The 264498-nt window shown below is 37.1% G+C and overlaps 1 protein-coding gene across 3 annotated transcripts; it reads right to left on the bottom strand.

The window, feature by feature from the left end:
- Nucleotides 1-14461: 14461 nt before the first annotated feature.
- LOC149772528 (uncharacterized) lies at nt 14462-166687 on the bottom strand. Of its 3 annotated transcripts, XM_089947662.1 has the most exons (15): nt 166358-166687; nt 161129-161291; nt 151993-152775; nt 149649-149683; nt 120325-120403; nt 94770-95036; nt 78429-79004; nt 77208-77314; nt 76351-76599; nt 69303-69424; nt 54112-54272; nt 44480-44604; nt 20102-20665; nt 19116-19146; nt 14462-17848 (listed from the first exon to the last, which is right to left on the bottom strand). In XM_089947662.1, the coding sequence occupies exons 2-15, from the start codon at nt 161199-161201 to the stop codon at nt 17166-17168; spliced, it is 3855 nt and encodes a 1284-aa protein (XP_089803788.1). In that variant the 5' UTR covers nt 161202-161291; nt 166358-166687; the 3' UTR covers nt 14462-17165. The 3 variants fall into 3 exon arrangements, with proteins under 3 accessions (XP_089803788.1, XP_089803789.1, XP_089803790.1); XM_089947663.1 differs by lacking the exons at nt 149649-149683; nt 151993-152775; nt 161129-161291; nt 166358-166687 and adding an exon at nt 136718-137004 and having other exon boundaries at nt 14464-17848; XM_089947664.1 differs by lacking the exons at nt 149649-149683; nt 151993-152775; nt 161129-161291; nt 166358-166687 and adding an exon at nt 122523-123805 and having other exon boundaries at nt 14464-17848.
- Nucleotides 166688-264498: the final 97811 nt, after the last annotated feature.

The raw sequence follows: 264498 nt of genomic DNA on the forward strand, positions 1-264498 counted from the left end.
GATTCCAAGGAATCTTGGCACGACAATCGCTAGTGCTCATGTAGTAAAGAACATTTTATTTTTTTAAACAGAAACAAGTCAGGATCGATCAGGCCAATAAGACAAACAAAATAAAGCATGGCCTGTTCACGTTAATATATGTATATATTTAGATGTCTATATATGTATATATTTATATGTCTATATATGTATAGATTTATAAGTCTTTATATGTATAGAGTTATGCCTTAGTAAAAGTACATGTCACGTCCTACCGATTCTCACATCTGTACCTTTTGACTATGTGGACTTTAATCTCCTAAAAAAAGAAATAAAAACGCATGTGTGTGTGTGTGTGTGTGTGTGTGTGTGTGTTCAAATTAGCGCTAATTTCTCCAACCCTTAATGGACCCTACTTTATTAAAGTTCTAATTTTAATATACTGGTTTAAGCTTGCAACAGTCAGCTCAAAACTGTTCATCTTTGTTCCTTTAGATTTTGTGCTTGTAACAATGGCAATGTTTACAGGTGGGATGGTTTTGTCATGGTAAACAACCACGTGGAAGAAGGACTTAACATTCCTTTCAGTGGAACACCAACATCTGGTAATTGCTGGTAATTGCTTATCATACAAAACAAGGGAGTTTTTCCCACATTTACTTATTAACATGTTGCTAATGAGTGAATTTAAAAAGAATCGAAAATAAAAATTTAAATGAATGCGAAAACAGCAGCAAGTCAACGACCAGACGATTTTATAAAAGGATTTTGAATGTGTAATGGTAGACCAACCTGATATATCTGTGACATATGTTAGACCTAAATTATATATCTGTTACATGTGTTAGACCAACTGGATAAGTGGCCACGTGTTAAACCAACGGGATACACCTGTGTCATGTATTGCACCAACAGGATAGGCATGTGGCATTTGTTAGACCAACGAGATAGCCCTGTGGCACACATTAGACCAACTGGATAGGTCTGTGACATGTGTCAAACCAAAAGGATAAATCTGTATCATGTGTTAGACCGAAAGGATAAATCTGTATCATGTGTTAGGACGACAGGATAAATATGTATCATGTGTTAGGCCGACAGGATAAATCTGTATCATTTGTTAGACCGACAGGATTTATCTGTATGATGTGTTAGACTGGCAAAATAAAGCTGTATCATGTGTTAGACGGACAGGATAGATCTGTATCATGTGTTAGACCGACATGATGAATGTGTATCCTGTGTTAGACCGACAGGATACATCTGTATCATGTGTTAGACCGACAGGATAAATCTGTATAATGTGTTAGACCGACAGGATGAATCTGTATCATGTGTTTGACAGAGAGGATAAATATGTATCATGTTTTAGACCGACAGGATAAATATGTGGCATTTGGTAGACTAACATAATAGCATCATGTTGTATTTTCTTTGGGAAATATATGATGATTAATGTTGATTTATCTTATTGGAAAGGTATGTTCTAAAAAGCTAAGTTTACCTTAAATTTGTATTACTGATATATACATTTTTACTAAATGTATTATTTTTGATTATGGTTGCATCTCTAAGGTCTTAAAATAAGTAACAGGAAACAAAAAAGTTTTGTAAAATTCAACAAAAGAATGCAAATTGAAAATATAAAAGGAGTTTAGTGCTGTGAATTAAATCTCCAGTAGTCTTAAGTTTTATAACATGTACAAAAGTATAGAATGTTCCGAACAAATTCCAGTAGCATTAAGAACGAATTCAAATCATGAACGTGCTGATGTGCCAATATCCATGAATGTGTCATTGTGCCAATATCCATGAATATGTCAATATCCATGAATGTGTCAGTGTGTCAATATCCATGAATGTGCCAATATCCATGAATGTGTCAATGTGCCAATATCCATGAATGTGTCAATATCCATGAATGTATCAATATCCATGAATATGTCAATGCGCCATGACCTGATGTATCACCGTAGTTTGACCAAGAAGGTCCTTGAATGAATTCACTATAATTTAAAAATAGTGAGTCAGTCCTAAAGCCAACGAGCACAGCTTCAATCATTCTTGCAACAATCCGGGGCTTTAGTCAAACCGACAGTGGTGAGTCTTCACTACAACATAGTAATGTCCTTATTCCATGGAGAGTTACCTCCCTGGAGCTGTGTTTCTCTTGTCTTAAGATCACCTTTCGTCGTTGCTTTATATACTGCACTTTGCACTTATCTGATAAATCATGGTGCATTTATCATATTTATATGTAATATTTGGTATCATGACAATTATGTACATTCCTGACACCTTGCAACTACCACATGGTAAGTGCCAGTATTTGTACAGTACCTGATGAATTGTATACCGTATCTAACCCATATGGGAGTACCTGATGAATTGTATACCATATCTAACCCATATGGGAGTACCTGATGAATTGTATACCGTATCTAACCAATATGGGAGTACCTGATGAATTGTACACCATATCTAACCCATATGGGAGTACCTGATGAATTGTATACCGTATCTAACCAATATGGGAGTACCTGATGAATTGTATATCATATCTAACCCATATGGGAGTACCTGATATCTAACCCATATGGGAGTACCTGATGAATTGTATACCACATCTAACCAATATGGGAGTACCTGATGAATTGTATACCATATCTAACCCATATGGGAGTACCTGATGAATTGTATACCGTATCTAACCAATATGGGAGTACCTGATGAATTGTACACCATATCTAACCCATATGGAAGTACCTGATGAATTGTATACCGTATCTAACCAATATGGGAGTACCTGATGAATTGTATATCATATCTAACCCATATGGGAGTACCTGATATCTAACCCATATGGGAGTACCTGATGAATTGTATACCACATCTAACCAATATGGGAGTACCTGATGAATTGTATACCATATCTAACCCATATGGGAGTACCTGATGAATTGTATACCATATCTAACCCATATGGGAGTACCTGATGAATTGTATATCATATCTAACCCATATGGGAGCACCCACTATCGATAGATTTAATACCCTTTCTAGCCTGTGTGAGCACTGCCACTTGATTTAATACCCCGTCTAGCCTGTGCGAGTGACCACTGCCACTAGATTTAATACCCTATCTAGCCTGTGTGTGAGTGACCACTGCCACTAGATTTAATACCCTATTTAGCCTGTGTGTGAGTGATCACTGACACTAGATTTAATATCCTATCTAGCCTGTGTGTGACCATTGCCTCTAGATTTAATACCCTATCCAGCCTGTGTGTGAGTGACCACTGCCACTAGATGTAATACCCTATCTAGCCTGTGTGTGAGTGACCACTGCCATGAGATTTAATATCCTATCTAGCCTGTGTATGAGTGACCACTGCCATGAGATTTAATACCCAGCATGTCCAATAGTATAATCATCTAATGTGAATGACCTTTATCCAATACGAGTAACGTTTTGTTTGCTTAGCATCTGCTTGAAATATTTTATTATGATTGAAAATAAATTAAATTATTTTTTAAAATTCCCAACATTTTTAAAGTTCTGTTTTAAAATTACATTTTTTACCATGAGCACAGTTGATTAAAGGTTTTTGATATAGATTATTCCAGAGTTCAAATTTAGTTTTACTGCATGAAAATAATCCAATAAATGGAAAAGAAAGTCACAGTCACCTTACTGAACAGACATGGTACATCATTTCAGATGGCTATACATTTCTTATTTTTATATGACACTTTCTAATGCATTTTGTGATGCATACAACTACTTGGGTAATACCTTTATTGGTACCTGAAATTAGTGTATGAAAATTGGCAAGTGCATCTAAAATATACCTTCATTGACAATATATTAATTTGAAATTTGCTGCAACAAGTTTAAACTGATAGGTCACAGATCACAATTAACCACCCTCCCCATCTCCAGGTTGACAAGAATCAGAATGATATTTCAAAGAAATAGAGCTTTCTTTGCATTGTCTGCTTGTCACTGAATTGTGATGTGAAGTTATTGATTGCATTATAAAAAAGGACATGAAACTTTATCAAATTGAATAGAAGGTTTCATTTGCTTGTTGTTGAAGGAAAGGTACTATGATGTGACATATCCTAGTTTTCTAGGTCATGTGAATGCTTGTTGATAAATAAAAACAGCAGGATGTGAAATATGTGGGAATGCTTGTTGTTGAATGAAAAGAGCAGGATGTGAAATATGTGGGAATGCTTGTTGTTGAATGAAAAGAGCAGGATGTGAAATATGTGGGAATGCTTGTAGTTGAATGAAAATAGCAGAATGTGAAATATGTGGGAATGCTTGTTGTTGAATGAAAATAGCAGGATGTGAAATATGTGGGAATGCTTGTTGTTGAATGAAAAGAGCAGGATGTGAAATATGTGGGAATGCTTGTAGTTGAATGAAAATAGCAGAATGTGAAATATGTGGGAATGCTTGTTGTTGAATATAAACAGTAGGATGTAAAATGTCTGAGCCAGCTTTTTGTGTCATGTAAAAGCTTGATGATACTTTCTCTGTGTGATGTAAAAGCTTGATGATACTTCCTCTGTGTCATGTAAAAGCTTGAATGATACTACCTCTGTGTGATGCAAAAGCTTGATGATACTTCCTCTGTGTGATGTAAAAGCTTGATGATACTTCCTCTACATAGCTTGTTTAGATTAGTAATACGCTAAAAGGAGCTGATCAATAAAACCTTGCAACATTTACACTGTTGTACTAAGAGTAGTGTAACATGCAGCAAAGGGAGGTAGAGGGCTATCGGTGACAGTAAAAGTGGCATACCGTGTAATGCTTATATATCTAATATAATAAAAACTCAAAGGGAGGTAGAGGCCTGTCAGTAACGGTAAAAGTGGCATGCTGTTGAATGCTTATATATCTAATATAATAAAAACTCAAAGGGAGGTAGAGGCCTATCAGTAACGGTAAAAGTGGCATGCTGTTGAATGCTTATGTATCTAATATAATTAAAACTCAAAGGGAGGTAGAGGCCTATCAGTAACGGTAAAAGTGGCATACTGTTGAATGCTTATGTATCTAATATAATTAAACCTCAAAGGGAGGTAGAGGCCTATCAGTAACGGTAAAAGTGGCATACTGTTGAATGCTTATGTATCTAATATAATTAAAACTCAAAGGGAGGTAGAGGCCTATCAGTAACAGTAAAAGTGGCATACTGTTGAATGCTTATATATCTAATATAATTAAAACTCAAAGGGAGGTAGAGGCCTATCAGTAACGGTAAAAGTGGCATACTGTTGAATGCTTATGTATCTAATATAATTAAACCTCAAAGGGAGGTAGAGGCCTATCAGTAACGGTAAAAGTGGCATACTGTTGAATGGTTATGTATCTAATATAATTAAAACTCAAAGGGAGGTAGAGTCCTATCAGTAACGGTAAAAGTGGCATACTGTTGAATGCTTATGTATCTAATAAAATTAAACCTCAAAGGGAGGTAGAGGGCTATCGGTAACGGTAAAAGTGGCATACTGCTAAATGCTTATATATCTAATATAATTAAACCTCAAAGGGAGGTAGAGGCCTATCAGTAAGGTAAAAGTGGCATACTGTTGAATGCTTATGTATCTAATATAATTAAAACTCAAAGGGAGGTAGAGGCCTATCAGTAACGGTAAAAGTGGCATACTGTTGAATGGTTATGTATCTAATATAATTAAAACTCAAAGGGAGGTAGAGGCCTATCAGTAACGGTAAAAGTGGCATACTGTTGAATGCTTATGTATCTAATATAATTAAACCTCAAAGGGAGGTAGAGGGCTATCGGTAACGGTAAAAGTGGCATACTGCTAAATGCTTATATATCTAATATAATTAAACCTCAAAGGGAGGTAGAGGCCTATCAGTAAGGTAAAAGTGGCATACTGTTGAATGCTTATGTATCTAATATAATTAAAACTCAAAGGGAGGTAGAGGCCTATCAGTAACGGTAAAAGTGGCATACTGTTGAATGGTTATGTATCTAATATAATTAAAACTCAAAGGGAGGTAGAGGACTATCGGTAACGGTAAAAGTGGCATACTGTTGAATGCTTATGTATCTAATATAATTAAACCTCAAAGGGAGGTAGAGGGCTATCGGTAATGGTAAAAGTGGCATACTGCTAAATGCTTATATATCTAATACAATTAAACCTCAAAGGGAGGTAGAGGCCTATCAGTAACGGTAAAAGTGGCATACTGTTGAATGCTTATGTATCTAATATAATTAAAACTCAAAGGGAGGTAGAGGCCTATCAGTAACGGTAAAAGTGGCATACTGTTGAATGCTTATGTATCTAATATAATTAAACCTCAAAGGGAGGTAGAGGCCTACCAGTAACGGTAAAAGTGGCATACTGTTGAATGCTTATATATCTAATATAATTAAAACTCAAAGGGAGGTAGAGGCCTATCAGTAACGGTAAAAGTGGCATACTGTTGAATGCTTATATATCTAATATAATAAAAACTCAAAGGGAGGTAGAGGCCTATCAGTAACGGTAAAAGTGGCATACTGTTGAATGCTTATATATCTAATATAATAAAAACTCAAAAGGAGGTAGAGGGCTATCAGTAACGGTAAAAGTTGCATACTGTTGAATGCCTATGTATCTAATAGAAGAATGAATATTGTGGTCAGCAAAGAATATTTAATTTCTTTTGAGTCTGAAATACTGACAAAAGGGATGAATTTATACAAATATATACTTTGTCATTTATTAATGATTTATAAGTTCGGAAAGAAATATAAATCAGAATACGTAGGTATTTATCATAATGAATGCTGGTAGATTACATGGTACACTAAAGTTAAATCAGAATACGTAGGTATTTATCATAATAAATGCTGGTAGATTACACTGTACACTAAAGTTAAATCAGAATACATTGGTGTTTATCATAATAAATGCTGGTAGATTACATTGTACACTAAAGTTAAATCAGAATACGTAGGTAGTTATCATAATAAATGCTGGTAGATTACACTGTACACTAAAGTTAAATCAGAATACGTAGGTATTTATCATAATAAATTCTGGTAGATTACACTGTACACTAAAGTTAAATGAGAACAAGCTCTCGAATGGAAAATTAATGTACATGGTACAGTCCTGAATGGCAAATTAATGTACATTGTACAGTCCTGAATGGAAAATTAATGTACATGGTACAGTCCTGAATGACAAATTAATGTACATGGTACAGTGAATGACAAATTAATGTACATGGTACAGTCCTGAATGACAAATTAATCTACATGGTACAGTTCTTGTCAGGTTAGTTATATTTACATGTACTTATTTCAGTTTAATTACATGTACATTGTACAGTTTATTTCAGGTTAATTACATGTACCTGTATATGATAAAGTTTATTTCAGGTTTTATTACACTTATTTGTACGTAATAATGTTTATTTCAGACTAAGTACATGTACATGATAAAGTTTGTTTCAGGCTAAGTACATGTAAATGGTACATTCACTGGCCCCCTGTCTGTGTCAGTAAATGTAAGATTGACCTTAACAATGACTATAAAGAAATGACATACCGTCAGCACATTATGTAAAATAAATGATTGTTAGATCAAAGAAACTGTGCACGTATGTATTTGAACAAAGTAGTATATATACACATGCAATAAAGGTGCTGATACATGTGCTGAGGAGAGATATTGGTGTATAAAACATGCAGAACATGAAGGATAAGACACGGAACAAAGCCTCTCTCGTTTGTTTTGGTTTGTACATGGGCAAGTACATTGTAAACATGAGATTTCCCAAGCCGAATTTAAGCTTGTACTGGGTAGTCAGTGAAATGGATTTGAAAAGTCATGCAGGTTTTAAAATGTTTTTTCCAAGTGTTGTGTTCGAAACACTAAAATTGTGGATTTCCTGCTGGATACTGTTATTGCTAATTTATATTGTGTGGTTGACCTTTGTCCATAATTGAGAATTGTAGCCTCCCAGACTATGTCCATGCAGTTTTTGCCTACTTACATTTGTTGTTGTAATTTAGTAATAGCTGATTTGAAGGTCTAGCCTTATATGCAGGCTTAGAATTTTCGCGAAGCAAACTTGTTTACATTATGATGCATGTTTCCAATTGCCATGACTCGCACCTGAGAATTTACAGAAAAGGTATCGCATCACAGGTCAGGAGAGAATTACATATGTAGAGCAAACAATAAAACTCTTAAATATATTGACTAATCATCCAAAAATTGAATCTACCTTGTATTGCTCTTGCAGTCTGTACACCAAAAACAAAGCTAGTGAATGAACTGCAAGAACATTGTATGACCTGATGCACTATCATGAGAAAACATGATTTTGGTGTTCTCCTACTGACAGACTTCGAAAATACTTTCAACTCATTTTAATGTCATGTTCTGAAAAATGCTCTGAAATATTTTAACTTTTGTGTTGTCTATTTGCCAGTGATCCAGAGGATTTTGCAAGTTATACTGGTTAGACTTTAAATGAGTTTAATGTCAAAGCTTCAAATTTATCCGTTATAAGAGTTATGTCCCTTGATTGCCTATCTTTCTAATTTTGCACCCTGCACCATAACTTGATTCAATAAAATTATATTTGAATATATTATTATACACCATTATTTGTTTGAGACCTTGACTGAGTTGGATTTCCTGGCTGTCACCTCTTCATTTAGAAGAGTTACGACCCCTGAATACCCATAAAATCCAAAGCTTTGGTTTTCCAACATAAGTTCTACAGCACAAGGCTATTTTTACTGAGTAGGGTTGGATTTGACGAAGAATTATTGCCTCTGATTACTCACCAACTCCAAAGCTTTCGTTTTCCAATACAAGTTCTATTGCACAAGGCTATTTGTACTGAGTAGGTTTGGATTTCATTAAGAGTTATGGCCCCTGAATACTCATCAACTCCAAAACTTTGGTTTTCCAACACAAGTTCTACAGCACAAGGCTATTTGTACTGAGTAGGTTTGGATTTCATGAAGAGTTATGGCCCCTGAATACTCATCAACTCCAAAGCTTTGGTTTTCCAACACAAGTTCTACAGCACAAGGCTATTTGTTCTGAGTAGGTTTGGATTTCATGAAGAGACAAAGACTAGTCATGAACATTATAAATTTATTTATGATTGCATTCTGACATCTTGGTCACAATTTTATTTAAACAAATATTGAGCACTGTTTGTGTACACATGCACTAAATACTGCTTTGTCTGTGGCAGTGAATTCAAAATGAAAATATTGATAGGCATATCCATGCTGCCCGGCTAATTACACACATTAAAATGAGCAAATAATAAACAAGAATTATATTAACATACATAAATGCTTTGAAGAATATGAAACTAATGTGCCAAAAAGGGACAAGCCTAGAATCTTACCTCTATACAAAGAACAAGCCTAGAGTCTTGCTTCTACAGAAAGGGCATAAAACACTGATTTCACAGAATGGACCGAAAACATTACTTCTGTCAAGAGAACCTAGAACATTACTTTCACAGAAAGGATGTGTCTAAAACATTATTTCTATACAAAGGACCTAGAAACTTGCATAAATATGAACACAAGTTGAACATTGCCCTCCCATTGAGCCACTCTGCAAGACCAATACTACCAGGCACCATAAAAAATACACACAACTAAACTATGAAGTACATGAACCAAAACCACAAGCGTGTTTTGGCAAAAGTACCACAAGACACATTACATATGCATACAGGTAAAAATCCTGGTGAGACATGAATACTTTCATATCAAGAATGGCTACATGGAACTGCATGATAATCAAGTATATACATCAATCTATCTACAACAAATATAATTACATTGGATTGTAAATAGCCAAGACATTTTTCAACCTTTACTTTATTCAACATATGCAAATCTACCAAGTCAGTCAATTTCATATCGAAATACAACTGTTACGTAAAACAGACAATGTCTGAACTTTAGTAAAAGTTAACAGCATGATCCCAGTCTGACACACAAGCACACATTTCAATGACCTTTTGATAACAGGATTATTAAAATGGCTGCCCTGTGATATTAACATCAGATTGGCATCAGATTCATTTAAGCCACAAGTAATGTCAAATTGGTACCATTTTCATTCAAGACCAGCAAGACATCGTAAAGTCATTTAGTGGAAACCCCATGATGACATGACCATCCAATCAGGAAGGAGTAGCGATACAAGACATTCAAGATGGCTACTCAAAAGGCCATATTGACTTCAGATCGGCACCACTTTCATTAGGATCAGTATACGATAAACTTATTTTTAATGAAAACCCCATCTGACATGGCCACGCATGCAAGAGGAATAGTGATAACAATATGATGTGTCATATTGGATGCAAGATCAACACCAGTTTTATTTCGAACCATCTATGCATTATAAGGTCTTTTTGATAAAGTAAATGTTACAGCAAATGGTATTTCTCTTAGAATGCTTACCTGGTCACATTGACTTTGGGAATACATGTATAAGCCAGCGACCTCCAGGTCCAGCCCTAGTAAAAGATGAAGATTGATATTTTTGTATATACCATATATATGAAGGGCAGTAACTCTTGCTCAATCCCCTGTCACCACTAGCAACAGTGAGGCAAAAGGATGTTTTTGTACAGCCAGGGCATGATGCAGTTTAAGTGATGTGGGCCTAATCACACATCACTACATATCAAGAATGGCAGAGACATAATGCAGCGTAAGTGATGTGGACCTAAACACGCATCACAATATATCAAGAATGGCAGAGGCATGACACAGTGTAAGTGATGTGGACCTAACCACGCATCATAATATATCAAGACTGGAAGAGACATAATGCAGTGTAAGTGACGTGGAGCTAAACATGCATCACAACATATCAAGAATGGCAGAGGCATGACACAGTGTAAGTGACGTGGAGCTAAACACGCATCACAACATATCAAGAATGGCAGAGACGTAATGCAGTTTAAGTGACTTGGACCTAAATACATATCAAAATTGGCAGAGACAGGCAATGCATAAGCCATTGCAATGGTGAGTTGCTCTGCTAGTGACCAGAGTAATGGAGGCTTTTGACTCCCTGGCGTGTTGGTTTGCTGTTCGAAAATCACTAAAGACACGGCACAAATATTTATAATCAGTTTTGATGTGGCAAGAGATACATTCTTACACCCCTTATAAAACAGCGGTGCTGATATGCTGACCACTGTGACACTGTTATCCAATGCTGGGAGTTCAGTATCACATGCGGTAGGAGGTGTCTGTACCAACGAAACAGGAACATAATTGGTACCTGGTCTGCTAAACAAAACAAAGGTTTTAGGGTTAGCCTGGTCACATATATGTTCAGCAGCTGATCCTTAATTTCCACTGGATCTGAACAATATCCCATGTGCCCATTCTTACATTCCTGAAACCCACTCTTTATTTTGTGATGGGGTTTATGCCCACTATGCCACCAAAATATGAGGGAGCGACACACATAGTATCTAAATTATCGGCAGAAGATGAAACAGGGGTAAAATGTGATCTGAAGACCACAGGAGTTGTGCCATAGTCTCCAGTACCAGTTGACTCATATGCTGCTGAAAGCATTGTGTATCCAAATGTGAATGCAACATATTTGCATTCATCCCCTCTCCCACCCAAGTCAGGCATCTTCCTTCCAATTTTTAGGTGTGGAGATGGGGAACCAGTAGGGTCTACAAGAAGGCTCAGAACTGATTCTGTATTCAAATGTAAACTTAGTACATCTGTACTGGTCCTGCATGCTTTCCCTTCTTATCTGTGTCTTTTGCTGATTTTTTAGAGAATGGCTGATTAGGTGTCCTCAGACCACGATTTGTACATGTTGCAATGGGTAGAAGAGGTATGCTTTGTGCATGTCAGGCAGAACTCGTACATGCTTTGTTGTCTTGTATGTCATGCATTTGCTGCATTTAGAAGACATCTTTCTAAAACAATAGAGAAACATAAACATTAGAAAAATTACCATGTCAGTGTTAATATTTTTTAAAAATAATTTTGTAAATAACACTTTGTTATAAACAGAGTGCAAATACTATAGACAGTGTGTGAGAACACTTCAAAGTTAACATTCATCGACAATGGCATGGTGTACGTGTTCTAAAAAGGTCAAAGAAAGTGATAAATTTCGCAAAATATCCACATATTTGTAAAGTAACATGTGTATTGATCAGTATTAGGTCAAACAAATCCACACCTTTTAAGTGTATGCTTGATTTTGACACAAAGAAAGTTGGATTAATGGAATGCTTATTCTGTATGATGTTGTGTACTAAAGTGGAGTTTAAAACTGGAGATGGGGCCCCGAGAGGCCAAGTGGTCTAAAGTGCTCACTGTTCCGGATCAGTAACATCTCACCTCTGCCTGCCTGGGTTCCAGTCCAAGGCTCAGCCAGCGTGGGTACGTGGGAAAGCCTGCCAATAGCTTCTCGTGGGTCAGTGGATCTTTCCTGGGTTTTACAAGGTTCTTCCTCCACCAGTTATACTGGCTGCCATGTATAGCCTATATTGTGCTGAAAAATGGTGTTAAACCCTAGAACAACAATAAAACTGGAGACACCTGATGGAAGCGTGAGGAAGTAAAGAGCAAGATTTATTTCCTTTTGTCTATATGATATAGATCAAATTTGACACAAAGAAACTTGGATTAATGGAATGCTTATTCTGTACAATGCTGTGTACTACAGTGGAGTTTAAATGTGGAGACACCTGATGGAAGCAAGAGGAAGTAATGAGCAAGAGTTATTCCCCTTTGTTATATACTATAGATTGATATTGACAATGAAATTTTGTATTAAATGAATGCTTATTCTGTGATGCTGTTTACTAAAGAGGAGTTTAAAACTGGAGACACCTGACGAAAGCAAGAGAATATAATGATCAAGAGTTACTGCCCTTTGTCTAAATGCGACAGATTGATTTTGACACAAAGTTTATTGGATTAATGGATATGCTTTATTATGTATGATGTGTATTGGAGTTTAAACTGGAGACACCTGGTGGAAGCAAGAGGAAGTAATGAACAAGAGTTATTGCCCTTTGTCTATATGATAGAGGTTGATTTGGACACAAATAAACTTTGATTAATGGAATGCTTATTCTGTATGATCATGTGTACTAAGGTGTAGTTTAAAACTGGAGACACCTGAAGGAAGCAAGAGGAAGTAAGGAGAAAGTTACAGCCCTTTGTCTACATGACAGATTGATTTCGACACAAAGACACTTGGATTAATGGAATGCTTATTCTGTATGATGCTGTGTACTGAAGTGGAGTTTAAAACTGGAGACACCCGATGGCAGCATGTTGAAGTAATGAGCAAGAGTTACTGTCCTTTGTCTATATGATATAGTAGGGTTGGATTTGGGAGGTAGCATACTTTATTCCTAATGTTATTGTGACTGGGGCATGTATTTGAGAAAGAAAACCAATGTTAATAAGATTTTTCATTCAGAAAAGTAGCAACAAGATTTTCAAGATATCCACCATTGTGGTCATAGTGGGCATCAGATTAACACCAGTTGTATTTGGACCAATCAGACATTACAAGAAGTTGTTTAATGACAGCCACATATTGTATGGACCATCCATTCACAACGAACAGCAATCATCCATGAGCAGTGACAAGAAGTTTAGGAGGAGTAGCGATAACAAACTTGTACTAATGGATGGACAGATATGGACAACATAATACCCCATAAGCTCTTCTGCCATATGACCAGCAAGGTAAAAACTACAAGTTATTAACAGCCATACATTACCTCCTAGTCAGGACTGCATCCAAAGAGGAAAAGCCAATGATGCAGCAAAACCCTTGGCCTGTTACAGTCAGCATGCATTAGCAATACTACATATTACAGTTAGGACACAGTAGCAGTAACAAATATTACAGTGTGCATACAGTAGCAATATTGCCTGTTACAGTTTGCATACAGTAGCAGTATTGCCTGTTACAGTTTTCATACAGTAGCAATAGTGCCTGTTACAGTGTGCATACTGTAGCTGTATTACCTGTTACAGTTTGCATACAGTAGCAGTATTGCCTGTTACAGTGTGCATACAGTAGCTGTATTACCTGTTACAGTTTGCATACAGTAGCGATATTGCCTGTTACAGTTTGCATACAGTAGCAGTATTGCCTGTTACAGTTTGCATACAGTAGCAGTATTGCCTGTTACAGTTTGCATACAGTAGCAGTATTGCCTGTTAAAGTTTGCATACACTAGCAGTATTGCCTGTTACAGTTTGCATACAGTAGCAGCATCACCCGTTATAGTGTGAATTGAGTAGCAGTATTATCTGTTACAGCTTGCACACAGTAGCAGTATTACCTATTTAAGTTATCACACAGTATCAGTGTTACAACAGTTTAACTTAGTACTGCTCTCTATCATAAAAGTCTTCAGCACTACAAACAATATAAATTAAAGTAATAAACTGTCAGCTATAATACAAACCCGTTTGTACCCCCCCCCACCGATATAAGTAATGGAAACCTTTAATGTTATCAAAAGTGCAAGGAACTTAGTCAATTCATTCATTGATTTATAGTTTTCATTCATTGATTTATAGTTTCTAACCTGACTCTGAGTAGAGTGGCCCTAACACCGCCATCATATGCATGTTTCATGCTTAACGGAAGTTTTCAGTGTAATAGACGGACATGCTCGGATCCATTTCCAGTTTCTGGACAAGTCCATTTTCAGCAAAGGGGTGTATCACGACTGCAGCTACAGGTACAAACAAACGGGCATGTGGAGTCAGACTATAGCAATTGGATAAAAAATTAAAACTATATGCTATCCTGAATCATTTAATTACCAAAGCACAACTTCCTCTCCGAATGATGTCTTAGTTTTAAAGAATTCAAACAAAAACATCACATAAATGTTTATACACAGTTGAAAATGTTATAATTACAATAAAACAGTCAATGAATCAGCATGCACTGTGTTACGTACAAAACGAATAAATTAATAGTTTTCAAAAATAAAGTTTTCAACCTATAATTGTTCTTCAAATTTTCCATGCAAATGATCAGGAATTTATACTACAATTTACCAACTAGCCCCTGGTTTTGAAAATCATATCCCAAGTTTGCATGCTCATGAATCACTTGTTTTGCTGGCAGAAAACACACAATGTAAGCCACTTTAATCAGTAGTCTACAAATAAAACAAATCTAAGCCACTTTAATCAGTACTCTACAAATACAACACACAATGTAAGCCACTTTAATCAGTACTCTACAAATGCAACACACAATCTAAGTCACTTTAATCAGTACTCTACAAATAAACTTCAGTTTTAATCGCTAGTGAAATAACTAAACTGGTTTAACCAAAAGTAAAAATTAAACTCTTCAGGTTGAATGTAATACAAACTGGACTATATCCTGAGTTAGGGTCTGACTCCTTCCATTCAAGTAAACTGGACTGTATCCTGAGTTAGGGTCTGACTCCTTCCATTCAAGTAAACTGGACTATATCCCGAGTTAGGGTCTGACTCCTTCCATTCAAGTAAACTGGACTATATCCTGAGTTAGGGTCTGACTCCTTCCATTCAAGTAAACTGGACTATATCCTGAGTTAGGGTCCGACTCCTTCCATTCAAGTAAACTGGACTATATCCTGAGTTAGGGTTTGACTCCTTCCATTCAAGTAAACTGGACTATATCCTGAGTTAGGGTCTGACGCCTTCCATTCAAGTAAACTGGACTATATCCTGAGTTAGGGTTTAACGCCTTCCATTCAAGTAAACTGGACTATATCCTGAGTTAGGGTTTGACTCCTTCCATTCAAGTAAACTGGACTATATCCTAAGTTAGGGTTTGACTCTTTCCATTCAAGTAAACTGGACTATATCCTTAGTTAGGGTTTGACTCCTTCCATTCAAGTAAACTAGACTATATCCTGAGTTAGGGTCTGACTCCTTCCATTCAAGTAAACTAGACTATATCCTGAGTTAGGGTCTGACTCCTTCCATTCAAGTAAACTGGACTATATCCTGAGTTAGGGTCTGACTCCTTCCATTCAAGTAAACTGGACTATATCCTGAGTTAGGGTCTGACTCCTTCCATTCAAGTAAACTGGACTATATCCTGAGTTAGGGTTTGACTCCTTCTATTCAAGTAAATCTGAATATGTCCATAGTTATGGTCATAATGATTGTCAACAACCTGATTTAAAGAGTTCCTTCCATTTAGCACATGCATGTTTACCACTCAGTCTGAATACAAGAGTTCCTTCCATTTAGCACATGCATGTTTACCACTCAGTCTGAATACATGTTCTGACTTGTACAAGCTGTCTTAAATTACTCATTATAATCAAGTTATGGCATGTTTATTGTTCACCTTCCTAGAATTGTCTGCTTAGTAGAACAAATGTTTAAGACTTGTTCTTAAACCTTTCCTTCAATGGCTGGCAAGCTCATGCAATGTGTATGCCTCACTTGGGTGAGACGGTTTCTTTGGCTTAAAGGTATATTAGTTCATGATTTACTAATGAGAAATTTATTCTGATTCAATGGTCCACATTTTTATGAATTAACATCAATTCTGCTGACATGCTTGTTTCAAGTAATAACAGTTCGTAACTCAAGTTTATGTGATGCACTAATAAATCAAGAGCACTTCTGAGACAGATTCAACCAACCCAAATGTTTATTTTCTGGAGGTATGAGTGAGAATGGATTCTTGAATCTTCAAGCTCTGGCCATAGATTCATTAACCAAACCAACTGTTTATTTTCTAGCAGTAGGAGTGAGAAGGGATTATTGAATCTTCAAGCTCCGGCCATAGATTCTTTGACCAAACAAACTGCTTATTTTCTAGAGGTTGGAGTGAGTAGGGATTGCAGAATTGGCAGTATCAAAAAAACAGTCATTACACCAACTGTAGAACTGTATCCAAAATGATGATTTTTGTCAAACCAGTGGAATAATATTCACTATAATACAGACCTGGCATCTGTAATTGTATGCCACACACTTTCTTGGGGTAAAGAATTTCCTTTCCTACTCAGTATGTTCTGGCTGCAAGTAGTTCTTTAAGACAACTTAAACCCATATAATCTTTATGACAAATATTCTCTCTTATATATTGCTTTCTTATAGTGACAGATTTTTTCCCCATTATTTACCCTCACTCCCCTCAGCTGTTTGCTTCAATTCTAGTGCTTCTACCCTAGATGTCAAAGCCTGTATTGCACCTTCAGCAGTTTCTAATGATCCCTTTACTGTTTCTATTGTGCTGAACCAGGTCTTGAGGATATCCAGGTAGGATCCAGTAGGGATTGCTGAAACTTGAATTTGCTGAATTTCCTGTGATATCTCATTGTGAAAATTGGGGTCTCCACACTGCTGACTGAGGGTTGTCAATGTTGAGCTGATGCTATTCCAGCAGGTCTGATACTCCATGGCAGTCATCTTGCATGACTTAGCATGTCCGTACAGTTTATTTCTGTCTTCTCGCAAACTTTTTATCATGCCCTCTTCCTGCTGAGTCAGGGTAGGTATGATATTGTTAAAGAGAGCGGAGAGAAGTGTGACATCATAGTCTTCTATGTTTGTATTGCCTCCATTTGGTGGGAACAGGATGTCCATTTGGGACTGGTGTAATACCTTTCGTTTAAGAAGATTGTTGATGGTATTTTTGTTTTTGGCAAGATACTGGTCCAAAGTGCAGTTCTGAGTGACTGTGTGACGACTTAACAATTGTCTCAGAATCCTGGATCCAACATCAACCAACAGATATGTCAGACGCATGAATCTGTCTGTGTCACCAGCTGGCGGATATGGCATGGGAACAGCAGAAGCTGAAAGATAACAACAAGTGTACACGTTGTAAATGCAAAGAAAATTTTCTCAGGTTATGTATCTGTACTATAAAAAAAAAAAAAAAAAAAAATAGAGGATATTCATACTGAATTTCCTAAAATTATATTAAGAAAGTATACTGGATTCATACTGAATTTCCTAAAATTATATTAACAAAGTATACTGGATTTATACTGAATTTCCTCAGACTATATTAAGAAAGCATACTGGATATACACGGAATTGCCTAAAATTATTTTTAAAAAGTATACTGGAGTTATACTGAATTGCCTAAAATTATATTAAGAAAGTATACTGGATTTATATTGAATTTCCTAAGACTATATTAAGAAAGTATACTAGATTTATACTGAATTTACAACTTAGATTATATTATATGCAAAATCATCTAACATGAATTTCATGATATAGAAGGTCCTTCTGATTCAATTTTGTCCAATTAAAAAAAATGGATGTTACTGCTGATTTAAGATGTTGTTTGTTTTTTCCTTTCCAAAAATCCATAATTATTATAATGATTATTTAATATGACTATCTATAAACGCTAATTCCTTGTAATAATTGTAATAAATAGCAACAAGACCAATATTAATCTGTCTTAAGTGATCATTGTAATAAACAGCAACAAGACCAATATTAATATTTCTTAAGTGATCATTGTTTTAAACATCCACAACAGACTTTACTACACTAACGTTATCTGATCCCATTGCTTTCAAATATTTGCTTTTCGCTTTGACAAAAACAAAAACTGATTGCCACTATGCCTTATTGTTGTCATTAAACATCTACAAACTTTGTCCAAGTGCAGCATTTGAGCAGTAAATATGGTTGCCTTCATATTAAAATCATTCAAGACCTGGCCAAGGCATCCTGCCTGATATAATCATTATCCAAGAAAGAAATGCATGCATGCGTCTGTATGAGAAACTGAAAAAGGGAAACTGATCTGTCTAATCATGAGTCAAAAAAGAAATGCATACAAATTTCTGTATGAAACAGACAAAGGGAAGCTGACTTGTCTAATCATGAGTCAATTAAGAAATGCATACAAACTTCTGTACGAAACAGGCAAAGGGAAGCTGACTTATCTAATCATGACTCAATAAAGAAATGCATACAAACTTCTGTATGAAACGGACAAAGGGAAGCTGACTTATCTCATCATGACTCAATAAAGAAATGCATGCCAGTGTCTGTATGAGAAACTGACTAAGTTTACATGTTTTCTTGCTTAATGCTTACCAGATTCTTCTGCTTCTTCTCCTTGATTCACCTGAAACAGAAATGGTATTGTACTAAAAGTTTCAATAAAGGTTATAGATTCATCTCTATAATATGTTATTACCTAATTAGCATTAAGGTTTAATGTTCATTTAAATGTTAGGTTGTATTTGAGTCATCACTTAAATCTGAAATGTAATGCAATTGTCTGTTATTAGTTTTCATTCAATGTAAGGAAAGGAGATAAGGTCAAAGTTTAATTTTACAGAGTACAAAGCAAGACAAACCTTAGACTTAAAAACAGTCCTTATTAGTAACTACTGAATAATTTGAACAAGAGTCCCAAGAAGGGACTGATGCTCTGGTGGCCAGAAATAATTTTCAGGAAACTCAAGACGATTCCTTCTTTTTAATTGCTGAAATTCTACATACCAAATTTAGTAATAAAATCATGCTCTTACATTAGCTAGGTTCTCCAAATACATGAAACACCTGCATATGCAATACAAATTTCTTAATCATGAACTCTGGCCTGAATTGACACCGTGGATAAAATCTAGAAAAATAATTTTTTGTGAGAGGGGACCAACTCTGTATTATCTTACCACATCATATCATTCAATATAACCTACAGATATATCCCAAAACAGGGTTAAATGATAAAAATTCATTCACACACTTTTGTGTTATTATGCTTACATAATGTCTCGTGTACAGTGTTCCTCTCTTTAAAATTCAGTGTGTCAGAACATGTATATTATATTCACATTTGAATATGCACCAATATAAATGAAAAAGAAACCCCGTTATAGTAACATCATTCTCATCCACCAACATTTCCTATTATTTTGTGCACAAATAAAACTGGTCTGGTAAAAATAATTATTTCAGTCGGGGCTGTGTTACATTCTAACGAGAACACCATTAGTAAATATTTAAAATCAACCTAATGTCTACAAGACTTCTGTTTTGAACAGAAATTTAAGGGATTATTTGCATGTACTCACCTTTTCCTTGAACCAAAATTTAAGGAGTGGTTGTGACACAAGTATATGGCTCTTCTTATGGGAACGGCAGGGTACTCTGTCATGCATTTTGAGATGAGACACTGGAATCAGACTCTCAAGACTGTCTGCATCGGAATCAGGGCACTGAACATGCAGCTGTAGACTACTGCCAACATTTCCAATTAACTCGGACAGGTTCTTGAAGATAAATTTTCTCGCTTCACGACAACGCTCTGAAGACTTATTTGTATCTGTGACTCCACTTCCTGTTACCTGAGCAAAGACAACATAGTTTCTGAAATACAGGGTCAGTCTGTGATGAAGGTCAAGGTCAAAAATACAACATCCACAGTAGATTAGATTCTTAGATTCCTGTTTGGCAATGGGCCAATGTGTCAAACAGGCTCCAATAAGCCTATGAAAGACAGGTGGTGGTAGAAACTTCTCCGTAATCATGAAACAAAGGACTGATGTACTTTGATCCTCGGGGTGTGATTCAGGGGAGATAATTTCTTTTGGTGTTGCCTGGTGAAGCATGCATGGTACGAGGAAGTAATTCTCTTCCTGGAAAACAAGAAAGTGAGAGAGGCTTAGAATCATGAATCAAATGCTACTAAAGAAATTAAGATAGGTACATAGCTGCCAGGCTCACAATTAGTGAAAATGTGGATAAAAAGTCGTGAATTAGGACATGAATTAGTGAAAAATACCATGACAATAACTCCATCCACTCTGACCATCAATAATACACTATATCAAGATCGCAATATAAAACTAAACACTACATATATGCAGAAATATATCTGCACTTCTATTTATTATGGTATTCATAAACTTCTTTTGTTCTTGTAGTTATTTATCAAGACATGATACTGTGGCAGACTTGAACTTCCTCAACTGCTTGATCGTAAATTTGTTTTCTAAACAGTTCAGACTTCTTGCCTGCTGGTTGATCTTGGTGACTAAAATTGCTGACAAATTTTCTGCAGCTAAGGAGGCCCTAAAGTCTGTCTAATTTTCCTCACAAGAGAAAATACTCTTTTGCTGTCACTGTTGCTGTGAGGAATGCACATGAGCTGCAGCACTTTTGGTTCTTCCACAGAAAAATTTGGAAGCGATCTTCGAGTCCAGGAACATTGGTCGGAACAAATGTTTAGTATGGTCTCCAGCTGATAAAGTTAGATTGTGTTCAACATGAAAACTCACAAATAATGCTTCAGTGTTGGTAGCTTTCAGGTCTTCAGCCGATGGCTTAAAATATTCCAGAGCTGAAATATGCGAATTCTTAATTTTCCCAACTTCTACGTGTTTTTGAAACCGATGTGCTTCCTCATATAGTCTCTGGGACCTAGCTACAGTGTTGTAGCCTCAACTTGATTTGTTGTTGAGGCTATGAACTGATCTCATATCATGTACATTCCAAATTAAACTTCACTTTTTGAGCAATACATTTCTTTTTCCTTGGTGGTGAAGACATGTTCAAAATCTTACATGCAATGCTGATCGGTACCTCAAATCAGTGTTGGTGACGCATGCGCAGAGCAAAATTCCGGTTAGGCCTCAGTTTCTCTCAAAAGCATTTGTAAAATTACTCTTATACATATAGATTAAAATGGCTAAAATGCTAGCTACCGGGCCAACTGTATTAATTGGCTGTAGTTCTACTGATATCGCGAACAGCAATACCGGCCCGTTTCGGCAACTGCGAATATCATGACTAGCGCTTAACGGGAAATCGGTTATTTTATTAAAGATTTAAAATAATTGAGAATTGGAGAATTTGTGAATTTTTGGCTTGCGGCATGAATCCCTGAAAATGTGAAATTCATGCCAAATTTGTGATGGTTGGCAGCTATGTAGGTACCCAAACAACCTTTCAAACAATAATTGCTTCCATGAGATATGAACCTTTATTTTACCTACTTGATAACATCAGACCTGCCAAACCTGAAGAGTCAATCTCAGTAAGGCAATTGATTTGTCCGTAATACTGACTAGTTTTCAGTTAGACGTAACAAAATATCAATAACTGCTATTGTAAAGCTGGAAAATGTGATTAAAAGTTGGACGCATCAACGATAAACATTATGTTCAACTGAAATGTTTCCAAAGTACGCGTAGACTTTATTTACCACCAGTACAGTTGCACAAAATCTAGTTCCAAATCCTATGCAGCTCAATGGCCTGGTGCTCTCTCTCAACTTGACATAATTCTTGGAAATTGTTTTCTATTTCACATGACGATGGCAATCATATCTCCCGCCACGAGTCATACACAAATTGGCATGTGATGTCCAATAAACATATTTGTGTCCTTTCCAGCTTTTATTCACAAGAATCTGAATACTCCATTAAATTCTTCTTTGTTGGTCATTAACACGTTTCTAGTTCTAGATTATTTCCCCTTTCTTCTTAAAAATGCATCTCTTTCTGGATGCCATTTTTAAAAATTATACAATCAACAGTTTGATCATGCAGACGCTAGATATGAACAAAATGTTCATTTTAAAGCATCTGGGGTACTGCTATAAAGTTAGCCTGGTTCCCGGGCTAATTGCACTAATTCTAAGATAAAACCAGGATCCAAATAAAACAAGGATGAACCAATTATCCGGATTTTGCAGCAATGATCATTTATCCATAGTTTTTGCTATTATGCTGTAAGTTCGTATTTTAAGGGCAATTTTCTTAAGACTTATGACAAAATTTTAAGAGTTGGCAGGTCTGTAATATCATTGAGACATCAACCATTATTTTACCTACCTGATAATGTTATTGAGACATTAACTCTTATTGTACCTACCTGACAATCCCAATCAGAAATGAAACCTTATTTTACCTACTTGATAATGCCACGGATATATGAACCCTGTTTTTTACCTTATACCTGATAATGTCAATTAAATATTAACCCTTAATGTACCTGCTTTATAACGCGATTGGGATATGGACCCTTCTTGATCGTACTTGACAATGCCGAAGAGAGATGAACCTGTATTGTACTTATATGATGGGGGCCCTGAGTGGACGAGTGGTCAAAAGTGCTCTCCATTACAGATCACTGCCATCTCACCTCTTTCTGCATGGGTTTGAGTCTTGGATTCAGCCAATGTTGGTATGTGAGAAAGTTTGCCAGTAGCTTCTCGTGGTTCTTTCAGGTTTTTTCCCGGGTTCTTCCTCCACCATTAATACTGGCCGCCATGTATAGCCTATTGTGTGCTGAAAAATGGCGTTAAACCCCACAACAACAACAACTTACTTGATAATGCCATCGAGATCTGAACCAGTAACTTAACTACTTGTTAATACCACTGAGATATGAACCTTTGATATATCTATTCATAAAGACATTGAGATATAAATATATGTGGAGTGGCCCTCAAATAACTTCACCTCAGACCTGTCACTATGTTTGAAGTATGTGATATCTGTGGAGTGACCTCCAAAAAACTTCACCTTAGACCTGTCACTATGTTAGAAGTATGTGATATCTGACGAGTGACCTCCAAGAAACTTCACATTAGACCTGTCACTAAGCTAGCAGTATTTGATTTATGTCAAGTATCCCCATGATGCCACATCAACATCATTTCCCCTTCATTTACAGGCCTGAACAGTGAATGCTTTCTGTCAGAGTTGATATAATTGTGCATTATTTGTACATTAAGTTGGGTAAATGTCTACTATTATGTGCATTTTGTACATGAAATAGGGAAAATGTCTACTATTTTGTGCATTTTTTAAATTAAGTTGGGTAAATAATTTTTTTACAGTTATGTGCATTTTGTAAATTAGATTTGGTAAATGTCTACTATTGTGTGCATTTTGTACATGAAGTTGGGTAAATGTCTACTATTGTGTGCATTTTGTACATCAACTTGTGTAAGTGTTAATCACATCAAGCTTTGGTAAAAGTTTATTACATTAAGTTCGTTAACTGTTTACTGTTCTATGCATTTCTAAATAAAGTTTGGTAAATGTTTGTCTACTGTTAGTAACAGCCACAAACCAGAAGTCATTTTTCATTTTTTTAAAATTTCTTTTAGTAATGGTGGGCATTTATGACAGCCAGTAAGCACCATTTTGAAAAATATATTCTCTTCTAAAATGTATAAATTCAGAAGTCATTTCTTTTTCCTTCATTTTTTAGAAATGGTTACCATATATGACGGCATATAATTTTGAGCCCACTTTAAATACCTTTATAATGGATTTAAAACAGATGCTTTGGTCCAATTATTTCAAGCATTCCTTTTTCTAATGGTGGCCACATTTTTAAGGTCGTCAACATCCTTTGTACCAACGCACGACAAATAATGGACAAGGCTATTGTTGTAACTTATTATATATCCAATGGACAATGCATGACAGATGAAGGACAATACATTATATGGATATAATTGATCTTATATCATCTGGCAGACAATGCATGACAGATGAAGGACAATACTATTATTGTAACTGGTCTTATATCCAGTGGACAATGCATGCCAGATGAAGGACAGTACCATTATTGTAACTGGTCTTATATCCAGTGGACAATGCGTGACAGATGAAGGACAATACTATTATTGTAATTGGTCTTATATCCAGAGGACAATGAACGACAGATGAAGGGCAATATCATTATTGTAATTGGTCTTATATCCAGTGGACAATGCATGACAGATGAAGGGCAATACTATTATTGTAATTGGTCTTATATCCAGAGAACAATGCATGACAGATGAAGGGCAATACTCTTATTGTAACTGGTCTTATATCCAGTGGACAATACACGACAGATGAAGGACAGTACTATTATTATAATTGGTCTTATATCCAGAGGACAATGCATGACAGATGAAGGACACCACCATGTGTGTAATTGGTATTAAGGCAAGGTCAGCTAAAATCCAAACTCAATGTATCAATATAATACCAAAATTCTAATGGAGTAACTCCCAAACCAAAATGCATCCTTGTGGTAAGCTTGCTGTATACAAAGTCTAATGGAATAACTCCCAAACCAAAATGCATCCTTGTGGTAAGCTTGCTGTATACCAAATCTAATGGAGTAACTCCCAAACCAAAATGAATCCTTGTGGTTAGCTTGCTGTATACCAAATTTAATGGAGTAACTCCCAAACCAAAATGCATCCTTGTGGTAAGCTTGCTGTATACCAAATTATAATGGAGTAACTCCCAAACCAAAATGCATCCTTGTGGTAAGCTTGCTGTATACCAAATTATAATGGAGTAACTCCCAAACCAAAATGCATCCTTGTGGTAAGCTTGCTGTATACCAAATTTAATGGAGTAACTCCCAAACCAAAATGCATCATTGTGGTTAGCTTGCTGTATACCAAATTTAATGGAGTACTCCAAAACCAAAATGCATCCTTGTGGTTAGCTTGCTTTATACCAAATTTAATGGAGTAACTCCCAAACCAAAATGCATCATTGTGGTTAGCTTGCTGTATACCAAATCTAATGAAGTAACTCCCAAACCAAAATGAATCCTTGTGGTAAGCTTGCTGTATACCAAATCTAATGGAGTAACTCCCAAACCAAAATGCATCCTTGTGGTAAGCTTGCTGTATACCAAATTATAATGGAGTAACTCCCAAACCAAAATGCATCCTTGTGGTAAGCTTGCTGTATACCAAATTATAATGGAGTAACTCCCAAACCAAAATGCATTATTGTGGTTAGCTTGCTGTATACCAAATTATAATGGAGTAACTCCCAAACCAAAATGCATCATTGTGGTTAGCTTGCTGTATACCAAATTCTAATGGAGTAACTCCCAAACCAAAATGCATCATTGTGGCAAGCTTGCTGCATACCAGATTTAATGGAGCAACTCCCAAACCAAAATGCATCATTGTGGTTAGCTTGCTTTATACCAAATTTAATGGAGTAACTCCCAAACCAAAATGCATCCTTGTGGTAAGCTTTCTGTATACCAAATTCTAATGGAGTAACTCCCAAAGCAAAATGCATCCTTGTGGTAAGCTTTCTGTATACCAAATCTAATGGAGTAACTCCCAAACCAAAATGCATCCTTGTGGTAAGCTTTCTGTATACCAAATTCTAATGGAGTAACTCCCAAACCAAAATGCATCCGTGTGGTAAGCTTTATGTATACCAAATTCTAATGGAGTAACTCCCAAACCAAAATGCATCCTTGTGGTAAGCTTTCTGTATACCAAATCTAATGGAGTAACTCCCAAACCAAAATGCATCATCGTGGTTAGCTTGTATCATCAAAATAAGCTTGTCAATAAATAGTTGTTAGCTTGTGCAATCTTATACAAGCATGGCACCATTTATGGTCATTTTCTTGCCAGTATCAACAAGTTTGCACAATTCATAGGCTTCCATATATTCTCAGACTCAATTTCCTAAAGAATTTGTGTTCACTGCTTGCTGTATGCATATTAACTGCAAATACGTCTTAAACATTTCAGATAGCAAATGTACAATAAATAATTTTATGCTAAAGGTGACCTCAGTTAAGTTAATAATGTGGATTATTTCATTTCCAGCAATTATATTTTGTTACAATTAATATTACCAAATATATATATTTTTAATGTGGTAAGTATCAAAACTTACTGCAACTACTACTAATACTAAAAATAAATAAACTGTTGTTGTCGTTGTAGGGTTTAATGCCATTTTTCAGCACATGATAGGCTATACATGGCAGCCAGTATTTATGGTGGAGGAAGAACCCTGGAAAACCCCGGGAAGAACCACCGACCCACGAGAAGCTACTGGCAAGCTTTCTCACATACCCACATTGGCCGAATCCTAGACTCGAACCCACGCAGACAGAGGCGAGATGGCAGTGATCCGTAACGGAGAGCTCTTTAGACCACTCGGCCACTCGGGGCCCCGTAAAAATAAATAAATAAATAATAATAATAATAATAATAATAAAGTCCATTATTTACAGACGCAAGATAAGTAGATGATTATGATTTTATTTCCTGTCATTATATATTTCTATGCAATATCAATGCTCAAATAATGAGAATTTTTTTAACAAAAAGGGGAAGAAAAAAACAGCCATTAATGATAAAATTATATTGTTCTGAAGCTTTTGCTTGTCATCATGTATAGTTATGTGTCCCTTTTGTTGTTACTGTAAATGTTGTTGTGAATAGTATGAAATAGTATCACTACTATTACTATTATTATTTTCAGCTGCCAGAAGAAACAAATTATTGTCATTTCTTCACATACTAAAAAAAAGCTTAAAATATATATAATGTTTTCCGAGAAAGAGACAGAGAGAGACCCATCCCCTACCAACATTCTATAAAGAATTAAGGTTCATGAATTTTGCTTTTCTAAACAAAAAGAAATCAAATAATAAAATCACGCAAGATGAAATACAGTGACATACACCTAATTTGGCATCGTGACATCAACAGTGGTTACTTCCCTTGTTTTCAGTCTTGAGACTGGTTTACAAATTGAGATCTACATAAAACATACCCGAGTCACCAAAACAAAGGGCAGCCTCGGTTTCAAAGAGGATCCATTTTCAAAATTGAACCATCACAATTTAGCTTGTTATTTCGGGAAATTTCATTGCAAGCAGTAACAATACGTGTGCAGTAACCGATCATGGAATGCCAGTGACAATTTAAATCATGGAGTTATCATGTTGGTGAATAAAATCAAACATTTTGTATTTTGCCCATTTACCAGACTGTAGTTTGGTGGCCGATTATACTATAACTTGTGAAATATATCTCTAATGTGGAACGTCTATGAAATACCATTGCCAAAGAGGTAAATTGTCAAATATGTTGTCCAGGTTACATGTTGCTGTAATCTATTTCAGTGGATGATACCTGATTCTACAATAAGTAGGGGAGGATGCATAATTTTATACTGAGAGGACTTTGTTTAGAAGAGGTGGTTCAGTGTAATTCAAGTGGCTGACATTCTTGTTTTTCACCTAATAGTGTAGTTTTAACAGAAGGGAGGGGAATGTAACCGTTTGACAGCATCCTTCCCCAACTGGATTTCTATATGAATGTGAAGTGAAATGTTTCTGAAGCCATGCAGCAAAAATGTGAAGATTTTCCCACATATTCAAGAAAATGTCCATGTGAGATTCCTCAGACTGAACAGCTTGCCTTTCTGTTTATCTGTCAGAATTTCTGGAATGTTTCCTCAATACATTGGATATGATCCTGCTCATGTGAATTTCAGAATTGGTTAGATTCTATTGGTCATGTGAGTTCTACCTAATTTGCATGTTAAAATGAACACAAGACTAACATGAGTTAGATCTCATTTGAGAATAATGTGTGCAAAAAGGCAGCCAATCTTGGTGTAGTTTTAATTGTATCTTACAGTAAAACTATTCCAGAGTACTTTCTTGTTTAACATGATCTTTATAAACTGGTAATAATAATAATAATAATGACCTTATTTAAAGAGGGTAACACAATTAGCTAAGAACTAATCTACCTTGAGGCCCTCATACAAAGGAATTTATTTATTTTAGCTGCATCTCTGAAGCCACTGGATATATTGGGTTTGGAAGAAGGAAATTTCTAGGTAATTTAAACTAAGCTGATACGGCATTTGTAATCTGAATAACATGACTTTGCGTTCCATAAAGTATTATGATAATTTCATATAAAACCTGAATACACCATTAATGGTCCAAGTTGTTTTACAGTGTATGGTAAATGCAGTATCTGATGTAAATTTACTTACATGTGCTTTTCACAATGCAGATAATTTGCAGAAGAATTTTCTAAGAAGTTCATATTTACATAAAACCATTTTGAGAACGTTTTACTTGAAAGAAGGCTGTTTCAAGATATGTGTATTGTTTTTAATAAATCTACTTCAGAAATAGATGAAATCTGTTCCTTTGATTTCAGATTTATTTTATATATAATTTCCTTTCTAATTTAACTACAACAATTTTATCAGGAACAGTATTCTTGAATGGCCTTAATGTCATTCTTCATGCAACACGTTTATATCAATGAACCAAGCATAAGCTTGCACAAGCTCATTTGTCTATGCAAGCTTGAGCAAGCTCGTTCATGTTTCATGCAGGCTTGCACAAGCTTGTTTTTTTCTCTACACAAACTTGCAATATTTATTTGATGAAATACTTAAAATGGCCACCATGGTAGGAGACTCTTAACCAGCTCCTGAAACATTCGGAAATACAGCTGTACAGAAGAAAATATACTAGTTCTAAGTGCTACCAGCAACTAATTTAGGCAGTGCAAAAAGTGTCAGGGTAACTTAGCAAACTCAGTCTGTGGATATAAATACAGATTTGCATGAAATACAATACAGGGACATCAAATAGTTTGATGAGGAAATGTTCTTAAATAATTTAGTTTGCAAACCCTTCCAATCAGTCTGCACTATAGCTGATGTCAACACTGCCTTGGACAAATGGTATCAGATGTTCAATGCAGCCTTAGACAAGCATGTCCCAATTAAAACAAAAAGGGTTAAACACCAAATTACACCCAAGAGGATTACCCCTGAGATCAATGAGGCTAGGTACCTAAGAGATAGTTTCCACAGGAAAAAAGACATGAAAGGTATAGAAAGTGGAGAAATACAACTAAGCACCTGATAGATAAGGCAAAAGAGAACTACTATAAACAGGCTATTAATGAAAGTAAGAGTACCAAAACATTGTGGAAGCATCTAAAAGAGCTGAACCCACCCAAGAACAGTTGTCTTCCCCCTAGACTTAAGCAAAATGATGATATAGCAACATCTGTACAAGACATTGTGGAAATGTTCGACAATTTCTTCATAAGCATCTCCAGTAACAGTATTGAGAACCAGACTAACACCCCAATTGAACTTGATGCTCTTCTATTATTTATAAGAGCTAAAACTCCTGATGATAATTATTTTTCAATAGCTAATGTTAGTGAAGCTGATGTTTTTGATATGCTAATTAAGGTTGACATTAATAAATCCTCTGGATTGGATGGTATTGGTCCACGAATTCTTAAAATTGCTCTACCAGTAATAACAAAGTCACTAACGCATATCATAAATTTAAGTATAATGAGTGGTAATTTTCCAGAAACGCTGAAATGTGCAAAGGTTACACCTGTCTTTAAGAAAGGAGAAAAGGAGGATCCAGGAAATTACAGACCAATATCAATTCTACCTGTATTGTCAAAACTATTTGAAAAGCATGTAGCTATTCAGGTCTATATAGCTTTCGAAACATACTCTTTATTTCATAAAGCGCAATCAGGATTTAGAAAGTATCACTCGTGCCAAACAGAACTTACCAAATTGATTAATCTTTGGCTGAAGGAAATGGAAAATGGACATATGACTGGGATCGTTTTCCTTGACTTCAAGAAAGCCTTTGATCTTGTTGATCATGAAATTCTGCTGCAAAAGTTGAACTGTGACAGGTTTGACAATCCTTCTTTAAACTGGTTTAGATCATACCTAAACCAAAGGTCTCAACAAGTAAGCATTGGCAATATTAGCTCTCAAACTCGCATTATTCATTCAGGAGTCCCTCAAGGCTCAGTTTTGGAACCTCTCCTCTTCCTTATCTTTATCAATGATCTACCATTAAATAATGAATCCAAAAACACAGATTTGTTTGCAGATGATGCAACCTTGTATACATCTAGTTCTCACACTGAAGTTATCCAAATGAGATTAAATTCAGACCTTATTAGAGTCCAGAACTGGGCACAACAAAATAGGATGGTAATTAATGAAGGTAAAACAAAATGTATGATTTTGGGGACATCCCAAAAGCTACACAGGTCAGGGAACCCAAAACTATCTCTTGCAATAAATAATCATCCATTAGAAAATGTCAAACATGAAAGGCTTGTAGGTGTGTCTGAAGATACCAATTTATTATGGATTGACCATATTGATAAGCTTTGTAAAACAGTGTCATCCAAAATTGCCTTCTCAGCAGAATCAAGAAATATTTACCTATGGAAACTCGCAATCTATACTACAAGTCATATATTCTTCCAACAATGGATTATTGTTCATATGTATGGGGAAACTGTGCTAAATCTGAGCTTGACAAGATTTATAAACTTCAGAAACGAGCAGCACGTGTAATTTTAGCTGCATCTGTTGATCATCCCTCAACAGCATTATTTACAGAACTCAAATGGTTCACAATATACGACAGGATAGATTTTCACAAGGCAGTTCTTTTATATAAATGTCTACGTGGAACTGCACCAGAGTATCTTCAGGACTTATTCAGGCCTTTTTCAACACAATACCAGTTGAGATCAATATCACATGGAAACCTTCTAATACCAAAACCAAGAACAGAGCAATTTAAAAAGAGTTTTCAATACTCTGGTATAGTTCTATGGAATACGCTTCCACTACATGTAAAATTTGCCAAGGTGGATGCTTTAATCACTTAGGCCACTGGATCGGTCTGCAGCAATATGAAGCAGCTTGAAGAAAACCAAGTCCAATACTGGAATTAAGAAAACCACCCTTCATGGAGACCTTTAACATAGGACACAAAATGTGGAATAGGACACCTTATAGTAGTAACACAAGAATGCCACATTCTGTGAAGACTTTTGAGACAAGACCGTTGACATCGAAGAGGACAGATTATGGCGATAACATGGATAAGAAAACCACATTCCATGATGACTTTTGAGTCAGGACCGTTGACGTCAAACATGATACACATTATAGCGATACAATGGATAAGAATAACACGTTCCATGATGACTTTTGAGACAGGACCATTGACGTTGAACATGACACACATTATGGGGATAACATGGATAAGAATACCATATTTCAGGATGACTTTTGAGAGAGGACCATTGACGTCAAACATGGCACACATTATGGTGATAACATGGATAAGAATAACACGTTCCATGATGACCTTTAATCTCAAAGAACTCTGAATTGATGCATTGAAAGAAAATTGCATTCAGGAACATCAGATATGTTTTCCCTCATTATAACACACTTAAGTATAGCAGTACCCTTCTGACATTGTGGTGTAAGTGTCCACAGAGTCCAAAGGTATTGTGAATAAAACACTAAATATCATTTTCCCTCATTATAACATAACCTCTTTTATGACATGGTAGTGGTAATGACAGTGCACAGGAAAGTGTGATAAAGAAGAATTAAAATGTTATCCCTCACTATAACACCCTTCACAATACCACTAAACATTATATAATGTGATATGGGTTTCAACATTAGAAGGAAAGTGTGACGGAAAACTTTAAATGAAGTGTTTCTTCAATATGTCACTACACCTTTTACATGAGTATTGATCATCAAATTATTTTTCATCATTTGCGTCTTGAATGAATTTTAGTTTAGCTGCTGATGAATAAGACCCAAATACTGTCATTTGATATTAATAAATACATTACTAGACTGACACTGTCATTTCATATTAATACATACATTACTACACTGAAAGCCCTCAAAACGAAGAACCCATGGGAATCCATTTCAAATTAATAAATACATTACTACACTGAAAGCCCTCAAAATGAAGAACCCATGGGAATACATTTCATATTAATAAATACATTACTTCACTGAAAGCCTTCAAAACGAAGAACCCATGGGAATCCATTTCATATTAATAAATATATTACTACACTGAAAGCCTTCAAAATGAAGAACCCATGGGAATCCATTTCATATTAATAAATACATTACTTCACTGAAAGCCTTCAAAACGAAGAACCCATGGAATCCATTTCATGTTAATAAATACATTACTTCACTGAAAGCCTTCAAAACAAAGAACCCATGGGAATCCATTTCATATCAATAAATACATTACTACACTGAAAGCCCTCAAAATGAAGAACCCATGGGAATCCATTTCTTATTAATAAATACATTACTACACTGAAAGCCTTCAAAACGAAGAACCCATTGGAATCCATTTTGTGGGAGCAGATTTTGTTTTGCTGAGGTTGTTAAATACATGGTTCCCACGCTTTTTCCAGGATGAAAGTATTTTTTTCAAGGTTCACATATGACCATTACTGAATGGAATTAAAGAAATTTTAGATCATAAAACGTGCATTTTCTAAATCTAAAATGTTTCTCTTTCAAGGCTCTCCAAAAACAGTGAAGTCAAAAAAGATGACCATGTAAAAAAACACAAAATGTATCACACGAAATAAGTTTGATTATATTTCTATAAATTGGCATGTAAAGTCATTTCATTGTACGGAATACAAATTCTAACTTACTGTGTTGCATTATGTTGCTAAGTGGGAACAACATAATGAACATAAATTATGTTTTGTTTCCTTTCAAATCTTTAATTCTACAGAATTCTATAGCAATATATATATATATATATATATATATATATATATATATATATATATATACACCACTCCCTCAATAACTCGCGCACCCGCTTATAACATAGTGTCAGGCGTGGATCCCAATTTTTAACTCGCAAATGCCCAAAAAATGCATCCTTATTTGTTGAAATTGAACAAAATCACGATCAAAATTGGTAAAGCAAACTTTGATGTATCGCTCGTTTTATTGTTGAAAACGGTAGATAGGACCTGGAAATTTTAATAAACACAACGAAATATCAAATTTAAAAATAACTCATACAATTACTTTACATTTTCTTTCCAAACGACAGTCCTAGTACACCGCAATTAACGATATGTAAGGAAATTTTGATCAATGAAAATGTCACTTACATCGAGTGGAGGCAGTGCTTTAATAAATAAATACAAATTAAATACATTTTTTATCAATTGAAATTTGTGTTCTTGTTCCATCTTTTAGTTCCTTTCAAGTGTAATCATCATAAGTGCAATGTGTCCTATTGTAATTAAATGTAAAATGGATCAATCTACAGTAACAGCTATGTCCGCGAGCCTTTCTCACAGAACCTGATTAAGTGCCAACCGTGTTTGGATAACTGAGGTGCAGAAGTATTTGTTGTATTGTTGCACTGAATTAAAAGCTGGCCTCCTTAACATTATCATGTCAATTATGTATTTTGAATTACATAAAGGAGGTGGAATAAAAGAAAAGTTAAAAGGCACAAAAATTGGACTAACTTAAAATCTAGCAGCCTCAGTCGTATGTCGGGTGAACTCACTTCATTTGATCAATCGAACACTGTAATAAACGTTATTGTGTATGTAACAGAAACTACCTTAAATTAACCAACTCTTTCATAACTGTGATCAAAGCAAACAAGGCAGCAAAGCGAAAAGAATACTTCGTAAAATAAAGAGCTTGATTTCACAGATACGGACCATAGTAGGCAAGCAAGTTTTAACTGGAAACTTGGATTAAAATGTATATTGTTTTAAGGTATACATTTCCATCTTTTATTTAATGTATTTATTTGTATCATTCCTAAAAGATACATATTAAACCGGATTTTCTGGGTTGCCAGTTCAAGGTCATGGAGTGGTCTTCATGTTGACATAGAAATCACATTTTCTTATGCATTTCAAGTCGAAATGCCAGATATTTTTGTACATTTTATGAATATCACTTTTGTTATTTAAATTGCGATCATTCTTTCTTGATACTAAATGGATTTTTGACCCAAAATAACATGTGATCCAATGTTTACAGGAATGACATGTCATTGTGCACAATTACCCGACGTGCAGAATTGGCCGACATGGTGGTATATATATAAAAAAACAATACGAGCCCCTGTATCAATACAGGTTTAGGGACTGGTTTAACGAATTACTAGAAGACAAGTTGATTTTACAGAGTTTTCAGTCCTTGAAATGATTGTCAAAGAAACATCTGACAAATGAGATGACTATAACTTTATATAGTATTCCATAATGTACTCCATAATACTCCATGTAATTCATAATATACTCCATAATACTCCATGTAATTCATAATGTACTCCATAATACTCCATGTAATTCATAATGTACTCCATAATACTCCATGTAATTCATAATGTACTCCATAATACTCCATGTAATTCATAATGTACTCCATAATACTCCATGTAAGTCATAATGTACTCCATAAAATTCATAATGTACTCCATAATACTCCATGTAATTCATAATGTACTCCATAATGCTCAATGTAATTCATAATGTACTCCATAATACTCCATGTAATTCATAATGTTTGAATATTCCCTCTATTTCATGATGTTTGAATACTCTATGTAATCCATAATGTTTGAATATTCCATGTACTACATATATTTGAATCAGTGTTTACCTTTACGCACATTTGTGCCTCAGGGACGCACGCTGGAGAAAATTGATGCACACATTTTGTTACCGCGCGTTATTTTGACGCAAAGGATTTTTATATTATGATGATGATTTATTTAATACCCAATGCACTGGACGATGGATGGCATTGTATATACTTTGCGTATAGGCATTGACTGGTTCCCTGCTTTGTCTGCTCCCTGCCTTGTGCTCCTCTATTCGTATAGCAAAGTGCAACGCAGGGAACATATAAAACAATGAACCAGACTAGCAAAGGCAATGTTATGATGGAGTAGCTTCCCCTAATCTCACGAGCTTCTCGCGATTTCCATCGAGCACAGCAAGCTGTTCTAGATATTTATCATCAAGGTTCATTGCACTTGAAAGTGATCTACAGATTAAAATGCAATGTACTAAAATAATTAGCGAAGAAAGTGAAAGAAGCAGAACACAAAAGAGTAAATGTGGATCTAACTTTAATGAAAAATGGAGAAAATAATTCCCTTGACTGGAATACGGTATTCATACATTAGGATTACTGGTGTGACTTACGAAAGCGTGATTGCAAAGACTGCAAAAGTGAATAATCCTTTCGTGACAGGATTTTAGAATTTTGAAAAATAGGCCCTCGTTCGCCATAAGATATCTAGAAAAAGCACATTATAACCTAAGACATTATTTCACAACATAGAAATCAGTAAACTTGCAGACATAAATGCGTTATTTGGATTACAAAGTCAGCGGGTCATTGCATATTTTGTTGGTTTTTAACTTTAACTGCAATAAAAGAAAGATCTTAAAGTTCAAGTGCAACTTATTAGATGGAAGATGAATCAGTATCCTCCTTGATATTTGGATAAATTGTTCTATGATTAAGTACAATGAAACGTATGATAGTACACATTTGATGGAAGACCGTAAATTAACTCCCACTTGGTTAAAAAGATTTATTTGGCTTTTTGTATTGGCTTATATGTAATGTGTTGGGCTATAACATTGTTGAGGAGACTGTTAAAAGTACGGCTTTATAAAAAAAATGAACTAATAAAATTAATCTTTGAATGGACAATGCATTTGTTTGTTAATTGTGCATGATGGTGTATTCTTATGTTTAGAGAAAGAGAGAGAGAGAGTTGTGCAAGTTGCAATATCCTATTTCAAGCTGAAAATTTGTCAGTACATTTTTGACCTCCACATTTTTTATTTGACCCTCAGTTTTGACACCTAGGGTTTTTTGTACCTTCGATTTTACACCCCTGGGAGATGCACTGTTTGAATACTCCATATAATTTATGTTTTAATTCTCCATTCAATTTATGTTTGAATACTCCGTGTAATCCACACTGTTTGAATAATCCATGTTATCCATACTGTTTTAATACTCCGTGTAATCCATAATGTTTGTATACTCCATGTAATTCATAATGTTTGAATACTCCATTTAATTTATGTTTGAATACTCCGTGTAATCCATAATGTTTGGATACTCCACGTAATACTTAATGTTTGAATAATCCATGTTATCCATAATGTTTGAATACTCCATGTAATTTATGTTTGAATACTCTATGTAATTCATAATGTTTGAATACTCCATGTAATCCATAATGTTTGAATACTCCATGTAATTCATAATGTTTGAATACTCCATGTAATCCATAATGGCTGAATACTTCATGTAATCAATAATGTTTGAATACTCCATTAATTCATAATGTTTGAATACTCCATGTAATTTTTGTTTTAATTCTCCATGTAATTGGTAATGTTTGAATACTCCTTATAATTCATAATCTTTGAATACTTCATGTAATTCATAATGTTTGTTGTTGTTGTTTTTGTAGGGTTTAATGCCAATTTTCAGCATACAATAGGCTATACATGGCAGCCAGTATTAACGGTGGAGAAAGAACCTGGGAAAACCCTGGAAAGAACCACCGACCCACAAGAAGCTACTGGGAAGCTTTCTCACATACCCACATTGGCCGAACCCAAGACTCAGACCCACGCAGACAGATGTGAGATGGCAGTGATCATTAACAGAGAGCTCTTTAGACCACTCGGCCACTCGTGGCCATCCAGAATGTTTGAATACTCCATGTAATTCATGTTTGAATACTCAATGTAATTCATAATGTTTGAATACTCCATGTAATCCATCACGTTTGAATACTCATGTAATTTATAATGTTTAAATACTCCATGTAATTCATAGTGTAATTCATAGTCTTTGTTATTGTTGTTGTTGTTGTAGGGTTTAACGCCATTTTTTAGCACAAGATAGGCTATACATGGAGGCCAGTATTAATGATAGAGGAATAACCCAGGAAAACCCCGGAAAGGACCACCGAACCACGAGAAGCTACTGACAAGCTTTCTCACACACCCACAATGGCTGAATCTGAGACTCGAACCCACGCAGACCGAGGTGAGGTGGATGTGATCCGTAACGGACAGAGCTTTAGACCATTCGGGGCCCCCATTGTGTTTGAATAATCCATGTAATATAATTCATAGCATTTGAATATTCCATGTAATGCATAGTGTTTGAATACTCCTCTAACTTATGTTTGAATACTCTATGTAATTCATAATGTTTGAATACTCTATGTAATTCATACTGTTTGAATACTCTATGTAATTCATAATGTTTGAATACTCCATGTAATTCATGTCCGAATACTACGTGTAATTCATAATGGTTGAATGCTACGTGTAATTCATGTTTGAATACTACGTGTAATTCATAATCTTTAAATGCTATGTGTAATTCATAATGTTTGAATACTATGTGTAATTCATGTGAATACTACGTGTAATTCATAATGTTTGAATACTACATGTAATTCATAATGTTCAAGTACTACATGTAATTCATAATGTTTGAATACTCCATGTAATTCATGTTCGAATACTACGTGTAATTCATAATGTTTGAATACAACGTGTAATTCATAATCTTTAAATGCTATGTGTAATTCATAATGTTTGAATACTATGTGTAATTCATGTGAATACTACGTGTAATTCATAATGTTTGAATACTACATGTAATTCATAATGTTCAAGTACTACATGTAATTCATAATGTTTGAATACTCCATGTAATTCATGTTCGAATACTACGTGTAATTCATAATGGTTGAATGCTACGTGTAATTCATAATGTTTGAATACTACGTGTAATTCATAATGTTTGAATGCTACGTGTAATTCATAATGGTTGAATGCTACGTGTAATTCATGTTTGAATACTACGTGTAATTCATAATCTTTAAATGCTATGTGTAATTCATAATGTTTGAATACTATGTGTAATTCATGTGAATACTACGTGTAATTCATAATGTTTGAATACTACATGTAATTCATAATGTTCAAGTACTACATGTAATTCATAATGTTTGAATACTCCATGTAATTCATGTTCGAATACTACGTGTAATTCATAATGTTTGAATACAACGTGTAATTCATAATCTTTAAATGCTATGTGTAATTCATAATGTTTGAATACTATGTGTAATTCATGTGAATACTACGTGTAATTCATAATGTTTGAATACTACATGTAATTCATAATGTTCAAGTACTACATGTAATTCATAATGTTTGAATACTCCATGTAATTCATGTTCGAATACTACGTGTAATTCATAATGGTTGAATGCTACGTGTAATTCATAATGTTTGAATACTACGTGTAATTCATAATGTTCAAGTACTACATGTAATTCATAATGTTTGAATACTCCATGTAATTCATGTTCGAATACTACGTGTAATTCATAATGGTTGAATGCTACGTGTAATTCATAATGTTTGAATACAACGTGTAATTCATAATCTTTAAATGCTATGTGTAATTCATAATGTTTGAATACTATGTGTAATTCATGTGAATACTACGTGTAATTCATAATGTTTGAATACTACGTGTAATTCATAATGTTCAAGTACTACATGTAATTCATAATGTTTGAATACTCCATGTAATTCATGTTCGAATACTACGTGTAATTCATAATGGTTGAATGCTACGTGTAATTCATAATGTTTGAATACAACGTGTAATTCATAATCTTTAAATGCTATGTGTAATTCATAATGTTTGAATACTATGTGTAATTCATGTGAATACTACGTGTAATTCATAATGTTTGAATACTACGTGTAATTCATAATGTTCAAGTACTCCATGTAATTCATAACATTTGAATACTCCATATAATTCAGGTTTTAATACTCCATGTAATTCATAATGTTTAAATACTCCATTTAATATATATATTTGAATACTTCATATAATTTTTGTTTAAATATGACACGTACTACATGTTTGAATACTACATGTAATTCATAATGTTTAAATACGACTTGTAATTCATGTTTGAATACTACGTGTAATTCACAATGTTTAAATACTCCATTAATTCACAATGTATGAGTACTTCATATAATTCATAAAGTTTGAATACTCCATGTAATTCATAGTATTTGAATATTCCATGTAATTCATAGTATTTGAGTACTCCCTCTAATTTATGTTTGAACACTCTATGTAATTCATAATGTTTAAATACTCCATAGAATTCACGTTTAAATACTCCATATCATTCAAAGTGTTCACATCATTCCAAGGACTTCACTTGAGGAAAACAGTGTTGCCTAATTTTCTTTACATTTTTCTTTACACTAACGTGGCTTGTGTTTTTAAGTCCATTTCTTCTGCCAAAGCCAAATAATGCTCATCCTTACCAATCACAAAGTATTTTAATCTCTGTATAAAATCTAAAACTTCTGGGTATGTTATTGAATGACTCAGACTTTAATAATACTGCCTTGTCAGTCTCCATTGGCAAAGCATCAAGAGCAAGGCCACATGCTTACTCAAAAAAGCCGTGGTAATAAATTAATAAACAAACACACAATGTTATGTTGATGATGTATACACAATGAATAGAATCAATTACATAATATTTCTAACATTGCATACATAAAAGCATTTAGTTATTGATAATTCGCCCCTAATCTGGATCATCACCTCAAGGATCAGTCCACTACTATATTTGCTAAGCATAATAATAACATAATGTCAGGAATAAAGCAGGTACATTATATTTACCGGATAGAACTGATTTATGGTCCTATTGTACTTTTTCAGCAAAAAATTGAAAATTTGGATTCGAAATTTGCTTAGTATTCTGTAGCTGATGGATGTTGGTTTGCTGGGAAATATGATATCAAAGAAGAATAAAAATCAACACTAACAACAAATTGGTCTTTGATATACTGAAAATTCTGTTTTTAAGGACTGTACTGTATATCCTTTGTGCTTTTAAAGTACTTTTATAACAAACACTGCCCTGTTGAATCACACTGTATACAATTTGTGTATCTTAAAGCACTTATTTAACAACAGCCTTCAGTAAAAATATCCTTATCTTGCAATACCTGCTATCTTTAGGATTCTGATTAATAGCTTTTTAGAGATAGCACTCAGGTCCCTAACTTGTAATACATATTATGTCTAGTATTTGCATTAAAGGCTTTAGAAAGAGATACAGTTAGCACTCAGTCCATATCTTGCAATGCTTGTTATTTTTAGGACTTGCATTAAGCTTTATAGAGAGATAACACTCAGGTCCCTATCTTGTAATACCCCTTTTGTTTAGTACGTGAATTACAAGCCTTAGAAAGAGATAACATGCTGATCCCTACCTTGTAATACATGTTATATTTTGGACTCAGATTATCAGCATCACAGAGACAACACTCAGGTCCTTATCTGGCAATGCATGTTATCTCGTCCTGTCTCACATTAGAAGCTTTATAAAGGGACAACATGTGGGTCCGTATCTTGTAACGTATGTTATCTTTAGGACTCCCATTAAAAGCTTTAGAAAGAGATAACACACAGGTCCCTATCTTGTAATGCATGTTATTGTTAGGATTTGATTTGGAACATTAGATTGTACAGAAGACGTAAACAAACCTCTTTCTGAGTTGGACTTGCATCACATATGATATTTATCTCGTAAATATGCTGTAGTTGGATAAGTTCTGTCAGTTGCAGAGACCGGTTTATGTTCTTCTGTGAACAATGATGAGTTTATTTACTTCCATAAGTCCACATTTAAGCCAAGTTTATATATAGGGTGAATTCTATGCTACAGATATACCGCATATCCATCCTCACCCACACCCTCGTTATCATCTAAGCTATAATGGTAGTTTTAATTGTTATTGTTCTTGTTTTGGTGGTTTCCCATTTTTCATGTATAATACATAACAAACACCTGTGGGGATAAACTGGCAATATTGAAACAGACGAGACCATTTTGTCCCAATTCCCTTTCGCGAGTCGAATAAAACAATGGCAGACAAAACAGTTCAATGAAAACAAAAAATTCCTGAAGGCGGGGTTACAAAGTTTTCCCATGATTGCAGCCCATCAGTAAAGAGAATACTGCGCAATAATTTCATGGGCTTATTTGGACCAATCAGAATCACATAAAGTACTATGTTGACATGTATATCAAAAAATATGAAACAGCACACACTGTAGGCAAAGTGTACTAACTATGTGATAATGCATTACACTGTAGGCAGTGTACCGACTATGTGATAATGCATTACACTGTAGGCAAAGTGTACCGACTATGTGATAATGCATTACACTTTAGGCAAAGTGTACTGACTATGTGATAATGCATTACACTTTAGGCAAAGTGTACTGACTATGTGATAATGCATTACACTGAAGGCAAAGTGTACTGACTATGTGATAATGCATTACACTGTAGGCAGTGTACCGACTATGTGATAATGCATTACACTGTAGGCAGTGTACCGACTATGTGATAATGCATTACACTGTAGGCAAAGTGTATCAACTATGTGATAATGCATTACACTGTAGGCAGTGTACCGACTATGTGATAATGCATTACACTGTAGGCAGTGTACCGACTATGTGATAATGCATTACACTGTAGGCAAAGTGTATCAACTATGTGATAATGCATTACACTTTAAACAAAGTGTACTGACTATGTGATAATGCATTACACTTTAGGCAAAGTGTACTGACTATGTGATAATGCATTACACTGTAGGCAAAGTGTATCAACAATGTGATAATGCATTATACTGTAGGCAAAGTGTAAAGACTATGTGATAATGCATTTTTTCTTTAGGACTCATGTTAGCGGTCTTGTAGGACTAAGCATCTCGCAACTAAAAGAAGCAGAAGAGAAGTTGAAAAATTAGCAATGTGAAGAGGGCAGTGAGAAAAAAAAACCTGATGGTCTAGGTGACAACATTATTGGTGAGTAGTGGCAAGGCTGGCTGGTGGGCTGTCGATGGGATATTTTGCAGTACAACAAATTAAAATGGTGTTGGTACACTCCTTGATGGGGAAGTATGAAATTTGTTTTAAAGTCATCTTGCTGTATTATAAAATTCTATAAAATGTCATAATGATAATTCATATTAAGTTATTTATCCTGATGGGGTCCATCTGATAAATAAAGACAAATTAAGCATACCTAATCATTAGCTTCACTGATATTTTATACAAAACCCCTGCAATATGTCCATAGTTCTTTGAATTGAGTGCATAATTCTCAATTACTTAGCTGACACAAACTCTATATAAACACTGATTATAAAAGAAGCATCGAGTCCTTTTATTTGTTGTAAATTGTATAGGGTTGATATGTTTATAGTCTTTGGCATCTTTCATATACTGTAACGATAAACATCAGTTAGTCTGTGTTGTTATATTTATATTGCATGTTGTTTTATGTTTATTGCACAATTCTAGATCTGTCTCACTTTCTTAAATATCACTTTCTGATTTTGTATTCAACCAAAAGTCAAGTGTATGTCTGATTTTCTTTGATACTGACTGAATCATGTCAGGCAAGTACTTTCATGACGCAAATATGGAAGTGTCTTCTAGACTTAGACCAATCTGCATCAAATAGACACAAATGTTAATCATAATTGGATGAGTTGTCTTCCCACTGATTATTGCAATGTGTTACAAATATTTTAATAACTATTGTAAAATTCTCTAAGTGCAGATGGCAATTCCTGTACAACATACATGGTGAATAATTGTTGACTACCAGCTTGAACTGTAACCCCTGGGCACTACACTGAAAACTTAACTTGCATCCTTGGAATTGTACAAATTGTGTACAAACAGGGGTGAACAATGTCTGGCAATCAGCCTGATTTGAAACCCCTTGTCACTATACTGAAAACTGGACTTGCCTTCTAGGAACTGTAAACATACCGTACAAACATGGGTGAAAATTATTGCCTACCAGCCTGAATTGAAAACCTGGGCAATATACTGAAAACTGAACTTGCCTTCTTTAGTATTAAGCTCTCTGAAATCCTCAGGTTTCTTTTCTTTATGATCTGTGGACTGACATGATGTACAGATATAGTCATAGAACAATCCCTGTCCATCAACACTGCATGTCTGTTGTTCTGCCTAAATGAATTTTATGATCTACTGACTGACAGCATGTACAGATGGAATGGAAACACAGCCACTGTACATCAATAATACACGCCTATTCATTTGCCTAAATGAATTGTATCATCTAATAACTGAGAGTATGTACAGATGGAGTGGAAACACAACCACTGTCCATCAATAATATATGCCAATTCATTTGCCTAAATGAATTTGTTCATCTAATAACTGACATGATGTACAGATGGAATGGAAACACAGCCACTGTCCATCAATAATAATATATGCCTATTCATTTGTCTAATGAATTTTATGATCTAATGACTGACATGATGTACAGATGAAATGGAAACACAGCCACTGTCCATCAATAATAATATATGCCTATTCATTTGTCTAACGAATTTTATGATCTAATGACTGACATGATGTACAGATGAAATGGAAACACAGCCACTGTCCATCATCAATAATATATGCCTATTCATTTGTCTAATGAATTTTATGATCTAATGACTGATATGATGTACAGTTGGAATGGAAACACAACCAATGTCCATCGGCACTATGTCAGTTATTCGGCAGAAAATTGTAGATGAAACACAAATGCATTATTAAAACTTCATGCTTTGTCTATATTACCTTGATCGTTTCATCATCACCATATGACCTTGGCATGGCAATGATATTGAGCTTTTCCATGAGAAGCAGGATATGTTCTTTGTTGTCATGGAAATCCGGGTTCTCCTTCTTGGTCCAGATGGCATCTATACATGATAAAAATGAGATCATGAAAAACGTGGCAATATGATTAAATATGTCAAGTTGGCATACTATTCACAACCTTTATCTTCTCTCTACATTTCAGTCAATGGTCACAACAATTTAAAAAACAAATGACACATACATTTTGTGAACGTATTTCCAGATAGTAAGTGAAGAAGAAAAAGAAACAGCATGGTGTTAATTTCAATCTAAAAAAAATCAATCGATTGCTAGGCATCAACTGTATCAATCTAATTAAGGTTTATATGATTCTAATACTAAGCATCACTTCGATGACTAACTAAGTTTAAATTCACTTGAATACTTGACAGAACTATAATAATTAACTTAGCCCACTATCAATCTAATTAAATTCTGTGGAATTTCTGATCCATTTATTTTAGTACCCAATCAGATAAAGCATACCAGCTGTTGGAGGAAAACAGTTTGTTTCATGCCATTTGTAGAAGGGAAATAATTTTGATTCATGCCATTTCTAATATGGAAACAATTTGCTTCACGTCGATTTTAGTACAGAAATGACTTGTTTCATGCCAATTGTAGTAGAAAAATAACTTTTTTCATGCCGTTTGTAGAAGGAAAGCAATTAGTATATTGCAGATCGTAGCAAAGAAACTATTTGCTTCATGCCATTGTCAGTGGTGAAACAATTTCCTTTATGCCATTTATGGTAGGGAAACAATTTGCTTCATGCTGATTTTAGCATGGAAATAATTTGCTTCATGCCTTTTGTAGAAGGGAAATGATTTTTTTCATGCCATTCATAGGAAAACAATTTCCTTTATTGCAGTTTGTACAAGGAAAATAATTTGGTCCAGTTAAGGACTGTTTAATCGAAAGGCCAGTCCTAAGTGTACAACAAGCACAAACTCAAAACTAAATTTTCATCTGGTAGTCTCTCAAGTACAACAAGTACTCATAATTATTCAGTGTTGCAACTAGGATTCTATGGGAAAGGGACACTGTGCCAACTTGCCATGCAATCTGGGATGCCTCTTTGATTCCTTTGGCAACGGACAGATGAAATTTCACAGGGATGGAGAAAGACGTGCATAATGACTTCAGGAATATTTGTTTTTTAACATTTACAATATATAATGTATACATATATAACCATTTTACACACATTAAATACACACACAACTGTTATATGGTTACTGAATAGCTGTCTATGCTGATTTGACACCAAGTATTTTCCATTCTCTTTTTCTTTTGCCCTTGCCAAGGAGTACATGTATACAATATTCTAGATATTTATAAAATTGGACTTGTATTATGCAAACCACAGAACTTCAGGGAGGCAATTCACTGGATTCTACACTAGTATATGTACATTTGATATGAACATTAAGCATACATTAATGATATCCAACTTTGGCTACTTTCTAAATCCAAGTAATATGTTCACTTCTATAAAATCAGCCAATGTGTCAATTGTTTCTATTAACTGATGTGATGTGATGTGATTTTGATTTTTAACATAGCTTTAACAATTTTTCAGTCATATTGCTACGATGTCTGCAATGTGGCAGTTTATAGTGATGTCTAGCACTGGGGCATCATGCTGCAGACATGTAGCATGATGTCCCACCCAGTCACATTATCCTGACACCAGGCCGACCAGTCCTAACACTAACCTCTTAATGCTGAACGCCAAACGAGGCAGCTGTTAGTACCATTTTTTAAGTCTCTGGTATGATTCGGCCGGGGATCGAACCCACGACCTCCCGCATCCGAGGCGGATGCTCTAACCACTAGGCCACCGGAGCGGTCTCTATTAACTGACCTAAAAATTACCAATATTGTTTTCAAAATTTGACATCCCAAAAAATAAATAAATAAAACAGTCTGTTAAGCTTCATAATAAAAAAGTATATAATGATAATTCTGAGAGTTTCAATTTGAACTATTATCAATGCAGAATTGTGTGGAGAATTTTGTATGGAAAATTGTGAAGTCCTTAGTCCAGTAGTAGAGACAGCATGGAACAGTATCGATTCCTATTCCTTATGAGAGTAATTCAGATTTAAAATAGAGACTCATTAAGTTTCCATTTGATTTTAAATGGAATTCCATTAATTTCCGTTTGATTTATAATTCCAAAAAGTTTGCAGTTGATTTATAACAGAGTTCCATCTAGTTTCCAGCTGATTTATAGTATAGTTCCATCTAGTTTCCAGCTGATTTATAGTAGAGTTCCATTTAGTTTCCATTTGCTTTATGATAGAGTTCCATCTAGTTTCCAGGTGATTTATAGTTGAGTTCCCTCTAATTTCCATTTGCTTTATAATAGAGTTCCAGCTGATTTATCGTAGAGTTCCATCTAGTTTCCATTTGCTTTATAATAGAGTTCCAGCTAGTTTCTATTTGATTTATAATAAGAGTTCATCTAGTTTCCAGCTGATTTATAATAGAGTTCCATCTAGTTTCCAGCTGATTTATAGTAGAGTTCCAGCTAGTTTCAATTTGATTTATAATAAGAGTTCCATCTAGTTTCCAGCTGATTTATAGCAGAGTTCCATCTAGTTTCCATTCGATTTATAATAAGAGTTCCATTTAGTTTCCAGATGATTTATAGTAGAGTTCCATCTAGGTTCCATTTGATTTATAATAAGAGTTCCATCTAGTTTCCAGCTGATTTATAATAAGAGTTCCATCTAGTTTCCAGCTAATTTATAATAGAGTTCCATCTAGTTTCCAGCTGATTTATAATAAGATTTCCATCTCGTTTCCAGCTGATTTATAATAGAGTTCCATCTAGTTTCCAGCTAATGTATAATAGAGTTCCATCTAGTTTCCAGCTGATTTATAATAAGAGTTCAATCTAGTTTCCAGCTGATTTATAACAGAGTTCCATCTAGTTTCCAGCTGATTTATAGCAGAGTTCCATCTAGTTTCCATTCGATTTATAATAAGAGTTCCACCTAGTTTCCAGATGATTTATATAGTAGAGTTCCATCTAGGTTCCATTTGATTTATAATAAGAGTTCCATCTAGTTTCCAGCTGATTTATAATAAGAGTTCCATCTAGTTTCCAGCTAATTTATAATAGAGTTCCATCTAGTTTCCAGCTGATTTATAATAAGATTTCCATCTCGTTTCCAGCTGATTTATAATAGAGTTCCATCTAGTTTCCAGCTAATGTATAATAGAGTTCCATCTAGTTTCCAGCTGATTTATAATAAGAGTTCAATCTAGTTTCCAGCTGATTTATAACAGAGTTCCATCTAGTTTCCAAATGATTAATAGTAGAGTTTCATCTAGGTTCCGCTTGATTTATAATAAGTGTTCCATCTAGTTTCCAGCTGATTTATAATACAGTACCATCTAGTTTCCAGATGATTTATAGTAGAGTTCATCTAGTTTCTATCTGATTTATAATAAGAGTTCCATCTAGTTTCCAGCTGACTGAAAATGTAATTCCATTTGTTTATCATTTGATTTAAAATATAGTTCAATTTAGTTTCATATTTAATTTAAAAAAACAGTTCAATTTAGTTTGAATTTGATTTAAAACAGAGTTCATTTAAGTTTCAATTTGATTTATTATATAATTTCATTAAGTTTCCATTTGATTTTTATTAGAGTTCAATCTTGTTTCCAGTTGATTTATAGTAGAGTTCCATTTAGTTTCCACTGGATTTATAACAGAGTTCAATTAAGTTTCCATTTGATTTAAAATATAGTTCCAGTCAGCTTCCATTTGATTTAAAATATAGCTCCATTTTGTTTCAATTTAAATTCAAGTCTGTTTCCCATTTAATCTATAAATTATTAAGTAATTATGCACGTTTGTCTCACTTCTTGAGAAGATTTATACTTTCATCTTGTGGAAATTATAATTTCACATTACATTATTTCTAATTGTGTTTTTCTAAGTTCCTGGTATGGCATGATGAACCCTATAAAATTCTACAAAAGTAATATTGATATAAAATGTGTGTATGCACTTGTTCTATGCAAGAGCAAGCCATCTTCGTAAATAATGCCATTAATAGCAAATACAGACTTTTCAGGCCATTTTCTTCAGACGGATATTATTATCATTTATCTTAAGTGCATCACAAGAAGACTGAAAGTATGGCATCCTCAGTCCGCCATCTTTATAGTTATTGACGAGAATGTTTCTTCCGATTCTGTCACCTTTTCCACCCTAAAATAAGTTTAAAAAGACTGTTTGAATATGCTTGTTTGGAGGGTCAGGACACACCATAAGTCAGTAAGCAAGCATGGGCAAAGCTAAAGATTTATTTAATGTGAACATGGACAGATTTCTTAAAGACCATTTAGCAATGAAGTTATTCATTTGATCTTTGTATAATTTAATATGGGAACATCGATTTTGCTCAATTTTAATTTTATAAAGTCAAAATTTACTGAACCGATTCCAAGTAATATTTTCATAGTTTTTATTTTCCACCCCAACTTCTTTTTGAACCAAGCTATATGACCTGAGTTTTATCAAAGTTCACTTCCATCCAAGAGCAGTGGAAGAAGCTATCAAAAATATTCAATTCAGTGCTGAGTGTGATATTCTTTTAATACAAGTGAAATTGTCATCATACAGACGTGTTAGATATTCAGTGTTTTATACTGTTTATATATGGATTGTTCTTCTTAGAACAGCATCTAACTATATTAATTTACAAGTATATGGAGAAATTGGGTCACCCTGCCTGACCCTTTACTGTAGTGGGAAAACTGAAAGCATTGTTTATTATTTAGCACACAGCTAGATAGATATATTGTGATAAAAGGTTTGAAACCATTCCAAAACAGATGGATCAAAACAAACTTAAGACTTTTCTATAAAAGACCATTCTACTGAATCAAAAACATTCTTGAAATAAACAGCTACATGTACTGGCATATCAACTTCGTCAGGTTTTTTTTTCCTTCAACTAAATAAAATCTAAGGCATGTACAGTCACTGATACATCCACCATTAAAATACCAACTTTTGTTTCACTTATTATCTGAGGTAAGGTCTTCTTTATTGTGTGAGCATTAGCTGCCAATACAATTTATGATCAACAATAGAGACAGCTTGCCAATATTTTAAATAAAAGTTTGATTTTTTTAAAATAAAATAGGTGATAACTCCTTGCTTTTATGTAGCTGATAGACTATTGTAGCTGATTTACTTTTATTTTCATATGATTGATTTAGGACTCCAACCAAAATGCCCCAGTTCAATGAAGAAAGATTTATAGAACATGTAGTAAAAGCATCTAGGCCAGGTGACATGCCATTCTTCATTTTTTGTTTCAATGCGTTTAGACATTCTTGCAGCGATAGAGGGAATTTAAGTGATTCTTTCTCGTCGCAGACAGCTTGCGTATAAAGAGATCTACTAAGGGACGAAAAAAGATTTGTACAGTCAGAAGAAGAATTCATTGAGTCAAAAAAAAATATTCAAATGAGTAACCACACTGAAAATTTATAATGGAATAAGGTTTCTGTACAAGATTTCCTGTTCGATTATTGTGCTCTTCAGATCTGCTAGTTCACATGCATCATCAAGAATATTACTTTTTCAAGGTAATGCCTTTTTCTCAAGGTCCCAAAGAACTTAGGGCTTCTCTCCCCCTCCACTTTCCATGTTGCTTTTGCTCACAAGATCATCCCTTTAACTTGTTCAAATGTGTTTTCAACATGCCAGTTTCAACAACTGTTCATTCAAGATTGTTATTATAATATAAAGATGCAAACTTAACACTGACACTCCCTCTCTCCAGCTGATACTTTGTGTCTTTTTAAAAAGAGGAATGACATGTGCCTTTTCCACAATATTATTAGTATCAAAGAGTTTAGAAGAAGGAAAAAGAGTCAGCGTTTTTAATCTCAACTGGAATACTATTCCAGAACAAAGTTCCAGAGTATTGGAAACTTTTTTAAAATAATTCCTGATTTGGTTTGGTTATTTTACACAGTTTAGTAGACATGGATCGCAGGTGGGGATTATTGCCAGGCAGCCTATACTGGAATAATGATTGTAAATATTCAGGAGCACTATTACTGGATATCCTGTATATTAATTTGGCTTTTCTCAGATTGATTGAGTCTTTAATTGGCAATATTTTTTGCTTACCAGCTAAATTTTCATTGATTTCTTTCTGGGTTGATATTAGCCCAAATTCTCTTTTTTGATGATATGCCAGCTTTGCTATGTTTTTATCATTTGAATTACCCCCTACTTTATTACAGTAGTCTAAATAGGGTTGTATGTAACTGTTATAAAATAGCTGTATGTGCCTTTCAGGGGGAAAATGTCTTATCCTACTGAGAAGCCATAAACTTGAATTGACTTTTTTTGCTGATATGTTTGATATGTTCGGTCCATGATAGGTTATTATCTACCAAAACACCAAGTAGTCTATCATGACACCATTTGCAAATTGTTATCCTTCCATGAAAGACATAGTTCATCACTATCAAGATTGTCCTTTTTCGCTGTGTTAAGATAAGTAATATTTTAGTCTTACCAGAATTTACCACCATGCTATTGCATGTGCAACAGTTGTCCAGTTTGTTTAGGGCATTCTGTAAAGAAATTTCTAGTTCATCCTTTGTGTTTTGGATGTCTGACAATGTTGTGTCATCTGCACAGAGATATGTAGATGAGATTGAGTCCCTTAGTAAAAGTGGTAGGTCGTTAATAAATAAAATAAACAAGTAATGAACCTTCAATTGAGCCTTGTGGTACTCCATATATAATTGTTCCAGGTTCAGACAGAACATTATTTATATAATCATCTTGTGTTCGCTTACTTAAGTATGAAGTAAACCATCTAATTGTACTTTCATCACATTATTGGAATTTCAGTTTCTTCAAAAGGATTTTTTGATCCACTATATCAACAGCTTCCCTAAAATCTACAAACACAGATCCTATTATTCTAACTTGGTCAAGTGCTTGAAGCCATTTATCAGGTACGGAGATCAAGGCAGTCACACATGAATAGATTGCGAGTGCTTGAAGCCATTTATCAGGTACGGAGATCAAGGCAGTCTCACATGAATAGTTTGTGAGTGCTTGAAGCCATTTATCAGATATGGAGGTCAAGGCAGTCACACATGAATAGTTTGTGAGTGCTTGAAGCCATTTATCAGGTACGGAGATCAAGGCAGCCACACATGAATAGATTGTGAGTGCTTGAAGCCATTTATCAGGTACGGAGATCAAGGCAGTCTCACATAAATAGTTTGTGAGTGCTTGAAGCCATTTATCAGATATGGAGGTCAAGGCAGTCACACATGAATAGTTTGTGAATGCTTGAAACCATTTATCGGGTATGGAGATCAAGGCAGTCTCACATGAATGGTTTGTGAGTGCTTGAAGCCATTTATCAGGTACGAAGATCAAGGCAGTCATACATGAATAGTTTGTGTCTAAAGTCTGATTGCTTAGGGAGTAACAGCAAGTGTTTGGATAAATATGATATGAATGAATCTTGAACATGTTTTTTTTCAATCAATTTTGACAAGTTTGGTAGTATTAAATTGGTCAGTAGTTATCAGTATCATCCTTGGAACCAGATTTGTGAATAGGAGTTACTTTTGCAGTTTTCCATATTTTGGGGATAGATGAGGTTGCAATTCTTAAACTGATTATGAATGTTATGCTATCTAAAAGAGGACAGGCAGAAGATTTAATGAGTCATGGATCAATCTGATCCAGCCCTGTAGCTTTCTTGGTATCAAGTTCACTCAGACATTGTTTAAATTTTTTATATTGGTGGAATAGAATGAGTTTTATTCAAAACTTTGTATTACAAGGACTTGTGTATTTAATTCTTGGATTATTTTTTACTTTAATTCGCAATACCATAAGTTGTTTTTTTTGCCTCATTTTTCTATTGCAATGTAATTCCTAAACCTTGATAGGAATTATTATAAAACTATCGCAATGTAATTCCTAAACCTTGCCAGGAATTATTATAAAACTATCGCAATGTAATTCCTAAACCTTGCCAGGAATTATTATAAAACTATCGCAATGTAATTCCTAAACCTTGCCAGGAATTATTATAAAACTATCGCAATGTAAAAACTATTGCAATGTAATTCCTAAACCTTGCCAATGTAATTCCTAAACCTTGCCAATGTAATTCCTAAACCTTGCCAATGTAATTCCTAAACCTTGCCAGGAATTATTATAAAACTATCGCAATGTAATTCCTAAACCTTGCCAGGAATTATTATAAAACTATCGCAATGTAATTCCTAAACCTTGCCAGGAATTATTATAAAACTATCGCAATGTAAAAACTATTGCAATGTAATTCCTAAACCTTGCCAATGTAATTCCTAAACATTGCCAGGAATTAGTATAAAACCATCACAATGTAATTCCTAAACCTTGTCAGAGCTGCGTAGTATTCTGATGTCCAATAGTTATTTTCTTTAATACCATTTTGCACAAACCCTTCTCCTTCTGTCAGTTTGTGCCTTTGACCTCTAAGTGTTTCTAACCAAAAATCAATTTGGGGTTCTTCCCAAGTCCAAACTATCTGAAAGTTTGGAATCTGCTGATTGTGGAAAACTAACTTTATTACGTGGAATAAACTGGAACAGACAGATGAATGGATAATAATTGTTACAGACGATGGATAACAACTAATTGGTACCGACAGATGAATGGATAACAACTGCTACAGACTGATGGATGGATAACAACTAATTGGTACAGACAGATGAATGGATAACAATTGGTACAGACAGATGGATGGATAACAACTAGGTGGTACAGACGGATGGATGGATAACAGCTAACTGGTACAGACAGATGATGGGTAACTGTTGGTACAGACAGATGAATGGATAACAACTAATAGGTACAAATGGATAGACAACACCTAATTGGTACAGACAGATGGATAAACAACAACTAATTGATACATACATATGGATTGATAATGATTGGTACAGACATATGGTTGGACAACTTCTACTTGGTAAAGATATATAGACAATCAATTGGCATATATGGGCGGAAAACAACTAGTACAAATATATGTTGGTAGAGGGATTCTAAAATAAATTTTGGTGGTGAATCTTTTAGAATACATCCTTCACATAGCTATGCTAGTAGAGTGAATCTTAAAGGTGGCATCAATCATAACAAGATTGGTTATCAAAGGGCAGACAATCAGCAATACCTGCCTACTGCTTTAAGAAATAGCAAACTTCTAAACCCATGCACAAGGATTCACATGTTGATGTACATTTTGTAAATTAATTATGACTCCATGGAACAATGGCATGACTTCTGGAATGATTATTTATATATCCTGGTGAATGTCACCCAATGTGTGCAGCAGAAAAATTAGATTTTTTCTCAAGGACAAGCAGTTTATCATCAGTAGAGTGACAACACAAATTTGGACTATTAATGGATTTGTAAATAAACATTTTCTAAGGATATGATGCAGAATTAATAGAACAAGGAGACTAGGATTCTTTTCAAAAGGCAAATATGTACAAACCTATCAATTCATGGGTGAGTTTTCCTGTTTCTTTGAATTCATACCACTTGCTAGTGATAGCAGAGTATTTCTTGATGAAAGTTTCTGCTGTGATGAGGGACTTCAGGGCATTAATCATCCACTGTGGATCCAGCACAATCTTCTCTCTCAATACTTCAATACTGAAAAAAATGTATAAAATTATTTTTATCTGAAGAAATCAAACAAGAACTGGGCTGATTTTATCTCAAGAAATCAAACAATGACAGGGCTGATTTTATCTCAAGACTGCAAACAATGACAGGGCTGATTTTGTTTTCACCCATGTAACAGAGAAATCTAGCTGTTTTGCTAACCTTACTTTTCTTATCTCAGTCAGGTCATCTCAGACCAATCATCTCAGCCAAGTGCTCAGAACTACTTTAAAAAAAACCTTTGTCTTCTGTTGTGCCTGATGTAGTTATTCTATAATGGAACAACAACAACAAATATATAAAAACACAGTAAGTTAAGGTCAATCCATCTTTGAGAACACACCTTTCAAAAACATTCTGAGATAGACAAAGACACATGCATATGATGTCAAGCTTTTTGGTATTATACTAGCTCGTTCCACACAGCATGGTCAATTTTATCCTATACGCAGGCCTAGCTCAGTGCATTTTCAGGTCAACATCATCAAATAAAGCTACCTAACTAGTTTTAAATTATCTGTAAAACATTATATACTATTAGCTACATTTAGCGATGCCGACCTGAAAAATGACTGCTACAGACAGGAAAATTTTTTTCAATGCTGTGTGAAAAGAACTATGACAGAAAACACTGACCCATGCATATAGACCATAGACCTATACACTTCATAGCCTCCCAAGACCATAGACCTATACACTTCATAGCCTCCCAAGACCATATACCTATACACTTCATAGCCTTCCAAGACCATAGACCTACACACTTCATAGCCTCCCAAGACCATAGACCTATACACTTCACAGCCTCCCAAGACCATAGACTTACACACTTCATAGCCTTCCAAGACCATAGACCTATACACTTCACAGCCTCCCAAGATCATAGACCTATACACTTCATAGCCTCCCAAGACCATAGACCTATACACTTCACAGCCTTCCAAGACCATAGACCTACACACTTCAGAGCCTCCCAAGACCATAGAACTACATAACACTAGTGAAGAGTTAATTTTACTGTAAAGGAAAATATTTGGTGAGAAAAATAATCTATGTTGGGGTTTGGACCGAGACAAGGAAATCCTAGTTGTGGGGTTACATTATTTGTCTCCCAACGAGGCAAGCCTTGTGGGGAGATAAATAATGTAACCCCTTCACTGGGATTTTTTGTCTTGGTCCAAACCCCAATATAGATTTTATATATCTTAAGACACCAAACAATGACAGCGCTGATTTTATCTCAAACAATGACAGGGCTTGTTGTCTTTGATCAATTTTGTACAGCATGCAACCTGTGAGATGTATAACAGTCACAAGGATTGTCGGACAACTTTCAAATCATTCTTGTCGGACAATATGTACATCATTTTCATCAGGGACAGTAATCATCCTGGGTTTAATAATCTTCAAATTAATTAGCGACACTAATCATCTTTTTTCCATTCCGTCCACTCATGCATATCAACTAATGTATGGGAAATCAACCTACCAATTGGCCTGTCTGTCAACTCATGCATGTCAACCAGTGTACTCGAAACCAACCTCCTTTGTGGCCTGTCTGTCAACTCATGCATGTCAACCAGTGTAGTGGAAATCAACCTACTTTTTGGCCAGTCTGTCAGTTCACGCATGTCAACCAGTGTACTGTAGATCAACCTACTTTTTGGCCAGTCTGTCAACTCATGCATGTCAACCAGTGTACTGCAAATCAATCCACTTTTTGGCCAGTCTCCCAGCTCATGCATGCCAACCAGTGTACTGTAGATCAACCTACCTTTTGGCATGTCTGTCAGCTCATGCATTATGCATGTCAACCAGAGTACTGTAGATCAACCTACATTTTTGCCAGTCTGTCAACTCATGCATGTCAACCAGTGTACTGGACATCAACCTACCTTTTGGCCAGTCTGTTACCGCATGTATGTCAACCAGTGTACTGTCGATCAACCTACATTTTCGCCAGTCTGTCAACTCATGCATGTCAACCAGTGTACTGGAAATCAACCTACTTTTTGGCAAGTCTGTCAGCTGATGCATGTCAACCAGTGTACTGTAGATCAACCTAATTTTTGGTCTGTCTGTCAGCTCATGCATGTCAATTGGTGTATTGTAGATTAACCTACGTTTTGGCCAGTATGTCAGCTCATGCGTGTCAAATAGTGTACTGTAAATTAACCTTCTTTTTGGCCAGTCTGTCAGCTCATGCATGTCAACCAGTGTACTGTTGATCAACAAACTTTTTTGGCCAGTCTGTCAGCTCTTGCATGTCAACAAGTGTACTGGAAATCAACCTACCTTTTGGCCAGTCTGTCAGCTCATGCATTTCAACCAGTGTACTGTAGCCTGTCTGTCAGCTGATGCATGTCAACCAATGTAATTTTGGCTTGTGTGTTAGTTCATGCATGTCAACCAGTGTACTGGAAATCAAATTACTTTTTGTCCAGTCTGTCAGCTCATGCATATCAAATAATGTTCATGTGGGAAAGTGTCCCAGTAGCTTCTCGTGGCTCGCTGGTTCTTCCCTGTGTTTTCCAGGGTTCTTCTTCCACCAGTTACACTGGCCGCCATGTATAACCTATATTGTGCTGAAAAATGGTCTTAAACCCTAAAACAACAGCAACAACATCAAATAATGTTATAAAAATAAACATTGCTTTATTCCATGTCTACAGGCAGATGTAATATAAGCATGGCCTTCGACCTTGAACCTGATGTCATGGATCAAATACTGCTGAATCTGCCTCATATTCTCAAGACCTCCTTGCAGACACGTATCATGATGTCCCACCCAGCCACATTATCCTGACACCAGGCCGACCAGTCCCAACACAAGACCTCCTTGCAGACACGTAGCATGATGTCCCACCCAGTCACATTATCCTGACACCAGGCCGACCAGTCCCAACACAAGACCTCCTTGCAGACACGTATCATGATGTCCCACAAAGCCACATTATCCTGACACCAGGCCGACCAGTCCCAACACAAGACCTCTTTGCAGACATGTATTATGATGTCCCACCCAGCCACATTATCCTGACACCAGGCCGACCAGTCCCAACACAAGACCTCCTTGCAGACATGTATTATGATGTCCCACCCAGCCACATTATCCTGACACCAGGCCGACCAGTCCCAACACAAGACCTCCTTGCAGACACATCATGATGTCCCACCCAGCCACATTATCCTGACACCAGGCCAACCAGTCCCAACACAAGACCTCCTTGCAGACACGTATCATGATGTCCCTCCCAGCCACATTATCCTGACACCAGGCCGACCAGTCCCAACACAAGACCTCCTTGCAGACATGTAGCATGATGTCCCACCCAGTCACATTATCCTGACACCAGGCCGACCAGTCCTGATACAAGACCTCCTTGCAGACACGTATCATGATGTCCCACCCAGTCCCATTATCCTGACACCCGGCCGACCAGTCCCAACACAAGACCTCCTTGCAGACATGTAGCATGATGTCCCACCCAGTCACATTATCCTGACACCAGGCCGACCAGTTTTGATACAAGACCTCCTTGCAGACATGTATCATGATGTCCCAACCAGTCACATTATCCTGACACCAGGCCGACCAGTCCCAACAAAAGACCTCCTTGCAGACACGTATCATGATGTCCCTCCTAGCCACATTATCCTGACACCAGGCCGACCAGTCCCAACACAAGACCTCCTTGCAGACATGTAGCATGATGTCCCACCCAGTCACATTATCCTGACACCAGGCCGACCAGTCCTGATACAAGACCTCCTTGCAGACACGTATCATGATGTCCCACCCAGTCCCATTATCCTGACACCCGGCCGACCAGTCCCAACACAAGACCTCCTTGCAGACATGTAGCATGATGTCCCACCCAGTCACATTATCCTGACACCAGGCCGACCAGTCCCAACACAAGACCTCCTTGCAGACATGTAGCATGATGTCCCACCCAGTCACATTATCCTGACACCAGGCCGACCAGTTTTGATACAAGACCTCCTTGCAGACATGTATCATGATGTCCCAACCAGTCACATTATCCTGACACCAGGCCGACCAGTCCCAACAAAAGACCTCCTTGCAGACACGTATCATGATGTCCCTCCCAGCCACATTATCCTGACACCAGGCCGACCAGTCCCAACACAAGACCTCCTTGCAGACATGTAGCATGATGTCCCACCCAGTCACATTATCCTGACACCAGGCCGACCAGTCCTGATACAAGACCTCCTTGCAGACACGTATCATGATGTCCCACCCAGTCCCATTATCCTGACACCCGGCCGACCAGTCCCAACACAAGACCTCCTTGCAGACATGTAGCATGATATCCCACCCAGTCACATTATCCTGACACCAGGCCGACCAGTCCTGATACAAGACCTCCTTGCAGACATGTATCATGATGTCCCACCCAGTCACATTATCCTGACACCAGGCCGACCAGTCCCAACACAAGACCTCCTTGCAGGCACATAGCATGATGTCCCACCCAGTCACATTATCCTGACACCAGGCCGACCAGTCCCAACACAAGACCTCCTTGCAGACACATAGCATGATATCCCACCCAGTCACATTATCCTGACACCAGGCCGACCAGTCCCAACACAAGACCTCCTTGCAGACACATAGCATGATATCCCACCCAGTCACATTATCCTGACACCAGGCCGACCAGTCCCAACACAAAACCTCCTTGCAGACACATAGCATGATGTCCCACCCAGTCACATTATCCTAACACCAGGCCGACCAGTCCCAACACAAGACCTCCTTGCAGACACATATCATGATGTCCCACCCAGTCACATTATCCTGACACCAGGCCGACCAGTCCCAACAAAAGACCTCCTTGCAGACACATAGCATGATGTCCCACCCAGTCACATTATCCTGACACCAGGCCGACCAGTCCCAACACAAGACCTCCTTGCAGACACACAGCATGATGTCCCACCCAGTCACATTATCCTGACACCAGGCCGACCAGTCCCAACACAAGACCTCCTTGCAGACACATAGCATGATGTCCCACCCAGTCACATTATCCTGACACCAGGTCGACCAGTCCCAACACAAGACCTCCTTGCAGACACCTAGCATGATGTCCCACCCAATCACGTTATCCTGACACCAGGCCGACCAGTCCTGACACAAGACATCGTCGTTTGCTATTTTTATATCTTATGTATATGTTTGAACTGTGTTACTCACGAACCATTATATATGAAAAGATCAAGTCACAATGCCTAAAAAGGCACCTCGTCAAGATAACCTTCATATAAATCCAAAATAACGGATTTGACCAGAGTCAAAAGTTTCTATAACAAAATCATAGTCAGTGTAAGTCAAAAGTTTATTATAACAAAATTAATGTCAGTGCACTATCAACTTGTGTGTGTGTGTGTGTGTGTGTGTGTGATTAGGATTTCTAATGTAGCTTTTAAAAAAATTCAGTCATATCGCTACGATGTATATAGTGGAGCAGTTTATAGTGATGTCTAGCACTGGGGCATCATGCAGCAGACACATAGCATGATGTCCCACCCAGTCACATTATCCTGACACCAGGCCCACAAGTCCTAACACTAACCTCTTAATGCTGAATGCATATCAAGGTAGCTGTTAGTACAATTTTTGTTAAGTCTTTGGTATAAGTCTTTGGTATGGCTTGGCTGGGGATCGAACCCACGACCTCCCGCTTCCAAGGCAGATGCTCTAACCACTAGGCCACCGGAGTGGAAATACTTTTTTGTAGAAATGCAAATAAAAATATAAAGTCTGGTAAACATCCATAACATCGTTTTCATTTCTAACGAAATTCATGCTGGAGAAAGTCCTTCATTTAAAACTCTACATCAATAAGATAAACCCATTAAACTGAAAAGCAATATCCCAAATTTTCTAAATATACAAATGCGACAAGAAGTGTATGATACAAGCTGAAGTAAATGAATAGTATAAATACAAAAGGGATAGGTAACTATTACCTATAATGCTTTTTAACTGTATAATTATATATAACAATGCTGAATGGAATATTCACATAAGTATGTATATTAAGCACGAAAATATAACTGGATAGTATCTCCCCTTTCTTATTAATAGTGAGGGGTCACTGAATGAACCCAATTTATCTTCAGTCGCTTTTACTAGTAAAGATTTTGTGATTATTAGATACAAAATATTTATCCTTATATCGCATGAATTTAATTCAATAAATGTATCTGTGACCATTGCATTGACTCTGTGTGTGTGTGTGTGTGTGTGTGTGTGTATATATATATACACACACACAGTGCAATCCCCCCATAACACAAATTCGGATATGATATATGATGCAGTCCCACTGCTCTTAGTTCTCAGGGTTTACACATGTATGGGGTTCGCTTATGAACTTGTTATTAATTTCCTATTTTTTTTATACAAATATTTTACCGTTCTGGAAAAGCAAGTTCACAAACGCAATTAGCTCTCTGCACTTTGTGCAAACAAAATTTATTATCATTTTGGGGGAGTTGATCATGTAGGAATTTGAGTGCAATACGATATATAATACGATCATGGCATGGTTCCGGAAATTTTAAATACATGTACGTGTATTTTTCTTGTACCCGGAAAAATATTTTTTTTAAAGTACGAGAAATATCATGTAAAATGTTCTAGAATGAATTCAGATTTAATACGATTGTGGCTTGGCTTCTGAAGTATAACAATTTCACCAGGTTCTTGAAGTGTTATGCCAAAATAAACATTACTGGAAATGTTACTTATTACTGATCCATGAGTGAAGCCAGTAAGTCATCTTTGTGATTGTCTTCAATTAATTCTATAAATAATCGTTGCTCAGACAATAGCCGCAATGTGTTTCTTCTTTAAGTGCATACAAAACTAGGTAGCGTAGCAGACAATGCGGTGGTTGATAAAAGATTCTCACAATTCAATAATCAAAAACCAAAAGCTGCCAACATGTTTGCTGGGCTTGGCAGCATTATTAGACTCAATCAGTTGACCAGTAAACAATGTCCACTTTATTAACCGGAAATTGGAAAGGTATGACATTTTACATGCGTTCAGCTTAAATTTTTTATATAAAAGTGACTCGTGACCATTAGAAGTCCACGGCACTTAGTTCCCTGGTTTTTCATGGGCATGGTGTTTGTTTATGAACTCCTTATTAATTTCCTATAATTTATACAAATATTTTACTGTTATGGAAAAGCAAGTTCACAAACGCAAGTCAATCTCTGCACTTTGCACAATGATTAGTATAGTAGTTTTCACACATTTCTTTTGCTATTCACAAAATCTGAAGTAGAAGTTATATGCAAAGAATGTGTTGATTTTTAATTATTCTTGATGTAGTCGTTTCAACGAATAGGCATACAAGCGTTAATTATTGGAAATTTGCAATGGATAAATGTCCACGAAAACTCGTACGAGAAAATTTTAGCATTACGAAATTTGTGGACTGTTCATAGACCCTGGAACAATAATGAACTGTACATGTGCTTCATCTTTCTTAACCTAATTTTGCTGTTAATTTTCCCATTGAATTCAGACACAAAATGATGTGTGACAAAATTACTGAATAGTTTAAATATGTATGCAGTTTTTGCAATGCAATTACAATTTTTATGGATTAATTGCAAGCACCGACGGTACAATGTCAGACGGCAAGTAAACGGTGTTGATACTCTGTTCATGCTGTATATTAGACGTTTAATTCAGACACAATGATCTGGGAAAAAAATATTGAATATTGTAAATCTGTGTGCAATTTTTCAATGGAATTACATGCATTATAGATGAACAGCATGCCACGATGGCACGATAGTAAACGGTGTTGATACCCTATTCATCATACACATTAGACATGAATACATGGTATATGTGACAATGAGTCGTTCTCTGAAAAAAGTAAAATACTGTAAAACCCCACATTAACGTGACCCTGATATTAACGCAATCCAATGTTTTGGACCACAGTCACACAGCAGTGGTAAATAAATCCCAGATACCCGGGTTCTAATTTCGGATCAGGCTTATCCTGTACTCTAAAAGAGGTGCCTGTCAGGATTGTCAAAAAAATAATACAATTTGCCAGATAAACTTTTGATCTCACTAACGACATGCAAAATGTATTTTCAAGATGTTGACAAACCTGCCATAATAGGGCGCAATCTGTATAAAAGCATGATCACCCCTGTCCTATGTGAAGAGGAGATCTGATTTTAATTAAACTATAACATGGCATGTCATGCTAAAACATGATTTCGTAATGCACCAAACTCCGAATTGGTTGTGTTTCAAGAGAACGACATTTTATGTAATCTTCAAAAATAAAACAAAAACCACATTCAGTATATGTCGGTTACATGTAGCATGAAGAAATGATAAACAGTCATGATTGGAGCCGAGGCAAAACTATCCTTTAGCCAGCTTAAATAGAAACAATTAAAAAGCAAAGAGATAAGGTGTAATCATCTATTACCTGATTGGCTAACAATAGCTAGTGAGATGTATGTCAGACTGCTTATTGTGCCAATTTTCAAAGGTACGATTAGATTGTGGAACAACCCAATATAGCTGAATCAAAGATAATCTAGATACGTGTAGGAGAACAAAAGTATTACATATCATTGCTATAAATGAGGATCTTACTGCATATAGAAAATGCAAAGCAAAATCATTTAAATTGTCAGAATACTGAGAGAAAAAATCTTTGAGCACTGCACAGATAAAAATTGGTGATATTTTCCCATGTACATCCATAATTACAAGCAGGGATAAAAATCAACAGTACAAGTGAAATACCTTATGTCAAGGTTCACATCTCCACCACCATGACATATTTCCATGAATCTAGGTGACTGATAGTTATTCAACTTATTGTTATGATTTACTTTAATCTTGTCTTGAAATAAAATGTGTATAGTATGCACACAAAGGTTGACTATGTCATACTTTTAATCCAGCCTAGTGCATAAGGTGTCTTTAACAAATAACATATCAGTAGCATCTGAGGTTGTAAAGTGAAAGAGAAATAAAGCACCTGATCGTCAAACATTTGCTATATCATTGTACCAATAAATATGAAGACTTGTATCTACTTACATTGCTCCTGTTGCCAAGTATAGTTTTATGTTCAATTCAAAACCAAACGTAAGGTCACTGTGCATGAAATATAGGCAGACCTGCATACTATGTCGAGTCCGTCTCAGTAAGTCAGTCAAATTTTTTCCATAAGACTGAGAAGTCTTCAGTAAGGTGTAACAAAATATCAATAACTACTATTGTAAAGCTGGAAAACGCAATTAAAATTTTGATACAGCAATGATAAACATTATGTTCAACTGAAAAGTTTGTAAGTACACATAGACTTTATTTACCACTAGTGCAGTTGCACAAACCTCTAATTCCAAAGCCTATGCAACTCAATTGCACGTTGCTATCTCTCAACTTGACATAATTCTTGGAAATTCTTTTAAATTTCACATGACGATGGCAGTCATATCTCCTGCCATGAAAACTACTCAAATTAGCACATGATGTCATATAAACGTAATCGTGTCCTTTCCAGCTTTTATTCACAAGAATCTGAATACTCCTTTTCTATTCTTCTGTGTTGATTATTAACACTTTTCTAGAAACTTATTTTCCCTTACGTCTTAAACATTTATCACTTTCTGGGCGTGATTTTTAATTTTTTATAATCAACAAATTGATCAAGCAGACGCTTCACATGAACAAGTAAGTGCAGTGTAAAGCATCTGGGGTGCTGCTGTAAAGTTAGTGTGGTTCCCTGACTAATTTCACTAATTCTATAATGAAACCCGGATCAAAATAAAACACGGATAAACCAATTATCTGTAATTTTTGGCAATGATCATTTTTCTGTAGTTGTTTCTATTATGCAGTAAGTCCATACTTTAAGGGTAAATCTCTTAGGAATTGGCAGGTTTATATAGGTAACACAGACCTCTTTTGACAAAAAAAAATGTTGACCCTATCAAGATGCATCCACTCACCAAGTTTCTTGATTGTATGCATAACAAGCAAAATATCATGTGCTCATGAACTAAATGAAAAACCTGACCTATGCTATTAAAATAAAATAAAAAAATTACATTGTACCTTTTTTGTTTTAAGACTGTGGTACTAACAGAAACATATATCATCAAGTTCACCATTGTGAAAAATAGCAACTGTGAAAAATGATCATTAAATAAAATATAACCCAATGTCAATGAAGTACAAAATATGGTTAATTTGGATCTACTGAAATGAGGTCATAGTGCTCATGAAGATGCATCACAGCGTTTCATGAGTTCATACAGGATAGAATGCATGCATACAGCCTAATGCATGTGGTCATGAGCTAACCTAAACCAGTAAAATGAGAAAAACAGGTCACAGTGACCTTTTCCTGACACAAGTGTGGTACTAATAAAGATACATACAATCCAGTTTAGGGAGAACAGTATCAACAGTAAAAATGTACATATGGGTCACAGTAAGTTACTTAAGGATGGTGTAGCATTTATCAAGATGTACTCTCCTGCTATATTTTTGATTCCAGGCATAGAAGTATTATACAGCACATACAACAACATGGTCATGAGCTAGATGATTCCAGGCATGGAAGTATTATACAGTACACAATTCAACAGTGTGGTCATGAGCTAGATGATTCCAGGCATAGAAGTATTATACAGTACACAATACAACAGTGTGGTCATGAGCTAGATGATTCCAGGCATGGAAGTATTATACAGTACACAATACAACAGTGTGGTCATGAGCTAGATGATTCCAGGCATGGAAGTATTATACAGTACACAATACAACAGTGTGGTCATGAGCTAGATGATTCCAGGCATGGAAGTATCATACAGTACACAATGCAACAGTGTGGTCATGAGCTAGATGATTCCAGGCATGGAAGTATCATACAGTACACAATGCAACAGTGTGGTCATGAGCTAGATGATTCCAGGCATGGAAGTATCATACAGTACACAATACAACAGTGTGGTCATGAGCTAGATGATTCCAGGAATGGAAGTATTATACAGTACACAATGCAACAGTGTGGTCATGAGCTAGATGATTCCAGGTTTATATGTATTATACAGTACACAATACAACAATGTGGTCATGAGCTAGATGATTCCAGGCATGGAAGTATTATACAGTACACAATACAACAGTGTGGTCATGAGCTAGATGATTCCAGGCATGGAAGTATCATACAGTACACAATACAACAGTGTGGTCATGAGCTAGATGATTCCAGGCATGGAAGTATCATACAGTACACAATACAACAGTGTGGTCATGAGCTAGATGATTCCAGGCATGGAAGTATTATACATTACACAATGCAACAGTGTGGTCATGAGCTAGATGATTCCAGGAATGGAAGTATTATACAGTACACAATGCAACAGTGTGGTCATGAGCTAGATGATTCCAGGCATGGAAGTATTATACATTACACAATGCAACAGTGTGGTCATGAGCTAGATGATTCCAGGAATGGAAGTATCATACAGTACACAATACAACAGTGTGGTCATGAGCTAGATGATTCCAGGTTTATAAGTATTATACAGTACAGAATACAACAGTGTGGTCATGAGCTAGATGATTCCAGGTTTATAAGTATTATACAGTACACAATACAACAGTGTGGTCATGAGCTAGATGATTCCAGGCATGGAAGTATTATACAGTACACAATACAACAGTGTGGTCATGAGCTAGATGATTCCAGGCATGGAAGTATCATACAGTACACAATACAACAGTGTGGTCATGAGCTAGATGATTCCAGGCATGGAAGTATCATACAGTACACAATGCAACAGTGTGGTCATGAGCTAGATGATTCCAGGCATGGAAGTATTATACAGTACACAATACAACAGTGTGGTCATGAGCTAGATGATTCCAGGTTTATAAGTATTATACAGTACACAATACAACAGTGTGGTCATGAGCTAGATGATTCCAGGTTTATAAGTATTATACAGTACACAATACAACAGTGTGGTCATGAGCTAGATGATTCCAGGCATGGAAGTATCATACAGTACACAATACAACAGTGTGGTCATGAGCTAGATGATTCCAGGCATGGAAGTATTATACAGTACACAATATAACAGTGTGGTCATGAGCTAGATGATTCCAGGCATGCAAGTATTATACAGTACACAATACAACAGTGTGGTCATGAGCTAGATGATTCCAGGCATGGAAGTATTATACAGTACACAATACAACAGTGTGGTCATGAGCTAGATGATTCCAGGTTTATAAGTATTATACAGTACACAATACAACAGTGTGGTCATGAGCTAGATGATTCCAGGTATGGAAGTATTATACAGTACACAATACAACAGTGTGGTCATGAGATAGATGATTCCAGGCATGGAAGTATTATACAGTACACAATACAACAGTGTGGTCATGAGCTAGATGATTCCAGGCATGGAAGTATCATACAGTACACAATACAACAGTGTGGTCATGAGCTAGATGATTCCAGGCATGGAAGTATCATACAGTACACAATACAACAGTGTGGTCATGAGCTAGATGATTCCAGGTTTATAAGTATTATACAGTACACAATACAACAGTGTGGTCATGAGCTAGATGATTCCAGGCATGGAAGTATTATACAGTACACAATACAACAGTGTGGTCATGAGATAGATGATTCCAGGAATGGAAGTATCATACAGTACACAATACAACAGTGTGGTCATGAGCTAGATGATTCCAGGCATGGAAGTATTATACAGTACACAATACAACAGTGTGGTCATGAGCTAGATGATTCCAGGCATGAAAGTATCATACAGTACACAATACAACAGTGTGCTCATGAGCTAGATGATTCCAGGCATGGAAGTATTATACAGTACACAATACAACAGTGTGGTCATGAGCTAGATGATTCCAGGCATGGAAGTATTATACAGTACACAATACAACAGTGTGGTCATGAGATAGATGATTCCAGGCATGGAAGTATCATACAGTACACAATACAACAGTGTGGTCATGAGCTAGATGATTCCAGGCATGAAAGTATCATACAGTACACAATACAACAGTGTGGTCATGAACTAGATGATTCCAGGCATGGAAGTATTATACAGTACACAATACAACAGTGTGGTCATGAGCTAGATGATTCCAGGCATGAAAGTATCATACAGTACATAACACAACAGTGTGGTCATGAGATAGATGATTCCAGGCATGGAAGTATTATACAGTACACAATACAACAGTGTGGTCATGAGCTAGATGATTCCAGGCATGGAAGTATTATACAGTACACAATACAACAATGTGGTCATGAGCTAGATGATTCCAGGCATGGAAGTATCATACAGTACACAATACAACAGTGTGGTCATGAGATAGATGATTCCAGGCATGGAAGTATTATACAGTACACAATACAACAGTGTGGTCATGAGCTAGATGATTCCAGGCATGCAAGTATTATACAGTACACAATACAACAGTGTGGTCATGAGCTAGATGATTCCAGGCATGGAAGTATTATACAGTACACAATACAACAATGTGGTCATGAGCTAGATGATTCCAGGCATGGAAGTATCATACAGTACACAATACAACAGTGTGGTCATGAGATAGATGATTCCAGGCATGGAAGTATTTTACAGTACACAATACAACAGTGTGGTCATGAGCTAGATGATTCCAGGCATGGAAGTATTATACAGTACACAATACAACAGTGTGGTCATGAGCTAGATGATTCCAGGCATGGAAGTATCATACAGTACACAATACAACAGTGTGGTCATGAGATAGATGATTCCAGGCATGGAAGTATTATACAGTACACAATACAACAGTGTGGTCATGAGCTAGATGATTCCAGGCATGGAAGTATTATACAGTACACAATACAACAGTGTGGTCATGAGCTAGATGATTCCAGGCATGGAAGTATTATACAGTACACAATACAAGTGTGGTCATGAGCTAGATGATTCCAGGCATGGAAGTATCATACAGTACACAATACAACAGTGTGGTCATGAGCTAGATGATTCCAGGCATGGAAGTATCATACAGTACACAATACAACAGTGTGGTCATGAGCTAGATGATTCCAGGCATGGAAGTATCATACAGTACACAATGCAACAGTGTGGTCATGAGCTAGATGATTCCAGGTTTATAAGTATTATACAGTACACAATACAACAGTGTGGTCATGAGCTAGATGATTCCAGGTTTATAAGTATTATACAGTACACAATACAACAGTGTGGTCATGAGCTAGATGATTCCAGGCATGGAAGTATCATACAGTACACAATACAACAGTGTGGTCATGAGCTAGATGATTCCAGGCATGGAAGTATCATACAGTACACAATGCAACAGTGTGGTCATGAGCTAGATGATTCCAGGCATGGAAGTATTATACAGTACACAATACAACAGTGTGGTCATGAGCTAGATGATTCCAGGCATGGAAGTATTATACAGTACACAATACAACAGTGTGGTCATGAGCTAGATGATTCCAGGCATGGAAGTATTATACAGTACACAATACAACAGTGCGGTCATGAGCTAGATGATTCCAGGTTTATAAGTATTATACAGTACACAATACAACAGTGTGGCCATGAGCTACACTTGGACACTTGGGGCTCCCTACAAGGTACAGACCACTGTATAATAGACAATCATTATATTAAATGATATAAAAAATGGAATAATTTAAACATGCAATTTAATGCATCATTAATTTAGCAGAGAATGAATTAATAAACATTGCCATTGTAAAACTGGGAAAAATAGTTTTAATCTCACCTTAAATGACAATTAATAGACACTGCCATTCCAACAGGGAACAACAGCCTTTATCTCACATGAAGAGTGAATTAATAGACATTGCCATTTCAACTGGAAAATAATAGCCTTTCTCTCACCTGAAGTAGAGGATTGTGCCCATCTCGTGATGGAACCTAAGGAACAGATCCAGTTCCTCTCTGTCCTCAATCCTCACAGATCCCGAACTATTCATATCTTCAATTAGACTGCGTGCTACAACCTGATGGAAAGAAATGTAAAGAGTTATCATAATCCAAGAACCTGATAACAACCTTGTCACAGAAATAGGCAAAGAAATAACTTGGTTTTGTCTTAAAACTATTAGACTATTTCTCGTTGTACATGCGTACAACGTTATCTAGGGTGAATGTGTTTTTCCAGGTAAGCGACAGTATTAACATGTACCTAGCCACAGAGAATACTTGTGACGAGGTAACATGACTAACATGATATGCACAGGTATTCTACCCTGACTTGTACTCACTCTCCTATGGATTTAAGTAAGACCAATCTCTAAAACCACACTGGTCGTTTTTGGATCACGTCAAGGAGTATACACTCTCCATTGTTCTCCAGCCATAGGAGTAAGTGTTGAATTTACATTTTCATTTGATATGCGAAGCTTATTCGGTTTGTAATTCTTATCACATAATAATGTATTTATTACAATGCAGATTTAAAGTACTGAATTACAAGTAACTGTTAGAGGTTAAAGTATTATCATATATCTAGAGATTATACAGAAACTATTATTATGACCAATTTGGTTTTATTGTAGCTGTGTTTGTAGCTGACTGTGTTTGAAGCTGATTCTGACTGTTATTGTAGCTGACTGTTAATGTAGCTGACTGTGTTTGTAGCTGTGTTTGAAGCTGATTCTGACTGTTATTGTAGCTGACTGTTAATGTAGCTGACTGTGTTTGTAGCTGTGTTTGAAGCTGATTCTGACTGTTATTGTAGCTGACTGTTATTGTAGCTGATTGTGACTGTCGCTGTGATTGTGTCTATGAAGTGTGATTGTCAATGTGACTGTGTATGACTAGAGCGGTCTGAAGCTGTCCAAAGGTGTATAAAGTTGCTTAGAGCTATTTGGAGTTTCCAGAACATTTAATGCTACGTGCTGTCAATACATATGTATGTACGTATGTCTGTGCCACGGACGTAGACGTAGTGAACTGAAAAAGGTGCTGTATGCTGTCTGTACGTGTAACGTATGACTGTACTCGTGTTGGATTCATAAAGGGTGCGAGCGGTCGATACGAGTGTGGACCAACCCAAGGAATCATGAGACTGTACAAGGGGTCTAGAAGCATACATTTGGATCAATTGTTGTTCCATTGCATTTTTATATCCATAAGATTATTTTTAATCTTCGTTATGTTCATAAGATTATTTTGAATCTTAGTTGTGTTCTTAAGATTATTTTGAATCTTAATAGAATTCATATTCAAGATCATGTGAATCTCTTATTGTGTAAAATACTGTTTGAAGCGTATGTGCAGTCCATGAGGTTTCTTGGATCTGTACTTCATACTGATTTAATATTTTTGGTTTATTTTTGATGTATGAATGTTGCGTAGAGTGATTTGAGTAAATCGTATGTTGAAAGCGTGAGAAAATCATTGTATTTTTACATCCCATATTTTTTTCTTTATTAATTCATTCATAAATTTCCATCTTTCTCACATTGTGTTTGTCTTGTTCATTTAGTCCAAAAACCCACTCGGTTACTATTCTGTGACAAACCTGATGGAAAGACATGTAAAGAGTTATAACACTCCAACAACCTGATGTAAACTGAAAGACATGTGAAGAGTTATTACAATCCAACAACCTGTTGGAAACCGAGGATTCAAGTCACATTGTCTTAATGGAGACAATCCCAAGTGAAAGATGGATTCAAGTCACATTGTCTTAATGGAGACAATCCCAAGTGAAAGATGGATTCAAGTCACATTGTCTTAATGGAGACAATCCCAAGTGAAAGATGGATTCAAGTCACATTGTCTTAATGGAGACAATCCCAAGTGAAAGATGGATTCAAGTCACATTGTCTTAATGGAGACAATCCCAAGTAAAAGATGGATTCAAGTCACATTGTTTTACTCCCTACTCATTTCTCACTCAATAAAGATCCCAGTTTTCAGAATCACTTAGAACTATAGTATAATGCTGTAGTTGGCTGTATTTTAATGCTGTAGTTGGCTGTATGTTAATGCTGTAGGTTGCATTATAATGCTGTAGGTTGTATTTTAATGCTGTAGATTCTATTATAATGCTGTAGTTGGCCATATTTTAATGCTGTAGTTGGTTGTATTTTAATGTCATGTGATGTGACTTTGGATTTTTAACGTAGCTCTAACAATTTTTCACTCATGTCGCTACAATGTCTGCAATGTGGCAGTTTATAGCAATGTCTAGCACTGGGGCATCATGCTGCAGACATGTAGCATAATGTCCCACCCAGTCACATTATCCTGACACCAGGCCGACCAGTCCTAGCACTAACCTCTTAATGCTGAACACCCAGTGAGGCAACTGTTAGTACCATTTTTGTAAGTCTTTGGTATGACTCGGATGGGGATTGAACCCACAACCTTAAGCATCTGAGGCGGACACTCTAACCACTAGGCCACCGGAGCGGTGGTTGTATTTTAATTTTGTAGTTGGATATGTTTTAACCCTTTAAGCCCCGATCCCGTCTGTAGGCGTGATCCGGTTTCTGCATTCAATGGCCGATCCCGCCTGTAGTCGTGATTTTTTTACTGCATTCAATGGCCGATCCCGTCTCCAAGCGTGATGAATGTGTGTTAGATTCAAAGTCTCTGATTGGTTAGAAATGAATTTATTCCAAGAACTAACAACTAATAAACCAATCAGAAATAATTTTACTATCATTTGCGGAAATTTGAATTGTTCAGAAGCTAAGGGCTCCTGTTTTGAAAGCGGTTTAACTACACGTGTTCTGGTCATGAAAAATCGTAAATGATGGCAGACGTAAGAGTGATTTTTGATGACAGCAAAAATGAGGAGTTTCTCGGGTTTGATCTTGAAAATACTGAGCAAGCTGAGGAAAGATGTTCGGCAGTTGGATATTTTGTGAGATTTTGATTTGGACATAGAAGTTTCTGAGATTGAATCGTCTGAAGATGAGGATGCTGACAGCGATGATGATCCAGTTCTTGCGGATAAACGTTGCACATAATTTTGTAAATTCTGTATAAATAAGTCCTGAAAGACTTGGACAAATAGGGAAAAAAATACATCACTGTGTAGACAAATTCATTTGCAATAAATGGTAAAACTTTCTTGGATTTTAATTGGATATAAGCAGAGAAATTAAGGTAAGAGTGAATGCATGTGCACGATGTTTACAAAAGTTTTCAAACAGGTAAAAACTCTGGGGCAGACGCAGCTAGACACAGCTTAGCGCTGCTGGGGCATAGCAGCAGTGATACTGGTAACGGGTCTGGGGCTGAATGAGTTAATGCTGAAGGTTGTATTTTAATGCTGTAGTTGTTGTATTTTAATGATGTAGGAGGATATATTTTAATGCTGTAGTTGGTTGTATTTTAATAATGCAGGTTGTATTTTAATGCTGTAGTTGGTTGTATTTTAATGCTGTAGTTGGTTGTATTTTAATAATGCAGGTTGTATTTTAATGCTGTAGTTGGTTGTATTTTAATAATGCAGGTTTTATTTTAGTGCTGTAGTTGGTTGTATTTTAATGCTGTAGTTGGTTGTATTTTAATAATGCAGGTTGTATTTTAATGCTGTAGTTGGTTGTATTTTAATGTCGTAGGTTGTATTTTGATGCTGTATTTGCTTGTATTTTAATGCTGTAGTTGCTTGTATTTTAATGATGTAGGAGGATATATTTTAATGCTGTAGTTGGTTGTATTTTAATGCTGTAGTTGGTTGTATTTTAATAATGCAGGTTGTTATTTTAATGCTATAGTTGGTTGTATTTTAATGCTCTAGTTAGTTGGTTGTATTTTAATGCTGTAGTTGGTTGTATTTTAATTATGTAGGTTGTATTTTAATGCTGTAGTTGGATATATTTTAATGCTGCAGGTTGTATTTTAATGATGTAGTTGGCTGTATTTTAATGCTGTTGTTAGCATCCTTAAGAGTTCCAATATGCATCACATCACACTTAGCTGAAATCACTTCAACTATATTTGAATGCTAAAATCTATGTCTGCATCACATCACATTGATTTCATAGCTGAAATCACTTTTACTATATTACATAACCATCCACTGCACTGACTTGGATGCGCTGTCCCATGTAACAAGATGATTTGATCTTTTACTATATTACATAACCATCCACTGCACTGACTTGGATGGACTGTCCCATGTAACAAGATGATTTGATCTTTTACTATAGTACATAACCATCCACTGCATTGACTTGGATGCGCTGTCCCATGTAACAAGATGATTTGATCTTTTACTATAGTACATAACCATCCACTGCATTGACTTGGATGCGCTGTCCCATGTAACAAGATGATTTGATCTTTTACTATAGTACATAACCATCCACTGCATTGACTTGGATGCGCTGTCCCATGTAACAAGATGATTTGATCTTTTACTATATTACATAACCATCCACTGCATTGACTTGGATGGGCTGTCCCATGTAACAAGATGATTTGATCTTTTACTATATTACATAACCACCCACTGCACCGACTTGGATGCGCTGTCCCATGTAACAAGATGATTTGATCTTTTACTATATTACATAACCATCCACTGCATTGACTTGGATGGGCTGTCCCATGTAACAAGATGATTTGATGTAAATGAATTAATAGAGTAGACTACACTGGCCTAGGGTTGTTTCATTCCAAAAGACATATGGACTGAACCATCCTAAATATTCCAAACAGGTCAACTTTATAAATTAGTTGAAATTATTTTGTTTCATTACAGAGTCATCCATGTAGACACAAATCACAGCAATGTTGACAGGTGATTAGTAACCAACATATCCACATGAACTGAATAGAAAACTATTTTCTTATTAGGCTCATCTTGACTTGGTATTAGACTTACAAAACTTGGTATTAGACTTACATAACTTGGTACTAGGCTTACATAACTTGGTACAAGACTTAAATGACTTGGTATTAGACTTACATGACTTGGTACTAGACTCACCTGACTTGGTACTAGACTCATCTTGACTTGCTATTAGACTATCATAGCCTGGTATTAGACTTACCTTGACTTGGTACGAGACTTACATGACCTGGTATTAGACTTAACAAAACTTGGTACAAGACTTACATGACTTGCTATTAGAACTGCATGACTTGGTACAAGACTTACATGACTTGGTACAAGACATACATGACTTGGTAGTAGACTTATCTTGACTTGAAACAAGACTTATGTAACTTGGTATTAGACTCACAATAGCTTGGTATTAGACTTCCCTTGACTTCGTATTAGTCTCATTATTTGTTGCTGTTGTAGGATTTAATGCATTTTTCCACACACGATAGGCTATACATGGAGGCCAGTATTAAAGGTGGAGAAAGAACCCGGGAAAACTCCGGAAAAAAACACCGACCCACTAGAAGCTACTGGCAATCTTTCTCACATACCCAAAAATCCGAGACTCGAACCCATGCAAGCAGAGGTGAGATGACAGTGATCCGTAACAAAGAGCACTTCAAACCACTAGCCACTCTGGGCCCCAGACTCTCTATGACTTGGTATTAGACTTACCTTGACTTGGTACAATACTTATGTGACTTGGTATTAGACTTATCTTCACTTGGTAAGAGACTTACCTTGACTTGGTACAATAGTTACATGACTTGGTATTATACTTATCTTGACTTGGTATTAGACTCACTATGTTGTTGTTGTTGTTGTAGGGTTTAACGCCATTTTGCAGCACACAATAGGCTATACATGGAGGCCAGTAGTAATGGTGGAGGAAGAACCCTGGAAAACCCCAGAAAGAACCAAGGACCCAATAGAAGCTACTGGCAATGTATCTCACATACCCACATTAGCCGAATCCGAGACTCAAACCCATGCAAACAGAGGTGAGATGGCAGTGATCCATAACAAAGAGCACTTCAAACTACTGGCCACTCTGGGCCATAGACTCTCTATGACTTGGTATTAGACTTACCTTCACTTGGTAAGAGACTTACCTTGACTTGGTACAATAGTTACATGACTTGGTATTATACTTATCTTGACTTGGTATTAGAGTTACATGACTTGGTATTAGACTTATATGACTTGGTATTGAACTTACCTTGACTTGGTAATAGACTTACCTTGACTTGGTACAATAGTTACATGACTTTGTATTAGACTTACATGAATTGGTATTAGACTTACCTTGACTTGCTATTAGACTTACATGACTTGGTATTAGACTTACATGACTTGGCCCTTGAACTTTAAACCCCAGAATCTAACAAGTTACTCAAGTGCAAGCCACACACATTACATTATCAAGGAATTTGATCTTGAACATAAGTGTGCAAAACTCCATTTGTTCATCAAGTCACAATTTCCTTGACCTTTGACATTTTGTGCCAAAATCAATAGTTCTCTCCAAAACTTCAAGTTCACAAATTTTGGTCAAGAAGCATGGTCTGAAATTCAAGTTATTATGCAAAAATCTTTCTTCTTCTTCCAGCCACAAAGACCATGACCTTTAACCTTTCACCTCCAAAATCAAGTTATTATGCAAAAATCTTTCTTCTTCCACTTACAGTCACCATGACCTTTAACCCTTAAGCTCCAATAACAGTAGAATTAAACCTTACCAAAAGAGTAAGCCATCTACAATCTCTGGTGAAGGTATATGGTTGAAAAATGACGTGTTTGCACATAAACTATTTTTATTTTTCACCTGCAGAGTCTCTGACCTCTGACCTTAAAATCAAAAGGATTCTTCTTTACCCCAAGTACATGACATCGACTAAGTTCGGAAGAAGTAGATCATGTAAAGCAAAGTTATACATTTATTACAGAAACGAGAAATGCAAAATATGGATGAATAGATAAGTTGTATGCACATGTGTTGGCTTTTGGAAGGTGAATAAATGTTTTAAGTAATGGAAGGTGAATAAATGTCATAAGTTTTCCTGTTAGCTTTACCTTCACACCAGAATCTTTCAGCGTCATGATTGCTTGTTCCAAGGGAATCCAGCGGGCTGGTTTTTCCTCCCCCCAATGCGACTGTTCAGATGCTAATTCAAAAATTCTTCTTTTCAGTGTTTCCAGCATAGGATCATTATGGGTGTTATCAATGGCAATATCATCCATCAGGTGGCGTATGGTTGGCTTGTCTTTCAAAATGTAGCGGAGTCCCTTAAAGTACTTATCAATGACATCTTTTCGAGATTTCTGTAAATAAAATGAATTAAACTGGTCATTTCACACGCATTTTTGTGAGTGTCATTTACATTCTAAATCAAGCATACTTATAACCAATGCTGCTTATTTATTAGCAACATGACATTCTGTGTATCAATCTATCTATTGTATAATTCTCTGTCAGACTGTTTACATTTAATTGTCCGTCCCTCCAGATATGCCTGCACTTCTCTCTCTCAATCTATCCTAAATATAGTTATTACCTCCATATTAAAACCACCTGTCTCCATAGACAATACATATCAATTTTTGTATTATTTCAGTATTCACCCTTTTTCTTATTTATTTAAATATAGGAATTCAGTAATTCAGTACTAAATAATGCATTTCCACAAGTAATGAATACTGTTGAGTTTCATTTTCATTTTAATTTCACTATTTCTCCCCTAAAATGTCCTAATCAATGGTCATGGCCAAATGATGTTGTCTTGTCAAGAGCAAATGCCTCTATGAAACTTTTCTTTATATCCTCAAATATAAGACAAAATAGGAAAATATACAATAGGCAAAGTTGTGTATACCAACTTTAAGTAAATCATTAATGCAAATTCTAAGAATTAAATTCAAATTGAATATACCTCGGAAAGCTTATCCACGTGTGTGCCAACCAGAATCACATGAGGAATGTTGGCATGAAGTGATGGTGCACAGGTGTGTATCGAGTTCATCCAAATCTCAACCAGGTCTGAAGAAAACAGAAACTACTTAGCATATAACTGTATCAAATAAATAAATAAATAAGTAAATAAATAAATAAATAAATAGTTTTGATTTCTAGATGAATTTCCTTATGGTCCTCCATTAATAACATAAATTACATAAAAACAAATTCAACAATGTTACATCAAGTCTACAAAGCTACAATTAAATTTTGGTGAAAAGTTATATACACAAGACTGTTACACCCATTCTGGGGTTGACTTTCAGTTGTGCAAGCAAATAAGTATAGAAAAATGCACATATATTACATTTTACAAATTGTACATGTTATACCAAATATATGACAGTTTAGAATGTATAAAGTAAATATATTCTGATCAATGATATGATCGGTTTTTGAACTATTTTGATATATTTTCCACATTTAATGTAAATAACCAACATCCTTTATCCCAATACACATTAACATTTCATGTAAAAATGCCAATAGCCTTTATTTGAATGCACATTATACGTGTAGTGTCAATAACCAATATCATTTGTTCCAATATGCATTATACATGTAGTGTCAATAACCAATATCATTTGTTCCAATATGCATTATACATGTAGTGTCAATAACCAATACCATTTGTTCCAATATGCATTATACATGTAGTGTCAATAACCAATACCATTTGTTCCAATATGCATTGTACATGTAGTTTCAATAACCAATACCATTTGTTCCAATATGCATTATACATGTAGTGTCAATAACCAATACCATTTGTTCCAATATGTATTATACATGTAGTGTCAATAACCAATACCATTTTTTCCAATATGCATTATACATGTAGTGTCAATAACCAATACCATTTGTTCCAATATGCACTATACATTAGTGTCAATAACCAATACCATTTGTTCCAATACGCATTATACATTAGTGCAAATAACAATACCCTTTACTTTCTTATGCCTTTTTTAAAACTTGTGTCAATATGTAATTTTAAAGTTTTTTTCAAAACAGCTCCCTAGAACTACAGTAGTCTTAGTTTATTACATACAAGTTTCAAGAGAAACCTTTCTCTCCAGCTCTTTGTGCACTCCCATTCTCTTGATTTGTTATTCATGGCTAAAAACGTTCTACTTACCATGAACTTTACATGGTTTTATCCCCTCCATATCAAGGAAACATTTGTCATCTATGAGATCTGTGATTTGCTGATTGAGATCTATGACCAGGAGATACAGTGCACGACTCGTCAGAAATGTTTGATGAGTAGTATAGAAGGCATACTGCCCTGCAAAATCCCATATTGACAATGCTGCATATTTCACTGTATCCTTCTCTAGTTTGTCGGCATGTTCATTTATCAAATGGATGATTTCCATCACTGCATCCTTCTTCTTCACTTTCTCACTGGACTTTGCTTTACTCACTGGAACAGTAACAGTGCTTGTTGTTTGGTCTGAATGTTCCACACCATGTCCACCATCCACCTTGATAACAGACAATTCCGCTGGCTGGGAGTATTCTAATTTAACTTCTTGGTCTGGTATTGGACTAGCTGATGTATCATTGCTATGAGTTATATCGTCTTCAGAAGCTGGTTCCCTTTGGTAGATATCGTCTCTATCACCTTCTTGTACCTGGCTGACATCGGACTTCTGATCTGGTCCAGACAACAGTTTCATCAGCCGTTGAAGTGTGGACAATTTATCAGAATCTTGCAAAAGAGAAAACGTAACATATATCTTTCTTATATATATATATATATATATATATATATATACATATACATACACACACACACTGTCCAAACAATAACCTTACCATATCACCTTGCCTCAAAGGATGTACTAATTTGACCCATTCTAATTTCCTCCATAAATGTCACATATATAATGGTCACCTGGTTTTTGCAGTCAGACATCAGGATTTACGTAACCTAATAATGGTTTCTCAATGCATTAGGCAGTCACTGTGAGTTGGTTGCTTGTTTTTGTGGCTTAACGTCCTTGCTCTGCAAGATAGGTTATATATGGTGGCTATTATAGATGGTGGAGGAAGAACTATCAGGAAATTACTGGCAGCTTTCTCACTTAAACCAACCCAGACAGAGCTGAGATGGCAATGATCAGTTAAGTCAAGCGATACTGACTACTCTGCCAGTGTAATTAAACTGAACGTTTGCTTTACAAGGAAATCATTGCTTTCATAGAGAAAATTGATGTGAATCAATGTGCAAAACATTTATTATTTCATGCTTATGCCCTCATGTACTTTATCTTCTTATTTAAATCACAGGGTGTGGCATTAGAAATCACTCTTACGGCTTTTTTATTTGTCTGCTTAATTTGGCATATAACAACATACTGTTTACACAGTTTATGATTGAATAATGCACATTAAACAACTCTGTTGACAGTGTTGTTGTTGGGTTTAACGCCATTTCTCAGCACATGATAGGCTAAACATGGCGGCCAGTATTAATGGTGGAGGAAGAACCCGGGAAAACCCTGGAAAGAACCACTGACCCACGAGAAGCTACTGGCAAGCTTTCTCACATACCCACACTGGCTGAATCCGAGACTCGAACCAGTGCAGACAGGTGAGATGGCAGTGATTCATAACGGAGAACGCTTTAGACCACTTGGCCACTTGGGGCCCCTGTTGAAAGTGTAAGAACAATAATATGAGATAAACCGCTGTATAGAGGTCATCTGTGTAATTAGGCCAATATTGCATTTTCCCAATGGTGGTTACTTTTGACAGGTTATACATATAAACCATGTCTTGATCTTGTCATGCTGGAAAACAAGTCCAAAAATAAGATTCAATCCTGAGGCAGCGATTGAAAACATTTTGTTCAACTAAAAAGTTTATACAGTTTGTGTGAACCTTACTTTCAGTAATTTCAGAAACTACAGTTCCAAACCCTATGTTGCTCAATGGATTATTGCTACATCTCAACTTGATTTAATCTAAAAAATAAAAATAAATTCATATCGGAGGGGCTCATATCATTGCTTATAATTTGCAAATCATTTGTACTGTGTAATGTAATATAGTACATGCATGACTGATATTTAACTTGTAAACAACAATATGAATCTCTGTAGTGGTGGCAGTGATCATATTTCCCATCATGTGAGGTGAACAAATCAACACAGGATATCCAATAGGATCATATTTCCCATCATATGTGGTGAACAAATCAACACAGGATATCCAAAAGGATCATATTTCCCGTCATGTGAGGTGAACAAATTAACACATGATATCCAATAGGATCATATTTCCCGTCATGTGAGGTGAACAAATCAACACATGATATCCAATAGGATCATATTTCCCGTCATGTGAGGTGAACAAATCAACACATGATATCCAATAGGATCATATTTCCCGTCATGTGAGGTGAACAAATCAACACATGATATCCAATAGGATCATATTTCCCATCATGTGAGGTGAACAAATCAACACATGATATCCAATAGACTTATTGTCAATCTGTACTCAAGTTGTTTTATACCCAGTAGAAATTGGTCATTTTATACCCAGTAGAAATTGGTCGTTTCATACCCAAGGTGATGGTCATTTCATACACAAGGTGATGGACAATTCGTACCCAATATTGTACATGGTTAAATGTACCGTATTGTCATATTTACCACTCCCTCTCTAATTACAAATTTATATTTTATCTAATAAACTGTTCCTGCCATACAAATTGCACGAGTAAAGCAAATCCCAAAACAATTTGCCCAAACACTGATAAACAGTTTATTATTTTCACTGAATAGTAGCATCTATCCATATATATTCACATTGCAAAAGAGGACAAAGCTGACCAGGTTTAAATAATTGAATATGTCCTTTCCTTTGCAGTCCTTCAAATCAGCAAACATTCCCATTTTTCTTGGTTTTATTCAGTAATTACTATCATGACTGAAAGAATTACAAATGTTTAGCCACCAAAGGCAACTATAAATCTGGCAATCTTTTAATATTGGGCTGAAAGCATATAAAAAGGTGTTGCTTAATTAGGTTTGTTGTCTCCAATGACCAGTACTGGTATTATTTTGCAACTTTTGTAGACTTGTTACTCCCTGGTACTCAAAAATGTTGACTGTGGTAAACAATCCCGACTGACAAGAAATTGTTTGTAGACTGCCGGCCACAAAAACGTACTTACGCAAAAATTTTGGATGATTTCACCAATCACAAGAAGCTCACACATTAGTCCATGCATGCCAACCATTACACTTTTTTACACTAAATTATGCCTTACGCGCATCTGTGTTCGGATTATGCGTTTTCGGTATATCCCCCTCCCCAAAAAATTAATAAATTTTTTTCTCATGCAAGCGCCTTTGGACGCCTCTACTCCGGTCGCATACAAGCGTTTTTGACGCCTCTACACCATTCTCACAGAAGCGCCATTCGATGCCTGCTGTAAGCATCAACCATTTTGAGCGGGTTTTCGTAGTGCCACCTTCGGGGAAAAAAACCTTATCAGATACTACATTCATTGCTGTGAATGACCATCACATGGTCGCTGTTTATGCTTTGGTCGAAATCTTCTATTTAAAGTAACTGGGTCGTATACTCCACTCTCACTCACTAAGAGTAGTTATGTCGGTCCCCGTGAATGCAGAGAATAACCTTTGAGTACAACTTATATGCTCATATGTATAAAGTAATGGACTAAAAATTATACATGTGCAGACATTTACATAGTCTTTACAATGTTGTATCAGTTTACAGAAATTGGATGATACAGGCACAACAAATGGAACAGTAAAGTTAAAATAAATTCTGTCCTCTAATGGATTTGGCTATATGTTGATAGTAAAGAACTGCGTGATAGAAATACTTTTTCTAGCTTTGTTCAGACAATGTCTGCATAATTCCTCTTGTTGGATACAGGGAAAGTTGGCCACAGGGAAAATGTTTCTTTTTTCTTTCTCAAAGCGAAATTCAAAGAAAGCCACCACTACCTGCAGAACCAGAAGTGTACACAACCAGCTCCACTGCCTGCCAGCCTGCCTCGCCGCCATTTAATCTAAGATTACCTTTATTGGGTATTATTAATCAAAAGGGGTATAGTAAGTTTTTATTAAACCTTCAGGTACCATTACTCTGTGCCGTTTTTCACATTTCCATTAACTCTACATGAAATCTACTAAATTAACCCATAATTATTCTAAACCATCACCTATTTAACATTTAAACTTGTAACTTAAATTAATATAACTCCATTTACCAAATATTCAAATCATTCCTACCAGTTAAGAAAATTGATTTGAGGTGCTGAAATAATAATCTTGTAAAAATGCAACAGGCGCTAGGAACCATACTAGCACCCACCTGAAATTTACTGTCATGTGAAATAAAGACAACAATTCAACTGCAATATAATCAATTTCAATCTATTGTAAAATCTCTTAAATCAATATTAATCAAAATTGATTAACTATTTAAATAAAACACTAATAAGAGTATAATTATCAAACTTAAATCTAACATACAAAGTAAATTCATCGAACATAGAACATACATTTTACTATGCCTGAATAAACTAGACACATGCACTACGTTCTCAAGATTACAGATTTGGCACCTTTTTCCAAAACCTTCCCAGGCTATCTGATTAGACAAAGACGTAGGAAGGGATAATTGGCTCAAACAGTTGAATCAATTGATATCGAGATCATAAACACTAGGTACCATATTAACATCACATGTAGCGGCATTACCTCACGACAATAAAACTATTGTAAACATAGTGAGTATATCTGCAATGGGACATTGAAACGTATAAATAACCGTAATATATTCAAATAATTCAAATATTACCGTATCCTACACTATATTAACTAAACCAAAGTAAAAACAATAAATACATAAATACTTTAAAGCAAATTAATACATAAATAACATAACTAAAAGTAAAAAAACTAAACACTCAAACATGTCTAAACCAGAACCAACATATAAAACCTCATTCAGTAAATTTAACTTGGATAGGAGAAAAAACAGTCACTCAAACAAAATGGCCAAAACCCCAACACCAAATAGGCTCCATAATGACCCCTGTGTACTATAAAAACTAGGCCAAACAATCAACCCATAACATATAGTGGGAGCATAGACACCAGCCCAACCACCACCACTGACATCTTCGTCAGAACATTAAATTTTGCAGTCACAAGGCCACCACCACCTCTACAGACGAACTCACCCAAGCTAGCTGCATTTCAAACTGCAAGCAGCAGTCCAAACTCAACTCCTCCCTTTACCTCACACGTCACTTTTCCCAAATTACACCCGAGTACAGGACCAGAAAATACTGACGTTAACGACACACTCCCGATTCTAATTAATGACTCAGCAAGAACAGAAATAACACAAGTCAAACCCTCGATAGACGAAATCAACCAAAATCTTTCATTAACACCCACTGGAAAACCATGAATCACAATCAGAATTACCAAAACAAACTTGCATAAGGAAACTGATAACCCCATCCCAACCTACAAAATCCAAAACCCAGAAAAATCATACAGCAATAGAATCAATCTCTCAATCAGCAACCTCATAATTTGACACAACTTTAAAACACAAAAAAGTAAGGAAACCATTCATTGCAGCCAAACCCCATGGCCGTCAAAATACACCAAAACCATAAAACAAGAAGAACAAAGGGAAATGGCAGAATTCTTAGGTAGTTTAGATAGACAATTCTGGAAAAAAGTGAAAAAACAAGTGACTAAACAAAGATGGGTAGGTAGAGGGAAGCTACCCATGAAAGAACTAAACAAAGAAATGCAACCCACAACAAACCCACTAACATTGACTAACCATGAGCGAAATCAAACCAAAATAACCATTAACAACACTAACGAAAAGAAATTAAACAGGCAAACGCAAGATCAGAAACCACAAAAACCAAACCACCAAACAGATAAACAGGGGACAAAATCAAACAACAAACCAGACCCAAAACCTACCCCAAAACAGAGTAAAACCCAAGACATAGGCAAAATTTCACTCCATCAATCTCACAAACCTTATCTCTAAAAAAAACTGAAAATTCCTCAACGTAAACCAAAAACTGAAAATTCCTCAACTTAAACCAAAATAAGATAGCAAGCGAACTCACAAAGGCCCACGGAGGGGAGTTCTCATTCATCAGACCCAACACAAACTATATAATAATCAGATGCAACACAATCCAACAAGTAAATAAGTATTGGAAATTGAACAAATCACAAAAATTAGAGTTACTATAACTAGACATGCAGCACTAAAAGGAAACATGGGAAGCAGGAAACCGACACTAACTGCAAACACACATGCTGAGATCAATCAAAACACAACCCAAAACAGTACGGCAACAGTATACAAAAAAGTCCTTAGCCTGCCCAGAGAACAACAACTCAAAACAATCAAACACCTCGAAGAAGACCTTGCATATTACGGGTTTAATATAAACAGGGTATACAAACTCAAGAATTCCCCAAAACAGGGAACACCAATTGCTATAATCAAATTCAATACCCACCCAAATCCAATGGTAAGATTAGGTCACTATGGAAAGCTATACAAACTGGAAAACTACAGAAATAAACCACGCTTTTGTGGAAACTGCAAAGGGTGGGGCCACTTCACTAGCTCTTGCAAAATCAATTCAAAACATGACCACTGTGGGGGCACATATAAAGGGCGGTGCAGGAGGAAAGAAATTAAATGCGCTAACTGTACAGGACCTCATCACCCTAAATCATATGACTGCTCATGAATTTGCTATAGTACAACATATGGATTCGAACCACACATCATATAAAGCAAGACTATATATCATTCAAAATCTGAAAACCCCAACCCACTCAAAATACAAAAATTCAGAACTGAACATTACCACCAAACAAAACAGAACCCCCCAAAAAACACTAGCCAAAAGGAGAATAAATAAACCAGAAAACCAAACATAAGCAAAACAGCACCACCCAAACCACTACAATAACTTCTAGCAGGCATTATAATAATAATCAGGTACCCAGATATCAAACAAACCAAGGACCCAAATCCACTAGCACACCAGAGGAAAGAAATAATCAAGCCACCAAATCAAATAGGTACTCTACATATGTTGTCCTCCACTTCATTAGTGAATTTGATAATCGCTTTATACAAAATACAAAGAATGATCCTGTCTCAATTGACATGACTCATCGAGTGCTAACCAAATTAATAAACAAATTCTTTCCCAATCAGAACACGAGATCATAGTAAACCATAACAAAGTCATAACAAAAGTAAATATCAATAATCAAAATGCATCCCACTCAACGTAAATGCTTGATACTGTGGCAGTGGAACTGACGCGGGATCATTAAGAATCTCCCCGAGCAAATCCCAAAAATAACCTCTGACAAACCTAAACCTGACATTATCTGTTTACAAGAAACCCATCTAACTAAGGCATCTAAGGCCATCCCCAAAATTCCAGGATACTCAACTTTATATACTAAAAATAGAACAAACGGTAAATGGGGGGGGGGGGGGGCTAGCAACTTATATTACTGACTCACTTCCAAACACCTCAGAAGTTACCCCAGATCAAAACCAAGACGCACCTGAACAAATAGAAATTCAAACCATCATGATTAACACTGGCCAGCATACTATAAATGTATCTGACACAGGGGGAGATAATCCAACAGCAATGAATCACTATACGAAAATGACCACTGACAAAGAGGAAACTCTTATCATATGCGGAGATTTTAACACCCTTAATGTAAGATGGGGAGGAATAACGGGGAACTTGAATGGAGCAGGAACAAGCTTAAACCCCATCAAAGGCGCACTATCAGCAATCGACATCACCATAATCACTCCTAAATTGGCCCAAATTTCAGACTGGGAAGTTGATCAAAGCAGCACCCTTGGAAGCGATCACTTCCCTATCCTACTCACCCTCAATATAATGACACAACATACCCAACTAACAACATACCAAGGTGGAGGTGTGACAAAGCCGACTGGGATAAATTTAAAATCACCCTCTCTACTATAATTCTAGCAGATCTTTATAATGATAACATTGATCAATACCATCTAAATGTAATGAACACCCTAATGCAGCAGCTAAAATAAGTATACCCAGAACAGGAGGACAACAACTTAAAAGTGGTCCCATGGTGGAACATAGAAAGGAAAGTAGCTCCAAAACTGGAAAAAAGGCCCTTAATCGATTTAAACACACAGGCAACTCCAATGACTTTAAGATTTACAAAAATAGGAAAAAGAAATGAAAATAATTCAAAATGCAGAAGAAAAATCCTAGCAAGCATTCTGCTCGAACATAAACTTCAAAACCAACGCAAAATAGGTATGGGACAAGATAAAATCAATAAAAGGGAAAAGCAAGCAACCAACTCCCAAATAGACTAGAAATCTAACCAACAAAGAAAAGGCAAACTGCTTAGCATCACACTTTTCAAGCATGAGCAGCAAATACAACCATACCCAAAAATTCCAAAAGCACCACCAAAACGTAGAACAAAAGTATCCAAACCTATTCTCTGACCTAGGATCCAAACAATCTAAATTAAATGAGGACTTCACAATAGCAGAATGGATAGCTGCAATTGCTAAGAAAAAGGCAGCCTCACCCGGAGAAGACCAACTTGGATATGAAATATACAAACAAATTCCAGAAAACATAACTGAAATCTTACTAATAGCTGGCAGTAAGGCCAACTACCCAAAAGCTGGAAAAAAGCTATTGCCATTCCTATACCCAAACCTAAGCAAAAACCCAAATGACATCAATGTGTATAGTCCCATATCGCTAACTGATAACATATGCAAAATAATGGAAACAATGATTAATGACAGACTAAAATACCATCTAGAAGGTAACAACTACATTGTAGAAACATAAAGAGGCTTTTGCAACAAAAGATCCACCCTGGACCAATTGTTCAGACTTGAAGCAAGCATCAAGCTACCACTTAATGCAAAACGCAAATGCAATAGACATCTAATCGCAGTATTTCTCAATCTAGAAAAGCATTTGATTTTGTCTGGACAAAAGGTCTTATTGCTAAACTTAATCTATAGGAAATAACTGGCCACATACATAACTGGATAGCAGACTTCCTAACAGATCGGAAGATACTGACAAAAGTAGGGGATCAATATTCAGATATATATAACCTAGAAAACGGTATGCCACAAGGTGGTATGCTTAGCCCCATTTTATTCAACATCATGGTAAATGACCGTGACACTATAATTAACAAAAATAAGGTAGATCTACCCCAATTTGCTGACAATAGTGGGATTTGGAAAACAGGCAATCCAAACAGCAAAACAGTCATAGAGCAAATACAGGATGTGTGCATGATGTGATTTTGATTTTTAACGTAGCATTAAGAATTTTTCAGTCATATCACTACGATGTCTGCAATGTGGCATTTTATATTGATGTCTATCACTGGGGCATCATGCCGCTGAGATGTACCATAATGTCCCATCCAGTCACATTATCCTGACACCAGGCGGACCAGTCCTAACACTAACCTCTTAATGCTGAAAGCCAAGTGAGGCAGCCGTTATTACTAATTTTGTCAGTCTCTGGTACGACTCGGCCGGGGATCGAACCACGAATTCCAGCATCCGAGGCGGACACTCAAATACAAGATAGTCTTAACCAAATAGGTTGGTGGGCAGATAAATGGGGTTTTAAAATATCCAACTGAAGCCATTATGTTCTTGCTACACAACAGAAAAACCATAGAATACCCTAAAATGCAAATACAAGGGAAAATAATACAATTTGTCAAAACAGCCAAATTCCTAGGATGTTTCCTTGACGAAAACCTAACATAGAAACACCACATTAAAGAGCTCACCCAAAAATGTAAAGCTGATCTAAGTCTATTAAGAAACCTCAAGGGAACTACATGGGGTGGGGTGGGGGGCAACCAAGAAATGCTTTTAACAATAGATAAGGCACTTATAAGAGCAAAAATAGATTACGGATGCCAAGTCTATGCATCAGCTAACCAAACATCACTTAGTAAACTAGATTCTATACAATATAAGGCAATAATCATTTGCACTGGAGCACTAAACTCAACTGACAGGAGAACTACCACTGCAACTAAGAAGAAACGAAAGCATATTAAGATATGCCGCACAAGTTTTGATCCACAAAACAAGCCAACCCACCAGGGAAATTATCCAAGAAAGTAATATAAAAAACTGAAACCACAAGCACCTGGTGCAAAACAAATTTATGAACTAATTAAAGATCTTATCCTACCCACTCTACAAGCTGAACAATGCAATTACCCTGACCCAACACCATGGACGGGAGGTAACCCAAATTTTAACACAATAGCCCTTACTTATGGCAACAAACAGGCACATGATATAAGGTCAAATATATTAGCCAAGACAGAAGAGAAATACACAGACTACACCAATACATACACTAATGGCTCAAAAATTACAAAACCGTACAGTAGCAAACCCTGAAACCAAGACAGAATTCAGGGCTAGATTATAAGACACCCGCTCCATTTACACAGCCGAATTCTGGGCCATTATGTGGATCCACAAGAAGCAACTTCCTGAAGGAAACCAACCACTTAATTAAACAACTGCTAAACAACAAACATAATAGAGTTCATGTGGGTGCCCTCCCATATCGGACTAGCAGGTAAAGATAAAGCAGACCAAGTAGCTAAACAATACCTCCATGAATCTGACTCCATAGCATTATACTACAGCGTCCAAGAATTGTATAGCATCATCAGAATTAAAATCGACAATAAGTGGCAACAACAATGGAATAGCAGCAAAAAGGGATGCAAGCTATACTACATACTAGAAAAGGTTGCAAGATATACCAACCCACCACAACTCGTTAGAAGTCAGGATCATAAACTTATCAATAGGACACTAATAAACAGAACTAAATTAGCCAGCAGCTTTGTGAAATATTTGACTATCAACATAAACTCAAATGGCAAATGCCCACACTGTCCACTCCAAGAAGATTTAGAACATGTTTTTAACACCTGCCATACGAATGGAACCCAAGTAATTTGGTTTAAGACTAAACAACATAAAATAGGGTCCCCACTGACCTATCCAAATTTCCTAAAAGAACAAAACTTAAATAAGGACATTACTTACAAAAATATTATAAACTTCCTCACTGACTTTGGGAAAAGAAAGGGGGGGGGGGGCATTTAAACAAAACTGTATGACCCGCTAAACAATAAATAAATACCATTCAATTAATTACAACTAGGGGACAGGCTAACAAACTAAATGTAAGGAACAACAAGACCAGATGTCTTTGACATGTCTTAACGACCCGAATATTCGGCAAAGATATCTGTCTTATCGAAATAGATTTATCCTGAAAATAACACCACATAAATAACTCTATCCACAAGCAGGAATAATAATCAAAATAAAAAGAGTCCCTGCCTCCCAAAAACTAGAAGTACAGGCTAACAAACTTAAAAGTAGGGAATAAATAAGAACAGATGTCTTTGACAAATCTTAGCGACCCGAGTATTCTGCAAAGATATCTGACTTATCAAAATAAATTTAGCCTGAAAATAAAATAACATCACACAAATAAAACAAAATAGAAACACTTATCATAACTAGGAGACAGGCTAATAAACTTAAAATTAGGGAATAAGTAAGAACAGAAGTCTTTGACATGTCTTAGCGACCCGAGTATTCGGCAAAGATATCTGTCTGAATCAAATAGACTTTGCCTGAAAATACAATAACATACTAATAGCTTCATCCAAAAAGCCAGGAAAGTAAATCAAACATAAAGATAGAAGATTGGAAAGTACTTAGCCCAACCATAAACCTTTAAAAAAAACATAATTAATGATTTATTTTTCTAGGGCACCACAATCATACAACATGAAATTAAGGACATTAACATCTTTTCCTACCGCAGATTATCTGTAGTATAACAAACACAACTGCACTAAGGCACGGCCTCTCCTCGAGGCACTAAAAACAATTAGAACACCTAGATAAGACCAAAAAAACGAATATACAAGGTGGTCTAAAAAGCCCAAGAACATCAGGCCCCGCTGCACAAGGCGGCAAAATCTATCAAGATAGGAAGACTTATCATAACCCCAAAATTAATACGTATAAGGTGGTCCAAACACCAAGAACCATCAGGCACGGCTGCGCAATGTGACAATCAAATACCTAGCGAAACTAGCTAGGACCCTAAATTTAAGAATATATTAGGTGGTCCAAACCCCAAGGACCATCAGACCCAGCTTGCACAAAGCGGTGCACCATCAAGCCTAGGAAAGTTTAAATAACCATACACAAATGGGTGAACCCAAATCAAGAACCAGCCCACCCAAGTCAGATTCAACAGATGAAGTTTAAATAACCCTACATGATATCACTAAGGGATCACTCATGCTGTACTATCATTAAAAAAACAACCCAGCACAGAATATATCTCCAAAACTCCATCAAGACAATTCATTAACCTTTTGGCAAGGGAGTCAAAAGTTTATACCCTGGATAAACCAAGGTGCCTTCCTAGTGAGCAGGCTCCTCCCTGACCGAACTTTCCTCCTTGCCACCACCGGACATTAAATTAAGAAACGTGCATAGCACATATTAAATACATGAAGAGAGAGGCACTTTTTCCTCTCTTCATGAACAATTAATTAACCCTCCGCATGGGAATAAAAGCCAAGGTGTCCCGATGTGACCTCATAGTGGCGACCAATCACTACTGACGTCACATACTGCTTGGTTGACACTTAGTGCAGCTAATGCAGACGGAATTGATACCTTTAATTCAACATTAACCAGACGTACATGCCGGTTTGGGCAAAAACGTCTATAATTTAAACGATGATGATGACTCTCCACTCTCAAAAAGTTTTAATGATCAGAATCACAACTATGAAAGCTTCAGTAACTTAGGTAAAAGCTCTGATATTGATGTAGGCAGGAATTAGTTTTTATAAATCATCAAAATCAGAGGACTTGGTGATGTAGCAAGAAAAATGGCAGCTATGGTTGGTCACGCGGCTTCACTGACTTGACGGTGAACGAATTCTCTCAAGATTTTAAAGCACATACAAAAATTCTTCCTAGAAAAATAATTACACAGCTATAACGATCAGAGTTTACTCTTAAATTTTTCCATACATAATAGATGTGTAATAAAAATGTAAAACGGGTAAAACTGCTGTTAAATGTAATATATTAAACGTAACATACACTGCACTGCTCAACAGTTAAGAGGCAGGCCTATGTGTATGGAGTCGAATCAGTAACAGGTTCTCTATTTATAGCGCACTGCACTGGGGTAACTGTGTAAGAGACTTTGACAATGAAAATGGCAAAGTTAGAGTGCTCTTCTTTCATTACCAGAATTAACAGTAGATTCCACTGGAGAAAACATTTTTTTATTTGCTTGATAATGCTTTGAATAGACATAATTGTGAGAGATTATTAAGTATTGTTAACAAAAATAAAACTGAATTTAGATCCAGGCTCTGTAACCCAGCATTTAGTGCTCTACTACTGTGCATATCAATCATTGCCTCAGCTTGTACAAAGTGTTTTGAAATGCAAAGAGTCTATTGCTTTTTAAAGCTCAAAGTGTTATATACGAAAACTTGAAGCAGTAATTGAAGTTAAAAGTCCAGAGGGATAAATAAATCATTTTGTACATATGCTCATTTAATTTTTATCATATTATATATGGATTACTCTTTTTCTGCTCAGATTACTCTTTTTGTCCACTTGGATTAAACTTTTTCCTCGCCAAGCGTTGGCATGTATGTTAGTGACATAACTGAAATTCTCATTTGAAATAACTTAATTTGGCAAGTGAAAATTTATTTTCATTGCTTGGCACAATCTGTTTTATTTTGGTATCCTCCTCAATACAAGACACATAAATACTCTTGCAGTGGGGGGGGGGGTAAATTTAACTTGGCACTGCATTTCACGTATATTTACTTTTGTATTTTAAAGCTTTATATTTAATGTTTTAAATAATTGATTAAGTTTAGGCATGCTTGGATTATAGCAGCAAAAAAATATATAATGCACTCCAGGTAATATGTCATGCATCTGTCACCAGGGCAATGCCTGAAGAGGAATATATAAGAGCTTAAAATAAAATATGTAGAAAATAAAATGGTGGTTAAATTTGTACTTAAATGTGTACAATAAATAATTCTAGTTTTGTGTACAAATGACTACAGCATTGGGTACGAAATAACCAAACGACATGGGTAAGGAATGACCTGTTTTGTGTTCAATAAAACGTAATTGGTACCATTCCTGCTATTTTCCCAAATGATCTGAATATTCCCTTTTATTATTCTGTACTGTTAAAACTTTTTAATAGGTGCACTGTATCTTTCGTCTTGACCTGTAGCTTGTTAGATGAAAATTAGAAAAAATAAATACTCTGATCAGACATTTTGTATCATAAAATATGTGCAGTTTAAAGCATCTGAGTTACTTCTGTTAAGTTAGTCTGGTACCCCGACAACTCCAACGAATCTAAAATGGAATCAGGATTTGAATCGGACGCAGACAAGCCAGTATCTGGATTTTACCGCAAACAATCATAGTTCTGTAATTTGTGCTTTTATTTTGTATGTCCATATTTTAAGGGTCATTTCCATAAAAATTTATTGCAAAATTGTAATGGTTGGCAGGTCTACAACTTATGTCTTAAATTCCACTAAAAGAATTTACCATATAAATGTATAATTCAGTAATTCTGATTCAAAAGGGTTACAATGGTGAACCTCTGTTCAGGAAACAATAGTCCAACAAATGAGACTGCATCAACCCTTCACAGTTATCCTTGTGTGAGAAGACCTGTATCAGGAAGGTGGGGAATGCTAATGGATGTAAGTAACTTCCGTCCAATTGGGGCTGCCTAAAAACCCTATCTCGTGAGTATCGACAGTTTCCTCCACTCAGACCATCCAACCCTTGATGGAATGGGTGATATATGTACTCCAAAAAGAGCCATGAACGCTACATTATGGAAGTTAGCAACAAGCCTATGTACAGACAGGTGGACTGACAGATGGTTGTAACATGCATATGTACAGTTGACGGATCAAAAGAAGTAGTAACATGCTTACATTCAGACAGGCTGGTGGATGGAATGATGTGGTAACATGCTTACATTCAGACAGGCTGGTGGATGGAAGGATATGGTAACATGCTTACATTCAGACAGGCTGGAGGATGGAAAGATGTGGTAACATGCTTACATGCAGACAGGCTGGTGGATGGAAGGATATGGTAACATGCTTACACACAGACAGGTTGGCGGATCAAAAGATGTGGCAACATGCTTACATTTAGACAGGCTGGTGGATGGACAGATGGCGGTGATAAGCTTATGTACAGATGTTGGTGGATGGACAGATGGCGGTGATAAGCTTATGTACAGATGGTGGTGGATGGACAGATGACGGTGATAAGCTTATGTACAGATATTGGTGGATGGACAGATGGAAGTGATAAGCTTATGTACAGATATTGGTGGATGGACAGATGGCGGTGATATGTTTGTCCACTGGCAGAAAATATTTCTACATCCCCTTGCTATAATGGCAGGGGATCAAAAGTTGTATTGCAAGTTCTGTCAAAATCTTTACATTTATGTCAGTAAAGCTTTCGGTAGATACATGAGTAAGTTTTGCATTACCCCAGACACACAAAACGTGTACACAGGACAGTGCTATGTACACAGGACTGTGCTATATGATTGCTGGCCATAAGCCATACATGGTTGCAAATATGACTACTCTATAATCAACTTACTTTTGTAATATACTGTCCATATGATAGCTCTTTGAATCAGATGTGGAATATGTCCTGTTTTTTAATAAAATAAGGACTGCAAATAATATTTAAATCACTGAGTTGTGTCATGCCATATAAAAAGTTTTCCTTCTGACAATCTAAAGAACATACCTCAATGTATCATTAAAATATATTGAAAGTCATGTCTCGTACAAGTTTTTCCCCCGATAATCAAAACAACCGTCTTCAAGATAACATTGAAATCTCTCCATTCAGTCTTACACACACATCCAAGATCATTTAGTAACTGTAAAACTGACAGTCATAAAATTGGTACACTGAAATGACTAACTAGAATCTCAAGTATTTTCAAGATCTGGCTAGGTGTAACATCCCAACACCAATATATGTCATATGAATAGGCTGTTGTATATTTGTTCATGTGATTACACAAAAATTCCACAAATAGGGATGGCCTACCTTCAAGGTGTACATCTGTTCTTTGTGATTACACATAAGGTTATCAGTTAATAATGGCCTACCTTCTAGTTGTACTTATGTTCACAGTACCTACACGTAAGGTTCATGGATAATGATGGCCTACCTTCTTGCTGTGCTATCCATTCCCCAGTGTCCAGAGAGATTTTGCAACAATGTTTATATACATCTATTCCCTCTGTACTCATCCTCTCGGATATATCAACTTGATGTCCAAGGAGGCGCTTTGTTAATGTTGTCTTTCCAACCCCAAACTGACCAACGACCATGACTCTGCAGTTATAAACTTTCTCTTTTCCATCTCGCAGAGCCTTTTTGTACAACATAAGGGATTCATTATCCATATGAAGGATCTCCACAGGAATAATAGGGTCTGAAAATACATTTTCAACAACATATGGATTAAGTAAGAAAAAAAAAGTAAAACTGTTTCTTTTCATAAAAGTGTAATACAATTAAGGGGGAAAAAAGACAAACAATATTCACTCTCTTTCTAGGTACAAGCACTACCGGTAGTGTTAGAAGAATTAGCAAACCCTTGTACCATTTGACCTCTTTGAACCTTATCTGGTGTATCCATATACAACTGTGAAACTTTTAACAACATCGCAGGAATAAAGATTCATTTTGCTGTCTTGTAGCTTAATATTTGTTTCTATATTGAGAATATGCATTGTGTTGTTTTGAGAAAGTCCACTTTTCATCATTTGGTGTAGTGGGGGAGGGGGATGCTAGGCTAATTTGAGACTTTGCCATTAATAGATAATCTTCCATGGACGAAAAACATAGGAAGTATTCAAAAGGATGTTTAGACGCTTGCAATTTAAATGCTCCATCTATACAGCCAACTTTTAATCATACAGCAATAATAACTATTATGTCTTTATGGCAGCACTCTATATTCAGTATACACTTCTGAGAGAGGGCCTGGTATAATACAAGTTGTTTGTATTGGCAACGTACACATTGGAGATTCTGACTTTAATTTCCCTACATCTATGGTTACGCCTTAAAAATGTTAACTTCAATTTCTTCTGTTAGGAAACCAATATTTCCTAGAATATATGTTTCTTTGAGAACACTAACCCAATCATAATACTTTCAGAGAACTACTACTACTACCGCTCAAATCAAGCCCTCCTAGATACTACGTTTAGCTAAAGGGAGCTAAAAATTGTATACTGGCCTATGTGAGTGAGACAGAGTGATCTCCACTTAGGTATAAGACCTGGCGGCAAAACCTGCAAACATATCTGTTACTACTGAAGCACAAGGCACAGTTTATGGATGTAACTATGGGGAAGGTGGGAGGGTGTATGTGTATTATCATTGGGTAAGTATTCATGAACATATTTTAATAGGAAAAAATGGTTTCTTCTTCAGATAAGTTATCCAGTCATAATACCTTAGGAGCAAATGTAAGAGGTGGAAGTAGGTACATCCCCTTACCCATGTGATATTATCCCCAGTACCCTAAGGTTGAGATAGCTTCTAGATAAACCGGCTGGAAGGGACTCCATCTGAAGAGGCACGGTTTCAAAAAGGAAACACCCACCCACCCCAGCAAAATCCAGTGGAAGTAGAGAAGCCGCATCTTAAGCAGCTGTCAATCAATCTAAAAGGGTGACCTGTTGAGCTGCAAATATAGGTCCTACCATTTAGAACTGTGCCCTCTGGGATGACAAATTGTGATGATACAAGCCAGAGAGAGAATGGGCACTCTGATCTCCATCCCACAGCCTGAATGATTCAGTTCACGAACAGTTCTGGCTTAAATCTCACTTAATCGTAGTGTGTTTATTCCACTCACATATAAGATGAAATTATAGTTTTGACGAAATGTGACCTGGTTCTTGCCACTGTCATTACTAGTCACATGACCATGACATCAGGTCCAATAGTCATGTGATATCATCAATAAACCCCTTTCCAATGTTTTTGTAGAAAACTTTGAAAATACTGTTTGACAAATTACAAAAGGACACAATTCTCGACATATTTATTCTGAGAGCAATGACCAGATACCTGTTGATGTTACAACCTGGACAAAGCCAGATTCATCCAGCAGTGAGCTTGTCAAGGTTGTGTCAAAGTAATATAACACAAACACCATTGTCCTGTGCTCTACAACATTAGAATGTGGTTTATTGTTGATATCACATGACTACTGGTATGCTCAGGAAAAAACTATGTATGGTCTAACTTGTATCTGACACCAGTCATTATTGTGGAAATACAAAAGAAGCAGTTAAGCAAATAGTGGTACTTATTCATAACTGAACAATGTGAACTACAAGTTCATATAAAATGAAACCTTAAATTAACTATCACATTAATATATTGCTGTTGTTGTTGTTGTGGGGTTTAACGCCAAATATTTTCAGCACATGAAAGGCTATGCATGGTGGCCAGTATTAATGGTGGAGGAAGAACCTGGAAAAACCCAAGGAAGAACCACCGACCCACAAAAAGCTACTGGCAAGCTTTCTCACATATCCACATTGGCCGAATCATAGACTCGAACCCACGCAGACACCTGGTCAGATGGCAGTATCCATAACAGAGAGCGCTTTAGACCACTTGGGGCCCCTAAATATATTGTTGTAAAGAAGCTAGTGATGTGGTGATATAGAGAATAGCCCTCTGTCTAAAAATTAGACACACTCTCATGTCAAGCATGGTGCCATATTTGTTCTTGGTTGTGTTGATTCGATTGGAGAAAGGGTTTAATTCATTGATATATCGACTTGATACTTCAGTGTATTATCTATTCATGGCAATATTTTTTCAGTGCAAATGAAACTGAGACCAACAATATGGTCTAACTTAAGTCACTTCTGCATTAATCTTTCGCTCTCATATATTGTTTTACTGGGGTTGTTTCAAAACAGGTTATAAATCTTTCTACTAATATATATATATATATATATATATATATATATATATATATATAAATTTAAATGGTAGTTGATTAATCATTCTTAAGAAATTGCAATCACAATACCGGAATCAAGTTACTTCAATCTATTAACATTAATTACTATCATTATCACTGGTCTCAAGTGCCAATGGACTTTGAAACCAAAATTGTTCTGGTGTTGACGCCCTGCTTGTGTAGTGTTTGTACCATCTACACCAACCTTAACAAGCACAGAAGCTAGAAAGAGAAGAAAAAAAAAACAAACTATGGAGGCCCCATGACATGGTTTGGATCACCTCTTGTTTTGCAAGAATGGTTGGTCCAATCTGATAAAAGTGAGTAGTCTGGTACCTCAGGTGGCTCACCAGAGTATGTGGGCAAGAGTATACCTGTGGTAATTGATGGAAGAAATGGGGAAGGAGAAACTCTGTTCCTCTCTCTCCTCCATGCCCATGTGTGAAAATAGGGCCAGATGACATGTCATTGCTGAAAACTGACACAGTAAATTCTCTGGCAACAAAAATCCCCTTCTCATCTATGCTCCCTAACAGGGTCATGCCAAGATAGTCAACTATATCAGGGGCAACTTTTTTACTCTTGCTTTCTCCCCTCCTCAATTCAACACCCTAATAGAAATGGAAACCAAAAGGGAGTGAGTGCACAGGAAAATAGCAATGATTCTTAGCAGCATTTCTAGCAAACAAAAATAAATGTGTCAAGTATGGAATAAGTTAACACAACATTCCCAAGTTTGATGGGTCTATAAAGACATGTAGATGAAATTTATCAACTTCTAGAAAAGGTATACATAGAGAGAACATTTCTGTATGTGAGTTTTTACCAGTGGGTGAGAAAACAGCATGCAACCGACTTGCCATAAAGATGCTATCGTGTCATCTGGATTGAAAATGCTCCAACAAATACCCAGTAATTTTTGCAATCATTAGCACTTGTGGGATGATGTTGCTGTCATAATCACCTATATCTAAGGAGGCGCTGACCTTAAGTAGAACTGATTAAAGGTAGAGGATGTCACTTGATATAAAATCTATACAATTCCTCTATAGCTACCGTGAACTGGATCCCGTCTATTCCGTTGTCAGATCAGCATTTTCTGGAATGTGATTCTTCACCTTATTAGTGGGAATTAATCATGAAGTACAATCAACATACATCATTTTGCCCAATTTTGTATATATTTATATGCCATTAGTAGTGGTAATATTATGGAATGCTGGTCAGGCATGAATGGTTTGACTCAATTGGACAGCATTATAAGTAATGCTGTTTAACTGTGAATTTCATAGGAATGATCATTCCGATCAATCAGCTGTCCGACCCACCAGTCATATAACAGGCTTCGGCCAACTGTAAACATAACAAAGTTCATTCATATGGATGGAATGATTTGTTGGCAGTCAGAAAGGCATACCAAAGATGGTATATGCCTTGTGGTCTTGGCTGACTGGTGTAGCATGGTCTATGGTTGATACGGCTGGTCGGCTATGTGGTTTGTTTGGAAGGATGAATCACAAGTTGGAGCAAACAGAGTAAACATACACAGATCATTTGTGTGGTGAGACAGATTAGCTGGCAGTGTAAACAGAATAACAAAGATGATATATGCTTTACAGTCTGGCCAGCTAGTGCAATATGTTTTGTATGGTCTGTCCATTTGTCCGTACTGTATTGATCAAATTGCAAATCTTCATATCCGGCGTGTTTTCCTTAATAGTTGTATGCATGTACAAGGAAAAATATTGCAAGTCCTCCTGCCTCATGGGTATGGTAATATATAACTGTCAGCCATCATACCTCATGTACTAGTAAATAACACTAGCTTTTCTCAACATTGGTTACACTCAAGACAAGTCAGTGTGAAATTTTCATGCGTATGGCGCAAACTACTATTAATTCTCTCCACGGAAATACAACAACAATATTGTGGTGTAAGAGCAAGAAAACTGATACGTGTGACGTTTTAGTGTCACGATAAATTCAACATCTCATGTTTATTTTTTTCTTTTGCCATCTCGCTGATGGCCAGTCAATTTTTTCCTGAGGTTGGTTATAAACCGTCCTATGCGGCTGAGATATTTTTGTAACTATATATACTGCTAGGTACACCAAATTTGACCAGTTGACTCGACCGACAGAATGAGCTTTTGCAAGGTCGCCGAACGTGGTATCGCCACGAGAATATTCCGGCAATGTGTATCCACTGGATGACAATGTAATGGAACTGGCAACCAAGGAAATCTTTCATGCTGAAGCTCAAATAATCCACATCAAAGTGAAATGCAAACTATTTTCCTGAATAAACTATCACATCATTCGGATGCCATAAGTTCCAGAAACCATAAATCGACATTTCTTGAATTACACTGCACATTATCTCACATTGAGTCCTGTGAGGTTGAAGTCTAATTAATGCTTTTAGCTCTCTCTGTGGGGGCCCCGAGTGGCCGAGTGGTCTAAAGCGCTCTTCGTTACGGATCACTGCCATCTCACCTCTGTCTGCGGCGGTTCGAGTCTAAGATTCAGCCAATGTGGGCATGTGAGAAAGCTTGCCAGTAGCTTCTCGTGGGTCGGTGGTTCTTTCCGGGGTTTTCCGGGTTCTTCCTCTACCATTAATACTGGCCGCCATGTATAGCCTATCGTGCTGAAAAATGGCGTTAAACCCACAACAACAACAACAACAAGCTCTCTCTGTGATTCATTGCTGGCCCTGTGATCTATCAACATCTTCTAGTAAACGTTGACACAATCTCGCAGCCATTTATCTGACAATTCTCCTGTAAACGAAGGAGGTTGCCTATGATATCCGCACATAATAATAGCAGTTTATTTTGTTTCTAACCAACCAAGAAATATTTCTAACGTTTCTTTGAACATAGTAATTATTTCATCCTAAATGTTTATTTTATGAAAATGTTTCTCATCCCTAGAAGCAGAAGTGATAAGTAACTGCCTTAAAATATCTCTGTATCATCTCCCTAGCAAGCCAGTGAGTGGGTGTCAGCACAACCATATCAGAATCCCTAAATAATTCTAATGCATGCACTGTTTTACAAAAACCACCAGGACCATTAAGACAAACAGTTTTATGTCATGTTATAGGATCATTCACTGATGGCGCCACTGACCGTTCTGATAATTTATCATTGCAACAATATACGCCAAGAGGCTTATAATCTGCGAATTCAGAATAATTATGTATTTTCTCCAAAGACTCCACAAGCAGAATTGCAGTCAATATGCATCACTGGAAGATTTTTTAAAAAATCTAATTTTGATTTACTTATAGAACATGAATCGGTTAATCATCAATAACAGGTTTATTCATGTGCATTCAAGCATCGATGATCTCAATGAGTAAACTGGGGTGAATCACCATCATATTAACTGATGATGGTGCAGATTGTGATTCCATGTGGTAGGTTTGCACGCTTCCCTGTTACAGCGTTTCCCTTTACCCTTATTTGTGCCTCAGGGACCCCCAAAATTTTAATATGATCCCCAGTTTTGTTACCAAAGTTTATCATTTGTTCAAACTGACCCCCAAGCATGGATCCCATTTTGTAAACCAGACAATACAACAACAAAAAATGAAGTACTATAATTTGTTACATTTTCTCTTCAAACAACATTAATAGTACACCGTAATAACTGATATTCAAGGAAATTTCTAACAATGAAAATGTTAGTGGAGGCAGTACATACTTTAATTAATAAATACCAATGAAATAATTTTTATCAATTGAAATTTAGGTTCTAGTTCTATCTTTCAGTTCCTTTTAAGTGTAATCATAAATTCAATGTCTTTTCTTGTAATTAAACATAAAATGTGTCAATATACCAGTTACGCCGAGGAGCATTTCTCTGAGAACCTAATTAAATTCCGACCATGTTTTGATATCGGACTAGTGAAAGCATTTGTTGTATTGTTGCACTAAATAAAAAGCTGGCCTCCGTTTATATTATCATGACAATTATGTCTTTGAATCAAATAAAGGAGGTGGAATTTTTAAAAAAACGTCAAAAGGTATATAAACCCTGCATGCTTAAGAACAAGCGGCACCAGTCATATGTTGGTTACCTCATTTCAGTTGATCAATCAAACACTGTAATGAATGTTATTGTCTGGGCCAATAAGAGGGCGGGGGGGGTAAACCAGGGATATATTCCCAGGGCCCGAACCAAACAACACTTTTTAATTTTATGAAAGAAAAATTTTGTTTGAACAAGATAGGCCCAGGTGTATCTTACCCCAGGGTCCGTGATTGCTCTCAATGGCTCTGGTTATTGTGTAAGTAATCTGATTGAACTACCTTACAATAACAGACTTGTTAATAACTGTGATCAAGAAAAGCAAGGCAACCAAGCAAAATGGCAGCCTCATAAAATAATGAACTTTGTTTTACAGGTACAGACCACTGTCTGGAATAGAGTTTCAGAGAATACCAGAATTTGCATGTAGAGATATCTTCAACGATGATTAAATGTTTCAATGTTACTTGCAATGAAATCACGGCATCCTATTTTACTAACTGAACAATGCAAAAATTGAGTTTCAACGTAGATAATTGTCTCACAAAATAAATGTTGCATGATTTTGATAAAAAGGAATCTTATTTTGTAGTGTATCAAAAGTTAGTCTGGTTCCCTGCTTAGTAGACTCCATGTTTTGCACAATAAAATGATACACCACTCTAGGACCCAGACCCAAACTATTTAAGAAAACAAAAAGCGGTGATGTAATACACAAAAACATTTGTGCACAATGTTGGTTGTTGAAACCAGGTGTAACCATGTTATCGATCCTTCAGATGTTGGACATTTTGAAAATAAATGTAATTTATTACAGATTAACAATCAACTTCATCAGAAAAAATGCTTTATTGACAGTTATTTTCTATGCGATTTTAAAAAAAAGGATTCAGTCATTAAACAGCCCAGTTCCCCATCCCTCAACCCCGCGGTTATCTGGATGTCTAGCGGATTGTTTGGAGGTCCTTCAGTAACTCGCGCCCTCGCTCACAGTGTGGTCTATGTTTTTTGACCCCAATGTGCACGAGTTATCAATAGAGAGGTGTATGTACAGTTCCAACAATGATATCATCATTGGGATAATAAAACTGGTATCACTGCTGTGGATATATCATTCTTCTCTGACTGATATGTGAGTAGTTAAGTGGGCCACTTTACCGTCAATGGGAATTAGCATTACAAGACCCCTTGGGCAACTCTAGTGTCAAGGGAAATTTAACATGGAGAAAAATCGTGGGCAACTCTAGGGACAATGGGAATTTAATATAGAGTTTGGGTCTGTCTAGGGACAAGGGAAATTAACATGGGGAATAGAGTTTGGGCTTTTGGGATTTTTTTTTTTTTTTTAAAAAGTTTTTTTAAATTTAAATTTAAATTTAAAAAAAGGGGTAGGCAATGGAAAGGCTATCTCTTTTCGAGAAATATGGCTGGCCCTGAAAAGGGCCTTTGGGTTTTCTTCTTCTTCTTCTGCTTCTAATTTCTTCTTTTTCTCCACCAAGTTCTTATTTTATCTCCAACACTCTTTCTCTTCTTCTCTTTCTTTTTCTCCTGCTCTTCTTTCTTCTTCTCTTCCTCCTCTTCTTTCTTCCTCTTCTCATTTTCTTCTTCTTTTTCAATCTTTTCGTTCCATTTGCTTATTCTTATTCTTTCCTCTTCATCCTCCTTCTCCTCCTTTATCTCTTTCATGACACCACTAATCTTGTCCTTTACCTTTTTTAAGTTATTAATTTCCATCTTTACACGATGGGGACTATAGGAATAATGGTGTTCAACCAGTCTTATCAACATCTGCTCCATCATTCCTAAGTTGTCTAAAACGTCTTGTAATGTTTGTATTTTGTCCATTTGGTTAGAAGCCATCTTCTTTTTTTTATTCTTTGCAGAATGGTTTGAACGACGAATACTGTGGGTTCTTATACTTAAAGCGCGTACGTGAAGGAAAACATCCCCCTAAAACGTAAAATTGATCTTACCTAGATCATGACCAAACAACGCGCGGACGTGAAGGAAAACATCCCCTACTTTTTCATTTCATATAATAAAACCCAAACTATACTCTCCACATACGCTAAGAAACAATAAACAAATCCATAATCTACTATCCACACAATCGTACGTGAGCGGGTACAAACACAAACACACAAACACAAACACACAAACACAAACGCTAAGAAACAATAAACAAAATCCGTAATCTACTATCCTCACAATCGTACGTGAGCGCTTACAAAACCCAAACTAAACTCTTCACATACGCTAAGAAACAATAAACAAATCCATAATCTACTATCCACATAATCGTACGTGAGCGGGTACAAACACAAACACACAAACACATACGCTAAGAAACAATAAACAAATCCATAATCTACTATCCACACAATTGTACGTGAGCGGTTACAAAACCCAAACTATACTCTCCACATACGCTAAGAAATAATAAACAAATCCATAATCTACTATCCACACAATCGTACATGAGCGGTTACAAAACCCAAACTATACTCTCCACATACGCTAAGAAACAATAAACAAAATCCATAATCTACTATCCACACAATCGTACATGAGCGGTTACAAAACCCAAACTATACTCTCCACATACGCTAAGAAACAATAAACAAAATCCATAATCTACAATCCACACAATCGTACGTGAGCGGTTACAAAACCCAAACTATACTCTCCACATACGCTAAGAAACAATAAAGAAACCCATAATCTACTATTCACACAAACATACCTGAGCTCTTACAAGCACCAACACACAAACACATACCCTCACACTATCTTAGAAAAGAGTTAGTGTTTATATTCACACTACTCTACCTACACATTGGCAAATCGATCGTTATTTCTTTTCTAGAGTATTGGGTAGTCCTGAAAAGGGCTGTTTTTTTGGAACTTCATGGACACCTGGTTAATGGTGGCACCTTCCAGGCCTGGCGCCACATACACATCTTATCCCCCAGTTACTTTTTACTTTTTTGGTGGAGAGAGCAGAGGCAGGATATGTCGCTTCAGAATCCCAATTTTCGCTCTCTGGGATTCTGAAATTTATTCTTCTTCTCTTCTTTTCCTTCTCCTCCTCCTCTTCTTTGTTTCTTCTCTCCTCCTCTTTGTATCTTCTTTCCTCTTCTTCTTCTTCTTTATATCTTCTCTCCTCCTCTTCTTTTTTTCTTCTTTCCTCCTCCTCTCTTATCCTTCCCTCCTCCACAATGGCTTCCGCGGCCAGTTCATTCAACAGGCGCCTGGCATATTCCAGATGCACATGAAGTTCCAACAGTTTAGACAGTCTCGTGTTCATTTTTGGTGTTGATCAATCAACAAGGGTAGCTAGACTGCCCAGCGAGTTTCAATTTATAGTGAAAGCGCGGACATGAAGGAAAACATCCCCCTAAAAAACATAAAATTGATGTTACCTAGATCATGACCAAAAACAACAACGCGCGGACCTAAAAGAAACACTCACTCACTTTTTTATGCTACCCATCACTATTTTAAAATTTTTTTATAAATCACTTCATTAGACTATCCACATACGCAAAGCAATCCAATCTAACTCCAAATATACACCTCAAACACCAAAACAAACATGATTTTAATCTACTATTCATACCAACTTACTTAAGCACTTACTAACACACAAACACATACCCTCACATTTTTTAAAAAAGAGTTAGTGTTTATTTTCACACTACTCTACCTACACACATTGGCAAATCGATTGTTATTTCTTTTCTAGAGTATTGGGGTAGCCCTGAAAAGGGCTGTTTTTTTTGTTTGCTATGGCATTCTTTTTTTAGTTTCTAAGAATGCGATGTCCTCTGAGGATAGACTTTCTGGCGATAGGTCTGCTTCTTCGGAAAGAAAAGAAGAACTCTTTGGTGTCGATACGGCAATCGACAAAGCCTCTGTCAGGTTCAGGTTGCTGCTGCTGCTGCTCTTGTTGTTGTTGTTGTTGCTGCTGTCTCTGAAGTCTGTACTTCTCTGTCCATTCTTCTTTTTCCCTGTTCATTTCTTCTCTGAAGAGCTCTTCTATCAGGTCTTCAGTGATTTTTAACATTCTCACATTCTCTATTTCTTCTGGCTTCGGTATCAGACTGTGTCTGACCCTATGCAAATTCACGTAGGCTTCATTGAGTTTAGCTAGTTTGGAGCACATCTTCTTAGGAGGATGAGTCGACAATGGATGGTTAGACTGGAAACAACCCGGTTGTTAAAGTCAAAGCGCGGACGTGAAGGAAAACATCCCCCACACGGTTTTTGAGTCGCAACGTTCAGTGAGTGTCATGAGAGGGATAGTAAGAAATGAAAGAGCATCAATCCAACATTCTTATAGCTAAACAAAAGACAAAGGCATTTTTTTCAAAACACAACATTTTTTATTCAAAAATCACTTAACACTAAACAACAACTCTAACATTTTTAACAATAATCCAACAATATAACATCAATTTTCTCAAAACACAACATTTTTTATTCAAAAATCACTTAACACTAAACAACAACAACTCTATCATTTTTTAACAACAATGCAACACTAAAAGTTTCTCCACTAGGTAAAGAGGGATAACAGTCTTCCATGGTTTCTAGTAATCTAGGATGACTTCTCTCAAACTGTTGATTTCTATGGTATTATCGAATTCTGCATACAGGATGACGTTCACCGTTTCATCAGGGTCTCGGTCTTTAAACTGAATTTCCACACGAATCTGGCCGGATTTTATAGGGTGGAAATGTCCCTCGTCGCTGCCTTGGACTGGAGTGAAATCGAAAGCCCACAAAGCGTAGCCTCCTGCATAATCCTCGTACATAATACCGTGACTGGTATTGGTTCCTAACTGTCCGGTGGCTTCGTACAAGGACAAGTACGATCTCAAGTAATTCTTCTTTTTAAAGTCAGGTTCGCAAGGTCGGGTACACAAGGTCTTGCCATTGCGACTGACTTCGATTTTGGACACGCCAAAAGTGTTGAAAGTAGAAAGGATTTTTTTCGGCAGCTCCGTTGAAGGCTGTATTCTCGACGATACCAACGATCAAACGTTTGGGTAACTGTCCTTGGAACAGATGATCTTCGATCATGGATCGCTGTCCCTTGGGAATGGTGAAGGTTTTCACTTCCACACGTCGTATGGGATACTTGGCGGTCGTTCTGCTCAACGTCTGACTGATGTCGTTTCCCACTTTAGGTAACACTTCCACACGGCGTACGTAGAGTCTGGCTTCTAGGATTTTGGTTTTGTAACCGTCACTATCAGCCATCAAATGGAAAGCGGCACTGCTACGATTCAGTCTCAGGCAGACATCCACCCCGTTCAGCAAATACTTTTCTTGCAACCACATGTCCAAATGCAAACGATCCATCAGTTCTAAACTTGTGTCGGCTCCCATGATTCTCTATCTTCGTTCTACAAATCCATCATTGTTGTCTTTCTTTTCATCAGTTTCCAATATTTCAAACTTGGTAGGTTCGTCAGCTTCCCATACCACACAGGCATTGAGATGAGTGTTCTTGGCATCTATTCCGTACGTCAAGAGATTTTCCAGGTAGGCACAATAAGGGTAAGTATCCATGCTGCTACTGACCAGTTTGTTATTCAAATACAAGTCCACTCCACTGAACAAGGAATGCATGAAATTGTTGACGGGAGCTACTGCTTCATCGTCTATAGCACCTCCAGTCTTATCTAGAATTTTGACTTTCAGGTACAAGTAACTGCTATTCAGATCGATGTAATCTTCGGGCTGTCCTTTGATTTCAAACTCGATGGGAGCGGAATCGGTCAGTGAGGAGACGGGGTGAAATTCCACCCACTGGGATTCTTGCATCGTCATCATCGTGGGGGGCATGGCAAACAGATCCAGTTCCGTCTTGGAACAAGCGCAAGATTCTCGGTGCATCATTTTTTTGTCTCTTTTCTCAATAATCGAAAACGTCTAAGTCTCGAACGGTTCTTCTTTTCTTGGCCTTTCTCGCTTGAAGTCTGGTGAAAGGGTGTTTTCTTCGTCGTCTCTTTCTGCCTTGTCCTTGCTGAATGCCTGACTCGGTAGCGTGCAGGGCATTTATAGGTGTTTCTCGTTGGCCTAAAATGTCTTTGCCCGTTTGCAGCAAGACATTTTTGCCTGCCCTCATGAAGGCTTCTTTAGGGTTTTTTTTGTCGATGACGACATTTTGGAGGAATTCTTTGCCTTGCGTCAGTGCCGCATCTTTCAAGGCGTGCAATCCGCGTGTCACCATCGGTTTCAACATCGGGGCCACCGAACGAAAGGCCGATTTTAACATATCTCCTAAGCCGTGTCCTCGCTGTCGAGCAACCCCTCGGTACACTGGATACATGACTTAAGAGTCGTCAGAGAACCGTTTTCGAAAATGGAGTTTCACCGTGACTTTTCCTTTGGTGAATGGAATATTTTGTCCCAGATCTCCTTTTATAGCAATGTTGACCGTGTCCAAATACGACTTACTGACAGGCAAATAGTGAGGATGGACAAATTCGTGGTGGACGTGGTAAGTGTTTCCACCTTCCTCGTCAGTGTTCATGGCAGAATCCACTTTGAAAGGAATGACACGCAGTAACAGTACGGAGGTGTGTCCCACCACGTTGTACTCCACCACATCGGAATACACGAACATCAAATTCAGTCCTTGGTTCAGTTCTACCGGGGCACGAAATAACTTGCTAAAAGACTCGTTGTCGTAAACGATGGATAATTCGTTTTTCTTGATCATGGTCTTTCTCATGTCCATGTCTCCGCCCAACATGTCATACAATTCAGGACAAAATAAAATGGACAGGATTTTACTCCGTTCAAATTTCATCAAGAAGCGACGAGCTGCTTTGTGGTACTCCATGGTGACATTTTTGTTGACATGCTCCAAAGCTTTCACAAACACGACATTAAACCTGCAGGTTATGGTGCTGACCAAATGTTGACCACTAAAATAATAGCCTGGGGGAATGAACAAGTGATAGGTGGTGTACTTTTGTGTATGGGTTTTCTTGTCATATTTGACATTGCTATCCATCCACTGTTGCATTTGCTCGTCATGAACTTCCACATCAAAAAAATTTTGATTGGGAAGGACATTGAGGACTTGGGTCGGGTGAATCATTTCTACTAAAGCCACTTCCCAATGGGCTTCGTGATCTAACTGGATGGCCTGAGGTAATTTGGCCGTGTAACAGCACAACGTGTTCTTGGGAAACACCTCCATGGAACTGTCACTGGGTAAAGTTAAGTAAAATTGGTTTTGGTGACTCATAATTCCAGAGTTCTGTGGCTGTCCGAGGGGTTACTGGACGTCAGAGGCGTGTCTCCGTCTAAAATGGGGTTCTGGTTGTGATTGAAGTGGTGACTGGCACTGCCACTGGACACAAGGTTCCCGGGGTTCCCGTTCGAGGTGAATTTCAGAGAGGGATTAGGAAGCAGGTAACCGATGCAACTGCTCAATAAAATGGTCCACAATTGTTTGTCTCCTTGTTGCAAACTCAAACTGGCGATGGCTGCCAAGATGACACAATACACCACAAAGATTTGGCAGAAAAAGACGATTTGCGTTTTAGGCACACGTTCTCCACACCACACCCACAAGGGTTGTTTTTGTAAATCTTGCACAGAAGAACTAGGTGAAGTAGGAGTGGTCGACGTAGCTGCGTCTGCTGTGTGAAAGGGCATGATGGTCACTTCTTTTTATAGTCGATGACTTGCGAAGCGTCGATCCAAGAATCAAAACTGGGTGGATATCCTTTCCAACATACTTTGACTTCTTTGACACGTCGTTTGCCCACTTTACGGGTTCTGCGTTCGAGAATGCTTTCGATGTCGTACACGTCGTCTTCTTTTTTGGTGACACATTGTAACTCGGGCAAATAAAACGTTCCTTTGAGCACTTCTCCGTTCATGTCGTCCAATTTATAGACGGCAGGATGACGGCCATGCACTCGTCCAGTGACGCGAAACAATTCGGTCGTCCAGTTAGGTAAGTAACCTTTGTCGAAAGTGCGTTTGGTTTTGCCAATGCGCACCCAATCTCCTACGGCCAACTCTCCACTTTTCTTGGGGACAGCCCTTGTCGGGGACGTACCAAACAGGCGCTCAAACACCAACACTTCGTTGTCGGGAGTCACGTCTTGCGGGGCACGTCCGATGCTTCGATGGTAAGATTGGTTGTACGCTTGCACCAGGTGCGGTAAGATGTCGATGTACTTCAGAGTGTGGTGATGCGTAAAATATTTCCACATGCGTTCTTTCAAAGTGCGTTGAAAACGTTCCACGATGCTGGCTTTGGTTTCGGGATTCTCGGTGGTAAAAAAATGAATGTCACGTTTCTTTAATTCTTTTTGGAAACCTTGGTTCAGAAATTCGGTACCTTTGTCCATTTGCCATTGAAGAGGGTGACGACCGCTTTGTTTCAACACTCGTTGCAGGGCTCGCACTAACTCGCTGCTCGATTTGGAAGTCAAGGGCACGACCCAGGCAAATTTGGAAAAGACGTCGATGACACAAAACAAATATTTGTAGCCACGATTGTAGCTGGCCAAATGAGAGACATCAGCTAAATCGGCTTGCCATTGATGATCGATGCCTTCCACTCGGGTGCGACTTCTGGCAAACTTGCGTCGAATGGGTTTGTGTAAAGTGTAGGTAGCTTGTTCTTGTAACCATCGTTGCACTTGAGGTAAACGGAGACTTTTCAGTCGAGTTTTGGCAGCACGATACAATTTTTGAACTCCTGCGTAACCTGCAGGATGCGTGGGATCGTAGTAAATGCTGGCTAAGACTTTTTCCATTTTTTTGTGTTGGTTGGTGTGTTAATAAGACACCCGCTCTTGGAGGATGCTACTCTTTTTCTCTTGGGGTATTTTCTTGGATTGCAATGCTTTGCGTGTGCGGCCAGCAATAGGCGTCGAAGAGGAGAAGGATGTCTGAGTGGGGGATATCGGTTCTTGTTTCACTTCTGTCTTCACTTTCTTTTTCTCTTGTGAGGAAGAAGGGGTGGCCATCATCTTTTTAATCCATCCAATTCTGGAGGTAGGTGGTGTTGTTAACTTGCGTACTTTTTCTGGTGGAGTTTGAAACCCTTCTTCTTCTTCTTCTTTTCCTTTTTCTGTCTTGGTCACTGGTACTGGTGGTACTGGTACTGGTGATGGTGCTGGACTTTTCATCAAGGTCTTAAAATCTTTCAGAGTGGGTAGAGCTGTTTCGTCTAAAGCTTTCTGGTGAAAGAGTTGCAGTTGTTGCAAGAGTTGACCGTACTTTTGCGATTTTTCTGTTTCGGACAAATCTTGGCGATCCATCAAGGACTGCAATTCGTGTTGTAACTGGGACATCTCGCTCAAATGGGGATTGGGAGGTAAATGCGGGGTGCGTTGTTCTTGCCACCAATGGTATTCCATCCATCGTTTGTAAGGCACTAAAGCTAGTTTTCGTCCTTCCATGGGGTTGTCAGGGGTCGATTCTGAGATCTTGGGACTTCCGAAGGCCTTTTTATCTTGCTCCCACCAGTCCTCCCAACATGGTTCCCAAGACTCCTTTCAGTATGGGGCCTAACAAGAGAGGTAAAATACCTCCACGTTGCACTAACATCTTTTTTTGACGAATGGGAATTTTCTTTCGAACCATTTGGCGAAGAACGTGACGATGTTTCCTTAAGCATTGTTTCTGGTGTTTGGACAAAGGGATCGTGCCTTTCAAAACGTTCAAACAACATTCGCACACGGTATCGATGACCTCTTTGGAGGCCGTTTGAATGAGTTTTTTTCGTAGGGGTGGAGAAGCTTTGGACAGGACAGACAACATGTCCCCATGTTTGGCTAAACGTGGTGGCAGTCCTTTCCTTTTCTTTCCTTGGGGTTTTCTGGAGGGTGACATCTTTGAGTCTTCAGGAGCACCGAAAAAACACTGATACCCGACTTGGTCACAGGCCTTTTTTATACTGGAACGCGTCGCCACTGATTGTCTTTACATCGTATCAGTTTGAGGACAGGCATGACACGTCGTGCAGGGGTACGCAACGGACTAAATCGAGCCAGTTCTTGCTTGGACAAATCCAGTAAACTTTGTAACATGCCCGATCTTTCTTGAACTTTGATTTTGGGAGAAGGTACTTTGTGAGCAGCAGCCACTGCCACTAAATTGGAAGGTCCTGCCACTGGGGAAGTTCTTTTGGTGGTCATCAACGGAGAAGTTCTTGGTGTGATCAACGTCTCCAAGTACTCTTCAGTTCTGGGTGTCATTAACAGAGAAGTGGACAAACGTGAAGCTGCCGGAGACGCAGTCACCGCTGTGGCAGGTCGTGGTTTGCGAGTGTAAGGTTGCATCCTGGCCGAAGTGACTCTCTTGCGACTAGTTTTCTGTGGACTTTTCTTTTTCTGGGGGCTTCTTTTCTTTTTCCGGGGTGGTGTCTGGTCAGAGGAGGGTCCTGCCTCTGGAGAAGTTCTCCTTGGGGACCTGGTCTTTTTCTTCTTGGGGCTTCGTTGGACTTTTGTCTTGGGTATAACTTTGGGGGCATTAGGATCCCATCTTAAGAGACAGCGAATGATGACCCCTCCTAGAGTACCGCTCCCTCCAGGTTTCAAAATGATTTGTTTTTTGGTTTGAGTGTCGATGCGGGGATCGGCCAGTTGGACCAAAGCGACTTTGTTTCGATCGAAAAAGCGTTTGGTTTGATGAGGAATCTGAATGATTCCTTGGAGTAACTGACGTGCCGTCACCGTGAACCATCGTAAGACTTCTTTGAGACTAGCTTCTAAGACACGAGCTCGTGTTTGTGGATCTGTTTCTCGACTGATGCCATACAAGGCACGAATCAATTTGATGGGAAGATGCGACTGAAGGGACGTCATGTTCGCACTGAGTGAGACAGACGAAAAAGGGTCTGAGGTTTTTATCGATTTTTTTATGGGGAGTGAAATGAAGTCGAGGACGGAGACGTGTACAGGACAGGCCCTCCGTCTTGGCACCAGTGGTGAAACAAGTGGGTACAAAATCGCAAATCCTCGGGAGTCGTAGGTTTCAAATCGACGAGTAAATAGGCGTGTGGAGTTTGAGTGGCATCGTCGTACGCCTGAGTCAGCCAAGGCGTTCCTAACTGTTTGACTAAGACTTGCACTTGCGATTTATCTCGAGGGCTTTTAAACAAGACCACGTAATGCGCATTGAGACTGATGGTGCGATGGGCTTTACTTTGTTGAAACAAATTTTGGGTGATGTAAACGACACTGGCATTACGGTGATGCCCTTTGCGCGTGAACCACAGTTTAATTTCTTCTTCGTCTTCTCCTAACATGTCGTCGAAAATGACCAAATGGGTTAGACGGGAGTCAGAGACGATGCCGTCGTCTTCTTTAGGAATGCCTTCCACAAACACGATGGAATCGCCTTGACTTTCTCGCAAGAGGCTGTACGCCGATTGCCACTCTTTGTCACACCACACGATTTGTTGAGGGGGTCGATCGATCAAATGATGTTTATGTTCGATCAAACGTTTGACGAATTCGGTTTTGCCTGAACCGCTAGGTCCAGCAATGAGCATGTTAAAGGGATGGCGAAGATACAAAGCCTCCCAACTGGCACGATCTAAGTGTTCGTCGATGACTTTGACAGTAGAGGAAGAGGGAGCAGAGACAGCAGAGGTAGCCATGGTGTGAGAAATGTCACTTGTGACACGAAAAAACAAACAAGACAAGAGTTTATATACTTTTTCAGAACACGTTTATTGAATGTTTCAAACATGAATACGAAAGACAAAAATGCATAAAAGCCAAAGGCTTAAGTACAAGAATAAAAGACACATGATAACCATGAACGTGGAATAAACACAAGTTTCTGTACAACATGTTTTGGGTAAAATTCTAACCAGTTCTATAGTAGGGGTAAGGTCACACAAGTGTCCTCCCGAAAGGGTCTTTCAGGCCTGTCCACGACAGTCCTGTCCTGGGTGACGGGTTCTTCTGGCACCGTCACTAACACAGGTTGAAAAGTAACTTTTTTCCTTGAATAACTCTCGTGCATACTGGGCCACCTCTTGTGTCCAAGCCTCAAAACCCTGGTCTCGGTGATGTCCAACATTTGACTCCTAACCAATCTGGTTTCTTCTTCGTCAACGACATGGTAAGTTACTTCAATGAACAATGAACTATCGATCTAGCCTAGGGTTCCTTTTCATATACAGACCAATACCGACATGACCGTACGGTAAGGTGAAGTGATTGGGAAGTCGCACTCGCTTCTGGTATACAATTTGATAGACTTTTTCCAAGGGTCGACTGACGATGTGGTGAGTGGGTAAACGTACAATCTTGTTCGGTTGATAGGTGGTCACTTTAAAGTTTCCATCCTCTCCCGATTGCAAGGCTTCTTTCAATACCCCATCGTTGACCACTCGACCTGTACGATGATTCAGACTCAGTCCTTTCACTTTGCACGTCGTGTGCACTTCTCCTTGTTTGTCCCGGTATTCGTAGCCGTAAATTTTGGGACCACCACTGACGAAACTTAGAATCTTGTCGTCGGGATGCTCGTCTGTCCAGGCTCCTAAACGGTCTCCTTCGATGTCAGGGTGCTGTTGAATCGGGTGATGGATGTAAATGCAACTGTCCGTGTCAAAGTACAAGACGCGTTCTTTTAACAGTTCTAAAGCTTCGTACAATTTTAAGCGAGCATGAGCTGTCACGTAAGCCGCAATGATGACATTTCCAAAAGGGTCGTCTTGTACAAAGTCCAGATCTTCTTCGTAATTGACCAAGATCAAATCCTCGCGAACGACGTCCACGTGTTTCATGTATTTGGTTTTGTCGTGAATCATCTGGAAGTAGCGGGAAGGTTCTGTCAAATATTCCGTCTTGGGTAAACACGGTCGCTGTGCCATTTTACCCCACAAGCAATTTAACATCACTTTGGCAAACGATCGCCTGCCTTCGTTTTTTTCGATGTGGTCTAAAGAGATGCCTTCTTGTGCGTAGTATTTCTCTTTGAATTGTATTTGGTCTTCGGGAGTGTGACACCAGGAAGGATAGCCGCTGGCTTCTTGTTTCAGTTTCAAAAAGGCATCCACGTAGTCGGCGAAAATGCCTTTCTGAGTAGGGTCACCCTTGTGGTACTGTTGTGTCTTGGGAAAGTGGCAAATTTCGTACACTTCTAACAGTTGGTATCCCATGTCCAGAGCTTTGAACAATTCCACGCTGACCCAGGTTCGCGTCAAGGCACGTTCTTCCTGGCTGTGATGGCAAGGTTGGTCCTGGTTGCACGTGTCGGCACAAGTACGGCACAATGGAAACATCAGTTTGCCTTGACAATGGTGAGGTAAGACGGGATGGTATAGGTTCATGGGAGGCAAAACTTTACACTTGATCAAGCCTTCGTATTGTTGAATGTTTTTCAGGTCGATGTGTTCCGTGAACAATTGCGGGTGCCCTACAGGAAAGCGACAATATTTGCACACGTAGGGATACAGCGAACACACGTCCAAGTATTTGATTTCTTCTCCTTTCTCTTCGTCGGCTTGGTACAGCAAACAGGTGGCATTGGTCCTTCCTCCGTACAAACTATCCCTCGGGTTCAGCGGGTCCATGAACTGGTAACTTTCCACGAGGCGTTTAAACTCGGGATCGGTTTTCAAACGGTGATCGTAATCGTGTTCCCACATTTCCACCACTTGGTATCCTTGCTGTTCTAACTTTACGCATCGCTGACAAGTGTCCTGGTACAAGTCTTCCATGGTTCGTTGCAAAAACTGATTTTTAGTGTCACGGTCAGGGTAACAGACGGGACATCCGTGAAATAAGCAACCGTTAAACTCGTACACGATCTTGGGGTTTTCTAAGTCCCAGCCATCTACCGAATACGTTCCGATGGTCTTTTCGCCTCCTCCGTTGCGGGCATGCTGAATCCATTTGTCTTCCTTGTCGCACAAGTAACGTAACCAACGTAGGGCTTTGACCGAGTATTGACGCTTGACATAGTGGGTCGTTTGAGGACTGATGACAGCCACGGTGTTTTCAGGCATGAATCGTTGGCGGTACACTAAGGAACACCCTTTGGCAATGGTGCAAGCTTCTTTCAAAGGATCGACCCCTCCGTGTTCCATGAACAGTTCTCAAAATTTTCCACAGCAACGCCGTAAAATGTCCACGTCGGAACGACAATACTTTAACATTTCTTCCTGAAAGTCGAAAGGGTCCGAGGCGTGAGCTTGGTGCCAAGCGTAGAAAGCTTCTCGTTGTTCGGTACGCATGTTGTCGGGGTCATAATAGTGAGCCTCAGGCAAATGGGGTAGAACAGCATGTTGATTGGCTTCCGTATTGAAAAAGTGTGGAAAGTAGCCTTTAGCCATTTCTGTCATTCCAAACGTTTTAGGCATTCGGCTCAAAGGCATGGCCAAGTAACTCATCGAATCTTTAAACTGTACTTGTCCCACTTGCATGAAAATGATTTTGGCTCCGTTCAAAATCACTTTAGGACGTTCGGGCCATGTTCCGTATAGTACCTCAAAAGAAACTGTCCATTGTATCCGGAGAAATTGTGAGCCATCACCGTGGCATGACGATGACAATCTCCGTAACGTTCGATGTCCTCTTGGCTCCACGTCTTGTCGATGGGGTCTAAGATCCATTGGGCAAAATCGGCTAACGTGTTTGGTCCCGAAAGATTTTTTCACGTCCTCCAGGAATCTTGCTGCAGTGAGGGCAATGACTGAAGATAGGTTCTTTAATGCACTTCTCGCACGCTCGATGAGCCACGCAGAAATTAGGAATGTGAATGCCAGTCTCTTGCATGCATTCGAAATCGAAAAAGATGAAATTGCCTTTCTTCTTGTGACCGTCCTCTTTCTCTGGTGGGGGTTGGTATTTTTGCACGCAGCATTGGTGTTCCAAGTCCACGATGTGGTGACAAATGTGACATTTTTTCTTTCCTCGACATACGTGTGCCTTGGCATTGTTGGTACGTATGCCTTGTCTACACGTAGGGCACAATCTCAGGAGCTGACAAGCACATTTCTTCTGTGAACCTTGTGTTTTCAAATGTTGTTGGTAACAGGTAGGGCTGACAAACGTGCGCAGACAAGTCGAACAAGGCACTGGTTCTTCGCTCAGACAGGGTGGAGAGGCCAAACATCCTGGGCATTTCCATCCACAATGCTTGTGTTGCTCTCGATTATTATAACCATAGTCACATTTCTCACAGTAATATCTGTATCCCAGGAATCCGGTGATACTGGTAATGGTATCGAAATGGTCATCGTGATGATAAACATGAATGTATTTTCCGTCCTTAAAGTCTTGGCCTCGAAACAACAGAGACCCGCGCATTTCTTGAGGGTGCACTTTCAAGGTGTAGCGTGGAGCTAGGGCATCTTGCAATTTTTGCATCTCAGGAATGCCACAGGGTGTGTCTTTGGACAGGCCAGCTTGTTGCAACAGGAGTTCTGCTTCATTTCGTTGTTTGGCTCGGTCGGATTGTTGAATAGTGTTCCAGGTTCTTTTCCATTCTACCGTGTCGTTCTTGTTGGCATAGGTTCGTCCCACCACGATGGCCCTGGCTAAACACATCTGGTCTTGAGGGTTGTTAATTCGGACGAGACTCTTTTTGGTGTTGCGAAGGTCGTCCACCAATAACATCTTTTTGCGTCCTGTCCCTTGAGGAGGAGAGACGTGGGCCATTTTCAGTGTGGCTTTACCATCAGTGATGTCAAACTGGTCATTAGATTGTTGTACGTGTTGTATCTTGTCCATGACTTTGGAAGGGGTCAGTTCTGCGGGTCTGCTAAACTCGATCCAAACAGGGGATTTCAAACCGTCGTGATCTATGGATAGTGTCAAGCGATGGTCTTCTTTGGCTTGACATTGTCGCTTGAGTGCAGTGAGCAAAGAATCCCACATCTCGGTGATAAACCCTTCTGCTTTCTCCAAGGGTACGTCGGACTTGAAATCTTTAAACTTCACCATGTAGGTGTAAGCCGTGGTTCTAAATTTTCTAGAGGAGCGCTTTTCCGTCTCTCGAATGGAATAGTACTTTTCAGGGTTGACTAAGGGTGGTGAACTTGGTTTAGAGGGTTCGGATTCTGGTTCACTCATGTCCTCTTCAAAATCACTGGCATGAATTTGTGCCAAGATTTCAGCCCTGGTACGAGGCGATAGATCACGTTTCTGCCTCTTACTTTCTTCTTCTTCTTTCTTCTCGAATGAATGGAATCGTTTCATCTTGAGTGCAAAACGTCAAATGACTCAAGTTTAAACACCATAGACTAATTTATAGTCTTGGCAAACCAGCGTATATAAAAAGGGTGTGTCTCTTGTCCTTTCACTATTCATTTCACTCTCAAGCTGAGCACAACGATGGAAGAGACTACCCAGATGGAACGTTTCGTCAGAGCTTTGCGAGGGGTCATTAGAAAATTCTCTTCAGACCAGCCGACAGACTACTCTCCTTCCTTTCGAGATAAAAGTCAAGATACTTGCTATATCTGTCAGAAGAAAGGGCATTGGTCTTCAGAGTGTCCAGACCGTCAAAAAAGAACAAAAACAGGGGCTAAAAAAGACAAAAGTCAAGATACCTGTTATTATTGTAAAGAAAAAGGACATTGGTCTCCAGATTGCCCAAAAAAGAAACAAGAGGAGTCAGAAGAAAAGAAGGATTCTTCAAAAGATGAGAGGGATTCTTCGGAAGAAGAGAGGGATTCTTCGGAAGAAGAGAGGGATTCTTCAGAGGAAGAAGAGGAAGAAAGAAGACAATTCTATTTAAAAGAGGCAAAGAAACAGGAGAAGAAAAGAAGAAGGGAATAAAATGAGGAAAAAACGGTGAAGAAATTCAAAAAACAGAGAGACTAAATAATGAAAAAGAAGAAGTGTACAAACTTTTTAAAGTGTTCTGTGGTGAATTGTGAATTGGATTGTAAAAAAATGGATAAAAGAATACATGAATGATATAAGGTAAGTGTCTTTGAGTTTTTGATTTTAAAATAAGAAGCTACACTCACGCACTCATACACAGACACGTACTATAAGGGTAAAATGGGTGGGTTTATTTTTGAGTTATTGGCAAATTGAAATTGTATTTCTTTTCGAGAAATATGGCTGGCCCTGAAAAGGGCCTTTTTCTTTATGGTGTTGGAGTGAGTTTAACCAATCAACTTTAACTGCCTTAAGCCTTTGCCACGGCCAAGGCCTACTTCTGATGATTGGGTTGAAATCACTAAGGGTGGTACGACAGGCTTAGTCACAGGGTTGGCGTGTTTAGCTCGGGAAGGTCGTATTCTCTTCGGTCGTGATAAAGAAGTCTGATACATTTGTTTCAGACTTCTTAACTCCGCTAAAATGTCCAACAGTACCGTAGCCGTTTGATTTTCACCCTCTTGTTTCTTTGCTGCTACTTCTTCTTGCTGTTGTTTTTTTCTTACCTCTTCTTGTTGCTGTTGCTGTTGCTGTAGGAGAAAAGCTTGTTCCGCTTCCTTTTGTCGTTGCATAAATTTCTCCAATTCTTCTTTCTGTCTCTGTCTAAAATTCTCCACTTGCGGTAATGAAGAAGGTAACGAAGGTTCCGGAACAAATTCTTGCGAGGTAAGAAAATCCACAAAATCCCAATGTACCTCTTCTGAAAGTAAGTCCGGGTTCCCTTGGGCAGTCTCCCCTGCTGGTGCACCCCAATGGATCGTTTTCTGAGTTTCCGTCATGTTGAATCACTGTCGCATAGATTGACTGCACACAAGCGCTAGCGAATCTATATAGACCAACTGACGTCACAGACTACTCTCTTCGGATTGGATGCGGGCTGACTGAATTTTGTAACGCGTGTTTGGATTGGTGAATGAACTCAATCCGTTTCAATCCTGCCTCTACCTATAAATAAGCGCAGTTCAGTGCATTGATTCACCTGTTCTCGTCACTTCAAGATGTGGACCGATGTGCAATCTTCTACGCTTGTGTCTTCCATGATGTTCCGGACGGACATACCCATGTAGATACGTAGGATCTACGTAGAAAGACAAGGATGCCTGAAAAGAGTGCTGATTTACGGACCAACAGTGAGACGTATCCTAAGGACAAGAAGAAGACCAATGCGGTGCCATTTATGTTAATGAATACATTAACATAAACCCAAAGGCCCTTTTCAGGGCCAGCCATATTTCTCGAAAAGAGATAGCCTTTCCATTGCCTACCCCTTTTTTTAAATTTAAATTTTAAATTTAAATTTAAAAAAACTTTAAAAAAAAAAAAAAAATCCCAAAAGCCCAAACTCTATTCCCCATGTTAATTTCCCTTGTCCCTAGACAGACCCAAACTCTATGTTAAATTCCCATTGTCCCTAGAGTTGCCCACGATTTTTCTCCATGTTAAATTTCCCTTGACGCTAGAGTTGCCCAAGGGGTCTTGTAATGCTAATTCCCATTGACGGTAAAGTGGCCCACTTAACTACTTATGTGTCATCATCAAATAATACTAAACAAGCAATGCTGCAAACTGAAATGATGGATGTCTAAATGTTTTACAAACTACTGTATTATCACTTTATTTTTCATATACTGGTTGTATGGAATAAACTATTTTTTGGTAAATCAGTAGGTCACATAAATGTACCTAATAGAGGCAAACCCTTACAATTCTCAATTTGTTCAAAACACTCAATTATGGATAAAATCCTAAATTCATCAAATCTTAGACATGTGACAATGTTGTGTAGTTACAGTTACCTAGTTTGTCTTCAGAATCCCGAGGGAATGGCACAGATGGAGACATTCCTGTCTCTACACTTGACTGCCCTTTCTCTACCTAGATGACAAACAAAAGAAATCATTAGCAAACTTGAAGCTTATTATGTTTATCAATGCTCTGTGATGTGATCCTGTAAAACGCCAATGTTTCACTTTACATCTGGCAGCAATTCTTAAAAAATACAGATTGATCCGCTGACTAATTTGATTATCAATATAACAAATCTGCAAGGCAAAGTTTCAAATTTAAAAAAAAAATATGCCTTCTTTGAAATGGGTCATATAGAGTTGCTATAAATATAAAATTAGGACAGTATATGCAGGTCTAGACACAAGAGTCTGATGTTTTATCAATAAAAAACACACAAAATCATTTTGTCACATATTTCATCATATTTTATTAATAAAACATCTGACTTCTGTGGCCTACAATGGGAAAATATAACTCTTAAATGTACTGGAAAAGAACTGTCTATAAACAGGCAAAAATAAGATGTCTTTTGGTGAAAAATAATGTGTGATAATTTCACCAAAACATAATGGTTGGCATGCAAGAGTTGTGAGTCGTGTGAAGACACCAAAAAAAAAAAAACATGTGTAGACAGTTACAAAAAAGAAGTTGTGATAAGTGCTATGATATATCTATATGCATGACTTGTGTCAAGACGAGCAGTTTGAAGGAAAACGGCTGATTAGCAATTGTTATACAGAGTGTATTTTCATATGCACAACTTTAAACCAATTTGCTGGCATTCTCAGGCATCACTGGTTTCCAAATGTGCAAATTCATACAAATTATCGCATGCACTGGCATCATCTTCCCTTTGTTCCAACAACCATCCCCATATTGAGCCAGAGAATATAACAAATCATTCTAGCGACCCTAAAAGTACATAACTCTAAAATGGACATGAATTGCGTTCCTAGATGCCTAATTTTAATCTTCATTTGGATGGTCTTGGTTTACATTAATGATCCTAGTGAGCAACAATGATATTATAAGTTCCAAAGGTATTTCATGAATGTGCATGATTTTATATATATATATATATATTCTAAAATAAACAACACCAACACAGAATGTGTGACCGGTTTTGCTTTAATGCTTCATCAGACTGAATTCAATGTCATTGCTTACGTCATTCAATATGTTGTTTCTAAGTGATCAATGAAATAAACAATATGACAAAAACAAGATGACATCATAGCTTACATTTTTAACCTAATTATCTTATGCTGTAACGAATAACGGACACGGAGATATGCATATACAACAAAGATTAATGATATCTTATTACATTAAAATATATCAAACTGGATCTTAAAGATACATATATCTCTACTGATAATTATATATAAAATGTATTACTAAATAAAGATAAAAAGTTTTATAAATATTTGTATTAGTATAATGCACACCCATTAAAGATATAGAAAATAAATAAATACAATTTTTTTTAAAAAATATTATAAGAAATATATCTTGATATATTCTTGACAAATGTTAAATAGTTTATCAACTCAATTTATATAATTAAAAATTATGGTGTACATAACGCTTCCTATCAAATATTTTATAAATAATTAATCATATTAAAAAGAGAATTAATTTAAAATGCACTTTCATCTGTAAAGAATTAATAAACTTATTTTCATGACATTATATTATACTTTTACCAATTAAGTTTTTCTGCATCGTAGAATAATATAAAAATATTCTTATCTAATTGTAAACAGGGGACATAATTCAGGAAAAAATAAGAAGAAAAAGAAAAACAGAATTATGAATGTCATATAGTGTTTTTGAATTTAGACCTTTTGGATATACCGTATTAAGACGGTGAATCCAATAGGTTTCCTTTGGTAGACGTTCCAGTGTATCATATTATCAACTTAAAACTTAAATATATTCTTGAGGATATGTTCCCCTTAAATACGCGTGTTATAATATGTACAGAGTAGGCTGTCATCATTTTAATTATTGGAATAAATATTCTCCAATTTACTCTTAATGTTATGCCTCATCCTTGCGTATTCTCCCGATCAGCTGATTTTAGTCGCAAGCATTGCTATTGGAGTAATACGCAAACATTTTGAGATGACCCCTGGTAAAACGACGTGATCGTTAACTTTTGGCATATCTTGTACAACAATGCAAGAGTGTCAAATATAATTACCTCCTCAATCAGTCAAAGGTTACATCCAAATATCAGGGTAAGGCTGTCATTACTGATGATATCTCCGATTAATGTAACAATTTTGGTGATTTTAAATCACGGTTTGCAATATGAGATCAACATGCTAGATCCCGCGCGCACAGCATGGTCTTTTCGGATTGGTTGATTGATTGTCATGCTCACCAATCAATGCTTTGTATACCACAATTCGTACACGTGTTTAATGTATGTACATCAATGAATGACTGCAGAAATGGAAGAAACAAACACACTAACTGAAAAACAAAAACCACAAACACTACCTACCAATCCAAGGGATAACCAAAATCCCAAAACTCTAAACTCCAACTTAAGGACTCACGGTACTAATTCCACTCCAATGGTAAACATATGGAAACACTATCATATTCAAAATTCAATAACTTAAAATTTATGGGTGCTGATAATGACACCTATAATTTTTCGTGCACATCTAACCTTGGTGCAAGCTTATGTGTGGAGAACACCATATGACCCGCGGCAATTTGTTTACATACATGTGCATGAAACACGTGTTATTGATTCTGCACCAAATGAATCAGGTGCTACTTTCAGTATTGAGTACTCCTGAGTCAAACCTGTAAAAATGCTAAAATTGCATCAGTAGAAATTTGTCAATATTTTTTTTACATTACATATAGGATAAGCTCTCAAAAGATATTTTTCCTAAAATTTTAATTTTCATTATTAACCAATTATGGACCACCAAACCTGTAAATACTCTATTATTTCTTCACCCATTTCTAGACTGGTTCACAGTTCTTCCCTATAATTAGTACCGTGTGTCCTATAACCAGATTTAATTTTTTTTGAAAAAGTTGTATTTTACTCCTTGATATTAGAGCATAATTGTAAGAAAGAATTGGCCATGCTTGTGCATGGATAATAGTGCAATAGCATTATATGTGATACCAATATCTATAGTTAAATTGCATCCGCATTACATGTTGCTGTGTTGTATTGTACTTATTAATGGCTTATTCTTGTTATTAAAATAATTGTTTTCTGCCTTTGTATCTTCATGTTATCTTTCTATGGCATGCATGCTACACAAAAGAAACACCAGCATGCTGACATCAGCAAGTATGACATCACAGGGTATCAAATTACATGACGCATTGTATTTTCATCTCTCACTGGCTATAAGACAAGTTTTAAATGTTTTAAATTTCAAAATTGCATTTCTTTTCTTGCTGACTCTCACAGAAATAAGATACAGTGCATTCCTATTCACATCAATCAAACAAAACAAATAAGTGTGCTACATGACAGGTCAAAATGATAATCGGCCATTGCCCTTTTGTGACTAAAACAAATACACACACCCATGAAGCATCAAGAGATGCTGATATTCCAGACTTATTTAAACTATCATCACATGTGATTCATGACCCCCAAATGTTAATAAAAAGGTATAAAAGCCAAGGAAGAGTTCCATAAGCTTTATTAAACTGAATAATTAAATAACATAGTGCTACTTTTTAGTATAAAACTATGGGAAAGGGTGAATAAGCAAAGAATAGACAGAGTAACTTCTTCAAGCCTGGTAATGTTCCCCACAACAAGGGGTGGGGTGGGGGAATGTGTATCAACCCAAATAACACATCAACATGAGGTATGTTACATAAGGACATCAAGAGACAACTTTGAAAAAGCTATCCAAAGTTCCTATAATGCTGACATTGATGTTGGAGACAGAAAGTGTATGCACAAACTGTTATGACTCAAGCTATTAAGTATGCTGGAGGTGGAGAAATGTGTGAAAAACTTTGCTATGCCAAGACAAGTTCATGTCTCTATGCAATATGCAGACACTGATAAAAATTGTCACTAAATACACTACATGTTAAATTTAAGTAATAGAATTGATTGCATGTTGAAGTTGTCTAATACATAAATATATACCTACATTTACCCAAAGCTCATAAAAAGTTAAGAAAAAGTCTCAAAATCATTACTGTGGCTACTTTCCACTATAAGCAGTGTTAAATTACTTACTTTTTAATATAAAGCTGAAAAAATGCATACATTATTGAACAAAAGAGAAACAAAGCAAACATTGCAATCACTCAATTACAGTCAAAGGGGAGGTAATACACCTTGATTTGGCAAACCAAATAGCAAGCTCTAATTTACAGCTAAATGATTCCTTACTATTACTTGATGGTAAGAACAGAGCAATGTAGGTTTTATAAATAGCTTTTGTTTCAAATATGAAACCATATTTCTGACATGAAGCTTGTTTTCATTTATTCACAACAACATATATGGTGAACAAAACACATATCGCTTAGTGCACACAGTAATCAAATGCTGAGATTTGGAATAATGTGTTCTGAGACCACAAGTTGCAACACCCTGAGTATGAAGGTTTTCTATCATGGGACTTGGTACATGAAGAAAAAAGAGATCTGGTTTGGTGGGAGAGAGCAGTATGTTCACCATGCAGTTATACATCAAGAATGTTTCAACTGTATGAAGAGAGGTTGGGGAAGAAAAACTGCCTGTGTAAAGAATGCAATACAGATAGGACTTTTGCAGACTTATATTGGGACTGAAGGGTTGAAAACTATTATTTTAAGTGAAAATATCCCTCCCTGCTCCCTCAACAAAAGGAATGCAGAAAAGTTCCAATACTGTTTGCCCAAAAATGTAATGTACCAATATGAGAAACATGCTGAACATAGAATAGGTGTCAAGGAGTTTAATTCTAGGATAAGAAATAAGACCGGTATAATTGATATTCAATGTGACTCGACATATAATAATTCAATTTACAGGTTGAAGCAATGCAGCATGTGCAGTTTTGTGCACAGTCCTTATTTTTACAATGTTCTCTGCTTTGATCTGCTGAGTGTGTCTCTAAAGTTAAATGATCAGTACTGATACATAAGTGATTGTGAAATAAGTGGCTTACATATAAAATCTCCCCCACCCCCACCCCCTTTTGGGGAATTGTTGCATGTGTTAAATGGTATTTAACCAAATAGGCCAATCTATGGGTACCATCATATGAAATTCTGCCATCAGGCCATACTATGCTCTTTTCCCTATGGCCTGAGCTATCTGCTTCCACTCTCCAGTGTATAAAACCATCCCCATCTGTCTTTTGTATAGAATTTTTCTCCAAAATCACATGCAAACCATGATAAAAAGATTCCATTATGATTGTCATATGTAAAAACCACCAAATTGATACCCTGTATGCACGTGGTAACCATGGAAACAACAAACTCCTATTATGGTATAGGTCGCATATAGGACTCACGGTACTAATTCCACTCCAATGGTAAACATATGGAAACACTATCATATTCAAAATTCAATAACTTAAAATTTATGGGTGCTGATAATGACACCTATAATTTTTCGTGCACATCTAACCTTGGTGCAAGCTTATGTGTGGAGAACACCATATGACCCGCGGCAATTTGTTTACATACATGTGCATGAAACACGTGTTATTGATTCTGCACCAAATGAATCAGGTGCTACTTTCAGTATTGAGTACTCCTGAGTCAAGCCTGTAAAAATGCTAAAATTGCATCAGTAGAAATTTGTCAATATTTTTTTTACATTACATATAGGATAAGCTCTCAAAAGATATTTTTCCTAAAATTTTAATTTTCATTATTAACCAATTATGGACCACCAAACCTGTAAATACTCTATTATTTCTTCACCCATTTCTAGACTGGTTCACAGTTCTTCCCTATAATTAGTACCGTGTGTCCTTAAACCTAAACCTAAACACAACAAACAACACAACCCAAGACGAATAATAATATGGAACAAAAAACATCCACTGAGTAATTTCTTTTTTTTTAATACAAAAAAAAAACTCGAAAGGAAAAAATGGAGAAGAAATCAGTCTTTAACATAATTTCAATTAATACAAACGGTTTAGACATAACTAAAGCTAACCAGATTATAAAAATTGCAGCAAGATATGATTTTATATGCCTGCAAGAAATACACCAAGTATCAAATAAAACTATCAAATATATAGAGGACCAAATGGATACTCTATTTATCACAAACATTAATAGAAAAGAAATTTACTCAGGAGTAGGAATATTAATTAATAAAAAATGGTTATCATCCCAATGGAAAAAAAATGATATACCAAATTATTTTGCAGGAAGATTATTACATATAACTATAAATAATCTACATATAAATATTTATGCGCCTGCTAAAAAACATCAAAAATGAGAATTCTATAATAATCTGAATGAATATCTCCAACCAATAGGAATAGAAGATACACTAATATTAGGAGACTTTAATAATGTAACTGATGAAATTGATAAAACAAATGGTCTAACCCAACATGACAAAAGATTTCAAAAACACATGAACGATTTTATCCTAACTCATAATTTAATCGATACATATAGATATAAATACCCAAATAAACGAGAATATACGTTTAACTTTAGAAACACAAATTCAAGCTCTAGGATTGATAGAGCATATATTAACAAAAATATAATTAATAACCTGATATATAGTAAAATATTAAATAATAAAATCACAACATAATAGAAATCAAAATTGAAGTAGGAAAACCAAATAAATGGGGAAATGGTACATGGAAAATGAACAACACCATATTAGAACTACCAAAGTACCAACAAGAAATTGAAAACATTAAAATTTGATAATTATTTCTCATATTATCTATGGGAAAAAATTAAAAAAGACATCACTGAAACTACAAATAAATATGGAAAAATGACCCAACAAAATAACAAATTGATAATAGATGAATGTATAAAAATAATAGAAGACATAAACTCGTTAGATATAGAAATACAAACTGCAAGAAAAGAATTACAAAAAAAAATAGACAACAAGACACAAGGCTACAAAATAAGGGCGGGCAAATATGATAGCCTATATAAAACAGGTAAAAATATCTATGCTAAGGAAGAAAGTAAGAAAGCAACTGAACGGAATATTACATATTAAAACATAATAATCAAATTATCCATGATAAAATACCTATCTTAGACTATATCCTTGAATATTACAAAAATCTGTATGAATCCCAAAACATAACTGAGGGAAAAATCAAACAATATTTAGATAAATTAAATTTACCAAAATAAATGAAGATACAAAAAAAATATGTGATGCTCTTATTGATGAGCAAGAAATTACACAAGCCATTGAACAGCTTAATATAAATAAATCGCCGGGATCCGATTCAAATTACATTTAACTCCAATCCTTAAAAACGTATATAATACCTCCTTTTATAGTGGGGAAATGACTTCAACTATGAGAGAAGGAATTATCACGTTAATTTACAAAAATAAAGGAAAACAAAATGAAATCTATAATTGGAGACCAATATCCTTACTATGGGCTAGCGGGCAGTGAAGACGAGCCAGCCACCTTAGTGAAGAACCTGGATGAAACATCTTCCAGATTTGACATGGAGATAAGCGCTGAGACGACAAAACTGATGACAAATAGTGGCAAACAAATCTCAGCCAAGATTAAAGTCAGAGGACATGAACTGGAAACAGTGAGCCAGTTCAAATATTGTGGTTCCATAATCACTGATGAAGGATCAAGAGCATAAATTTTGTCAAGAGCAGCACAAACAATGGCAGCTTTGTCAAGCTAAGACCCATCTGGAGAGACAAAAATATCTGTCTGAAAACTAAAATCAGACTATTGCGAGCTCTAGTCATCTCAGTCTTTTTGTACTCATGCAAGGCATGGACCCTGAAGGCATAATTACAACGAAGAATCCAGTCACTTGAAATGAGATGCTACAGAACCATCCTTGGCGTTTCTTACATGGACCACATCACAAATGAAGAAGTGCCTAACACCATCAGGCACGAAGTAGGCCAATATGAGGACCTCCTCACCACCGTCAAAAAGAGAAAGCTGAAATGGTATGGCCATGTCACTGGAGCCAACAGTCTATCCACAACAGTCCTGCAGGGCAGCATCCAGGGCGGCAGAAGGAGAGGTAGACAGAGAAAAAAGTGGACTGACAACATCACAGAATGGACCAGGAAAAGTTTTGCGGAGACACAGGCATTGGCACATGATCGAGACAAGTGGAGGGTACTGGTCAGATGTTCAGCAGCACAGTGCCTCAATGACCACACTAGGTCATGAGACTGATGATGATGATGATGATGATGATCCTTACTAAACACTGACTACAAGATTATGAGCAAAATACTAGCCAACAGAGTCAAAGATAGTATGGAAGAAATAATTCATCACCACCAAACCTGGAGGAAAAAACAGGAAGATATTAAATAACACATTATCAATTAAAATAATATTAGATTATATGGAAGACAAAAATACAGGTGGAGCCCTTATCTTGATTGATCAAGAAAAGGCCTTTGATAGAATAGAAATTAATTATATAACACAAGTACTTAAAAAATAAGGTTTTGGAGAAGATTTTATAAATTGGATCCAAATACTATATAATAACATCAGCTCACAGGTACAAACAAATGGAGCAAAAACAAAACCATTTAAAATTAATAGATCGGTAAGACAGGGATGTCTTATTTCAATTCTACTTTATGTACTTAGCATTGAAGTACATGTATTGCATAATGCTATAAAACAAGATCAGAATATTCATGGTATTAACATACAAAATATGAATGAACAATGCAAAACTTTCCAACATGGAGATGACTGTAATAATATAATAACCACAAAATCATCTTATACATGCTTGATAAATCAATATAAAAATTTTAGTGAAGCTTCTGGTTCCCAAGTAAATGATAATAAAACTGAAATACTATTAGTAAGTCAATGGAAGGATAATCCACAAGGACTTCCAAATACACAAATCAGACACCAGGTAAAAGTACTTGGTGTAACGTATGGAAAAGAATGCAAAATGATAAATTTCTTACACATAAAGCAAACTTTAGAGAAACACATCAATATATGGACTGACAGAAACTTAAACTTTACGCATAAAATACAAATAGCAAAAACATATTTATACAACTCTATATGGTACCTCTTTGATAATATAGAGTTAGAAAAATTATATTTAGACAAAACTGAGTCAATAATTATAAAATTTCTTTGGAAAAGAATACACAAATTGTCTAAAAGAACATTACAAAAAGGTTATGAACAAGGGCTACCAATCCTAACGAACAAACAACAAGCCAACATAATTTCAAGATTGAATATGTTAGACCAACAACCACTATACTACTGGCAGGGACTATATATATATATATACATATATATATTGGTTCGGTAAACAAATAAAGTTGCAGCAATATAGAAACATAATTTTTTTAAATAAACCACCACCTAGATGTATATACAAAGTCAATATGACAATTAGGAAATTCAAAGATCACGCTAATATGTGGCAAATATTCAACAACAGACCATTAATAGAGAAACAAATAAATGAAATAACAAATTCGGATCCTAATAAAATAGAAATTCAAGTACCTAATGTAGGTTGGATTAAAGTGTGGAAACACTGTAGAGAAATAAAAGAACCAAACAAATATGGTAATATTTATCTATATCCATAATGCATGGTGGACACAAGAACATGCATATAGAAGAAATATAATACACTCTATACCAAAATGTTTACTATTAATACTGCTACAGATAGAAAAGAACATATAATATTAGAATGTACACATTTAAATAATGAGAGAACTGAAGTAATAAACCAAATAACTGACAAGCTAGGTAATTTTAATCCACTAAACCTACTACATACAGCATATATTAACGATAAAAAAACATACCAAACAGTTATTAATTTCATTTACCACGCAATCAGTGAAAGAAATAGTAAAATATGGAGCATTGAAGCAGAATAATGTCTGAAAAGCCTAATGGCTAATTAAATAACATCAGACATTAACATTTATTAAAACTTATCAACATTTATTAACATTAATTAACATTTTACTATTACAATAAGAAATCCCCAGCCTGGAGAGCCCATAGGCTAGTGAAAACACACCAGGAGAGAGGGAAGAATGTGTTTGCTTGCAAACAAGGAACTAATATTGTAAAACCAAGTGGCTACCACGTGACCGCTCTATAATGAGAACACACAGACTTTCTCTTCTAATATACATGAAGGATACTACGACTGGTGATAAAGTCTGTCCGCCGTTGTAGCTTCATTGACCAGTATAAAATAAACAAACAACCATGTATAGCGGATTTGACTACAATAAAACAAGCTGTGGTGGGGCTCCAAGAGGGACAGATCATATCTGATTTTTTAACAAGACCCCTCGGAGCTCCTCCACATCTAACTCAAGCAATACAAACATGATTGAGCACAAAATTATAAGTTACCATCTTATACGAAGAATTAATAGAGGGAACAAAACAGGAGATTATCATGATTCCCAAAAGGGGCCTGCAGAAATCCCTCTGCTAGAATAAATGGAAACAACAATTAGGTATCTTAACTTAAATTCAAAACTCAAATTATAAATAAGGGCGGGATGCCATGTGAGAAATCACATAAATGACACCCGAAATGGATTCATATCGGCTCCCCATCCCTTATAATTTATTTTTCATAAATGCAAACTATTTAATTTTAGATCATTTTGAATAGAAGATATTTATATAAATAAAGACGAGGCGGGGGATGGAAAATCATATGAGAAATGATACCCGAAAGGGATTTATCTGTTAACCTCTTCTTTATAAGTAATTCAATAAAAATTGAACATAACCAAGAAGAAAAAAATAAGGAAAAAAAAAAAATTCCTTCAATTAAAATAATACAATTTAACTGTAAAATTATATTACAATAAAGAGATATTACAGTACTAATTGAACATTAAAATTGGAAAGTAAGTTAATAGATGAACGATGAATGTGACAGAGAATTAATCTCAAACGTTTATTAAAGTTTCTGATGATGGAACCTGTGCCACAGTCATATAACCATCTTTTTCCAAATTAAAACTCACGAAAATAATTATATATACATGAACAAGCCTGATGTACTACCAGAGACCTTCAGACAGACTCGGACGTTTCCATGGATCATTTCATGAAGTTGGACCCGGGGCAAATTCCTCAGCGATATGTACCGAAAACCAGCCTCGAGAAAATAATATACAAACTCAATTAACATATTTAGATCGAACACAGGTATTTAAGACCTACAACATAAACAAACTGACTCAACTAAATAAGAAACTAATGAAAATGTAATACTACCAAAACGTTTACATAATGACTAGAAATGTAAGAGTACTACGGTACATCAATTAAAACTTAATATAGCTCAACTCCCTGTTTGACAAACGGGGAAGAGAGAAATACTCCGAATTAAGATACATGCAGTAAAAAGTGCAAAAAATTGAACTATAAGAAAAACCACCATCCTTCTAAAACCCAATAAAAAACAGTATGCGAAGACATACTACAAACCCCCCTACACGATGCACAAACATACAAACATATATACACACTTATTACTCTTATATACTTACCTAAGAGAAAGAGTGGAACCATTTGACATAGATAAGACAATACAAAAAAATATACGTGGAAAAAAAGGTATATATATATATATATACACACACGAATAAACGGGGCTAAATGACTCTGGCAAAGTCAACTACATAAAAAACATAATAAAAAGAAAAAACAAGGGGGAGGAAATTGGCCCATGACATTAACATGTCACTGGGGCAACAGTACGACCCTCCCTAAATCGGAAGTCCAAACTTATGGAACTCGGACCCCTAAAAAGTCCTATGGGGGTCGGAAAGTACATAAGATTTTGACTTCATGGGATTTAAAAAAAAACTTACAAATTTGATGATAAAAAAAGAAATTAACCCTGCAAAATTCAAAATCAACATTATTGTTTTTATACAATGAACATACACAGATGTATTAATGGAGGACAGGGTCAACCCACAATAAATACACTTTTAGATATAATCAAGATGTCACTTCTAAGTTCTAACCGGCTATATATGCTGGGACGGAGCTAAGAATTGTCAACAATAGACACAAGAGTCTGCTGTTTTATCAATTAAAAAAAACATACAAGGTCATTTTGTGTTGTCATATATTTCATCATATTTTATTGATAAAACATCTGACTTAATGTGGCCTGCAATGGAAAAAACGTAACTCCTGCATTCTTCTGACAAAGCAATATTTCATTTAACAGTAATTCCAATTGTTATGAATTGACATAATTTTCTTCGCTTTGATTGGATGCAAATGGTCACGTGATACTGATCTGGAATTTTTCACACATCGATAAATTTTGCAAACTACTTTTGGTTCCTTTTTACCAGATCATTTGATGTGAATTTTTACCTATATCAACGCCTTACACCATAATAATAATAACAACAAGCACCCACCCACCCACTCCTGTGATTTCCGATCAAAACAGTATATCACTGGCATGACCCGCTACGACATTCTACCCAGTATCACTGCATATAGAATCAAGGAATCTTGGCTAGCTAAGATAGGGATATGTATTCTATCGCAAATTTATACATCGATAAATACCCAACAATGAAACCGCTCCGGTGGCCTAGTGGTTAGAGTGCCCGCCTCGGATGCGGGAGGTCGTGGGTTCAATCCCCGGGCGAGTCATATCAAAGACTTACAAAAATGGTACTAACATCTGCCTCACTTGGCGCTCAGCATTAAGAGGTTAGTGTTAGGACTGGTCGACCTGGTGTCAGGATAATGTGACTGGGTGGGACATCATGCTACATGTCTGCGGCATGACGGCCCAGTGCTAGACATCAATATAAATTGCCACATTGCAGACATCGTAGCAATATGACTGAACATTTTTTAAAAGCTACGTTAAAAATCAAAATCACACCACATCACACCCAACAATGATCATTTAATCCTATAATATTTTAAAATTAATATGATGAGTGTGATTAAAGAGATGATAATAAAAATTACAAAACACGAGTTATGGCTTTATTTTTATTTTTAAATGTACTGGAAAAGCATTATCCATATAGTCAGGCAAGAGTAAGATGTATTTTGGTGTAAAAAAAAAGTGGATAATTTCACCAAAAACATAATGGCTGGCATGTACAAGTCATGTCAAGACAAAGAAAACAGATGTTTAGACAGGTAATCATGATGCCCAAAAGGGACCTGCAGAAATCCCTCCGCCATAACAAATGATAATTCAAAGAAAAATTCAAAAATCAAACTACAAATAAGGGCGGGATGCCATGTGAGAAATCATAACCAATACCCGAAAGGGACTCATAGCGGCTCACCCTCCCTTATAATCCTTTTTATATAAATATGAACTAGTACAATTTAGACCATTATGAATAGAGCTATATAAATAAAAACGGGGTGGAGAATGAAAATTCATTTGAGAAAATGATACCTGAAAGGGACTCATCCGCAAACCTCTTTTTTATAAGTAATCTAGTAAAATTGAACACAAATAAGAAACGATGAAGAAATAATTCAATTAAAATATAATTAAACTTAAAAATTATATGTTAATAAAGAAAAGATACAGTACTAACTGAACGTTAAAATTGGAAAGTAAACTAATAGATGAACGATGAATGTGACAGAGACTCCATCTCAGACGGTTATTAAAGTTTCTGATGATGGAACCTATGCCCAGTCGTATAACCATCTTATTCAAAATTTAATCAAAACTTAAGGAAATAATTATATATACATAAACAAGCCTGATGGACTACCAGAAACCTTCAGACAGACTCAGAAGTTTCCACTACAGAGCATCCCGCTGCTTGATGGCAGGAAAATGTTTGCCCCAACACCAAAATTGAAATGGAGCGCCAGGAGGTAAATTTGCCCACGGATCATTTCATGAAGACTGACCCGGGGCAAATTCTTCAGCGAAATGTACTGAAACCAGCTTTGAACAAATAATATACACTCTCAAGTAACACATTAAGATCTAGTACACGTACATAAGACCTACATAATAAACTATTTGGCTCAACCAAATAAGAAACTAATGGAAATATAATACTACCCAAAAGTATACAAAATGATTAGAAACATAAGAGTACTACGGAACATCAATTAAAACCTAATATAGCTCTCAACTGCCTGTTTGACAAACGGGGAAAAGAGAACTACACCGAATTAAGATATAAGCACTAAAAAGTGAAAAAAATTGAACCTTAAAAAAAAAAAAACACACTTTTAAAATCTAATATGAAAAAAAAAAAAGTATGCGAAGACATACTACACAACCCCCCCCCCAAGATACACAAACATACAAACATATATACACACTTTATTATTCTTATCTACTTACCTAAGAGAAAGACTGGAACCATTTGATATAGGTAAGCCAATACAAAAAAAACATACGTGAAACAAAATTTAAAAAAAAAAATAAAAAAAAAAATATGTGTATATATTTATGTATGCGCAAACTAATACACGAATAAAATGGGTTAAATGACTCTGGCAAAGTCAGCTACATAAAAAGCAATACAAAGAAAAACATAGGGGAGGAAATTGGCCCACGATATTAACATGTCACTGGGGCAATAGTACGACCCTAAATCGGAAGTCAAAACTTATGGAACTCGAACCCCTAAAAAGTCCTATGGGGGTTGGAAAGTACATAAAATTTTGACTTCAAGAGATTTAAAAAAAACTTACAAATATGATGATACAAAAGAAATTAACCCTGCAAAATTCAAAATCAACATTATTGTTTTTATACAATGAACATACACAGATAATTTATGGGAGGACAGGGTCAACCCACAATAAATACACTTTCAGATATAATCAGGGTGTCACTTCTAAGTTCTAACCAGCTATATATGCTGGGACGGAGCTAAGATGTGTCAACAATAGACAGTTTCAAAAAAGAAGTTGTGGTAAGTGCTACGATATATCTATATGAAATGAATGACTTGTGTCGAGACGAGCAGTTTGAAGGTAAACGGCTGATTAGCAATTGTTGTACTGAGTGTATTTTCATACGCACAACTTAAAACCAATTCGCTGTTGTTCTCAGGCATCACTGGTTTCCAAATATGCAAATTCATACAAATTATCGCATGCACTGGCAACATCTCTTTGTTCCAACAACTATCCCCACATTGAGCCCCAGAATATAACAAATCATTCTAGTGACACTAAAGAGACATAACTCTAAAATGGACTTGAATTGTGTTCCTAGATGCATACTTTAAACCTTCATTTGGTCTTGTTTTACATCCATGATCCTTGTGAGCAACAATGATATATATATTCGTTTCAAACATGAAGACTGATGCTCAACTGAAGGTAAAGAAAAAGAATCATCCAACCTTGGAAACCTTTATTTTATCATTGATATTTCAGCAAACAAATCAATTTATTGACTACTTCTAAATTTTGGGAAAAGGGCTTTTCATTTTTATCATATTAATCATTCTAAACATCAAGAAATATGCATTTTAACGATTCAGGCTACAATACGTAAAGAGTGGTTCCCCTTTATCAGAACTTTGTACATCATAGAAAAAAATGCATTTCCTTTTGCACTGGTTTTGAAATCATGGTAGGCAACTTTAAAGCTATTTTTAAAAAATGTGATTGTAGTTTGCTGCTGTTTATTTTTTTTAAATTAATTTTTTTGTTCCGTTCTCTTTTTGTTTTTGGTATTGTACTTTTTTACCATGGGGAAAAACTGTTACGGTAGCACTGAGAAACAAGGATGGTCGGCCGACTGCAAAATCATTTTCTTGCCTCAGAAATCACAGAAATAGTAGTGCCATGTACAAATGAGTTCAAAAACTAATGAAGCGGGTTGGGGTGTGGTGCATAGCAGCAAAGAAATTTTTTATTATTTTATGAAACTTAAAAATTAAATATTTTCTTGCGGAAATGTTTCTCTTTAAAACGCGTGTTATAATACGTACATAGTAGGCTGTCGTCATTTTAATTATTGAAATAAATGTTCTCCAATTTACTCTTAATGTTATGCCTCAACCTTGCGTATTCTCCCGATCAGCTGATTTTAGTAGCACGCATTGTTATTGGAGTAATACGCAAACATTTTGAGATGGCCCCTGGTAAAACAACATCATCGTTAACTTTTGGCATATCTTGTACAACAATGCAAGAGTGTCAAATATAATTACCTCCTCAAGCAGTCAAAGGTTACATCCAAATATCCGGGTAAGGTTGTCATTACTGATGATATCTCCGATTAATGTAAGAATTTTGGTGATTTAAATCACGGTTTGCAATGTGTGATGAACATCCTAGGTCCCGCTCCCACAGCATGGTCGTTTCGGATTGGTTGATTGACTGTCATGCCCACCAATCAATGGTTTGTATACCACAATACGTACACGTGCTTACTGTATGTACATCATTGAATGTCTGCATAGTCAAGTCAATAAGTTCCAAATTTCGGACTTGAAAAGAATGGGTCGGTAGAGTACAGATTTAGACCGAGATCCAAAATTTCAGAAAAATCAGAGAAATAGCATATCTATATTACTAAATGTGGTAGCGACTCTAAGTCTTAGAACTTAGGAATTATGGAAAAATAATGACAAATTGTAAAAGCAATAAAGAAACTCAGTTTACAAATACATGTAAACCATTCTAAGACAGAAATATTATTAAAAGGAAAATAAAGAATCGTGTCGGACTCCCACGAGAACTCATAAAAACAATGCACAAAAGCATTAGGAATAACATGGTTAAAACCACAAACAAACGAATTTGTAATTTTCAAAATATACTTTCAAAAACTTCAAAAATATGTATTCACATGGAAAACATGATATTTATAAACTTTGTGTTACACAAATTGCAAAATAATTTCATTATGGCTAATTATTATAATGAGTTGGAATAAACCTCAAAACTTCCATCAAATTTGCAAAATCAATCCCTCAAGATGTTAAAAAAACTAAAAGACTAATAAAAGAGAATTTTGGATCCTAAAATATGGGAAATAGAAAAGATGAAAATATATGCAATTAGATACAGAAAACATGATTTGGAGAAACTGAAGTGTAAGGTAGAATCTTAACATAAAATATAAATATAAAATTTAAACTAACATGGACAAAATATTCTTTGCTAAATAACAGCCACTAAAATTCAAGCAATATTAGTAAGAGGCCTACATGATTCATAGTGGACAGGGGAAATAACTTTATAAGGCTTGAAAAATTAACCCCCATGATCACTGTGTAAGAACCAGCAGGATACTAAACTACATGTTATAATAAAAGCATGCATAAATAATTTCTAGAAAAACAAGTCCTCTTCTTAACCTCAGGTCACAATTAACATTTTCTAAATAAAACTATTACCTAATGGAAAAGTTGATTCTAGAAGGTTCTAAATGTTGACAAGATAAAATCCTAGTTATAATTAATAGGTTTGTTTCTAAAATTATAATTAAAAATGTAGTAAACAACTTGTAGACCTAGCAATTCATGGGTTATTTCCAAAGTTCTCGACTTAGAATGAGATAAATATGTTGTTTACAAAACCAAATTCAATGATTCAGGTCAGGTAGAGGATGAACTTAATTTTGGACAAAGTCAACCCACAAATTTACACAATTATCCATAGCATATAATTAATAAAAGTAATCTAGCAAACAAAGCAAATTAAATATACATAACAATATATATGAAATCATGGGTACAAGAAGGGAAGATATAATGAGAAAAACAAAATGGAATTTAGTAAATCAGGAAATAAATTTTTAACTCAGTTTAATCAAAATGAACAAATCTAATTCATGCGAGGAGAAAGGGACAGTCTAATCTTCCTAATGTCCCAACACCAAAACATTCTCAAAACTACCCAAATACATTTTTTAATCAAACATGAGATAAACTGGAAATGAATAGATCAGGAAAGCATGTACTTCAGTTCAACAAATATTAAGAAAAGTAACTTGAGTCAGGAGAAGGACAGTTGTATTTACCTTTTTAATGAACCACTCCGGTGCCCTAGTGGTTAGAGCATCCACCTTGGATGCGGGAGGTCATGGGTTCGATCCCTGGCCAATTCATACCAAAGACCTACAAAAATGGTACTAACAGCTGCCTCGCTTGGTGCTCAGCATTAAGAGGTTAGTGTTAGGACTGGTCAGCCTGGTGTCAGGATAATGTGACTGGGTGGGACATCATGCTACATGTCCGTGGCATGATGCCCCAGTGCTAGACATCACTATAAACTGCCACACTGCAGACATCATAGCGATATGACTCAAAAACTGTTAAAGCTACGTTAAAAATCCAAATCATACACACCTTCTGAATGGGTATGTGTGTTTAACGGGATGCTCCATTCTCATCACCTTGGGGATGGAATTTAAGCCAATTACCCAACAAACACTTCTAGATTAAGTACTACAAATCAAATGCTCAAAAAATATATCCTTCATTTTCAGATCAAACTGTTGTCCTGTTCATATTTCAGATTAGCCATTACAATTACTTTAACAAGAATTGTTGAGGGAGGGACAATTATATATCTCCTCTTAAGACAGGTTTCCATAGTGCATGCTGCATCCTCCCTCCCACATAAAACAACTTAATGACATATGCATAAAGGATAACTTTGAACCTTACTTAACTCCAAACCTTACAGAATTAACAGTGTTTTTCCATCATTTATGCACCACAAACCACTTCAATGTAGTGTACAACTCCAGGTCAGTAATTATATTTTTTTTTTATCATATTAATCAGAATTGTCAGCAGAAATTTTTCGACGCATCAGGAGTTGGATGTCAGTTGTGGTTAGTTCTTTTTTTAAATCTGTTGTTTTTAAGGTGTAAAGCATATATAATTTCAATCCAGTTACTCTGTTTTCCCTCTACCCTCATATGTGCTTCAGAGATCCCATATTTTTTTTTATTTCACCAGTTTTGATACCAAATTTTTTTTTTTTTTTTTTTTTTTACTCGGGTTGACACCCAGTTTTGACACCAAGGTGATGGCACACCTAGGGTATACACTGACAGTTGTCAAAAATACTATTCAATCACATCTGTCTGTGTGGGTTTTAGTCATGGGTATTGACCAATGTGGATATGTCAGAAACCTTGCCAGTAGCTTCTTGTGTTGGTGGTTCCTTAAGGGGTTTTACCGGGTTCTTCCGCCACCATTTATACTGGCCGCCATGTATAACCTATCCTGTGCTGAAAAATGGCAAAAACCCTACAACAACAACAACAATCACATCTGAGTCAAGAGTAATTTGAACCCATTTTTGAAATACCAAAGTTTTACTATGACCATAAATTTCAATAATGTCCATGCCAAATACATTTTCCGTCCCTTTGACACATTAAAGGTCCAAAATTCTCATGTTACTATCTTACAATCCAACTCATGAATTCAGCAATCTTAATTTGCTCTTAATCACCAAGTATAGATATTTCCCTGCACTATATGTTTTCAAGTCTGTATAAGAAACCATTTCAATCTGTAAAACAATGATGGACACATGAGCATCAATACATTACAAAACAGATACAGGTTCAATACCATATTATTACACAACTTTTGGCCAGTTAATCTAAAACATATGAAAGGTTAACTTTCTTTAGTTGCAATTGCACATATTCTCCTTGTCATGTCTTGCACTCCTTCCATGCAACATTTCTCTCATGGTCCAGTTAGGGACCCTTTGTATCAAGGCCACCTGGCTAAAGGGGAAATTTTACAAGCTCATTGATGGCTACTATTCTATGTCTATACCATACAAGAATATTACTAAATGAAGCAGACATGCCTCTTCCATCTTGTAACCTATGTTCTGCCTTTTTACATTGATTTCTCAAAATTACTAAAGAAAGTAAACTTGTTCTGCTATCTTTCTTGTAACCTACTATTATACCTTTTCTATATTTATTTCTCATCATCTGAAACGAAACAGATATTGCTAATGAATGTTGGAAGCTAATAAAGTTTTTGGATAAGATAACCATCTCAAGACTTTTGTAATTTAGTGTAAAGAAAGTGAGAATTGTCTCTATTTATATGTGGGGATGAATTCAACTCTGTGTGTGTGTGTGTGCCGTCACTTCATACTAACATATGAACTGTTTGTATGCATGCAGGTTTGTATATTACCTATTCATACTCTTAAATATTAGAACTGTTTGGACATGTGTTTGTATACTGTCACTTCATACTGACTGCTCTGGTAGCCTAAGTGTTTAGACCATCTGCCACAGATGTGGGAGGTCATGGGTTCGAACCCCAGCAAAGTCATTCCCAAGATTTATAAAAATGGTACTCACAGCTGCCTCGCTTGGCGATCAGCATTAAGAGGTTAGTGTTAGGACTGGTTGGCCTATTGGTGTCGAAATAATGTGAATGGGTGGGACATGATCCTACATATCTGCAGCATGATTCCCCAGTGCTAGTCATCACTAAAAACGGTCACACTGCAGACATCGTAGTGATATGACCGAAAACAAATTAAAGCTACATTACAAATCCAAACCACACACAGACACTTCCTTCAAACTTTTAAACATCTGAACTATTTTTATAAATGTGTTTGTATATTAATATTGTCACTTCATGCCCTTAAATATCTGAACTGTTTGCATGCATGTGTGTTTGTATATTGTCACTTCATACCCTTAAACATCTGAACTGTTTGCATGCATGTGTGTTTGTATATTGTCACTTCATACCCTTAAACATCTGAACTGTTTGCATGCATGTGTGTTTGTATATTGTCACTTCATCCTCTTAAACATCTGTTGTCTAATGTTGTAAAGTGCTTAGAGCTTCTCAAGATTAGGTGCTATACAAAGTCTTCATTATTATTATTATTATTATTAAATAAAGTTTGTATTATTATTATAATTATTATAATTATTATTCTATTTCTGTGTCTATGACTCATTAACAGGATCTAAAATATTTTGATTATTATTATTATTATTATTATATGTGTGGAATTAAATTTCTGTGTTTATGACTCAGCTTATAAATTCCAAAGAGATTACTTCTTTTCATATCATCATGAGAAAATAAATATGATAAGATGCCAATCTGATGTCAGTCAAATCCTTTTCCTAGTTTTAAGTTCTGGAAAGTCTAAAAATCCTGACTATTTTCCAGATCAAAGAGGTTCTAATAAAAAAGACCCCCCAAAACAAATTATACTTGAAATAACACTATATTTTGTTTTATTCAGAAGCAACTACATATTATAAGAAATCTTTTGATGTAAACCCATGTCAATGTTACTTTCAAATACAGAGTAGCAAGATATTTAATATGGCTGTCCAGGCAACCATATGTGAGATCTCATCTACATTTCATTTAGAGATAAACAGATGTCATAAGATGTCATCAAGTGAAAATTCAATCAGTAGTTTCCGCATACCAAAAAGCGGATATGACGTACATTTATCCCATCAATTCAACCTAGTCATTCAATTGTTTGATTTCCCCACATAAATGTCTATGTGATATATCTTATGATTGGGATTTTGTACAGCAACTATGGTGCACTGTGTTGCATATGGATGTTACCAAAAGAGTGACGATGGGACAAAAGGGTTATATGGGGGTGGGGTGTCATCAAGATGTGATGAGCATGGTTTTAAGAACAATCAGCAATGAAATTCATTGACAGTGAATCCAACCCACTCTGATATTAAAATACCTGTATGTTATTTAATTTTCTTACCGTTAATTGTTTTGAGCCTGCAGTTGGCAATTGCTTTCCTGACTCTTACTTCTTAGTCTAATGTAGTGTTAGACCTCATGTGGTGACCTCGCTAGAGTTCACTTCCAGGTCATTGCTAGTTTTTCATTGAAGTTTTGTAGAAGACTGTTTTTATCATTCTCCACAAAGAAACTGTTCCTTGTAAAGTAATTATTGTTTAATAAATATTTATTAGGTTACTGTAAAAAAAAATATAGTCTTTCATTGAATATTCTTATTTTCCTGAACATACTCCTTAGAAAGGCGGGGGGGGGGGGGGAGATTTTCTGCTGAATTCTGTATGCCTTACAGGATTTAGAAGTTTGTCGGAACTGGGAAGATGGTCAAACATTTATCTTAAGGATCTATCCCAGTTTTAGGTCAGAAATTAAAATTATAGGTACATATGCCTAATCTACTAGTGCCTCAACTTATACTAAATAAAAATTGTTTGATTATAGTCTATTTCATATAAGGGGTAAGTAATAGGTAAAATCATCACATGTACATGATTTCTCTAAAATTATAAGCATACAGATTTAATTTTCATATAGCAAAGATTATCTGTCCATTCAAAAGGTTTACTGATCTGAAATTTTCATTTTAAATCCACAGTATTTTTTTAAACTGGTGTAATTGAGTTTTTTGTTATTAGCCAAAGTATTTTTTCTGTTTTACTGTGATATTCACCACTGTGGCAGTATAATCAAATAGGATGATAGTTTCAATTATTTTTAATTCTTAATCATATCGTTTAATTACATATTTACATGTGTTATTGTTGAATTTGAATTTTATTTTTGCAATAAAACTAAGGAACCTAATATCAGGGTTTCGTTATTCAATTAATTTTAAGATACCTATGCAAACATGCATTCACTTTATTACACTTTAATTGCATATTACTACATACATCCACAATGGTGACAGTCATTTAAACACACGCTACCAAAGGACATCACAATATTGGTGATTTGCAATTACAGTTGCAAATACAGTGTAATTGTAAATAATTACTCAGTTACACCAATTACGTTGTAATTGAACCTAAGTCTGTTACATGTATGTAGGACTCTGCTTCACCTATTCTTGGGAATATGTGTCAACTGCATGTATACCTGGGGTAAATATGCAACACAGAGACTGAACTAATGGATAGTTATTGGATATCAGTATGTGCATTTTACTGTGCAGGAATATGTGAAACAAAAGCTGCACAGTGACTGGGAAAAAAATATAACTGGTTATCACAATATAGATTGTATTCACTACACAAACCATGTAAACTGTTCCACACTTTATCCCTCTTCTGGAGCCATGGGTGGCCAAGTGGTCTAATAATCTCACCTTTACAGATTACTTGCACATCTCATATCTGCCTGATTTGGGATGCTCATCCAAGTGAGTATGTGAAAAAGCTTGCTGGTAGCTTCCCAGGTTATCCCTCCACCAAATATACTGGCCAGCATATATATATACTATCATTACTGAAAAACAGTGTTAAAACCCACAAATCAAACCAATCATGTCTTCCTCTAACCGAACCCCCAGGTCCTGTACTAGGTTTCCTGGCTAATGGCTTATATGGAACATAGAACAGATACCATTCACCATGCAGCTATGTTACAAAGCAGGTTAGCATGAAGCAGAGGGTGATTAAAAGCCAAAGGGTGCATAAGAAAGCAAAAAGCAAGCATGCTGTAAATTGTATATAATTAGCATGGATTTTCTTTTTTGGTGCAGAAATGGTTCAAGACTGAATCTGATGCAAACAAAATCCAATTTACGGTCTGCATTGTGTGAGTCACTAAATAAAAACCATATGCACTGTATCCAACAAAAAAATAAACTTATTTGTTTTTAAAAAGCAAAATGAATACATTTTGTACATATCAACACGTGAATCATATCGGCAGGCAAAAATAAAGTCACACTCTTTAGAAAAGGATATACATAAATATTTTGCAGTATTTCTCTCCAAACTATTTGTCCCATCCATGCCACATCTGTCTTCAGTTTTGCTGAACACTTTATATGAAGTTTATCTTTCTATAGCAGTTGAGTAAATATTACAATATCTTCTGACAGTTAAGTTCATCACAGCATTTAAACATCATGAAGAAACAACAAAAATAATGAGTTATGAATTTCAAGTCAAAGGAAATTTATCTGCAAATGGCTATGCAATATAAAATCCTTGTGATAATGGTCAAATTCATGGACAAATGCTTTCAAATCTGATTATTCAAAGTATTTTTGTAAGTAATTTCCAAATTAGTGATGATCTAAACTCGAGTGGAATACATACTCATGGTTGAGAGTTTGTTCTGAAACCTAGAGTTGTGTGAAAACATTTTCATGCCTGCACTGCTCTTGAAATTCAAAAGGCATATGTTACCATTATATTCTTTATGTTTGAGATCTGGTAATAATCCTGTTGTAATTTAAAATATATATATTGTGAGAGAGAGAGAGAGAGTTTTAAAAAACTACAGTATTATTAGTAATTTTAACAAATATTAGCACCTCAGCAGCACACTTCAGGAAGTCTCAACATGAATATACTTATTTATTTCTCAAACTCGAGTAAAAAAGCGCTAAAATTTATATGACAAATACAGAAATGTTATATAAATGAAATAAAACTATAACAGTACATTCTTTGTTAACTGATGTTACTCAACAGTTTTAACCTTTATTTTAACCTTCAAATGATTCAAACAAATTTTACCAAATTATTATCATGCTTATATTGAATGTCCATTCACATGGGACATACCAGACATAACAAAATCTTCTACTAAAACACCCAAGTCAAGATATCTCACAATGGCAACATGTTTAAAATACACTGGTCAACAGTGAAATCATTACTGACTTGAAAAGGCCCTAATCTGTAGTATTTTGGTGTGCCGAACACGAATATAACCGTGAAAAATTTGTATTGGCTCTCGTTTTGAAGATATTCATATACCTCATTTTCTATGTTTCACTGTGTAAATTTCTCCAGTAGGACTGCAGCAACATCCGGAATAATGATGTAACATTGCATAATACCATCATGCTCACATCATCCACAGTTGATTGCATCATTTTCTGATGCAATGCAATACTAATGCCATGCGGCTGCTGAAGTAAGTTGACGTCAGCAGTGTACTATACATGTGTAGGCCTATTATACTAATGCCAGGCGGCTGCTGAAGCTGACGTAAGCAGTGTACTATATAAAGCCCAATCAGATAGGTTCAGCATTTAAAATATTTTAGACGTTGTGCGAGACAGTTCAAGCTACTGTTACATAAAACTTATTATTTTATCCATTTACGTACAATAAAGAACAGTAATGCCTCGAAAGTGTGTTAATACCGCGGACAATTTTTGCTATATTTGTGGGGAAGTGACATTTGCCAACCAGAAGAAAAGTATCAATTCTCAAGTGAAGAAGGCATATCATCTTTACTTCGGATGCAAGGTTGGTGACCAAGACAAGCCTTGGGCTCCGCATATATGCTGTGCTACATGTACAACACAGCTTTCACAGTGGTTGAATTGCAAAAGGTCATCAATGCCGTTTGCAGTCCCAATGGTGTGGAGAGAGCCAAGCAACCACCTAAATGACTGTTACTTCTGCTTGGTTCCTCCTCTTTCCGGCGGAATAACGAAGCGAAAGAAGTCGAGAATAGTCTACCCAAACATTCCGTCTGCATTGAGACCAGTTCCACATGGTGAGGGACTTCCTATTCCAGAACCTCCAGCAGAATATTCTCTTGATTCATCTGACGAAGACAAAGGTGAGTCGACCTGTTCTTCTCCTGGTCCATCAGCATGCAGTGATCCAGATTTTCACTGTGGTGCATCATCAACCCCACACAGAATAACACAGGAAGAACTAAATGACCTGATTCGTGATTTGGACTTATCAAAGAACAAGGCAGAATTGCTAGGATCAAGACTCCAACAATGGAATCTTCTAGAAGAAGATGTCACAATTACTGCATATCGAAAGCGCCACCAGCAATAGGAGCCTTTCTTCAGAAAGGAAAGTAATCTGATATTCTGTTCCGATATTGAGGGCCTCATGAATGCTTTAAAAATCGCTCATGACCCACAAGAATGTAGACTATTTGTGGACTCTTCGAAACTGAGTCTCAAGGCTGTGCTTTTGCACAATGGAAACATTCTTCCATCTATTCCAGTAGCGTATGCTGTCCACATGAAAGAGACATACGATAACTTAAGGCAGCTACTGAATTCCATTGAGTATAACAAGTACAGCTGGCACCTCTGTGGTGATTTGAAGGTAGTTGCCCTTTTAATGGGACTGCAGCAAGGATATACAAAATACATGTGTTTCTTATGCGAGTGGGATAGCCGAGCAAGGGAAATGCACTACATGAGGAAGGAATGGACTCACAGGCAGAATGTAGCCATTGGAGAGAAGAATATCCAACACCCAGCTCTGGTTGAGGCTCAGAAAATCTTGCTACCATCCCTTCACATCAAACTAGGTTTGATGAAGAACTTCGTGAAAGCCATTGACCGGACTTTGCCAGCATTCCGATACCTGCATGAAAAATTCCCTCGACTCAGCGAAGCAAAGATTAAAGAGGGAGTTTTTGTGGGTCCTCAGATTCGAGAGCTTTTCAAAGATGACCGGTTCAACAACTTGCTGGAAGGTGACGCAAAACAAGCATGGAATGCTTTTCGCCTAGTTTCTACAAACTTCCTCGGAAATGTTAGGGCAGAAAACTATAAGGAACTAGTAGAAGACATGTTGATGAAGTATAAGAAACTTGGCTGCAATATGTCTCTAAAGATTCACTTCCTTCATTCCCATTTGGATTTCTTTCCTAGCAACTGTGGTATTGTTAGTGATGAACACGGCGAACGTTTTCATCAAGATATCGCAACAATGGAACAAAGATACCAGGGAAAATGGTCCACTACAATGCTGGCTGACTACTGCTGGACACTCCTCAGAGATGCTCCCGAACAGCTGTACAAGAGACAGGCGAAGAAATCTAAGATGTAGTCAATGACTTGATTTTTTATAGGTAGGCTATTACAGTTGACCTTTTACTATTGGAATGCATTTCGTTATGTAAACATTAATTTCTTGCAGATTACAAAAAAACTAGAGCCAATTTTGCAATTTGACTGTCATATTCGTGTTCAGCACATAAAAATTGATAAGAATTGACTAATTTTATTTCAGTAACATGACTTTTGTAAAAATTTGTTGTCCAGTGATATCAGCCAGGTGACCATACTGGATGTTATATTGACATAGTTTTCATTGCTGATTAACAACAGAAGATGAAATATTCTCAAGAAAGTTGTCTATCGATACAATTTTCTGTTTAGGATGAGTAGCAAGAACAAGTGTGTGTCTGATTTTGGTTTTTAACATAGCTTTAGCAATTTTTTAGTCATATCACTACAATGTCTGCAGTGTCACAGTTTATAGTGATGTCTATCACCAGGGCATCATGTCCCACCCAGTCACATCCCTATGAAAACAAATTCATGACTTCATGAACAACCATGAAACTGTTCATGAATGTTCTTCAAATGTTCATGATCAGTTCATCATTTGAGTTCATGAACAAACTGTTCATGAAAGTTCCACAACTAAGTTCATGAACACTTCAAGAATTTTGATGAATCATGTACTCAAAGTTCATGAACACACTGATGAACATTTATGAACTATTATAATATCTTTGAAGTTCCTGAAATATCATGTCATGATTATCCCCGACTCCAGACTGACCATTCCTAACACTAACTTCTTAACCCTAAGCTGCAATGGGGCCATACTGGATGACAGATGCAATGGGGCCATACTGGACGACAGATGCAATGGGGCCATACTGGATGACAAGTGTAATGGGGCCATACTGGATGACAGATGCAATAGGCCTTACTGGATGATAGATGCAATGGGGCCATACTGGATGACAGATGAGCAAAACTTTCATTCAACTAACAATACATCATGTTGATATAGCTTTTATCAGAGATACTGATGAAATGAGTTTCTAGAGGGCCAACATATTCAAGATCAGATCAGCACCATTTATTTAGGACCAACTTGAGATCAAATTAAGTCTTCTAGAATTAAACTCCATGCAGATATGGCTTTAATTTAGAAGAAGTAACTAGAAGACTGTCAAAATTATACAAAAATGGCCATGCTGGATATCTTTGTAGTATTATGTGACTAAATGTTGAAATGTTCTCTCTGTGTGATGAATCTGACTTGTTTAGCTTGCTGAAACAGCAGCAAATTTGTCATTGTTCTTGGAATAATACTGAAAATTATGTATCAACTTATCATTTTTCACAAACTACTTTTATTAATTAATTTTGATTTTTGTACAACACCATTGGGAAGGGGACTTACATTGGTATCACATGAAAATTTAACCTCTGATGTCATGGATGTATAGGCTGCTAGGCTTTTTGTACCAGCAATGAAAAATGGAGTACTAGGTCAACTTTTATCAACACTAGATGCATATCTTGCATCAAAAAATAAAAATGTAATAAACGTTCTATTCACAATTTTTGAGGAGATGAAACATGTTCCAGTTCATTCTTGTAAGTACAGGTAAATGTAATGCCATTTAATTTTGCCAGGCTTATTAGTAAGCAGCTACCCCAATGTGGTTTATGTGAATTTCAACTTTATGATGGGCAATGCACTCTGACCCCATACCCCAACCTAAATTTCAGAATATGTAAGATGTAGTGGGTAAGATCAGAGGAAACTGACTAGCTGGTATGACTTTATGTTTAGGAGTTCTAAAAATAGTTAGATGGTGGTTGCCAAGATGGCTACATCTATTTTGGATGTCATATTGATTTCAGACCAAAATGACATCACGTGTTTTAGTGAAAATCCCATGCTGATATGATCAATCATTCTGAATATCGAGATGGCCAATGTGGTGGAAATGTTGGATATGCACGTGGGAACACTTTCATTTAAGATCAACTATATCTTGGCATGAATGTGTCAGGAAATTTATTCTCTATGATGTTTAGGAGTAACATCAGATAATGTAAAATGGCCATCCCCCAAAATCTCCTGGTCTATAAATATACCTGTGATGATTTATAAAATAAAATCCATCACTTTCAAACATTGAGGGGAATTACCCCTGCCCCTAACTTTTTGTTTCTACTGTAGAATAGACCCTGACTTAAAAATATGATTGTGTAAATAGTATTAAAGGTGAATCATCTATCCATATCACACATCAGAGGTTGTGTAATGTGATGCTGTTATACTGAAAGTGAGCTATCAATACACAATATGGTAAACAATAATTGATACATTAATGGACTACTTACATTTCCTTGTTCTTCTGAATCTTTACAACTTCCTACTGGAAAAGAAAAATTGTCCCAGCTAATTGGCAATACCACCAAGACATTGAATTTGAATGAGGTATTTATTAAAATCTGTACAAACTAAAGATTACAGTAAAATATGTCTGGGAACAATTCAATTTTCATAAGACATCAGGGGCTCTAATGGCCAAAAGTATTTATATTTACAGGAAGGCCAGACAAGATTGTTCCTTCTCGTTCAACCTGCTGAGCACTGAAAGCAATGAAAGCATATCAGAATGACCATGTGACGGGGTAATGTCTTGAAATAACTTGAGTGCCTTGCTCAGCAACATTTCCGGCTAATGGGCTCAAACCCAACTGCATGTAATACAAAAATCAAAAAAAGTCAGGCTTAATTTTACAATATTTCATTTAATTATGTTTGTTTTATATTCTCCACATTTTGAAAAAAAATTTAAATAAATTTAAATTTAATAGATCGGCAAATTAAATCTCTAAACGTGGGTGGGATGGATATTCTTTTCTTTCTTCCTTTTCCTTCACAACTATTTTTACTTCAAAATTATATGAGAGTTCGCTGGGTTTGGGGGAGGAGATTAGACTATCACACTTGCATCTAGGTTGATAAATAAAGTTCAAAATTATGACTGACTTCCCTATATACCCCGCAAAAGACTTAATTAAATAAAATAAAAAATAAAAAAGCCACAGAAATGTTGCACAAAAATAATTTCATGCATCAATTATTTATAATTTCTAACCTGACTGACATCACTGGGTTATAGCCCTGTTATCCTGTGTGTATTTCAAATGCATTGGATGTTCCTTAATAGCATGGCTTAATATTTGATATAATGAAATATGTGTGTGTGTGTGTGCTTCTTGAAACAGATTGAGTGTCTTACTCAAAATGATTTTGAGACCACTGGGCTCAATCCAATTAATTCACAAAAATCAGCTTAATAAAATAACAATCAGACTTAACTTAATTCATTTAACTAGGTTTGTTTTATTTTCATAAATTTATTCACCACCTTTTCAAACTTAGGCAGTAAATAAAATCTTTAAAAAGTAGATGGGGTGGATATACAATTCTTTCTTCCTTTCCTTCATAACTTTTTTCTTTTTCTTACCACCCGAGTGCAAAAAAAAAAAATGATAATGGGGGGGGGGCTGCTCATATCTAGCTTGATAAAATGTATTCTTGTTCTTTTTGAAAATTAAACAATAATGGTTTGTATCTTTAAGTTAAGTTACCTGAGAAACAAATATTGCATTTTTTTAAAAATTAGAAACTTAAAATTTCCTTAAAATGTAACAAGATGAAAATCTTAAAAATTATAGATGATTTCACTATACACCCAACCACATATTAAAATAATTAAAAAAGAAAAAAATGTCCTATTTTTGGAAACAAATGCACAGAACTTCCTCATTTCATTCATCAATTTCAAATTTATAACCTATCTGTCTTCTAGCACTGTTACCTTTTGTGTATTCCAAATACACGTGATTTTCCTTAATAACACAGCCTAATATTTACGTGGGCGAGTCCATGTTTTGCCAGACAAGTGAGATATTTTTCGTCGTCTTAGATAAATATTTCCTTTTATTTTCGTAATATTAGGAATTCTGTACCTTTAGTGAACTTGTATTTTTTTTTAACAAATGGTGTTAGAAATATTAAAACTATGTGTTGCTGGGAAAGGACATTGACCTCTGACTGGTTCATGACAACATCTTCCGTTTGGTTTAAAAATCATTTTTTTTTTTTACTGACGGTTATCTTTTGACATAAATTTCTAATTACAAAAAATATGAATAGAAATTCATTGTTAAAGCAAGGGAACATTAAGACATGGGTAAAAAATAAATATGTGTCAAGAAATACGGTGTATAGAACAAGTGAATACATCCAACGGCCATCTTTGTAATCTATATTTAACCAGAATGAATGGCACGCGCTTGGAATGAAAGCGACACCTGGTGGATAAACTCGGTATAAAATGTCGTCGTCCTTTTCAATCGGTGATAAATTATGTCTATAAAATCTATGTTATTTTTATTTACATATAAATAAATATATTATAAATAAATATTATAAATAAATGTAAATCACTTAACAATATTAAAGTGAACTTAATATAAATTTTATAACATCAAATTACTGCTTTATTTATATGTAACTTCATATCAACATGACTAAACTGTCATGTTGACATTTTGTTTTCTAAATTTAAAATGAAATCTTTGAGAATTTTCAATAAATGAAGTTTGTAATTTTATTTATTACGTCATTAAAAGTTTTTAATGTCAATAAAATATAAGAAATATGAATTACCTTGATACACGGGACGGAATACAGTAATGTCTCTACTCTCATAACATGTGGCATACAGACGTCCATTGTCCCAGAATATGGCATAGAGTGGAATTTCCTGTGTGAAAATGGCGACAAGTTGACATGAAGCTGTAAGTTGATGAATACAGGAATCACGGAATCCACTGTTACATACGAAAATATTCCTGTCTTCATTTATAACGATTGATGTCGGCCATTGTAGACGTTGATGTTTGTATGTATATTTACATTGACTGGGATTCAAAATGTCGAATCCATATACACCATTATTATTAGGGGATTTACGACCAGCATAACACGAGACATAAATAATGTTGTCTTTTGTTGTCACTCTACTAATCCATCTGTCCCCTTCACAAATCCGGTGAATTGTGCCAACATGTCCGTCTTCAAGTGACACAACACACCAGTACATCGTGCCCTGTCTTACACCAGTGACAACAAGACTGTCATTCAATCTGACAACACCACGATATCCATCCATTACTCCCTCTAGACGTAAAGTCCTGGTCGTTTTAATATCACGTGACATGTCTGTAGTATTAATGGCCATCATTTTTATCTGACCGTCTACATGAAGGACACAAATTGTCATGGCGTCTATCAGACACATGTCACGTGGTACTGGCTTCAGTCTGTCTGACGATGCCAGGAATTTTCCATCATGGAGTCGATGTATCTTGACTTTACACGTCTTGTCGTCTAGGACGACTATCTTGTCTTGGCAGACGAAAATAGAGATGTACCAGGGGGACTTGTCGGCTGTGGAAATAAAGTGATATAAACATAAATACATATCTACACACAAATATGAAACATATATAATTATGTTAAAATATGAAATTACTTGTACATTTGCTGTGTATGGGTATTAATACATTAATAATAATTTAATTAATTATATTTATGACTTTACAAATTAATTCCTGTTAAATTTATTATACTTATTCTATTGTTCTAAATTTAGCTCTCACAAAAATGCAATGGTCATGGTGGTTGTCGTCGTATATATTACTAAATTTGCATATGTATATTTATATTAAAATACTAAAATAACTTGTATATTTACGTGATATATACATTAAAATAATGCATAATATAAACGTTGATACACATCTACACAAAAATACTATACATGTATAATTTAAATACTAAATAACTGACCATTACAATCGTCGTAATGGCGTCATCTTTTTATTATTATTACAAGAGAGATTTACAGCAGACATCACACAGACCCAGTAATCACAATATTATAGTTCTGTACAGTATTTTAGTAAACTGAAGATACCAATAATAGTGTGTTAACAGGTTCTGTGTGGAAACTGCTATCGTCTCTCATTTTTAATCATGTTACGTACGTGCATTCGTACGTGTGTATTAATCTTATACTCCTCCAAAAAATGGACAAGACAAATTCAGACACGGAGTCCATCCTTACATTAAATAACTCTGTGTCATTCCTTGAAAGCTATAGAGTGAAGATCTTCATCACAATACCACGTAATAACTGATCACAAAACAGGGACATACACCAAAATAGGGGGGGGTACATTTTTAAAATTAAAAAAAGGGATTTTAGTCAAAACTAGGAATAAAACGGATAGACCAGTTTTGCAAACAGAATAACGGCTGTCGATTTTAACGAGTACAACAATAAGAAAGCATGATAGCACACTATATTAAACACAGCCAACTAAACTTACATTTGTTAATAAAACCACAACAAAATTAGAAACACTTCGTTAGTTTACAACTATAATAGTAACACTTAAAAATTTCAATTCTGTTTCAAATTCCATTAAAAGCAGAAAAAATAGAGAAAATATAAAGAATTTAACCTGATGAATGCCAATTTTTTCATTCTTTGAAAAGTTGTTTAACCATATTATTGGAGTTGGCCATGCAAACGGGGAATCGCGGAGAAGGGCAGGTGAACGAAACTCACTAAATAATAATAATAATAACATAATAATAACATCATAATAATAATAATAATAATAATAATAAATCATTCATCTAACATTTCCCTGTCATACTCAACATTTAGTCGTTACCCTACATGTATGTACTACCCTGAGTATTTCAATGAAAGTCCCTGTTAATAAATGTCTTCATCCATTTACTTGTCTGCTGCATTTTCTTACATTGGTATGCCTGCCTTGAATTATGACGTCTGCACTGAAAAGAACGCTGACGGAAACATGCAACATGGAGAAACGTACTTATTTACAAATCCGCGAAGCCCGATGTACTAAAGTTTACATGACACAGGGGTCAAAACAGCGGTAGAGTTTTAGTATCGATGTTTGACAGAGTGCGTGTCTTCAACTGTCACACAAACTCCGATTGCAAAATAACTCTCTGGGAAAAATAAAAAAAAAGTCAGACAAACATAACGGAAAACAGATTTCACACAAGTTTATGTTTTGAAGATTGCATTTATTGGTAAATTATGCTACTTTTAATATAAAACAAAATATACATCGTCAGCTTTTAACCAAGTGGTTATCATGGTTGTTAATGTTGTTAAGTGCAAACTCCTGGCAAACATTTGCAGCTATCAAAGTAATAATTTTGTAAGATGTTTAAACATGGGCAGTGTAAATGTGTCTGGGGTTATCACTTTTTTGTATAGTAGTTCTGATGTTAATTTATCATCTTTTTCAAGAGAAATATTTATCAGGCCTGAAGTTCTGAACTCCATATATATAATTATCGATGTGTCGAATTTTATTTCCCTAAAGGGTCTTGCACCATTTCATCATGTTCAAGAATAGTAAAGAATTAATCATGTAAAATGTCGTGCGTGTAATTTCCGTTATGATTTTTCACGAAGACAACTGTTTGCGAAGAAAGTGGCTATTTTCAGGAGGAAAGTAAAGGCATTTTTAATTTTAAACGCGTGTATCATGGGCGTATATATATATATATATATATATATATATATATATATATATATATATATTCATTCTCATGGATAAATTATTATGATGAGTTCCGTATATTCATGAAAATAAATCACTGGTCTTCCATGAGAAATACACTTTCGTATCTGATGACGTGTGTTTTACTAACACAATTTATATACTTTTTCTTCGAGTTTCCCTTATCTCTTTACGTAACTTCACAGCAAATTTCTGACAAGCTAAAAGCAGTGTCGGTAATTTTGAGGGGGTGGGGTGGGGGGCATTTTTTAGATGCTCCCTGACATTACAAAATACCGTTTCCCAGTGGAATGTTCTGCAGCAATGTTACATTGTATATATTTTTACATAACCTCTTTTAGAAAAACCGTAAACATTCATATATGTAATTAACACACATGCACACACACACACACACATATATATACATGTATATGCCATTTATAAATTCCACTTGGATATTACACAATATTTTATTTGAACATAATTATGCAATTGAGAAGATAGCATTCTCATTTCGATAAAGTCCAAATCTTTACAATAATTCCAAAAATTTACAAACATTGTGATTAACAAACTTTATACTGGCATTGTTCATTCTAAATTAAACTTTATAACTGAGCAAACTATTGTTACAGGAAATCATAATTTATTTTGTTACACATGCGTAGTTTGGCAATATGTTGCAGAGTATATATTACAAAACTTAGACTTAAACAAATTAAATTGCAAATTAAAATAAAAATGTCCAAATTTAGGCAAAAGCCTCTCCCAGACACTTGGAACAGCGAAGGAAATGTACAGCGAAGCCAACACATTTTGTCATTGTTGTCGTCATTTGAAATGAATGTGTAATGTCCAATCCCATAACTCAGAAACTATAGGTAATGATAAAAGCTGATTCGATTGAGTCTACGACGTCCTATTACCGCGTCATGCCTATTACTGCATCATGCTTACCACCACGTCCCATAACTCAGAAAGTACAAGTAATGATGAATAATATTGATATTACAACGTCCTATTACCGCGTCATGCCTATTACTGCATCATGCGTACCACCACGTCACATAACTCAGAAAGTACAAGTAATGATGAATAATATTGATATTACGAAGTACTATTACCGCGTCATGCCTATTACTGCATCATGCTTACCACCACGTCCCATAACTCAGAAAGTACAAGTAATGATGAATAATATTGATATTACGACGTCCTAATACAGCGTCATGCCTATCACTGCGGTGTTTGAACGTATAAAACAACCGCTGTAATAATGCATCACATATTGTTACGGAATGATATCGTTAAAATCGCTCTGGTGGTGTACTGGTTAGAGTGTCCGCCTCGGATGCGTGAGGTCGTAGGTTCGAACCCTGGCCGAGTCATACCCAAGACCTTTTTTTAAATAAAAATTATACTAACAGCCGCTTTGCTAGGTGCCAAGCATTATGAGGTTAGTGTTAGGACTTGGGCCTGCTGTCGGGATAATTTGACTGGGTGGGACATCATGCTGCATGTCTGCGGCATGATGCCCCAGTGATAGACCTCACTATAAACTGACTATTAACTGTCTCATTGCAGACATCGTAGCGATATGACTGAAAAATTGTTTCAAGCTGCGTTAAATGTCCAAATCATAAACAAATACACTTTAGAATCATACATACATACATACACACATACATTTTATGATTATTTCTCTTTATATGTTAACGATAGTACAAGCAAAACTTTTACTCGTTTAACAATTCCAGTATAATATTCATCCCTTATACATTTTAGACTTGTCTTTTAAAATAAAGTTCAAATGACACTTCTATTTCAAAATTATTTTAGCCAGGTATGAAATCGCATTCTGTTACGTTTTTCTCTTGATTCGTCATAGGTCATATCGCCGTAATAAAAGAAGCAAAACATAATTAAAAAAAATAAAAAAAAACTAGTCTTTGACACAACAGATTTCCAGCTTAAGAAGTTAAGTACATATTGGATGAGACTTGTTCGCCTGCCTTCCATATTGCTGACAAGTCTTCAAATATTACTAAATAATATTGAACTTAAAGTTCGTTCCGACTTCTGTGTGTCTGTTATTTCGTTTCTTTGCCAGTCTTGATTAAAGAGCTACTCCATATACCAGCCAATCTTAATCCCCCGATTCCATCAATACATTAAATGGTAACCCCGATCAACAGAAGTGGAAGCTACGGTTTCAGGTAGATCAACCCGTGAGAAATAAACACATGCAAACGTCATCTGTTTCACAGCTTACGAAACACTATTATACGGCTTTACATAACAGTCAATCCGGGAATGCGTTGCACACAGTTATACCCACTGTACCGTATCCCCTCGACAAAGGGTAATTGACACGGATTATTTTCTTATGCATATGAAATCTTTCGTATCAATATGTTTGCAAAACTACGGTGCCCTTTAAGTGATATACATTATAAAGAAGTACTAAATCGAAAAACGACATATCTTGTTTAATGGAATTATTAGTATGTATGAAATCAAACAATATCGTTCTATCAAAACAGAATGTGTCGATAAATCGAATAATATGGGTTGTCAATAATTGTGCACAACCGTCAATAGGGTTTCATCCTTTTGAGAAAGATCAATATATTGCCTGAGATATTCAATACTTATAATTGCTAATCGCACCGACGTTGACATATGACTTTGAGTCTATTACTTGTCGGCAAAAAAAAAAAAATTTAAATAATTTTTAAAAAAAAAATATTCTTTTATTTATTTTGCAGCCAGGAATATTAACTCAGTAATCTTTTATAACACAAATATGGTCCAAAAAATTATCATTTCTTTCCAAACAAATGGCCAAGTGAGTTTACTTCTTTGAAGATAACGAAGGCTATAAGAAATAGTTTAAATAACTAAAGGAGGTCTAACTCGAATCAGGAGAAACACAAGGAGAATAAAGAAATGTGAATCGAGCACAGCCTACCTATATATTTAAAGAACATATTACGAGGAAAGACACAGATTAACACTTGAATAAAACATAGAATTTTTTTCTTAAACTAATATAGCACACTGTTCCGATCGCTAAAATTCTAAATTGAAAATAAATTAACGGATAAATAATATAAAATATATTATTATGTATTCTATACCCAAAGAATTGAAATAAGATAACTGGGGGAAAATTCTGACTTATACTTGCTGTCTCAAACATACAGAAAATATAGCATACACACAATATAACATTAACACAAATAGCAAACACTGAGACTTACCCCTAAATCTGTAACCTGTAACAATAAATTTGTTATAATAAAATTCTTTTTAAATTAAACATACAATATATCTGAGGGGGAAACATACAAACATAAAATACATTTTATATTTTTTTGGAATGGGGGCATCTGTCTGGTGCCACCCACCAACCCCCCAGAAAAGGATCTTGCCTGACTCACCAAAATAGAGAGAGTAGGTAGGGGGCACCTTTCGGATATTTTGATATTTAAAAATAATTTTGTTTTACAACCTAATTATAGGTTTAAGAAAAAACAACAACAGCAACAAAAGCATGCATTAAATAAATTACAGTATGTGTGTGCCTCATAAACAAGAAAATTACCTTATAATTTCTACAGATTATTGCGAATTTGTATCACTGATATTATGAACACTGTAGATAAATCCCACGGAAAGTGTACACATACCGTTACAACTATCCAAGTTATAGTAGGCTACTTGGTTAAGGTTCAGTTTCAAATAAGTTTTCTCTCTTACTCCAGATTCCTACGTACTCTGTCCTTTATCAATGAGGTGGGTGGCTGGAAATTCTTAATATTTGTATCGTTATTTTCGTACGTCACTGGTGATTAATCAGTGATCAATGGAAATTCGTGACTGATCGATAGAGTTGATGACAGGGGTAGAAACAATGTTTATAAATGCCATAGGCGGATTAAAATTTAATAAACAATACCTTACACACGCACGTGTGTGTGTGTGATATGGTCCAACCACAGGAGTCTGACCTTCTGGTTGACGATAAAACGTGACTTCTGTGGTCCAAGCGACATCGAACTGGCTGGAGGTCAAGGTGTTAAATGCGTTTATGAGCCTCAAATGTCCAAATAATAACATGTACAATGGTGGACACAACCCATGATTGACGGTTTGGTGGGTGGGAGATTATTCAACCTCTAACTCTACACGTGTCAAAATAAAAGCGTATTCTTGTACTGGATAATGACCCTGGTTGACGGTGGGGTGGGTAGGGCAATTACCGACCCATTGTCAAACTAATGTCGTTTTTATAATATTCATATATAAATCTAAATATTTTGATCATCGAACCATATTAGACCTAGCAATATGAGGCGCCATTTTACCCTTTTTCCTTATTTTATGCTATTATATATATCTTGTGATATCATTTCATTTTATTATATCAAATAACTAAATTTGCAGTTAATATTTGACGAGCATAAAATCTTAATTAATTAGTGTACATGAAATTCCCAAATTTAAGTTTAGTCGCGAGTTTTTTCTTCACACTTGAATTCTCTTTTTAATATTGGGAAATAACGCCTATATCCAACATATTTCACTCAGTTCGGACGGAATTTAAATCATTCATTAGACAAATTTAAGATATGCATCTAATTTATAAAACAATACATTGAAAGAAATACTAATATATTGAATTTGAAGTTATGCTATCATACACGAGAGTATGTATATCATACACCGAATGTATTATACAGCATACAATAATAAAACGGCAACTCATATGATTACACGATCAATGCAGTCTTATGCTGCCATCTTCCGGACATATGCTTGTGATAAATAAAAATGTTAATAACAATACAATTTTGAGATTTATGCCAACAAATTAGACTATAGACTAAATTATACTGGATTTGGAGGACAGGATTTCTTTTACGCACGATCTTGCAAAACATGTTCTTGGAGACCTTAGCTAGAACATTATTCCTCAACGTAATTCTACTCAAATATGAACAAAATGAGATTATTTGGTTTAGATGTTTGTTAGTTTTATTCTTGTGACGTCTAATTTCGAATCTTTTAATAACGCGCATGCATAAAATCTGTATGTTTTCTTGAATCTACTTTGTGCCAGACACAAACAACACATCTGTTTGAGGATGCTTTATCAATAAAATTGTCGTCATCGTTACAAGTCTTCTTTGTGTTCATAATATCTATACTCCGTAAGAACAGCTTCTAGATTGAGATCATCCCAAGAAAGGTAGTCTAAACATCGTCCGTGGGAGAAAAAAAATACATAAATATTTGACTATTTTCTTACAAAAATCAAATACCTCTCCAAAGGGCAGATATTTTGGCGCTATACATAAAGGTAAATCATTCTTTAAGCTCGGTAAAAACGAAACCTAGCATTGCGGTGGTAAGATTACCTGCCAACAGTGACAAGAACATGTTCATACCTGTCACCACGCAGTCAGAATCGCTATCGGTCGGTTCATATTGCATATGAATAAACATTATTTAGGAACACACTACACTGAACAAAGAGAGTAGGTTCAGTTATTGATCTCTTTTATATGTGTATGTATAACCACCAGACTATGTCATCATACAGAAAGCCAGTATAACAGGTGTCATGGTGAAAGCTTACACGCATGACCAATGAACAGACTTGCATTGCAGCCAGTTGGAATATCAAATTACCAAAACCTGAGCTTATGGTTTTACATTATAGTTTTAAGGTTGCTTCAATATTTAGGCTTAGCCAACTCTGATGTGTTTCCCACTGGCTGTTGTATTGCTAGTACACACGCCCATTCCTGTATTTCCTTTATAATATATGTATTAAAAGCATCTGTATGCAGGGTATGACAATATTTACGGACAGATTCCATTAAGTATGCCGACAATATATAATGATAGAGTATGAAACTAAGTTCGAAATTCAAAGCATTCACTTAAATATTCGAATAAATATGCCAGACTTATGTAACAAAGACTACGAAAATATGAAATTATTAACTGTCATATTCCATTAGGTATGTCAGACCTTAGGAAACAAATGAGTATAAAATAGAAACTGACATTTTCCACCATGTAATGAATATAGTACAAGTATCCGTATGTAGATTATGAAAATATTCATTGACAAACTCCACTGGATTTTTATATGTAACTTATGGATCACTTACTGGTTTTTTCTAGTGTCAGAGTCCCAACCTTGGCAAGACTGTAACCAACATTTCCCTCTCCTCCTGTAGCCATTTTATCTTTTTTATATGATTGTGCTTCAGGGTTATTCACTCCAAGTGAAATGAGTTTTCAACCTAACACAATGCTGACAGGATGACTGGGCTGCAAAATACAGACAGGAATATTCTAGCGGTGTCGATGTAATATAAATAATTAATATTTAGTTTATGAATTATTGTCCAGAGATCAACTTGCTTGTCAAATGAAATATCTATACAAATGAAATTGCGTAAACATTTTGGTGTGCAAAGAGCTTATCAAAGCTGCAATTACATACTCTTTTTTTACACGCAAAATGTAATCATATTTATGTTCCCTATTCATCTTAGTGTTTTATGATATTATTGAGATTGTGCCATCTTAGACGTGTTGTGTAATCTTAGTGGTTTTGTGTGATCTTAGAGGTGTACTGTGATCTTAGTGATTACGTGTGGTCTTAGAGGTGCACTGTGATCTTAGTGGTTTTGTGTGATCTTATAGGTGTTTAGTGATTATGTGTGGTCTTAGAGGTGCACTGTGATCTTAGTGGTTTTGTGTGATCTTATAGGTGTTGTGTGATTTTAGTGGTTTTGTGTGATCTTAGAGGTGTACTGTGATCTTAGTGATTTTGTTTGATTTTAGAGGAGTTGTGTGATCGTAGAAGTGTTGTGTGATCTTAGAGGTGTTGTGTGATTTGTGGTCTTGTGCCATCTTAGAGGTGTTGTGTGATCTTAGTAGTTTTGTGTGATCTTATAGGTGTTGTGTGATCTTAGAGGTGTTTCGTGATCTTAGTGATCTTCTGCCATCCTAGATGTGTTGTGTGATCTTAGAGGTGCTGCGTGATCTTAGAGGTGGTATGTGATCTTAGCGGTTTTGTGTGATTTTAGAGGTTTTGTGTGATCCTAATGATAATGTGCCATCTCACAGTTGTTGTGTAATTTTAGAGGTGTTGTGTGATCTTAAAAGTGCTGTGTGATCTTCATTGTTTTGTGTGATCTTCATGGTTCTGTGTGATCTTAGAGGTTGTGTGTGATTTTAGTGGTTTTGTGTGATTTTTGAGGTGTTGTGTGATCTTGTGCATTCTTAGAGTTGTTGTGTGATCTTCATGGTTGTGTGTGGTCTTGGAGGTGTTGTGTGATTTTATTGGATTTGTGCGATCTTAGTGATGTTGTGTGATCTTAGTGATCTTGTGCCATCTTAGAAGTGTTGTGTGATTTTATTGGTTGTATGTGATCTTAGAGGTGTTGTGTGATCTTAGTGGATTTGTGTGATCTTAGATGTGTTGTGTGATCTTAGTGATCTTTTGCCATATTAAAGTTGCGTTATCTTAGTGGTTTTATGTGATCTTAGATGTGTTGTGTGATCTTAGTTAATTTATGTGATCATAGAGGTGTTGTGTTATCTTATCTTAGTTATCTTGTGCCATCGTAGAGGTGTTGCGTGTTCTTAGTAGTGTTTTGTGATCTTAGTGGTTTTGTCTGATCTTAGAGGTGTTGTGTGATCTTAGTGGATTTGTGTGATCTTAGAGGTGTTATTTGATCTTAGTGATCTTGTGCCATATTAAAGTTGTGACATGTTAGTGGTGTTATGTAATCTTAGAGGTGTTGTGTGATCTTAGTTAATGTATGTGATTATAAAGGTGTTGTGTGATCATAGTGGTTATATGTGATCATAGTGGTTTTATGTGATCTTAGTGATCTTTTGCCATCTTAAAGGTGTTGTTTGATCTTAGAGGTGTTGTGTGATCTTCTTGGTTTTGTGTTACCTTAGAGGTGTTGTGTGATTTTATTGGTTTTTATGTGATTTTTTAGGTGTTGTGTGATCTTAGTGATTTTCTGACATCTTAGAGGTATTGTGTGATCTTAATGTTTTTATGTGATCTTAGAGGTGTTGTGTGATCCTAATGGTTTTGTGTGATTTTAAGGTAGTTGTTTGATCGTAGCAGTTTTATTTGATCTTAGAGGTCTTGTGCCATCGTAGAGGTGTTGTGTGATCTTAACAGTTTTGTGTGATCTGAGTAGATTTATGTGGTTTTAGAGGTGGTGTGTAATCTTAGAGGTGTTGTGTGATCTTAGTTGTTTTATGTTATCTTAGAGGTAGTGTGTGATCTTCGAAGTCTTGTGCCATCGGAGAAGTACTGTGTGACCTTAGTAGTTTTGTGTTATCTTAGTAGTCTGATGTGGTCGTAGAGGTGGTGTGTGATCTTAGAGGTGTTTATGATCTTTGTGGTTTTGTGCGGCCCTAGATGTGTTATGTGTCCTTATTTGTTTTATTTGAACTTAGAGGTGTACTGTGATCTTACTGGTTTTATGTGATCGTAGAGGTGGTGTGTGATCTTATAGGTGTAGAGTGATCTTATTGGTTTTGTGTGATCTTAGAGGTGTAGAGTGATCTTAGAGGTCTTGTGTATCTAAATGATATTGTACATATTAGATTAGCTAATATTTACAATGACTGGACGAAGCATTGTGCCTTTGTTTTTGGGGAGTTATTGGTTAGTGTTAATAATGTAGGTGTGGAGTTATTGGTGAGTACAAATACTGTAGATGGGGAGTTAGAGGTGGGAAAATACTATAGATTTAGAGTTAGTGGGTGTAAATGATGTGAATGGCGAGATCAGTTTAAGGGGTAAATACTGAATTATATCAGTTAATTAGCGGTAGGTAGATGAGGAGTTAGTGAGATATGTAAACACAATGAATATGGAGTTAATGGTGGGTATAGATAATGTAGATGCATAGTTAGAGGTAGGAAAATACTATAGATTTAGAGTTAGTGGGTGTAAATGATGTGGATGGGGAGATCAGTTTTAGAAGTAAATACTAAATTATATGAGTTAATTAGCGGTGGGTGTAAATGATGTAGATGAGGAGTTAGTGACATGTGTAAATACAATGAATATGGAGCTAATGGTGGTGGTGGTGGTGTGTGTGTGTTATTTGGATTTTTAACGTAGCTTTAACAAATTTTCAGTTCTATCGCTACGATGTCTGCAGTGTGGCACTTTATAGTGGTGTGTGTAAATAGTGTAGATACAAAGTTAGTGGAGTGTGTAAATAGTTATAGGGGGAGTTAGTGGTGTGTGTAAATAGTGTAGATGTTGAGTTAGTGGTGTGTGTAAAAAGTGAAGATGGAATGTTAGTGGAGTGTGTAAATAGTTAGAGGGGAGTTATTGGTGTGTGTAAATTGTGTAGATGGGAAGTCAGTGATGAGTGTAAATAATATAGATGGGGAGTTAGTGGTGTGTGTAAATAGTGTAGATGTAGAGTTATTTGGGTGTGTAAATAATGTAGATGGAGAGTTAGTGGAATGTGTAAATAGTGTAGAGGGGAAATTAGTGATCTGTGTAAATTGTGTTGATGGAGAGTTAGTGTTGTGTGTAAATAGTGCTGATTGATATTAATTGTGTGTGTGTCAATGGTGTAGAAGGGGTTAGTGATGTGTGTCAATAGTGTAGATGGGGAGTTAGTTGTGTGTGTAAATAGTGTAGATAGAGAGTTATGGGTGTGTGCAAGTGGTGTAGGCGGAGAGTTCGTGGAGTGTGTAAATAGTGTAGATGGGGAGTTCGTGTGGTGTGTAAATAGTGTAGATTGAGAGTTAGTGGAGGATGCAAATAGTTTACATGGGGAGTTAGTGGTTATTGAAATAGTGTAGATGGTTATTTAGTCGTGTGAGAGAATAGTGTAGATGGAGAGTTAGTGGAGCTTGCATACTGTGTAGAGGAGGAGTGAGTGATGTGTGTAAATAGTATAGATGGGGAGTTAGTGGAGTTTGTAAATAGTGTATAGGGGAGTTAGTGAAGTTTGTAAATAGTATAGAGGGGAGTTAGTGGTGTGTGTAAATAGTGTTGATGGGGAGTTATTGATGTAAGTAGTATAGCTGCGGAGTTAATAGTATGTGCAAATAGTGTAGAGGTGGTTAATGCTGTGTGTAAGTAAAGTACATGGAGAGTTAGTGGATTGTGTAAATAGTGTAGATGGAGAGTTAGTGAAGTTTGTAAATAGTGTAGAGGGGAGTTAGTGGTGTGTGTAAATAATGTAGACAGAGTGTGTAAATAGTGTAGATGGAGAGTCTGTGGAGTTTCTAAATAGCGTAGAGGAGAAGTTATTGGTGTTTGTAAATATTGTATATGGAGTGTTAGTGGCGTTTGTAAATAGTGTATAGGGGTTGTTAGTGGTGTATAAATAGTGTAGATAGGGAGTTAGTGGTTTGTGTAAAAAATGTATATGGAGAGTTAGTGGAGTGTGTAACTAATTTGGGGGAGTTAGAGTTGTGTGTAAATAGTGTAGTTGGAGAGTTAGTGGTGTGTGTAAATAGTGTAGATGGATGGTTAGTGGTGTGTGTAAATAATGTAGATGGAGAGTCAGTGGAGTGTGTAAATAGTATAGAGCAGGAGTTATTGGTGTATGTAAATATTGTATATGGAGTGTTAGTGGCGTTTGTAAATAGTGTAGAAGGGTTGTTATTGGTGTGTAAATAGTGTAGATGGAGAGCGAGTGGAGTGTAAATAGTGGAGATGTGAAGTTAGTGGTGTGTGTACATAGTGTAGATGGAGAGTTAGTGGAGTGTGTAAATAGTGTAGATAGGCAGTTAGTGGTTTGTGTAAATAATATATATGGAAAGTTAGTGGAGTGTGTAAATAATTTGGGGGTAGTTAGTGTTGTATGTAAATAGTGTAGAGGGAGAGTTAGTGATGTATGTAAATAAGTAGATGGGGTGTTGGTGGTGAGTATAATAATAGTGGAGGTTAGCAATCCGTGTCAATACCAGTAACGATTTCTTTTAAAGAATCTTCATCTGCTCTTATTGACCTCGTAGTCACAGAAAATGACGTGCACATGGTATTTTTACCATATGATCGCACTTGCTAAAAATAAACAACTTTTTGTGCATTAAATAACCTACGTGTGAGTTAAATGGGATTTAGTATGTGAACATCTGACTCACTGAGACTGTTCAGCTCTCTGTATTATCAATAACATCTGTTTGAAAACAAAAACTCTGTGAATTTAATTGATAATGTATCATTAACTGAACAACTCTTGGAGAGACTAGTGTCGTTGACCTTGATTTGAGTAAATGTAGGACTCTGCACATTCAGTATATTCAGTACAACGTTATTCCATTTTCATGCATTGACTCAATAAAAAATAATGTTTCATAAAAATAAATAGCAGACTGATACTTACAGAATATCTATAAATCCTTAAAATGCAACTTTCCGAAGTTCACCAGTCGGTGTTCTATGTAATGATTGTACTTGTCTCCAAGCAAATTCTTGTTATCATACACAAAACCAACCAGTCATTACATGACAACAAGCCATGTTATTAAGTGTTGACCGTATCTGGCAAGCTATTGGCGTGTACAGACAAATAATACAATGGATATTCAACTGACTTAGTTACAACATGCGTATCTCTTTCTTCAGGTTTACTTGAGTGAACAACATGGCTGATAGACAGAATAACTCTGAAAAAATAAATAAATTCTAATAATAATGGAAATGTGTAGTGCTGGCATGCAAGTATCAGTGTGTAATAGTACTTACCTAAGTCTAGGTTTCCGTCAAGTTAGTTATACAGGTAGGTAGCTCAGGGGAGTGCGTTTTGGGTTGTTGAATTTTAATGTAGATTTATCGATTTTAGTCATATCGATGTCAGCAGTGTGGCAGTTTATAGTGACGTCTAGCGCTGAGGCATTACGCCGCAGACATGTAGCAGGTACTAGTGAGAGGCAGCTGCTAAGTACCACTTTTATAAACCAATTGTATGATTCTGCTGGGTTCAAACACGCGACCACTAGCATCGAGGTACTATAGCCATCTAGCTAGCTCACAATCATCTGTTTACTACTAACCACCACCACTACTACTCACTACCGTATTCCTACTTATGGTGGCGCTAGAACTGTCGTATTTTGCGGGGTGGGTGGGGTAGAATTGTAAAGAAAAAGAAGTTCCCCGGCTTTCCTCACTTGGTCTACTGGCTATTTAAAAAAGACCTTGTGTATCTTAGGTATAAACCTTTACTTCCCTTTGTTTCGGTGTATGATTTATTGGTGTAATATGAGGTTACGGAGTATACAGCTTGGCCTTACTCCAGATCAGTACCTTTCAAAAAGGGTGCTAGCTCCACTTGGTCATTTTCACTTCCTGAACTTCAGAGGTAAACTGTATGAAGAAGAGCCGATAACTTTTTTTAAAAATAATATTGCTACTAATACTACTACTACTAATACTAATACTGCTATCTTTTTGCTACTACAACTACCGTACTGCTACTATTACGTCAGAACTATTACTACTACTACTGCTACCGTATTGCTACCCTTATGTCAGAACTATTACTACTACTATTATTAATTTATTGATACTGAGATGCTGTTGCAGCTGTTACTAGTACGTGTGACATATAGAAATTAACAACTGGTACGTGAGTAGTGAAGGGGGCCACCCTAGCGACAATGGGAATTAGCATTACAGAGACCCCTGGGCCACTCTAGCGACAATGGAAATTTAACATGGAGAAAAATCGTGGGCCACTCTAGCGACAAGGGGAATTAACATGGGAAAAAACCCTGGGCTTGTCTAGCGACAAGGGAAATTTAACATGGGATTTTTTTTTTAAATTTTTTTTAAAAAAATTTTTTTTAAAAAAGGGGTAGGCAATTGAAAGGCTATCTCTTTTCGAGAAATATGGCTGGCCCTGAAAAGGGCCTTTGGGTTTATGTTAATATGCCCTTAACATAAAGGGCATCTGCAACATCTTCTTCTTCTTCTTAGGCTTCGTCGAATGGTAGGTCCATAAACTAAAACTCTTTTCAGGCATCCTTGCCTCTCCACGTAAATTCTACGTATCCATAGGCTCGTGTCGGTCCTGTTGACAACGGTCCACTTGGATCGGACATACATGAGCATGTCCGTCCTGAACATCATCGTTGACACAAGGGTTGAAGATTCAACGTCTGTCCACATGTTGAGGCTCTTAGAATAGGTGAATCAATGCAGTGAACGGCGCTTATTTATAGGGGCGGAAAGGATTGAAACGGATTGAGTTCATTTACCAATCCGAACACGCGTTACAGAATTCAGTCAGCTCGCATCCAATCCGAAGAGAGCAGTCTGTGACGTCACGTAGTCAATATAGATTCGCTAGCGCTTGTGTGCAGTCAATCTATGCGACAGTGATTCAACATGACGGAAACTCAGAAAACGATCCAGTGGGGTGCACCAGCAGGGGAGACTGCCCAAGGGAACCCGGACTTACTTTCAGAAGAGGTGAATTGGGATTTTGTGGATTTTCTCTCCTCGCAAGAATTTGTTCCGGAACCTTCGTTACCTTCTTCATTACCGCAAGTGGAGAATTTTAGACAGAGACAGAAAGAAGAATTGGAGAAATTTATACAACGACAAAAGGAAGCGGAACAGGCTTTTCTCCTACAGCAACAGCAACAAGAAGAAGAGGTAAGAAAAAAACAACAGCAAGAAGAAGTAGCAGCAAAGAAACAAGAGGGTGAAAATCAAACGGTCACGGTACTGTTGGACATTTTAGCGGAGTTAAGAAGTCTGAAACAAATGTATCAGACTTCTTTATCACGACCGAAGAGAATACGACCTTCCCGAGCCAAACATGTCAACCCTGTGACTAAGCCTACCGTACCACCCTTAGTGATTTCAACCCAATCATTATCATCATTACGCAGTCCAGAAGTAGGCCTTGGCCGTGGCAAAGGCTTAAGGCAGTTAAAATTGATTGCTTAAACTCACCCCTGCACCATAAAGAAAAAAGGCCCTTTTCAGGGCCACCCACATTTCTCGAAAAGAAATACAATTTCAATTTGCCAATAACTCAAAAAAACCCCACCCATTTTACCCTTATAGTACGTGTCTGTGTATGAGTGCGTGAGTGTAGCTTCTTATTTTAAAATCAAAACTCAAAGACTCTTACCTTATATCATTCATTTATTCTTTTCTCCATTTTTTACAATCCAATTCACAATTCACAACACAACACTTTAATAAAAAGTTCATTGATTTCTTCTTTTCTCCTTTTTTAGTCTCTCTGTTTTTTGAATTTCTTCACTGTCACACTCTTTTCCTCTTCTTCCTCCTCACTTTCTTCCCTTCTTCTTTTCTTCTCCTGTTTCTTTTTCTTCACCTGTCTGCTTTCTTCCTCAGAAGAATCCCTCTCTTCCTCTGAAGAACCCCTCTCTTCTTCTGAAGAATTCCTCTTTTCTTCTGACTCCTCTTGTTTCTTTTTTGGGCAATCTGGAGACCAATGTCCTTTTTCTTTACAATAATAACAGGTATCTTGACTTTTGTCTTTTTTATCCCCTGTTTTTTTTCTTTTTTGACGGTCTGGACACTCTGAAGACCAATGCCCTTTCTTCTGACAGATATAGCAAGTATCTTGACTTTTATCTCTAAAGGAAGGAGAGTAGTCCGTAGGCTGGTCTGAAGAGAATTTTCTAATGACCCCTCGCAAAGCTCTGACGAAACGTTCCATCTGGTTAGTCTCTTCCATCGTTGTGCTCGGCTTGAGAGTGAAATGAATAGTGAAAGGACAAGACACACACCCTTTTATATACGCTGGTCTGCTATGACTATAAAGTAGTTTATGGTGTTTGAACTTAAGTCATTTGACTTTTTGCTTTCAAGATGAAACGATCTAATTCATTCGAGAAGAAAGAAGAAGAAAGTAAGAGGCAGAAACGTGATCTATCGCCTCGTACCAGGGCTGAAATCTTGGCACAAATTCATGCCAGTGATTTTGAAGAGGACATGAGTGAACCAGAATCCGAACCCTCTAAACCAAGTTCACCACCCTTAGTCAACCCTGAAAAGTACTATTCCATTCGAGAGACGGAAAAGCGCTCCTCTAGAAAATTTAGAACCACGGCTTACAAATACACGGTGAAGTTTAAAGATTTCAAGGCTGAAGTGCCGTTAGAGAAAGCAGAAGTGTTCATCACCGAGGTGTGGGATTCTTTGCTCACTGCACTCAAGCAACAATGTCAACCCAAAGAAGACGATCGCTTGAGACTTTCCATACAACACGACGGTTTGAAATCCCCTGTTTGGATCGAGTTTAGCACCCCGGCAGAATTGACCGCTTCCAAAGTCATGGACAAGATTCAACACGTACAACAATCTAATGACCAGTTTGACATCACAGATGGAAAAGCCACACTGGACATGACCCACGTCTCTCCTCCTCAAGGGACAGGACGCAAAAAGATGTTATTGGTGGACGACCTTCGCAACACCAAAACAAGTCTCGTCCGAATTAACAACTCTCATGACCAGATGTGTTTAGCCCGTGCCATCGTGGTGGGACGAACCTATGCCAACAAGAACGACACGGTAGAATGGAAAAGAACCTGGAAAACTATTCAACGATCCGACCGAGCCAAACAACGAAACGAAGCAGAACTCCTGTTACAACAAGCCGGACTGTCCAAAGACACACCCTGTGGCATTCCTGAAATGCAAAAATTGCAAGATGTCCTAGCTCCACGCTACACTTTGAAAGTGCACCCTCAAGAAATGCGCGGGTCTCTGTTGTTTCGAGGCCAAGATTTTAAGGACGGAAAATACATTCACCTTTATCATCACGATGAACATTTCGATACCATTACCAGTATCACCGGATTCCTGAGATACAGATATTACTGTGAGAAATGTGACCATGGTTATAACAATCGAGAGCAACACAAGCATTGTGGATCGAAATGCTCAGGATGTTTGGCCTCTTCACCCTGTCTGAGCGAAGAACCAGTGCCTTGTTCCACTTGTCTGCGCACGTTTGTCAGCCCTACCTGTTACCAACAACATCTGAAAACGCAAGGTTCACAGAAGAAATGCGCTTGTCAACTCCTGAGATTGTGCCCTACGTGTGAACAAGTCATACGTACCAATAATACCAAGGCACACGTATGTTCAGGAAAGAAAAAATGTCACATTTGTCACCACATCGTGGACTTGGAACACCAATGTTACGTGCAAAAATACCAACCCCCACCAGAGAAAGAGGACGGTCACAAGAAGAAAGGCAATTTCATCTTTTTCGATTTCGAATGCATGCAAGAGACCGGCATTCACATTCCTAATTTCTGCGTGGCTCATCGAGCGTGCGAGAAGTGCATTCAAGAACCTATCTTCAGTCATTGCCCTCACTGCAGCAAGATTCCCGGAGGGCGTGAAAAAATCTTTCGGGGACCTAACACGTTAGCCGATTTTGCCCAATGGGTCTTAGACCCCGTCGAAAAGACGTGGAGCCAAGAGGACATCGAACGTTACGGAGATTGTCATCGTCATGCCACGGTGATGGCTCACAATTTCTCCGGATACGATGGACAGTTTCTTCTCAGATACTATACGGAACAAGGCACCGAGCGTCCTAAAGTGACTTTGAACGGAGCCAAAATCATTTTCATGCAAGTGGGACAAGTACAGTTTAAAGATTCGATGAGTTACTTGGCCATGCCTTTGAGTCGAATGCCTAAAACGTTTGGAATGACAGAAATGGCTAAAGGGTACTTTCCACACTTTTTCAATACGGAAGCCAATCAACATGCCGTTCTACCCCATTTACCTGAGGCTCACTATTACGACCCCGACAACATGCGTACCGAACAACGAGAAGCTTTCTACGCTTGGTACCAGGCTCATGCCTCTGACCCCTTCGACTTTCAGGAAGAAATGTTAAAGTATTGTCGTTCCGACGTGGACATTTTACGACGTTGCTGTGGAAAATTTCGAGAACTGTTCATGGAACACGGAGGGGTGGATCCTTTGAAAGAAGCTTGCACCATTGCCAAAGCGTGTTCCTTAGTGTATCGACAACGATTCATGCCTGAAAAGACCGTGGCTGTCATCAGTCCTCAAACGACCCACTATGTCAAGCGTCAATACTCGGTCAAAGCCCTACGTTGGTTACATTACTTGTGCGACAAGGAAGACAAGTGGATTCAGCATGCCCGCAACGGAGGGGGCGAAAAGACCATCGGAACGTATTCGGTAGATGGCTGGGACTTAGAAAACCCCAAGATCGTGTACGAGTTTAACGGTTGCTTATTTCACGGATGTCCCGTCTGTTACCCTGACCGTGGTACTAAAAATCAGTTTTTGCAACGAACCATGGAAGACTTGTACCAGGACACTTGTCAGCGACGCCTAAAGTTAGAACAGCAAGGATACCAAGTGGTGGAAATGTGGGAACACGAATACGATCACCGCTTGAAAACCGATCCCGAGTTTAAACGCCTCGTGGAAAGTTACCAGTTCATGGACCCGCTGAACCCGAGGGATAGTTTGTACGGAGGAAGGACCAATGCCACCTGTTTGCTGTACCAAGCCGACGAAGAGAAAGGAGAAGAAATCAAATACTTGGATGTGTGTTCGCTGTATCCCTACGTGTGCAAATATTGTCGCTTTCCTGTAGGGCACCCGCAATTGCTGACGGAACACATCGACCTGAAAAACATTCGACAATACGAAGGCTTGATCAAGTGCAAAGTTTTGCCTCCCACGAACCTATACCATCCCGTCTTACCTCACCATTGTCAAGGCAAACTGATGTTTCCCTTGTGCCGTACTTGTGCCGAAACGTGCAACCAAGATCAGCCTTGTCAGCACACCCAGGAAGAACGGGCCTTGACGGGAACCTGGGTCAGCGTAGAATTGTTCAAAGCTCTGGACATGGGATACCAACTGTTAGAAGTGTACGAAATTTGCCACTTTCCCAAGACACAACAATACCACAAGGGTGACCCTACTCAGAAAGGCATTTTCGCCGACTACGTGGATGCCTTTTTGAAACTGAAGCAAGAAGCCAGCGGCTATCCTTCCTGGTGTCACACTCCCGAAGACCAAATACAATTCAAAGAGAAATACTACGAACAAGAAGGCATCTCTTTAGACCACATCGAGAAAAACGAAGGCAGGCGATCGTTTGCCAAAGTGATGTTAAATTGCTTGTGGGGTAAAATGGCACAACGACCGTGTTTACCCAAGACGGAATATTTGACAGAACCTTCCCGCTACTTCCAGATGATTCACGACAAAACCAAATACATGAAACACGTGGACGTCGTTCGAGAGAATTTGATCTTGGTCAATTACGAAGAAGATCTGGACTTTGTACAAGACGACCCTTTTGGAAATGTCATCATTGCGGCTTACGTGACAGCTCATGCTCGCTTAAAATTGTACGAAGCTTTAGAACTGTTAGAAGAACGCGTCCTGTACTTTGACACGGACAGTTGCATTTACATCCATCACCCGATTCAACATCACCCTAACATCGAAGGAGACCGTTTAGGAGCCTGGACAGACGAGCATCCCGACGACAAGATTCTAAGTTTCGTCAGTGGCGGTCCCAAAAATTACGGCTACGAATACCGGGACAAACAAGGAGAAGTGCACACGACGTGCAAAGTGAAAGGACTGACTTTGAATTATCGTACCAGTCGAGTGGTCAATTTTGGGGTATTGAAAGAAGCCTTGCAATCGGGAGAGGATGGAAACTTTAAAGTGACCACCTATCAACCGAACAAGATTGTACGTTTACCCACTCACCACATCGTCAGTCGGCCCTTGGAAAAAGTCTATCAAATCGTGTACCAGAAGCGAGTTCGACTTCCCAATCATTTCACCTTACCGTATGGACACGTTGGTATAAAACATTGGTTGTAAGAGGATAGTTACCCCACCAGAAAGATGACTTCGCCACAGCAAGAATCGAGTGAGAAACCCGATGAGAACTCCAAGTTCAAACCCTACCATTTTCCAGTCTTCTTACCTGACTATTGTGATTGTGCCCGTCGATTGGACACGTTTCAGAAATGGCCTACGGATAGGGAAGGATTACCTTCTTCGCATGTTTTAGCTAGAACAGGATTTGTCTACTTGGGACCTGAGTCAGGATTGGGATACGAGGTACAGTGTTTCGCTTGCGGACTGAAGTTACGAATGGATCTATGTATCTATAAAGATTCAGCTATTCTGGAGCATACTCAATGGTCTCCGAATTGCCCTTACCTTTCTATGGCCTTTCCACCCATCACACTACGGTACAATGTTGACGGTACCTTAGAGACGGTACCTTCCAGAACAGGACATAAAAAACGTAAAAAAGGAAAGATGTACAAGCTGGAGACTGCATTGCGACTAGTATAAAAAGGGGGCTATGGTCAAGATCGATAGTTCATTGTGACTACCAAGACCGAGCGAACAAGATGAATACTTTGAAAAAGACATCGTTCCAGTTTGGGGATTGTAAAAAAGTTGTATCTTCCTCTAGTGTGACTAATATTGGATGGATAAGACCCATGCATTGCGACGGAAAATGTCCGGAAGGAAACTGCGATTGTCCATGTGGTTACCATTGTAATTGCGTAACGGAGTTTGCAGACGAGTGCGATTGTGAGCCTTGCGATGGGACCGATGCTGTACGTTGTGACCTGAGCGATGCCGTAAAGCATCATGGGAACTTTAGTGCCCCTACCCCTATCATGGAAAGTGATGCTGTGCGTGTCAGACCTGTGGGATGCGAAAGTGATGCCGCTCGTCCTCTTGGACATTTTACTGGGTTTCGTTTTAAAGGGGAATGTTCACCTTCACGTCTACCCCCCTACGGATGTCATCCAGCCCTGAGCAAACTCCTACCCATGTCACTCAACCCTCATCGAAACGAACCTGTGAAAAACGAATATTCGTTTCCTGTGCGTTTGTCGGAATACTGCGACTTTGAAAATCGTCTTCAATCGTTCAAAGGAAAATGGCCAAAGTATCTGGGAGGACCGACCCCCGAAGAATTAGCCAGAGCCGGATTTTTCTACTTGGGCGAAGGAGATAAAGTCAAGTGCTTCAGTTGCGATGTGTCACTTCACCACTGGGAACCGCAAGATTCGGCCTACGTAGAACATGCTCGATGGTCACCGAATTGTCATTACTTACCCTTAGTGGGACCGAGACATTGAAGTAACTTCTTACCATAATCATCTGTTCATGGATACTTTACAAGAGAACATTCGTGCTTTGCCTGTGGAGTTGAGAGAACGCATTTATCGAGAACTGGTCAAAATACAAGTGAAACGTAAAGAACAATTGCATCCGATACGTCACCGGTGTTTGAACCACTGGTACCTGAAGGCTATACAAGGACTGATTCAATTGAAAGTGTTCCATTGGACAGACATTGATGAACGACCTCCTGGTTATAAAAAGGATTGGTTTGGTATTGACGATTTTATCTACTACATTGTAAACGTACTGCATCGAATTCCAGAGGAAGAGTTAACGAATTACCAACATCTTGAACACAATGTCAACTTGGTGAAAGAGGAAACTTCTGAACGAATTGTAATGTGTAGATTAGTGACTCAACGATTTAAATTCGACACTGAAGTGAAACCATGTTTGTGCAAAGAGTACATTTCTTGTGTCAGACCAAAGAGGATTTAGTATGACCTATTCATGGATACTTTGCTAGAGAACATTCGTGCTTTGCCTGTGGAGTTGAGAGAACGCATTTACCGAGAGCTGGTCAAAATACAAGTGAAACGTAAAGAACAATTGCATCCGATACGTCACCAGATCTGTAACCACTGGTACCTGAAGGGTATAAGAGAACTGATTCGTCAGAAATTCTTTCAGTGGTCAGACATTGTTCAAAACTTTGAGGTCGCTAATGATCGACATGTTCATGATTATGGTTACTTCGAGATTCACCTAGTGCAATGCATTGAGGAAGACAAGTTAAAGGATTACCAACATATTTTACGTGGAATCTACTTAGAGGAAGAGGAAACACCTAAACGAACTCTGACGTTTCGGTTACAGTATGCAAGATTTAGATTCCCTACTGGAGAACGAAGATCTCTGGCTAGAAAGTACGTCTATTGCATCCGAAAAAAAGAGAATATAAAAAGAGGCTGCCATGCCACGGTTTATGTCACATGTCATCCAACAGATTCCGTGGAAGGAACTCAATGACCATATTCAAACCGTGGATCATTACCATCAATTATTACAAGAACTGTATCCATTCAATTTTGGACGACAAGTGGTGTGTGTCTTAGTGACTTGTTTTCTGGGATTTCGTTTACCAGCCGATTCCTTGTGGACTCTTTACGATCAGTACTTACCACCTCCATGGCCTTAAATGGTCACGAAAAACTCCTTTTGTTCAAAGCCTTGCGTTTTCATCTGGATACTTCTCGACCTCAACAGGAAAAAAAGATTCGTCAACTTTTAGCGACCCAAGACGTGTATGACGATGTGTGTGTAGCTTGTGACTTACACCCTCATTGGACAGATGTTCGTGATTGGAAAAAGGGGGGTTTTGAGGCTTGGACCCAAGAAGTGGCCCAGTATGCACAAGAGTTGTTCAAGGAAAAAAGTTACTTTTCAACCCGTGTTAGTGACGGTGCCAGAAGAACCCGTCACCGAGAACAACCACTCGCTTCAGGACAGGACTGTCATGGACATGCCTGAAAGGTCATTCCGGGAGGACACTTGTGTGACAATACCTCATGTAGAGACTGTAAGAACATTACACACTGTCCCTAGGACATCTTGGTTAACCAAAACATGTTGTACAGACACTTGTTTATATTCCACTTTGATCGCTTTGCTGTGTTTTATATTCCTGTACATCACTATTTGGGTTGTAAGTATTTTTGTCTTTCGTGTTCATATTTGAAAAAAAACATTCAATAAACGTGTTCTGAAAAAGTATATAAACTCTTGTCTTGTTTGTTTTTTCGTGTCACAAGTGACATTTCTCATACCATGGCTACCTCTGCTGTCTCTGCTCCCTCTTCCTCTACTGTCAAAGTCATCGACGAACACTTAGATCGTGCCAGTTGGGAGGCTTTGTATCTTCGCCATCCCTTTAACATGCTCATTGCTGGACCTAGCGGTTCAGGCAAAACCGAATTCGTCAAACGTTTGATCGAACATAAACATCATTTGATCGATCGGCCCCCTCAACGGATCGTGTGGTGTTACAAAGAGTGGCAATCGGCGTACAACCTCTTGCGAGAAAGTCAAGGCGATTCCATCGTGTTTGTGGAAGGCATTCCTAAAGAAGACGATGGCATCGTCTCTGACTCCCGTCTAACCCATTTGGTCATTTTCGACGACATGTTAGGAGAAGACGAAGAAGAAATTAAATTGTGGTTCACGCGCAAAGGGCATCACCGTAATGCCAGTGTCGTTTACATCACCCAAAATTTGTTTCAACAAAGTAAAGCCCATCGCACCATCAGTCTCAATGCGCATTACGTGGTCTTGTTTAAAAGCCCTCGAGATAAATCGCAAGTGCAAGTTTTAGCCAAACAGTTAGGAACGCCTTGGCTGACTCAGGCGTACGACGATGCCACTCAAACGCCACACGCCTATTTACTCGTCGATTTGAAACCTACGACCCCCGAGGATTTGCGATTTCGTACCCACTTGTTTCACCACTGGTGCCAAGACGGAGGGCCTGTCCTGTACACGTCTCCGTCCTCGACTTCATTTCACTCCCCATGAAAAAAATCTATAAAAACCTCAGACCCTTTTTCGTCTGTCTCACACAGTGTGAACATGACGTCCCTTCAGTCTCATCTTCCCGTCAAATTGATTCGTGCCTTGTATGGCATCAGTCGAGAAAAAGATCCACAAACACGAGCCCGTGTCTTAGAAGCTAGTCTCAAAGAAGTCTTACGATGGTTCACGGTGACGGCACGTCAATTACTCCAAGGAATCATTCAGATTCCTCATCAAACCCAACGCTTTTTCGATCGAAACAAAGTCGCTTTGGTCCAACTGGCCGATCCCCGCATCGACACTCAAACCAAAAAACAAATCATTTTGAAACCTGGAGGGAGCGGTACTCTAGGAGGGGTCATCATTCGCTCACTCTTAAGATGGGATCCTAATGCCCCCAAAGTTATCCCCAAGACAAAAGTCCAACGAAGCCCCAAGAAGAAAAAGAAAAAGACCAAGTCCCCAAGAAGAAGAACTTCTCCAGTGGCGGGACCCTCCTCTTACCAGACACCACCACCATCACCCCGGAAAAAGAAAAGAAGCCCCCAGAAAAAGAAACAGAGAAAAAGTCCCCAGAAAAAGAAAAGTCCACAGAAGAAGAAAACTAGTCGCAAGAGAGGCACTTCGGCCAGGACGCAACCTTACACTCGCAAGCCACGACCTGCCACAACGTCTCCGGCAGCCTCACGTTTGTCCACTTCTCCGTTGATGTCACCAGGAACTGAAGAGTACTTGGAGACGTTGATTACACCAAGAACTTCTCCGTTGATGACCCCCAAAAGAACTTCCCCAGTGGCAGGACCTTCCCATTTAGCGGCAGTGGCTGCTGCTCACAAAGTACCTTCTCCCAAAATCAAAGTCCATGAAAGATCGGGCATGTTACAAAGTTTACTGGATTTGTCCAAGCAAGAACTGGCTCGATTTAGTCCGTTACGTACCCCTGCACGACGTGTCATGCCTGTCCTCAAACTGATAAAACGTAAAGACAATCAGTGGCGACGCGTTCCAGTATAAAAAAGGCCTGTGACCGAGTAGGGTATCAGTGTTTTTAGGTGCTCCTAAAGACTCAAAGATGTCACCCTCCAGAAAACCCCAAGGAAAGAAAAGAAAAGGACTACCACCACGTTTAGCCAAACATGGGGACCTGTTATCTGTCCTGTCCAAAGCTTCTCCACCCCTACGAAAAAAACTCATTCAAACAGCCTCCAAAGAGGTCATCGATACCGTGTGCGAATGTTGTTTGAACGTTTTGAAAGGCACGATCCCATTGTCCAAACACCAGAAACAATGCTTAGGCAAACATCGTCACGTTCTTCGGAAAATGGTTCAAAAGAAAATTCCCATTCGTCAAAAAAAGAAGATGTTGGTCCAACGTGGAGGCATTTTACCTCTCTTGTTAGGCCCCATACTGAAAGGAGTCTTGGGAACCATGTTGGGAGGACTGATGGGAGCAAGATAAAAAGGCCTTCGGAAGTCCCAAGATCTCAGAATTCACCCCTGACAACCCCATGGAAGGACGAAAACTAGCTTTAGTGCCTTACAAACGATGGATGGAATACCATCGGTGGCAAGAACAACGCACCCCGCATTTACCTCCCAATCCCAATTTGAGCGAAATGTCCCAGTTGCAACACGAATTGCAATCCTTGCTGGATCGCCAAGATTTGTCCGAAACAGAAAAATCGCAAAAGTACGGTCAACTCTTGCAAAGACTGCAACTCTTTCACCAGAAAGCTTTAGACGAAACAGCTTTACCCACTCTGAAAGATTTTAAGACCTTGATGAAAAGTCCAGCACCATCACCAGTACCAGTACCAGTACCAGTACCACCAGTACCCGTGACCAAGACAGAAAAAGGAAAAGAAGAAGAAGAAGAAGGGTTTCAAACTCCACCCGAAAAAGTACGCAAGTTAACAACACCACCTACCTCCAGAATTGGATGGATTAAAAAGATGATGGCCACCCCTTCTTCCTCACAAGAGAAAAAGAAAGTGAAGACAGAAGTGAAGACAGAAGTGAAACAAGAACCGATATCCCCTGCTCAGACATCCTCCTCCTCCTCTTCGACACCTATTGCTGGCCGCACACGCAAAGCCTTGCAATCCAAGAAAATACCCCCAGAGAAAAAGAGTAGCCTCTTCCAAGAGTGGGTGCCTTATTAACACACCAACACAAAATAAAAATGGAAAAAGTCTTAGCCAGCATTTACTACGATCCCTCCCATCCTGCAGGTTACGCAGGAGTTCAAAAATTGTATCGTGCTGCCAAAACGCGACTGAAAAGTCTCCGTTTACCTCAAGTGCAACGATGGTTACAAGAACAAGCTACCTACACTTTACACAAACCCATTCGACGCAAGTTTGCCAGAAGTCGCACCCGAGTGGAAGGCATCGATCATCAATGGCAAGCCGATTTAGCCGATGTCTCTCATTTGGCCAGCTACAATCGTGGTTACAAATATTTGTTTTGTGTCATCGACGTCTTTTCCAAATTTGCCTGGGTCGTGCCCTTGACTTCCAAATCCAGCAGCGAGTTAGTGCGAGCCCTGCAACGGGTGTTGAAACAAAGCGGTCGTCGCCCTCTTCGATGGCAAACGGACAAAGGCACCGAATTTCTGAACCAAGCTTTCCAAAAAGAATTAAAGAAACGTGACATTCATTTTTTTACCACCGAGAATCCCGAAACCAAAGCCAGCATCGTGGAACGTTTTCAACGCACTTTGAAAGAACGTATGTGGAAATATTTTACGCATCACCACACTCTGAAGTACATCGACATCTTACCTCACCTGGTGCAAGCGTACAACCAATCTTACCATCGAAGCATCGGACGTGCCCCGCAAGACGTGACTCCCGAGAACGAAGTGCTGGTGTTTGAGCGCCTGTTTGGTACGTCCCCGACGAGGGCTGTCCCCAAGAAAAGTGGAGAGTTGACCGTAGGAGATTGGGTGCGCATTGGCAAAACCAAACGCACTTTCGACAAAGGTTACTTACCTAACTGGACGACCGAATTGTTTCGCGTCACTGGACGAGTGCATGGCCGTCATCCTGCCGTCTATAAATTGGAAGACATGAACGGAGAAGTACTCAAAGGAACGTTTTATTTGCCCGAGTTACAACGTGTCACCAAAAAAGAAGACGACGTGTACGACATCGAAAGCATTCTGGAACGCAGAACCCGTAAAGTGGGCAAACGACGTGTCAAAGAAGTCAAAGTACGTTGGAAAGGATATCCACCCAGTTTCGATTCTTGGATCGACGCTTCGCAAGTCATCGACTATAAAAAGAAGAAGTGACCATCATGCCCTTTCACACAGCAGCAGACGCAGCTACGTCGACCAGTCCTTCTTCCCCTAGTTCTTCTGTGCAAGATTTACAAAAACAACCCTTGTGGGTGTGGTGTGGAGAACGTGTGCCTAAAACGCAAATCGTCTTTTTCTGTCAAATCTTCGTGGTGTATTGTGTCATCGGGGCAGCCATCGCCAATTTGAGTTTGCAACAAGGAGACAAACAATTGTGGACCATTTTATTGAGCAGTTGCATCGGTTACCTACTTCCCAATCCCTCCCTGAAATTCTCCTCGAACGGGAACGTTGTGTCCAGTGCCAGTGCCAGTCACCAGTCCAACCACAATCAGAACCCCATTTTGGGCGGAGACACACCTCTGACATCCACTAATATTCCCTCGGACAGCCACAAAACTCTGGAATTATGAGTCACCAAAACCAATTTTACTTAACCTTACCCAGTGACAGTTCCATGGAGGTGTTTCCCAACAACACGTTGTGCTGTTACACGGCCAAATTACCTCAAGCCATCCCCTTAGATCACGAAGCCCATTGGGAAGTGGCTTTAGTAGAAATGATTCACCCGACCCAAGTCCTCAATGTCCTTCCCAATCAAAATAAATTTGATGTGGAAGTTCATGACGAACAAATGCAACAGTACTTGGATACCCATGGCAAATATGACAAGAAAACCCGTAACACACAAAATCCAAAGTGGACCACCTATCACTTGTTCATTCCCCCAGGCTATTATTTTAGTGGTCAACATTTGGTCAGCACCATAGCCACCAGGTTTAATGGTGTGTTTCTGAAAGCTTTGGAAAGTGTCAAAAAAAGTGTCACCCTGGAGTACCACAAAACAGCTCGTCGCTTCCTGATAAAATTTCCTGAGGGGCCCAAAATCATGTCTTTCTTATTTTGTCCTGAATTGTTTGACATGTTGGGCGGGGACATGGAGATGAAGAAGAAAGTAGAACAACAAAAAGGCGAATTACTAGTCATTTCTGACAACGATACTTTTGCCAAGTATTTTCGTACCCCGGTAGAACTGAACCAAGGACTAAATTTGATGTTCGTGTACTCCGATGTGGTGGAATACAACGTGGTGGGACACACCTCCGTACCGTTACTGCGTGTCATTCCTTTCAAAGTGGATTCTGCCGCAAACGCTGACGAGGAAGGTGGAAACACTTACCACGTCCACCGCGAATTTGTCCATCCTCACTATTTGCCGGTCAGCAAGTCGTATTTGGACACGGTCAACATTACTATAAAAGGAGATTTGGGACAAAATATTCCATTCACCAAAGGAAAAGTCACGGTGAAACTCCATTTTCGAAAACGGTTCTCTCACGATTCGTAAGTAAGTCATGTATCCAGTGTACCGAGGGGTGGCTCGACAGCGAGGACACGGTTTAGGAGACATGTTAAAATCGGCCTTTCGTTCGGTGGCCCCGGTGTTGAAACCGATGGTGACACGCGGATTGCACGCCTTGAAAGATGCGGCACTGACGCAAGGCAAAGAATTTCTCCAAAATGTCATCATCGACAAACAAAACCCTAAAGAAGCCTTCATGAGGGCAGGCAAAAATGTCTTGCTGCAAACGGGTAAAGACATTTTGGGCCGACGAGACACACCTATAAATGCCCTGCACGATACCGAGTCAAGCATTCAGCAAGGACAAGGCAGAAAGAGACGAAGAAGAAAACACCCCTTCACCAGACTTCAAGCGAGAAAGGCCAAGAAAAGAAGAACCGTACGAGACTTAGACGTTTTCGATTATTGAGAAAAGAGACAAAAAATGATGCACCGAGAATCTTGCGCCTGTTCCAAGACGGAACTGGATCTGTTTGCCATGCCCCCCACCATGATGACCATGCAAGAATCCCAATGGGTGGAATTTCACCCCGTCTCCTCATTGACAGCCTCAGCTCCCATCGAGTTTGAAATCAAAGGACAGCCCGAAGATTACATCGATCTGAATAGCAGTTACTTGTACTTGAAAGTCAAACTTGTCGATGAGGACAATTCGACCCTAGATGGCGATGAGGTAATAGCTCCCGTCAACAATTTCATGCATTCCTTGTTTAGCGGAGTGGACTTGTACTTGAACAACAAACTGGTCAGCAGCAGCATGGATACTTACCCTTATCGAGCGTACCTGGAAAATCTCTTGACGTACGGAATAGACGCCAAGAACACTCATCTCAATGCCTGTGTGGTATGGGAAGCTGACGAAGCTGAAAAGTTTGAAAATTTAGAAACTGATGAAAAGAAAGAAAACAATGACGGATTTATAGAACGAAGAAAGAGAATCAAAGATGGACAGAGTTTAGAACTGATGGATCGTTTACATCTGGACATGTGGTTGCAAGAGAAATATTTACTAAACGGGGTCAATGTCCGCCTGAGACTGAATCGGAGCAGTGCCGCTTTCCATTTGATAGGTAATACTGTTTGCAAAACTGTCATCGAGGAAGCCAGGCTCTACGTACGTCGTGTGGAAGTGTTACCTAAAGTGGGTAACGACATCAGTCAAACGTTGAGCAGAACGACAGCCAAGTATCCCATACGAAGAGTGGAAGTGAAAACCTTCACCATTCCCAAGGGACAACGATCCATGATCGAAGATCATCTGTTCCAAGGACAGCTACCCAAGCGTTTAATCATTGGTATCGTCGAAAATGAAGCCTTCAACGGAGCTTTGGCTAAAAATCCTTTCTACTTTCAACACTTTGGCGTGTCCAAGATCAAAGTCAGTCGAGATGGCAAGACCTTGTGTACCCGACCCTTTGAGCCTAACTTTGAGAAGAAGAATTACTTGAGATCGTACTTGTCCCTGTACGAAGCCACCGGTCAGTTAGGAACCAACACCAGTCACGGTATTACGTACGAGGATTATGTAGGAGGCTATGCTTTGTGGGCTTTCGATTTCACTCCAGACCAAGGCAGCGACGAGGGACATTTCCACCCTATAAAATCTGGCCAGATTCGTGTGGAAATTCAGTTTGCAAACCGAGACCCTGATGTAACGGTGAACGTCATCCTGTATGCAGAATTCGATAATACCATAGAAATCAACAGTTTGAGAGAAGTCATCCTAGATTACTAGAAAGCCATGGAAGACTGTTGTCCCTCTTTACCTAGTGAAGAAACTTTGGAGATGGAATGTAAGGAGACCGTGGAAGGAGAAGAAGATATCATGATGAAATCGAGATGGCCAGAACAAGAAGCCCATTTAGTCTCCTGTTTTGCCAAACACTTGGTCGACAAAATAACAGAATTGATCAAGAAAAATTGCTATGGATGTCAAAACGATCATCCCAGTCAAATTCAACACGATAAATGCCTGATGTTGAGTCAAGAAGAAAAATTGGACGAGTATCTGGACGAAGCTTGGAGTCTCATCTCGAACAAAGACGTGTTGCACCAGTGGTATAAAGACTTGCGTGAACATTCTTGTCCAGCATTAACCACTCAAGAGATCCATCGCATCGAAGCTCTCCTGAATCAGAGTGAGGAAACAGAACGAATAACCGTTTATTCGTCAGACATTTTCAAGCAAAAAGTCAGGATCGAATTGACGACGTATTATTACCTGTGAAGAAGAAAACAAACACAAAAACAATGGATACCTGGGAACTTTATTACCTTTTGAACCACAGTTCGTATACGTCTTCTTGGAATCCTGTCGTCTGTGCTAAAGATGAACTCCCTCATCGCAAACCTAAAGACCATCAAGCTTACGTGATCAACACGGACGATAGTCATCTCCCAGGAACCCACTGGGTAGCCGTCTACTTTCCTCAAGAAGGCTGTGTGGAATATTTCGATTCGTACGGATTGCCCCCTTTGGAAGACGATATCATCGACTTTATGAGAAGAAATGCTCAAACCACCCGATTCAATAACGTGAAATTACAAGGCACAGATTCCTTGGTGTGTGGACAATATTGTGTGTATTTTCTGCATCATCGCAGCCTGGGCTATTCCTTAGAACATTTAGTGACTCATTTTGATCCTCGTTCTTCTGCTAGAAACGATGTGAAAGTAGATCGATGGTTTTGTGACCATTATGCTTATCTTTTGTCTCAAGCTAGGAAACGTAGTGTCCATCAATGGCCTAATGATTTCCAACAGTGGAAATCACAATTTCATTCACAACGTTGTCAGCCTTGTTTAAAGTAGATTGTATTTAAAGAAAAAAATGTTTGTGATTTGAAAAAAATTGTTTGATGTTATAGTGTTGGATTATTGTTAAAAATGTTGTTGTTTAGTGTTAAGTGATTTTTTGAATAAAAAATGTTGTGTTTAGAAAAAAATGCCTTTGTCTTTTGTTTAGCTAGAAGAATGTTGGATTGATGCTCTTTCATTTCTTACTATCCCTCTCATGAACGTTGCGGCTCGAAAACCGTGTGGGGGATGTTTTCCTTCACGTCCGCGCTTTCACTTTAAGAACCGGGTTGTTCCCAGTCTAGCCATCCATTGTCGACTCATCCTCCTAAGAAGATGTGCTCCAAACTAGCTAAGCTCAACGAAGCCTACGTGAATTTGCATAGGGTCAGACACAGTCTGATACCGAAGCCAGAAGAAATAGAGAATGTGAGAATGTTAAAAATCACTGAAGACCTGATAGAAGAGCTCTTCAGAGAAGAAATGAACAGGGAGAAAGAAGAATGGACAGAGAAGTACAGACTTCAGAGACAGCAGCAACAACAACAGCAGCAACAGCAGCAGCAACCTGAAGCTGACAGAGGCTTTGTCGATTGTCGTATCGACACCAAAGAATTCTTCTTCTCTTTCCGAAGAAGCAGACCTATCGCCAGAAAGTCTATCCTCAGAGGACATCGCATTCTTAGAAACTAAAAAAGAATGCCATAGCAAAACAAAAAAACAGCCCTTTTCAGGGCTACCCAATACTCTAGAAAAGAAATAACTATTAATTTGCCAATGTGTGTAGGTAGAGTAGTGTGAAAATAAACACTAACTCTTTTTCAAAAAAATATGAGGGTATGTGTTTGTGTGATTGTGTTTGTAAGTGAAAAAATAGGTTGGTGTGGATAGTAGATTAAAATGATGTTTGTTTTTTTGGGCTGTTAGAGGTATATATTTGGGGTTAGATTGGATTGCTTTGAGTATGTGGATAGTCTATTGAAGTGATTTATAAAAATTTTACAATAGTGATGGGTAGCATAAAAAAGTGAGTGAGTGTTTCTTTTAGGTCCGCGCGTTGTTGGTGTTTTTTTGGTCGTGATCTAGGTAAGATGAATTTTATGTTTTTAGGGGATGTTTTCCATCACGTACGCGCTTTCAGTATAAATTGAAACTCGCTGGGCAGTCAAGCTACCCTTGTTGATTGATCAACACAGCCAGAAGAATGACTAGCAGAATAGTGAAACTGTTAGAACTCCAGATGCACCTGGAATATGCCAGGCGGATAGTAAACGAACTATCAGCGGAGGCTATAGTAGAAGAAGCAAGAATAAAGAAGGAAGAAGAGGAGAGAAGACAGAGGGAAGAGGAGGAAAAGAAAAGAGAAGAGATGATGTCGTTTAATATTCCTGAAACAGAGGATTGGGGTGCTGAAGCGAATCATCCTCCCTCTGCGCTCCCCAGAAGAAAGGTGAAAGAAGACTGGGGAAGAAGATGCGTGTGCGGCGCCAGGCCAGGAAGGTGCAACCATTAGATAGGTGCATCTGGAGTTTAAAAAACAGCCCTTTTCAGGGCTACCCAATAGTCTAGAAAAGAAATAACTATTAATTTGCCAATGTGAGTAGGTAGAGTAGTGTGAAAATAAACACTAACTCTTTTTTAAGATAGTGTGAGGGTATGAGTTTGTGTGTTTGTGTGTTTTAGTTTGTAAGAGCTCAGGTATGTTAGTGTGAATAGTAGATTATGGGTTTCTTAGCGTATGTGAAGAGTATAGTTAGGGTTTTATTATATGAAATGAGAAAGTAGGGGGATGTTTTCCTTCACGTTCGCGCGATGTTGGGTCATCATCTAGGTAAGATCCATTTTATGTTTTAGGGGGATGTTTTCCTTCACGTTCGCGCTTTTCGTATAAGAAGCCACAGTGCTCGTTGTTCAAACCATTCTGCAAAGAATACAAAGAAGATGGCTTCTAACCAAATGGACAAATTACAAACCTTGCAAGACGTTTTAGACAACTTAGGAATAATGGAACAGATGCTAATAAGACTGGTTGAAGACCATTATTCCTATAGTCCCCATCGTGTGAAGATGGAAATTAACAATTTAAGGAAAGCAAAGGACAAGATTAGTGGTGTCATGAAAGAGATCAAGGAGGAGAAGGAGGATGAAGAGGAAAAGATAAGAATAAGAACATGGAACGAAAAAATTGAAAAAGAAGAGGAAAATGAGAAGAGGAAGAAAGAAGAAGAGGAGGAAGAGAAGAAAGAAGAGAAGGAGAAAAAAAAGAAGAGAAAGAGTGTTGGAGCTAAAATAAGAAGTTGGTGGAGGAAAAGAAGAAATTAGAAGAAGAAGAAAACCCAAAGGCCCTTTTCAGGGCCAGCCATATTTCTCGAAAAGAGATAGCCTTTCAATTGCCTACCCCTTTTTTAAAAAAAATTTTTTTAAAAAAAATTTAAAAAAAAAATCCCATGTTAAATTTCCCTTGTCGCTAGACAAGCCCAGGGTTTTTTCCCATGTTAATTCCCCTTGTCGCTAGAGTGGCCCACGATTTTTCTCCATGTTAAATTTCCATTGTCGCTAGAGTGGCCCAGGGGTCTCTGTAATGCTAATTCCCATTGTCGCTAGGGTGGCCCCCTTCACTACTTACGTGCATACCATTACCAGTACGAGTTACATATAGAAATTACCGACTGGTTCATGCATAATGTTACCACTACGAACTACATATATAAATTACCGACTGGTATATGCATAGTGTTACCAGTACGAGTTACATATAGACATTACCAACTGGTACATGCATAGTGTTATCACTACGAGTTACATATAGAAATTACCAACTGGTACATGCATACTCTTACTAGTACGAGTTACATATAGAAATTGCCGACTGGTACATGCATACTAGATATATACTTATTCTATTTTAATACTAATAAAGAGAAGGTGTGGAGAATTATGACGACACGACGAACAATAACATATAGAAGTTACCAACACATACATACATACATACATACATACATACATACATACATACATATATTTATTATTATTCTCTCGTGCCTTAATGATCCAGCGTTACCCGAAAACAATGGTTCCAATTACTTGTCGACCGCTAAAGCCTCTCATCCATATAAAAGGAAATATGGCCTTCCCCTACTGGGATGATGGAGCGAATAAGGCAAAAATCACATGACGGCATTAGGCTGTAATTGTAAGGAATTTTTTAAATATCCACTCTGTGTTATATCATCCTAATTTTGATGGCAGTATCTTTATATAAAGCATTCATTCGGATTCTTAATCGCAGGTCAGCTGGGTTATCTTTATATAAATCATTACTTTGGATAAGTAATCGACGGTCAGCTAGGTCATCTTTTATATAAAGCATTCATTCCGATTCGTAATCGAAGGCTAGTTAGGGTGTTACCGACTAGGTAAAGCCGGGTGGATTACATCTCCTTGAGAAGGGAATTTAGGGGTCTCGTCGCTTGTGAATCGATTTGTTCGATGCAAAATCGAAAATTCCCAGGCCTTAAATATTCTACAGTCAGAACTTAGCTAAGGCTTGGAATTTGGATGTCTTTTGGAATATGTGAACAATATTGGACAACTTGGAAAAAATGTGAAAATCCTAAATCATCATAAGAGGATAAACGTATGTAAACAGGATAAATATTTGCACCAAAATGGATATGTTATTGATACCAGGGAAAATACTTTATTCACAATTTATCCACAATTTGCTGCTTAACCGGAATTTAGTAACTTGTGCCACCTTCCATACGGGCTCATTAGTCTCGACCTGTCCTGCGCATGCCCATTGAGTTTTAACAGCGATGAAAGCTACTTAGGACGGGTTCATTCAGTGATCGATATGACGAAGTCCAGTATGTTGTATAAGAAGCTGTGACATCTATTAAATATCATTTCTAATGATCACACGTTATCTCCGCAATCGGCTCCCATCTAGAAAATGTCTCCTTATCATGTCAAACTTGTGACTTTCCAAATCATCAGGAGGCTACCCGTACATGTATACGCATCTGTAATCAGCTGATCTTTGCTTCCGGCAGCCTTTATTAGGGTAATTTTAACTATTTTTCTTCCCATCAGAAAATTGTATATCGTTTAAAAAAACAAAAACCAGTTTAGCCTTCCCCATTCCCGTATGACACGCAAGTGAAGTCAGATTTACTTGATTCCGTAATTATTATCAACGTATTCATTCTGAATCAATTAGGTCATTCTCATGATTACGGTATCGGTTGACTCAGGTTTTGCTGACCGTATTATACCGGGTTTGGCGACGGATTCATGCTATTTCCAAATCGCTTGTATATAGTGTTGTATGGTGATCTTGCAAGTCGTTGATTGTAGTAATTGACAAAGAGACTTGGTCCTGATTTTGAAGGATGCAATTACCGTAAAGACTAGAAAACTGCATGTTTCATTACTCTCTAAGTTGTGTGCATGGTCCTTGCAAAACCTTAACTAAAATTAAGAAGATGCATTTATCTTTTATTTTTTTAAATTTATTTATATCTTTTACTGAACAGTGTGTAATATTTTCTTATCATAATATAGCAGCTAAAAGGAAATCATTGCAAACTATTTGTCTCCAATATTCTCATGATTTGTGCATAATATTCATGTTAAAAAATAATGACTTGTAATAATGTATTCATTTCAAAAGGTAAATACTAGCTTAAAGTACATCATTAAGTGTGGCATAGGTTGATGCGGAATCAAATTATTATAAAAAAGGAGAATTATTATCAAATCACCCAATTATATTTAATTTGGATATTGATGGAGTGCAGCCAGCGCTGTGACTCCTCAAATTTAACAAGCTGCATGGAAGTTAATATGTGGTAAATGTCATTGATGGCACTAATTCCTGTTGTGAGTCTATGGTCTTAAACTAAGTAATGGAAAAAATCCATCATGTTATGAGTTAATGGTCCTAAACTAAGTAACAGAAAACAGTAAAACCAATAAAGTATTATTAGATTTAGCAAATGATTTATTTCCATACAATACAAAGTGAAAATTTAAAAAGCAACTTACAATATTGTGATTTAAATCTCAAATAGTCCTAAAATATTATGTCACAGTACAAACATTTAGATTATTCTGAATGAATTTCATTGGTGTTCCAAATAAATTCCAGTCTTGTATGTGTTATATGCCATTATCCTGGAATAGTGTTGATTTGCTAACAGTCTTGATGTATCACAGTGATAAAATCTAAAATGTTCATGTATGAAATCACAATAATTCCATAGTGTAATTTAGCAACTGATATTAAGATATGGAATGAGTAATTCTGAAATAAACAACTTTTTTATAAAAAGCTAAGACACAACAACAGAACCAGGATAATGTCCAATTTTTCTTCAAATTCATAACTGACTTGCTTCTAGAATATACTTGATTTCTAAAACAAGTAGACTTTAACCTCAGTAAAAATGTTCATCTCAAAGTAATAATTATTTTAATATGTAAATTAAAATGATAAACACGTTAAAAAATAATTACTTTACTGATGTTGTTAATTGGGCATAGGGCTGTATAATTATTTTGCTGATGTTAGGAATTAGTTGATTTCTAAAACAAGTAGACATCAACCTTAGTAAATATGTTCATCTCAAAGTAATACTTATTTTAATATATCAGTTAAAATCATAAACAAGTTAAAGAATAATTTCTTTGCTGATGTAGTTAATTAGGCATAGGTTTGTATAATTATTTTGCTAATGTTAGGAATTAATTAGACCTAGGACTGAATCATTATTTTGCTGATGTTCAAAATTACTTATGCATAGGGCATTATGATTATTTAGCTGATGTTAGGAATTAGACATAAGGCTTTATAATTATTTTGGTGATATTTGAAAATACTTAGGCCAAGGACTGTTTGATTATTTAGCTGATATTATAAATTAGTTAGGCGAAGGTCTGTATAATTATTTTGCTGATTTTAGGATTTAGTTAAGTATAGGACTGCTTGATTATTGAACTGATTGCAGGGATTACAGGGATTAGTCAGACATTGGGTACAAGACACATGACCTATAGTCACAATTCATGTGCCAGTAATAATGATGATGTGGTCACATTCATTAACCAATAATAACTATGTTGTGGTTCTCATTCATTAACCATTAACAGTGATGATGCATTTATGTAAATTGTCATGGTTGTCATGGAAATATCATGGTATAATTAGCAGTGAAAGAAAAGACCGATATAGAATTTCATAATTTTATATGGATTTTATTTTGGGCTTGCGAGTATTCAGTACCATTGTAATAAATTCTAAGATGAGTGGACAGCATTGATTATCACCTCTGAGAAATGTGACCTGGAAACTGTTCTTACGGCATTGATGGATAATTCAGATTTGATGAGTCAATAGAGGTCTTTTCTCATTGTGGTATGATATGTCAAAATATTTTGATTTGCTCCAGTGTTAATTATAGGAACTATTTTCCAGGCTGAAGGTTGATAATACTTACGGCGTAATTTAACGTCTGTGTGTGCTTATTGCTTGATTTAATATCTGTTTGTGCTTATTGAATGGTTCCATTCCATGTCTGTGTGTTTGTATGGCATGGTTTAGATGTATGTGTGTGCTTATGGCATGGTTCCATTCCATGTCTGTGTGTTTGTATGGCATGGTTTCCATATATATATGTGTGCTTATGGTATGGTTCCAGTCCATGTCAGTGTTCATATGGCATGGTTTCCATGTATGTGTGTGCTTATGACATGGTTCTATGCCATGTGTGTGTGTTCATATGGCATGGTTTCCATATATATATGTGCTTATGACATGGTTCCATTCCATGTGTGTGTGTTTGTATGGCATGGTTTCCATGTATATGTGTGCTTATGACATGGTTCCGTTCCATGTCTGTGTGTTATTTATGGCATGGTTCATTGTATATGTGTGATTATGACATGGTTCCATTCCATGTCTGTATGTTCCTATGGCATGGTTTCCATGTATGTGTGTGCTTATGACATGGTTCCAGTCCATGTCTGTATGTTCTTATGGCATGGTTTCCATGTATGTGTGTGCTTATGACATGGTTCCATTCCATGTCTGTGTGTTATTTATGGCATGGTTCCATATTTGTGTGAAACCACTCCAGTGGGCTAAGTGGTAAAAGTGTCTGCCTTGGATGAAAATCATGGGTTGAAACTCCGGCTGAGTCATAGAAAAGAATTATAAAAATGGGACTGGCAGCTGCCTTGCTTAGCACTCAGCATTAAGAAGTTAAAGTTAGGACTGGACGGCCTGGTGTATGGATAACTTGGTGGCTGGGTGGAACATGATGCTACATGTCTGCTGCATGAAGCTCTGGTGCTAGACATCATTATAAACTGCCACACTGCAAACATCATAGATAAAAATCCAAATCACACACACTCCATGTCTGAGTGTGCTTATGGCATGTTTCATTGTCTTTGCGCTGATGGCATGTTCAATATATGTTTGTGCTTCTGCCATGGTTCATGGCCTGTGTGTGCTGATGTCATAGTTTCCATGTCTTTGTATCCACATAGCATGGTTCAATGTTTTTGTGTGCTTGTGGCATGGTTTCCATGTATGTATGTGTTTATGAAATGGCTCATTGCCTGTGTGTGCTTATGGCATGTTCAATGCCTGTGTGTGTTTATGACATGGCTAAATGCCTGTGTGTGCTTATGGCATGGCTCCTTTCCATGTCTGTGTGTTCTTGTGGCATGGTTTCCTTGTATGTATGTGTTTACTGAATGGCTTAATGCCTGTTTGTGCTTGTGGCATGGTTCAATATGTGTGTGTGCTTATGGTATAGCTCTGTGCCTGTGTGTACTTATGGCATTGCTCAATGTCTGACTGTGCTTATGGCATGGTTCCATGTATTCGTGTGCTTGTATCATTGCTCAGGGTTTCTGCTTATGGCAAAGTTTGATGTGTGTGATTATGGCATGGCTCAATGCCTGTGTGTGCTTAAGGCATGGCACATTGCCTGTGTGTGCTTATGACATGGCTTAATGTTTGTGTGTTCTTATGACATGGTTCTTTGTCTGTGGGTGCTTATGGCATGCCTCAATGCCTAATTCAATGTGTGTGCTTATGGCATGGCTTAATGTCTGACTGTGCTTATGGCATGGTTCCATGTATTTGTGTGTTTGTATCATTGCTCAGTATTTCTGCTTATGGCATGGTTTGATGTGTGTGATTATGGCATGGCCCAATGCCTGTGTGTGCTTATGGCATGGCACATTGCCTGTGTGTGCTTATGACATGGCTTAATGTCTGTGTGTTCTTATGACATGGTTCTATGTCTGTGGGTGCTTATGGCATGCCTCAATGCCTAAATCAATGTGTGTGCTTATGGCATGGCTCAATGTCTGTGTGCCTATGGCATCATTCAGTGGGTGTTCTTATGGCATGGCTCAATGTCTGTGTGTGTGCTTATGATATTGTTCAGTGTCTGTGCTTATACATGGCTCAGTATATGTGTGTGCTTATGGCATGTTCAGTATATGTGTGTGCTCATGTCATGGGTCAATGCCTGTGTGTGCTTAAGGCATGGCTCAATGTTTTTTGTGTGTTTGTGGCATGGCTAAATGTCTGAATGTTTTTATATCATGGCTGAATGTCTCTGTGTGTATGACATGTCTTGATGGCTGTGTGTGCTTACGACATGGCTCAGTGTCTGTGTGTGCTTATGACATGGCTTAATGTTTCTTGTGTGTTTATGGCATGGCTCAATGTCTGAATGTTTTTATATCATGGCTGAATGTCTGTGTGTGTATGGCATTTCTTGATGTCTGTGTGTACTTATGGCATCATTAAATGTGTGTGCTTATGGCATGACTGAATGTCTGAATGGGTTTATATCATGACTCAATGTCTCTGTGTGTATGGCAAGTCTTTATGGCTGTGTGTGCTTATCACATGGCTCAGTGTCTGTGTGTGCTTATGGTATGGTTCAATGTCTGTGTGTTTATGGCATGGTTTCTGTTTATCTGTCTGCTGATGGCTTAGTTTCCAAGTCTTTGTGTGTTTATGGCATGGTTCAGTATCTTTCTGTGCTTTTAGCTGCTTAAAGTATGTTCAATGTCTGTTTGTGCTTGTGGCATAGTTAATTGTGTGTGTGCTTAAAGCATGTTCAATGTCTATTTGTGCTTGTGGCATGGTTAATTGTATGTTGGTGCTTAAAAATGTTCAATGTATATTTGTGCTAGTGGCATTGTTAATTGTATGTGTGTGCTTAAAGCACATGCAATGTCTGTTTGTGCTTGTGGCATGGTTATTTGTATGTGTGTGCTTAAAGCAAGTGCAATGTCTGTTTGCAGTTGTGGCATAATTAATTGTATGCATGCTTAAAGCATGTTCAATGTCTGTTTGTGATTGTGGCATGGTTAATTGCATGTGTGCTTAAAGCATGTTCAATGTCTATTTGTATTTGTGGCATGGTTAATTGTATGTGTGTGCTTAAAGCATGTTCATTGTCTATTTGTGCTTGTGGCATGGTTAATTGTATGCGTGTGCTTAAAGCATGTGCAATGTCTGTTTGTGGTTGTGGCATGGTTAATTGTATGTGTGTGCTTAAAGCATGTGAAATGTCTGTTTGTGCTTGTGGCATGGTTAATTGTATGTGTGTGCTTAAAGCATGTGCAGTGTCTGTTTATAGTTGTGTCATGGTTAATTGTATGTGTGTGCTTAAAGCATGTGCAATGTCTGCTTGTGCTTGTGGCATGGTTAGTTGTATGTGTGTGCTTAAAGCATGTGCAATGTCTGTTTCTGCTTGTGGCATGGTTAATTGCATGTGTGTGCTTAAAGCATGTGCAGTGTCTGTTTGTGCTTGTGGCATGGTTGATTGTATATGTGCGCTTAAAGCATGTTCAAAGTCTATTTGTGCTTGTGGCATGGTTAATTGTATGTGTGTGCTTAAAGCATGTGCAGTGTCTGTTTGTGCTTGTGGCATGGTTGATTGTATATGTGCGCTTAAAGCATGTTCAAAGTCTATTTGTGCTTGTGGCATGGTTAATTGTATGTGTGTGCTTAAAGTATGTGCAATGTCTGTTTGTGATTGTGGCATGGTTAATTGTATGTGTGTGCTTAAAAGCATGTGCAATGTCTGTTTATAGTTGTGTCATGGTTAATCGTATCTGTTTGTTTAAAGCATGTGCAATGTCTGTTTGTGCTTTTGGCATGGTTAGTTGTATGTGTGTGCTTAAAGCATGTGCAATGTATGTTTGTGCTTGTGGCATGGTTAATTGTATGTGTGTGCTTCAGGCATGTGCAATGTCTGTAGTTGTGGCATGGTTAATTGTATGTGTGTGCTTAAAGCATGTGCAATGTATGTTTGTGATTGTGGCATGGTTAATTGTATGTATGTGCTTCAGGCATGTGCAATGTCTGTAGTTGTGGCATGGTTAATTGTATATGGATGCTTAAAGCATGTGCAATGTATGTTTGTGCTTGTGGCATGGTTAATTGTATGTGTGTGCTTCAGGCATGTGCAATGTCTGTAGTTGTGGCATGGTTAATTGTATGTGTATGCTTAAAGCATGTGCAATGTATGTTGGTGATTGTGGCATGGTTAATTGTATATGGGTGCTTAAAGCATGTGCAATGTATGTTTGTGCTTGTGGCATGGTTAATTGTATGTGTGTGCTTCAGGCATGTGCAATGTCTGTAGTTGTGGCATGGTTAATTGTATGTGTATGCTTAAAGCATGTGCAATGTATGTTGGTGATTGTGTCATGGTTAATTGTATGTGTGTGCTTAAAGCATATGTAGTGTCTGTTTGGGTGCCCCGAGTGGTCTAAAGCACTCTCCATTATGGATGAATGCCATCTCACCTCTGTCTGTGTGGGTTCGAGTCTCAGATTCGGCCCTTGTGGGTATGTGAGAAAGCTTGCCAGTAGCTTCTCGAGGGTCGGTGGTACTTTCCGGGAATTTCGCAGGTTCTTCCGCAACCATTAATACTGGCTGCCATGTATGGCCTATTTTGTACTGAAAAATGGCATCGAACCCTACAACAACAACAATGTATGTGGTTGTGGCATGGTAAATTGTATGTTGGTGTTTAAAGCATGTCCAGTGTCTATTTCTGCTTATGGCATGGTTAATTGTATGCGTGCTTAAAGCATGTTCAAGGTCTATTTGTGCTTGTGGCATGGTTGATTTTATGTGTGTGCTTAAAGCATGTTCAATGTTTATTTGTGGTTGTATCATGGTTGATTGTATGTGTGTGCTTAAAGAATGTGCAATGTCTGTTTGTAGTTGTACCATGGTTAATTGTATGTGTGTTTAAAGCATGTTCAATGTCTATTTGTGCTTGTGGAATGGTTAATTGTATGTGTGTGTTTAAAACATGCACAGTGTCTGTTTGTAGTTTTGGCATGGTTAATTGTATGTGTGTGCTTAAAGCATTTGCAATGTCTGTTTATAGTTGTGTCATGGTTAATTGTATGTGTGTGCTTAAAGCATGTGCAATGTGTGTTTGTGCTTGTGGCATGGTTAGTTGTATGTGTGTGCTTAAAGCATGTGCAATGTCTTTTTGTGCTTGTGGCATGGTTAATTAAATGTGTGTGCTTAAAGCATGTGCAGTGTCTGTTTGTGCTTGTGGCATGGTTAATTGTATATGTGTGCTTAAAGCATGTGCAATGTCTGTTTGTAGTTGTGTCATGGTTAACTGTATGTGTGTAATTAAAGCATGTGCAATGTCTGTTTGTGCTTGTGGCATGGTTAATTGTATGTGTGCTTAGAGCATGTTCAGTGTCTATTTGTGCTTGTGGCATGGTTAATTGTATGTGTGTGCTTAAAGCATGTGCAATGTCTCTTTGTGCTTGTGTCATGGTTAGTTGTATGTGTGTGCTTAAAGCATGTGCACTGTCTGTTTATAGTTGTGTCATGGTTAATTGTACGTGTTTGTTTAAAGCATGTGCAATGTCTGTTTGTGCTCTTGGCATGGTTAGTTGTATGTGTGTGCTTAAGGCATGTGCAGTGTCTGTAGTTGTGGCATGTTTAATGGTATGTGTGTGCTTAAAGCCTGTGCAATGTCTGTTTGTGCTTGTGTTATGGTTAATTGTATGTGTGTGCTTAAAGCATGTGCAATGTCTGTTTGTAGTTGTGGCATGGTTAATTGTATGTGTGTGCTTAAAGCATGTACAGTGTCTGTAGTTTTGGCATGGTTAATTGTATGTGTGTGCTTAAAGCATGTGCAATGTGTGTTTGTGCTTGTGGCATGGTTAGTTGTATGTGTGTGCTTGAAGCATGTGCAATGTCTTTTTGTGCTTGTGGCATGGTAAATTAAATGTGTGTGCTTAAAGCATGTGCAGTGTCTGTTTGTAGTTGTGTCATGGTTAACTGTATGTGTGTAATTAAAGCATGTGCAATGTCTGTTTGTGCTTGTGGCATGGTTAATTGTATGTGTGCTTAAAGCATGTTCAGTGTCTATTTGTGCTTGTGGCATGGTTAATTGTATGTGTGTGCTTAAAGCATGTGCAATGTCTCTGTGCTTGTGTCATGGTTAGTTGTATGTGTGTGCTTAAAGCATGTGCAATGTCTCTGCTTGTGTCATGGTTAGTTGTATGTGTGTGCTTAAAGCATGTGCAATGTCTGTTTATGCTTCGGCATGGTTAATTATATGTGTGTGCTTAAAGCATGTGCAGTGTCTGTTTGTAGTTGTGGCATGGTTAATTGTATGTGTGTGCTTAAAGCATATGCAATGTCTGTTTATAGTTGTGTCATGGTTAACTGTATGTGTCTGCTTAAAGCATGTGGAATGTGTGTTTGTGCTTGTGGCATGGTTAGTTGTATGTGTGTGCTTAAAGCATGTGCAATGTCTGTTTGTGCTTGTGGCATGGTTAGTTGTGTGTGTGTGCTTAAAGCATGTGCAATGCTTGTTTGTGCTTGTGGCATGATTGATTGTAAATGTGTGCTTAAAGCATGTGCAATGTCTGTTTGTAGTTGTGTCATGGTTAATTGTATGTGTGTGCTTAAAGCATGTGCAATGTCTGTTTGTGATTGTGTCATGGTTAATTGTATGTGTGTGCTTAAAGCATGTGCAATGTCTGTAGTTGTGGCATGGTTAATTGTATGTGTGTGCTTAAAGCATGTGCAGTGTCTGTTTGTGCTTGTGTCATGGTTAATTGTATGTGTGTGCTTAAAGCATGTGCAATGTCTGTTTGTAGTTGTGGCATGGTTAATTGTATGTGTGCTTAAAGCATGTGCAATGTCTGTTTGTAGTTGTGGCATGGTTAATTGTATGTGTGTGCTTAAAGCATGTGCAGTGTCTGTTTGTGCTTGTGGCATGGTTAATTCTATCTGTGTGCTTAAAGCATGTGCAGTGTCTGTTTGTAGTTGTGGCATGGTTAATTGTATGTGTGTGCTTAAAGCATATGCAATGTCTGTTTATAGTTGTGGCATGGTTAACTGTATGTGTGTGCTTAAAGCATGTGCAATGTCTGATTGTGCTTGTGGCATGGTTAGTTGTATGTGTGTGCATAAAGCATGTGCAATGCCTGTTTGTGCTTGTGGCATGATTGATTGTAAATGTGTGCTTAAAGCATGTGCAATGTCTGTTTGTAATTGTGTCATGGTTAATTGTATGTGTGTGCTTAAAGCATGTGCAATGTCTGTTTGTAGTTGTCGCATGGTGAATTGTATGTGTGTGCTTAAAGCATGTGCAATGTCTGTTTGTGGTTGTGGCATGTTTAATTGTATGTGTGTTTAAAGCATGTTCAATGTCTATTTGTACTTGTGGCATGGTTAATTGTATGTGTGTACTTAAAGCATGTGCCATGTCTGTTTATAGTTGTGGCATGGTTAATTGTATGTGTGTGCTTAAAGCATGTGCAATGTCTGTTTGTAGTTGTGTCATGGTTAATTGTATGTGTGTGCTGAAAGCATGTGCAATGTCTGTTTGTAGTTGTGGCATGGTTAATTATATGTGTGTGCTTAAAGCATGTGCAATGTCTGTTTGTGCTTGTGTCATTGTTAATTGTATGTGTGTGCTTAAAGCATGTGCAATGTCTGTTTGTAGTTGTGTCATGGTTTATTATATGTGTGTGCTTAAAGCATGTGCAATGTCTGTTTGTGCTTGTGGCATACTTAATTGTATATGTATTTAAAGCATGTTCAGTGTATATTTGTGCTTGTGGCATGGTTAATTGTATGTGTCTGCTTAAAGCATGTGAAATGTCTGTTTGTGCTTGTGTCATGGTTAATTGTATGTGTGTGTTTAAAGCATGTGGAATGTCTGTTTGTGCTTGTGGCATGGTTAATTGTATGTGTGTGCCTAGAGCATGTGCAATGTCTGTTTCTAGTTGTGGCATGGTTAATTGTATGTGTGTGCTTAAAGCATGTGCATTGTCTGTTTATGCTTGTGGAATGGTTAATTGTATGTGTGTGCTTAAAGCATGTGCAATGTCTGTTTAGGGGCCACAAGTGGCAGCGTGGTCTAAAGCACTCTCAATTATAGATGAATGCCATCTCACCTCTGTCTGTGTTGGTTCGAGTATCAAATTCGGCCCATGTGTGTATGTGAGAAAGCTTGAAAGTAGCTTCTCGAAGGTCGGTGGTTCTTTCCAGGGTTTTTGTGGGTTCTTCCACCACCATTAATACTGCCTGCCATGTATAGCCTATTTTGTGCTGAAAAATGGCGTCAAACCCTACAACAACGACAATGTCTGTGGTTGTGGCATGGTAAATTGTATGTTTGTGTTTAAAGCATGTTCAATATCTGTTTGTACTTGTGGCACGGTTCCATGTATTTGCTGATGGCTTAGTTCTATGTCTGTGTATGATTAATGTCAAGACCCATATATATATGTACCTATGGCATGTGTTCTATGTCTGTCTATGCTTATGGTCAAGTTCCATATCTGTATGTACCTATGGCATGTGTTCTATGTCTGTATATGCTTATGGTCAAGTTCCATATCTGTATGTACCTATGGCATGTGTTCTATGTCTGTATATGCTTATGGTCACGTTCCATATCTGTATGTACCTATGGCATGTGTTCTATGTCTGTATATGCTTATGGTCAAGTTCCATATCTATATGTACCTATGGCATGTGTTCTATGTCTGTATATGCTTACAGTCAAGTTCAATATCTGTATGTACCTATGGTATGTGTTCTATGTCTGTATATTCTTATGGTCAAGTTCCATATATGTATGTACCTATGGCATGTGTTCTATGTCTGTATATTCTTATGGTCAAGTTCCATATATGTATGTACCTATGGCATGTGTTCTATGTCTGTATATGCTTATGGTCAAGTCCAATATCAGTATGTATCTATGCCACATTTCCATGTCTGTCATGTTTATATTTTGATGAACACTTTAGCAGACAAGGAGATTAAAACAGCTGTTTTGATTGTTGGTTCCTGGTGATAATTTAAGATGCCATCAGAAGAGTGTACAAGCAATGGCTAAGTGAGATGACATTACAAGAGTGTACAAGCAGAGGCTAAGTAAGATGACATCACAAGTGTGTACAGCCAATGGCTAACTAAGATGACATCACAAGAGTGTACAACCAATTGCTAAGTGAGATGACATCACAAAAGTGTACAACCAATGGCTAAGTGCGATGATATCACAAGAGTGTACAACCAGTTATTAAATGAGATGACATCACAAGAGTGTACAACCAATGAACAAGCGAGATGACATTACAAGAGTGTACAAACAGTGGTTAAGTCAGATGACATCACAAGAGTGTACAACCAATGGTTAAGTGAGATGACATCACAAGAGTGTACAACCAGTTATTAAATGAGATGACATCACAAGAGTGTACAACCAATGATCAAGTGAGATGACAAGAGTGTACAATGAATGATTAAGTGAGATGACATCACAAGAGTGTACAAGAAATCATTAAGCGAGATGACATCACGAGAGAGTAATACCAACGGCTAAATGAGATGACATCACAAGAGTGTACAACCAATGGTTAAGTGAGATGACATCACAAGAGTGTAGAACCAATGATTAAGTGAGATGACATCATGAGAAAGAGTACAACCATCAGCTAAATAAGATGACATCACAAGAGTGTACAACCAATGTTTAAGTGAGATTACATTACAAGACTGTACAGCCAATGTTTAAGTGAGATGACATCACAAGAGTGTACAACCAATGGTTAAGTGAGATGACATGACAAGAGTGTACAACCAATGGCTAAGTGAGATGACATCACAAGAGTGTACAATCAATGGCTAAGTGAGATGACATCACAAGAGTGTGCAACCAATGATTAAGTGAGATGACGTCACAAGAGGGTACAACCAATGATTAAGTGAGATGACATTACAAGAGTGTACAACGAATGATTAAGTGAGATGACATCACAAGAGTGTACAACCTATGATTGAGCGATATGACATCACGAGAGATTACAACCAATGGCTAAATTAGATGACATCACAAAAGTGTACAACCAATCGCTAAGTGAGATGACATCACAAGAGTGTACAACAAATGATTAAGTGAGATGACATCACAAGAGTGTACAACCTATGATTAAGCGAGATGACATCACGAGAGAGTACAACCAATGGTTAATTGAAATGACATCATAAGACTGTACAACCAATGGCTAAGTGAGATGACAACACAAGAATGTACAACCAGTGGCTAAGTGAGATGACATCACAAGAGTGTACAAACTAATGGCTATGACAGATTTTATTTAAAGAGACATTAGCTTGCTAGATCTATTTTACCAACTGCTTAAATGCATGCCATTTACATGCATACAAATTACATGTATGCCATTTACAAACAGCCCATTTGCATGCATACCATTTACATGCATACCATTTACATGTATACCATTTACATGCAGGCCATTTACATGAAGACAATGTACATTTGTACCATTTCCATGCAGACCATTTACATGCATACCATTTCCATGTATACCATTTACATGCATACCATTTACATGCAGACCATTTACATGCATACCATTTACACGTATACCATTTACATGCATACCATTTACCTGTATACCATTTACATGTATACCATTTACATGCATACCATTTACATGAAGACAATGTACATTTGTACCATTTCCATGCAGACCATTTACATGCATACCATTTCTATGTATACCATTTACATGGCATACCATTTACATGCAGACCATTTACATGCATACCATTTACACGTATACCATTTACTTGCAGACCATTTACATGTATACCATTTACATGCATACCATATACATGCATACCATTTACATGCATACCATTTACTTGCATACCATTTACATGTATACCATTTACATGCAAACCTTTTACATGCATACCATTTACATGTTCTGTATTCACCTTGCAGAGTACATTAAAAGGAGTATTGTTTGCTCTGTAGTCATCTTGCAGAGTACTGTTGTGCAAGGGTACTCCATTTAGAATTGTCACATCTATGTGGTCCAAGTCATGTTTTACTGTTTTGTAAGAACAATACATTTGGACATCCATTAGTGTCACAAATACTGGGGCTGAGCACTGTTTTAATGCTTGGCAAGGGAATAAGTGTCACGAGTCAGGAATACTGTTCTGCTGTTAGTCGCAGACACTTCATTTTGAAGTGTCATGATTCATGAGGCGGAATATTGTTTTACTGTTAGGCATCAACACTCCTTTTCAAAGCGTCATTATTATGCGATCAGAAGTAGTGTTTAAGTGCTTGTAATGGGAATTCATTTTGGAAGTATCATGACTATGGGGTCATGAATGCTATTGTGATGTTGGCATGTGCACTTGTTTTGGTTGTCATGAATACTATGGCACTGTTGGCATAGGTACTTATTTTGGGTGTCATGTATAATATGTACTGTTGGCATGGACACTTATTTTGGTTGTCATGAATTCTACTGTTCTGTTGGCATGGACACTTATTTTGGGTGTCATGAATTCTACTGTTCTGTTGGCATGGACACTTATTTTGGGTGTCATGAATTCTACTGTTCTGTTGGCATGGACACTTATTTTGGGTGTCATGAATTCTACTGTTCTGTTGGCATGGACACTTATTTTGGGTGTCATGAATTCTACTGTTCTGTTGGCATGGACACTTATTTTGGGTGTCATGAATTCTACTGTACTGTTGGTATGGATGCTTATTTTGGGAGTCATGAATACTACTGTATGTTTGGCATGCACACTTATTTTGGGAGTGTCTTGACTGGAGGTCAGGAATACTGTTTTGTTGTTTGGCAAGGACAGGCTATATATAAGTGCAGTTACTCTTATTGCAGGATTACTCTTTTACTGTTAACCCAGGCATTGGAAGTGTCATGACCAGATGGTTATAGTATTGCTTTATCCTAACACAAGGACACTCAATTTGGAAGTGTCATGACTATGTGGTTAGGAGTACTGTTTTGCTGTTAGCCATAGATACTCGATTTGGAAGTGTCATGACTATGTGATTAGGAGTACTGTTTTGCTGTTCGCCAAAGATACTCGATTTGGAAGTGTCATGACTATGTGGTTAGGAGTACTGTTTTGGTGTTAGCCATAGATACACAATTTGGAATTGTCTTGACTATGCGGTTAGGAGTACTGTTTTGCTGTTAACCATATATACACAATTTGGAATTGTCATGACTATGTGGTTAGGAGTACTGTTTTGCTGTTAGCCATATATACTCAATTTGGAAGTGTCATGACTATGTGATTAGGAGTACTGTTTTGCTGTTCGCCAAAGATACTCGATTTGGAAGTGTCATGACTATGTGGTTAGGAGTACTGTTTTGCTGTTAGCCATAGATAATCAATTTGGAAGTGTCATGACTGTGTGGTTAGGAGTACTGTTTTGCTGTTAGCCATAGATGCTCAATTTGGAAGTGTCATGACTATGTGGTTAGGAGTACTGTTTGCTGTTAGCCATATATACTCGATTTGGAAGTGTCATGACTATGTGGTTAGGAGTACTGTTTTGGTGTTAGCCATAGATACACATTTGAAGAATCACAGATTTATTTGAGCCAATCAGCTTCTATTGTACCAAATTGCAGTAATTAGTGATTAAATCTCTACCAAATTTTCTTTTGTCTTCCTGAGTAACTGTAAGTAGTATTTCTTCCTGAGTAATTGTACCTAGTATCAGCAAGTGTACCTAGTATCAGCAAGTGTACCTAGTATCAGCAACTGTACCAAGTATCAGTAACTGTACCAAGTATCAGCAACTGTTCCTAATATCATGTGTCTTTTTGTATATGATATTCAGTTGTATACAAGAAACAAATTTTGTTTTTTCAGGCTTGTCAGTCAGCTTTTGGTGTATTAGTCTCTCTCCATCAGCTGTGGTTTAGTAGGTTTTTGCAGTCAGCTATGGTGTAGTAGTCTTTTGCAGTCAGCTATGTTGTATTAGTCTTTCTTAGTCAACTATGGTGTAGTATTCTTTCCCAGTCAGCCATGGTGTAGTAGTCTTTCTCAGTCAGTTATGGTGTAGTAGTCTTTCCCTGTCAAATATGGTGTAGTAGTTTTTCCCATTCAGCTGTGGTGTAGTTGTCTTTCCCAATCAGCTATGGTATTGTAGTCTTTCCCATTCAGCTGTGATATAGTAGTCTTTCCCAGTCAGATGTGGTGTAGTAGTCTTTATCGGTCAGCTATGGTATAGTAGTCTTTCTCAATCAGCTATGGTACTATGTAGCCTTGAAGCCATTGACTGTGGTGAGATGGAGGATGGCTTGTCAGTTTGAGAGACCATAAGTTCAGAAAATACAACATAAGGAATGTTGACATATTTATATTTTGATCCCAAATGATAAATAACAGTTAACACATGTAGTTAGACTTAAGTCCTATCTATCTATCTATCTATCTATCTATCTATCATATGATTGCAGTCTTCTAAACACTTTATAATATATTTGGCAGTTATACATGATGTGGCTGAAGGTGATCCATCCAGAGACTGGTTATTTGTGGTAAGTTTGGTATGAGACATTTGTTCTGTTGTCTCACTTTAGCTAAAACAATATGACAAATATTTGTCTGGTACCCTAGCCTCCTGTGTTGCACTGCACTCAAGGCCAGGCATGACCTTTGAACGGCCAATATCTTAGGAGTAATTACAATTTTGCAGAATACATCAAAACAATGCATTCGCAATAAAGAAATAGGATTAAATTATTTTGTCAGCTGTGTCACGACAACCTTTTTCATTGCATTAGTCAAAACTGTGTTAATTAAAAAGGTTCTCATTCTTTGTTTAAAGTGTCACTATGCAGTATTGTCATTTTAAACCATTTTATGTGAGCGAGTTGGTACAGTGAGAGTGTGGAACTGTTTGGTCATGGTTTAGCTGTGTCAGAGATGCTTTATTTGAATAAATATTTTCAGTTGTTTTTTTATTGCTTGTTTTTTTAACGTTAAATTTCAACAAATGAATTGTCAACAACTTTTCTCTATTGACAAATGAATTCATGTTTATGGATTAATGGCCATTTCTTTGTCATATGACAGAATGCATTATGCTGCTCCAGATCACTGTGACGTGCTTCTGTGACAACACCCTTGTAGTGAGGTTTATTACATTGTAGTACTACTTTAGACCACTGTTACTTGCTTTTGTGACACTACAGTTGCTGTGAGGTTCATTCCATTATACTACTCTAGACCATTGCAACTTGCTTCTGTGACACTAACCTTGTGAAGTTTATTACATTGTAGTACTACTTTACACCACTGTGACTTGCTTCTGTGACATTACAGTTGTTGTGAGGTTCATTCCATTACACTAGTCTAGATCACAGTGACTTGCGTCTGTGACACTACTGTTGTTGTGAGGTTTATTACCTTATACTACTCTAGATTACTGTGACTTGCTTCTGTGACATTGCAGTTGTTGCATGGTTCATTCCATTGTTGCAAGGTTCATTTCATTATACTACTTTTGATCACTGTGACTTGCTTCTGTGACATTACAGTTGTTGTGTTGTTCGTTCCATTTTACTAATCTAGATCACTGTGACTTGCTTCTGTGACATTACAGTTGTTGTTCCATTATACTAATCTAGACCACTGTGACTTGCTTCTGTGATGTTACAGTTGTTGTTGTTGTTTTTCATTCCATTATGCCACTCTAGACCACTGTGACTTGCTTCTGTGTCGCTATAGTTGTTGTGAGGTTCATTCCATTATACTACTCTAGATCACTGACTTGTGTCGGTGATGCTACAGTTGTTGTGAGGTTCATTCCATTATAATACTGTAGATCACTGTGACTTGCGCCTGTGATGCTAGTGGTTGTGAGGTTCATTCCATTATACTACTCTAGATCACTGTTGCTTGCTTCTGTGACATTGCAGTTGTTGTGTTGTTTGTTCCATTATACTACTCTAGATCACTGTGACTTGCCTCTGTGACATTACAGTTGTTGTTCCATTATACTTATCTAGACCACTGTGACTTGCTTCTGTAACATTACAGTTCTTCTTGTTTTTCATTCCATTATGCCACTCTAGACCATTGTGACTTGCTTCTGTGACACTACAGTTGTTGTGAGGTTCATTGCATTATACTACTCTTGATCACTGTGACTTGCATCGCTGATGCTACAGTGGTTGTGAGGTACATTCCATTATACTACCCCAGACCACTTTCAATTGCTTCATGACATTGCCCCTGTTCTATGTTCATTACATCATGTTTCTCAACACCACTGTGACTTGCTTCTGTGACACTGCCCTTGTTGTGGAATTCATTGCATGCTTGTGCCAGCTTGAATTCTTTTGTTTGCAGATGCGTGTTCATATTTGATTTCATCATTTGTATTGTGTTGCAGCAACAACACTGAACATTATTTGAAACTACATTCATATTATGTGTATACAAATATTGTACTCAATACCTATGAATCGGCAATTGGAAGTAAATAGTGATGCAGGGTGTTAACTAGTGCACACTGTGTGTTCACCTGGACAATGAAACAATTATTTCTTTATGTCCAGCCCAATTAGTATGCTACTTCCCATGTATCAGGGTGATGTATAGGTGCCAATTGAATGTCTTATTGTTGCTCAGTGTGCTACCAAAGTGCCAATTGCATGTCATGTCTTGCATTGGGGACATACCTTAGTGATGATTGAAAGTCTTATCTTGGACCATGGTACTGTCAAAGTGTTAATTGAATGTCCTATCTTGGATCAGGGTACTATCTAAGTGCTAATTGAATGTCTTACTGTGGCTCAGTGTGCTGCCAAAGTGCCAATTGCATGTCATGTCTTGCATTGGGGAATTAGCTTAGTGATGATTGAAAGTCTTATCTCGGACGATGGTACTATCAAAGTGCTAATTGAATATTCTATCTTGGATCAGAGTACTATCTAAGTGCTAACTGAATGTCTTATCTTGGATCAGGGTACTGTTTAACTGCTAATATAATGCCTTATCTTCTATCAAGGTACTACCTAAGTGCTAATTGAATATTCTATCTTGGATCAGAGTACTAAGTGCTAACTGAATGTCATATCTTGGATCAGGGTACTGTTTAACTGCTAATATAATGCCTTATCTTCTATCAGGGTACTACCTAAGTGCTAATTGAATATTCTATCTTGGATCAGAGTACTAAGTGCTAACTGAATGTCATATCTTGGATCAGGGTACTGTTTAACTGCTAATATAATGCCTTATCTTCTATCAGGGTACTACCTAAGTGCTAATTGAATATTCTATCTTGGATCAGAGTACTAAGTGCTAACTGAATGTCATATCTTGGATCAGGGTACTGTTTAACTGCTAATATAATGCCTTATCTTCTATCAGGGTACTACCTAAGTGCTAAATGAATATTCTGTCTTGGATCAGAGTACTATCTAAGTGCTAATTTAATATATTATCATGAAGTGATAATCGAATATCGTATCTTTAATTAGGGTACTATATTGGACTAATGTAATGTCTTTTCTTAGATTGTGGTACTACGTAAAAGCTAAATCAATATCTCATCTTTAATTAGGTACTATTTTAGAGCTAATTGAATGTCATGTCTTGGATCTGGGACCTACCTTAGTTTTAATCAATGACATATGGTTTATCGGGATACTAAAGTCTTATCTTATATCAAGATACTATCTAAGTGCTAATTGAAAGTCTTATCTTATATCAAGGTACTATCTAAGTGCTAAGTGAATGTCTCATCTTATATCAAGGTACTATCTAAGTGCTAATTGAATGTCTTATCTTGTATCAGGGTACTATCTAAGGGCTAATTGAATGTCATGTATTGGATCAGTCACATACTTTGGTCATAAATAAAAGTCTTATCTTGGATTAGGGTACTATCTAAGTGTTAATTGAATGTCATGTCTTGGATCATGATACTTGTTAAGTGCTAAGTGAATGTCCTGTACTGGATAAGGTACTACCTAAGTGCTAACTGAATGTCTTTTCTTGGATCAGGGTACTATCTAACTGCAAATTGAATGTCCTATCTCGGATCAGGGTACCATCTTAGTGCTAACTGAATGTCTTATCATGGATATCTTGGGCACTATGTAAGTGCTAATTTAGTGTGATATCTTTAATCAGGGTACTATCTAAGTGCTAACTGAATGTCTCTTCTTTGATATGGGTACTATCTATGTACTAATGGAATGGCTTATCTTGGATCATGGTACTGTCTAAGTGATTACTTAATGTATTATCTTGGCTTGGGGTACTAAGTGCTAATGGAATGTTTTATCTTGGATCAGGTTAATATCTAAGTGCTAGCTGAATATTTTATCATGGATCAGGGCACTATCTAAATGCTAATTGAGTGTTCTATCTTTGATCAGGGTACTATCTAAGTGCTAATTGGATGTAGGATCTTGGATCAGGGTACTGTCTATGTGCAAAGTGAATGTCTTATCTTGGATCATGGTACTATCTAAGTGATTACTTAATGTATTATCTTGGCTTGGGGTACTAAGTGCTAATGGAATGTTTTATCTTGTATCAGGTTAATATCTAAGTGCTAGTGAATATCTTATCTTGGATCAGGGCACTATCTAAATGCTAATTGAATGTTCTATCTTTGATCAGGGTGCTATCTTAGTGCTAACTGGTTGTCGGATTTTGGATCAGGGTACTGTATAAGAGCTAATTGAATGTCATATCATGGATCAGGATACTGTCTAAGTGCTAATCGTATGTCTTCCTTTGGATCAGTATACTATCTAAATATTTATTACATATCTTTGACCAAGGTACTACTTAAGTGCGAATTGAATATGTTATATTGGGTCAGGGTAATATCTGAGTAGTAATTGGATTTATGATCTTGGGTCAGGGTACTACTCAAGTGCTAATTGTATTTCTTATCTTGGATCATGTTACTAAATGCCATTATTATGTCTTAACTTGGATCAGGTATTTTGTGCTAATTGATAGATCAGGGTTCTATCCAAGTACTGATTGAATGTTATATATTGGATCAGGGTACAATCTAAGTGCTAATTCGATGTCATATATTTGGTCAAAGGTAATACTAAATGTTAATTGAATGTCTTTTCTTGGTTCAGGGTACAGTTTAAGTGATAATTAAATTTCTTATTTTGGATCAGGGTATTCTCTAAGCGATAATTGAATGTCATATCATTGGTCAGGATACAGTCTTAAGTGCTAGTTGAATGTCACATCATGGATCAGGTTTCCGTGTAAGTGTTAATTAAATGTGATATCTTGGATTCTATCCAAGTGCTAGCTGAATGTTTATCTTGGATCAGGGTACTGTCTAAGTGGTAATTCAATTTCTTATCTTGGATTAGGGTACTATCTATGTGCTAATTGAATGTCGTATATTGTATCAGTGTACTATCTATGTGATGATTTTGTTGTTATGGTTTTTTGGAGTGCTCGGGATGTTTAATTAAAGTTTGGATGGAAGTTAAATTAGTGAAAGATGTAAATCTCCGAGGCTCCAGTCAGCACTGGAGACGGTTAGATGGTTAAATATACAACAAGTTTGAAATTCATTGAAGAACAATTTAATAACAATTCAATAGGTAATGATGCAAATGTCCAATTGCACTCTTCCGCTCGACCCTTCAATAACTTATTGCATCAGTTGATAGCAGTGTGAGATCGATTTCTATCTGTCCTTGTATTCTACTCATCTGTGGCATTCTTCTCTCATATTTCTCCCAATTCCTTCTTCTCCTCCTCGACTTCTCTATACTCCTCCTCCTCCACTTTTCTCCTCCAAACCCCGTTTCCTCCTCCTTCACCATCTATCCATCTTCTCTCCACCGACAAGACTTCTGTCGCCTCCTACTGTTCGGCTAGTCTCACTTCCGTCTCCCCTCGTGGAGACTCGGGACGCAACAGAACCGGAAGTTCACTGTCCCCTATAAAGCTTCCTTTTCGACACTTTGTCCTAATAAAGTCTGCTTATAAGTTTTACCGCCAAATTACGAGTGGTTTTCTCGGAGTAACCCTATTTGCTCAGCGATCTTCCCATGAGAAACCATCTGCTTACGAGTTATGAAAGTTATAATTCGGATCTAAATTGTAAGCACACCCTCTATCTCAGTTCTGACTGGATGTCGCTGTGACCCGTTCCAATCAAATTTAGCAGGAAACGTCCTTCTTGCTTTCTGTCCACGTGGGGACGGGTAAAAGCACGCCCATTCACATGTAGGTGTGATACGGCAAACATTTGTCCAGTTGGCACGATCAATAACCTGTGCCGATTAAATATTACGGGTCTCTGGCCGGTCATGTCACCTTGCGTAAGAGATTAACACTAGCCCGCGGCAGTCTTTAGACATCAAACAAATGACCGTGGTAATACTTTGAAGACAGTAGATTTATAGCTTATGCATGACTTTATAGCTGCGCTTAGCAAACGTGTCAACCTAAGTGCAGGGCAAATGTCTCATATTGGATCAGCGTATAATTTAAGTGCTAATTTAATGTCTTATCTTTGATCAGGATACTATCTAAGTGCTAATTGATCGCCTTATCTTGGATCAGGGTACTATCTAAGTGCTAATTGAATGTCTTATCTTGGATCAGGGTACTATCTAAGTGCTAATTGAATGTCTTATCTTGGATCAGGGTACTATCTCAGTGCTAATTGAATGTCTTATCTTGGATCAGCATACTATGAAAGTGCTTACCGAATGTCCTTTGTTGGATCAGGGTGCTATCAAAGTGCTCATTGAATGTCCTATCTTGGAACATTAGTGATAATAATTGAATGTCTTATCTTCGATCAGGGTAATATCTACGTCCTATCTTGGACCAGGGCATTATCAAAGTGCCAATTGTATATCTTATCTTGGATTATGGTACTAACTAAGTACTAATCGAATGTCTTATCTTGGATCACGACACGAAGTACTAATTGAATGTCTTATCTTGGATCAGGGCAATAAGTGCTAATTGAATGTCTGATCTTGGGTCAGGGTACTATCTAATTTGACACGGAATGTCATATCTAGGATCAGGGTACTAAGTGCTCATTGAATGTCTTGTCTTGGACCAGGAAATTAGCAAAGTGCCAATTGTACGTCTTATTTTGGATTAGGGTACAATCTAAGTGCTCACTGAACGTGTTGTATTGGATCAGGGTACTAACTAAGTGTTAATTGAATGTATTATCTTGGATAAGGGTACTAAGGGCTAATTGCATGTATTGTCTTGGATCAGTGTACTATCTAAGTGTTATTTTGTATGTCTTATCATGGATCGCGGCACCATCTAAATGTAATATAATATATTATCATGGAACAGGATACTAATACCACACTGAATGTCATATCTTGGATCAGGGTAATAAGTGCTCATTTAATGTCTGATCTTGTACCAGGGTATTATCAAAGTGCAAGTTATATGGCTTATCTTGGATCATGGTACATTCTGTTGCTTATTGAATGTCTTGTCTTGTATCAGTATACTATTTAAGTGGTAACCGAGTGTCTCGTCTTGTTTAAGTGTACCATGTAAGTGCTCATTGACTGTCTGATCTTGGATCATGGTATTAAGTGCTAATTGAATGCTTTATCTTGGATCAGGGTAATATATAAGTGCTAATTGAAGGCCTTACCTTGGATCAGGGTACATTCTAAGTGCTAATTGTATGTATTATCTTGGATCATGGTAATAATCAAGTACTAATTTTATCTCTTGTCTTGGATCATTTGTATGGCATGGTTAATTTTTGGATCACTTGACCATGGGGTTTTAATTAGTGGTCTGTGTATGCTGTTTTCGAACGCAAGTTAGCGTGCATAAATATCAAACTTGACCTTTGACTTCTATACCCATAATATACAGAATGTTTACCACCCTATGGATAAACCATCCACACATATTTCGATCACGAACCTTATTCAAGCACAAAAGCTATTTTACATAACCAGTTCTTCTTAATCATAACACCATTCATTTTTTACACTTATACACCAAATGCAGCAGGCCTCTTGCATGCAATTTTTACGAGCCTCATAACTAAAATTGATACGCAAAAACCATCTTTAGTTTTCGGTGAATGTGATTTTGAAATTTGACCTGATGACTACAAAGTCAAAATGCAAGTAATGTAAAACTTGGTGAATATGCGTAGTCAAGTACTGGATTTTTGTACAGAAACCATGTTTTGCTATCACATTCACTTTATCCCATCACTCTTTGACTCTCAAATCGATATGTTTCTTTCTTAGCCAAGTGTAAGGCATGCATAACGTTTATCTTTGTCTAGGAATGGGAAACAACTAAATGTATTGTACGGAATTCATTTGTCTTCTTTCAGTGAAAACTAATAAAACCTTTGACCAGTTGAATACAGGTTCGTAAGTTATCGCTCCAAGTTATCTCTTGAAGGAGCATTCAAAATTTAGTCTTGATATGTTATATTGAACTAGTTTTATTTTCCAGAAATCAGTTACTTCTTTCAGTCAAAGAGGCCGTGTTATTTTACTTTTCGGTTCAAAAATCGGTTGTTTCGCACCACAAGTTCTAGCCATCCACTAAGTTTGTTACAGACACGGAAACGTTAATGGACAGATGGACAAACCAGGTCATAGTAGTATACACTCCGCCAAAAGGTAATCCCATAAAACATCACCTTGTACATCCCGCTCACGTCGATTATTCCAAAGGGCAAGGAATGGTGGGGGTGATAAGGCTCGTCATGTAAATCATACACTGATTTGAAATATTTCCAGAATTTGACATAATTCACCATTCCTCTATGGTCTATTGTCTTTCTGTTATCTAAACAGTATTTGAAACGAAATACAATTGTATAATGGTATAATGCTATGCTGTTTTATTTTCTCTTCTTACACTGGACATAACTATGATATAACTTCAAACATTTTTTGAAAGACTCACATACGGAGCCTAGTTGGCAACTATGCTAAAACTACGCTGGACTGACAAAAAGCATAATTTCCACTGCGATTTAAATGACCGCTCCGGTGGCCTAGTGGTTAGAGCGTACGACTCGGATGCGAGAGGTCGTGGGTTCGATCCCTGGCCGAGTCATACCAAAGACTTACAAAAATGGTACAAACAGCTGCCTCGCTTGGCGTCCAGCATTAAGAGGTTAGTGTTAGGACTGGTCGGCCTGGTGTCAGGATAAAGTAACTGGGTGGGACATCATGCTACATGTCTGCAACATGGTGACCCATTGCAGACATCGTAGCGATATGACTGAACAATTGTTAAAGCTACGTTAAAAATCCAAAACACATCACGTTACATGATTTAAATAACCTCCTCCCCTACAAAGAATACACTTTGGACACATACAAGGCCGTTATATCCACAGACAGAACACTGAGTACTTCGACAGCACATATGTCATATTTAAACGTTATTGGTATTGTATTCGATATATAAAAACATTTTATGTGACTGTGTTTTAAGTAGAGTGAGCACTAGGAATGTTATATATATATATATATATATATATATATATATATATATATATATATATATACATAAATTTGTGTATACTGCTATTCTTCAGGCCGGTGTAGACGCACTTCTGATGAGTGACAATTATCTATCTTTCAACTTTGACCTTTAAATGTCCGATTCCAGAATACAAAATGACCGAAACGTTTTTTCTTTTGCTTGTGTTGCCACATTGCAGACATCTTAGCGATATGACTGAAAAATTGTTAAAGTTACGATAAAAATATAAATCACATCACATCACAGTAGTGAATGGGGCCACCCTACGTACAATGGGAATTAGCATTAGAGGGACCCCTGGGCCACTCTACGTACAAGGGAAATTTAACATGGCGAAAAATCGTGGGCCACTCTACGTACAAGGGGAATTGAACATGGCGAAAAATCGTGGGTCACTCTACGTACAAGGGGAATTTAACATGGGGGAATAGAGTTTGGGCTTGTCTAGGGACAATGGGAAATTTAACATGGGGAATAGATCGTGGGACTGTCTAGGGACAATGGGAAATTTAACATTACGGAAACCCCTGGGGGATATAGCCTCAAGGGAATTTAACATATGGAAATTGAACATGGTGGATCTGTATAGCGTCAAGGGGAATTGAACATGATGGGACTATCTAGGGACAATGATGGTAGAGGGTCAAACACAGCAGAGACAGAAACATACAAACACTAGTACAAGCGTGGGATTTATATATAAAGCGTTACCAAGACCTGAAATCTTGCTGGGGTGTTCAAAAATTTGCATAATTGTAATGATGCTATAAATAGCTATAATCAAGGAAATGCTCAACGACAAAATGGATGTGACTAAAAGTAACGTTAAAATGACGAAATTGTCCCAGAATTTAAAGGAAAATAAACATATCCCCGAAAATTAAGTTACAATGGTTTAGACTAAAATGGATAAAATTAGTAACTACTTACAATATCAACTTCTGTGACGATCGTGGATAAATACCTATGTATCTATAATCAGCTGAAATTCCTATGAAATCCCACTATCTATTTATAGCTCCAACTTGTGGGTTTTTCCTTTGGAAAATCCCACTATCTTTTTATAGCCTCAGCTTGAGTGACGTTCCTGTTTATGAATTCTAGTATATATGTATAGCTACAAAATGTGGAAATCCCCAAGTCGATATTTATAGTCTCAAAATTTCCAGCGTCAGTGACGTCACTGTACTGAACACTAGGGGATAAATGGCAACAGTGTTGCAAGTGGCTGACCTGAATACGCGCTACCGTAGGTAGGTAGGTAGAGTGTATCTGATAGGGATAAAGTGAGTTTTATAGGGACAAACAGAGACCAATACACACACACACACACACACACACACACACACAACATACGCGCGCAGACACACTCACACACACACACAGAGGGAAGAGGAAAAAACAAACCCCAAATATACTATCCACACTCGGGAGGAAGAAAAAAACAAAAAACAACCAAATATACGATCTACACAACTTACGCTAACACACACACACACACACACACACACACACACGCACACCACAGTGGGAAGAAGAAAACCATTATACACTATCCACACGGAGGGAAGAAATAACCCTTTATATATATATATACTATCAACAGAGAGTGAAGAAAATAACCCATTATATTCCATCAACACAGAGTGAAGAAGAAAAAGTTTTTTGAAAGCACCTAAGCCCTCACCTGCAATGACCAACTCTGCCAAACACCTACACCCCACCCCACCCCCACTCCCAACACTACAAAACCCATTTAACCCGTTATTTTATGGCATCAGTGTGTGCTTTAGGAAACATCAAGACACAAAATGATGGATGAATAGACTGACTATTGTTTACGGACCTGCATGCCTAAAGAGCGTGCGTGAAGGAAAACATCCTTCCATTTCAATTCTAACTAAAACATGATCCAGTGGGATAGAGAGAGGTGAAAGAGCACAATTTCATAAAGTGTGAGTAAAAACCAAAACACGCCATCCTTATTATACAATGTCAAGAGCAAGAGACACTTACGTTTTCTTTCTGGTCTATTCTCTTTTAGAAGGTAGTATGAAATTTCACATCAGGGCCAACGCATCGGCTCACATTGTCAATTTTTCCATTTCCATGTCTTTACTGGCGCAAGTTCTTCATCATCTTCAATTTTTTCTTCTTCTGAATCCCTCTTCTCTGTTTCGTCTTGTTTTTGTTTCTTCTCTTTTCTCGTAGGGCACTCTGAATTCCAGTGTCCTTTCTCCTGACAACGATATTAGGTATCTTGACTTTTGTCTCTCTTTCTTAGACGAAGCAGGTATTTTGGAGACAAATACCCATTTACCTTTGCAGATATAGCAAACTTCATTAGCACTTACACACTTTCGTATGACTCTCATCAAATCAACGACCAAAAGAGTAAGTTTTGTTGCCACTTTCGCCTGTGAATTATGCTTTCGTATGACTTTTAGCAAATATTTGAACAGCAGGTCGATCTGTGCTGACTCTTCCATCTTCTTGAACGTTTGAGAGTGGGATGAATACTCTGACGCTAAGACACTCTCCTTATATACAGGGACCTGCTGCGTATGAAACCTAGTCAAATGTAATTTTGCAATAAGATGAAACGATTTCATTGAGGAAGTAAAAGGCAATGATGTACCGTATCGCCTCACACAAAACCTGAAGTGTTAGCTCAGATCCGTGTCAGCGATTTCGAAGACGACATAACTGAGCTTTCATCAATGCTCTCCATTTATGCAACAAAACTACGAGTCCTGATTCACGCCAAAAGAAATTTCGTTCGGTCCATAAAAAATAGTATCACATCTGAGAAACGCAAAAACGAACTTCCAGAAAACTGAGAACGACGGCTTTCACCTACAATGTGAAATGTATGAGTTCAAGTAGTGCGTAAAACTTAGTCAAATTAAATTTTTATAGTCAAGACGAAACGATCTCTTTTCGAAGAAGAAAGCAGACACCAAGCGACAATGGCGATCTGTGTCACACAACACTTTTCAAAATGTATATGATCAGAGGTTTGTTCTAGCGATCTGCACGGTTAAATTAAATGTTGATGTATTTTGTAATAAGACGGACACAATTTCCATGGGATCGCCCATGGAACAATTGTTCGTGCATTAGTTTAATTTTTTAAAATATTTTTTTAAAATATAAATCGCCTATAGGATAGACCCAGTAAAGCATGGCCATTCTCGTCACTGTGTGAATAGCTACTCAAGTCAATTCGAAGTGAACGCGGTAAGAAAATAAGTATAGCCAATGAAATGGCTTACAACGGGTGATGCATTGTTTTGTTCTAGGACTGTGGCATAATAATCCCTATGTTCTTGCGTTGTTACCATTACAGTGCAGACAGACTGAAATGTGAACTTACAAGCCCTCTTTGTGTGTGTTGTACCATTTCTTCTTACCACATCAAAATACTGAGCGTCACAGTATTGGTTCGCGTTTTCAAGCTGACCATTTTTTTATATCTCACTTAAACATTTTAACATAAACACTCACACTTACATCGGTAGAGTCAGAACAGACGTGTTACAGTACTGAGGGGCATGTTATCGTGTTTTTTTTGTTTGTTTGTTTTTTTCTTTTTTCTTTTTTTCTTTTTTTTTTTTTTTTTTTTTTTTTTTAAACTGATAAATTTGGGCTTTGTATGAAGTAAAGAACCGAAAGTACAGTGAAACTCAAGGATGATGACCCAATCTGTCTGTCTATTGATGCGTGTATTTACTTAAGAAGAAATATGACCTCTAAAACACAAAGAGATACGGCAAGCATGATTAGAATGAACACAACGATGTTTTCCTTCACGCCCGTGTAATTTAGAGCTTCAATCCTCTTTGAAGACAAACTTGGTCTCCTTTTGTAGGGCTTGAAATAATAAAAAAAACCTGAAAAAATCTTAAGCACTTTGCTATAGATAATTTCATCAACAGACTAAACAACATAAATACCGTTACAACACTAGAAAGCCTTAAATCTTCTATCAAAAAGAAATGCATGAAAAAATTAAAGATTAACGATAACTAACCAATGAAACCGAATTTAACAAAGGCAATGACATGTGAAGAAATGGCTCTTACTTTGGAAAGGTAGGCGAATGTACTCTGTCATGCACCATCAACTTGAAAAAAAATTATAAACAGAGAGAAACCTGAATTCAAAATTCAGTTGTTTTTTTTTCAAAATTATTTCGTTTCTTTTTTTTTTTTTTTTTTTGGAACAAATCTAAGCACTAATAACTAATATAGAGTGGAAAAGGGAAAATGCACATACAAGCTTTGATATTTCTGAAAAAATGAGGGGATATTCCTAACGTTCATAACCACCTATGGACTTGGACTTGTCTGTGACTTATCCACAAAACAAGATGTGCATATTTCTGGTCCAGCTGCAAGTGTGTGCGTGTTTTTGAAAATGGTAAAGATTGGATATACAATTTTCTCGTGGCACTTATAAAGTACAGAGTCTGTGCAAGTGTCAAAAGCCAAAGTCATATAAGTTTTGTATTTTGTACGGCGTGTAAAAATTTCCACTTTAGAAAATGTGAAGTATCACAAGTTATTATCACAAACAGAAGTGGAACATAGGGGCTTGCAAGAAAGAAAATAACCCAGACAGTTGGTGTCATCAAGAGTGCTAGAGACGGTACCCGAACTTGCTTGCTTGCTTACTTGAATTAAAGTGATTTTCGCTCTAATGGAGCATATATCACTGGTTTAATAACGCACCGCGTGATTTTTAATTACTCCTGGGGAAGGAAAGAGAGCCTCATCCCCCAGGCTTTTATGTACTCACAGACTACTTTTAAATTTAGCCACTCAGGTGTAGGACTAACTAGTCCTTAACAACCTGACTGAAAGGCTTTAAACATGAGTGGGAATAGTCTCACCACACACTCATTTTTCTGTCCGAGCGTGGTGAAGGAGGAAAAAGGTGCTCAAAAAGACAGGCATTGGTGTTAAGTACTCAACAAAACGCTAGCCCGTACTTATTTCAAATCAAGCCGTGTCACCAAAAAAAACGACGTGTACGACATCAAAGGCATTGTCAAACGCAGAAACCGTAAAGTGGGCAAACGACGTGTCAAAGAAGTCAAAGTACGTTGGAAAGGATATCCACCCAGTTTTGATTCTTGCATCGACGCTTCGCACTATAAAAAGAAGTGACCATCATGCCCTTTCACACAGATTCAGCTACTGCGATCACTCCTTCACCCAATTCTTCTCTGCAAGATTTACAAACACAACCCTTGTGGGTGTGGTATGGAAAACGTGTGCGTAAAACGCAAATCGTCTTTTCCTGCCAAACCTTCGTGGTGTATTGTGTCATCGGTGCATCCATTGCCAATTTGAGTTTGCAACAAGGAGACAAACACGTGTGAACCATTGTATTGAGCAGTTACATCGGTTACCTGCTTCCTAATCCCTCCCTGAAATTCTACTCGAACGGGAACCACGGGAACCTAGTGTCCAGTGCCAGTGCCAGTCACCAGTCGAACAACAACAACCACAACAATAACAACAACCCCATTTTGGGCGGAGACACTCCTCTAACTTCCAGTATCGCCTCGGAGAGCCACAAAACTCTCGAATTATGAGCAATAACAACTAATTTTGCTTAACCTTACCCAGTGACAGTTCCATGGAGGTGTTTCCCAACAACACGTTGTGCTGTTACACGGTCAAATTACCTCAGGCCATTCAGTTAGATCACGAAGCCCATTGGGAAGTGGCTTTAGTGGAAATCATTCACCCAACACAAATCAAAAACATCACCGAAAAGCAAAACACTTTCGAGGTGGAAATCCTGAATGCCCAATTGGAGGAAGAAATCAATAAAATCGGGTTTTTAGGGGACACAAGACCAGCCAGCAATCCAGCCTTCATTATCTACACCTTGAAAATTCCTTCAGGTTATTATTTTAGTGGTGAACATTTGGTGGACACTATTGCGGACAGGTTCAACTTAGCCTTTGGCAAAACACTGAACAGAGCCAAAAAAAGTGTGAAGATTGAGTACCATAAAGTGGCTCATCGTCTCGTGATCAAATTTCAAGATACGGACACATTGTCCCTCAGGTTCAATGGTAGTTTGTTTGAAATTTTGGGTGGACATGCAGAAATGGTCGCAAACAATATGAGCCCCAAGATCAAAAGTAATATGGATTTTTACAGAGCTTTTGGAAACCCGGTAGAACTGAACCAAGGACTTAATTTGATCTTTGTGTATTCCGATGTGGTGGAGTACAACGTGGTGGGACACACCTCTGTGCCGTTACTGCGTGTCATTCCTTTCAAAGTGGATAGTACCACAAACAATGACCAGGAAGTTGCAAACACCTATCACGTACACCGTGAATTTGTACATCCTCACTATATGCCCGTCAGTAAGTCGTATTTAGACACTGTCAACATTGCTATAAAAGGAGATCTGGGACAAAATATTCCATTCTCCAAAGGGAAAGTTACAGTGAAACTCCATTTTCGAAAACGGTTCTCTAACGAATTGTAAGTCAAGACAGCGAGGAGGGACATTTTCACCCTATAAAATCCGGCCAGATGCGTGTGGAATTTCAGTTTGCAGAAAATCTACGCGCAGATAATACGGTGAACGTCATCCTGTATGCTGAATTGGACAATACGATATAAACCAACAGTTTGAGAGAAGTCATTCTAGACTATTAGAAGTCATGGAAGACTTTTATCAATGTTTTTATAGTAGGGATTCTTTGGACATGGAATGTGAAGATCCTGAGGAAGGAGAACCCCAAGACAAAGACGAAGAAGTCATCATGATGAAGTCTAGATGGCCAGAACAAGAATCACATTTAGTTTCCTGTTATGCTATAGTCTTGACAGAAAAAAAATAAGGAATTGATCAAGAAAGATTGCTATGGATGTCATAACGATCATCCCAGTGAAATTCAACACGATAAATGCCTGATGCTGAGTCAAGAAGAAAAAATTGGACGAATATCTGGACGAAGCTTGGAGTCTCATCTCGGAAGAAGACGTGTTACAACAGTGGTATAAAGGCTTGCGTGAACATTATTGTCCTCCATTAACAACTCAAGAGATTCATCGCATCGAAGCTCTGTTGGATCAGAGTGAGGAGACAAGGTGAAGAAACTGTTACTTGTCAGACATTTTCAAGCAAAAAAGTCAGGATCGAATTGATCACTTATCATTACCTGTGAAGAAGAAAAAAAAAAAAAAATGGATACCTGAGAACTTTATTACCTTTTGAACCACAGTTTGTACACTGCTTCTTGGAATCCTGTCGTCTGTGCTAAAGATGAACTCCCTCATTGCACACCTCAAAACCATCAAGCTTACGTGATCAACACGGACGACAGTCATCTCCCAGGAACCCACTGGGTAACCGTCTACTTTCCTCAAGAAGGATGTGTGGAATATTTTGATTCCTATGGACTGCCCCCTTTGGAAGACGATATCATTGACTTTATGAGAAGAAATGCTCAGACCACCCGATTCAATAATGTGAAATTACAAGGCACATATTCCTTGGTGTGTGGACAATATTGTGTGTATTTTCTGCATCATCGCAGCCAGGGTTATTCCTTAGAACATTTAGTGACTCATTTTGATCCTCGTTCTTCTTCGAGAAACGATGTGAAAGTAGATCGATGGTTTTGTGACCATTATGCTTATCTTTTGTCTCAAGCTAGGAAACGTAGTGTCCATCAATGGCCTTATGATTTCCAACAGTGGAAATCACAATTTCATACACAACGTTGTCAGCCCTGTTTAAAGTAAAGTGTGAATTGAAAAAAATGTTTGGTATTTGAAAAAAATGTTTGATGTTATAGTGTTGGATTATTGTTAAAAAAAAATGTTAGAGTTGTTTGTTAGTATGAATAAAAAAATGTTGTGTTTTGAAGAAAAAAATGCCTTTGTGGTTTGTTTGGCTATAGGAATGTTGATTCATGCTCTTTGACTTCTCTCTATCCCTCCCATAACACTATTTGAACGTTCCGGCTAGAAAACCGTGTAGTAATGTTTTCCTTCACGTCCGCGCTTTGACTTTAAGAACCGTGGGAAGTTTCCAGTCTGTCCATCCATTGTTAACTCATCCTCCTACGAAGATGTGCTCCAAACTAGCTAAGCTAAACGAAGCCTACGTGAATGTGCATAGGGTCAGACACAGTCTGATACCGAAGCCAGAAGAGATAGAAAATGTGAGAATGCTAAAAGTCACTGAAGACCTGAAGGAAGAGCTCTTCAAGGAGGAATTCAAGAAGGAGAAAGGAGAATGGATGGAGAAGTACCGACTTCATAAACAGCAGAGAGAGCAGCAACAGCAGCAGCATGAACCTGACAGAGGCTTTGTCAACAGTTGTATCGACACGAAACAGTTCTTCTTCTCTTTTCCGAAGAAGCAGACCTTATCCTGTGAGAAAGCCTGTCGTCAGAGGAGGTCGCCATCTTATAACCTAAGCGACCGCCATAGCTTCAAGTTCCAAAAAAAAAAAAATTCAGGGCTACCCCATACTCTCGAAAAGAAATAACATTCCATTGCCTATGGTATGTTAGTCAGTTAGAAGAAAAAATACAGAAGAGTCTATCAGCACATGATTTCTTTATCTTGGTTAGAAAGTGTGACTCTAAGTCCTTCGTTTCCGTCGCTTACCAAAATTTTAAAAATAGTAATGTTCTGTAAAAAAGTGAGTGAGTGTTTCTTTTAGGTTTGTGCGTTTTTTTTTTGTTGGTGATAATATTGATAATGTAAGTTCGGGTACAACGAAATTAAAAGAATTAGGCCCAGAACTCGGTGTGGAGGGAAGAAATATACGCAACAGCAGTAGCGGGAGCAAGAAATGCAGACCTAGCTAGTTAGCACTCCACCCACCTCGAGAACACAAATAACATCTAGTCAACATCCGACTATACCTAACAAACAACCTGCCCCGGAAAGAGTGGTGGCAAAAACAAAGGGCCAATTATGTTAGACAAACGGTAAGGCAAAATCAAATGTAATTATCGGAGGCACTACGTTCTTTTCTGGGGCCCCGAGTGGCCAAGTGGTCTAAAGCGCTCTCCGTTACGGATCACTGTCATCTCACCTTTGTCTGCGTGGGTTTGAGTCTCGGATTCGGCTAACGTGGGTATGTGAGAAAGCTTGCCAGTAGCTTCTCGTGGGTCGGTGGTTCTTTCCGGGTTTTTCCCGGGTTCTTCCTCCACCATTAATACTGGCCGCCATGTATAGCCTATCGCGTGCTGAAAAATGGCGTTAAACCCTACAACAACAACAACGTTCTTTTCTCACTCCGATACTACAGGCAATCTCAGCTGAAAGAACAACCACAGCAACAATAACAGCGACAGACACCATAACAGCGGATTTGAAACTATCTACCTCAACTAAAGAATTAGTATCAGAACCGGAAGAGGAAATTTAGGCGGTTGAGGAGGAGGAGGGGGACGCTGACCCTCGTTGAGAAGTACACCGAAATGGGACTAGATCAAGCATTGTATGACGTCAACAAAGCAGGGTAGTTTATTAGAGCCTTACAATACGTTGCCTACAAATCTCTAGACACCTTTAAACCAAGACCTTCTCAATGGGGATTAGGGTCAGAGTTCTTCCCCAATTCTACAGACAAACCTACACTGGATACCCGCTCAGTCAACTGGTAGAAGCCGCTGCTTACATTGCCGCCCATCATGGCTACGCATTTCCTGATATCAAGAATCATGAGACTAGGAGTGCGGGAAAGAACGTGAAAGCAAAAGAGAGACGTGTTACCTTCTAACAGAAAAAAACAGCCTTTCTTAGGGCTCCAAAAGATTGCTTTTTATTAACTAGGGAACCATATTTGGCTTGGGATCCCTCCTTGACTAAACTATTCTCGAAACAAACTTGACCCACTGGAACACCGCAACAAACTTAACTTTTAAAACCTAACAGTGACCAAACTGGTATATGTCTCTTAGACATAATAATTTAAATAAGATCAGTATGGCTATTGTTATGTACACTAAGTACTAATATTAGATAGATATGTTAGGAAGTAGGAAATTTAACAGACTCGTTAGATTTGAACTAATTGCACAAGTGGTTAACACATTATTGGTACTTTTTACTGTCCATTAGCAAAAACGGGACTTGATTTGAAATAAGTACGGGCTAGCGTTTTGTTGAGTACTTAACACCCATGGCTGTCTTTTTGAGCACCTTTTTCCTCCTTCACCACGCTCGGACAGAAAAATGAGTGTGTGGTGAGACTATTCCCACTCATGTTTAAAGCCTTTCAGTCAGGTTGTTAAGGACTAGTTAGTCCTACACCTGAGTGGCTAAATTTAAAAGTAGTCTGTGAGTACATAAAAGCCTGGGGGATGAGGCTCTCTTTCCTTCCCCAGGAGTAATTAAAAATCACGCGGTGCGTTATTAAACCAGTGATATATGCTCCATTAGAGCGAAAATCACTTTAATTCAAGTAAGCAAGCAAGCAAGTTCGGGTACCGTCTCTAGCACTCTTGATGACACCAACTGTCTGGGTTATTTTCTTTCTTGCAAGCCCCTATGTTCCACTTCTGTTTGTGATAATAACTTGTGATACTTCACATTTTCTAAAGTGGAAATCTTTACAAGCCGTACAAAATACAAAACTTATATGACTTTGGCTTTTGACACTTGCACAGACTCTGTACTTTATAAGTGTCACGAGAAAATTGTATATCCAATTTTTACCATTTTCAAAAACACGCACACACTTGCAGCTGGACCAGAAATATGCACATCTTGTTTTGTGGATAAGTCACAGACAAGTCCAAGTCCATAGGTGGTTATGAACGTTAGGAATATCCCCTCATTTGTTCAGAAATATCAAAGCTTGTATGTGCATTTTCCCTTTTCCACTCTATATTAGTGCTTAGATGTGTTCCAAAAAAAAAAAAAAAAAAAAGAAACGAAATAATTTTGAAAAAAAATACTGAATTTTGAATTCAGGTTTCTCTCTGTTTATAATTTTTTTTCAAGTTGATGGTGCATGACAGAGTACATTCGCCTACCTTTCCAAAGTGAGAGCCATTTCTTCACATGTCATTGCCTTTGTTAAATTCGTTTTCATTGGTTAGTTATCGTTAATCTTTAATTTTTTCATGCATTTCTTTTTGATAGAAGATTTAAGGCTTTCTAGTGTTGTAACGGCATTTATGTTGTTTAGTCTGTTGATGAAATTATCTATAGCAAAGTGCTTAAGATTTTTTCAGGTTTTTTTATTATTTCAAGCCCTACAAAAGGAGACCAAGTTTGTCTTCAAAGAGGATTGAAGCTCTAAATTACACGGGCGTGAAGGAAAACATCGTTGTGTTCATTCTAATCATGCTTGCCGTATCTCTTTGTGTTTTAGAGGTCATATTTCTTCTTAAGTAAATACACGCATCATTAGACAGACAGATTGGGTCATCATCCTTGAGTTTCACTGTACTTTCGGTTCTTTACTTCATACAAACCCCAAATCTATTAGTTTAAAAAAAAAACAAAAAAAAAAAACAAAAAAAAAAAAACAAAAAAAAAAAAACAAACAAACAAAAAAAAAAAAACGATAACATGCCCCTCAGTACTGTAACACGTCTGTTCTGACTCTACCGATGTGAGTGTGAGTGTTTATGTTAAAATGTTTAAGTAAGATATAAAAAAATGGTCAGCTTGAAAACGCGAACCAATACTGTGACGCTCAGTATTTTGATGTGGTAAGAAGAAATGGTACAACACACACAAAGAGGGCTTGTAAGTTCACATTTCAGTCTGTCTGCACTGTAATGGTAACAACGCAAGAACATAGGGATTATTATGCCACAGTCCTAGAACAAAACAATGCATCACCCGTTGTAAGCCATTTCATTGGCTATACTTATTTTCTTACCGCGTTCACTTCGAATTGACTTGAGTAGCTATTCACACAGTGACGAGAATGGCCATGCTTTACTGGGTCTATCCTATAGGCGATTTATATTTTAAAAAAATATTTTAAAAAATTAAACTAATGCACGAACAATTGTTCCATGGGCGATCCCATGGAAATTGTGTCCGTCTTATTACAAAATACATCAACATTTAATTTAACCGTGCAGATCGCTAGAACAAACCTCTGATCATATACATTTTGAAAAGTGTTGTGTGACACAGATCGCCATTGTCGCTTGGTGTCTGCTTTCTTCTTCGAAAAGAGATCGTTTCGTCTTGACTATAAAAATTTAATTTGACTAAGTTTTACGCACTACTTGAACTCATACATTTCACATTGTAGGTGAAAGCCGTCGTTCTCAGTTTTCTGGAAGTTCGTTTTTGCGTTTCTCAGATGTGATACTATTTTTTATGGACCGAACGAAATTTCTTTTGGCGTGAATCAGGACTCTTGGTTTTGTTCCATAAATGGAAAGCATTGATGAAAGCTCAGTTATGTCGTCTTCGAAATCGCTGACACGGATCTGAGCTAACACTTCAGGTTTTGTGTGAGGCGATACGGTACATCATTGCCTATTACTTCCTCAATGAAATCGTTTCATCTTATTGCAAAATTACATTTGACTAGGTTTCATACGCAGCAGGTCCCTGTATATAAGGAGAGTGTCTTAGCGTCAGAGTATTCATCCCACTCTCAAACGTTCAAGAAGATGGAAGAGTCAGCACAGATCGACCTGCTGTTCAAATATTTGCTAAAAGTCATACGAAAGCATAATTCACAGGCGAAAGTGGCAACAAAACTTACTCTTTTGGTCGTTGATTTGATGAGAGTCATACGAAAGTGTGTAAGTGCTAATGAAGTTTGCTATATCTGCAAAGGTAAATGGGTATTTGTCTCCAAAATACCTGCTTCGTCTAAGAAAGAGAGACAAAAGTCAAGATACCTAATATCGTTGTCAGGAGAAAGGACACTGGAATTCAGAGTGCCCTACGAGAAAAGAGAAGAAACAAAAACAAGACGAAACAGAGAAGAGGGATTCAGAAGAAGAAAAAATTGAAGATGATGAAGAACTTGCGCCAGTAAAGACATGGAAATGGAAAAATTGACAATGTGAGCCGATGCGTTGGCCCTGATGTGAAATTTCATACTACCTTCTAAAAGAGAATAGACCAGAAAGAAAACGTAAGTGTCTCTTGCTCTTGACATTGTATAATAAGGATGGCGTGTTTTGGTTTTTACTCACACTTTATGAAATTGTGCTCTTTCACCTCTCTCTATCCCACTGGATCATGTTTTAGTTAGAATTGAAATGGAAGGATGTTTTCCTTCACGCACGCTCTTTAGGCATGCAGGTCCGTAAACAATAGTCAGTCTATTCATCCATCATTTTGTGTCTTGATGTTTCCTAAAGCACACACTGATGCCATAAAATAACGGGTTAAATGGGTTTTGTAGTGTTGGGAGTGGGGGTGAGGTGGGGTGTAGGTGTTTGGCAGAGTTGGTCATTGCAGGTGAGGGCTTAGGTGCTTTCAAAAAACTTTTTCTTCTTCACTCTGTGTTGATGGAATATAATGGGTTATTTTCTTCACTCTCTGTTGATAGTATATATATATATATAAAGGGTTATTTCTTCCCTCCGTGTGGATAGTGTATAATGGTTTTCTTCTTCCCTCTGTGGTGTGCGTGTGTGTGTGTGTGTGTGTGTGTGTGTGTGTGTGTGTGTGTGTGTGTTGGCGTAAGTTGTGTAGATCGTATATTTGGTTGTTTTTTTTGTTTTTTTCTTCCTCCCGAGTGTGGATAGTATATTTGGGGTTTGTTTTTTCCTCTTCCCTCAGTGTGTGTGTGTGAGTGTGTCTGCGCGCGTATGTTGTGTGTGTGTGTGTGTGTGTGTATTGGTCTCTGTTTGTCCCTATAAAACTCACTTTATCCCTATCAGATACACTCTACCTACCTACCTACAGTAGCGCGTATTCAGGTCAGCCACTTGCAACACTGTTGCCATTTATCCCCTAGTGTTCAGTACAGTGACGTCACTGACGCTGGAAATTTTGAGACTATAAATATCGACTTGGGGATTTCCACATTTTGTAGCTATACATATATACTAGAATTCATAAACAGGAACGTCACTCAAGCTGAGGCTATAAAAAGATAGTGGGATTTTCCAAAGGAAAAACCCACAAGTTGGAGCTATAAATAGATAGTGGGATTTCATAGGAATTTCAGCTGATTATAGATACATAGGTATTTATCCACGATCGTCACAGAAGTTGATATTGTAAGTAGTTACTAATTTTATCCATTTTAGTCTAAACCATTGTAACTTAATTTCCGGGGATATGTTTATTTTCCTTTAAATTCTGGGACAATTTCGTCATTTTAACGTTACTTTTAGTCACATCCATTTTGTCGTTGAGCATTTCCTTGATTATAGCTATTTATAGCATCATTACAATTATGCAAATTTTTGAACACCCCAGCAAGATTTCAGGTCTTGGTAACGCTTTATATATAAATCCCACGCTTGTACTAGTGTTTGTATGTTTCTGTCTCTGCTGTATTTGACCCTCTACCATCATTGTCCCTAGATAGTCCCACCATGTTCAATTCCCCTTGACGCTATACAGATCCACCATGTTCAATTTCCATATGTTAAATTCCCTTGAGGCTATATCCCCCAGGGGTTTCCGTAATGTTAAATTTCCCATTGTCCCTAGACAGTCCCACGATCTATTCCCCATGTTAAATTTCCCATTGTCCCTAGACAAGCCCAAACTCTATTCCCCCATGTTAAATTCCCCTTGTACGTAGAGTGACCCACGATTTTTCGCCATGTTCAATTCCCCTTGTACGTAGAGTGGCCCACGATTTTTCGCCATGTTAAATTTCCCTTGTACGTAGAGCGGCCCAGGGGTCCCTCTAATGCTAATTCCCATTGTACGTAGGGTGGCCCCATTCACTACTCATCACATTAATGCTGAAAAGGGTTGGCTCGTGGCAACATAAATGAGAAATGTTTGGTCTTTACAAGCTGTGATTTGTTTCTGGCTTTTCCAAGTAAGACATTGTTCTTAATTGATCACTATCTCGAATGTACAGTGTCGCATCCATATAGCAAATACTCGTTTATAACGGACATTTCTGAGGAACCCAAATGAAAATCTTACTTCAGTGGGTCTTTATAATGCGGAACATCTGTAGAAAATTGATGGCTGACAGTGACTTTTCGTTTATTGTGTCATCAAAGTTACGCATAGCGTCATGACCAAAAATGTGTTTGGAACTGCCATGGCTGAATCTCGAATCTCGCCACAGGTGTTATTTAATCCTAATGGATTAGGAAAAGCCCATCTTGTTTTGAGAGTTAGCTACACAGACTCCTACAAGCCAATATGGTTTTGACAGTGGATAATTACCATTTTACACTAGGTCTCATAAAGTTACAAGTTCCACTTAACTCGGATTTCATAACAGATACGAGCTTGCTTTAGTACCTATACGTTAATGAACACTCAACTTATAAAATATATATGATCTTGCTTTAGTATGATTGCAGTAATGGACACCTTATTGATAAAACATATATGAACTTGCTTTATTACCTTTACTGTAATAGACACCTTACTGATAAAACATAGATGGTCTTGATTTAGTACATTTACGGTAATGGACAACCTACAGGTTATAATAAATATTGGCAGTATGCACATGAAAATACAGAAGAAGGGTAACAAGTGCAAATTGCTCTCACTGTCGGACTCCGGAAACGCTCGAACATGTGGTAAACATTTGCCCCTAGTACGATCAGGAAATGGTAGAATTACACAAACAACAGACAAAAAAACTTTGAAGAACGAGGCACATACCCGGAGTTACTACAAGCCAAATACAAAAACATCGGACAAAGAGGATACATTTGAAAGAAACATCAACCCTAAGGAAACTATGAATATTATACCCGCCATGTTAAGAATTATTTCTTCGACAACATACCGCCAACACACCCACCAACATCTCGATGTGTCGAAGAGAGAGAGAGAGAGAATGTTAAACGAACTTTGAGAAATGTGTTTTTGTGTTTGTGTGGATTTAATGCCACTTCCCAGCGCAAGATAGGCTATAGATAGCGGCCATTATAACTTGGTGGATGAACATTCCGTGGAAACCCGTTAAGAACCACCGACCTGCGGGCATCTTCCTCACATATCCAAAGTGGTCGCGTCTGCGACTCGATCCCACGCGGGCACAAGTGAGATGGCAGAGATAGGTAAAGAAGAGCGCGTCAGGCCACTTGGCCACCCGCGGCCCAGCTGGGGGAAATAATGTACACAATCATATAAACAAAAGATAAAACAATAACATCAACTTAAACATAACAACCCAAACCATACTTAACCAAATGATCCTACAATTTGATTTGTGTAAGAGACGGATCGAAAGGAAACTGAACAGGGGAAAAAGTAAATAGAAACCTAGAAAACTCACAAGAAAACATAATGACGATAACTCACACAATCAACGCAAATCCTAGGGAGAAGGGCCATGTAATACTAACCCCGACAGGGTGAGAAGTAGTACTTAAATAAGATGTCAGCTCCCCAGTTCCAACACAAAGTTCGCTATGTCGAAGAGATAACCTAAGGACAAGCGAAAATGTGCAAGAGTAAAATATCAATAATGATAATAATAATAAAAATAATAATAAAGGCTAACTAGAGAAATATACAAAGAAAGATAACATAATAAAAAATTAGAAATTAAAAAACCGGATCACATATAATAATCTCACCTTTATATAACACAAAGAATAACAAATAGGTGACAGGAACAAATGATTAACAAATAAAAATAAACATTTCACTTTAAATAACCAAATGAACAATCATGTAAAGGCAAAATAGGCAACATCAGTACCAAATAAACAATCCTGTAAAGGCAACATAGGCAACATCAGTACCAAATAAACAATCCTGTAAAGGCAAAATAGGCAACATCAGTACTAAATGAATAATCCTGTAAAGGCAACATCAATACCAAATGAACAATCCTGTAAAGGCAACATAGACAACATCAATGCCAAATGAATAATCCTGTAAAGGTAACATAGGCAACATCAGGATCAAATGAATAAGCCTGTAAAGGCAACACAGGCAACATCAGTACCAAATGAACAATCCTGTAAAGGCAACATAGGCAACATCAGTACCAAATGAACAATGCTGTAAAGGTAACATAGGCAACATCAGTACCAAATGAACAATCCTGTAACGGCAACATAGGCAACATTAGTACCAAACGAACAATCATGTAAAGGCAAAGTAGGCAACAAAAAAAAAGACATTCACCAGGAAAGACGACGAGAGGCAACCAATAAAAAGACGAATTCATCTGGAAAGCTAGCATCAAGAAAGGGGAAAGCCCAATAGTCCACTTGCAGACTAAAACAGAAAAGAATTTGCCACCCCAAATAAATAAAATCAATTCCCAACCCCACAAACAAGGGATATACCAACCCCATTCCCGCCACAACTGAAAAATAAGGGAAGCATACTGATATATAGCTTACACCCATCATAGCACTCACATGCAAAACATAGCATTTCAACCTCACCCCAACGAAAAGGGAAGCTAAAACAATTAATACACTCACAACACAATTATTAAATAAGGTTTTCATTCTGACCCAATAAAACCCTTTTTTAGGCGAAAACTAAGTGGCCTTGAAAACTAAAGCGGATGGCATGCTGCTGGTGATATCACCTAATGGCGATGCGAAAACTAAATAAAGATATTAAAATCATACGGCCACCATAAGCCAACTTCATAGGTATATATTCCGAAAACAAGTATTGTCAATAAAAAACCGAAACAAACAACCTTTTAGGAAAATTAACAAGTCGGAAACATTTTATCCGGAATATAATTTATTCATTTTACGGAGTTAGGGAAGGGAGTGCCCACATAAATAGAGAATTGGACATGGAGTCGACATCTCACAACAAGTGTAACAACTGAAAGCAGAAAGAGAGGATGGGTGGACGGAGGAAAGACAAGGACTACGGATCCGAAGAGCGGAGAAGGCGGAACCCGTATGACGTGTGTCACCTATGGCGGCAATAATCATAAACGGAGAATCGGTAAGATTAATCAGTGCACAAATGTGCACAAATTGGGGGGGGGGGGGGAGGCATGCCAACACGCCTATGCGTCATAGAAATTAAAAGCAGCAGTGTCTGTGCGTTTGTGTGTTTACTGAATCAAATAGACCAAGTTTATTTTTTATATATGGGCCTCTGAATTCCGTAATCTCCGTTATTTGACTTTGGTATAAAACTTCAGCAAACAAGTGTTTAGACATGAAAAATATTGTCGCTAATTATATTTTATGAGTGGTGACGGCAGTCTAGTCTTAATCCACAAGTCTTCAATATTCGTCACTTGATATCTCCTATCCCATCTTTTTTTATAATAAATACTATATAATGAAGCCCGTGATTTCATCTAGCTTATTTCTACTGTGTTGGCACATTGACATATCCATTGTTCTGATACTAATATACATGAAGTAGTTTGCTTAACATACTGTCAGTTTGACCACCTACTGGGAATGCTTTATTCCACGGTACAATGATGACTTTGCCAAATATTAATAATACGGACAATATTTTAATTCAACAATGCCCAACATCTAATGTGTGTGTGTGATTTGGATTTTTAACGTAGCTTTTTCAGTCATATTGCTACGATGTCTGCAGTGTGACAGTGTGACATGTAGCATGATGTCCCACCCAGTCACATTATTCTGACACCAGGCCGACCAGTCCTAACACTAACCTCTTAATGCTGAGCGCCAAGCGAGGCAGCTGTTAGTACCATTTTTGTAAATCTTTGGTATGACTCGGCTGGGGATCTAACCCACGACCTCCCGCTTCCGAGGCGGACGCTCTAACCACTAGGCCACCGGAGCGGTTACTCAGCATCTAATATCACGCTTCTTCTCTGTTCATTTATGCCTAAAGTGCACATAGCCTAAAACAAAATTAAAATGTGTTATGTATATTTAATTTAATTATTTGTTTGTTGGTGTGATGTGATGTGATTTCGATTTTTAACGTAGCTTTAACAAATTTTCAGTCATATCGCTACGATGTCTGCAGTGTGCCAGTTTATAGTGGTGTCTAGCACTGAGGCATCATGCCGCAGACATGTAGCATGATATCCCACCCAGTTACATTATCTTGACACGTGGCCGACCAATCCTAACACTAACCTCTTAATGCTGAACGCCAAGCGAGGCAGCGGTTAGTACCATTTTTGTAAGTCTCTGGTATGTCTCGGCCGGGGAATTAAACCCACAACCTCCCGCAGCCGAGGCATCCGCGCTCTAACCACTAGGCCACCGGAGCGGTTTGTTTGTTAGTTTCAATTTTTCAAATTTAATTGCATGCTATTCTAATGTAACTTTGTTTACTGGAGTTGACATTGTCCAGAAATCCAGTTCAGTTCTGTTTGACCTGACTTATTTGTTTGTTGTTGTTGATAAACAACTAATAATATAAACATTGTATCTAGTTTCTGACCTCGTTCCAAAATCAGTCAGTTATGGTAAACAACTTCTTAAAAATATTCTTTCTCAGGGTAAGATTCATTAAGTGTAATCAAGACCATGCCTGGATTACGTGACAAATAGCATATATCATGTGAAATAGCTTCTATTTTTTTTAGAAGATTGACCCACATCCAGGAAGTTGTGCGTCTTAATTAGCGTATAACTTTTTTAAGTAGAAGTTTGTCAGTTGAAAATTTTATATCCGTAATCCTTCTGCCAAAATCTGTCCTAAATCATGTACGTTCATATACCATAAAGACGACACAGTGGAGATCACCAAAATTACAGACACGTGTAATTTATTATAGGTGTGTGGTATTAGCATTATAACGGTTTACTGCAGTATTCTTTTCCGGTGACACGTAACACAGTACTTTTACACTGTACCGGTACTTCGGTAGTTTCCGCCAATAAGGTATGTGCGGAAGGTCCCGAGTAATCTTGCTACTACTAAAGTAATAAGAATAGCATGTTTTCATTTATCATGGCAAAACAATGTCATTTTTTTATAGTTTTATTTATAGAACAGTTGTTTGTATCCCAAAATTATTTTTCAAAACTACAAGTATAATTATATTTATGATCTTTAATCATATGTTTGATAAATATCACGTATGCTAACGTAGTCGCCAAATAAGATGATGTAAAAAGTACTCGGGCCAAATCCAGCTCTTGGAAATATATCGGTTGAAACAACAGATAATTTTATAGTTATTTATTAGCATATGTTGTGTTAAGGACATGTATTCCTTTGCAAGACACCGAACGAAATTCTAAGAGTTTCAGGAAAGAAATAGTTTTATGTTTGAATTTTACACAATTTCTCAAGTCCGCCAAATATTTTCTCGTCGATTAAGGACAATCTGTTTTATGTTTACTAGTCCTCTCTGATAAATTTCTTGCCCTGGTGTTGGCATCCCACTCAAAGGTACTAGCTCTCTCTGATAAATATATTGCCCTGGTGTTGGCATCCCACTCAAAGTTACTAACTCTCTCTGATAAATGTATTGCCCTGTTGTTGGCATCCCACTCAAAGTTACTAGCTCTCTCTGATAAATATATTGCCCTGTTGTTGGCATCCCACTCAAAGTTACTAGCTCTCTCTGATAAATATATTGCCCTGTTGTTGGCATCCCACTCAAAGTTACTAACTCTCTCTGATACATATATTGCCCTGGTGTTGACATCCCACTCAAAGTTACTAGCACTCTCTGACAAAATTATTGCTCTGGTCTTGGTATCCCACTCAACGTTTGCCGCCTATTATATTAAGCAAGGAATATATCAGAGTCAACAGTTCCTACTTTTATAAACCAACTCTCTAATGTTAGCATAATATCGTGTACAGTGTGTAAGTTATAGTGTAAGCTTAATCAAGTCATATTAGTTACAGGGTTTAAGTTATAGTGTTGTTGTTGTTGTTGTGGGGTTTAACGCCATTTTAAGCACACGATAGGCTATGCATGGCGGCCAGTATTAATAGTGGAGGACGAACCCAGGAAAACCCCGGGAAGAACCACCGACCCACGAAAAGCTACTGGCAAGCTTTCTCAAATACCCAGATTGACCAAATCCTAGACTCGAACCCACGTAGAGAGAGGTGAGATGGCAGTGATCCGTAACGGAGAGCGCTTTCGACCACTCGGCCACTCGGGCCCCAAGTTAAAGTGTAAGCTTAATCAAATCACATTAGTTACAATGTGTAAGTTATAAATGTAAGCTTAATCAAGTCACGTTAGTTACAGTGTGTAAGTTATAATGTAAGCTTAATCAAGTCACATTACTTACAGGGTGTAAGCTATGATGTAAGCTTAATCAATTCACGTTAGTTACAGGGTGTAAGCTATGATGTATGCTTAATCAGGTCACATTAGTTACAGGGTGTAAGTTTTAGTGTAAGCTTAAGTCACATTAGCTACAGCTTCTATATTACAACTTGTACAAACATTAGCATACACACACGAAATTCATCTACTATGTGATACTGAAATTCTTTTCAAGTGGGAGATATTCTTTAGTGCTGAGTTATTTTATTTTCATTTATCTCAAGATAATATTTTGAATAATATAATGGATATAACATGGTCTTATTTTGCTGTAAATCAAAAATCTATATGGACAGCTTTTGGTTTAACCTTTCAGGACCCAGCACCAGATCATTAAATTGTTGGTTTCCAATATTATTGCGGTAAACATTGAAATAGCACAGTGTACGACTTTACAATTTATTCACCCACCCCTACAGTTTATCGTAAATAAAGTAGTATTGTAATAACCGTGGGAAAAGAAAAAGTTCACCGATTTTTGTACAAAGCTGGATCTGTTTGACTAACATACCCAGATCAACAGATTCGACAGATACAAGCATCGAAATCAAGCTTTTTTGTATATTTTTCCATTGCTCTTTTACGTAGGTGATACTATCTTCTCATAATGCAGATCTCGTCTCATTTTGAAACCAACAAAACGTAATGAGGTGCATGACCTTTAGTAACTTAAAGGTCACCGTCCACCTGTATTGTACAAACGTGTGATATTATTATAGTTATAAACAAAACGCATTGGTTATGATAAGTTGTCTTATTGATTGCGCGGGTAAATTGAAAGCTTGTCATTACTGTTCAATATCGTCAATCATATTTGCTCCATTATTCCGTACAAATTAGAAAGGAAATAATTTTGTGTTTAATTTGTGCCCCCCACACGGTAAAAAATAAAACAAAATGAATTGATAAACATACACTTGTTTGAAAATAAAATGAAAGAAATTAACCTTACATTGTTATCATATATTCCTTCTTTTTTCATCATGCGAAAATTGTTTTAAAAAATATATATCCACGAACTCCGCATAGGTAGCGGATGCTGGCTTGCGTATGCATCCTTAGTGTAGTGTGTATCGCTTATGTCCAATAACAAAATCGTATATGAGACGAAAGTATCACCCGATTTCTTGAAGGCACCTGCCATTTATGCATGATAAGTTACTTATTGCAAACTGACCCAGACTGTATTGTATCCAGGTTAACTATAAGTCGGTATCTCGCAAATAAAAAAAAAAATTCATTATTTTAAAATACATTAAATGTGTGTGCAAATGATAATCTTTTTGTTAGGATGGGTTAGAGAAGTATTATTAAAGCAAATTATTATTGTGTATACTATTTACCCTGCAAACATCAATTATGATTACATATGGCAAACAAATAGAAGCCCGGGTGATAAACACAACTGGCATAGAGCAATAAACTCATTGTTTAAACTTACCGGCAGGATATCAAATACATAGGTTATTTTTTTACAATGCAAACCAACCCCCGGAAAATTGACTTTGGTATCTTTTTAGTGTGCCGATTTTTTCTTCTGAAATCGGCCGACAAAAGGAAAGCAAGTTTGGTTCCTTTGGATTCTTTAAGTATCGAATTCTTTCATCATTTTTTTTAATAAAGTCTGCCGACACAGGGAAGTTAGCATTGATTCTTTTTACATGTATTAAAAGTAATTTTCAAAATAAATTTAAAAAATGGAACAGTTTTGAAAGCGACACAATTTAGTGCGTCGTGTACGTATACCGAAATAAGGCTGAACAGTAAATTAGTTTTCATTAGTTTCATCTACAATATTTCCTATCCATAGTTTATAGTGTTTTATTTTTCGACAACAAGAAGCATGTATTTCGTCTTGTAGGGATAAATATACGTCATTTCTGGTTGCGTCCTCTATAGGTGGGAAATCGTAACTAAGGGGAAGTAACAGCGTTGTATAATTCTCTTTCGAGTAATTAAATTAGTATTTCTTCTTTATACTTGATATTTTTTTTTTTGGGGGGGGGGCTTGTTTGTGCGAGTATAACTATTTTTAATCATGTATTGCAAATTTGACATACATAGGAAAATATTGGAGTATGGCCGGTGACCTTTAATATAACGTTCAGCAGAGTCGTCTCCTCGTCTTTGATACTGACACCTTAAAATAAGCTGGATAAACATCACCTGCTGGTAAAATATATTTGTCATTACAAGAGGAACGTTGTCGGTGATTACTTACAAACAACATTTTGTTCTGATCTACAGTAAGTTTCGCAATAAACTGAATCAATGTTACAATGATGCGCACATTCCAAATCAGCCAATCCATTGTAAGTCTCCAAATCCCCACTCAACCAATCCAGTATAAGCATCCATATCCTCAATCATCCAGTCCAGTATAATTATCCTAATCCCAGTCAACCTATCCAGTAAAAGTATCCATATCCCCAATTAGCCAATCCAGTATAAGCATCCATATCTCCATGTAGACTACATTCTTCCTTGGTCATTCTGTCTCCATTCTATCCCAGTCATTCGGGTTAGAGTATATCCCAGTCATTCAGACTAGATTATATCCCGGTCATTCATATGTGTTGCAGTGATATGAGTGATGTGCAATATTTCGAAATGTCTCCGTGACCCCATGGACTCCAAGATAAGATTAAAGGTCAACACTAAAAATAATGTTCTATATTTTATACGATTATTATATTTTACTGTACCTCGGCACAGCATGAGATGTGTAGTACCAACAAAAGTTAAGTTCCCAAAATTCAAAAATAAATTGCAGGAATATTTAGGACATTAAATCATTAAAAAAATCAAAGTGACTGAGATAATATATTCTTGGAGTGAATTTTAATCATCAAACTGACCCCTGGAGTACAGACGGTAGGTGACACCCAATGTGACTGTAGATTAGCTATAACTTTATCAAATTTCAAAGCATTCCCAGTGTGCTTCCCCCATCCATGGCATATAACCATGACTATTAGTTCAAATGTACAATTTATTATTATTATTATTATTATTATTATTATTATTATTGGTAGTATTAGTAGTTCTTGCTTGGAAGCCACGGTGGTTCATCGTGTAAAGCTCTGGACTCAAGACTGAGAGAATGTGTTATAATAGTACCATCAGGTCAGTTCTGCTTGGGTCAGCTACCGTGGTGTGAGTTCTAATAATACCATCAGGTCAGTCCAGCTTGGGTCAGCTACCGTGGTGTGAGTTTTAATAGTACCATCAGGTCAGTCCAGCTTGGGTCAGCTACTGTGGTGTGAGTTCTAATAGTACCATCAGGTCAGCCCAGCTTGGGTCAGCTACCGTGGTTAAGTTTTAATAGTGCCATCAGGTCAGTCCAGCTTGGGTCAGCTACCGTGGTGTGAGTTCTAATAGTACCATCAGGTCAGTCCAGCTTGGGTCAGCTACCGTGAAGTGAGTTGTAATAGTACCATCAGGTCAGCCCAGCTTGGGTCAGCTACCGTGGTTAAGTTTTAATAGTACCATCAGGTCAGTCCAGCTTGGGTCAAATATTGTGGTGTGAGTTCTAATAATACCATCAGGTCAGTCCAGCTTGGGTCAGCTACCGTGGTTAAGTTTTAATAGTACCATCAGGTCAGTCCAGCTTGGGTCAGCTACCGTGGTGTGAGTTCTAATAATACCATCAGGTCAGTCCAGCTTGGGTCAGCTACCGTGGTTAAGTTTTAATAGTGCCATCAGGTCAGTCCAGCTTGGGTCAGCTACCGTGGTGTGAGTTCTAATAGTACCATCAGGTCAGTCCAGCTTGGGTCAGCTACCGTGAAGTGAGTTGTAATAGTACCATCAGGTCAGCCCAGCTTGGGTCAGCTACCGTGGTTAAGTTTTAATAGTGCCATCAGGTCAGTCCAGCTTGGGTCAGCTACCGTGGCGTATCCTTGCAGAGATTTGCAGCAATTCCTGAGGTTGCACAACAATAAATTGGCACATTTGTCAATTTGTCCGTATACGAATATCATAATGTATATGCCATTGCCATTCACAGTCGTCTGGATATTATATACATTGTTTGCAAACACTGACCAATACATTACATACGCAAATTTTATTTAAAATTTTAATTCCGTTTGGATGATGTGTCTGGTAGTACATGTCTACATGGTTCTCTTAGATGACTAGCATTTCATTATGTCTAAATGACTATCGTATCAAGTCCTTATTCACGGAAACGTAAGGACATGACCGACGCAACCAATCACTAATGGCATAATCCTAATTAAACTGTAAACTATTTAGGTCAACGAGGTTTAATTCTGGCAGATTATAATTAGTCTAGTCTGAAATGACGTAATATAGTCATTAGTGGTGGATGAAATAGGAGGTCCCGGAGAATACCGTTGAACTTAGATCGAAAACAACTTTGCTCTCGCGCAAGCTGGAGCCGGAGAAAGAACCCAAGACCGGAAAGATATAAAAAAATGTTCCACCGTCCCACCTTCCAGACTCCTTTATATCAAATTCATCCTTCTATGATTCCTAAAGATGTATTCCGAAACATTGCTGCTTTTCTCGAGCAGCAGAGAGGGTGAACAGACCAAATTACCCGAGCAAAACCCTTGTGTTTAGACCAAAAAAAATCCGTGCTCGTTCATATAGGTCATACCACGTCTACGAGTATTGTTTGTCCCAAACAAGATTGTAGACGAACCCCTAGTGTGTGTAATTTAACGAACAAGCATGAAATTGGAAAAGAAATACTGTTTAACACGGCCCTCACACCGAATAATGTGGAAACCAAAATTAGAGAAGTTGACTGGGAAACCATTTGGAAAAATTATAAAGAAATTCCAATAAACAAGTAAATTTATACTTATGCCTACACAATGCATGGTGGACAGGTAAAGTGGCCCACCAAAGAAATGTAATACCACATTTACGTAAATGCCTTGTATGCAAAATAGCAATAGATAGCAAATATCATATGATAATGGGGTGTAACATATTTACCAACCAAAGGCAATCAATTAAAAACAAAATAACTAGGAAATACGGGAATTTTAACGATAACAATATACTTAACACAAATGAAATCCACGACAAACAATTATGTATGGACATAATAAATTGTATATATAACATAATGGAAGAAAGAAGGAAAAAGAAAATGGGCCTCAGAATTCTATGTTTAACTGCCCCCTGCTAAATAACTTTATATATGCGCTGGAGAGCCCTAAGGGCTAGTTCTAAGAACACCAGAGAAATATGTAGAGCCGTGTGGCTATTTCAAGAAAATATAGTATACTTTGTATAAAATGACTACATGATGTTAGGATGTTTTCCATCATGTCCGCTTGATGGAAAATTTCAATCCGAGGACATGGCAACATACACTAACAATACCTGGGTGAAATCCTGAAATACAACAAGCCAGTGTTCATACAGATTTTTTCACTTACGGCAAGTTCATGACAATTGGCTTACATTTACAATAAAAATAAAGAACTGTCAAAACACCAAAGTAAAGTTACATCAATACTTAACGGACCCAATTACATCACACAACACACAACAGCCCTGATCTAACAAATCTAACTACAACCTCTACTATGTAAAGTTTATTCTCTTGCCATATTGACCAAATATTATATAGCATTATGTATGTTTTATAACATCATCAAACCGTACATCAAATCAAGACAGGTACAGTATATAGCCATGTCACAGGGCACCAGAAATAAAATTGCCCTACTCAACAAAACGAGATTGGAAACTGTTAAGCAGAGAAGACTAACTAGAACAATGGAAAATAAAATTAACCAGCAAAAGAATAACGACACAAAAGAAGAAACCAGTAATACAATACGGAAGGAAACCCCAAGGAGGTTGTTAAAGGTTACTTTCTAACCTCTCCTACATCAAAGGAAGTCACGCAAAGGAAATTAGAATCCAAAAGTACTCAACCAGAACCACAAGAGCCTTCACACGAAATACAAATACCGAAAAAACATACCTTGATGATGCCATAAAAAACTAATGCCACCAACAACAAAAAAAAAAAAAAACGGATTACCATACAACTGCAAGTTGATCAATATTACAAAATCACTGTTTGGGAATTATGACGGCCTGCTAGGTCTCGTGGGTTCACAGCCGTTCATAGCCCGAAAAATAAAAACCAATCAAGGCCACACAAAAATTAAATAGGAAAATAGGAATTAATCAAAACAGGACTACATAATAACATAGAAACAACCATAAAACAAGTTTTCACTCCAAACCAATAAGATAAGGAATAAAAATAAATAAATGCCTTCCTGCTCTGCTCTTAAAAGTCTCCTTGTCTCTTAAACAACATCTGGAATGAAAATTAACACCTATAAGAACTAATTCACACAAACCCATGGTGACAGCCATCAACAAATACCTAGAGTTACAGACAGGACCCAAAACCAGATTGTATAATGTGGTCTTGAACCCAGACCATCAGGATCGTCCACACTAAAACAGATTAGGAACAAAACGATAACAAATTATCAATATATAAGGTGGTCTAAACTCCAAAGACTGTCAGATCCCGCAGCACAAGGCTGCAAAATAATAAACTCTTTGCTTAAGGAAGTATATCCTCAAATTGACACGTATAAGGTGGTCTAAAACCCAACTACCATCATATCCAGCAGCACAAAGCTGCAACGAAAACAACATTAATTAGAATACTAAGACCCTAAAAACCAATACCAATCAAGGTGGTCCCAAATACCCAAGACCATCAGGGCCCGCTACACAAGGTGGCAACATCAAAACCCGTGGCTGTCAACCTGGCTATCTATCTTTAACCTACTCTAAAACAGCACAGAGTTATCCTCCAAGTTATGCAGGACGACACTTTTAGAACTATACCCTGAAGCTCAGAAACGCCAAAACTGTGCCACGAACCGCCTCCCAATCCATAAGCCTCTTCCTCCTCTACTACGACCGGACACCAAACATCACGCGTGCAGTGCACGCCCCCATAGCCAAATACACGAGTGCGCGTTGGGTCCATTCCCACTCGTCTCAATCAGCAAAGCAATTCAACCTTAGCAATGAGTGCGTGCTGGGTCCAATCCCACTCACCTCGGCCATACATCCAGATCGCTAGGAACTAAATACTACCTCGATCTGACGGCCTAATTAGTAAGTGTTCCATGAACACATAAAAGCTTGGGGGATGTGGCTCTCATTCCTTCCCCCAGGAGTAATTAAATAGCACGCCGTGCGTGCATTAAACAGTGATACACACTCCATTGGAGCGAAAATCACGTTAATCCAACTAAGTAAGTAATATATAGATATATAAGTGACCTACTATCAAATCAGTACTCGCTCTAACTAAACACCCTACATGAAATTACGTAACGTAACAAAATCCGGCAAATCATAAGGCAAAAATAAAAAGCAGTTTACATAGTATTCTGATGGAAAATATATGCATCTATACCATCATAGATAATATGGACATAGATTGTACCATCATAGATCATATGGACATAGATTGCACCATCAAAGATAATATGGGCATAAATTGTATCATCATAGATACTATGGACATAGACTGTACCATCATAGATAAGATGGGCATAGATTGTACCATCATATATACTATGAACATAGATTGTACCATCATAGATAATATGGGCATAGATTGTACCATCATAGCTAATATGTGCATAGATTGTACCATCATAGATAATATGGACATATATTGTATCATCATAGATAATATGGGCATAGATTGTACCATCATAGATAATATGTGCATAGATTGTACCATCATAGATAATATACATAAATTGTACCATCATAGATAATATGGACCTATATTGTACCATCATATATAATATGGAAATTGTTTAAATATTTTTTCCACACCTTTGTCTTATTATGACAATATTATCCAAGGAAAGTACTACCCCTCCGCAACATGAGAGTTTACAAAACACAAATTAACTTGAGTGCAGTTGCGCATGCTTGAAAAATGTTATTTCAAAAAGTTAAACATTGAAAGCATTTGAAGAGCACGAGAAAGAATGAAAAGAAGTCCCAGTAGGACTGGGACTTCTTTTCAAATGGGCATATAATGGCTTCCCTCTGGTGCACAGGCATATTAAACTTAAAAAAGTATCATTTTTAGGTCAATTGCTACCACCATTTTCAGCCAAAATACAATGCACCACGCTATTGGTTAGCTGGAATTACATGCTAAAGGAGGCAACACATGAAATCCAATAGATGTCGCTAGGACGAAGCACCGATATAGCTGTTTGATCCGCCAAGGTGTAGATAGGGTTATCGGAACCTTGGCTAGCGAAGATGCAAGGCGAAGAGACAACAAACGATTTACACGTGACGCCAAATGAGAATACTAAACAGAAGCATACCGATGATTCCTAACTACAGCACAGAAACATCAGTCGACAGTATTCTTTGACACAGTCAAAACTGATTCAACAGTGGTTTCCGGACTTAAAAAAGATACCAATAGCGTTATCCCCTAATCTGCACAAATATGACATCAGGAATTTAATGCGAATCACGTATCTACAGTATCAAGCATGTATCGGCGTTTCCAGACATGAGCATGCGTTTTCAAAATGGACCGACACGAGGAGTATGGGACCATTTTGAAAACCCCGATACATACTTGACAGTGTAGCCCAGGAATCCTTTTAAATATTATTTCGTGTGACTAGTCTTAATGACACAACAATGGATGGTCAGACACTGCAACACAATGCAGAAACAATATTATGGCAACAACAAAAAAACCAAGTGCGATCTCTTCACTATCTGACAACATAATAACTCAGATGTACCAAAAGACAGCTGAAATACCTAACAAGATGTTTTCCGTCACGTCCGTGTGAAATAAACTTCCAATTCATAATCTGGAAAAGCTAAGCAAGTAAATTCACTATAACCAAAGGAAGCTTTACCAATATGTTCAAAATAGCAATGCTCCAAACATGTGGTTGGGGGGCAGATAGAAAATCGAAACATTCAAACAAACAAACACACACGCACAAAAGCACAGCAGAATAGACACGGCATTTATTTATTTACTTATTTATTGAAAGGTTCGTACTCTTTAACATTTTTTTTTATACTTTAGTATCCATTATACCATACGTAGATAGAAGGAAACTCAGAAATATGGCCTATATAAGCCAGTCCTTCAAAGATAAAGGGGCATATAAAAAACAGCAAACACAAAAGCACCACACATTAGGACAAGCAATCCGACTTTAGTAAAACTCAAAAAAGTTAATGCTTCCATAATTACGGGAAATAATACCCTATGTAATTGGAGCACAAATCCGAGTTCTTAGAATACTAAAGGTTAACTCACTACTCATATAAATACGATAGAACAAAAATAGAGCAACTGGGACAATAATGTGTATTATAAAATACATTGCAACTATATATTTATTTAAATACATAAACAAAATCATGAACAGGACAAGGAAAACAAGATCATAATATTTAAACGTCTTTTAGATTTGCAAAAGTCGAGGAGACATATTTAAGTCGTAACCAGCAAGATATACTGGGATGTGGCTAAGGGTTGCCTAAATAACGATCAATGTGTAAAGTCAACAGAGCCGATGTTCTGAAAGGCACAAATACAACACAAGGTATTTCAAATTAGGAAAACAATGATGTACCGTTTGAGTAAGCAAATTATATTTTATTATAAATATTTGAGTCTTTAAAGATATCCAAAATTAGAAATAGATCTATCGTGCAAAAACGTTTTTCTCTTATTATTAACACAATAGTGTCAATTGCGTTTACGTACGTATTGTCAAGACGAGTAAGCCGTTTTTGTAAAGCCTTGTTTCCATTTAATGAAAAATGTCCACATCTTGTGGTTTATCAAAGAGACAACATACATACTATCCACATGTATGAAATGTAAAACATTATGGGTAGACGTGTGGACGATAAGGACTATGACCTGTTCAAACCGAAATGTCACAGACTGGAGGTGAATGTAGTAAATGTATTTATGAAGCGTTGATTGCATTACTGAAGAAAATATATATTTGCGACTAGTCCATTGTGAGGATACTAAATCAGTTGACGGTGGGACGGGGTAGAGAGATTAACCCAGTTGACGGTGGGACAGGGGAAAGAGATTAACTCAGTTGACGGCGGGACGGAGTAGAGAGATGAACCCAGTTGACGGCGGGACGGGATAGAGAGATTAACCCAGCTGATGGCGGGACGGGGTAGAGAGATTAACCCAGTTGACGGTGGGACAGGGGAGAGAGATTAACCCAGTTGACGGCGAGACGGAGTAGAGAGATGAACCCAGTTGACGGCGGGACGGGGTAGAGAGATTAACCCAGTTGATGCGGGACGGGGTAGAGAGATTATTCAACCACGACACAAATCAGAATAATAGCATGTACATAATATGTAGCATATAAATAATAGGTGGATATAAATCAATGAAGAATAATAAGAAAGTATGGATAGTGATGGGTTATAAGGATATTATGTATATTTAATCTGCATTGTTGTTTGTTGGTTTTTATAATTTTTTATTTCAATATATGCTATTGATAATGTAAAACTGTATGTTGGCCTTGACCTTGTCCAAAATCAAGTTCATTTTCTACTTGACCTGAATCATTGATTTATTTTTAATTCTGTAAACAACTAAGACATATCTAATATATTAACTATGTGCATGGGTTTAATACTGGGATAATTACTAATAAAAGCAAACATATTTATTTTCGTCTGGGTCTAGGTTATTGGAAATGCCCTGCGTATAATTATACCTAGTATATACAATGCTGCCGGGCATTTCTGCACACCTAAGGCTTTCTTCACCAATACTGAAGCAAAATGCATATCGAATACGACAGAATGAAAATAAAATACTGCAATGCTTACCACTTGAAAAGAGGCAATTTTCACCAGAATAATTTGTTCAAAATAATATTAATTTTTGGACACACCGGATACCACCACTGAGTTTTCGTGACTCGCGATATGTCGACATATTCTGTTCATATCTTTGAAAATATGTAATGTGTACTAATCGGGCTATGGAAATGAAATACACTACATTGGACTGTTTCTGTCAGCATTTATGTCCAGTAATCAGGTCAGGTTTATAGCAGGTATTACAAAATGCAACGCAACATTGCCAATAAATAACATGAGATACTAATCAATCTAAACTGATCGTGTACAAATTAGTGAAGTTCAGAATTTTATATAAAAAAGATTATTAATTTGAAGAGAACCAACAATGAATAGGATGTAATGTGTGTACAACCTCTCGTTTATGGGAAAAAAATTACTAAAGAATTTAGAAACGGACTATACTCCGGGGAATTTCCTGAGAATCCCGTTCTAGCGGCAAGTTGACATGCTGTATAGCAGACGATAGAAACAATGTGTAGGGCAATTTCTTGCAAAATTAAAAAACAGTAATTTTTAAGGTATACATTTCCATCTTGTATATAATGTATTTATTTGTATGATTCTAAAAGATACAATGCAATAATTATTTTCTGGGTTGCTAGTTCAAGACGGCCATGATGTAGGTCTTGATGTTAACATTTAGAAATCATATTTTCATATGCAGTTAGTGTATAAATTGGGATATTTTTGTACACATTTTGAATATCACATCCTCCATAAAATGACGATCGTTCTTTATTGATACAAACTGGATATTCGACCAAAAACAACACGTGATCCATTGTTTACAGGAATGTCGTATCGTTGCGCAGAATTACCCGACGCGCAGAATTGTCCAACATGGTGGGTATACCTAGCATACCTGATGTATACCGCATTCTATAATATACTTATCGTGATCTGGAAATTCAAAGTTCTCTACAAAAATAACATTCTTGGAAATAGACTTGAGTTTGTAGTGAATTTTCAAACTAAGGATATAGTCTTGTATTGTATCATTGTGATACAACAAAAGACTGCTGGGACATCATCACGAAAAGGGCGGTTTTAATTCGCAATACCGTAAGCTGCTATTTTACATTTTCATATTTTATTCTAGGGAAATAAATTATTTGCTGACGTTCGCAGAGCGTTTTCCTCCTTTCTCTTTCTATTACACTTTCTATTACTTATTTTAAGGCCTGAGATTCGTAATAAGGCGCAAATGGGTTTTTATATGTAACCTATGCATCATGTTATTGGCTCCAAGTGAGTTCTCAACCTAACGTAATGCGATATGAGGACTGAGCTGCAAAATACAGACAACAATATTCTAGTCATATCCAAGTCATGTACACAAATATTATTTAATTTTACAAATTAGAGACATCGGGTTGCTCCTTAAATAAAATGTATGCATGGCATGTACATTATTATTTACTTTATAACTTATGATAGATATATCATGTTCTTTGTAAAATAAAATGTCTAAAAGGTCACATGCTAAATCTGTTCTGTAAATGGTGTTAATAATTAATTCATCCATTACATCAATAATTATTGTAGAGAAAACGCCGATTGAAAGAGAGATGTAAATGGTCATGGTGAGAGAGAGAGAGAGAGAGAGGTGAAAAGAGGGAAAGAGAAAGACGAAGAGAGGGATGGTATTTCCACAATGATGTATATGCATGCTGTCATCTTAAGTTATTTAGCCATCATAGATTTACTTTGTTGTCCCACTGGTCTTGTATCATATTAGATGTATATTGTCGTCTCACTGGTCTTGTATCATATAAGAGGTATCTTATCGTCTTACTGGTCTTAGATCATCTTAGATGTATCTTATCGTCTTACTGGTCTTAGATCATATTAGATGTATTTTATCGTCTTATCGTATCACATTATATCTATATTGTCGTGTTACTGGTCTTGTATCATCTTAGAAGTATGTTATCTTACTGGTCTTGTATCATATTAGAGATTTATTGTCGTCTTACTAGTCATGTACCATATTAGAGGTATCGTGTCGTCTTACTGGTCTTAGATCATATTAGATGTATCTTGTCTTACTGTCTTGTATCATATTAGAGGTATATTGTCATCTTACTGGTCTTGTATCATATTAGAGGTATAATGTCGTCTTACTTGTCTTGTATCATATTAGATGTATCTTGTCGTCTTACTTGTCTTGTACCATATTAGAGGTATCTTGTCGTCTTACTGGTCTTAGATCATATTAGATGTATCTTGTCGTCTTACTGTCTTGTATCATATTAGAGGTATATTGTCATCTTACTGGTCTTGTATCATATTAGAGGTATAATGTCGTCTTACTTGTCTTGTATCATATTAGATGTATCTTGTCGTCTTACTGGTCTTGTATCGTATTGGATGTATCTTGTCGTCTTACTTGTCTTGTACCATATTAGAGGTATCTTGTCGTCTTATTGGTCTTAGATCATACTAGATTTATCTTGTCGTCTTACTGTCTTGTATCATATTAGAGGTATTTTGTCATCTTACTGGTCTTGTATCATATTAGATGTATCTTGTCATCTTACTGGTCGTGAATCATATTAGATGTATCTTGTCTTAGTGTCTTGTATCACATTAGAGGTATTTTTGTCGTCATACTGGTCTTGTATCACATTAGAGATATCTTGTCGTCTTACTTGTCTTGTATCATATTAAATGTATCTTGTTGTCTTACTGAGTTTGTATCACATTAGATGTATCGTGTCTTCTTACTGGTCTTGTATCACATTAGATGTATATTGTAGTCTTACTGGTTTTGTATCACATTAGAGGTATTTTGTCGTCTTACTTGTATTATATCACATTAGATGTATCTTGTCGCCTTACTGGTCTTGTATCGCATTAGAGGTATCTTGTCGTCTTAATTGTCTTGCACCATATTAGAGGTGTCTTGTCGTCTTACTGTCTTCTATCATACTAGAATCATCTTGTCGTCGTACTCGTCTTGTATCATATTAGAGTTATCTTATCTTACTGGTCTTGTATTATATTATAGGTATCTTGTCGTCTTACTGGTCTTGTATCAGATTAGAGGCATCTTGTCTTACTGGTCTTGTACCATATTATATGTATCTTATATCTTATAGGTATTTTGTATTGTACTTTTGTCCAAGTTAACTAATGTATTCTCTGTAATGATTGTAATTAATCCCAAGTTAACTAGGGTTTCCTCTGTACTGAATGTACTTGTTCTCAAGTTAACTAGGATTTTCTCTGTAATGATTGTACTTGTGTCCATATTAACTAGGTTTTTCTCTGTAACGATTGTACTTGTTTCCAAGTTAACTAGGATTTTGTTTGGAATGATTGTACTTGTGTCTCAGTTAACATGGATTTGCTCTGTAATGATTGTACTTGTGTCCATGTTAACTACGAATTTCTCTGTAATGATTGTGCTTGTTCCCAAGTCAACGAGAGGTTTCTATGTAATGATTGTACTTATGTCTAAGTTAACTACGATTTTCTCTGTAATGATTGTACTTGTGCCAATGTGAACTAGTGTTTTCTCTGTAATGATTGTACTTGTTCCCAAGTTAACTAGGCATTTCTCTGTAATGATTGTACTTGTTGTCAAGTTCAATAGTGCATGCACCTACCAAACTAGTGCAATGACTACTCAAGAAACTTCAAACGACTTTAGTTTCGACCTGCCTATTTCGCTTGTCAGATTTACCTAGTCATACAGTACGGATAAAAGATCGATTAAACCGGACACATAAATATTTTTCAATATACGGGTATTAGTGTCCAATGCTATTATGTAAATATCTTTGTATGACTATAGACCATTCTCAGAATGTATTCATGTATTCATGTGACCCTGGGTCAACGAATCCAAAACGAGGCTAAGATAGGCACAAGCTTCATTTTACCTCGCAACCATGGCTGCTACAGTTGATACCGGCAACGGAAAAAATCGTGACAATTAGTGTTGTGTTTCGTTGTGCAATGGGAATGCTAGAATTCACATAGATTTAAGCTTCCACCACATTCCATTAGTGAACAAGATGGAGCTTCGTAGAAAATGAATTGTTGCAATACGTCGTGATGAGGGGCCGAATTATAAGGTAAGAAACTGCATGATTGTTGGTGTATTTATATTTTCTTGCTACTGAATGACGTAGGAAAGAGAAATTCAAACGCAAAACAGACTCCTCGATGAAGCAAATGATTGTATGTATGTGTGTTTTATAATGACAGGTTTCTAAAAATGTTACCCCAAGTCCCATTCCACATAACGGGGTCATTGAATACTGGGCGTACTCCCCGCAGCACATTTATATAAGAAATTATGAATTTACGTAGGATTAGTAAGTACAGAAAAAGTGAACTTGGTTACTTCGTTAAAAATAGAAAGTAGAATGTAAATGACCACGATGAAGAAGAGGATAGCACCAGTACAATAAAAATAATGAGAGTACAAGCTGAATGAAATTACGAGAGAGAGAGTGGATAAGAATTAATGAAACTTTGCTAAAACATATTGATGTTTGTAAACGTAATTGGAAACGCACGCTTAAATCACAGGCCATTGAAATTCTAAATTCTATCATAGTGGTAAGATAACATCAGAAAAGCCCCCTCCAAAGGGAAGCATATATATATATATATATATATATATATATATATATATATATATATATATATATATATATATATATATATATATGGGTGGGGGGGGGGTGCGCGCGCGCGCGTGTGTGTGTGTGTATGATTTTTTCCCTCCTTTTTGTCTTCAAATTCTAGCATTTTTATTTACTAATGATATAATTTCAACGGCCTTTGCTCAAACAATTGTTTTCTTTTTTTACAACTAATTATTGCAATTAACTCATGGTTTATTTTTTCTTTTGTTAGATTGTCACAAATATAGTTGTCTGTTCTAGACACTTTAAGCAACAGGACTATAGATGGACACTCAACAGACATTGCTTAAAACGAGATGCTATTCCATCAATTTTTACTGGGACAACTGAAAGGAAAGCAAGAAAACCATCTGCAGTGAGACAACCAATTGCAGAGAAGGTGGATAACAACATTTTGGAAGAATTTCAACGAACGTAAAAGAAATATCTGGCAAACAGCTCAGATCGTTGCTCCATCAAAAGTAGGACGCCATATTTGGTTCTCAATCTGCCTATCTTAGCCTAGTTTTCGCGATTCATAAATATTCATGAGGATCTTGTTAAGAATGGTCTAATGTAACCTAAGTCCATTCGCCTATCTAGCTTATTAAGACAACAGGTGCTTGATGCGATCTTAATGTCAACAAGAGCAAGACAATAATCATACCGGGTGACCAAATTACCTCTAATTACTCCAACCAATCGTTCCATCATACTATCAAATAGTATATTGTGATAACGTCCTAAGTCAGAAAGGGTCATGAGGGTAATCAGAGGTAATTTTGTCACTCGCTTGTAGTTTTCCTTTAGTTAATTACCTTCATCTAAATAGTAAGCTTGTGTGGATCACCTGTGACGAAAATTATCACTTTTTCATATATATATATATATATATATATATATATATATATATATATATATATATATATATATATATATATATAAGTCGGCCCAGTCCTTTTACTGCTAATAGGATACTACGACACCTTCATGACTACTATGAATATTTAGCAGTCTATCCAGTCCCTGTACCGCTAATAGCATTGCTAGACATGTTCACGACTACCACTAGTGTTTCTACTACGATGAATTACTGGTACATACAGTGTTACTACTACTACTACTACTACTACCATATTTACTAATAGAATCGCAAGTATTGCAACTGTTGCTCCTGTTACTACTACTACTACCGCTACCACTGCTACTACTAAAAATTGTTGTTGTTGTTGGTTTGAGGTTTAAAGCCATTTTTTCAGCACACGATAGGCTATGCATGGCGGCCAGTATTAATGTTGGAGGAAGAACCTGGGAAAACCCCGGGAAGATCCACCGACCCACGAGAAGCTACTGGCATTTATTCGCACATACCCACATTGGCCGAACTACTAATAATACTGCTGCTGCTACTAATACTGATACTACTATTACTGTTACAACTACTATTGCTGCTAATACTACCACTACTGCACCTTCTACTACCAGTACTACTATATCTACTAATATATCAACAAGTGAAACAACGTTTGATTGCACTATCGCTACCACCATGACATTATAAATTGATGCATAAAACGACAATGTTTTGTGTGGAGCAATGAATTACTAGTGCATACAGTACTACTACTAATGCTGCTGTTACTACCGTATTGCCACTACTACTACTACTACTCTACTACCATATATAATAATAAAGTAAAGTGGCAAGTAAAGCAAGTTTTCTGCTACTACTGCTACTACTACTACTGCTACAACAACTACTACTACTGCTACTTCTACTACTAGTAGTACTACTATATCTACTAATATAGCAGCAAGTAAAACAACTTTTGCTGGCACAGCCACTACCACCATGACATTATAAATTGATGAATAAAACGACAATGTTTTGTGTGGAGCAAGCTGGCCGAATGATCTAAGGCGCTCGCCTTTACAAACTTTCAACGTCTCACCTATGTCTGCGTGGGTTCGATCCTTAGGGCAGCGAAGGTATGTGAGAAAGCTTCCTGGGGTCGGTAGTTCTTCCCGGGCTTTTCTGGGTTCTTCCTCCACCAGATATACTGGCCGCCAAATGTAGCCCGCCCATTCATTAAAAAATTACGTTAAACACAAAACACATTTTTCTATATTATTAATGGTTTTCTTTTTCAAAATCGAAAGGCTTACAAATAAAAATGAAGGTGCGTGAAAACTATGTCATACAACCTCATCCAGTCATTGATTGATTGATTGATTGATTCATTCATTCATTAATCTTCATTTTCAACTTTCTATTTCAATACCAATATAAAGAAATTGTAGAGATTCAGGAGGACATGGCGTACAATAACATATATAAATCACCAACTCATACATACATACATACATACATACATACATACATACATGCATATATGCACACGAGGATGTATTATTATTATTATTATTATTATTATTCTTTTAGTAGTGGCACATCCCGATGGATGTAATAATGCAAGCAGTTCAGTTTAGAAGGCATTAAGGTCCAACTGTAAAATAAAAATTATTTACTCTGCGTCCTAAGGACAGTGTTATATCGTTACAATGTTGATGCATTATCTACGTCCTAACTAAGGACAGTGTTATATCGTTACAATGTTGATGCATTATCTACGTCCTAACTAAGGACAGTGTTATATCGTTACAATGTTGATGCATTATCTACGTCCTAACTAAGGACAGTGTTATATCGTTACAATGTTGATGCATTATCTACGTCCTAACTAAGGACAGTGTTATATCGTTACAATGTTGATGCATTATCTACGTCCTAACTAAGGACAGTCTTATATCTTTACAATGTTGATGCCTTATCTATGGATAAAGCATTCATTTTGGATAGGCCGGGTTGTCTACCTCTTCTTAGGAAGGGAACATGGTTCCCATTTCTGTGGCTCATTTAGCCAATAATGTTGTTAAAAGTATAATCTAAACCCATCCACAAGAACAAGAACTGCCTTTAATATTGTAAGTGTGCCAATGACGTGCTAATAATTTTGTTTCGTTTGCAATATGCGAAACCATACTTTTAAAAATAAAAATTAAAATATCACAAGACGAGGGTTAATTTGGTATATTTAGAGAATCATCAAAATTACTAGACCTTTCATAATGAAGTGCATGTAAATACATCAGTGTTGTTTGCTGAATGTGTGTAGGTAGATAAACACATTTAGGCGTCTAGTCAGACTAGGCAGAGAAACGTTAACTATAGATGACATGAATGACTCATTAAGCCATAAAGGTGAAAGAAGAAAGTATTTAGGAATAACGAAAATTGGGTTTATATTGTAATATAGTTGCGGATACAGAATTATCTGAACTGTTTACAAGAAACTGAAATTACGCCAGACACTGATAAGTTGCACAATATATGTTGTTGTATTGCAAGTTAATATTTCTCTCTTCTATTTCATAACACACTTTGCAGAGTGAAAAATAAGAACTATGTGCTTTATTTGTGGTTTTGAAAATATGTTGACACGATTGAATTAAGGTAATGTGTCCAGGAGACTATTAGTGTGTCACGATTGAATTAAGGTAATGTGTCCAGTAGACTATTAGTCTGACAAGATTGGATTAAGGTAATGTGTCCAGTAGATAATTAGTGTGACATGATTGAATTAAGGTAATGTATCCAGTAGACTATTAGTGTGACACGATTGAATTAAGGTAATGTGTCCAGTAGACTATTATTGTGACAAGATTGGATTAATGTAATGTGTCCCGTAGACTATTAGTGTGACACGATTGGATTAAGGTAATGTGTCCAGTAGACTATTATTGTGACACGATTGAATTAAGGTAATGTGTCCAGTAGACTATTAGTGTGACACGATTGAATTAAGGTAATGTGTCCAGTAGACTATTAGTGTGACACTATTGAATTAAGGTAATGTGTCCAGAAGACTATTAGTGTGACACGATTGAATTAAGGTAATGTGTCCAGTAGACTATTAGTGTGACACGATTGAATTAAGGTAATGTGTCCAGTAGACTATTAGTGTGACACGATTGGATTAAGGTAATGCGTCCAGTAGACTATTAGTGTGACACGATTGGATTAAGGTAATGTGTCAAGTAGACAATTAGTGTGACACGATTGAATTAAGGTAATGTGTCCAGTAGACTATTAGTGTGAAAAGATTGAATTAAGGTAATGTGTCCAGTAGACAATTAGTGTGACATGATTGAATTAAGGTAATGTGTCCAGTAGACAATTAGTGTGAAACGATTGAATTAAGGTAATGTTTCCAGTAGACTATTAGTGTGACACGATTAAATTAAGGTAATGTGTCCAGTAGACTATTATTGTGGCAAGATTGGATTAAGGTAATGTGTCCAGTAGACTATTAGTGTGGCAAGATTGGATTAAGGTAATGTGTCCAGTATACTATTAGTGTTACACGATTAAATTAAGATAATATGTCCAGTAGACTATTAGTGTGACACGATTGAATTAAGGTAATGTGTCCAGTAGACTATTATTGTAACAAGATTTGATTAAGGTAATGTGTCCAGGAGACTATTAGTGTGACACGATTGAAATAAGGTAATGTGTCCAGTAGACAATTAGCATGACAAGATTGGATTAAGGTAATGTGTCCAGTAGACTATTAGTGTGACAAGATTGGATTAAGGTAATGTGTCCAGTAGACTATTAGTGTGACAAGATTGGATTAAGGTAATGTGTCCAGTAGACTATTAGTGTGACACGATTGAATTAAGGTAATGTGTCCAGTAGACTATTAGTGTGACACGATTGAATTAAGGTAATGTGTCCAGTAGACTATTAGTGTGACACGATTGGATTAAGGTAATGCGTCCAGTAGACTATTAGTGTGACACGATTGGATTAAGGTAATGTGTCAAGTAGACAATTAGTGTGACACGATTGAATTAAGGTAATGTGTCCAGTAGACTATTAGTGTGAAAAGATTGAATTAAGGTAATGTGTCCAGTAGACAATTAGTGTGACATGATTGAATTAAGGTAATGTGTCCAGTAGACAATTAGTGTGACACGATTGAATTAAGGTAATGTGTCCAGTAGACTATTAGTGTAACAAGATTTGATTAAGGTAATGTGTCCAGGAGACTATTAGTGTGACACGATTGAAATAAGGTAATGTGTCCAGTAGACAATTAGCATGACAAGATTGGATTAAGGTAATGTGTCCAGTAGACTATTAGTGTGACAAGATTGGATTAAGGTAATGTGTCCAGTAGACTATTAGTGTGACAAGATTGGATTAAGGTAATGTGTCCAGTAGACAATCAGTGTGACAAGATTGGATTAAGGTAATGTGTCCAGTAGACTATCGCGTTGTCGGTGCTGTTGAACATGCTGCTTCAACATGACTTGTGAAGCAACATAGAGGTGACAGATTTTGCAGATCAGTTCCAGCAACGACAACTGAATGGAAGGACACTATAGATCATATGGAATAAATTGGAATGCCTTTGCCGATCGACGTCAATTTATCTTGAACTCCCCCTTACCCATGTCAGCAATTGTCAAACTACTTAAAAACCCCTCCCCTACCCCTATTTTGTTGCCATAATTAATGGACGACCCCAATTCTACATTGTTGCATGCACACTTACCTCACATGAAACTGCCCTATTGTATTCACACTTACACACAACACTCTTATTGTATTCAAACTTACCCCACACAATTATACCTTGTTGCATACAGACTGACACACATGACTCAGCCTTATTGTATTCACACATACTCACACGAGTCCGTCATATTGTATTTACATTTACCCACACGACTCCGCCCTATCGCAGTTTACATTGACCGACACGAATCCGCCCTATTGTATTTATCTTTGCCCACATGAATACCCATTATTGTATTCGCACTTACCCATTCGACTTCGCCTTACTGTATTTAGACTTACCCCACACAACTCTACCTTATTATTCACACTTACCCATACTTCTCGACCTTATTGCATGCACACTTATCCGTACGACTCTGTTTTGTTGTATTCATACTTCCTAAACTACTCTGCCTTATTGTTCACACTTATCCACGCTACTCCTCCTTATTACATTCACACGAACGAATACGTCTTATTGTATTCACACTTACCCACACTATTCCTCCTTATTGTATTGTCATTTTCAGTACTATATATTTAGTGCATTGATTTAAAATATATAAATATTGTAAATTAAGAAGATAATTTGTTTGCTTATTTTCAGAAAAGGTAATTGACATCGTTTTAAAATGTTACCTTGTAAGCAGCTCAGCAATTGATGGAAATGTGGCAGTCTTTAGTTGGAGACGCTGGCGAGACGAACGACGATATAGTCGCAGGTAGCGGGTTACGTCTGTCGGCGCGTTCGTATGTATCTGATTTGTGAACTAAACGTGTTATCTCTAGTAAGTCATGTGAAAAATCACATGGGTGCGCATCTTTAACAGGATTCGTGTTATCGTGTCCATGTTTGTATAGTTCAGTGTTTCTCAAACTTATTTGTCTTGCGGCGCACCAAAAAGATCTAACAAAATTCACGGCACACCTGAAAAGATTTAAGAACTTTTGTGGTGAAGAACTTATTTATTTTTACATATATATTTAATTTTACATTTAATGTGAAAGATGTGCCTGTTTTCGAGAGCAAATCAGATTGAAGCAAGGCTCTAAAGGCGACAAACAAGCGCGCATTTCATGATTAGAGCGATCGTTACGAAATGAAGCAGTGAATGACAGACTGACAGAGAATGCCTTTATATATATGTTACCTTTTAAGTTTTGCGACATTGATTTACCATTTAATTTTTAGATATGTTCAAGGTTTCAAAACGGTAGCAATTTTAAATATTTTTCAAAACTCCCACGGCACCCCTGCAAATATATCGCGGAACACTAGTGTGCCCCGGCACACAGTTTGAGAATCACTGGTATAGTTAAATATCTGCTGCAAGATGGGGCCCATACCTGGCCATCTTGAATGTGTTATCTAGCTCGTGTTGACGCCGTGTGTTCTTGCAACAATATATGCGGTTGTGTGTTAGGACACAACCTATACAGCTTTTGTTGATTCGATGCCGACTGTTATATAAATCTGTATACAAACTTAAACTCTCCTGTGAAACGATGGCGTAGGACACAACAATGGTAAATTTTACCTTATACATTACGAATGCAGTTTAGGCTAGGTGTGACTGTTACTGGATAACGTAGGACTGTAGTGTACGCTAGGTGTCAAGCGATACATTACAATTTAGGACTGCAGTGTACGCTAGGTGTCAAGTGATACTTTACAATTTAGGACTGCAGTGTACGCCATGTGTCAGTGATCTTGGATAGTTTAGGACTGTAGTGTACGCTAGCTGTCAATGTTACAGGATACTTTAGGACCGTAGTGTACGCTAGGTGTTTAGTAATACGTGATAATTTAGGACTGTAGGTTCCTCTACGTGATACTTTAGCAGTGAAGAGTATGATATGTATTAATAATACCAATAATTCTTTACCATTAAAACTCACTGTTAATCTTGTCGCACGTTAAAAACAGTAAACAACGAGAAACTTGTTTTAAGAGCTACGGTAACAGTTCACCTAGAAAACTATTTGTAACTTATTGATATCGTGGCATTTAGCAACCCATTGGACTTGACCTTGTATAGGAGGGACAAAAATCCTACGTTGCAATTACAGTATACAAATTATTCGTGTATTCTTAAAAATGAAATACCAGTCAAGTGAGGTAGAAAATGTATTCTAGACTTTACCCAATAATTAGGCACACCAACATTTAAGACCAATTAAAAAAAAAGTAATATGACAGGAGTTAGTGCCTATTCATAACAGTTATTCATATTTCCCATAGTTATGTGAGATCTTATTTGTGTGTTTATTTTATATGTCCATCTCTCCTTTGTTATTTTCTTTCCTTTTCCTTCTTTGTTGCTAATTTTCTCTTTCTTTGAGCGTATCAGTCGATATTCGAGGTTGAATATTTGCAAGCGTGACAAGACAAAGTTTCAAAATTATTGTATGGAATGTATAACGGTACGACCTCCCAATATACTGGACATACATTTAATCATATTTTCTTCCATGAAAAACGTTGAAATCAATTTTGCTGGTAATGACATTTACTACACCTACATTCATGGAACTGTATACATGAATGAGTGGCCAAAACTTCACTCTGCCCGAAACATTTTATTACTTCAGCCAATGCCTTCTGCTCTCCGCTTTTCTGGCTTTAATTTATATTTTCTTCTTAATAACCTCAAAACTGTGGCTATAGTCTATTTATTTCTTGTGTGTGCGGATATCCAGCTAAAACGAATTGTAACTAATCTTCAATAAAAGTACTAAGTATTCTTCATCCTCAGTACTACTTATGTCTGACCACGGACTTTCACAATAATATTATATGGACATATTATTATAATATATACATGAATATTTTGTGTCTGACCACGGACTTTGATATTATTATAAAGTCCTGCACATGTTGAGTGTCCGAACATAGACTTTGATAATATTATGAAGACCTAAATAGCTGTGTCTTAACACAGCTTTTGTCATTATTTTAATGACTGGAATGTTTGGTGTCTGAACACGGTCTCGGATACTATTATAAAGACTTGAATTTTGTGTGTCTGAACACACACTTTGATATCCTTATAAAGACCTGTATATTTTATGTGTCCGAACATGGACTTTGATATTATTATAAAGGCTTGAACATTTTGTGCATTTTGAAAATATCACCCTTTTGCTAAAGTAATTGAATAAGGTGAATAACTGACTTTCCACTAGATGCAATTTGTTCATTTGTTGCTATAGCAACTATTCTGCTAAAATAAGTTGTAACTAATCTGCAATATCAGTATTATATATTCTATATATCACCCCTACCAACCTCTTAGTTGTGTCTGAACACAGACTTTGATAATATTATTATGAAGACCTGGATATGTTGTGGAGTTTGAAAATATCAATCTTGGTTAAATAATTGAATAAGTCGAATATACACAGACTTGTGCACTTAAATAAGTACATAATACACAAAATTGTGTAGGTAATATAATTAATCAAATATACAGAAGATTGTGTGACTGACTGAATAAGTTTAATAATAGAGTAACGCATGCGAAATAAAAACTCGCGCTCTGGAATAAATCACTTACGTAAGTTGCGGTGACCTACGTAACTCAACTAGGTCATCTTTGATGGATCCTATAATGATAAGGATATGGTTTCAACAATATGCCGAGTCCTTACAGTGCATTAGGTTTTAATACCTTTCTCAGTCCTGACAAGGAATATGGTTTTAAGGATGTATAAGGTCTTTACAACGGATATGGTTTTACCAACTTTTAGAATCCTTACCAAGGATAACATTTCTGAGTTTTTACAATAGTTACGGTTTTAAGAACTTTTGGAGTCCTAACAATGGTTTCATGAATTCCGCGGTCTAAATTATACTTAAGTGGAGTCCTTACAATGAATAAGGTTTTAATACCTTTCTCAGTCCTGACAAGGAATATGGTTTCAAGGACGTATAATGTCTTTACAATGGATATGGTTTTACCAACTTTTAGACTCCTTACCAAGGATAACATTTCTGAGTTTTTAAATAGTTACAGTTTTAAGAACATTCGGAGTCCTAACAATGGTTTCATGAATTCCGCGGTCCAAATTATACTTAAATGGATTCCTTACAATGGTTTCATTAATTCCATTGCCCTAATTGTACATATACGGCCAACATAAATTGATTCCGCTATGTAAACTGATGCATGTTAAGTCGGATCTTTTTCTAAATCGGTTATCGTTGATAAAACTGGATAGGTTCTGTGTACAGAGTTGAGATTGTAGGACGAGGAGTGGAGGGTAGGGTGCATGTCAATCTGATTAAAGTCAGATCTCCGCTGTCCTAGGTAAAGATCTGTAGATGACCGCTTACGGGTTATGTTCTTGTGACCTTTGAATTAGCCAATGGAAATACAGCTTTAAAAATCATTAAGTGAATCAAATCGTTCGGTACACATTTATTCTCTTCAACCACATACTACTCAGCTTATAAAGGGCGAAGATATAAGACTTCATCTGATTGGCTGATACAGCTAGCGATTATGACAATAACATAGGTTGCCAGAACATAAATCCAAAGCGGTCGCTGTCAGATCACCATGTATAACAGTGGAAATCTGATTTTAGTCAGTTGTTGTTGTTGTTGTTGTAGGGTTTAACGCCATTTTTCAGCACACGATAGGCTATATATGGAGGCCAGTATTAATGGTGGAGGAAGAACCCGGGAAAACCCCGGAGAGAACCACCGACCCACGAGAAGCTACTGGCAAGCTTTCTCACATACCCACATTGGCTGAATCCGAGACTCGAACCCATGCAGACAGAGGTGAGATGGCTGTGATCCTTAACGGACAGCGCTTTAGACCACTCGGGGCATAATTATTATTACTATTTGCTATTTTAGCATTGTGAAACTATTATTGTCTATTTGCTACTTTATTATTGTGAAACTATTATTGACTCTTTGCTACTTGAGTACCTTGTAATTATTATTGACTAATTGCAACTTCTTATCTTTGACTAATGAACATTACAGTCTGATAGCAATAATGAGTTCCGCTTGTTTTGATTTCTTTCTGTTTGTTTTAAATTGTATTTCTTATAGTTTTGTTTTAAACACATTTTTATTTTAATTATGGCGAGGAAATAGGAGCTAAATGCCTTTATCGGTGATGTTGCTTGTGACAGCTCTTTAACACATGACCGTCTTTATCATGGCGATGAAATAGGAGATCTGTGCCTTTCCCAATTATACACAGCGGAAGCCAAGCCGGGCTGACAGGGGCAGGCAACGAACCCAGAAACATTGCATTACGAATCCGACGCTCTATCCGCTGTGCTGTCGCTTCTTTCCCCCCATTTTACTTATTTGCATTACATATTATACAGTAACTGTAGATATAAATTATACAGTCAGACTGGGAACTATCATACTTATTTGTACAACGTACTATTACTGTTCATGTAAATACAATAAAATAAACAGGGCAGACAAGTGAGAATGGGTACTCGTGTAGTTTGATGATAAATTATTTGAAGAAGGCATCTTCTCTCTCAGCCGCCCAATGAAAAAAAAAATCACGCAGTGAACACGTAGAAATCCACATAATGTAGGACAAGGATACAATATCGATGAGATATCTACTATCGGGGCTATCACGAGTTTGTCGTCAATTTTATCGAGGTAGACGGCACTAATTCGTACGAAGTGCAAACTAGGGCAGATAAAGAGGATAAAGTCACTGTCTGGGTTATCATAGCTTTAACGTTACCTATGTCGAACAAGCTGGTGCCAGGACATACAAGTTGCAGATAAAGATTATATTCATGTAATATACCCAGAGTCGTGGCCTAGATGAAGCCCAATCAGTAAATGGGTGGGTGAATATACAGAATACACGCCGACGAATCGTCCTATCAAGCATGTACAATACATTTGTTGATACAACCATAATTTGTTCATAAACCGTTCTTTGAAACATATGATGCATTTCATACCCTATGTTAAAATAATCACGTGTTTAAAGTTCTGACAAATGTTGCGGTATTCTTTGGTTCAACACAAAATGGGCATAAGCATGCTTTATTTTAGAATATTTCTTGTGACAAACAATCGGTTTCAGCTTGTATTCTTGACTCATGTCCACTTTAAGTAATTTATACACTTAGTGAGGAGCAGTTCTCAGATTATCCTGTTCCAATACCAAATATATCATCAAACTAAACGAGGTTGCCCATCAGGATGATATATCTACATGCGATGAAAGTAGCCTGGTGTCAAAGAGGGACCAGACAATTAAGTTTCCCGTGGTTCGATTGGGTGTGAAGGGAGGATGGAAATTTTTGTTGAAGAAGAATATTTTATATTTTCGTTTGCCTGATTGTTTTAATCTGGGACATTAAGTTTTCACTTGGAAATTCCTAAATGGGTTGATAACTTTCAATGTTTATCAAGGGGTGTGTGACCTACAGTATGGTTCGATCATTGCGTCTTAGCTTTTTCTAGAATGTTGATGTCTTGAAGAATTATTCATTCTTGCCTGAAGATACGAAGCAGACAGAATCTTATTATTGTTCCCTTTATCTTTAGGGTTGATTTATTTATTCAAAATAATATTCACTGGAATTACAAAGTGCTCAATAATATTAGAACATTAATTTGGAATTATAGTGAATTCTGACGATGACATTATTGGTTGTATTAGTGTGGTGCATCAAAAGACTCTTAGCACATCATCACACTCCAGACCATTTACGTATTAGCACGTTCGAGACTACAAGCATATCGATACATTCAAAATCGGTATTTGTATCATTTATGGTTTTGGAATACCATTGGAATTCAATCGGCACTTCATATGTTTGGAATTTTGACTAATGTTGATATAATTTACAATTCTTTAAGTTCTGTTTACTTTTTCAGTTTGTGCTCTAGGAAAAAAAATTATGCGATGAATTTTACGATACTGGCTTGTTTCCCCTATATCATGTTAATTTGTTTAAGACCTTAGATTGGTAACGTTTTATATCTCACTGCCAACTGGAGATACTGATGCACTTTGAATAATGGTCGCTGTTCTTCTCACAGTTATATGGACATACATGCACGATTTGGAATAAATATTTGTTGTATTACTTATGAAGGAGTGTAAACACTGACACAACGTTGAGTTGATGGTTGGTGTGCTTCTTACGGCCACCTGGGCAAACTTGCACAGTTAGGAGTATATGGTCACTGTGGTGCTTCTCACGGACATCTTGCACACACTGGCACCATTTTGAATAAATGATCGTTGTATTACTTACGGTCAACTGGCTTAGACTTAAATTAATGGTAGCTGTATTTATCACGTCCAAATGGACACATTGGCAAAAAATTAGAATAAATGGTCGCTGTACGTCGATTTGAACATACTGGCACAGGTTTGAATAAATGTTTCATGTGCTTCTCACAGACTTCTTGCATCATACACTCATTTTAGTTGTTGTTTTTGTTGTTGTTGTTGTGGGGTTTAACGCCATTTTTCAGCACACGATAGGCTATATATGGCGGCCAGTATTAATGGTGGAAGAAGAACCCGGGAAAACCCCGGAAAGAACCACCGACCCACAAGAAGCTACTGGCAAGCTTTCTCACATACCCACATTGGCTGAATCTTAGACTCGAACCGACGCAGGCAGAGGTGAGATGGCAGAGATCCGTAACGAAGAGCGCTTTAAACCACTCAGCTACTCGGGGCCCCTCTTCTTTTAGTCATTTAATATAACTTGTGTAGAGTCCTCCAACGCTCGTGGTTATAGTTTCCGATATATGTCGTTTAAATTGGGTCCATACCATCTCA

Source organism: Sinohyriopsis cumingii, unplaced genomic scaffold (assembly GCF_028554795.1).
Source record: "Sinohyriopsis cumingii isolate HCF-2022 unplaced genomic scaffold, ASM2855479v2 utg001397l, whole genome shotgun sequence".
Lineage (NCBI taxonomy): Eukaryota > Metazoa > Mollusca > Bivalvia > Unionida > Unionidae > Sinohyriopsis > Sinohyriopsis cumingii.

Bases quoted from the DNA above. Each gene is read 5' to 3' on its own strand.
- LOC149772528 (XM_089947662.1), bottom strand. From the start codon at position 161,201: ATGGCTACAGGAGGAGAGGGAAATGTTGGTTACAGTCTTGCCAAGGTT. The intron at 152,776-161,128 runs GTAAGTGATCCA...TTATTTCCACAG, and splicing joins TCTGACACTAGAAAAAACCA to CCGACAAGTCCCCCTGGTAC. The intron at 95,037-120,324 runs GTAACTGTAACT...ATGTATTTTCAG, and splicing joins GGATTCTGAAGACAAACTAG to ACCCTATTATTCCTGTGGAG.